General features: G+C 43.2%; 2 protein-coding genes, 2 long non-coding RNA genes and 1 other non-coding gene across 7 annotated transcripts; 3 read left to right on the top strand and 2 right to left on the bottom strand.

The window, feature by feature from the left end:
* Positions 1-16,480: 16,480 nt before the first annotated feature.
* Positions 16,481-143,193, bottom strand: Gtf2f2 (general transcription factor IIF subunit 2). Of its 3 annotated transcripts, none has more exons than XM_042285199.2 (8): positions 142,914-143,193; positions 139,181-139,254; positions 123,908-123,926; positions 122,584-122,728; positions 71,636-71,717; positions 35,187-35,286; positions 29,108-29,251; positions 16,481-17,189 (listed from the first exon to the last, which is right to left on the bottom strand). In XM_042285199.2, the coding sequence occupies exons 1-8, from the start codon at positions 142,977-142,979 to the stop codon at positions 17,070-17,072; spliced, it is 750 nt and encodes a 249-aa protein (XP_042141133.1). In that variant the 5' UTR covers positions 142,980-143,193; the 3' UTR covers positions 16,481-17,069. The 3 variants fall into 3 exon arrangements, 2 of the variants coding, with proteins under 2 accessions (XP_042141133.1, XP_076401514.1); XM_076545399.1 differs by lacking the exon at positions 142,914-143,193 and adding an exon at positions 128,021-128,087 and having other exon boundaries at positions 139,181-139,251; XR_013042533.1 differs by lacking the exon at positions 16,481-17,189 and adding an exon at positions 25,376-28,370 and having other exon boundaries at positions 28,499-29,251; positions 142,914-143,152.
* Kctd4 (potassium channel tetramerization domain containing 4) lies at positions 77,327-89,773 on the top strand. The gene is made up of 2 exons (XM_076545398.1): positions 77,327-77,585; positions 84,852-89,773. Exon 2 carries the CDS (start codon positions 85,052-85,054, stop codon positions 85,829-85,831), a length of 780 nt encoding a protein of 259 aa, XP_076401513.1. The 5' UTR covers positions 77,327-77,585; positions 84,852-85,051; the 3' UTR covers positions 85,832-89,773.
* LOC121832466 (small nucleolar RNA SNORA5) lies at positions 95,715-95,850 on the bottom strand. Its single transcript, XR_006076121.2, has one exon. It is a non-coding gene; the product is annotated as a small nucleolar RNA SNORA5 (small nucleolar RNA).
* A 16,002-nt stretch (positions 143,194-159,195) lies between the features above and the next one.
* Positions 159,196-166,712, top strand: LOC121832368 (uncharacterized). Its single transcript, XR_006076012.2, has 3 exons — positions 159,196-159,313; positions 164,115-164,654; positions 166,110-166,712. It is a non-coding gene; the product is annotated as an uncharacterized LOC121832368 (long non-coding RNA).
* Positions 166,713-168,994: 2,282 nt separating this feature from the next.
* Positions 168,995-174,426, top strand: LOC143267432 (uncharacterized). The gene is made up of 3 exons (XR_013042534.1): positions 168,995-169,469; positions 170,488-170,762; positions 173,855-174,426. It is a non-coding gene; the product is annotated as an uncharacterized LOC143267432 (long non-coding RNA).
* Positions 174,427-210,093: the final 35,667 nt, after the last annotated feature.

A 210,093-nucleotide genomic window follows, 5' to 3' on the forward strand; every position in this document is an offset into this window, starting at 1 on the left:
CGGTGCCCTGCCTGGCCCTGGAGACAGAGCTGCATGTGGCTTTTAAAAACAACCAAGGCAAACGCCGCCCTGGAGCCCCCCTCCATTCTTTTAGCTTCCTTTCCCTAAGGAGGTGCTCACATGAGCCCCGGGTGGGCGGGGAAGCAACTCATCCCTGTGACATTATCCATCTCCTCCTCCTCCTCCTCCTCCTCCTCCTCCTCTTCCTCCTCCTCCTCCTCCAGCGGTACTATCTGATGACAGAGTGTGGGCCACTGCGTTAGCAGCTGTTTCATAAACAAGCTGCCTTTGGCCTGGTGGAGAGAAATGGACCCTAAAAGACGATTTGTGGTTCGCAGCACTCAAGGGCTTTAATACCCTTTTTCTGTCCTCTCCTGGTGTTTAGTGATGGGGAGTCGCCTGCAGGGGGCGCCTGTTGCGCCGAGTGGCCCTGAGACGGATGAAGGTGTCAGCGGGTCCACATTGGGAGCGGCTCAGGGAAAGAAGAGCCAAGGGAAGGCGAAGGAGCTTTTTCTTGGTTCAGTGACGTTTCCTTGTGAGGCAGGAGCCCGACCCACTGGAGGAGCCCAGGCCTGGCTCGTTGCTTAGCAATGTAACTCGATGTTGCTAAAATCCATCCAGGTGAAAATTTGCAATCAAAGGCAGGTGGTACAAAGAAAAGGGATTCTGCTGAGTATCGTTGTTGAAATGGTTCGTGGCTAAGTGGAGGGGAACGCAGTCTCGCTCCCAAAACGCAGAAGGGTACCAAACATTCCCCCGGGAAAAGACTCTGTTGGGACGTTTACGTTTGGTCCAAGTCTGTTCCTAATTTATTGTGTAGGTATTCGAGATAGTCAAGGTGGTTAGGATGGGTTTCCCATGAGTGTATTCTCTGTAGAGACTTAAGAACTCACGCTGTGAATCACATAGGCGCCACCCCAGAATTCCCTTCGTCTGGAACTCCTTGCACGCACATCTGCAGTGTGTCGAAAGTGTCTCCCTTGGCTGTTTCACCATTTCAATCGTTGCTGCTCTCCCCTACCCCAAAGGAAGGGGGGAAGGCAGTCGTGATGAAATGTTGGGGGTTCTAGATGAGAGAGAGGGTGAACAAGTAGAGACTTACTACCTGAAATCACATCCCAGGGGGTCTCACAAGAGCAAACCTAAGAAATGAATAAGTTCTGGCATCCTAGCTCTCAAAAAAGAATTAAAAAACCAAACAAACTTTGCAATCTATTTTCTGAGCCTTCCCAGGGGAATTAAACTGGGCAATGAGACTGAAATCTTATTAAAATTAGAACAGTCAATAATAACCTATTTGCACTCTATCGACAGCTAGATAAATGTGGCAAGGAGTGAGAAATCTGTAACTGAGTAAAATAGCTCATAGGTGGCTGGGTTTTTTGCCCCCTTTTTGGATACCATACTTCCAGCTTCTGCACGTACCGCGTGTGTCAGGAACCGGTTCATCACATTAACTCTGTACGTGCCTCGCCTGTTTCAAAGGGCGGGGCCCCGTCAGTTTGGGTGATGCGCTTCATTAGAAGGCCAGCAGAGGGAGCTCAAGTTTGCTGCCTGAAGAAGCCAAGGTACATTGAAGTACACAAGGTGGACTGCAGGGTTTCTTGGGGGTCTGGTGGCTGGAAAGGACCTTGAGACGGGAGTGGGGGCGGGGGTAAGGGAGTGGGGGATGGGGGTGGACACGGGGACGGGACACGGGACTGGGAACCGGAGGTTCGCTGGTAGGAACTGGAGAATGGCAGGCCCAGCGCTCACTACTGGATTCCAAATTCTTGATTTTGTTTTTAGGTGTAGTTTGCTATTGCCTAGTAAATAACTAAGTGCTCAGCCCACCCTCTCAATTTGTCCTACTCCCTCGGGGTTCTTAAGCAATGGCCAGTTACAACCCACGGAATCATGAATGAACAGAGGAATATGGGTGTGGGCGTGTACATCCATAGAGGAGGGTAGTGAGTGAATTAAGCCCCTATTAATCACGTGTTATAAGGTAAAAAAAATTCTGAATAGAGGCAGAGAGAGGGTCAGTGATATAGGCTAGCATACAGGCCTGCCTACCTGAGATCCATACATTGGATCCATGAAATGACAGGAGAGAATGCAGAGAGTTGGCCTCTGACCTCCACACCTGTGCCCTGACATATGTCCATACACACACACACACACACACACACACACACACACACACACACACTATATATATATATATATATATATATATATATATATATATATATATATATATGGATTCTGGGGCTGGTGAGGTCACTCTTCAGGCAAAGGTATTGCCACCAAGTCTGACAACTTTAGTTTGGCATTCTGAACCCACAGGGAGAGAACTGATTCTGAAAATTGAAAGTTGTCTCTGACCTACACACACACACCATGGCAACTGAACCCCCAATAAACACACACACACACACACACACACACACACATCTATATGAGTAATAAAGTAAAAAGAATTCAAAGTAGGTAGCTTTTATTTTGAAATATATGCTAATTGCTTGCATCTTGTTTACCATGAGTCACTGTATTAATTATATACTACCGTTACAAAATAACCCTTGTTTTAAGACAACAGGCATCATCTCGAAGTTTTGTAGGTCACGATCCAGGGTGGTGTCAGCTCGGGTTTCCCTTTCAGGAGGGTCCAGGGAAGCTCAGTGGCTTCTGCAATCATCGACTGTCTGGGCTGGAGCAGCCGCTTCCAGGAAAATCTCAGCTCTTGGGAAGCTGAAGTAGGATTGTGGAGTTTGAGGTCAGCCTGGGCTACAGGGTGAATTCTAAAGAATGCAGAACAAAATAGAAAGAGAAAAGAGAAAAGAACCATCCCAGAGACGTAGTTCCTAGGAGTGCCATTACTCATAGGGTTAGCAAGCAATCTCTTGAGATGGGGGGGGGGCATGGCCTATCTTTTTTAAAATTATTTTATGTGTGTTTTGCCTGCATATATGTTGTATACCACGCGCATGCCTGGTGGTCTTGGAGGTCAGAAGGAGGCATCAGATACCCTAGAACTGGAGTTACAGATGGTTGTGAGTCACCATGTGGGTGCTGGGAATTAAACCTGGGTCCTCTGCAAGAATAGCAAGTGATCTTTACAGTCCTGTGATGTCCTGTCTTTAGCAGAACACACATCATCATCATCATCATCATCATCATCATCATCATCATCATCATCATCTATCCTTCACAATCATGACAGCAATGTGTTAAGGAGAACAAGTCACCTACATCTGCATGGGAACATTTCTCTATTTCCGCCTGCTGATTCTTCTAGCACACAGTGAGTTATATTGCGCAATAAAAATCAATAGAGGTCAGCTGTCGAGTCACTTCTCTGTGTAATGAAGAACCCAGGCCTTTCCTTGCATGACCTGACACTGGCCACTCTGAAGGGTAGCTGGGGTAATTCTTATATATATATTTTTTTTCTCGGGGAACCAAGGCAAAGGGTTTAAGCCATCCTAGAACTGGAGACCGGCTATGAACTCGGAGTCCTAACCTGAGTGAATCTCGATGATATTAAAAAGCAAAGAGGCCAGGGCGGTGGTGGCGCACGCCTTTAATCCCAGCACTCGGGAGGCAGAGCCAGGCGGATCTCTGTGAGTTCGAGGCCAGCCTGGGCTACCAAGTGAGCTCCAGGAAAGGTGCAAAGCTACGCAGAGAAACCCTGTCTCGAAAAACCAAAAAAAATAAAAAATAAAAATAAAAAGCAAAGAGAAGGGCTCTGACGGTCACTCAGCTAAGAGCCTTAACTTTGCTCCACAGCTGAGGCATTGCTTACGCGTTAAAGAGCCATTGATCCCAGCACAATAAAAACTCTGCGGCCATTCCAAGAGAGAGAGGAGGTGGCTTCAGGGAATGACCTTCAGTGGAAAGTGCCCACAAGCCCAATGCTCTGTGTCAAGAAAGTCAAGCTCCGGCAGCATATACTAAAAGAGGAACCTCACAGAGATTAGCAGGGGCCCTGCCCAAACATGATGTACAAATTCATAACTACTTATACAAAAAGAGTCTGTCAAACTTAACATCATGGAGGGATCTGGTTGTTTTTGAGGATGAAGAATAAGAATAGCTCAATATGCCGGGTAGTGGTGGCGCACACCTTTAATCCTAGCACTCGGGAGGCAGAGGCAGGCGGATCTTTGTGAGTTCGAGGCCAGCCTGGTCTACAGAGCAAGTTCCATGACAGGCACCAAAGCTACACAGAGAAACCCTGTCTCAAAAAAACAAAACAAAAAACAAAACAAACAAACAAACAAACAAACAAACAAAAAGGACTAAAATAGATACACACCATCTCCCTCTTCCTTTGAGACAGAGTCCCACGTAACCTGGCCTGACCTTGAACCCTCTAATACTGAGGATGCCTGGGCTGATCCTCCACCCACCACATCCCAAGTGCTAGGATTACAGGCATGGACCGCCATGTTTTATGTAGTCCTTGAGATCAAATGCAGGACTTCTTTCATGTTAGGCAAGCACTCTGCCGAATGAGCCACATCCTAGACTTGCTATTTAGCCCAGGCTGCACTTTATTCCTTCTGACTCAGCTTTCTGAGATGCTGAGATTACAGACTTATTTTTTCAAACCATTTTCTATGGCATTTTAATGTATGCACATCATTGTACATTGCTTATATTTGCCCACTGCTACCTTCCCCACCACTAATTCTCTCCTCTCCGTGGTCTCTTCACCCGAAACTACCCCTTCTACTTTCAAGATATACACCCCCCCCCCACTTTTAAACATGGTCTCGCTACGTAGTCCTGGCTACCCTGGAACTCACAATGTTGACCAGACTGACCACGAACTCACAGAGGTCCACCTGCCTCTGCCTGCTTCCCTAAATTCTGGGATTTAGAGGTTCGAGCCACCACACCCCCAAAGATACACATGCTTTTTTGTTTGTTTGTTTGTTTTGTTTTGTTTTGTTTTGTTTGAAACAGGGTTTCTCTGTGTAGCTTTGGAGCTTGTCCTGGAACTCGCTTTGTAGACCAGGCTGGTCTCGAACTCACAGAGATCCACCTGCCTCTGTCTCCCAAGTGGATACACATGCTTTAAAAAATATCTTTAATATTTATTTTTGTTATGAGTGTCTTGCCTGTATGTGCACCACATGCATGCCTGGTGCCCTGGAACGTTAGATTTCCTGCAACTCCAGTTACAGGTGGTGAGATGCCTTGTGTTGGGAACTGAACCCAGGTCCTCTGCAAGAACAGCCAGTGCTCTTAACCACTGAGCCATCTCTCCAGCCCCAATGCATTCTATTTTTAAAAAAGAATTGTAAGTGATGATATTGTGTTCCCCAAAATATTGTGCACCCTAATAAACTTATCTGGGGTCAGAGATACTAGATACAGAGGCCAGAAAATGGTGGCACACACACCTTTAATCCTATCACTTGGGAGGCAGAGATCCATTCGGATCTGAGTTCAAAGCCACACGGAAACAGCCAGCCATGGTGACTCACGCCTTTAATCCCAGGAAGTGATGGCAGAAAGCAGAAAGGTATATAAGGCGTGAAAACCAGGAACTAGGCTGGTTAAGCTTTTAGGCTTTTAGCAGCAGTTCATCTGAGATTCATTCTGGATGAGGACTCAGAGGCTTCCAGTCAGAGGAAACAGGATCAGCTGAGGAACTGGTGAGGTGAGGTTAGCTGTGGCTTGTTCTGCTTCTCTGATCTTCCAGCATTCACCCCAATACCTGGCTCCAGGTTTGTTTTTATTAATAAGACCTTTTAAGATTCATGCTACATCTGGCATCCAATGTTCTTGGTACGAATTTGAGAAAAAGCTACTTGCCTGTGGCCTTGTGGGCCCCAGCTCAGGCCCAAGCTACACTCAGCTGGTTGTGGTGGTTTAAGCCTGTAGGATTTGCTGAAGGAGGCAGAGGCAGGAGACCCAGATGAAGCTGCCATGGGTTAGGCAGACACAACTTCAGGATGTTCTTAGAAAGGTAGCCCCCAGCCTACCCTACAACTTGCTCAACTGCATCATGCTATTATTTTACCACCCAAGCTCAAGGTCAGTATGCATGTTTTAGCTCTCATGCTAGGCTTGCTATTCAACCCAATTTAAATTAAACTGGCAAGTTAGTCTTCATGAGCTATGGCATTAACCACCCTCTTCCAAGCCCAAAAGTAGATCCTGTGTAGGTGTAGCCTTTACTTTAAAAAAAAAAATTAACAGAGCTGTGCAGTCATTTCAGCTAAGGATTGAAGGCAGCAAACAGTTGTTTTCAAAATAAGGTTTATTCATCTTTAAAAAGAACACGTTATGGAATCACATGTGAAACTCCTTCCTGGTGTATGACTAACTGACTGACGGAGCGATGTCTAGGAAGCCCTGGAACTCATGTTGCAGTTCTCTCCTGAAAGGTGAGGATGTTAGGAGGGGCTTTGGAAGATGACGTCATGGGGCTGCAGCCCTCAGAGTCAGGATTAGTGCCCTTCATGAACTGGACTCCAGCCAACTTTCTTGCCTTCTTTCCACTAAGTGATGACAAGGGTTCAGGCTGCACACCAGAAGACCCTCGCCAGAACCCACGACAGGGGAGCCCTGGTCACGGACTTCAGGCCTCCGTGTTAAATTACATCCATTTACTTATGCATTTATTTGTGTGTGTGTGTGGGTGGCTGCAGGTCACGGCACATGCGGGCAGGTTGGACCACAAACTTTCGGGAGTTGGTCCTCTCCTTCTACTTTGGGGGCCCTGAGAGAGAACTAAAGTTCTCAGGCTTGGTGGTAAATGCCTTTACCTGACAAGCCATGCTACAAGCCCAGATTTCTGTTGCTTACTGGCCACTCATTTTATGGTGGTTTGTCATAAAGGCTGAGTGGACCAGAATATCAATTGTTGCAGGAAAAAAAGTCTCGAGTTCCTTATAGGTCTCACCGGGTCAGGGGCCTCTCGTTGTTTGCTATAGACACCAAGGTGCACATTTGGTAAGGACTCGGCATCAAACACACGCTTCTGTTTTTGAAAACAATTACATTTTATGTGTGTGTATGCTCATACCTGAGCCATGGCACCTGATGGAGGTCACAGAGCCACCTGTGGGAGTTGGTACTTTCCCTCCACCATGTGGGTCCTGAGGTTCAAACTCAGGTCATCAGGCTCCCAGCTTTACTAACCACTGAGCCATCTCACGGGCCCCACCCTTCTACCTTTTGACCGGATGTATCCCAGTGTGCTTCGGGCCTGGCAGGGACTGAAGTGCTTTCTCAGGAGTGAGAAGAGACCTTCTGTCATCTCCCAGTGCTCTTGTCTGGGAAACATCAGACCTTGGAGGTTGAACAGACTGGAGGAGATGCAGTTGGAGAAGGAACCATGAGATCTGTAACCCGACCAACCTGGGGAAACACTCCATTTTTTTCCTCCATGGGAAATCACCTCCAGGACCACTACAATCCGGGAATGTGACAGGCAAGAGGTGGGAACTCCAGGGCTGCCTAGTAGAGGCTGACAGGATGTGTTTGGTGGCATTGGGTGTGGAGCAGGGAGGACCCAATCACAGAGGCACCTAACTCACAGGGCTCTAGACGAGTCACCTGGGGCTTCAAGCCTTTTCAGTATTTGTTTCATCCCAAATTAGGTCTGTTTGATAATCACTACACACACACACACACACACACACACACACACACACACACACACACACACACACACATCTGTTAATGGGTTTTCAACCATTTCCCGTGAAGTGGCTAAAAGTGAACTGTGAACTGCAGGCTACCCAGCTCAGAAAGCAGATTCCACACTGAACATTGACTGGCCGTTCGTCCACTCTGTGGCAGGCACTGAGCCAAGCTGCTCTCATATCCCTCTCTCCCCTTCTGGTACTGTTGGGAAGAGGCCCAACTCAATGGTTTGATGTTAGCAGATGTGAAAGCGCTTCACACTCTGCAGAAACTGTACTCTGAGTTTTGAATTTGGATCTGTTCCCTGGGCAGTGACATGCGATTTGATATGGTATGGCAGCATTCAGGCAGCTACCCCAGCACAAGGTAAACACCACATTCCATAGTGAACAGTGTTGCTAGGCTGGGCTGAACTAAAGCAATTTGCAAATTGTGACAGCCTCATCAGGATGCAACTTTATGGTGTAGCCCAAGAACACTTGTCTCCTTTCTTTTTTGGCCTGTTTTGGTTTTTCAACACAGGGTTTCTCTGTGTAGCCCTGGCTGTCCTGGAACTTGCTCTGTAGACGAGGCTGGCCTTGACCGCAGAGATCCACCTGCCTCTGCCTCTCTAGTGCTAGACCAAGGGTGTGTCCTTTTATCTGTGGTTCCAGGAGAGAATAGAGAGGCTTATGTCAAGGTTCGCACTGTCAGTGTGGGTTCCCTTTTGAGTTTCCCAGGGTAGGGGTTGCGGGGATATGTAGTAGTTGGGGTCACTGAGTTTCTTCAGGAAAGCCTTGAAGTTTCCTATGAGCTGTCCATGACCAGGAAAACCTCCACTAAATGACACTTAGTTGTCTAGTTGACAGTGGATGACAAACTCGGTTGTTTTGAGTCTTGGCTGGTCATTAGCAGTGATGTGGAACCTTGTGAGAATAAGGAGGTAAGGGCTCCTCCTGAGGTGGTGGGGGCTCCCCCTGAGGAGGTGGGGGCTCCTCCAGAGGGATGTGTCTCAGTAGGGGCTAGTAGCCTGTATTTGCCCTGATCTCCCACCAGGATTCTGGTGAGCAGGTGTATCAGAGAATCCAGGGACTGAAGGGGGCCATGGTTCCAGGTGTATGAGGCCTGTGCTCCACTAAAAAGACACGTGTGAATGCTTTTCCTGCTCCCATGTCTGCAGAAAGGCTGTCACATTTCTGACCTGCTGACAACATTTTATTAGTGCACACTAGCAATATGTGAGTTCAAGGGCCACCTGCCAGAAATGGGGTGAGGAACTTCTAAATTGTAGCTAACAACTGTGTCACTGGTGGATAATTGCTGTCCCAACTGCAATTTAAGGCCCTTTGGAGACAAGGTTTCTCTGTGTAGCTCTGGCTGTCCTGGAACTTGCTCTGTAGACCAGGCTGGCCTCGAACTCACAGATTTGCTAGGATTAAAGGTGTGCAAATCCTGGTGCAATTTAGGTTTTTTTCTGGTTGTGTTTAGAGGCAATCTATGTAGCTCAGGCTAGCCCCAGTCATGCAATTCTCTTGTCCTCGCCCTCCTGATTGCTGGGACTACAGGCCTACACCACCATGCTCGGCTTCTTTCCTCATTACGCACGCAAAGCAGTTAAGTCCTTCATACAGCTTACCACGTAAGCTACTATTGTAGACTGCGTATTCTGTTCTCTGCACAAAGGAGTCACAGGGATTCTAGAACTGGAATGGTCATTTTCTTCAAAAGTCCACCATTATTGGCTAGTCATCCCTCACTCTTCTCTTTAGTTGTGCAGCTTAGACCTCAGAACCACTGACCTAGGAACAAGGGGCAACTGGTAGGGCTGAAAGCCATGTAAAGCTGGAGTGTGTGATTAGAATATGTAAAGGTTTGATTTAAGCATTAAGGAAAAAAAAAAAAAAGGAAAGTTGGAGCTGGAGAGATGGCCCAGTGGTTAGGAACACTTGGTGCTCTTCTAGAGGACCCGAGTTCAATTCCCATTGCTCACAACCATCTGTTGACTCCAGGTGCTGACACCATGTTCTGGCCCGTATGGGTACTGACTGTACACAAGTGGTACATATACATACACGCTGGCAAAATCCCCATATACAAAATAAAATATTACCAAAACAAATTGGAACCCTGAGCATTCATCTCTGCCAGAACACAAGTCGTGCGTTGTCAAGGAGGCCAATCTGCAGAAAGCAGGATGGAGCAGAGTATCAACAGAAGCAGAAACAGCAAAGACCATGTGGCCTGAGAGGGTGGCCGGTCCCCAGGACTGTAAACTTTTTTTTTTTAAAGTGAGACAGGGTCTCACTATGTAGCTCTGGCTGTCCTGTAACTCAAAGAGATCCACACTTCTCTGCTTACTGAGCACTGGGATTCAAGGCACAGACCACCACACCCAGCTTCTGTGATGACTATTTTTTAAGAGGGGACAAGTGATGCTACAAAGCCACGTGGGAGACGGTCATTCCCTAGAACTCACGTGCCTGTCCAGTGCCAGCCTTCTGATCTCAGTGAGATGCAGATACGGGGACTCCCCCCAGGTGTTGGAGCAGGCCTCTGCCGTGTCTTTGGCTGAGAGCATACAGCAAAGCCTTCTCTAGACCAGGTTCGAGGCAGTCGTAAGCGTAGGCCATCAGAAGTTAACTTCATTAACTCCCCCCGTGGTGGTGTGAGTAGGAATGCACCCACAGGCTCACAGATTTGAATTCTTGGTCCCCTGGGAGTGGAACTGGGAGAAGGATTTGGAGATGTGGCCTTGTTGGAGGAAGTTTGTCACTGGGAGGAGCTTTGAGATTTCCAAAGCCCCTGCCAGGCCCAGTTCCCTCTCGCTCGGCAGACAGATCAGGACGTAGCTCTCAGCACGAGTGCTGCCATGCTTCGGCCATGATAATCAACCAAACCTCTCAAACCGTAAGCCAGACCCCAACTCAAAGCTCTCTTGATAAGAGTTGCCTTGGTCATGGTGTCTCTTCCCAGCGATACAACAGTGACTGAGACACTGTCATAGCACAAAGGTAACCCTTTAGCAGCCTCCACCCAACCACTCCCTCAAACCAGAGCCTCTCTATCTTCTGTGACCGGCAACAGTGACACGGGAAACATCTGGTACAGATGGATGTGTGTGAACTCGTGAAACATTCGCTGTAATGTCCTGGCTTCTTTTCTCCTGTACATGATACCCTAACCTGGATCAACACACGCACTTTCCCTCAGGAGGAGTCAACCAAAAGCAACTGAAAAGAGCCGTTTATTATTTATTATTAAACTATTATTTAATGTGGTCCTGCGGGCAGGAAATGTAGACCAGTGGTAGAATGCACATTTAGCATGTGTGAACCCTAGGTTCAATTCCAAATACTCCCAACTGTAGCCCTGGAGGCTGAGGCAGGAGCTGGACATGAGCCCGGGAATTTAGGGCTACCTAGGCAGTACAGCCATACTTTGTCTCAAAGAGCAAACAAAACTCGAGTGGTCTTCTTGGCTGTCCCTGCCCAGTCGACTCCCTGGCAGCCATTTGCAACACAAGCATGTGCAACTTGAACTCACACGTGGGAGTGTTTCATTTCAACTTATTAAGCTTGCAAGCCAAGGCTTGCTCGGCTTTCCGACGGATCTGCGTAGGTGGTTAACAGAATGTGATCTCAGAGCTGGCTGTTTGACGCTGTTAAGGTCCCACCTGCCAACGCTGTCTGAGAGTACTGAAGCTTTCCTTCTGAACAGGATAGAAAGCCTGGTGAGTAATGCCTCCCTCTCTCCCTCCACAGCTACACTGTAACAGGCAAGACCTCTGGTAGCCACTCTGGGGCCTTTCTGCACAAGAACAGCCACCTGTCTCTCCTTCAATGGAGACAACTTGGCTCGCAAAACCAACTTCGTGCAGCATGGATGAATTGGTCCCACCCTCCTAGGTTCCACAGGCCAGAAACATGAGTGGGGACGGTGTGGGCTGGCAAAAAGCTTTGACAAGTTCAAGCCTTAGCCTTTCAGCTCCGTGACTAAGACATTGCTGCCCATGCCAGCCCTACCCCCATCCTTTTTGAGATTGGATCTTATTATGCAGATCTGGCTAGCCTGAAACTTGCTATATAGACCAGGCTGGCCTCCAAATCAGAGATCCACTGCTTCTGCATCCTGAGTGCTGTGATTAAAGGCATACATCACCATGCCTGGCAAGACATTGTTTTACTGTGCATTGCTTAGAAACAGCCCTTTTTCATCAACCCACACTCCAGTGTCTCAGTGTTCATCTCTTCCTTCAGGCGTGGTTTTCCCTTTGGAAAGGGTGGAATTTATCAATACTAACCCTAGGAAAACATACCAAGGCAACAGGCAAACCAGTTCAGAGTGGTAACACCGTAGAGACTCCATTTGTAGGGACCTGGCTGGTGTGAGCTCAGGACACGTGTGTGAAACCTACTAAATGTCTGGTGAGAACCATGTCTATTCTCGTCACCTCCACTTAGTCCTCTGGAGGGTGTTCTTGTTCCATGGCAGGATTTGAGATATCTTCTAACTGTAAAGCCCAGGCTGGGGGAGATGGAACCCCATGTATTTCTTGGAATACTCTTTAGCTAATTAACTCTGTTAGAGGCAGACTTTCCCTTTGAAAACCAACATGCACATACCACATAATGAATACAGTTTCAACATACAGACTCAGAGAGAGAAACATCTTGTTTTGCCCTGTGTTCCTACCCCCCACAGGTGGTACTAAGGTAGGTATGCTCCCCTGGCATTTTCTTATGTGTTTACAAACATGTATGCTTTCAAAAAGTAGCTAGTTTTATTTTTATTACTGTAACCAGCATCTTACAAAAAGTGTTTTTAAAAGTTGATCCTGCTCACATTATGCAGAATTTCAATCACCCACAATTAACATTTGCTAACTTTTCCGATTTACTTATTTCATGTGTATGACTGCTTTGCCTTTTTGCCACACAGGCATGTGTACCGTGTGTCTGGTGGTCAGAGCCTCTAGAATTGGGGTTGTAGTTAGTTAGCTGTGAGTCACTGTAGGAGCTGGGATCTAGAACTCGGTCCTCTGCAAGAGCAACATGTGCTCTGAACGACCGAGCCATCTCTCCAGCCCTTAACACTGCTCTGAAACACGTTTCTACCGAAGCACAGGAAACTGTCAGTTCACAACAGCATACCACATTCTTTTAAACTGTTGTAGACATTCCATTACATAGACCAGTTACTTAACCTTCCCTGTTGGTGGACATTTGTTCTAGTTTTCACTCTATTTAATTTTGAAAAAGTCAGTTTGACCAGGGCCTTGTGGTACAGGCCTACAACCCCGGCTACTCAGGAGGCTAAGGTAAGAGGATCCAAAGCTCCAGGCCTGTCTGGGATACTAAGTGCTTTGTGGAGCACACAACTAGTATGCACAGGCCCAAGGCTAACTTCCTAGTCTCCCACCCCCTACCCCCCACCACACACATTAAAGTAGTCTAAGAACATGTCCCTCTCTCCCTTTAAAACTATCTGTTGGCAGGGTCCTGCTATGTGGCCTGGGCTGGAAGTGCAGTCCTCTTGCCTCAGTTTACCCTCTGCTGGGATTACAGACATATGCCACCACACCTGACAAGACTATCTACAGTAAGGCACCTTTTAAACATGCACATCAAAATTTCATTCATATCATATAATCACAGAAGCAACCAACTTTTTCATTGTCCAAAGTTCCCTCGTCTTTGTAGCATCTCCCAAGTATACCCCATACAAATACTGGCCTCCTCTTTTCCTCCTGTTCTGCTCTTGCAGATGCTAGATGGAAGCACACAGTAGGTGGCCACATCAAATGTACCAGAGATCTATCCAACTGCGTGTATCAGGAGTCCCTCATCTTCAGTATGGGAAGAGACCCAATACAAGACTATACCAAAGTCTGATCTACTATCTGGTGCACATCTGAGTGCTTTCCAGGATTTGGTGATTGAAACTGAAGCTACAAGTTTCTTTGTTTTTTTGGTTTTTCCAGACAGGGCTTCTCTGTGTAGCTTTGGTGTCTGTCCTAGAGCTTGCTCTGTAGACCAGGCTGGCCTCGAACTCACAGAGATCCTCCTGGCTCTGCCTCCTGAGTGCTAGGATTAAAGGTGTGCGCCACCACCGCACAGCTGAAGCTACAGGTTCCTAAACACGTGCAGCTTCATCTCCTGGTAGCAGGACTGCGGAGTTGCATGCTTAACTCTAAGAAGCTTCTAATTTTTTTTTCAAGAGCTGCATCATTCTGCAGGACCATGGACAGTGTCTGTGAGTTCTGGCTGCTCTCCTTGGGCACTAGCACCTGATACTGCCAAGTTTTTATCAACAGGTTTTACCTACCCAGCAGGCAAGTGGCATATTTTTATGGTCTTAATTTTGTTTCTCTAGTTACCACTGATTGTTGGGCAGCTTTTCATGTGCTACTGATCCAACCCTATAAGAAATGCTATGTTTACATTTATTGCCCATTTAAAACTATGTATGTAGTTTGTTTTGTTACTGGTTCTGAGAGGTCTTTTTTTTTTTTTTTTTGGTTTTTTGAGACAGGGTTTCTCTGTGTAGCTTTGCGCCTTTCCTGGAGCTCACTTGGTAGCCCAGGCTGGCCTCGAACTCACAGAGATCCACCTGGCTCTGCCTCCCGAGTGCTGGGATTAAAGGCGTGCGCCACCAACGCCCGGCCCTGAGAGGTCTTTTTATAGTTGTGATGCCAACTTTTTTGTATGCTGAACATATTGGTGACACATGACTGAAGTCTCCCCTTTAGCGTCACTGTGGAAAGAGCAGTATTCACTTTTGAAGTTCAAGGCACAGCACTGTCTCTTTGGAGGTCCACATCTGACAGACGCCTTTGAACATCCAGCTGAGTGAGTGCTTACTAATGTCACAGTTGAGTCCTGGGAGTGGCTGGTGGTCTAGATCACTGGTGATCTAGAAGATGTCGAGGTGGGCAGCAGACTGTCTTTTTTTTTTTTTTTTTTTTTTTTTTTTTTTTTTGGTTTTTTTTCGAGACAGGGTTTCTCTGTGTAGCTTTGCGCCTTTCCTGGAACTCACTTGGTAGCCCAGGCTGGCCTCGAACTCACAGAGATCCTCCTGGCTCTGCCTCCCGAGTGCTGGGATTAAAGGCGTGCGCCACCACCGCCCGGCGGCAGCAGACTGTCTTAAAGGACCTGTATGGTAGTCTGCTGCTGTTGCATCCTGTGTGTCCTACTGGAACTCACCTTTCTTCTTTCCATGGAGTTACCAAAGGCTCCTTAGGATCCTACTCAACAGCACTGCAGGAAAGGCTCTGCTCATCCGTTCCCTGTCTGCTGTGAGTCTGACTCTGTTCCCTCATCAGGGCTGTGCTGTCTCTGGCAAGTCCAGTCAGGCCTTTGCATATCTCACTGGATGAAAGGCAAAGCAGCTACAGAAAAACTGAAATGGTAACCAGAGGAAGACTTCAGAGACCCGTCCACTATTAATTTCCAACTTGGTGTTCTATTAAGGAGATGGTGGTATTACCGACATCTACAAAAACAAACTGAGCAGAGAAGGCATCCTTGTGTTGATGGCAAGTCCTGTGGGGTGGCACATACTATAAAGTTTACCCCCACACTAAGTTCTGCAGTGACCACGACACCAGCACAGGCTTCTGGACGTTAGGCTTCTAGCTATGCACAAGTGGAGGGAGTGGAAGGTGGAGTGGATGTGATCAATGGATACGTGCATGAAACTGTCAGAGAGTAAACACGAGGTTTGTAAAAAGTGGCGCCAAGGGGCAGGGCATACTTGGCATCAGGAGGGTGGGTGAGGACGAGACTTCCTTCCTTAGTAGGTTTGTGTCTTACAGAAGGACAAACAACACTGTTCTTACAACGGTGGCACTTACCCTCAGCCTTCTGGTGATATGCCACTAAAGCAAATCATGGTATAAGCTCCTTCTCCCTTTCCCCTTTCTTTTTTCTTTGAGACAGGGTTTCTCTGTGTAGCACTGGCTGTCCTGGAAGTCAGTCAGAGCTCCACCTGCCTCTGCCTCATGAACGCTGGGATTAAAGATGTGCACCTCCACCACTGGCTAAGGTCCTTCTCTTAATGAAAAATTATTTCCTTGATTTAATTATACAAAATTTTCTTACATTTCCGGCATTTGTACAGCTTGGCTGCAGGCATCCAGAGCAAAGAATAAAATGCAAACGAGCTCTAAGCAAATTTTCCATGTGATTCCTTTGTTGAAGGATCTTTTGCTTTGCAGGTATGATTTAGGACTGCTTTAACACGTGGCATTTTGTCTAGAAGAAACTCATGGTGTGCATGGACTGCTTCCATCCACAATCAATTACAGATGACAAGAAAAGGGTATTTGGAGGCTCTAGGCAACAGTGCCAGCCTTTTCTACCTCAGCTGCATCACCCCACAGCCCCGACTCAGTTGGCAATGGGATCTGATAGTCAAAGGTCAGCTCTTGCCTACAGAATGGGAAGTGAAATTCTCAGGCCAGAGCCAGGCTCCAAAGAGCTTATATCTGGTTAGAGGAGATTTACCTTGAAATGCAAAGGTTCTTAATTTTCAATTATTATTAAGAGATTAAAAAAAAAAAAAACATTCTCATGTATATGTCTGTGTGAATGTATGTGTGGCTGCCTGAGCAGACCTGAAGAGGGTATGGGTCCTTTGGAGATGGAGCTATAGGCAGCTGTGAGCCATTCTAAGTGAATGCTGGGAACTAACCTCATATCTTCTGCAAGAGCAATGTATGCTCATAACCTGCGCCCACTCTCTAGCCCCAATTTTCTTATTTTAAAAGTAAACAAAAGGAACACTAACACCCACAGTTTGGACTGTTTCTCTTATCATATCATAAGGGAAAATAGACCAGTGATGAAAGCTGCCATTTAGTACAAAGTGAACAGGTCCCTTTATTGATGTATGCTTGAAGGTGAACATGACCTCTGTGGAGACCAGTTCCCTCTTTAGTTTCAGAAAAAGGAACTTGGACTGTGTTGTCTTAACAGTTTCTGTAGTTGATGGCCCTTCCTCATTAGTTTCTCAGCAATACAGACAATTTTCATTTAGGAAATATCCTACTTATACTTGAAAAGTTAACCCTTAAAAACAAAAGCAGTTTTAATTCCCAACCCCCTATCCATACCAAGAAAACATTTTTTCTTTTGTGAGGGAGGGTCTTGCTGTGTGTTCAGCTGGCCTCAAACTGGCCTCTTCCTGCCTCAGCCTCCTGAGTGTTGGCCATGTGGCATGCGCTAGCATGCCCAGCTGAATGCTATGGTTTATTTAACACAAGTTTAGTCTATAAACAACCCCTTTCTCTTTAGAAAGCACTTGAGAAACATCATGGAAGGAATGGCAGCTTTAACAGTTTCCTGAGAGGAACTGCAGAACTGTAGCCGGTGCTGTCCCGCAGGCGGTCAGTGTGGTGTGAGCCGCTGGCTGCCGGCGGCCTCTCACTGTCCGGCACACACTTCTCAGTCACTCTTCTCTTCTGCTTGGTAATGCCTGTACTCTGGCTTCAGCTCCCAGGTATTTTTGTGAATCCCCTTTACATTCTGAATGCCAATTTCTTTCAAGATTTCTTTCAGGTATCCCTAAAAAACAAAACAAAACAAACAAATAAGCAAACAAAAACACCACAGAGGAGATTATTAAGGCAGACAATAACACTTGAAATACACTAACGATTCACAAATAACAAAGCCAATGCTTCTTAACCCCAAGTGGGGTTTTCAAGGAAGAGGTTGTCCGGCACACCCCACCAAACACTCCACTATGTGCACCAGGCGTAGGAAAACACGCTTCAGGGATGGCTGCTGAATGTTCACTGAACTACACGGAGGGCATCTGCTCTTGACTTCAGTGGCTTAATGGACTCGGTCCACAGGCTGCAGTCAGCAGGTTCCGAGCACACACACACACAAAGGACACACACCGCAGGGATGGGAAGTAAACGTCAAGAATCAAGCACAGGACAAGTATCTACAATTCCCACTTCTAAGATGAGGTTTCTTCTTTCCCAGACAGGATCTCATCATGCAGTCTCAGCTGGTCTAGACCTCGGATGTAAACCAGAGAGGCCTCAACTCCCAGCATTCCATGAGCCTCCACTTCCTGAGTGCTGGGATTAAAACTGAGAGCCACACCCCATCCGACTAACACGGCTCTTTGAACTCTGAGTTTCAGAAACCCCCCTTCCTGTAGAATAAGGAAAGGTATCATCTTTGTGTTGCCCGAGCCTGCCAAAGACGGGAGAGGACTAAGAACTAATAATGAGCACATCAGTTAATGTACTACAAAACCCTGCCTACTTGCCAAAGCCCACTGAAGCACCCAATATAAACTGACCAATACAAATTATAGTAGCTTCTAAGAGAAAGAAGTTAATTATTCACAAGTGATGTGTTCTGCCACAGAAAACCCAATCAACCTAAATTTGACTATGTGCTTCCAAGAATCAGTCCCAATATTAAGATGGTTGCTCTCATTGCAGGAGGAGAGCTAACTCACTCAGAGGAGAGGCACTAATGGTGGAGCAGCCACTGCCCAGATAATATCTGCACTGTGCGCATTACTACCCAAACCATACTGTGTGTGGATTTTTAGCAAGCTCCAGTGCATGCATATGGCCAGCTAGCTTCAAACTCACAGAAATCCACCCGATTCTGCTTTGAGAGTACTGGGATTAAAGGTGTATGCCACTATGCCCCCTTCCCATATAAACAGGGCCTGCAACTCTATGTAGACCAGGCTGGCCCTAAACTAGTAGAGATCTGCCTTTCTCAGCCTCTGGAGTGCCACCATATGCAGACTTGTCCTTGTTTTTTTGAGACAAGATCTCGTGAAGCTGTCTAGGCTGACCCTCAAGCCTGGATTCTTCCTTCTTCTGTTTCCCTGAGAGTACTGGTATTAGGGGCATGCTTCACCATGCCAGGCAAGAGGAAGTCTGCCTCTGGCCAAGTCCCTAGCTGATTTGTTCAACTACTCTGAAGTTCCACCGTATCTGCTTTAAGACTGTTGAAGCTCTGACACTCCAGGATCAGTGAGCCCTTGATATCCTTTGTTCTCTGAACCAGGGCAGGACACCGCAGGTTACCATATAGTCCAATTCCTACCCAGGCTGATTTGGAATAACACAGCACAATCCATTCAGCTAGGGTAGGCCGCCATTTGGGAATGTAACAGCTGGAAACTAGAGCTCATGAAGGGCCTGGTCTCCTGGCCAGCCTTCCCAGCCAGCAAACAGGCCCCAGCAGGTGGCAGCAATGAACAGCGAGTCCCGGGTTCCCAGGCAGCTTGCCTGCCCCCCACACCTCCTATAGTCAGCTTTGCTGAAGGAATGAATGTGAATGAATAAGCAGAGGCTTGGGCATGCAGGTAATGTGCACGTCTGCCATCTGCTATTTCAAATTACACTTGAAAAATGGGACACTGTTCACAAACTACTTTCTAATTAAACTGGATTCATAAATGGAAAACGATGGGTCAGGCACAAATGATCTCAGTTTAGGTGCCAAGAATGACATCTTTGTAGAATTCCAGAGAATGGTCTCTTGTGTGGCTGCTAAGATGCCGGTGCACGAACAATCACGTGGCTGGAGATGCACCACAGCGGGGCTACACACAAACAGCCACCGCCAGGAGCATTTCAGCAGCCCAGAGAAAAGAGCTCTCCTGACGTCCAGTTGTGGGCCTACCTATAATGCAGGCCAAGAAGATGGAAGGCCAGCAGTGTTCACCATGAAACCGTGAGAGTGTCTGCACAGGGCTGGAGAGCTGGCTCAGCCGGGAGGGGCTAGACTCACAAGCACAAAGACAAAGTCTTCACTCTACAAGCTGGCTGCTTCCCATGCAGTACACGAACTTATTGCAACAGTAAGAGGGGGATGAGATAATCACTGCCTACTGACCTGGTCAAGTAACAAAACAGCATCAGAAAAACACTTAACCAGGCTGTAACTCTGCGGGGTGGTGGTTTCAAGTTTCCTTTGCCTTTAGGAGGTTTCAAATCATAAGACATTAAACTCCAACCAAAATGAAAGGCCTTGGCAAGGGGGATAGGCATAGTGTTTGCGAGAAAGTAGCAGTAGCTACAGGGTAGAACATGTTCAGAAAAATCCCTAAGGGGAGGAAGATGTCTTCCTTTTAGAACCCAGAACTACCAGCCCAGGGATGGCACCACCCACAATGATCTGGGCCCTCCCATAACTGCTGTGGAACAACCTTTGTACAATGTAAATATGTATTGCTCTCATTATTAATACAAAGCTGACTGGCTGATGGCTAGGCAGGATTTTCGGGGCAGAGAAAATGCTGGGATGAAGAAGGGCGGAGTCAGAGTTGTGAGGCCAACAGAGGAAGCAGGATAGAAATGAGGTAACAAGTCAAGAACCATGTGGTAGAACTTAGATAAGAAATATGGGTTAATTTAAGTTCTAAGAGCTGGCCGAGCATTATAATTTATTAAGTCTCTGTGTGTTTATTGGGGAGCTGGCAGTCCTGACAAATAACTCTGCCTATACACATCAATCACTAATTAAGAAAATGCCACAGATCTTACCGAAACTTTCTCAATTGAGATTCCCTCCTTCTCAGATTACTCTAGCTTGTGTCAGGTTGATTTAAAACTAGTCAGCATAATAGACAACGGTGAGGTGTTTCAAAGATGTCTCCTGGCTTGCAAGTCTCATCTCAGGTTCCTTCAGGGGCATCTACTCTGGCTGGCTTGTCTTCTGTCCCCCCTCCATCCCCTGTGCTTCTGAGTTCTCCATGCTAGGTGCCCCCCCCTCCCTGCAATGCTTCTCCTGCCCTCATAGCTCACCCTTTACCCTTTACTTGTCTGGCGTATGTCACTTGTGCAGAGCAGTTTTCTTCAGCAGTCATCTCAGCCACACAACTGCATTCCACACTGCCCACCTTCCACGACAGCCCCTCCCTCCTCCCTCCAAGTTTCTCTAATAACCCAGTTCGGCTCTCTGTGCTTAGACTGTCTTCAGGACCGCCTTTCTTTACATGTCTTTCTCCTCTTGAGTCCTGCGTTCCTGCCAGGCCTCCCTCCCTGGACATCACTGATGCCGGCCGGGCACTGAGTGAGTAGGGTGCTTGAGTACTGACTAGGTAGCAGCAGTGACTGGGGAGCGGCTAAGAAGGGCTGTAGAAATGAGCCCCATGAACTCCAATGCTTGTTACTTCTACACTCTTTGGAGTCTCACTTCTGGAACAGGCAGTGACAGTCTGAGGAGCAAAACTGAGTGAACTGCACTACCTGAATCTGAATGTTCCTTTTGAAAAGCTGTGCTGTAGCTGTATGCGGGAAAGCAGACCAGACCACACAATAATGCTGGAGAGAGAGATGAAATGTTAACAATTGTACGTGGACCGACCATTGTTAATCTCACTCCCTTAGTTAGCCACACCAGTAGTTACTCCGGCACTGACTACATGCCACTCAAGTGGGACAGAACCTTGGGCTTCCTTGCAGATCGGATCAGGTGGAGACATGGCATACCTAGGCAAGCACAGGAGAGTCACATACACAGCGTGCTGTGGGAGCACTAGGAAGGGAGGGCCGGGCCGCTGCCCCTGCCTGTGAAGCTCTTAAGTTCTCTGAGGATGGGTACTGCTCATTTCAACTGTAATTCTGTGCAGAGAGAAGCACATACTTAAAAACTTCCTTTCCCACCTCAATGCCTGCCTTTCAGAAAGGACGCCAGCAACCGGCAGAGCTTGGAGTCACGTGGGACTAGGATGTTTCTCATTAGTGTGGGCCACAATGCAGCACGTCATTCAGACACTGGCTCATCCTCGGTGCTCATCAAAGGGATGTGTGGGAGGGAAGCAACAGCCAGTGGAGCAGAGCAAAGGGGGACAGAGTGCCACAGGTTCCGGGAAGGAAGCAGCGAAGCATACCTGAGCACAGGGCCAGAGGATCAGGATGGGCTTCGTGTTTGTGCTCAGGATAAAACCGGTGAGTGACAAGTCAGAATCGGCCAATGGACTTCCATACCCTCCTTCCTCCAGCCTAGGAGGAGGTGCAAGCAACCCATGGTTTCCTCTCTGCTTCCTGCCATGTCACCCACCCAGTTCTTTCCTTCTCCAGCTCTGCAACCTCAGAGGACTGATCTGCATTTCATTTTGTTAAGCATTTCAGTGATAAGCATTATTTACATAATAATAAATCAACTGAACTTGATTATGAACAGCTTTGTCATGGAGCAGATTACAGCTACTAATGTTTTCAGTAAGTTAATCACAGACCCTGTTTGGCTTCTAGTCACAAAACTGGCCCCACAAGTGTAGATCAAGTGCCCAATATGCAGATCTGTGTGGCCCAGGTGGCACATGGGGATTGTGTGTCTTGTTAACAGGGTACCACAGGAGGAAGGGTGTCAGAAACAGAATTTTCCGAGTGAGTAAGTGACTCCTGTCAGAGATGTCAACAGAACAAAGGACTGTTGATGAGGCTGTTAGTGACTTCAAGGCACAGGACGGCTCATTCAGAAACGAACTACACATTAGGAGGAGAGTGAAGAAAGGCACCAGATGCTCCCACTACCTCAGACAGACTAAACTGTGAGCAGGAGAGGGAGGGCGGTGCGGGTCTGTGGTTTTCTCCTTTTCCCCTCACTGGCCACCCCACCCCCATCCTGTGCCGTCTCTGGGTTTCCACTGGTTGTATTTCTCCCTTTGAAAACTCTAAGCAGCCTACAGATTGGTAATAAAATGGTCAAAGGATAAAACCCTGCTTGATTCAACTTTACATTTTATTCAAACCTTGAAAAACTAGCTAATTAATGCCTTATAGGTCTGAAGGGTTCTTTTTAATTTTCAAAACAATCTCTCAGTGTGTAGTTCTGCTGGTCCAGGCTGGCCTCAAACTCACTGCCTGCCTCTGCCTCCTGAATGCTGGCATTAGAAGTGTGCACTACCACACCTGGCTCTTTTAACTCTGGTAAAGACAGGCTTCAGTGCTGGAATAGTTTACTTGTATATGGAAGAGCTGAACTTGGGTTATTAAAGGCTGGGCTATAATGGTTTAAAACTGGGAATAAAACAACATTATTATAGATACTTGAAATCACGAATTACTAGAAAACAGATATCCAAGTCTTAATAAAAGAGAAAGCACCACTTCCCCCCCTCCTGAGACAGGGCTTCTCTTATAGCATTGGCTGTCCTAGAACTTGCTCTTTAGAACAGGCTGTCCTAGAACTCACAGTGATCCACCTGCCTCTGCTTCTTGAGTGCCACCACCATCCGGCTACACCACTTATTTTGAAAAAAATAACTGAGTTTGACATCTTACCCAGAATAATGTGTCAAGACAGAAAGCAGAGCTGTAGATGTCTAGAATTGAGGGTGGGTGACTGCTAATGCAGATGCCTTTCTTTGGGGTGCATGTTCTAAAGCTGACTGTGGGGATCACCTTGTGACTGTCAGTATACTAGCTGCTCTGATCTATACAGTTCAATACAGTTCACTCTGCAAACAGAGGCTTTAAGTGGGAAGAATGATGAAAAGGAACCGTATGCTGACAGGTACCTGTCAACTCAGCACTTAGGAGGCTTGAGGCAGGAGGAAGCCCTACATGACACCAGCTACACTACTCTCTGAGTTCAAGGCTGGCCTGGACTACATACTGAAAAAAATTTTTTCCAGCCACATACACACGACATATACCCGTCCAACTCATGGCATTTTAAAAAAAATATTAAAGACCAATTTTCTGGGTTACCACCTACAGGAATGTTCCATTTACGTTTTGTACATAAATAACACACAATTTTGTTTCTTGGACACCTGTCCCCAAAACTATTACCTGTGCAGCACCTTCTATATAAGCTTGAGATATTCGAACATGTTACCAGAGGACAGACAAAAGGGCAGCAAGGTCAAGGGGGGCAGAGCTCCAGCTCCAGCTCCAGGTCAAAGCCAGTCTGGGCTACCGAGTGTGACCCCACCTCCAAACAAACAACCAAAACAGGGCCGGGACAGGGCTGGGGGGCCCAGTCCCCAGAACCAGGAGTTTGGGATCAGTCCCGTCTCAGCCAGTTCTTGACCAGCCTGGGCTATGGGATCTTGTCTCTACACAGCAGTATTTAGATGCTGGCTTTCTAAGTCTCCGGCCTGCCCTGGCACTCTAGCTGCTTCCATTTTTAACTGTGTGTTTCTCTTCTTAATAAATTGTCTATATTTCTACCACTACCACCAATAATAATGATGATGATAAAATAAAAAAATAAATAAATACAACTCAAACCTTTATTCAATAGAAATATTAAAATTTTGTAAATGTATTTAAATTTTACCTACTTTTATTTAGGTTATTTATCTTAGTGTAACATTTCCTATTTTAAAACTTTTAATTAATGACAGTCCTTTATTGAGAATTACTTTTAATGTATGAATTAATTATTCTCCAAAAAGGACTGTCATTAATTAATATATACTCTTTTAGAAAATTTAGCATCATCGATACCAAATTCAAGAACTGAAGGCATATGAACGGAAGACTGTTAAAACCAGAGACAGAGGAATCAAATAGAAAAAGGGAAGCTCCAGAATACAGCACTGTAACAAACAGCAATGATCTGAGACTATAAATTGGGATAGGAGCTGATAAGCAAATAGCAAGCTTGTGTCCTATCTCCCGCACTCCTGACCATGATCAATGATACTACATGAAAAGCAGAAAGGAACCATATTGTGAGGAAAACACATTTCCCTCCTCATTAAAAAGGCTGTCAGGAAAATTTTCCTTGCTTGTCCACAGATCTATATATGTGCTGGAATAAATCTCAGAGGACACAATAATGACATTCCTCAGCTGAAGTCAGGACAACTGTGTCCAAGCCCCAGCCCTGCCCTGAACCTGTTAGGTAGAAAAATCAGTCTTGGGGCTGGAGAGATGACTGAGCTGTTAAGATTTAGGTTCAATAACACCTATGCACATTAACTAAAAATAAATCTTAAGAAAAGAAAATCAGTCTCTATGCTACCTTTTACTTTAAGGACCCAAGTAGGCAGCCCACAGGCCAGGATTTGTAGCCCACAGCATGAAGAATAGGACTTTCTGTCTGGCTTGAGCAACCTGGGTGTCAGCATTACTTACTAAATGCTTGGTAAGGTATGGCAATCAAGTTTTGTTCTGGAACCGCAGAGGTGGCGTGGTCAGTAAAGTTCCTGCCAAGCAAGCATGTCCTAAGTGTGAGCCCTAGAACCCTTGTGAAAAAGCTGGGCATGGAAGGTGTGCCTGTAATCCCAGCACTAAGGAGGTGGAGACAGGCAGATCCCTGGGCTCGCTGGCCCACCACCCAAGGCTAATGAGAAGGCTTAGGCCAGTGAGACAAAGGACAACAACAGGAGGCACCTGAGGACTGACATCCAATGGCGACCCCATGTCCACATGCATGTGTATAAACTGCATGTGCAGCTCCCCCTCCTAAGCTGTGCGTGTGTGACTACATTGTATCTGGAATTAATATGTTAGAGCATTTCCTGACCTGAAACAGAAACAGTCCAGAAACAGACACTCAGCCGGGCAGTGGTGGCGCACGCCTTTAATCCCAGCACTCGGGAGGCAGAGCCAGGTGGATCTTTGTGAGTTCGAGGCCAGCCTGGTCTACAGAACAAGCTCCAGGACAGGCACCAAAACTATACAGAGAAACCCTGTCTTGAAAAACAAAACAAAAAAAACAAAAACAGAAAGAGACACTCAACTCCTATGAACTCATCGGAACCCACCCTGGGTCTTTTACAGGAATAACCAGGATAAGTCTTCTGAGCGGCTGCTAGCTGGGAGGAGCTATTTTGGCTACCTTAATGGGCAAGCATCTTCTTACAAATAAAGACAACAAACAAGGAAGATGGAAAGAGGGAAAGGAACAGTCTAAGTAGATAACACGAGAAGCAAGTTCGAGCTACCTCTAAAGCCACGGCCTGGAACTTTACAGCCACACGAGGCGATACATCCTAGTTTTGTTGACACTAGTCTTAGTTGCTTTCTTCCCTTGTAACTGGAAATCATCACCAGTCACAGACCCCAATAGGACAGGCTTGAAAGTCTCTAGGTTTGGTGGGAAAGATGCACTCTATTTCAAATTCTCTAGCTACTTTATCCTTGGGGAAATACCACACAATCTTTGACTCCAAATTTTGCTTAAACTCCTTTTATTCTAATCCCTTTTAAAAGATTATTTTATTTTATGTGTGTGGGTATTTGGCATGTTATATGCCTGTCGGATTCCCTAGAACTGGAGTTACAGACACTATGAGCCACCACATGGGTCCTGGGAATCAAACCTAGGAGGGTCTCCTGCTGTTTCTCATGGGGCCATCTCTCCAGCCCCAAGTTTATTTGTTTTTATTTTATGTGTGTATTTGCCTGCATGTACGTATGTACATCACATGCATGCCTGGTGCTCTTGGAAGCTAGATGAGGGCACTGGATCCCCAGGGCCTGAAGTTACAGATGGCTGTGTCCTCTGGAAGAACAATCAGTGCTCTTAACTGCTGAGTCATTTCTCCAGATCTTTACTATTTATTTAGATCTTTACTTAGGCCTATCTGAAATAGCTTGTGAGTCCCAGGCTAATCCCACCTGACTGCTGATACAGCACCATAACTGCTTTGCTTATGGAATACCTACCATGTAGAGAAGCAACTGTCGGGCAGGACTGTGTGAGGATGGGCACCAAGTTGCACTTGTCTTGTGACTCAAACCTATTCTATTATTCAACTATCCATTTTGAATTAAAAGGTGGTGCACTCGGGGGCTGGTGAGATGGTTCAGGTAGCCAAGCCTGATGACCTGAGTTTCATCTGTGGAACCTACGTGGTAGACAGAACTAACTCTCAAGCTATCTTCTGACTTTTACATGTACGCCCACACCTACAAAATAATAAACACACCTGGGAGGACCGAGTGCAAGGAAATGACAGGGCTCAGTTATAATCAGAGCGGCCTCGACGGCATTACTACAGATATACACGGGTGAAGAGGAGGTGCTGGAAGCAGGGGTCAGGTCTCAGAGTGCCATCGGCAGCTTCATGTTTCACAGGGCACAACTAAAGTTTTCAATGGCTTGTGTTTTTAAAGGAAATGTCATGTGTGCTTCTAGTTTATAGATAAAACATGGAGGAAGACCAGACAAAACAGAGCAAATGTTAAAGATCACCAAGAGCTGGGGAGAAATAACGGGTTTCCTCTATTTCATATTTTATTTTTATTATTAAATATGTTTAGTTATTTTTATTTTATTTCATGTGTGAGTGTTTTGCCTGTCTGTGCACTGCATGTATACCGGTTCCCACAGCATCCAGATGAGGACACTGGACCCCTATATTCTGGACAGTTATGCATTGTCACATGGCGCTGGGAATCAAACCTTGGTCCTCTGGAAGAGCAGCCAATGCTCTGTTCAATACCACTGAACATCTCTCAATGTTTCATATTTTAGAGAGAGAAGAAAAAGCTAAAAGCTGAATCACATACAAACATTCCCTTAAATAGGTACCATATGCTGACTTTGTATCAGGTACCAAAGCTTGGTCTTTTCAAACTGGCTGTCTTTGAGAAGGTTCTACTGTCCTGGTAGCCTATATAAGCTATATACTAGTGAATGACATAAAGACTACCTTACCCTAGGGTAGTTTCTGTGATGAGTAAGTCTGCTTGTAGAAATGAAGGGTTTTAGGAAGAAAAAATAAGAGAAAAGAAAAAACTAGAGGTAAATATGGGGGCATGTGCTTTTAATTCCAGAACTATAGTAGCTGAGGCAGGAGAATTTAGAGTCTGAAGTCAGTCTAGGCTATGTAAGTGAGGTAGCCAGGCAGCAAGTAAAAGTGGGGTGGAGGTGGGGGATGGGACATGAGAGATGGAGAGGAGAGGGGGGAAGGCAGGAGGTGTGTGTGTGGGGGGGGACGAGGGAGAGAGAAAGAGAGAGAGGGGAGGGGAGGGAGGGACAAGCAAGCATGTGAGAGAGAGAACAACTATCTGACCAGGGCAGAAGAGCTGGCTCAGGGTTAAGAGCACTGGCTGCTCTTTCAGAGGCCCTGGGTTCAATCCCCAGCATCCAATGTTCTTTTCTGGTCTCCCCAGGCAGACATACATGGAGGCAAAACACTCATACACAAAGAATAAAATGAAAACAAAACAAAAAACCCACAAAAACAAACACCCCCCCCCAAACTGAACTGATGAAAGAGTTTGTGGAAAGAGGGTACACATGTATTATGTATTATCCTTGAGTTTGGGATCTTCCAGGCTCTGAGTACTAAGATTACAAAGATGCATCACTACATCTACCCTAGACAGAAATTCTAATAGTTCCCTTCCTTACAGGCAAAATGAATAAACCTACCCCCCCACGGTAAGGACAGGAACTTCCTTTCCCTAGCATCACTAGAATGTCCCCGCACTTGGCTCATTTCCTCATGTCTAACTGTGCACATGTTTTATTCTTCAAGAATAGCTTATCTGCTGTCAGTGTCTGGAACAGCCTTTTCATGTAGACATATTTACATATAAAAGTAAAAAGATAAACGTCATTAAAACCAGAAGAAACACAGCTTGCTAATAAATTATTCCTTTAAAAATATTTTAATCTAGTTTGGGTGCTGTTTCCCAGGCTGTGAAGCCGAAGGGAAAGAAAGCATTAGCTGAGCTGCTAACAGTGTAGCAGGAACACTTTCACAGAAATTAAAAAGAATGTGAAACATTTGGCAGATCTCAGATTAATATTAAAAACACAGATTCCTTTTCTCATACAAAATTACTTCCCGCTGTGAGTTCGAGGCCAGCCTGGGCTACCAAGTGAGCTCCAGGAAAGGCGCAAAACTACGCAGAGAAACCCTGTCTCGAAAAACCAAAAAAAAAAAAAAAAAAAAAAAAAAAAAAAATTACTTCCATTAAATGTGTCTATGACCTTATTACTACTATTAATTGTATGTGCAGGGTGTTGTGCCTGCATGGATGTCTGTGCACCACATGCATGCTTGGTTGCCTGCAGAGGCTGGAGAGGTGTCAGATCTCCTGACCTGGAGTTACAGATAGTTACAAGCCACCATGTGGGTGCAATGAGTCAAACCCGAGTCTTTAGAAGAGCAGCCAATCTCTTTACCACCGAGCCGTATCTCTGGCCCTAACATTTTATTATTGTGTATGCACACATGCTTGCACACAAGAGGGCCTTGGTGTGTGTGTGTGTAACAGTCAGAAGACAACTTTTAGGAGGGGGGTTCTCTCCTTCTGAAGTGGGTTCAGGGATCATCAGGCATGTGCATGAATGCCTTTATAGAGTGAGCCATTTCAGTGGCTCTTAAATGTATCTTAAATCTCAAGTAATGAGGTGGATGTTGGGAAGACATAGCTGCATTAATGAAGACTTGTTTTCTGAGTGTCAACATGAACTGTCATTACAAGAGTGGATGTGAACGTACTCATGCTTCTCCTCATTAATACTATGTTAATGAAGTAGGGTATACTTAAGGATCAGTAGAAACACATACATACCACAGGCTGCTTTGTGATGTCCACTAAGTCCTTAAGATTATAGTACTGATGTTTCTCAAAGGCTGAAAACAGCATGTCTAGGACGTGTTGTTTGTCTGCCCGAGCTCGCTTTCCATCTTCCTTCTTCTTCCTTTCATATTCAATCTATAGGCAAACACAGAAGAAAGGTATCAATGTAACAGAACCATTTGGAAACAGGCATTTCTGTCCTAGTCATCTGAGAACTACATTGAAAGTTACAAGGTATCAGGCCTCCGGCAGGGACTCAAAGTCAAGGTCTTGTTGCCCCAGGACTCTCAGTACCTTTCAGGCTCTAGGACAGCTACAACAATGCTCTAAACCATTTTCAGTCTCCCTTGACGCTTTATGTAATGCATTCATTTCCCCCAAGGAGGTTTTCTTCCTGGTTAGCCTGGACTAGCCAGAAACTAACTTGCAGTTCCTTTGTTTTTGATTAATCAAAATACAGTAAGATGATTTCATGACTCTCGGAGTCCGCGGGCGGGCACAGGCTCATTACAGGGCAGGTACTCTAGCCCCGGAGAAGGGAGGGAAGCACTAGGAAGAAAGGATTCTCCCCTCTGACTCCAGCTGTGCTTTACTTCTACACAGTGAGGTGCGACAACGAGAAAGGTAAATACCCTCAGCACTGACACCAGCAGACTATTTTTCTGAATCGTCCTTTATCTTCTATCAGCTGTCCTCTAAATGTACCTGAATATAACATACCTCTTATTCAAATAAAGCCAAGACACTAGGACCATGTTTATGTACCCCACAGTGTTGTACATCTTCACACACACCAGCACTGGACGCAACTCTCACCCCTCACCAAACAAGCGTCTCGGCGGCAGATGGAGACCATTACAACAAACTACAACTGGTCAAAAGCAGAGAACAACTGACCCTGGGGTGTCCACTGCCAACAGATATATCTACAACATAACTCAGGGAACATGCTGGAAGAGGGAGTAGGAAGAGTATTAAAAGCCAGAGGACCAGACTATCTGTTGTGAGACAGTATTTTCTGTACCAGACAGAGAAGCTGCACCCATGGAATCGCAATACTATGGTCACCTAAATAGGACCTGAATAATGACACCAGTTGACATGCAACTTGAATGGGGAAATCTCAGAAAGCCCCACCCCTAAATGAAGAGCCACAAGTAATTGATGACTGCTGAGAGGAGAATCAAGTCTTCTCCAGGGATGAGCCCCCCTAATTGGTTACCCAGCACCAAGTGGTCATTGTACACATATGAAAAAAAAAGTATATATGAGCAATGCTAAATGAACCAGCAGATTATTTGTAAGTATGTATGAATATGTATGTATGTATAATATGCATGTGCGTGCACACACACACACACACACACACACACACACACACACACACACACTGGTAGTTTTATGTCACCTTGACATAAGAGTTATCTGAAAGGGAACTTTAATTGAGAAAATGTATCCGTAAGATCTGGCTATAAGGCAATTAGTTATTGATGGGAGAGGTCCTACCCATTGTCGTGTTCCTGTGTTCTACAAGGAAGCAGACTGAACAAATAATGAGGAGAGGAGCAAGCCAGTAAGCAGCACCCCTCCATGGCTTCTGCATCAGCTCCTGCCTCCAGGTTCCTGCCCTGCTTGAGTTCCCATCCTGACTTCCTTCAGTGATGAGCAGTGATGTGGAAGTGTAAGTCAAACAAACCCTTTCTTCCACAACTACTTTGGTCATGGTGTTTCATAGCGGCAACAGTGACCCTGACAACATGTACTACTAATGATGACGATGATGAAAACTACAGAGATAATACATGAAAGCAGGAGAGCTTGAAGGTAGAGAAAGGGGAGCAGTGAGAGAGGGAGCAGGATATGATAGCAGGGGCTTGGAAATGATCAAAATGTATTATAGACAAATATGAAATATAATGAAATCCAGTATTTTGTACAATTGTTTGAATGTTAATAAAGTTAAAAAGTAGTTCTCTCCCATTGTTATCATCCTGGTACTAATCATTTGCAGAAAATGATCTTTGCATTAAAAATAATTTGTTGGGAAGATAATTCAGTTAGTAAATGCACAGCTGAGTTCCATCCTAAGAATCCAGGTAAAGAGCAAGGCATACTGGTAAGTACTTGTAACCCCAGTGCTGGGGAGGCAAGGACAGACATCTTCCAGATACCTGAGGTTCTGGGAGAGTTCTGAGCCACTGAGAAACCTCGGCTCAAAAAAAAGGCAGAGTAATGTGCTGCAGAAAGGCCAGTCTGGAAGCTCCCTGGGTAACTAAAGCTCTGGTGGGCTGGAAGAGGCCAGCAGAGAGGAAACCCTGCATACTGAGATTACCGTAGTGTGGGGACCAGCTTCAGAACAGCCCAAGCACTCAGAGATAACAACTCTGAGTCACTTAAGCTTATGCTCTCTATTTTAAATGCAGTGGTAGGACATCACTGAACTTCCTAGACAAGATCATAACAGAGGAAAAATCTCCAATGCATGCTACAGAATAAAGCCCAAGTCAGTTTCAAGATTCTCTCAGTGAGGCAGGCCTATTAGTGCAGGCCTGTGATTCCAGCTACTTTGGAGGCTGAGACAAGACCAAAAGTTCAAGGCTGCATGGGCTACAGAGGGAATTCAAGGCCACCCCAGGCAACTTGGCAAGACTATCTCAAATTAGAAAACAAAACAAAAAGCCAGGGATAGAGATCAGTGGTAGAATGCTTGCCTAAGTAACAAAAGGAAAAAAAAAAAAAGCATCCAAAAATGCAGGAGAGGTATCTTGAAAATAACATAATAGCATACCTATGTGCAGCTATAAAAGATTTAGAAGGTTTCCCTGGGTTCCAAAGATGGAATTAAGAGAATGATCGTACTGGGGATCAAGAAAGCATGAGTGACCAGAACCAAACCCACAAAACCAAGTATCACAACACGCTACCCTCCCAGTTTTAATTTATGCTGGAAGAATATAGGAGGGCTTGAGCTCAGGAATGGGAGGAGTGATGGATGGCATATTAGCAAGGTCTTCTTTGTTTGAAATGACTGGAGAAGCTGGATGGTCAGTAGGAAAATGATGTCATAATCTTTCCAGTAAAGCAGGATGGCTCACTTAGAGAAGGTGCACATTCTATTCTGCAATGGTGAGACATTTATGTGGTTTGTTTTTTTTCCAACCCCCAAATCTAGAGCCAGTAAGGCTTGACTCAAAGGTAAAATTTTCAGAATAAATTACAAACAAGCTCAAATTATAATTACTAAATGTTAATTAGTAAGAAAACAACCAAATATTGCCTAGATTAACAAAATTCCTGGTTGGTATGTTCTCACCCCAAATACACTGACTGCTGCACAGGTTCTGGTGTTTTCCTTCTTTAACTAAAGAGAAAACGCATACAGGGCAGGGTAGTACACTCAACCCCAGCAGGAGATCAAGGTCATCCTCAGCGACAGAGGATTAAGGCTAGCCATGGACTACATGCCTAAAGCAAAATAAAAAACCTCAACCACCAACCAAGTGTAACCTGAAAACCCAGGTGTCTAAAACAGCAACGATGAAAATGGAGCTATCAGTTCTCATTAGAGAGCTTTTAGGTACTGGAACATGTACTTAGTGTTCTTAGAGTCCAGACTATAGATAACTTATAGAAAAAAACTTGCTTTAAAATAAATTGGTTAGCCGGGCGGTGGTGGCACACGCCTTTAATCCCAGCACTCGGGAGGCAGAGCCAGGCGGATCGCTGTGAGTTCGAGGCCAGCCTGGGCTACCAAGTGAGCTCCAGGACAGGCGCAAAACTACGCAGAGAAACCCTGTCTCAAAAAACCAAAAAAAATAAAAAAACAAATTGGTTAAATTTGCCTTGGCAAGGTCTGAGACAGGTTCATAATCTAAATTCTCATCTGTGGTATTATCTGCCAAATCGGTCCAGTGTTCACATTCTATTAAAAGAGACTTAGATGCACCAAGCTAAGAGTACCTAAAGGTGTTGTTTTTCCCTTTATGTACACAGGTGTTCTCTATGCATGTATGTCTGTGCATCAAGTGTGTGCCTGGCACCCATAAAGGCCAGAAGAGGGCAATGGATGTCCTGGGACTGGAGTTCCAGGGGCTTATGAGCCCACCACAGGGGTGCTGGGAATCAAATCCAGTCCTCTGGAAGAGCAGCCAGTGCTCAGAAGTGCTAAGCCATCTAAAACGTAATGTTGTACTTAGGACAAAGCGAAGGCCTTGAAGTAACTGTTGTTGTTGTTTTACGCTACACAGTGAAAAACCGTGCCCCCGTATTGTACTCAATGGAACACTACAAACGAGGCCACACAAACAAACTCTGAACACGATGAACCACTGTACCCAGAAGATGACTTTGAGCCAGTGTTGTCTTTCCCCGTTGGGTATTTCGCCTCTCACTGATGCCCACTGGAACTGCAAGGGAACAATATGTAGAGCAAGCAGCCAGCCAGCTCCTCAGCAGCCAGGGCAATGTACAAATGACTAAGATGTCACTGGCACAGAAGTAATTGTTATGTCGTGTGAGTTCTACTTACTGACCACATCACTGTGGAACCAACTGCTAGAGAGAAATGTTAACTCAGAACGCACTTTAAGCCTAGTCTCCAGTTATGTTTTATATTCCCCAAACTTATCAGATGAAATTAATTTTATTTTCTCAAGAGAACAAATTATTCAAGATTAAAACATAACTGCATGTTGAAAATTGACTGTGGATGTGGTATAGACATGCTCAATCGTTATTACTGAAACCTTAATCACTGACTAAAATTATAAATGCCGCCCACTACCAATTAAAATATTATAATTCAGATGTCTGTAAATTCCAGACTGTTGTTTGCAGAAATACTCTGATTGCTTTGTCAAGGCAGTCTTTGTAAAGCTTTTATTCCAACTTCTGAAGTGACTGTGACAGCCTTGACTATCATGGCTTTGTATTTTAAATCTTTGTGAAAGATTACTTCCCTCTCCCTCAGTCAATGCTTCCATTTCTGATTAGTGTGTCATCATCTCTAAGGAGGTAGTAATTCTTCAGAGCAGGTCAATCCTTGGTACGCAAATTCAAAAGGACAAGGCATGTAGTATTCTTAGGCACCTAACTTTGAAAAACTCAAAGCTCAACAGCCTTAGTTCTTGAGACCAGCAGCTGGCTGTCTCACGGAAGGGAAAGTACCATGCATAAACATAAAACGCCTTCCTAGTTCCTGGGAGGAGGCTGTCACCTGAAGGTTTTATATAACAACTATTATTTCACTGAGTGCTTTCCAGTGAGCTTATCCTAGCTCCTCTAGCACCAAAAGCCAGACACAGAGTCCTTTATTAAACTTAGAACAAGAGGGCAAGGATGGTAACAAAGGTGAGAAGACACATCTTAAGTTAGAAGACCGTCTCCTGGTGCCTTTAGAACCCCATTCCCTTCTCAACAGATGGCAGACAACTATAAAAAGTTCCTGTCTTTGGATTGGTGGCTGAAAACCAAAATAACCCAGGAGCTTAAAACACAATCCACATTCGATGAACTGAGTTAAATTTCTGGAGGCATTTCCCCTCTTCAGGAAAGATCCTTCTGGGTGATTCTAGCATATGAGTCACACTAAGAACCACCACACAGACAGCAGAGGACAGGTCTTTACAAGACCAGAGAGTACCTGTGAGAGTCATGGGGCGGATGACGACAAGTCCACCAGACAGTGGCATCGTTACTTTGACTCCGAGATCGAGAGTTGGCAGGAATCTTACATATTAGCTAATTTTGCTCAAGTGTATTTTTCAACAGGGTTTCATGTAGCCTAGGCTGGCTTCAAACTTGCTCCAGCTGAGGCTAACCTTTGAACTTCAGATCCTTTTGCTTTTGCTTTCACCAATCATGCTGGGATTACAAGCATATACAACCATGATCAATTTTATGCATTGCTGGGGCTCAAATTCAGGGCTTCCTGTTTGCCAGGCAAATACCTACCAAAAGATGGTGATATATATATCCAGATATAAGGCAAGCACCTTTCTGTGCTTAGCACAGGTCACAGGAAGCTGCATTAAGGATCTGTGACACTGATGAAGCCACACAGAAGACTTACATTGTACTGATGGTTAGCGACAGGCTTGTAATTGGTCGTGACAACTTTGTCCAGCTGCTGTGACAGCCTTACAGGTTTGGAAGACTCTTCTATTTGCAATCTGAAAAACAGAAGGCATTGTTAATACACTGCTTAGTAGAGTGGATCCTGTAGAGTTATGAAATTACTAATAATATGTAAGCAAGTAAGCTCAGAATATCACAGTAGCTTTACCATAATACTTAGAAACACAGAAAAATGACGACGCCAATGTAAAAACTAGCCCCGTAAGCTAAACATACAAGTTATGTTACTACAGTCCTGAAAGTAGTTCTGAAACTATGTTGCATGAGTAAACCAAACTCTTCAAGCAAAACAAATTGTCTTTATTGTCTAAAATTCATCATGATTAATCCAAAGCTTCCACTATCCTGACAAGAAATAAAGGTGTGTTTAAAAAAAAAAAAAAAACCTGCCTTCAGAAAAACAACCATAAATACACAATTCCATGTATGCCATGAGGACACTACCCTATAAATGCCTGTATCGTTTAAAGCAGTGACTTTGGGATTTTTATTGAGTCCTCATTTATACATGAAATTTGCTTCTTAATCCATTTGGTTTAGAAGCACAGTAAATCCAAAAATCTGTTTTAAGAGGGGAAAAGTACAGCTCACGAAAGTGACTATTTTTAAAGACACAAAGGTATCATTGTACCTTTCGACTTTTCATCAGCAGGGTATCAGAATACAAAATGTAACATACTTTAGAAAATTGCCTACCATATCTGGCTAATTTATAATTGAAGAATAAGCATGAAATAAAAGTATTTTTGGAAAAATACCTGGGTTTAACCCTTCTGAATCTCACTGAGATCCACTCAAGAACAGAATGCAGTGAAGCCTTTAAGGAATTAATGGATGCAATGGAGAACTGAGAACCAGGCTAGAAAGCAGCTTGGCTACTGTTGTAGGTTGTTTATTTTTACTTTTTATTTTTCATTTTTATTTATTTATTTTTTATTTTTTTTCTGGAGCTGAGGACCGAACCCAGGGCCTTGCACTTGCTAGGCAAGCGCTCTACCACTGAGCTAAATCCCTAACCCCTATTTATTTTTTTTTATTTTTATGTATGCCTGTTCTCTCTCTCTCTCTCCCTCTCTCCCTCTCCCTCCCTCCCTCCCTCCCTCCCTCCCTCCCTCCCTCCCTCCCTCCCTCCCTCCCTCCGTGTGTCACATGTATGTGGGGGCTCAAGGAGACCAAATGACGGTGTTGGACTGCATGGGACTGGGATTTTAGGTGGTTGTGAGCAGCACAATATACGTGTTGGGAGCTGAACTCAGATGCTCTGGAAGAGCAGCATGTACTTGTGACTGCTGCACCTTTTGTCCAGCCTCAGTTATTATTTTTTTTTAAATGTAGAAGTACATGAAAGATGGGAAGAGATCAAAATTAGTGTGTTAAGATTTTTTTTTGGTTTTCTCAAATCTCTACAACAAACACCTATGACTTGTATAATCAGAAGATAAATTAAAAGAAAATACCCCCATTTGGTTAGAGGTTAGGGATATAACGAAAAGGCTGAACCTAGACACTAACCAAATGTTGTAGTCGGTTAACAGCAGTCCTGGGGACAGGGTAGGTGGCGTTCAGTCAGCTAACCGTGATATGGAGGAAAGGTGACTACAAAATGTACGAGGGTTAGCTGGTACAGAGCTAGCTGCTCAGGGTCCTAGGGAAGGCAAAAAGGATACAGCGACACTTCTAAGTGAAGCAGTCTTGAAGGGATTTGGGGAGACCCTCAGGAGGGGAGGGGAGGGCAGGGGAGTGATTGTAGGAATTAGGCTTTGGTAGCTCCTTGGCAAAATAAAGCAGGCACAATGAAGTGGCAGTCGGTGGTGTTCTGACTGGCCCTCCCTGCCCTCAGGCACTCAGCTCACAGGGACTGACCTCTCCATGTGGAAATCCCCATGCTGCCAATCAGATGACCTCCCTTGCTTCAAGCACCTCCCTCTATGATTCTTCTGGAGACATCAAGGAGGAGGCAGCACCAGCCCCTTTCCAAATCAATCACTTCCATTACCCCACATCTGAAGTCCTTAGTTCCAGTGTGTTTAGGCAAGCACTCTTTATAAATGGCAGCTTAGTCTTGCCATACCTGCACCCTGGATTTATCTGTAGCCTCTGCACTCTGATTCATGTTCATGAGGCACACTTTCCTTTCAATTCTAAAAGTCAATTTCATCATCAGAGTTGTGTCACATTTATTATCAAGGCATCAAATATTTTAAATAAAGGAACATACTGCTGTTTTCTTTTAAATAAAGAGCTCATACAAAAATTTAACCTTTCTATTATACATTAAAAAAAGTCAATTCTCACAGTTTGTTTTAATTAAGAGGACATCCTATGACTCAAAATTCAAAAGGTTAATCTATGGACTGAAAACACAACACATATCAGAAGAACTTAATCTTAAAATATTTCATTAACCATGAATAGTTTAAAATAGCTTAACAGGCTTTTTTATTTAACACTAAATAATTCATTTAACATTATCTCATGATGTGCCAGGACAGTTTGCAACTCTATTTTATTACTAACAATGCTCTAAATTAAACACTGCTGGCTTCACCACACTTTCAACATCAAAACAAGGATTATCTAGGTTTTTCAATATAATGTAATTTGAAAATATTCAGTTCATAAAGCAGAGTAGCCAACTACAGACAGAGGTGTTAGGCTGAATGAGGAGAAAGCTAAATGCTTCTGTGTCCTGACTGTATCTAAGACTAAGTCTTATCTTTTTCAGAACACTAAAAAGTACAGTGTTATTTCCAAGAAACTGTAATAAGGAATATAATATTCTTCATTTTGTTTGTTTTCTCACCAGGCAAACCTGCCTGGCCTCAAACTCACATAGATCCATTTGATTTTGCCTCTCAAGAGCAGGGACTCAAGGAGTGTCCCATCATGCTTGGCATAAGAAATATGGTATTATTGATCACCTTTGTTTTATAAACCACTTAACAGATACTTGGCATAAATTCCTAATACCACTATAGGACAATTGATTCAGAAAAATCTACACATTAAAAGGTTAGGAGAAACTGTAGGTTTTTAATATTCTCTACTCACAAAGAAAAGTGTTTGAAAACATGTCACCATGCTTCCCGCCATGATGAAAAGGGACTGAACCTCTCAACTGTAAGCCAGTCCCCAGTTTTCCTTTACAAGTACTGCATGGTCATAGTGTCTCTTCTCAGCAATAGAACACTGACTAAGACATCCACCAAGGCCTAGCTCCCTGGGTTCAACAACTCACTTACATGTATGCTGAAATGGAAAAATCAATTTAGTTACAATTTTGGCCAAAGCCAGAAGAGAGAAATCTGTCTGTTTTGCCTGGCATCTGAGTCTTAAGAAAGTAGGCAGTCCTTTGTAAAGCTTGTCATTTGAAGAATAACATGAATTGGAATCAAATACAGCTGTAGCACAAAAGATAAATGAATGGTGTTTACATTATGAACTGCAGGGCCCTCTGAGGTAAATGGTGAACCAAAGAGAATGTTCCCCCCCACCCCCCAGTCCTCCACTCCAGCTGATTCTAAGGAATGTAGTGATGGTGTTTTCAGGTCTAATTGTCCAAAAAACAAAACAAAACACCAAAAAACAAAACCCTTAAGATATCACTTAGCAAATGTTGCCAAACTAGTTCAGTTGAAAACCAGCCAACCAACCAACCAACCAAACAAACAAAAAACCCCACCCATCTTACCCAAAACCAACAAAACAAAACAAAAAAACCTTGAAAATAACAACCCCAAACAGAAATAACCTCACATATACTATCTATACCAAGCTATTAATTAGCAGCCCTCTGATCTATCATATCATATTTGTATTCCAAGGTGTTTTTGATGTTGGTTTCTCCTGCAAAGCAGCAGCAAACATTACTAGAGCAGCAGTCATGGTGCCAGTGGGGATCACCAGCCAGCTGAAAAGACTGGCTTCTCCAAAGAACAGTAAGTAATTCCTTCCACATAATCCTGCCATGGAGAATCCAGGAACTGGCTGAAGGATTCATCTAGATTGCTCTTAGGGGAGTACATTACAGCTATCGTCAGGCTAGGGAAAACAAACAAAACAAAAATCAAACTTCACTCTATAGAACACAGAAATGTGATCATTTTTGGATTCTAAAACCAGCAACTTATCATATGATTCAATCATTAGCTCCTGCTTGATGCAAAAACAAGACCAAAGTGAGTTCTGTATAAAAATAAAGTAACTCAAGCCTCTGGATCCAGGGCATCCTAGACTGTCCATGACCACAGGGCTTGTCAGAGAGAGACTGCAGGATGGGGAATTGGTGGTGCTGTCTGTCACAGTTCTGTGCAGAGCACAGAGGCACACATTGCAGTTGTAGATACAAGACAGGGGGGTAAGGTAGGGATGTTTGAGTCCAGGGGTTTGAGGAGAGTCTATGTAACAAAATAAGACTCATCTCAAAATACAATCAATCAGGATTCCTTGTGCAGAACTAATCATCCACATCACAATCAATTATAAATAAACTGAGATGGTTCTCAAGTTTGATAAGCATACTATCTCCATTTTAAATATTCACAGCTTTTAAAGAAAATATCATATCCCAAATGAATCTATTATATCAGCTAGCCAGGTGTTGAGGAGGGGCCCATAATCAGTTGGAAATGATGAATCACATTGGACTTTGTTTTCTCTAGATTTCTGTTCGAAACAACAACCACCCACAGTTTTCAGTACGGGCAGAGTAAGGTGAAATAAATGACATTTAGTGTAATAAAGACTTTCTAAGTGTCTTTAAAAGAACCACTGCCTAGCTTCTGTTTTTACCTGAAACAGTATAACATAGTCAATCACTTAACTAATTCTCACTTCTCCAGGGAGAATATACAAGAGTAGGCAATAGTCTCTATTTACCTATTAGTTAAACAGTAGAAATCTCCACTAAACACTCCAAAATACAAATATCTTACCTCACTGTCTCAACATTTTACCATCTTCCATGATCAACAGCCCCCCCCCCCACCTTAAATTTCTTTGTTTTTCAAGGCAGGGCTTCTCTCTGTAGCCCTGGCTGTCCTGGAACTCATTCTTTAGACCAGGCTGGCCTCCAACTCACAGAGATCCACCTGCCTCTGCCTCCCGAGTCCTGGGATCCAAGGCATGTAACACCATGCCTGGCTATGATTTCCTTTTCTTCTCTAACTGAATCTTTTTTGGCATCAAGGTATGTTCAGTGGACAGGATTCCTCTAAGCAGGGCACCCAGCACCGTGGCTGCAGCAAGCAGTAAGAACATCTGCTCAGCTGGGGAGGGGTCAAGGAGAAGGCGGCACACTTTGGGAGCAACCGGGTATCTCACCTTCACACTGACTCAAGATTTTGTCCAAGTAATTAGAAATTTTGGTAACTTTCAACTTATCCATTGCAGTACTTATTTCCTTAGTTCAAGCCAGGCATAATTTCTCATACACTTAAAGACGAGTACACCTGCACACATCACATGCCACACACACACACACACACACACACACACACACACACACACACACACACACACACACACACTGAGTAAATCCCTGGCACAAACGATCTTAAAAACACTGTACACTAGAGTACACAAGTGAGCCACACCATCAAGGCAGGGCTAGCATGTACACCCTGGGCTTCAGGCTTCAGTTCAGCATGGATGTAATGGTGGTTAAATCAGTCACTTTTCCTAAGATCTCGGTACCAAAGAAAAATGCTATCAAGGAAAATGAAATAGAGGCTTGAAGAGATGGCTCAGTGGTTAAGATGGACTATGGCTCTCGCAAAGGATCCATCTTTAGTTCCCAGCAACCACAATAGGTGGCTCACAACCACTGGGAACTCTAGTTCCAGGGATTCAAAGCTCTCTGACCTTTGAGGGCACCTGTGGGCACACAAGCACACATAAATAATGAAATAATAATTGTAAAGCCCTTAACGAGGTCTGAGGACACACAGTTCAGTAGTGCTTGAGAACCTAGGCTCAACCTCAAGAATGAGGGTGGGGGAAAAAGAAAGAGGAGGAGGAGGGGGAGGGGAGGAGAATGTTGGCATACTATTAGTATGCTTTAGTTGTTATTGTACCTGTTGTTGCTACTGTAGGACCCATATTACACCAATATGTATAGGAATTACCTCAAGAAGCACTTTTTTTTTTTTTTTGTTTTTTGAGACAGGGTTTCTCTGTGTAGTTTTGTGCCTTTCCTGGAACTCACTTTGTAGACCAGGCTGGCCTCTGCCTCCCGAGTGCTGGGATTAAAGGTGTGCGCCACCACTGCCAGCCAGAAGCACATATCTTTTAATTATTACTTGGTTTATATACTAGATTTTAGAAATACGACTTAGGAAACCTGTGTTCATTTATTATTATTTTAATGGTGGTGTTTTGTTACATTAGATTAAAAATGTCCTTCATCAGGGGCTAGAGAGAAGGCTCAGAGGTTAAAAGCATTGGCTACTCTTCCAAAGGTCCTGAGTTCAATTCCCAGTAATCGCATGGTGGCTCACAACCATCTATAATGAGATGATGCCGTCTTCTGGCATGCAGACATATATGTAGATATACTACTGTATACATAATAAATCTTTAATAAATCATTACAATTCACCTTTGCACCAAAAGACATAAAATTTGATAGCTGACCGTATAAAGTAACCATACATAATTTTTTTTTAAATACCACTTTTTAAAAATGTTATTTCACCTTTTTTATTTTTAAGCTTTTTTAGACACTTAGTTTCACTTGAGTCCAGGCTGGTAATCCTATCAATGTTGGGATTACAGGCATGTACAACCATGACTGGCTCACTGGAGTCTGGATATATTTGATATACTTTAAACATTCAATCCTTTGGGACACTCAAGTCAAGTCTCAAATGGTTTTCAACCAGTAGTGACTAGAATGTGCCTGAATTTAATGAAAGTAAACACATATATTTGAGTGGAAGATCCTGAAACATACAGATTACTTTGACCAACAATTAGTCTAAAACATTTCCCCCATATTAAAACATTATCCATGAAGACTACATAATTTTCTTCATTGAGCTAGAAACTGCATGGGTCCAACTAAATATTATTTTTCATGCTAATAGTAGAAGCAGGAAAGCACTGTAAAAATGGTTCATCCTGTTTGTCCTAAATGCAAAGTTTTCTGCAGCAACAAGATACAGACAGTAAAAATTACAATATAGCTACATGGAGCCATGAGGCAAGCCACGAAGTGACGAGCAATAGCCTACTTTTCTGAGCTGCTGGTATAGTGAGCTGGGTCACTAATACAGAATTTTGCAAATGCTGCTTTGGTATACAACAGTGTATGTGACCAACGCGAGTGTTCAGTTGGAACCTCTAGCTCGCCCCTACATAATCCAGAAAGCCCACCCCCATCTTTCCAAACCCATACCACTCTGAGATCTCCCAACAAAGGGAAGACATCAAAAAGCTCAGTTCTGCATTCTTGGCAGCCACTGCAGCTTCCTCCCCTCAAGTTGCTAGCTACTTACCCAAGTCCCCCACCTCCCCACCCCCCCAGAGCGCTCAGCTTCTGACCAGCTTGTGGTAGACACATCATCATCCCTTGCCTATAACCATATAATCTTCCTGCTTCAGTCTGGGCGTGTGGCTTCTCTAGCCTCGGTCTCTAGGACTGGAGAACCAGTTCCGGAGTTGCTTTGCTCAAATAACCTGTTGTTGTAAGTTTTCAATTTAGCTTGATCTGGCTTACCGCGTCAGTGGAGAAACCTATTATGGGGTGGGGGGCAGAAAACTGATTAATGAGGTTGGTTGACTCAGGAAAATCAACTCAGGTTGATTTCCAGGAGGAAAGTAGGAAGGTAAAAGTTCTTGCAACTTTTGCCAAATTAGTCAACTTGCAACATTTTTATACCAAGTTCCTTTCTCTAGATCCCTCTACAACTGACTCAAGGCTTTCATGCTGTCTGAAGGCAAGGGCAAAGTCCGTGTCCATAGAACAGGATAAAGTTCTAGTAACAACCACAGCTAAAGCCCTGGTCTCCTGGTACAATCTACCCAATAACCAAGTTAGGCAGGAACAAATGAAAAGATACAAAGTACAAGAACACACATGTGACTGAACAGTCTAAAACATGCCTATTTTTTCTCTTTTTATTTAAAGCCATGAAGGAAATCAGTAAGGATCAAAATGACAATATTAAAGGAATGTGGACTTTTATGGAAATAATTCATATAAACTGTGTGGCTTAAAAGTATAAGAGAATGTTTAAAAGAGCAATTTATATATGAAAGGAGCACGAAGGTTTAAATAAAATTAGCCTTTGGAGATTTCATAGCAGATGGCACACTGATGTTCTTTATGTCATTTAAGATAGACTAGATTCTTCAAATTATAAATGCTACCATGAATAACTTACTATCTCCTCCCAAAAATGTCTATTAGAGAACGTGTGTTTTCTGAAGGACATATTTGCACTACATGTAATCTGAAGGAATCTCATTTACATAGTGGAAACAGACTCAGGAGAAGTGTGCACTTAATTAAGCAGGCTACCAGGTATGATGGCACAAAGCCTGTAATCCCAGCACTTCAGAGACAGAGGCAGTTGGACCTCTTTGGGTTCTTGGCCAACTAGGGCCATATAGCGAGACTGAGAAGTGTAAGAAAGGATGTAAAATGAGATTGAAAGAGGCTGATCTAACACAAATGTGACAGCAGGAAGATGGAAAACATTACTGTAGCTAGAGTTTTTCTGGTCCTGTTTCGCCCACAGTCAGGACAAATCTCTCTCACCTGCCAGTCCCGCAGCCGCTCAAACCCAACCAAGTAAACACGCAGAGACTTATAATATTTACAAATTGTATGGGTGTGGCAGGCTCCTTGCTAATTGTTCTTATATCTTAAATTAACCTATTTCTATATTAACCTATAAGTTGCCACGAAGCTCGTGGCTTACTGTTATCTTAACATCTGTTTCTCATCATGGTGGCTGGCAGCGTCACTCTGACTCAGCCTTCTTGTTCCCAGAATTCTTCTCTCTGCTAGTCCTGCCTATACTTCCTGCCTGGCTACTGGACAAACAGTGTTTTATCAATCAATCAATCATAGCAATACATTCACAGCATAGAGAACATCCCACAACACATTACTGTGATGAGAAGTATCTTCATTTTTCATCTTTTATTACATTAAAAACTAAAGGCTTGGGGGCTGAAGAGATGGCTCAGTGGTTAAGAGCACTTGATGCTCTTGCATAGGACCAAGATTCAATTCTGAGCACCCACATGGTGGCTCAGAAACATCTATTGACTCCATTTCCAGGGGGTCTGATGCCTTCTTCTGGTCTACATGGGCATACACATACATACATGCAGGCAAAATACTCATACACATAAAATAAAAAAAAAAAAAACCTGAAGGCTTTTTGTGTGTGGTGGTATACACCTCAGGCAAAGAACTGAGAATTCCAGGCTAACTTGGATCATATAGTGAGTGTGAAGATTGTCTGGGCTATAGAATGAGACTTTGTCTCAAAAAACAAAACAAAGACACCAAAGGCTTATAACCAGAATTATTTGAAGTTAAATACCTAGGCTATTAAGCAGCCTCAATTTGTAACCCCCAATTTCTCTGACTCTTAAAAATGTTAAGGCTAGAGATCAAATAAGGTGTTTACAATGAGAGAAGTACTATTTCTCTAGCTAGCTACAAAAGTCTGAATCATTTTTCTAAATTAAAATTTCTATACTCTATGACTATGTGATGCGTATCAACACAATATAGCAGTAGAATCAAACAACTTCTCTTCAGTAAATTAAAAAGCACCATCTACAAAATTCCAGTTGCCTATAAGTGGAAATCAGAATTGTTGGCTGTGCATCATGTCAAACTGCAGGAAGTTACCCAGGTGTATACTAACCAAGGGCTGTTGCTATGGTGACTAAGCAAATATAGCAAGAGGCTAATTCATTAGTGACTCAGTGAAAATATAAATGCTGGAATAGATGGGAAATATCTGGCAGTGTATAGCCACTAATGTGGGCTGAGATTCATAAAGAGTTTCTTAAAAGAAAATGCAAATTTTAGCATGCTGTTTAAAAAATTAAAAGAGATTTTCGTGCTAACTAAAGCCTAATCAAGTCAGGAAGAAAAAAATTAGAGAAGGAGGTAGCTTTCAAGGGAGAGAGCTCTATTTAGGACCAGCTGCTGAGGCAATGATATTGATATTACATGGGGAAAACCTCCAAGATTGCCAAACAGGACTGCGAATAGGCAAAGGGCCCCCACAGCCTTCAGCCATATGGTCTCTGGCTCTCTCTTCATTGAGGGGATACATAGGAGACTAAAAGGAGGCTTTGTGCACATGTTTTTCTTATTAGAAGAAAGTAAACTTTAAACAGTAAAAATAAAAGCTGGAGATAAACACCTGAGAAACAATTTCAAAAGACAAATGCTGGATTTGGATTTGACCTGAAGCAGTTAAATTTCCATGCCAAATAATTCATCCCATACAAAAGTTGCAAACTAAGAAAATCTAAGGATTTTTGCCATTTCTTATGATTTTATAGTCATTCTTCACGGACTCCTAAGTAACAAAAGCTGCTATTTCATTCAATGTTATATTGTGATCTTTTGATGCTATAACACTACAAAAATCTAGTTCTAAGTGAAGCACTGTCTTAATTACATGGAATGTATCGCTAAGAACTACAGCACCTCATACTAGACAGACACATTACTAGGACTTGCTTTAGTTAGATTTCCTCCAAAACCACCGGGACTATGGAGACTGGCAATAAACAAAATTTACTGACTTCCACAAATATAAGGCAATGGTATTCTTGGTTTTGTTTGTTTCTCTGTTTTTCAAGACAGGGTTTCTCTGTAGTTTTGGTGCCTGTCCTGGATCTTGCTCTGTAGACCAGGCTGGCCTCGAACTCATAGAGATCCACCTGGCTCTGCCTCCTGAGTGCTGGGATTAAAGGTGTGCGCCGCCACTGCCACTGCCACTGCCACTGCCACCGCCACCGCCACCGCCACCGCCACCGCCACCGCCACCACCCGGCATTTTTGTCTCATCTTTGGTTAAGTGTGTCAGCTTATAAGTTCTTTAGCTTATTTAGTTCTTTAATTTATCCTTCTAAATTTCTTTGTTAGGTCTTGTAAACCCTATTCTACTTATCCCAGACTGGTGCACACTGCCCCGTTAGAAATTCTCCTCTCAACCTCCCACCTCTCACTCATTCATCCACGTTTCCCAATACATACACTGGAGCTGCCTCTCTCCCACACCACAATGCATTCTATCAACACTCCGCAATTCCTCTGAAATATGCATTCGTGCTTCCGTCTTACCAGTCACGCTCTTCTAATTAAAAAAAAAAAAAAAAAAAAAAAAGCCCCTTTTCAGACAAACTCCACACATCTCCCATCTCCCAACAGACTGTCACAGGCCAGTCTGTCCAGAGAGCCAAGCAAGACCATGGAGGAGAGCTGCAATAGGAAGGGAACACACCCACAGAGAAGGCGGAGTGATTGTCTGGAGGACTAAGGCGAGGCTTGCTTTAGCAGGAGGATGTCCTCAGTAGGCATTTACTGTGCAAAAGGAAGGAGAATTGGGACACAGGAGAAGGTGACCAATTCCATGAAAGCTGAGGAAACCTCAGAAGTCCTAAGAGAACAAGAGAGTGTGAGAAAGGAAGAAAGCAGGAGAGGAACAGACAGAAGGACAGAAGTGAGACTGAAGAAGGCCCGAATGCCCAGCTAAGTATCGGGAGCCGACTATTAGACTGGAGGGCTGTAGCAAAGGACTGGTTTTAAACTGCACATCACGTCCAGCAGGAAGAGTAAGGAGAATGAGCTAGGACAAGTGAGCAAGAAAGCAACGTCCCAGAGCTGACTGACGGAAGAATGGGCTGTGAGTGTAGGGAGCAGACACGCGACACGAACTTCCAAAGGGCTGGGCCAGCACTACCTGGGCAGTGTACTGCAGGAGCCTACAGCAAAAGCCTTGACATGATACAGAGGGGAGGGCAAGGCAGAACGGACGGCTCCCAAAGAAACCTTCTGGAGCCTCTAAGGATGTTCACTCAGGAAGCCTTTTGTTAGTGCTGGTCCTCATCTCCCATGGCAATGCCTTCTTGGGCTGCATGTCCCCAGGGAAGCTGTCCCTTGATCCACAACGTCCTATTTCTCCAAGTACTTTATTCATCTCTCTACTGCAGCAGTGGTCCCCAGCTACTTACAAAGTGAGCATAAACGTCAACGATCCACCATGTTATTCAATTACACTCTACTTAATATATTCAGAGCCCAGAAGCCATCAGGTAACAGACATTAACTACTGCTCTACAAACTGTTTAAAGTGCATTATAAAACTTCCAGAGAACTCTTCAGTGAAAGCAGACAAGGCAGGGGCACTGGAGAAGAAGCCCACTGCATGCTCTCTGCACACCAAGGTTTTGCCACATGTTTGTAGTGAAGCATCACGGTCATGTGCTGAAAGTTCGTTGCCGGGTAAATGTCCACACACGTGTGCACCTGTGGGACCACTGGTCTGTTTTAGAAAACCGGTCTGTACACTTGCAGTTCTGTAGTGCTCAATCTTGTTTTTCTTAGGGTAAAGAAATCAATAAACTGAAACTCAAAATCAAGTTTTTGTCTATATCTGATCAATAGTCCGCTTTATTTTACATTTTTATTTAAATAACTATGAGAACATATTTTATGTCAAATGATTATATACTCTTCTCGGTTTCATATGCTAGTGAGATTTTTAAAAAAATGTCAATACACATTTATAGGTTAATAGTGATATACCTTAAGGAAAGAGAGAGACAACTGGAAAAAGCATTACATGCCAACAGTGTAAGTATCCCAAGTAGTTTTTCTACATTCCAGCTGTGCCATATTTATTAAAAGGAAAGCAATTACAATAAGGCCAATTCTCAGCAAAAACGCTCAACTTTCTACCAAGGGTTTGCACTACAGGAAGACTCAGAAGAAAGCTTGGATCAGGCAGCTGTATTTCTACATGGTTAAGATGAAATAGTCAAACAGCACATTCCTCTCAATATCCTGGCTTGAAAACAAAAGTTTTTACTGGAGCTTTACTAATTTGGTAAAAATTGTCTTTAAATCGACATGGAAGACCAAACAAGTAATAAAACTTGAGAAAAGAAAATGAGTAATACTGGGAACTGTAACATCCTAAACATTAGCATATACTAGATAATATTGACATGTATTAAGCTGCAAGAAGCAAAATGCTCCTCTTTCTGATAGGAAACCAGAGTGACGGAGAAGCAAAGGTGACTAGGAAACAGGCCCCACTATGTATAGGAATGGCATCAGCTTCTGAAGGGAGGGTAGCTCAAACCAAGCACCTACAAGGAGGAAAGCTCCACCCCTGTGACATGCTCTAGGGTCCCACAGATAGTTTTGGATGGGTAACCCCACCACTTGGAATAGAATTTGTACAGCACAAAAAGATCCATAATACAACTAAGTCTCCGCTAGCTACCTAGAATCCTCTCTGTGGAAGAAAATAGTAATACAATTTCTGGCAGTGTACCTTTCAATACACATTCTGACACTGCACTTCAAAAGTCCCTGAATGTTCCTGTCTTTGCTGTAACCTTCTACTCACTACTGTCTTTGGGAGGAAGCATGTTAAGAGACCAATGCTGTTCTTTAGGGCAAAGATTAACTGTGGTGAGGCAGTTAAAAAAAATAAACTTCTGGACCGGGTGGTGGTGGCACAGCCTTTAATCCCAGCACTCAGGAGGCAGAGCCAGGCGGATCTCTGTGAGTTTGAGGCCAGCCTCGTCTACAGAGCGAGATCCAGGATAGGTTCCAAAACCACACAGAGAAACCAACCAACCAACCAACCAACAAATAAATAAACAAACCTCTGGGCGGGCACCTACACTCCAAACATTTTGAAGCCTTAGGCAGGCTTGATGACTTCTTGATGACTTGTTCTTGATGACTTCAAGAACAGCCTGGACACTTCTGAGAAATGTATTATCAGCTCACTTTGTCAATGTGTGAACATCAGTGTACTTCACCAACTAAGAGAGCTACAATTTGAAGAAGTGATAATTTTAAGGGATGATGATAATTTTATGGTCTCTTGTAAAAAAAATTCTGTAGCATATGACTACAGTTTAGCTTGCAGAGGAAATAGAATTTGGGTTAAATAGAACATTGTTTTATTCTTGTCTGCTTATTATTTGAAAGCATACCACCTGTTAAGAAGTCTTTACATTTTAGACTTTATGTCAGTAGCTCTTACACACTCTAAGGGCCACCTATATCACACTCTTCAGATTGTCTGTGAACTACTGTGTCTACTTCCAGCTCAGACTTCTGCTGCTGGTTCTGGAACCTACATTCCAGGTACAGACCTGAGCTGATCTGCATCCTCACACAAAAGCTTGAAAAAGCCTGTACTTGGCAAGCCCTTCAAAGAGAGATCTTATCTTTCTTGTGTTTTGTAGATCCAGTCACGGACAGTGCCTACAAAAGAAGGTGGCTCACAATGCAGCTGGAGAGTTAAGGAATGTTCACCGGACCAACTATAAAATACCCCGATATGGGGAGAGCAGTGCAGAACAACAGTCGAGCATCGCCTGGCTCACACAGGAGGCACAGGGTTTGGCCACCAGTCAAAACAAAACTCGACTTTGAAGCTGCCTGCTTTGGCCATGATAGAAATTTTAATGATCAGCAGAGAAATCGACTCTGGAAATCAGCAGCTTAATAGTAAGAGCTTGTTTGCTTACACGGTTCAGTTTCCTAGCCAAGCACTGGGAAAGACGTCAGGATATTTACTTAGCAATACTTGATTATATAGCCAAGTTACAGAAAGATGGCACAAATGTATCATTATCACAAAGACCAAGTTACCCTAATGAAGGGTCTTAAGCTGAGACAACCTTCTTTCATTTTGTGATTTATTAGATACTATGAATGACATGTGCCTTCACCAGAACCAAAAAGAATTTCAGAAACCATCTCAGCAACCAAAACAGATGTCACAAGGCTTAGTATGGCATCTCCGAGCACTCAACTCAGAACTTATGCAGTCCTCTTTAACACACACTGGATTCCTAGCTCCCAGGAATTAAAAACAGTAAATCAGAAAAGAAAAGCCAGCATTGGTGGCGCACGCCTTTAATCCCAGCACTTGGGAGGCAGAGGTAGGCTGGTCTCTGAGTTCGAGGCCAGCCTGATCTACAGAGTAAGTTCCAGGACAGCCAGGACTACACAGAGAAACCCTGTCTCCACCCATACCTCCCAAAAAGGAGAGGGCTGCAAGAGACTGCTAACATGATAAAATGGCAGCTCTGAGAGAAAAGCGGACGACCTGCAGAAGAGAAGGAAAAGAACACGTGAACTGTAATACCCAGGACTCACTTGGAAAGAACAAATGCTATTCTTGACAGTACTCGGAAGCACCCAGAGCGCAGTTCAAACACAGGTGCTCATTCATATGAAAATGTGAGCTAAAGAGAAGGAAGGCGAGGCTTGGTTCTCAATGAAGTCTGTATATAAGGTGTGCACACTGTTTACAAAGACCCATTACAGTTATTTTCATTAGATCATTTAAGAAGTATACAGGAAACCTTTGCTGGAGACAGCAACAGCTAGTAAGTGAAGAGAGAACTGCCATGAACTTGAGGCCAGCGTGGGCTACACAGTAGTTTTCAGGCCAATTGGGTCTATAATATGAGACCCTTTCTCAAATATCCACAAAGGAATGGTAATTATACTTATTTGTGTTTTTCTTGCCAGCTCTTTGAGCTTATTAGTTGTATATCTTACTGGACAAATACCTTCAATCTTCCAAAGTTAAAAAAATATAAATTAATATAAACAACTTATTCCTATAAAATTCAAGAAAGAAAACATAGTAACAGAAAAACCAAGAGATAATTTTTAGAACTATTCATGAAAAAGTAAATTATTTCTTTAACATGATTACCAGTAGTTATTTTATATATATCTGAATAAGTACATTGTACCACCATTTATTCACCATTTAGAGCCTACATAGGTTGGGATTCCATGAATTTCACCCCAAAGGATAACATTTTATGATGAAAAAACAAACACTTAAAGATTGTACTTAAAAAGCAGCTAAGCCAAAGTGCACTAATAACAGAAACAGAAGAACCATGAGTAATTAACGTGCTACAGGAAAAAGCCAGATGGCACCCAATGTAATTATATAATAAGAACCAAAGAAAATTCTGTGAACAATAGCATTTGTCTGTCCATCACCACACCCACCCCCTCCCAAACTGATGAGTGTAGCAGACAATTGTGGTAAACAACAGACTCACAAAGTATTTCTTGTTTACGTTAAGCTTCTGAGGGTGTGTGTGTGCAAATGTATGCAGTAAGTTTTCTCTATACACCTGCGTCATTCTGGACTACGAAATGAAGTTTTAAAGGCTAATGGTGTAACTAGTCCATGAAGTAGATGGACTATACAAATATATTTAATTATGTGGAACACTGAATATCAGATACAATTATCTAGAGTGAGCAACTCTAAGATTAGTGTCTTCCTCATCTGTTCATCCCTGACTGCTGATACATAATAAATGCACAAAACTTACTTTGAGGGTTATTGCATGAACTTGTGAAGCTTGGCTATGGACACCATTCATTTTATGGTATAGAATACTGACAACTAATGGGGGAAAACTGTGCTCCATATTATTAACAATATAAAATACTGATTCAGGGGTGGGGTGGGATTCTGCTGTGTAGTATTAACTTTGGTTTCAACAGGTATGGACATCTTTAATTTCCTGTCAAACTGTGCTAGTTTTCCATTATTATAAGACATACATGGCACATTCAACTTACAAAGAGAAAAGTTCTGCATCATAATTCTAGAGGTTTTGGTCCAAGATTAGCTTGGACATCATCATAAAGAGTGAGTGAAGGGCAGAACCACTCACTTTATGGCCGCAATGCAAAAGGGGGGAGGAAGACAGCTGGTACCCTAGTACCTTTTTTGAGGCCACATGTTCTTGGCAAAAGCCCTACCTCTCACGAGGCTGCACTTAGGTTTCCATACCTCACAACACACCTCTGGGCAATCAAACCTCAGACACAGATCTTTGGGGGACACTTCAGATTACAACTACAGCACGACAGCACATGTATATATCACATAATATGCCACACCAAATATATATATTTGTTTTTTGTTTTTTTGAGACAGGGTTTCTCTGTGTAGCTTTGTGCCTTTCCTGGAACTCACTTGGTAGCCCAGGCTGGCCTCGAACTCACAGAGATCTACCTGCCTCTGCCTCCCGAGTGCTGGGGTTAAAGGCGTGTGCCACCACCGCCTGGTCAAATGTTATTATGAAAATACATTCTTATTAAGATTGAAGAATTAACTTTGGAGGAGGGGTAGAGAGATAGCTCAGCAGGGTAAAACCATTAGGATTTGATAAAAGAAGAAAAGCCTATAACTTGATTATCAAATCAGACTAAGTTGGACATGGTGGTACATCTGTAATAATCCCAACACTGAAGTGACTAAGGCAGGAGAATCTCAAGTGAAAGCTAGGCTGGGACATACAGAAACCTAAAAAGCAAACCGAAGACTACAAACTTTAAATTATCAAGAGGCTGGAGAGAATGCTCAGTAGTTCACAGCTTGCTGCACTTTTAGAGGATCCCAGTGCTACAACGGGCAGCTCACAATCACCGGTCACTCCAGCTCTGAGGGGGTCTGACGCTCCACAAGCGCCGTATACATGGAGCACACCCCCATACATGCCTAAAAGAAAAGTCTTATGAAAGTTAAGGGGATGAAGATGGCTCAGTAGGTAAGGGCATGCACCACTCTTCCAGGGAACCAGAGTTCAATTCCTGGCACCCACCTCAAGTGGCAAACACATCTCAAGTGCCTCAATTCCAGCTCCAGGGGATAGAACTCTGGCCTCTGCACACATCTTCACATAATCACAAAACAGACAAGACAAACACACACACACCATTTAAAAACAAGATCATAAGCAACATGTATTCGTGTAACAAGTATTTTTCATGCACTCCACACGTTACACTTTATACTAGTTGATGAGCACACAATGCATTAGTCATAACTAACAAAGGTAGTTATGTTAATTTTATTATTAAAGTGTTAATAATAACACTGAGAAGTAGCATGGCAGGTGTGGTGCTCTGAATGAGAATGGCCCCCACAGGCTCATGTATTTGAATGCTTAGCCATCAGGGAGTAGCATTACTTGACAAGGATTAGATGTGGCCTTGCTGGAGGAAGTATGTCGTGTGTGTGTGTGTGTGTGTGTGTGTGTGTGTGTGTACACTTTGAGGTTTCAAAGGCCACACCAGACCCAGCAATATCTCCCCCGCCCTCTCCACTGGTTTAACACCACACTCTCTGCCATGATGATAATGAACAGAAGAGTTGCCTTGGTCATGGTGTCTCTTCACAGCAACAGAACAGTGACTGTTAAAACAGCAAGGAACTAGGAAGTTGCACTGAGAGGAAGGCTACATTACTTCAGCCTGGAGGGCCAGGGAGGGACTGCACGACAGGAAGGAGGCTGCCACTTGAAGATCTGGCAAAAGGCTTTTTCCCATGCAGAAGAAACTGGAGATGAGACTGTGCTGTTTGGCAGACAGAAGTGGTCTCCTGGCTGCTGCCAATGAATGAGAGGAGGCTGAAGAAGTCTCAAGGTCCAACCACAAAGTCCTGAGGGTCGGAACATGTATGACCTTGCAAATTCTTTTAAATTAAAAACAAATCAATTTACTTAATGCAAGAATCTTGCTATGTAGCCCAGGTTGGCCTCAAATCCACCATGCAGCACAGGATGAGCGTTGACTCATGGCATTCCTCCTGTGCATCACACTGGCTTCTACCTGCAAGAGCCCAGTGCTTGATCTGATGTACTGCTGTCACAGTTAATCTACTGAGAAACAAAACCTACAGCTTACTTAGTGTTACCATAGGATTCTAGGGTGGGTTTAGGTATGCTAAAATGACAGCCATCCAAGTATGACAGTCAAGGGCAGTGGTTCTCAACCTTCCTAAGGCTGAGACCCTTGAATGCAGTTCCTCATGTTGTGGTGACCCCCTAATAATAAAATTATTTCATTGATACTTCATAACTGTAATTTTGTTACTGTTATGAATTGTAATAATATGAATATCTGATATGCAACCCCTTCAACTCACAAGTTGAGAACCTCTGGTCAAGGGGAATGCAAACCACACGAATATGAAACTCAGGAGACTGGTCTCAGGAGGACACACACATGTTGGAGTTTCCACACATGCACACACTACACACATGTATACATACATATATAGACATGTATCTATACTGATGTATTTTAAATGGATAAAATGTAGGGTGCAAAGAGTTACAGAGATAAGTGTACCTAAAGGAAGACTAAAGAAATAGCTCCATGGTTAAGAACACTGGCTTCCCTTCCAGAACACTGGGGTCCTATTCCTAGCACCCATATGGTAAGTCACAACTGTCTGTAACTACAGTTCCAGAGGACCTGATGTCCTCTTCTGGCCTCCAAGGGCACTGCATGCAAGCACATTAAATAAAAATAAGTCTTTTTTTAAAATAAGCAGTTTTTAAAATATATATATATATATATTTATTTATTTGTTATGTATACAGTGTTATGCCTGTAATATCCCTGCAAGCCAGAAGAGGGCACCAGATCTCATTACAGATGGTTTTGAGCCACCATGTGGTTGCTGGGAACTGAACTCAGGACCTCTGGAAGACCAGCCAGTGCTCTCAACCTCTGAGCCATCTCTCCAGCCCAAAAATAAATCTTAAAAAAGAAAATATTTTGATTAAGAGTACTGGTTGCTCTTACAGAGCACCTGCATTCAACTTCCAGCACTCATGGTAATTCACAACCACCCCCAGTTCCACGAGATCCAATGTTCTCTTCTGGTCTCCACAGGCACCAGGCACACATGGTGCACATACATACATAATACACATATACACGCAGGCAAAACACATAAAAATGTATATTTAAAAAGATTTAAGTTAGTTACTGAATGAGGAGGGTGTGTCAAGGATAAAGCCCTAGAGGAGACCTATGAAATTCCTATATAGTAAAGGACACTCACCAGGGACCACCAGTAGATGGAGGCTAGCCTTCAGCCAGCAATGACATACTCTACAGCCAGCTTTACTCACAGGCTGCTGCCTTAACGTGTTCTTTCATCTATTTACTCATGATGGTTACAAAGTACCATTCCTACCGCTTTGCCTGTGTATGGTTAATATTTTATTTGTACTGAAATGTGATTTTATTTGTATGTTAATAAATAAAGTTACCTGGGGGTCAGAGCTAATAGCAAGCCATAGCAGAAGTCTGGCAGTGGTAGCACACGCCCTTAATCCCAATCACATGACAGGCTGCCAGAGGCAGAGATGGTTGTCCTGGTGTCTGTGTTCAAGGATACAGCCAGCATGAAGACACATGCCTTTAATCTCAATACCAACCATAGAGACCTAGAGGTCTGCATAGACAGGCAGTGACGAGGAGGTCATGTGGTTGGGTTTACAACCAATAAGAAGGCAGAACAGAAAGTCAATTAAAAAGACAGACACACAGGAAGTAGCTCTCTTTCAGAGGGGAAGGACGGCAGTGAAGGGTTAAGAAAGGGTTTTAGTATCAGCTCTTAGCTACTGCTCTGACCTCTTGGGCTTTTAACTCTGCATTTGGCTCTGTGTTTCTTACTTAATAAGACTGTTACATCTACACTTGTGCTCTGCTGTTCCCACCTGGACCCCCCCCCCACATGTCTAGACCCTCCACCTGACTTTACTGTATCAGTGGACTTATGAACTCTACTATTTACTGCCTATGCCAATCTCTTACACCGCATAAAACAGGACACTACACCAGCTTAATCTATTTTCCAAAAGCAGTATCTTTGGTTGGTTTTTTAATGTTCCATGGCTTAATATGCTTAGATACTTAGCAAAATATCTGTTGACCAATGAGTAATAAGTAATGCTCAGGAGCTATGACACATGGGGAAGGAATGGAAGTATGTTAGTCAATGTGACATGCCATAACTTAAAAAGAAAGACTAATAATGACCAAAGTCCTGGGAAGCCCAGGAAACTCTAACTGGTTAAGCCCCAGACTTACAACTTTTATTCCTTCTTTTATTCAGAAAATACTTTAGACCTATTAGCCTTCAGACACATTTCTAATGACTATCTTTACTAGAAATGGATCAATGAGTAACTTCAAAATGACACAACTATTTCATCAAAATTACTAAAGCATTCCAGATTTGACATAGACAAAAATAAATAAATAAATAAATCACATAGACAAAGCCATTTGCTGTTCTATTCTACTACTCTCCCATCAATATATGTAGCTCTAACTTCAGTTATGATATCAAACTTCATTTAAATTTGCAAGATCAGAAACTGGGTAAAAATTCCAAATGGAAATAATTATATATCTTATATTACTGTTTTTACTATATTTACTCGGTAATCCAACAGTCATGGCACTAATAATACTGGTTTAAGTTCTGAGGACTTTAGAGCAAGAGCCATCTAAGAGAGGAAGGAGTGTGCAAGCTTCCTTCTTTTTTCCTAGCACACTAGACAGTATTTTGAAACCACTAGACCTGGAAGAGGTAACCTGTCAGTCAATAGTGTCTTGGATTCCATTCAATATTGGTTCAAATTCCAGCTTTGCCATTTACAAAATGTGAGCCTAAGAGAATCATTTAATTTTTCCACAACTCAATTTTCTCACTAGAGAAAGTGGAAATAAGTTTTTCTAAGAGGACAGTAAATGAAAAGAATGGATTCAGGCGACATGAAGTCATTTAAGAGAGATCAGCCACTCAGGTTGACCTGCTCAAAAGTCATTTCCACTAATCAGTCATTTTTTTTTTTTTTTTTAAAAATCAATCTTTTTCTCTACTTACAAACTGAGTAACTGCTTTAAAAGTTCTCTTTACAACACCTCATGACAACTACATTGGAGTCTCACGCAGACAATGATGTTTAAGAGTCACAGCTTGCACTTTGGGGATAACAAAATGCAAAGACTGAGTTTTTCTGACCATCTCAAAGTATAAATTAAGTTCATCCCACTGGTAAGTTAAAGACATGACTGACAACATTTGGTGGTCCCAGGCACTGAGTAGCTTACTGACTAAATGTACTGAACAGGATCCACACTAATTAACAAGGGAGCCTATGACATCTGTTCCTAGTCTGAAAAGCTTCAGGGAATCATAGTCTAAAGGATGAAAACCTTAGTGCCTACAAGGACCAGGGAGAAGCACACCATACTTTATGTATTCCACAAAGAGAGCACAGGTCTGCAACACTGGGGAGTGCAGTTCCCTCCCAAGTCTGCCCATTTTGTAGTGGTGGTGCCACATGGAAGCCATATTCACATCTAAGACAGCAATGATTCACACTAATTGTTGTGACCATCTCCTGGCATATGGTAGTAATGTCTTCCTTAACTACACTTGTAAATTACCACAATTTTCTAACATAAAAATAAAAACACCTGAGGGATAAACCCCTTATTCTGATCTGTAATGACACCAGATGGACTAGCCAGAAATGGTCTTGGTTCCACCTAAGGAAACGTGGTCACCTATAGAGACCACCTTCAATAGACAGTTGTAAGTCTTTAGAACAGATTTAATAAACACATCAGGGCCAGCACTGCTCACCCGCCAGAGGCAGAGATGGTTGTCCTGGTGACAAACCTTCCAGTAAACCAAACCGATTAGGTTTTGTCTGGGGCCAATCTATAAATGGTCAAAATCCAGCGACTTCTCTTCCTCCCATGGAAAACTGCCCACTCAAATACCTTGAGCAGGGATTTCAACACTGAGTAATAGGAGGTTTAAAATCAAGTGCTCAGTTTGACTGGATGCATTCAGAATTGACAGAATAAAAAGATCAGAATGAGATAAAAAGTCAATGTCTAAATATAGACATTGCTAAGAAGGAAGGTGAAAAAGGAGATGGCCAGATAATAAAGACAATCATTCTATCGAGTTTTGCCTCAGGTTAGTCCTGTTGACTTTCAGCTGTGAGTGAACAAAGACAGACTTATACTGAGGTATTTTCATTCTGCAAAGCTGTGAGGCTCTGGGAAACTGCCACATGGCAATAATGCTGCCCTGAACTTAACACTTTCACTTGTAAATGCAGACAAATGCCTTTAAACATACCATTCTGTATATTCATCAGTCAATGTAGAACTATAAACCTTAAATTTGTTCAAATATTAACCTTTGCTAGTTTTCACTGGACGAATGAGAACCAGTTCTTAAACTCAAAGAACTCGCAATCAAGAGAGACGACAGTAACAGAAGTAAAATGCAAAGCAAATGTGGCTAGTGTTAATTAGGGGACATGCACCAAGAACTGGGGAGGTGGTGTCTGCCTTGTGTGGGGCAGCTATCAAGGAGCTTCTGACACCTGGGCTGCAGGGGAAGGAATGGAGCCTGGCAAGTAGAAACCAGATGAAGACCCTGGAGAGCAGGTCAGAAGAGCACACGATACATGTGGGGGCAGAAAGTGACTGGTCTTGGTCCAGGGCACACTTGGCAGCAATATGGGGCCAGAACACAGAGGCTCTTTCTGTTCTCTGGCCTTTAAAAAAACATTTGATTTTAAAGGACTTATACTCCCACATTAAACAACAACAACAACAAAACCCCAAACCAAAAACCACACATCTGGGTTCTACAAGAGAGGAATCACATTTGGTACCAGCAGAGGAACAAAAAGAACAAGCTGAGCGTGGGAGTTTTAAAGACCAGAGATGCTCAGGGTGAAACAGCGCTTACATGCTGAAAGACACTGGATGACCTGAAAGAAGATAATCACTTACATAAATCCTCAGGTTGTTGTTTAGGCCATGAGCTCGTGTTTGAATCTATTTTCCTAAAAGTGTCTGCACTCACTTGGAAACCGTCATCTCCTAACAGAAGCAAACCTCCTGGAGCAGTCTGCAGCAGTGAACTTGTGGACACTGCCATGGTCTGTTCCCTGAGAGCTGAAAAAGGGGCGAGTGTTGCCCTCAAGATCTCCTAGGTATCTTTCTTGCCCTAAACAGCATAATTTAGTCCTTCTTTGGGGGAAGGGGGGTGGGTGAGACAGACTCTCTCTCTTTAGCTCTGGCTGTCCAGGAACTCACCATGTAGACAGGCTGGACTTGAACTCACAGAGATTCACCTGCCTTTGCCACCCATGCTTGGATTAAAGACGTGTACCACATACCTGGCTGTTCTAGTGTTTTAAGGGGGTAAATGATGTAATTATGTTATAATCTCAAACCAGCTTCTTCACACTGTTCTTCATTTGCAAATAGACAATTAAAAAGCAGCAGTTTAGGAGAAGGGGATGCAGGAACAGAAAGAAGCACCCTGATGGCAGAAAAGACTTAGCTGCCTTTATTTTCCATTAGTGCTTCAGAAGGACAGAGTTCCCAGCCTTAAAAAAAATCTTTAACCATAGAGATTTATAGCTACATATTTAAAAAATTACACACTTGGGCACTTTATCACTGTCTGGAGAATGACAAGACCATTTCTAAACATGACTCAGGAAACCATCAAGACTTCTTTAGACTTCTGAGAGATGTTCTAAGCATCTATCAGCAAGACTGTATGTTCAAACCCCCCTAGTTGTCTGGTATCTACCCATATGCAGTAACAGTAACAGCAACAAGAAATCCTTGGATAGAGAGAGCAGGGTGATGAGATGATAGAGTTAATCCAGCTCCAGAATCAACTGGAGACTATCCAGGCAGTTCTGTCGTTTGAATTTCTCTTTTGAAGAGAGGACTACTACCTTAGAACTCCACTGCAAAAATCTTCAGATTTCCTCTCTGTGCTGGATTGAATAGGAATGGCCCCACAGACTCATGTGTCTGAATGCTTGGCCCATAGGGAGTGGCACTATTGGGAGGTGTGGCCTTGTTGGAGGAAGTGTGCCATTGTAGGGGTAGGCTTTGAGGTCTCATATGCTCAAGCTATGCCCAGTGTGGCACACAGTCTCCTTCTGCTGATCTAAATGTAGAACTCTCAGCTGCCCCTGAAGCATCATGTCTCCTGGCATGCTCCCTGTCATGATAATGGACTAAACCTCTGAAACTGTAAGCAAGCCCCTATTAAATGTTTTCCTTTTATAAAAGTTGCTGAGGTCATGCATGGTGTCTTTTCACAGCAATAAAAACCCTAAGACACTCACTCTCTTAGCACTTATTCTCTATGTACTAAGGTCAACTTGATTGCATTAGCATACTTAGTTGTTAGAAAGTTGGGCTGAGAGACAGCTCAGTGGTAAGAGCATGGGCTACTTTTCCAGAAGACCTGGGTTCAGTTCCTAGCAGCCAGATGGTGGCTCACAACCATCTGTAACTCCAGTTGCAGGGAATTTGATGTTCTCTTCTGGTCTCTATGGGCACCAGGCACACATGTGGCGAATAGACGTTCATGCATGAAAAACACCCATGCATACAAAACAATTTAAAAAGCACCCCTCTGCATCCTCTATCATGAGACAAACTGGATGGGTTTTGGGGAATATTTTAAGGTGTGTTACTTTTGTTTATATTGCATTTGTTTAACTCTGTGAAGCTTTGCTACTGTGCCTGTCTAAAACACCTGATGGTCTAATAAAGAGCTGAATGGCCAATGGAGAGGCAGGAGAGAGAAATAGGTGGGGCTGGCAGTCAGAGAAAATATATAGGAGAAAGCTGGGAGGAGAGAATGAGAAGGAAGTAGCCAAAGAAGGAGGACACCAGGGGCCAGCTATACAGCTACATAGCAAGACACAGAATAAGAAATAATGAAAAGTATACAGAAATAGAAACAGAGAAAGGTAAAAGCCAAAAGGCAAAAGTTAGACTGAATAACTAGTTAAGTAAAGTGGGCTAGCAACAAGCCAAGCTAAGGCCAGACATTTATAATTAAGTATAAGCTTCTGTGTGTGATTTATTTGGGAGCTGGGTAGTGGGCCCCCAAAAGAGTAAAAACCCACAACAACAGATGGGGTCAGGGCAACTTTCAGAGCTAGGGTAGCCATTCTTGCATGGTTAAAGGCCATAACGTTAACAGTGAACATTTGCAATTGTAAAGTATTCACACTGAGAAAAATGTCACTGTCCTTTTTACAGATTAAAACAAAACAAAACAAAAAACAACAAGGAAACAGGCAGTAGGCAGGGAGCTGGTCTCAGAGTATGCAGTCTGACCCCAGAGCTCAAACTCTAACTATCTGTCCAATTATCAAGACACCAAAAAGTCCAAAGTTCTTTTCTATCTATTCATGTGTTATGGGTATTTTGCCTACATATATGTATGTGTTTCATGCGCACACATGGTGCTTGCAGAGACCAGAAGAGAGTGTTGGATCCCATGGGACTGAAGTCAGAAATGGTTGTGAGCCACCAAATGGGTGCTGGGAATCAAACCTAGCACCTCTGGAAGAGGAGCCAGTGCTCTTACTCTGAACCATCTCTCTAGTCCCAGAATGATTTTCTAATGGAAGTCTTGATCATACTTAAAATAAAATGGTCCTTTCCCCAAGAGAAGTAATCAAAAGTATGACTATCTCAGTGGAATGAATGTTCCCTATTACTGACAAGCTTTCTGGTAGAACATTCATTCCACTCAGCCATACTCCACCCCACCCCCCCCCATGATTTTTTTCCAGACAGGATTTCTCTGTATAACAGCCCTGGCCATCCTGGAACTCACTCTGTAGACTCAAGAGATCCACCTGCCTCTGCCTCATTTGTGTTGGGATTAAAGGCGTGCACCACCACCTAGCTGACAGTCCATATTCTTGGTTACTTCTCTTAAGGAATGACTATTTTCCTAGAGCAAGCTGTCTGACTAGCTAGACAAGTGAACTGATGAGCTGTGGGTTCACTGAGAGATCCTATCTCAATAAATAGAGGAGTGATTGTGGAATGCACTGGATGTCAACTTCAGGCCTCCACAGTCACACACATGGAAACACATATACACATTATATAATATTGTAATATATATATATATATATATATATATATATAGTGTCATTTCAACTTCAGGTTCCCCATATGAACAAAAAGGCAGGAACCAAATGGCAGCTATCTGACTACTATAAGAAAAGAGAGCCTAAGAACAGACCCAAGAAAGCTCTCAATCTGGAGAAAGACTCTCAAAATTAGAATTGGAGCTGGCATGCTGATCATACTCTGAACCTCCAAATGAAGGCAATGCAGAAGTCCACCCACCACACATTGTACTGTTATGCCAGTCAATGTAATTTATTTTTTAAAACTAGTTTGTACTGGGTTTCCCAACACGCAAATGAAAGCATTCATAGCTCACCTGGACTGGTTTAGCTCTCATCTAGTATTTTAGTATAAATTTCAATATTTGACTCCCATCTTTTGGCTTCTGTCCTCAAGACTGGCTTTTCAGTTTGCCTAGGCTACTTAGAAGTGAGAGACTACAGGTCCCATTTTTCTTGGAACAGTTACAGTTCACATGCCTTTAAATCATTCTCTCTGATCAGTACCTATTTTCATTTTCGAAAGTATACTGTGATAGGAAGATTGCCACGATTTGAGGCTATCCTGGGCTACAGAGCAAGACTGCCTCAAAAACAAAGGGGACTGTTGGAGCCCATTCAGGTTCCTTGTGGCTTTACCCAGCAGGTTTGCATAAAGAGGATGATTGGACCACGGGCCTGAGTACCAGGTATCTGGTACTCAGATGGTCTGCAACTGGCTGTGCTGGGGAGGTCTTTTGCCCCACCCCTTGGCGTTCCTTTAAAAGCCCTTTGGCATAGACAGTCGGGGCCCGATGGACTAGGATCTAGGCCCTCTCGAAGCTATCCCATATTTTCTATCTGTTTCTCTCTCTTCTATACTTCTAACTAGTATTTCCTGCTGCTCCTGCTCAAGAGTACCCTGAGGAAAAGCGGGGGTGGGATGGCTCCCCACAGGGGACCTGGGAAGTAGCTCAGGTGATAAAGTTCTTGTCTAGCATTATAAAGACTTAGGTTCAATCTCTAGTGCCACATCAATCTAGATACATGGCACACACTTCTACTGTCAGTAGTATTCAGGAAACAGGGACAGGAGGGACAGGAGTTCAAGGCAAGCCTGGGTTACATGAGACCCATCTTCAAGAAATCCAAGCAAACACAAGCAATCACACATCACATCAAAAGTATATAAATATTTTGTTTGTGTTTATGTGTGTGCTTCAGTATATATACATGCAGACAACCATATAGGTCAAAAGAGAGCATCAGATTCTCTGAAACTGAAGTTACATGTAGTTTTCAGCCACCTGATGTGGGTGCTGGGAACCAAACCTGGGTCCTCTGCACACAGCAAGTTCTCTTAACCACTGAGCCAACTCTCTAGTCAAGGTATCCTTTTTCTGGGGATGGGGGGCATTCCAAACAAGTTTCTTTGTGTAGCCTTGGCTGTCTTAGAACTAGTTTTGTAGATCAGGCTGGCCTTGAACTCAGAGATCCCCATGTGCCTCTGCCTCCCGAAGATTTTTTTCTTTTTTCTTTTTCTTAAATTTTTTTTTTTTTTTTAGTTTTTGTTTTTTGGTTTTGGTTTTTGAGACAGGGTTTCTCTGTGTATAACCCTGGTTGTCTTAGAACTCACAGAGATCCATCTGTCTCCTTAGTGCTGGGATTAAAGGCTTGCACCACCACGCCCCAGCTAAGGTATCTTGCTTTGAGAAACAGGGATATGACTCAGTAGGTAAAGTGCCTACTACAAAGCCCGACGACCTGAATTCAATTCCTGGGACCACAGTGTAAGGAAACAACGGACTCCTGCACATTGTTCTCTGACCTCCACATGATGGCTGTGCACTCAAGTGCACATGTGCATACACACCCCTCACACATGATAAAATACAAGTTAAAAAATTTTAATGATTTATTTATTTTTATGTTCATTGGTATTTTGCCTGTATGTATGTATGTATGTATGTATGTATGTATGTATGTATGTATGTGTAAAATGTCAAATACCCTGAATCTGGAGTTATAGACAATTGTGAGCTGCCCCATGGGTGCTGGGAATTGAACCTGGGTCTTCTGGAGGAGCAGACAGTGCTGTTAACCACTGAGCCACATCTCCAGCCCACAAGTTAAAAATTTAAAAATATACTGTTTTGAATAATAAATGATATGGCAAACTTATTTTAAATTCACCTTGCATGTATGTGTGTACATATGCATGATTATCATTCTAATAAAATCATAAACCAAAAGTGTATAAATATCTTAAGATTTATTTTATTTATGTGTATGCCTGAGTGTAGGCACCTATGTAGGCCAAAAGAAGGCATCAGATCCTCTGGAACTGTAGTTACTTGCAGCAAGATGGTCAAAGATATCTTTAATTTTTTAATTATATATTTTATTTAGAATGTGTTGTGTCTCTGGAGGTTTTTTTTTTTAATAATTTATTTTATTATTTTATTTTATGAGCATTGGTGTGAGGGTGTAAGATCCCCTGGAACTTGGGTTACAGATAGTTATGAGCTGCCATGTGGGTGCTGGGAATTGAACTTAGGTCCTCTAGAAGAGCAGTCAGTGCTCTGATCCACTGAGCCATCTCTCCAGCATGGTCAAAGATATCTATAATCACACAGGCAATAACAGGAATCCGGGCAGGTACAGCATAGGAACCTCTATCAGGAAGGACTGTAAAATGCAGCCTCCTTTCCTATCTAGGATCTTTTTTTTTGTTTTTCGAGACAGGGTTCCTCTGTGTGTAGCCCTGGCTGTTATGGAACTCTGTAGACCAGGCTGGCCTGGAACTCACAGAGATCCACCTCCCTCTGTCTCCCAAGTGCTGGGAATTAAGGTGTGCACCACCGCTGCGTGGCCCCCACGTAGGTTCTTAACACAAAAGGAGGCTCAAATTTTTTTCTTTTCCATTCTTTACAGGTTCCCAGAGAAAAAGGGTTTTCTTAGGTTTTTCTGAAGAAAACCCACAAATGTTGACAGAATTAAAAATAAATCTTAAAAAAATTTGTTCTCTCCTTCAACCACGCTGTTCTTGGGAACCAAACTCAGGCTCTCTGGCAAGCACCTTACCCATTGAGACATCTTTTCAACCCCTGAAAGCAAGTGCTCTTAAATGAGGTGGTTACATAAGCATGTAAAAGGTCCCAATGCCATATCTCCTCCGACTGGAATGTCCCTCTGTAGCTGACAAAGTGAAACATAAACTACTGTTATGAAATACTGATTACACTGTGTAAAGACATGTCATTGTGATTGTTTTAATAAAAAGCTAAATGGCCGATAGCTAGGCAGGAGACTTGTGGACAGAGAGCTCTGGGACAAAGAAAGGTGGAGTTGCTAGCATGACATAGAAGGAGCAAGCCATGCAGGACAGGTAAAAGCCATGAGCCACATGGCAGCATGCAGATGAATAGAAATGGGTTAATTTAAGTTATATGAGCTAGTTAGAAATAAGCCTAAGCTACAAGCCAAGCTTTTCATAATTATTAATAAGTCTCCATGTCATTGTTTTGTGAACTGGCGGCCCAAAGAAAAATCTGGCTACAAACTATAAATATGCTGATCATATACTTTAACTATATTAAAGATGAATTCAACAGATAAAAATAAAAGTTAAACTCAATAAAGCAAAATTAGATCAACTTTAACTAACATCACTATGAACTGATGTAAAATATATTCACCAACTCAACATAAGTCTCTTGATACTGAAACACTGAGATCAACTCAAATTAACATCAAACACAGAGAAGCACCGAAGCGTGGAAGGTCTTTCCTGGCCACGTGCAAAGCTGAGTCTAAGGCTTTAAGGCCAGCAAACAGAACTAGGAACAGGCAGTGGTGTTGACTTTCTCCATGGTCTAGTGGCCATCGGGATTCACGCACAAGTCCACTGTGTGCTGGATCAACAGAAGGAAACCACAGCAGCGTCGTTTCTCTCTTGGCCCGAATTCCGTTTGTTAAGGGTTTCACTATTCCTGAGGTATACTATAATACTAGTACCATTTCAACGTCTATCTTTATATAAATGACAGGATCTTGCTAACTTATATTTAATGTATATATAATTTTCATAACTGAACAATTTATCAGCCAAAATTCAATAACAGAGCTATATAATAAGAATTGATTACTAAAATCAAATTTTTCTAAAATACAGCTGATTATTCTTAAAGAACACTGTTTATAAATACATTATTTATAACATTATACTTTGTAATATAGCCACTTATGTTACTAAAAGCATTTAGCTCAACTGCTATTCACTAAAATATAATACAGTAAAAATTCACTAATTAAATTTTAAAATTACTGACTTACATCAAGGAAGGAAAGGTCTTTGATATTAAGGCTTACTCAGCTAGTCATGGTAGTGGCACAAGCCTGTAATCCCAGCACTGGTTGAGGCAGGAGAACCGAGATGCCTGAGATATGGATCAAGATCCTGCCTCAAAAAACCATGAGTGTGTGAGGGGTTTATTTTCTACAAATGGAAAACTAGTCTTTTTTTTTTTTTTAAACTACATATGCACACAGTAGTGCTAGGGAGTGAACGCAAGGTCTCCACATGTGAAGTACATACTCTAACGCTGTCTATTTATAAACGCTGACTTTATTTTATTTATTTAAAAATATGGGCACATGGGTGTGTGTGCATATGAGCGCAGGTGTTCACAGAGGCAAGAGGCTTCAGATCCACCAGAGGTGCAGTTATACCCAGTTGTGAGCCCCTCACTTGTGGGTGCTGGAGCCAAGCTCAGTCCTGGGGGGGGGGGGGGGAGTATGCACTCTGAACCACTGAGGCATCTCTTCTGCCCATCTTTATTTTCAAGCATTACGTATTGAACCTCACCTTTATCTAAAGAAAAAACAGAATCTTATTAACTTACATTTTATGGATATGTAATCTTCATAACTGGAAAATTTACCAACCAAAATTTAAGAGTTATAAGAAGTTATTACTAAAATAAAATTGTCAAAGTGTTTATCTAATTTTTGCAATCACATTCTCCTGGCCAAAGGTGTATGTGTGTGCATGCACACAGTTATACACACACATATATATACATATGTACAAAACTGAAAAAGTCCAGGCTTTGAGAATGGTGCTGAGTAAAAGAAATACAGAAGCTGGGTGTCTATGATTCCCATGTTCCTGTATGTCATTTTGACATTTCTTTTCCACTTTAATCCACTTCACTCTTACATATATTTTTGGCTATTTGTTATTCAGAATGCACTATTCAACAAACCACAAATACAATAACCAAAAAGAACAGGAGAGAGGAAAGAAAGGAAAGATAATGCAGTCCTTGCTATCATGATGATCAGAATGTGACAGACGATGAATCCTCCAAGCACAACAGAAAACAAGGCATGGACACTTACTTACACACCCATTAAAAATAAGGACATGGCAATGTTCAAAAGAAGAATGGCAGATCCCAAGTTGGGTGGGGATGGGAACTGTGAAGAGATTTTGCTGAGGGATGCAACACATGGGTTGCATACGAAGGTGCAGAGGCATAGACACTGCAGGTAGAGAATGCAGCATACATGTAATAGAGGCATGTGATGGGAAAACCCCAGGCACATCTGGACTATCACCTTGAAGTGTGATCTAAGCATGTCTATAGAGGAGCAGTTGAAAATGAAGCCAGATTCTCAGAACACGTGAATGGCACTAAGGGGAGAGTACTCCTAAGGGTGTCTGAGGAACCCGATCATATGTGTGGTGCTGAGCTGTGGGATATTCCACTTGCCAAGTCACTTCTGTTTAATGTCACCTACATCTACCTTTCCATTTCTCCTTCAACAGCACCAGCATACTTCTCTTCTCCCTGCTACAATGGCAATAACCATGTTCTTACAGAAGCAGGTGCATGTGTGTTTTTTCAGGTTCAAAGACTGTAAACTCTCTGGAGCAACAACAGCATCTTCTGATTTAAGAACACTGAGCTTCACCTCAGGGATTGAAGCATACACTCAACACTAAATAACTGCAAGTGAAATATAAGAGACACATCTTACGACTTACACTCTTTCACTATTTTGCTAGTTTAATCCCTGGTACTGCCCTTGTAATGGTAAGTAGTTTCTGCTTTAAGTCTTCTTGGTAAGCTGTCAGCCAGGATTTACATTAAGATGGGTATGGAAATTACAAAAACCCTCCGGTCCCTCCTCTTTCATGGGTATACTCCTTCCTGTGTGATACACAGGATGGAATGGAGCCAATCTGACTTAGTCATGGTAGAACATACATCCAGGCCAGCTAGAGAAATCAGTCATCTCATAAGCACCCAAGTTTCAGTTCTCTTAGTCCCGGACTCTGCCTCAGAGTAATACCCCAAACACAGCGTCTCACTTCCCTTCTGAAGCAGATGCTCTATGTCTGGGTATCTAGTCGCTGAGCAAGGCAAGTTCTCACAGACTGTTAGGGATTGGGGCAGGTGATGCAAAATGGGTGGAGAGAGGGAGAAGAGCCAAGGATGGAGAGGAAGCACACAGAGTACAGAGTTGACTGTGGAGGCCTCCACTGACCATTGCAAAGACTTGAATTTTATTCTGAGCAAGACAGGAAACACTTGAGACACCAGGAGCAAAGGAATGGCATGACTCAAGAGTTTAAAAGACCTGCTACAGAGCTGGCTACTGTGCTAAGAGACTAGGGTGGGAAGCAGGACTCTAGCGGACAGCAACTGCAATAGTCGATTTGAGAAAGCAAGGCCACTTCTGTGGCTTGTTTAAGGCAAGTTTGGAATACAGAAACAAGGATTTTGAAGGTACAATCTGCAAGGTTTTCTGAGACATTGGCTGTGGGGTAGAAGGTTTTTGGACCAAGGAAAGACAGTGAGGTGGATGTGGCATTACCTGAGCTAAAAGAATGCTGGTGATGAGTTCTGAGGCGGAGATCTGGAGTTGTTTCTGACACACTGGACAAACAGTATATAATGTCTTAGTGTGTGCCGGGCGTGGTGGCGCACGCCTTTAATCCCAGCACTCGGGAGGCAGAGCCAGGCGGATCTCTGTGAGTTCGAGGCCAGCCTGGGCTACCAAGTGAGCTCCAGGAAAGGCGCAAAGCTACACAGAGAAACCCTGTCTCGAAAAACCAAAAAAAAAAAAATAATAATGTCTTAGTGTGTACAGAGTTCATGACAGAAAGACCTGTCATCTTACACAATTCCCACATCTAGGCTTACAGACCATACAATCCTGTGTCTTTATGACTTCTATTCTGAAGGTTCTTCCCACCTTCATCTTTTCCTACTTAGTTAAAATACTACCAGCCTTTTTCAAAAGGGACACCAGCTACTCTGTGATACACATGATCAGCACTTCCTGAATCACTGTGCTCTTTGCCTTCAGTCACTTAAGGCTAAAATAGGAATACTTGGACGCATGGCTTATTTTTAAAGCTATATAATTTTCATTTTGGCAAAAATAAGGCAGATATTTTACAAACACAGCAGGTGGCCCACCTGCTCTCATCCTCAGATAAGTCCTGTAGGGAAAATCAAGACCACAAAAAGAGATCTCAACAAGTGGTCCAACACCTAATTTTGTACTTTTCAACATTTGTAGTTATCTGAAGATCATTTTTCAAAAAGGCTTGTATTATAGCATAAACTTTATAGGCTGCAAACAAAGAGTGAGCTATCTTTTGACAGTTTTACAAAGCTAATTTTCATTTTGACTGTCATTCTTTTACTTGCCCCGGGGAGGCATTTAAATCAGGGGAATGCTTAGACAAAAGAACAAAAGAGCATCTAGCATGTTTGTGCCACTCCTAGGAAACAGCATCTAATGCAATCAAGAAAAGGGAGGAAATATGACCTTAGAGATGCTAACTAAGTTCAACTACAGCCTCCAAGGTAAGAATGCTGGACACTAGGAGGCCACTTCTTGAACACAGCACTTTCTCAAGGAGCAGCACTGTGTGGTTACAACCAGCCCTGGGGAAGTTGCTTAGCAACAGTGTCTATCCCATGCACGACTGTTTCTCTGGTACCTAAAAAACGCACCTGGCAGACAGTGCAGAATGAATGAATGGGTAGATGGATGGGTGGATGAGCAATTCTAATCTCATGGTGCTGAAATCTATTAAATACTAATCATGAAACTGGTATAAAAAGCATTTCTTCAAAGTTTGGGGAAAAATGCTCACTCAAAGTCATTGTCTTTAAACAGTAATTACAAAATGTTAATGGCAAATTAAAGTTGGGGGCTGAAGTAACAATCTCATTAACAATACATAACTTTATAAAATTCTGAATAGATCAAAAGCAAGATGCTACTCTGACAACCATACTTGCTTCTTCAGACAGTAGTCTGATACATATTCATTGTAGGAAAATTGAAGACCTCTGAAACATGCCATTAGAGAATCAAGATTCATGGGTGGGGAGGATGGCTTCCTTAGAAAAGCATCTGTGAAGTATGAGGATTTGAGTTTGCTCTTCAGAACCCAAACATGGTTTCAATACTCTCCCAGTGCTGAGAGGTGGAGACAAATCCCCAACTGCAGGCCAGCAAGCTCATTTAAGGCAGCAAGCTCTATGGCAAGAGAGCCCTGTCTCAAAAGACAAGGTCTCTAAAACCAAACCAAATCAAGCCACCACCACAAAACAAACAAGACAAGGTAAAAGTACCTGAGGACACCATTCATGGATGACCTTTGACCCACACACCACACTCATATAACCAAATGTGCACACACATGCATGAGTGCATGGACCCCAGCTTACATAAGTACAACTAGGAAAAACTATTAACTTTGATTTCAGAATGCATCAATACAGTAGGTTAAGGTAACTCCAATAGCCGGGTTCTGACAGTTCTCTGAAGACACTCAGTTATTGCTTGCTTCTGTTTTGTTTTTGAGACAGGGTATCACTCTGTAGCCCTGGAACTCACTATGTAAACCAGCTAGCCTCACTCACAGAGATCCGTTGGGATTAAAAGTGCGTGTCATTATGCCGCATTTACTACTTGGTTTTTTTGTTTGTTTGTTTTTGTTTTGTTTTTTCAAGACAGGGTTTCTCTGTGTAGCTTTGCGCCTTTCCTGGAACTCACTTGGTAGCCCAGGCTGGCCTCGAACTCACAGAGATCCGCCTGGCTCTGCCTCCCGAGTGCTGGGATTAAAGGCGTGCGCCACCACCGCCCGGCTTACTACTTGGTTTTGAAACCAAAGTGCAGAAAGCAAACATTACAAACAAAACTATGGTTTGCATGCAGCCAATAAGCAATCTAATGTAAGTATCCTAAGCCCCAAGAAAAATATCAAGTATTACTTTAAAGTTACAAAACACCAACCTCTTTAATCTCATGTAGTTTTCACTGGCAGCAGGTCGGCATTCGGCTCTCTGTACCACTATTCCTTCCAATGACAGTTTATCTTGAATGAGAAGAGAAAAACTGTATTCAGAGATAGCATTCATCATTTCCAAGATGGCATTTTGACACGTAACTAAAACATAATTCACAGAATACCAGGAAACAAAAGGATAGTATTAAGTTGATAGCAAAATCATTTATCAGAATAGAGAAACCTCATTCTTAACAAGCTGCAAACTGGAGACTTTCTGGCTTGTTCCTCGAGCTGCACTGTCCCTTGTCAACAACAGCTTTCAAACACACTCAGAGTAAAAGGGCATATAACCAAATAAAAAGGTGGAGGATTCCATCTGTAACACAAGTAACTTCTAGAAATACAGTAAATCTAAAGCACTAAATCAAAGATCCGTACATACACATGAATGATATCCTAGAACACCTTGTGGGGAGAACAGCCAGCTAAGAAAATACTGTGAACTGGGCAACTCATTACCTAGGTTATACTGTGTACTCTGGATCCTAAATGATAAAGAGTGTGTCAACATGAATCTATAAGCTGAGGAATGAGCATGTTTGTAGTCATAGCACTGGGGAGGAAGATAAAGAGGATATACATTTTGGGCCAGCCTGGGCTACACAGTAAGACTATTATAAGCAAACAGTGAATCTACTATGAATTATCTGCCTAAACCGAAATGCAATTTTCTTTCTTATAGTGACCCTGACTTAAAACCAGGAGAAATAGAAAAGGAAATAAAAGCCTGGACCTTGCAAGCCCACTGGCATCAGGCACCGTGGCAGAGTGAAGGTGATGGGCATGGCCTACTATGTAAGAGGCATATGACTGCCTCTCACAGACAGCAGCTTTAGGACAACCTGAAAATCTAAAACTGTGGTTAGAAACAGCTCCTGGTCAGTCATTTCCATGAGAATTGCCCTGAGCTCTGAGAAGGGACTAAGAAAATCCTCTGACTAACCAGGGATGCACTGATTCATCTCTTCAAGGTGACTTACTTCATTCATTCCATTGATGTAAATGACTACCACACAAAGGCACCATGTGGGCATTGGAGAATCAAAGATGATTAAGATACAGCACTGTCTTTCAAGCAGCACCCGTTTGCTATACGAACAGTGACACACCAAATAAAATGCAGACTCACACGGAACCACATTACACAGATCATACTGGAAAATCTTCCCGTGACTTTCCTAGATTTTTGTCTCCAAAATTCAAGGAGTTATATCCTGTGCTCTTAAATACTAATTATGAAACATACCATCTGAATTAAATATTCCCAGAGTACCTCAAAACAAACAACATCTTTAGTGGAGGCTAAGAAGTGCTGCTGGAAAGCACAATGACACGACCCACACATATTTCACACTACAGTGTGCCAGGAAGAAATACTATACAAGTCACAATCCTTTACATTTTAAACCTGAAAAGAAGTCACTGTCACGAGTGGAGTTAGTAGGAGTAAACTTTGAATTTTCTCAAAGCAAACACAAATCTTATATCCAAGCTGATCTCCCGGATAAAACTGAGAGTCCAAAACAAGAACCCGATCTAGTCTCACAATAATAAAATCTGGAAAATCCTGATGTATTCTGTATCCTGAGTGTATGAGGAAAAGTCCAACAATACACAGTAAAAGATGCTTTTCTTTTCTTTTCTTTTTTCTCCGAGACAGGGTTTCTCTATAGCTTTGTGCCTTTCCTGGAACTCACTTGGTAGCCCAGGCTGGCCTCGAACTCACAGAGATCTGCCTGGCTCTGGCTACCAAGTGCTGGGATTAAAGGTGTGCGACACCACCACCCGGCCAAAAGATGCTTTTCTAAAACAAAGTAAGTCTAGGATAGAATCTTGATAATACATCAACCACAAATCCAAGTATTTACTAATGTTGAATGCTAAAATGGCTACCTTTAATACCATGTGTTAATGCTCCCCACCTATTTAGCAGTACTTACTCCAAGAGGATACACGGAATTTAATTCTTAAAGAGTGGGAAGAAGTTGAAGGCCCCTGCTCACTTCAACTTGACCGATACTTTCTATTCTTCAGTCAAGGTTACTCACACAGGGCAGTAACATTCCCTTCCCTAGACCATCCTTTTCTGTTTACCATACCATCCTTTCAAACTTAAAACTGCTTTCAAATGCTTCTCAAGCTAGCGAAAGTCTTAATCATTAGCAAGGAATTTTCCCATCAACTGGCTGGTGTTAGTGAATGCTCTGCTTCCCTTATTCCCTCTCTTAAATTTAAGAGGCCAACTTATTTTGGGCATGGCGCCCCAAACATGACTTGCCTGCTCGTTGTTTAATGTTAACATGTACTTCTCAAACTCTCATGGGAACATGCTCTTGTATTTTCCCCACTGAACCATGCATCTTTTCTTTACAGTTCAAGGGGAAGGTATTAAACATGAAATCCTAGCTTATAACACTCACTTGTACATCATGGCTGGTAATTACAAACTGTATACATCAACACAGGAATCTTTACTTAAAACTAACTTTTGGACCAATCTGAAAGAAGGTGAATATTTGAAAAATATCCTTTTTACTCTTATACACTTAATACATATTTATCAAGTGCCTATTGCCCAAGATGTCATGCAAAGCACATCAGATATAGATGTGGTCAGGGAATGCAGAGACAAGTGCACTCATTCTCAAATGTCTGCTCTGTGCCGTACATTCTTTTTTTTTCTTTCTTTCTTTTTTTTTTTTTTGGTTTTTCGAGACAGGGTTTCTCTGTGTAGCTTTACGCCTTTCCTGGAACTCACTTTAAAGACCAGGTTGGCCTCGAACTCACAAAGATCCGCCTGTCTCTGCCTCCCGAGTGCTGGGATTAAAGGCGTGCGCCACCACCGCCTGGCTGTACATTCTTAAAAGTATAGAAGCAGCATGATTTTGACATTTCATGATACATATATACATACATATACATACACACACACACACATATATATACATACACACACACACATATATAAAAAACAACACACAACATACCCAAAACAAATTAGTTTGTGAATTTACAAAAAAATAACTCAATACATTTACATTGCCTTTTGTTTTGTTTTTGAGACAAGGTCATCTATGTCGCCATGACTGACCTAGAACTTACAGAAAGCCACCTGTTTCTGTCTCCCAAGTATTGGGATTAAAAAACGCTGCTTTGCTTTAAATGAAAAAGAAATATAGAAATCCCCAAATAATTTCTTTGATTTAACTTAAATTGAATTCCTATTTATATATCTGCATATGCCTATGTGACTACGTGAGTACGTGACTGTGTGTGCAGGTGCTCACAGAGGTCAGAGGCCTCAGCTCCTCTGGGGCAGGAGCCACAGGTGGTTGTGAGCCTCCTGACACTGATGCTGGGAACAGAACACTGGACTTCTGGGATAGTAACTTGAAAACTGTGTATGTGTATGTACATGACACGTGTGCAAGTGCCCAGAGAGGCCAGGAGAGGGAGTCTGATGCCTTGGAGCTAAGTTCTAGGTGGTCATGGGTACCAGATGTGGTGCTGAGATATGAACTCTGGTCCTCTGGAAGAGCATCAGTGTTCTTTCTTGCCAGGCCAGCACTCTAGGCCCTGATGTGACTTATTTATGGATATGTAAAACACTGGAAACAAGAAATTTTTGGAGAATGTGAGGAAAAGAGCTGAGCTCACACAACTCTCCCCATATTCAGGTTCAGTAGGATGGGGAAAAAAGGGTATACAAGCAAATTCAATATAATGGAAGCATTGAACATACCTCTTTATTTCCAGATTAATACAGGCACTCATTTACCCATTATTAAATACAGTGACAGATGCCCACAGCTCGCCATACACTAGTGGGTAGTAGGTTAATCTCAAGTACTCCCACATACTTCTGCTCAAACTTGTTGATGTTAGTTTAAGTAATTATATAATTTGATTACGGATCAGATCAACTTATTAAATTAAGAGAAGGGGTGTGGCACCTGGGGCTGTTTCTATGTAAGTCTTCTGTTAAAGACTTGTAAAGGTGAATTGCTTTTAAAAAATACTTGCAAAATCTGCTATGAACCTGGAGACAGATGATAAGCATCTATTTATACAAATTGATTAGTGTTACTGCAGTATCTAAGTTCTTACTTTGTGACTGAAGAAACCAAAACTGATCGTTTAAATTATAGGTTTAATTTCCACAAGAAAGAGAAAGCAGATGGTCAACTGGCATCCACCCTACAATCAAAGCAAAGTTTTATCTTACATTCCTAAACAAGCAGTTAAACACTTTAAAGTCCTAAGATACAACACAGGAATACATATTAATCATGGTGTGTTTGTTTTGAGTCAGGACTCTCTGTGTAGCCCTGAAACTTGCTAATGAAATAATTTCCTACCATCTAATTTAACTGACCATGGTCCTCCCATATCACCTATGGGATTCTATTGTACAAAGTGACTACACTAAGTAAGACCACAAGTGCTACACTGTAGCTTGAGTTTTCCTGCCTTGCCCACAGTCAGGACAAATCTCTGTCACCCGCCAGTAGCACAGCCGCTCAGACCCAACCAAGTAAACACAGAGACTTATATTGGTTACAAGCTGTATGGCCGTGGCAGGCTTCTTGCTAACTGTTCTTATAGCTTAAATTAATCCATTTCTATAAATCTATACCTTGCTACATGGCTCGTGGCTTACCGTCTTCACATGCTGCTTGTCATGGTGGTGGCTGGCAGTGTCTCCTTCTGTCTTCCTGTTCTTTCTTTTCTCCTCTCTGTTAGTCCCGCCTATACTTCCTGCCTAGCCACTGGCCAATCAGCGTTTTATTTATTGACCAATCAGAACAATTTAACATACAGACCATCCCACAGCACTACACAGCTGACACACAGTACTGAGTTCAATACAGAGAGAAATCATGTCCAACTGGAGAATCACAAAGAGCTTTGCTGGAAACCCTAACAACTGGAAAGAGTTAGAGATGGTAGGGATGATAAGGGAATTGGAGGTGGCTGGAACAGCAGTGGCACTAGTTTTTGATAAGCCTAGACACTCTTTTGTACTTGGAATTTTCAGCTCAGAAACTCAAACCACCAATGCCTAAGACTACAGGGTCATGTCTGCAGTCTGCAAAGAGGACACACAAACAAGCTCATTCTACTGAGAGCCTGAATCACTCAGTCCTTTTCTTCCCTTCCCTAGGTCTGGGCATTTGTTCAACTTTTCTGTGGATGATAAAAGTAAAGTACCACTCAGCTGGCGTGATGGCACATACCTTAATCCTAGCACTCAGGAAAGCAGAGGCAGGCGGAGTTCTGTGAGTCAAGGCCAGCCTGGTCTACAAAATGAGTTCGAGGACAGCCAAGGTGGTTACATGGAGAAACCTTGTCTCAAAAGACAAACACCTAGATTTTTTTCTAACCTGTCCAACTCTTTGGTCAGATTGGTTTATCCATTTCTGTTCTTGTTTTATAGCCAAAAGACTCTAATAAGTATAATGGGAGCAGAAAGAAAATTAAGAGTAAATAAACAAAACATACCCCAAACACAGATTTGTAGGCTCCCAGTACCATTTTGAAGACTGGAGGGGAAGTGAATAGTTAAAGCTACTCTAGCTTGAGCAAGCTGGATTACTAAGTAAGCAGGAAGGGTACGTGTTAGCACTGGCACGTGAACAATGAGATCAGCGAGGTTAGGAAGTCCTCAGGCATCCAGAAGTTGGCTATTCATTTCCACAAGACTACGTGGGACCCATCTGCATGTGGACATCTTTGAAGACACTTCCAACTCCAGCTACAACACAGTTCAGTAATCTAGTTACTAGACTTGGAGCTGATCTTCAAGACTTCTGAAGTGACTCTCACAAATCACTCCTGAGCCTACCATCTTTGAAGAGAACAAAAGAACTTCTACCAATCACAAGCACCTAAAAGGTAAACGTTTTCTAATATTTCCAGTAGTCTCCTCTCTCCTCATTTAGTACATTTTCCTAGCAGTTGTTCCCCCTGGGGATATATCTGGGTGGGGCCACTTGGCACCTTAACAAACTATTTAAGTGAATTCAGTATTCCCTCTTTTTATTAAAAGGTGAAAGGTATTATTCATCATTAATTTGTGAGTTGATATTTTGATCTTACCTGACCTTCAGAATTTGAGATAATACATGCTTTCTTATAATACCATTCAAATCAATGTGTTGAGAATTCCCAATTTAAAATAAAAACCTAAAACTACAATTGAGAACTAGGCTCAGGATCTAAATAAGAACCCAACTCCCTCATTCACACATACTGCTCTTTTTCTTCATGGACGGGGAGAAAGAGGGATGGGAGGAACAGGCATGCACACAGATGCTGGTACCCTGCCTGCCCAAGAGTACCTGCCGGTGACAGGCTGGTGTCTAGGAGCAGAAAGGAAAGTGGTCGGTTAAGGATATGAAAAATGGTATCAAATATGTGAAGAAGTTTGGACAGTCCTGGCATCCTAGAGAACATAAACAGATTTTTTTTTTTTTGTCAAAGAATAACATAGTGAACCAATGTTGTAAAACTCCCACATTTGCATTATTTTAATTTCTTCTATAAAACTAAGTTAGCAAGTAATCGTCCCACTAGACTTGAGACAATAAATGATTAAGTCAACACAAAAATCTCCTAAACAAAGATGTGGACATAATGAGACAATTTCCACTCCCAAAATTGTTTTCAAGAATGTAAGAGGCTGGGGAGATGGCTCAGTGGGAAAGTACTTGCGCCATGTGAGCACGAAGAGCCAAATTTCAACAGGCCTATGTAAACTAGATGAGGTAGTCCATGTATATAATCCCAAAGATCCTAGGCAAGATGGGAGGCAGTGACAGGAGAATCCCATCACTAGCTTGTTGTACACAGTGGTGAATAACAAAAGAAACTATTTAAAACAAGGTAAAAAGCAAGGACCAACATCTGAGGTGGTCCTCTGTGCTCCACATATGATCCATGGTATGTGAGCCCCCACACATACAGGCACTAGTACACATACACACACACATACACAAGCACACACATCCAAGGGTAAGAATACAAGCCAGATAGGCAGAGCAGCCTGCCTGTAGTCTCAGCACTCAAGAGGCACAGACAGGAGAAATCAGCAGCTAGCTAGCCTAGCCCAACTGGTAAGCTCAGGTTCAGTGCCTTAGTAAACAAAGTAGAGTGAGAGGCAGAAAGACCCAACACCAATCTTAGGTATTCATATGCATGTACACACACATGTACCCATACATGTAAATACACATTCCTGTGCACACACACCACACACATACAAAATAAAGCAAATAAAATCTAGGAACAAAACAGACTTAGAAAAATAAATGCTGTTTTTATATGCAGGAATACTTTGTTGTAGTAACACAGGGGCAGGAAAGTCACTGTAACGCAGGACAGGCTGAATATCTATACTCAAAATACATGGGGACAGAAGTTTGGACTTCTATGGATTTGAAATATGCATAAGTTTTACCAGTTGAGCACTCCTAATTCAGAAAACCACAATGCAAAACTTCAAAACCCACTTTGGATTTCAGATCTTAAGTTTCACGAACACTCAACCTATGGTTTGTATTAGGCCCCGATATCTAGCTACAGCAGCTATATTTGAAATTAGAGGGCACTGAATTCCCTGGGACTGGAGTTATAGTCGTTACCCATCATGTGGGCACTGGGAATCGAACTTGGCTCCTCTGGAAGTACAGCCAGCACCTGAAACTGCTGAGCCATCTCACTAGCCCAAAATAACTCTTGTTCTCTTTACCATGTGTAATTAGCGACAGTAGGTGAGCTCTCTATGATTTTCAAGATAGTATTAAGAGTTAGTTCTTCCAACTACTGGGGTTAGACCGCCTTTGAGAGCCCTGATTCTTGTCTACCACGAGGTAAGTACTATGCTTTCCACCTTATCTTGGCCCAAAGCAGCAGAGCTAGCCAAGCACAGACTGAAATCCCTGCAACTGTGAGCAAAAAGAATTCTCTCCTTTCTTAAAAAATCAAGCAAATAAAACCCAAAACAAATAACAAAAACCCAACCTACTTTAAGTTATAACCCCTTCTTAGGCAGGGAGTGGTGGCATATGCCTTTAATCCCAGCAGATCCCTCTGTTCAAGACCAGCCTGGTTCCAGGACAGCTGGGACTGACTACACAGAGAAACCCTACCTGGAAACAAAACACTAGATAAGACCCTCCTCCTCAGAGCACCACTTCCTTAACTGCTGGTTCTTCTGGTTGATATCAGCTTGCCCCTGGGGAGTTTTTTGGGTGTCCTGGTCTCCCTCCCAAGCCCTGCTTCAGCTGTGCTGTCTGGAAGGAAGGGAGGGAGGGTGTGCTCTCAGGGCACTTGCTAGTTTATAGTTGGTTACAGCAGTCAGCTTTCCTTCTTTCAGTGTCTCTCTGCTTGTTGTCTTTCATTTCACCCCCTAAACAGTCTCCTGTCTTGATTTTCCTGAGATATGAAAGGAGTGTCTCAGAGTTGCTTAAAAATGACATCAATTTCAGTAGTCATCATTATGTAATGTGCCACTAAGGAAACAAAATGCTGGCATTAATTTTTGGCAAGCCAATGACTTTAAGACAATTTTAGAAATGTTAAATGTGAGAAAAAAAAATGTTAGTGAGACTTCTCCATCCCTAATCCACTACACACAAACTTTATGAAAGTGTTCAAAATCACAGTTCATTTAGAGATAGTAGATGTGGCTATTAACACAATAACTACTTCTCAAAGAAATAGTGAAACTTGACTTTGCCACAGAGAACCACAAAGATGAGGTCTGTACAACGTTCTAACTTTAGAGCCAAGCTGATGACTGACAGAGATGTTTTGCCAGTCGGGGTAAAATAAAAACTTCAAGTGGCCACACTTAGAAACAAGGAGCTGGTGAGCTGGCTCATCATGTTTGCTAGTGTTTGCTACAAAGCTTGGTGAGCTGAGTTCAAGTCCCAGGAGCCATAGGATCCTGAGGAAGGAGACAGCCAACTCTCATAATTGTCCTCTGATCTCCATATGAGTGCTGTGGCCTGTATGCCCACACACATCACATACCAAATAAATATTAAAACAAAACCCACTCTTCATTAAAAATAATTTTAAAGTTTAAATTCTACTTATAAAACCTAAGTTTTATTGAACAATTCACCTACAAAGTATACACAGTAGGAATATATAAGATTTAAAAGCTGTCAAGACTGTTTCTGTAAGCAAAAAGCAAAAATGTGGAATGGAATTTTACCCGATCTTCTCAGCTAGTCTGTCATTTTTATTTGTTCTTTTGATAAAACACTCCTGTTTTCTGTACTCTTAAAAGAAGGCTAAAAAATTTGCCCAAGCAGCCACACCCCCCTTTGGCTTCCACGGAGAAGAGTACTGCAAAAGTCATGTGTGAGAGTTCATGAGGCATGCACGACACATCCACATGCTCTTCTGGCCAGAGATTATGCCCAGTGAGTCCTAGAAGGTTCTGGTCTTCAGCATAGCTTGTGTGATGCTATGGCCAGTTAGCTGATACTGTCCTTGTGTCAGTAAGACGAGTTCCAGATACACACAATGCAGATGAATTTTATATTTCAAAATGCAACTAAACTTTGACATGCAAACAGAACTAGACTCACATGGAAAAAAACCTTGATTCAGTGGTGCTTTATTTTTTAATACACGAAAGGGCTAACATAAAATATTCATAGGGAATAGCAGTATGAATGCCTCTCACAGCCAATGCTTTAACAGGAGGCTATGCAGAAACAAGCCACATGTCAAAACAAGAAACTCGGCTTGTGAGGGCACAGTGAAGCCAAAGCACATATCAACAGACTGGAAACAGAGTGGAGTCACAGTCAGCGAGGTACCAAGGAGATCAAGTACAAACTGACAGCCACAGTTATTTTCCCTTCTCATTCTAAGCTCACGGGAACTCACCATCTCAAAGAACAAGGAATACAAGCAAATGTGCAAAAATAACCAAAAGATCTGGCAGGGGTACAGAATGTGGGGGCGGGGTGTCTTTCTATTAATGGAAGCGCCTAAGACCACTGCTACTTCCTGAAATGCAGTGTCTGGATCTCATGGAAGAGGGAATTGCTGAGTCTGGGGGCACTGGCCTCTCCTTGTATCTGTCAATCAACATACAAATAGAGCATGCAAGTATTATAACCATGTCCAGTGTTAATCATTCCCATTAAAAGTTGGTAGAAAAGATGAGAATTCTCCATTAGCCTAAAATAAATTCTGTCTTCTATAGACAGTAGATGAGTATTAGCTCAAATGGGAAGTCTTGCTAGAATTTGGTTAGGCATTGGGCCTATTTCACTATAGGAAATGCTTAAACCAACAATCAATCCATTTAAATTCTTGAAGTTGCTCAACCATTCTTTTTGTAAGATTCATGATTACAGTGTTGAAGAGGTTATCTCTCTATATTATTATTTTTCTTTCTTTCCTTTTTTAAATTTTGAGATAGGACCTTACTATGTAGCCCAGGCTGGCCTTGAACTCAGGATCTTCTGGCCTCAGCTTCTGAGTGCTAGGGATAAATAAGGGCATGTACTACCATGTGTGATCCAATCCAACTCTTATAAAGAACTCATGTTGTAACAAAAGGGGGGGGGGGGCTCTACTCTTCACAATGATGCTTCCCGCCTATGGAGTTAGCTGGTGGTCAGAGGCACCTAGGAGCCAATCTTCATGTATGGTTTAGTCTCTCATAACAGAATCACTAGACTAATTCCACTTTGTAGCTATAGTGAGGCAGAGAAATAAGTCACATAAATAGGGACTATCTCTGGTATTGTTACACAAGCACTATTTTATAGTTTTAGAGTGGACTGACTACCTACAACAGGTATCTATCGCAGATAATACAATTATAAGAGTCCAAGCTGGCAAGTGTACCACAGGCAGCAAGGATCAAAGGAAGCCTGTAATTCCATGACTGGAATCATCTGGCTGAAATGGCAGTCAGATGGATAAGGTGGCATCTACTGGATACCAGTTTCTTTTTTAAAGATGCAAGATGGCAGACAAGACACAAAAGGAAAGTTCTGTGGATTCATATCCCATCAGAGGGTTTCAGTCACAATACTAGTGGCAGGCCCGCTGGCAAACACACCACGCCACCACAGTGAAGTGAGGAAGTATTCTGGGTAAGAGGCACATGGTAGACGAGTCCTCGGACTGTATCCCAGCAAACCTGAAAGCCAGGTATCATAGCTGCAATCCCAGCACTGAAGAGGCAGAAAGAAGAAGGGGGACTACCAGACTCTGAGGACTGGGTAGGTTAGAGTGAGACTGTCTCAAAAACAAAAAATAAAATAACACAACACAGAAGGCAAGATGGAAGAAACAGTGCTCATGAGTGGCGGTGAAATTCTCGCAGCAGAAACCACACGTGAACTTCAGGTAGAAGACAGCAGACCTGCCTGGGCTCCTACCTGCTCACCACCCCATGGAAGCCCGTTTTCTAGCAGAAACAGTAGCAAGGCTGTCCAATAAAGGCATCTACAGACAGGCTAAGGAAGCACAGCCACACCAGGAAACCTATCCCTAAAGTATGACCATACTGTATTGATTCTGGTGTCCTGTTAGTTCACAAAAAAGGATTGCACGTCTCTTGTTGATGTTATTCACTTGTAATAACAAAAACTCCATGATTTCCAAATTTGTACCCTACACCCAACTATTCAGTTGTTAAAATAAGTCAAACCATAGAAAAGATTTGATTCTAAAAGACACTCTCTCTCCTTCCCCTCTACACACGCACACGCACACATCATGCATGCACCCGCTGTCAGATTGTAAGAGCACACTCTTCTTAAACGCTGCAGGGCTGAGAAGGACACGTTAGTTTATGGCTTTCATCAAAGCAAGGTGCAAAATCCCAGGAAAAAACTAAAAGCTCTCTGGAATGCAATTTTATCTTTGGTAGAACAGAAGTTGAATGTCATCATCAGTTAAAAAAAAAAGAAAAAGATTATGCCTTGAATTTCTAGCCCAATTTCAATTAGCTTTTGATAACCTCGGTATTAAATGTTAAATTCATTATCTGCTAGGAGATACAATTTTTAAAAATATCTAATAAAAAATTAACCCTGATTACAGAAAGTAAAAGTTGGACATTTTTAAAGGAGAACCTATTCTAATACCTTTAACAAGACACACATAACTTAAAATAACCATTAATGTATGGAAATATAAGTGACTTTCATATTAAAGCCAAAGTCTTACTCTAAGAACAACAGCGTTCCTCGGGGTAATTTAGTAGACAGGCTGCTCAACTAATAAACGCTGGGAAACACCCAGACTTCCTATCACCGGGCCCTTGATTTTAGGAGTATAAACTCAGATTTGTGAAATGCTCTGGAAGGCAATTTTAGGGATAGAGGGACAGGGAGGCATTCCACTCACTATTCTATCATTCTGTGAAAGAACAAACAAAACCTAAATGCCCCATGGCACTCCCACCGAGGAGGTATTTAGAATCTCCATGTCTCCGTTTTCCCACCACAAGCGCGTGCTATGGCTAAGGTACCCTCTGTAGTACCCAGACTGCTGAGCACTGACGGGGGCGTGGGGGAAACAAGCTCATGGATTTCCCATAGGAGATCTTAACCAACAAAATGTGAATGAATACTAGAGACAGCCTACATGATTTTTTTTTAATTTTGAAGTAAAAAATAATAAAAAATAACCTTCTGTGAAAAGAAGTTATGCTAATTAAAAAAACAACCTTTTGTGAAAAGAAGTTATGCTAATTTTTTTCTCATTTAACAAAGAGACCCAAATCCAAAACACACAAATTCAACTAAATTCAAATGCAGTGTCACAACAGTGAGCCTAAATATTTTTGTCTAGGTCTCCATCACTGAAAACAGTGGACTTTCACAGGAGAAAATTCTATATGGGCAGTTTCTTTCACCTCGGGTTCCAACACATGGCACTTTCCAAAAGGTGGCAATATAACTCAGTATTAGCCTTGCCTGACTAAGCTATGACTTAGACCTCTAGAAACGGAGAGCAATTACCATTTACTTGGAAACAAAAGCAGAACGGTGATGTACCTGGCAGAGGAAAGAGAATTTACCCTGAGTATCAAGGCTTCCTCCCTCGGAGGGAGAACAGACACAGAAATCCCTCCCCGACACAGTTAAATGCAAATCTCTCCCCCTCTTACTCCAGAAGCCCCTGCACGCAGAGCTGACACGGCGGGCGCCACCTACTGCAAACCCAGCTGCCAGCACAGCGCCACTGCTGCCAGCATTTCATCGCATCGCCAGCCTGGGACGGAGAAAGGCGTGCTTCTGTGCTAGTGTTTCCTTTTTAAAAGCAAAGACAAAATCTCCAAGCCAAGAAGAACAGGCTGAAATAGTATCTTGAAAATGGAGCGTAAACTCATCAGAAGAGAAAAAGAAAGGGAGTATGAAGGCAGGCACAACAGCCTGGAAGATGCTGAGCAAGGCAAGAACTGCAAATCCACACTGATGACCCTCAACGTTGGTGGATATTTATACATTACTCAAAAGCAAACCCTGACCAAGTACCCAGACACTTTCCTTGAAGGTATCGTAAATGGGAAAATTCTCTGTCCTTTTGATGCTGATGGCCATTACTTCATAGACAGGGACGGTCTCCTCTTCAGGCATGTCCTAAACTTCCTACGAAATGGAGAACTTCTATTGCCCGAAGGGTTTCGAGAAAATCAACTTCTTGCTCAGGAAGCAGAATTCTTCCAGCTCAAGGGGCTGGCAGAGGAAGTGAAATCCAGGTGGGAAAAAGAACAGCTGACACCTCGAGAGACTACTTTCTTGGAAATAACAGATAACCACGATCGTTCACAAGGATTGAGAATCTTCTGTAATGCTCCTGATTTCATATCAAAAATAAAATCTCGCATTGTCCTGGTGTCCAAAAGCAGGCTGGATGGGTTTCCAGAAGAGTTTTCTGTGTCGTCAAATATCATCCAATTTAAATACTTCATCAAGTCTGAGAACGGCACCCGACTTGTACTAAAGGAAGACAACACCTTTGTCTGCACCTTGGAAACTCTTAAGTTTGAAGCCATAATGATGGCTTTAAAGTGTGGTTTTAGACTGCTGACCAGCCTGGACTGCTCCAAAGGGTCAATTGTTCACAGTGATGCACTTCATTTTATCAAGTAATTACCTGTCTCACGAACAAAGGCAACAAGCATGCAGCCAGCAAGCTTCAGAAGCCACAGAATCAAACAATGTGCCCAGCTAGCTTGTCCCAGAGCCCGGCTGCTAATCAAGTACTGTGAGCTAACGGTATGTAAATCTATCACTAAAGATGTCCTTCTCTGGGGTGTTCTGCCATCACACTTCCACCTACGGTGAAGCTGTGGTCTTCTACACTGTAAATAAAGACAATGCTTTTGCTATTTATTTATTTTCCTTAAGCTGTCTGTCTTTCAATGAGAATGCCTTGGGTACTTGCATCTATCATTCACTATAGCAAATGTTAACAACATACAATTCAAAAATCCTTTCTACTTATAGCAAAAATCTACAAAGAAGCTGAACTGGTAAAATAAACATGGAGAGCAAAATAAATGTACAGAGCTACTTAAAGCAGAGTGACAGTGAACCAAAATGGGACTGTAAAATATATTCGAGCTGCTGATTTGACTTTTTAAATAGCAGGCACCAAAAGCTTTATTACAGCTCCTGTATTTCATACTAGAATTACGGCTAAATTGATATTTTGCTGAAAATTCCTAGGAAACAGCTTGATAACAATAAAAAATAATAAAAATCACTGCTAGCTTCTTTGCTTGTATTAATGATTGTAATAAAAGTTACATGTGTCACTTTAAAAACAAATAGTGCCACTTGACGATTGTGCATGATACTCTGCACTGATGCAATCAACTGTCTAGAGCACTTTACTGGTCCGGCAAGGGACAGAAATTAACGACTGTATTTCCCAGCACACTGCGCTCCAGCATGGCCTGGGTAGCATGGTCCCAGCTGAGTACATGGTGTCAGAATGAAGAATCCATTTTCACAATCACTCTATCTGCTCAGTTTTCAAGCTCAAAATATTAAATGACCATTAAATCAACAAAACTCTTACAAAACAGCTGTACTGGTCCTTTAAAAATCTATTATGTAAAAACAACTTCAGAATCTCAAAACCCAACAAAGTCAACACCAACTACTACTCAATTTCTGTTGTGTCATACTAAAAAATACCTGTTCTGATGCTAAAATCAAAGTCACAGAGTTGTGCTGTTTTGTTTTGTTTTTTTTCTATATTTCGGGCTAATATTTAAAGAAAATTTAAACCTTACTTTATGAATGACTATTTGAGGACTAATCTTCCAGCTCTCCTCTAAATGTGAGTGCACACCTTGCCTACTTACTCTGCAAAAGGCACCTTCACCACTCCTGTGGTTTCAGCTACATCACTCCTATGGTTTCTAAGAACAAACTGTCTTACATTTAAAATAAACAAGCTGGGAGTGGTGACTCATCCTTGAATCCCAGCAGTTGGGACGGCTGAGGCAGGAGGATTACCACAAGTTTGAGGCCAGCCAGGGATACTAGGTGAGACTCTCTCAAAAAAGACAAAGGAAAAGAAAAGAAAAGAAAAGAAAAAGGGGCAGGGAAGCAACCTTTAAAATAACTATAATTCAACCTTAATTATAATAAACCAACAAAAACTGCTGGTTATCTTGGCTGAGCTTACATAGTTTAGCATATATTCCAACATCTTGATTACACGTAAATTTAGAATAAAGTTCAATATTAATTAATGATTATTAATTGACTCTGACTTACATGATCTAAGGTAATATAAAAGTTGCCCGTACAGACTATAAAAGAACCCGTTAAAGGCTACTGTGCAAAGTCCTTCAAAAACTCACACTAAAACACTCGATGTAAACTACATCATTTTCTCTGATGTTACACTAAGAAAAAAATGCTTTTCCTAAAGTATCCAATTTTCACAATAAACTATAAGTGGCTTAATTAGGACTTAAAGGGATTATTAAAACAGGAAAAAACAAACAAACTACGATTTGCCAGTGGCTGTTACTTAGCTGTTTACATACCTCCTCAGACTCTGGGCTGACTTTTCCTTGCCATTTGGATTGGTAATGAAAAAAACCGGTAGTTAGTGATTTCATGTCTGAGTCAGGTTTTCTCTATCAAGATCTCACTCCAGATAATAAAGACACATTGACAATCTGTTAGAGGAGATGCAGCTGAACAGGTCTCAGAACTGCAAAGGCTTCTTCCCATGACTTCATGAGAGAATTTACCTTTCATAACGAAGTTACTGCTGCTGTTATGAACCACCAAAGGAATCAGGCACATGTTTATGTAGCTCTTTAGATGAATATTCATATCTGGATTTAAGTCCTCAAACTTTAAGGCATAACAGTAATTACATCAATCAACAGTGCACAAGAAAACAAGACTACATCGGTTACCCTTACCCTTCTTTAGAAGTGTACCTTTGCAAATTCAAAATGAACTGTATATTGATGCAAGTACTTAAATGTTGTGCTGTGGGTAAAAGTATCTAGTTTTAGATTTTAGTTTTCTAGCAACATTTACAAGGATCTTCACTCAAGGTATCTTCCTGAGAGCAAAGCTTCCCCGACAGTTTTGTTTCAACAAGTGTGGAAATTCTCTCTTAAAAGCAAACCTTAAAAAGAACTGACAAGCACCTTTGTCTTTGTAAAGGAAGGTGGTAAAGGGCAGCATTTACTGCAGTTACCAGGACCCACGCATACGTTCTCCTGTTATTTGGAATGAGCCCACACAGTGATTCTAGCACCCAACTTTAAATTATGACAAACAAAAAATGTACTCATGGCTTTCTGCTGTATTTTAAAGTATCTGCGCAGCATGAAGAATAAATGAAACACAAGACTTCAAATGACACAAAGTCGATGACTTACTGGCCCAGCCTAATGACGAAAATACTGAATAAAACAGTTCTCGGTGTTTCTGGTATAGTTTTAAGTGCTACTTTTGAGACATTACTAACAAAAAGGTAACATTCAATTAAGTTCTTGTTGTCTGGTTTTTGTTTTGAGACAGGGACTTACTCTGTAGCCTAGGCTGGCTTCAGACTCCTGATGACCCTCCTGCCTCGAGCTTCCTAGAGCTGGGTTCCAGGTATGAGTGACCAGGACTGCCTTGATGTGTTTTACTATATGCAAATATTACACTATGTATCTCAATTAATCCTCAAACAAATGGACAGTCACTCTTCTCACAGATGACAGAGCAAGAAGGGTTAAGAATCCCATCCTACTTCAAACACAGTTATCAAGAGCTGAAGTGCACAGCCCAAATCTAGTGGCTCCAGATGTAGCAAGGAATGCACATGTGAACAAGGTCACTCAGGTCCCCAGTACCTAACCAAGAACCTAGCACAAAACAGACATTTACAAACTCCATGTGAATATAGGATATCAGATACAGTCTGTCTTACTTGTACACGTTCACAATACAAGTATTCTTATAAAATGTTAAGTGAAAAATTGAATTTTGGAACAGCAAATAACATTTTTAATGTCATGTCATGTCATTTAAAGAACATGAGGTGAATCATTCATCTCATAAGACTAAAGAATACCCAAAATTTGTCTATTTATGAATCTAAATTTTTTACATATCAGGTTTGCTAAAAGGTTAGTCTTTTAGAACCTACATTAACTGTATTATGAAAAATCTTTTTCTTATGTTGCGAGCAAAATATGCTCAAATGAAATTCTCCAGAGTTCTGGAATCATATTCTATTAACTTCTACAAACTATCTTAGAGGATAGTAAGTCCATCCCTACTCCTTTCAAACTTTTACTGTCCTCACGGTAAAGTTTCAATGGTAAGCTGTGTAAATGCCTCTACTTCACGGACTTCCAGGCAAAGCATTTATAATTTTAGCCAGTGCAAAGGCAACTTCCTAATCACAAATATCAGCCATGGAGAAGGCAGGGTTGCTAAGTTAGGCTTTCTATTCAGACATAAATGGAAAACAGAACTTTCAATAAACATATGTTTGCTTATGCAAAGAAGTGAAATATTTTAAGACAAAAATAAAGGAAAAAGAGACTTCATTTTATTATTAAAAACACACATGATTCCTGGATGAAGACGGAAGAGGAGGAGGATTGGGGGTGGGGGAGATGGGGGAAGAGGAACTGGGAGAAGAGGATGAGAGAGAGGCTGTGGCTGGAATGTAAAATAAACAGAAGAATTAAAAAAATTTTTTTTCTTCAGACTGACTTTCTAGCCCTATATAAAAATTTACAACAAAAGAAGTTAGCATTATCTTATTATCATTTTTAAATTCAGTGGGAACAATGCAGATGATAAAGCAATCTAAAAGCTATGCCTATTTAATGAGTTATGAGCAAATACCTCACAATGCAAAGGTATTGGCTGAGGTTAAAATTAGTGTCTGAGTCATAACAATCATGCTCGTAAGCAGAGATGTAACTCGGACCATCCAACACAGCTTGTAACTCAGAGAATATATGTGCACAGCTCCAAAACACACGACTTCTTCTGTAGCTGGCTTCCTAATCATATTTTGTTTAAGCTATTTATTAAAATCCATTTGCTCTGTCAACAAACACAAGGGGGAAGTAATAAATAAGCACTTGCTGGGCACAGATACATCTAAGATAAAAATCTAAATTTACCTGAAATAATCTGTGAGAGGTAACAATATTCATCTTTTCTTGACAAAAACACATAATTGGTTAAAATGTTTCTATCAAACAAGTCACTTAAATGTATCTTGCATACTATTACGTTATCTATATTTAACTAAACTCCTCTACCACGTTAAATGTGTTATCTGGGGCTGAGGATGACTCTGGCAGAGGGCTTGTCTAGCACAAGCAAGGCCCTGGGTTTGATCTCCAGCACTGACTGCAGGGTGTGTGTGTGTGTGTGTGTGTGTGTGTGTGTGTGTGTGTGTGTGTGTGTGTGTGTGTGTGTATAACTGAGGCATTATGTATGTGAAGTACTGAGTTAGACATTAAAGAATGGCAAAAAGAAAAAGGGAAATTTATTAGATATCAAAGAATGAGGCAACTCTACTGTATTCTTTTACAACATCATGACAGATTTTTCCAAGTGCAGGACCCTAGTACATCTGGTCACATATCAAAACAATTTTAATAGTTATCTACAAAGATCTACTTAATTTCTTTTTGATGGTAGGTTCAACTTTATACAAGTAATTTTGATTAATATCCTCTAGGATACTAGGCACAAATTCTTCTACATTAAAATATGAAATTGAGCTAGCCTACTAATTTAATCTTAATTACACTCCATTGATTTTGCTTCCTTATAACAAATGTTCATTAACTCTTTTTTTAGAATTCTTAAGAAATGCTGAATAACTAATTTTAATTTCAATACTTTCTTGAATTTGAATCTTTCATCATTTAATTTAGTTTTACAAATAACTAAATGATTTTGCATTCACTTTAGGTATGTCATTTAATGAATCTTTTAAAAATTAAGTTATGACTGAAGATACTGTGATCTTACATTTTGATAAACCCATTTTGATTTTTCTCTGTATTTTTCCATATATATGTGAATATTTTGAAATGAATTCTTATATTTTTAGTGGACAAAAAAATATATATGGTATATAACACGGTGTTTTGAAGTATGTGAGCACTGTGGAATGGCTAATAGAACTGATATATATATATATATATATACACACACACACACACACACACACACATATACTGCCTCACATATCTTTCTGTTGTGAAAACACTTTAAAGTGTACATTATTAATTATAGTTAACATGCTGTAAAATAGTTTAAAAAGTTAGTAGGGATAGTTTACAAAACAGAAAACACAACCACAGGAATTTATGAAATGTGTGTCTGTTACAATACAACCTAAAAATACCACACTGAGAGCAGTATATAAAATTCAGTGACCTTGAAAACCAGAAGGACACATTAAAACATCATTTTGGTCTCCGGTTGTATTTCCTTCCCCCTTTGAGTCTCAGTAAAAACTCTGGAATCTGAGTAGATGACCTGAGTGTTGGCAGAATGTACTTTATGAATAAGAAAAGGGAGATTCTACTATACCGCTTGCAGAACAAAAGCATTAGTGTGTATAAAAGAAATAAAAGTCACTAACAGTTGATGTTGAAACAGCAAACTGCTCTGTACAGCTTTGGCAGTAGACAATGGCTACTATGTATTGTCAAACTCAAAGGCTATCTACGTGTGAAATAAAGTCATTCCTTATGTTCATTCTGGAAGAAATGTACACTCATCCCTATGCCACCAACACCAACTAACTGTTTGGTACCACACTGTCTCTTTAACTGCAGGACAGAATTTTAAAAACTCAAGCACAATTACTTTTAATTCATTTTATTTTTAAAAGTTGTATTATAGATTTACTTATATGTATGTGTGTCAGTGAGAGTGAATGCTGAGTGTGTGTGTGTGCGCGTGTGTGTGCGCGCGCGCGCACGCAGCGACAGAAGCCAAACAGGCGTGTCAAATCCTCTGGAGCTACACTCACAGGTGGTTGTGGGCTCCTTGACTTGGATTCCTCTGGAAGGAAGTGTTTGTTGTATAATTTTAAGATGTGTTACATTTGTTTATGCTATGGAACATTTGTTTTAATGATGCAAAGACGTGTTGCATTCTTTTATATTGCATTTGTTTAACTCTGTGAAGCTGTGATACTTTGCCTGTCTAAAACACCTGATGGTCTAATAAAGAGCTGAATGGCTCCTGCCTAGGAGAAAGGATAGGTGGGGCTGGCAGGCAGACAGAATAAGTAGGAGGAAGATCAGGAAGCAAGAAAAGATCAAGGAGCGAGAAAAGAAGGGGACAGCCACCCAGCCACAGCCAGACACCTGATAAGAAGGATATACAGAAATCGAGAAAGGTAAAAGCCCAGAGGCAAAAGGTAGATGGGATAATTTAAGTTAGGAAAAGTTGGCTAGAAGTAAGCCAAGCCTGTGTGATTTATCTGGGAGTTGGGTGGCAGGCCCTCCAAAAGAACAAAGGGTAAAAGAATAAAAAACAACCAACAAGTGTTCTTAACTCCTGCATCACCTCTCTAGACTCTTACTTTGTTAAACTAAGTATATTAAACAGCAGCTTTTTCATGACAAGTTCAAGGTAGAAAAGGGAGTTGAGGATTTTAAAACCCAAGTAGGAATTACCAATCCTGCAAAAAGCTAAAACCCCTCAGAAGCTAATGGTTTTCCAACAAGAGAACCATGACCACCTCACTCTCTCCTGCAGAGGTCATGTCTGGTTGTTTCAAGTATCATGGCAGAATGGGGTACAGAGCACAGTACATTATAAAAGATCTCTCTTCTGGGGAAAGCATGTGAATTAATCCAAACGAGTCAGGAAAAGTAGGAGGTGCTGGGAATGTGACTCCCTAAGAGAGGGGACATTAAAATGCATGACACTGCTGAGGTGCAGTATTAGGCACAGCAGTAAATATTTATAAGCATTGTCTTTTTTGCTCCCAAGGCAAGCATCTTTTCTTTATCAAGTGGGTAACATATTAAACTATACTTTTCCAGCACTTAGTAGCTTTTTAGCAAAAAACAAAAACAAAAACAAAAAAAAAACCAAAAAAACCAAAAAAAAAAAAAACAAAAAAAAAGCAAAGAGGTTAAAGAGCTGTTTTGCAGACAAAACAACTTCAGAAAAATATTTAGCTTATTAATGTCACAAAATTGTTAATATTGATGTTCATGTTTTTTATTTTAAAAATATAATAAAAGTAATTTTAATTCAAAAGTGATGCAACCTTGCAATTCCACTGGAATTGAATAATTTTTCACATACCCCTTTTGCAATATATGTCATTATAATTTGATTCTTTATAAAAGATAGTAAATACCAACTTTTCCTTAAAAGACAAATATGTATAATCACTTAATAGCACAAGTTTTTATTCCTTAAAACTGACAAATATGGGGCTGGAGAGGGGTTAAGAACATTGGCTGTTCTCCCAGAGGGACTGAGTTCAATTCCCAGCACCCACATGGGGCTCACAACAACCTATTATGGGATCTGATGCCTTATTCTGTATTGCAAATAAAGTACTCATCTACATAAACAAATAAATAATAAGCCTTACAAAAACTGACAAGTATGTGTTAATAGTCTTCCTAAAATGTGCATACTAATGTCAAAAATTAAAACAACTCCCATAAGAATCACCATGTACAAAGGGTTTTAAAGTGTATTAAACATGCTGCAACTTTCTGTCCTAAACAACCAAACTTCCTTTTCCATTTTTTTCACATAAGCATGAGTGGGGAAATGTATCTAAGTCACTGATGCCTTGAGATGATGGCCAGTCCATTCAATCTGAAGTAGCCGAAGGCTTCAGCACTCTTATATTACAGAAGAAACAGAGACCCACAGACGAGGACAACTTGTCCAGTCCTACAGCTGGCGAGCAACCTTTACGCACCAAGTTCTTAGTCACTCCACAATACTGCCTTCGGACTAGACACGAAGAACTGAGTTAGAAACCTGACCAAGAACACGAGGCTTGCAAATGTCAAGACAACACTGGAGGAAGGTCAGGACCTCTGTTCATTAGATCAGGTCAGGCCTTAGCTTTTATAATAGGAATTCAGTTTGCCGTGATAAGTATGCTGAAAGACAAACGAGGGCAAAGAATCCACTTCCGACTGGGGCCACGACTGCAGAAGGAAAAGAGACTAGGCAGGATGAGAAGTCTAGCCAGGGGTTGGAGAGATGGCTCAGCAGTCACAGTGCTTTGCTACTTGTGCACAGGACCAGAGTTCAACTCCCAGTACTCACAGCAGGTATCTTCCAACCACCTATAACTCCAGCTCCAGGGAATTTAGCCTTCTCTTCTCTTCTGACCTCCACGGGCGCTTGCACACATGCACGCACAACAACAAAAAGCCTTAAGAGGCTAGAGAGATGGCTAAGTGGTTAAGAGTACATGGTGCTCTTGCAGAAGATTATGGGTTCAATCCCCACCACCCACATGGCGGCTCACAACCATCTATAACTCTAGTTCCAAGGGATCTAATGCCCTCTTCTGACCTTGGCAGGCACCAAGCGTGCATGTGGCACACAGACATATATGCAGGCAAGAAATTCATAAATAAATCTTTAAAAAAAAACCTACAACAACAACAACAAAAAACCCTCTAAAATAGTAAGTCTAGCCACAAAAGGAAAGAAACCATTGCAAGGCAGGCAAATTTTTCCATTTATACACAGAATCATCCCTGGATTAAGTTGAGAAGAAACAACTACAACTGGGAATAACTATGAAACTGATTTCTAAAACTCAATTAAAAATTCCTTCAGGGAATTTGAGTAGAATACCCTTAATCAAAGGAAGGGAGGAAAAGGTATGTGCAAAGTAAACCCAAGAACAATGCTACATATCTGAGATACAGTAAATCTCATGTAATGCCTCCATTTTTGTGGTAGAGGAGAATTACTGAGGGGAAAAAGGGGATACAATTCTGTATCCTTACAGTATCAAAAATTTTTAAAAAAAAAAACACTTCATAAAGCACTTTGAATGCAGTTTCACACCACTCAGTAAAGAATAAAGAATAATGAATGCAAACCTGAACTAGTAAGGGCTAGAAACAGCACAGAAGGCACAGAGGAAGCTGCATTGAGGGCTGCCTCTACAGACAAGGTGCCAAGAGGCAGCTCAGTGGGGCATCCATGCGTTCCCTAGTGGCCTGCACGGTTAGCGCCAGTTTTCCAAATCAATCAATTGCAGTAAGTGATTCAAACAATTAGGCATCTAATAACGTGTCAACAGAAATATCAAGAACAGAGACATCTAGATTTTGCACATATAAAATACAAGGGCACTGATGCTAAAATCTACATAGGCTTTTTAATTAATTCATTTTTATTTGCATATGAGCTCATGTGTATGTGAGTCAGTCCTTCTATCATGTAGGTCCTGGGGATTGAACTCAGATCTTCAGGCTTGGCAGCCATCTTGCTGGCTCCAGGTAGTGCTTTGTTTTGTCTACAGCCAACCTTATCCCTAGGTCCCAGTGCAGAAGACACAGGGCCCATGAGCAGCAGAACTTGTTGTGACAGCCATCTGGGTCAGCTCCCACCATAAAAGGATGGAAGCTGAATTTGACTCGACTGCAACCAGGCAGTGTTTTTCAAAATGCAGGCAAAGGAGAGAGAGGGAGTAGGGGAGGGAGGGGAAAAAAGTGAGGGGAAGGGGGCAGAGGGTGGGGGAAAGGGGATGTCTAAAAAACAATGGTTGGAATGTGTTTAAGACTTAATGCATTAAAGGAATCACCCCACTCATCTACAGGTTAGTGGATTCTCTTTTAAGTTACTTCTAAACATACAGTCATTATTTATAAATAAAACTATTGTTATTTTAAAAACCTTATTTTAAAACCACCCAAAAGACAAATATCTTTAAATCATTTGAAGGCCCAAATAGAAAACTGCATGTAAAGAGATCACTAAAAACAGAAAGCATCTTAAAATTAGGAAAACTAAGAAATGGAAGGCAGGAACAAAGACCAATAAAAGCTGGGGTATGGCCTCGACGTGGGCACCTTTAGTTTCTAGTCACCTTGAGTTTATTAAATAACCAAGGCACAATAAAGACTGAACAATGCTGTCATTCTGAAGGGCTCAAGGGGGGAGGCTTAGTAGCCTCGTTCTGATCAATCTCAGGACAATGACAGTGGCAACTGATCACACACCCTTCCCTTACAAATAACAGTAGATCACTATTACATTTTGTTGTAATTTAAAATGTTCCAAAGAAATTCTTTTTTTTCGCCCCCCTAAAGGGTTTCTCTGTGTAGTTTTGGTACCTGTCTTGGATCTGGCTCTGTAGACCAGGCTGGCCTTGAACTCACAGAGATCTGCCTGCTTCTGCCTCCTGAGTGCTGGGATTAAAGGTGTGCCACCACCGTCCAGCAGAAATTCATTTTTTAGACCCACGTTTTAAAAACAGCTACAATAGACACTTATTTAAAATTGTCTTCACAGTCCAAGGCTCTTGCCTGTCAAAAATTCCAGCCTATATCACCATGGGCTACTATTACATATGTAGAAGAATAACGTATGGTGATAAATATAAAAACAAAAGAATTCTGAAACGTAGGAGAAAATGCCACTTACATCTACTCTTCATGAACTCCTACCATGCCCTTTGGTTAATACTTGCTAATTCTACCTTCAGTTTACAGACGGTGAAACTGCAGTCTAGCAAAGAGCAAGCCAGTGCATATCCCAGTGAGTAACGAAGTTCTGACTCAGCAGTCAGCTTCAAAGCCCACTCTCTACAATACACACTCTCCCTACCTACAGTCTCTCCCTCCCCTTTAAAAAGTAGAATGCTGTTTCTTACCTCTACCCAACTCCACTTCTCAAACAGTATTTATCAGCAATATAATTAACTCAGAAGTAAAGTAGTCCACCTAATAATTGTTTTTAAGAGCATTAGGGGAAAAATGGCCATATATAAGTAACAGACACATTTGAAACATTATTATTCATTCAGAGAATCCCCAAGTCAAAAACTCTTGACTAAGTTTTTTTACTCTGATTTATTGTCTGATGGTTAGTGCTTATTGTCCACTTGACAGAATCTAAAATCATCTGAGAGATGGGTCCCTGGCTGTACCTGCAGAGCATTATTTTCATTGTATTGAGGTGGGAAGAACTGGCCACCGTGGGTGGCATCATTTCCCGGCTGGGGTCCTGGACTGTGTAAATGGAGAAAGGTAACAGAGCAGCAGCATGCATTTATCACTCTCTGGTTCCTGATTGTGGATTTGATGTAACCAGCTGTTCAGGCTTTTGCCATCTTGACTTCCTCACTAAGATGGAGTATCCACAGTGAACTATCAACTAAAATAAATCCTTTCTTCTTTAAATTGATTTTGTTATGAGTATTTTGTCACACCTATAAGAATAGAAACTAAGAAAGCTACTGTGAATAGGCCAATAAATTTCAAGCTGCCACTAGCTGAAATAAGTAACTCTCCCTTCATTAGGGCAGCCAGTGAGGAGAGAAGGAGATGTGTGAAGACAACAGATGCCATGGTTTCTGACTTTGGGGTTTGATGGCTATGTGTGATAAGGACAAGAAGTCTGACAATTCATTCACTCATTCATCCATATTCTCTCTCTCTATGTAGTATGCAGCAAAAAAAAAAAAAAAATCAAGACTTCTTCAAATCAACTCCTAAAGAAAGCACTAAGAGATAAAAATTAATTAAAGCAACAGAATAACTTATGAGAGATGCCAAGTATAAGAAACCTGTAGAAATAATTAACAGTACAATCCATTTGAAACAAAACTTGAGAAAATAAAAACATTCATTTTATATGTTCTAAATAATACAGACCAAATTAGATCAGAGCTCATAACTAAGAAAAAATATACATATTTAAAACTGGATTTTAACAGCAATAAATAAATAAATAGATAAATAAATTAAATAAATAAATAAATAACAGTAAGTATGAGAAAAGAAAAAAATCAGTATGGTTCAGTAAGCCAGGCAATTCTTCAACAAACAGACAGCTTGGGAAAAAACATTTATGACCAGCTGTAATTCTGCTTGCACAGCAAAAGGTGTGTGTGTGTGTGTGCATTCAACTATTTATCTAACACAGACACAAAGTAGAAACAGGTCTAAAGTATAGACCAAAATGCTTTAGACTGGATGTCAAGTCTCACAGTAATATGAATGCTTACCTAGCTTCAATTTTATGGCTCTTATCAAAGAATGGTTAAGCTTCTTTGTGTGGCTGCAGGTGCCTGTGGTAGGCTGTCTCTGAAGATTATGGTCAAAAATAATAATTCCTTCCAGGGCTGAAGAGACAGCTCAGTGGTCATAGCAAGCATTAGAACCTAAGTTCAAGTATGCAGGATACATGTACAAAGCCATAACCAGCAGCATGCCTGTGTAAGGCCAGGGATGGCAAGGCAGAGAAATCCCTGTGGAACTGGCCAGCTCTCAGCTCAGTGAGAGACCTTGTCTTCAAAAACTGAGGACAGGTATAAGGAAGACACCCAGTATTGACCTCTGGTCTCCACATGCACACATACACAGCTCCACCCCCACATGCACACACATGAATTCACACACACACACACACACACACACACACACACACACACACACCCCAAATAAACAAACAAACGGGGGTCAATCCACTTTCCTAAGAAATTCCTGCACAATGAATCTCATCTTGCTTAATGCCTGCTTCTTGAAGGGCCTGGATTAAAAAAATCAACTTGGTATGAATTTAGAAAATAATTATTTGCTAAACAAAATAATTTAATGAAATCCCTTAGAGCATTTTCCTCTGTTTTAGTTTTAAAATTTCAAACTTCAGAAAAACACTGAGAATAATAAACACTTACGTGCACCAAACCTATACTGGACTAAATTCAACACATTCTACACATGATACAACTTAGATATAATTTCCCAGGAAAATGCCTATGAATTCAAAGTACAACTGCTCTGCTCCACTCCCCAAATTCACAGGCACTAAGACAACAGGACAATTAGATGTTGAATTTCCTAGGGTTTTGAATAATAAAAAACGAGAGGGGATTACAATAAATAATCTGCAGCCACACACAAAAGGGGGAAACCCAGAAAGGAAGAAAGTGAGAGAAAGAAGTGGGGGATTTGCCAGGCGGTGGTGGCGCACGCCTTTAATCCCAGCACTCGGGAGGCAGAGCCAGGCGGATCTCTGCGATCTCTGAGTTCAAGGCCAGTCTGGGCTACCAAGTAAGCTCCAGGAAAGGCGCAAAGCTACACAGAGAAACCCTGTCTCGAAAAACCAAAAAAAAAAAAAAAAAAAAAAAAAAAAAGTGGGGGATTATTTCCTTCTGGAATTGGGCTGGCCCTGTGACTAGATGAAACTAATCAACTGCAGCCGAAAAACCCTACCCACACTATGATGCCAGATAGAGATGTTGGGTCAGACACTCAACACTCAGAAAGTACTGCAGAGCACGAAGGAGGACCAAGGTACCCCTGCAACACTGAACCTGACTGTGAGTGAGGAAGCCAAAAGCAGCACCGCAGCCAACTCACAGCTGGGCACAGATGCGTGACCAACTCACACATCTCCCAGCCTAATCAGATACCCACACATCCATGGGAATGTTGCATCATTTATTTTAAGCTCCATTTTGGTGTGTTTTCTTACCCAACAATAAACTGTTGAAACGGTGATAAGAACTGGTAATGATCTCAAGTGGCTGGTGGAGGAAGTAAGGCAAGTCCTATCTGGAGGAAAGAACTTTGATGTCAGAGATTAGAATTCTCAAATACAGACTATGAAATAACTATGTTGTGAGGAACACAGTAGTAATCAGCTAAGACACCTTGAAACTCTAAAAACACAATAGACAGAATTTAAACATCATCGGATATGTTTAATACCTGACTAGACGTAAGTTAAAAAAATCATTCAGTAAAGCTAGAATATGAAACAATAAATTTTGCTGAGTATATAACATGGGGGAAAAGCAAAAAAAAAAAAAAAAATAGGATATGCAGAAGACATAATGAAACAACTGAGCATATGTTTAAGACATTTGTTCAGTCAGGATTTCAGAGGGAGGATGAAAAGTAGAGAGCAGAGACAACACTTAAAGCGATGTCTGAAAGTGTCTTGTGATTGAAGAAAAACAGCAATCAACAGGCACGAAGCTCAATGAATCCTACAGGGCAGCTTAGAGGAGCAACCTACTCACACACAAAAACCACCCTACTGAAACTGTAAAGTATCAAAGATAAACCCCAAAAGCTTTCCATGTCCAGGAGCCGGTGAAGGATTCTTTTCCTCTGGGACCATAAGCCAAAACGAACTTTTCCTTAAGTTGCGTTTGGTCATGCATTCTATCACAGCAATAGAAGAGTAATTAACACAGTGCCAATCACAAAAGACCAAATACTGTGATTCTACCTGTATGAAGTTTCCAGAATGGATAACTACAGTACAGACAGCAGCAGGAGAGTTGGAGTGGGATTAAGGGGTGACTGCTAATAATATTATTTTTAATAAGATAAAAATGGTCCAAAATGGGATGCTGTGACAGGTGTACCACTGTAAATACATGAAAACTAGCAAACTGTACCCTGTAAGAGTGAAATGTGAATTACTATTTGCTGTGGGATGTCCTGCATGCTATAAATATATGTTGCTATAATTGATTAATAAATAAAACGCTGACTGGCCAGTAGTCAGGCAGGAAGGATAGTGTAGGTGGGACAAAGAAGAGGAGAATGCTGGGAAGTGGAAGGCTGAGTCAAGGAGACACTGCCAGCCACCACGATGAGAAGATGTTAAGATACCAGTAAGCCACCAGCCACATGGCAACTTATAGAAATGGGTTAACTTAAGATGTAAGATCTAGATAGCGAGAAGCCTGAGCCATTAGGCCAAACAGTTTAAATATACACAAACAGTTTAAATATAAACATCTGTGTGTTTATTTGAATCTGAGTGACTGCCAGTCAGGGCGGGACTGGAGATAACTCCAGCTACAACTGTTCAATAAAATTACACTAGAAAAAGTAACATAATGCAAATATACCTTTTCTTTATAACTACTAAATAATGTCAAACTGACCTATAGGTAAGATTGGAATTATGAAAAACTGAGAAATTCAAAGTCAGGAAGCTTCCACTCAGAGCTAATTATCCCTAAATATCATTCTTTGGAATGGGTTGGTGAGGAGAATCCCTGAGAACCCGAAACTAAAGTGATTACTACAAGGTGAGAGACAGAACCCAGATTTGCTCTCACAAAATCCAAATAAGGCAGCTATGAAAGAGGTAAACCACTAACAATGAATGAGCCATTTATCATTAGTGTGTAAAGGTAATGGCAGAATATGGAGAGTTTATAAATATCCTCTATTCTATATTTAAATTTTCTATGTAAAAAATATAACCATACGTAGCAAGCTTACAAAATATTAATAGTACTATGAAATTAGTTTTACAAGAAAGATACCTATGTTTCTACAGAAATGATATAGACAATGATTTTCACATAAATCTGACTGCTGAAAAGCTTACATAGCACTTCAGTAGCCACCACAATAAAGTAGTTCTTTAGAATGAAAGTCTTACCATTATATATGATCTGGTTCGACATGAAGCTCATCAAACATGATTCTTACTACTTATTTTTTTATCTTTTCTTTTTATTAAGAGATTTTCTATTTGTTTTATATCAGTCATGGATTCCCCTGTCCTCCCTCCTCCCAGCCTTCCCCTCCCCCCTCCCAATCTACCCCCTATTCCCACCACCTCCAAGGCAAGGTCTCCCCTGAGGAGTCAGCACAGCCTGGTACATTCAGTTGAAGCAGGTCCAGGCCCCTACTCTCTTCACCTACGCTGAGCAAAGTGTTTCAGCATAGGCCCTAGGTTCCAAAAAGCCGGCTCATGCACTAAGGACAGGCCCCGGTCTCACTGCCTAGGGGCCCCCTAAACAGTTCAAGCTAAACAACTGTCACACTTATCCAGAGGGCCTAGTCCAGTTCTATGGGGCTCCTCAGCTGTTGGTTCACAGTTTATGTGTTTCCACTAGTTTGGCTAGTTGTCTCTGTACTTTTCCCAATCATGGTCTCGATATCTCTTGCTCATATGATCCCTGCTCTCTCTCTTGTGGATTGGACTCCTGGAGCTCTGCCTGGGGCCTGGCCATGGATCTCTGCATCTACTGGATGAGGGTTCAATCATGACAGTTAGGGTGTTTGGCCATCCGATCACCAGAGTAGGTCAGCTCAGGCACCCTCTCTTATAAACTACTTGTAAACTATCCCTAGAGCCAAGTAAGCCTAATCAGTGGTCAGTCAGACAAAATCTCAATATGCCAACTAAAATTAGCTCTAATGAAGACTAGTAATTACAACTGGAAGGACCTAAACTGAGTTATAAATAAAGCTATTGTTTCCACTGAAGAGTAACTAGACACAATCATCATAAATGTAGACATTTTTAGAAAAGCATTTAAAACAATTTTAGAATCACAAATATCCAGACATAAGGTAACTGAGGTACCGTGCACTGCCTGATAGAAGCCAAGACAGAATCCTGTAAAACAGACTATCCATTAGAATGAACAAAGACAATGGGTGCCTTTGGACACTTTGCCCACAAATGTGAGAAACATTCCTCAATCTTCAGGAGAAACGAGATGAACTATATTATATCTGTAGCTGTGTAACAATTAACTTCAAAACGACACTGGGTTGGTCTTTTATGAGAAACTGGTAACCCCAACCATGGAGGAATCAAGTGCTGAATGTTGTCTCTCTCTTCTCCCTAAGCCTTTACTCCAGTGGCACTTTTCAGTATTTGGAGATGGTGAGACCACAGCACCAACCTCCTAATCTGTGAAGCACCAATCTTCCGCACTCCCCACGCCTTTTCAGAGACTTCACAGTCTTCAGAAGCACCCTTTTCCTTAGAGGGGAGAGCAGGAGGCAGGGCAGCTGGACTAACTCCTGGATGTGACCTCTAGCCCTCCATCTCATCCTTACACATCCTTCACTCTGGCATGGTCAAGTTCCTCACTCCCTCACCCGTTGGAAAGGCCACTTCAGTATGCAAGAGGCTTTACTTGCTGGTGTGAAGCGCTGAGGTGCTGGACGCTCACGGACACTTCTCTCCTTCACCCAATACAATTCTGCTGGGCTGGTTGGTTGGTTTGTTCCCTTCTCTTTTGCTTCCACTAAACTTCCTTTCTCATCATGTTCTATAGTCAAACCCCTGGACAACAGGATCCAGGGCTCTTCAAAATACTTAGTTTCCAGCCTAGCCAATCCCTTTATTCTCACCTTTTCATTTTTCTCCCATAAGCTGTCATTCTAGTCTCAAAACAAGTCTCTCAGATGCCATCTCAGATGGGTTTGGGAATACCAACCCCAGGCTGTCATGTATTTAGTCTCTATATCCCCAGCTTTCTGAAATAACAACTTCAAAGCTACAGAATCTATTAGAATATAATTCACTCAAAAAGGCAGTTGCAAGGGGGAAATATTCCATGTACAAAGCACCTCATTAGCGTAGAAAAATGTCATTTGGTGGAAATGATTTCATTTCAAGAAGAAAAAACTCCTCAAAAGTAATTCAAATAAATTACCTGCATCACTGATTCAACTGACATTCACTTTCACAAGTGCTTTCACTTGCTAAGTCATGTCAGAAGAAAAATATTAAAAGTTTTAAGTTAGAGAAAGAAAAATTAATTGGATCCCCAAATTAAATGATAAATTTACCAGCCTATGTGTCTCAAAGAACTAACTCATTTCTTATTTACTTAAAGGGAAAAGGAAAATATATGTTGCTAGCACTCTCTGGTCTGTCTTAGCACACAGTGCTTCTGAAGCTGAAATATTATATTTCTAGACAATACCTGTATCTATGTGAAACCCGTGATTAAAAATGTGAAAAGTAGTGTACATTAGAGGGAGACAATGTAAAGTATTAGTCTAGAAAATGCAATGGTGGATCTATGAATTAAAACTCAAAGTAGAAGTTGGGTGAGGTGGTGTCCGCCTTTAATCCCAGCACTTGGGAGGCAGAGGCAAGTGATCCCTGTGGACTTGAGGCCAGCTCATCAAAGTAGTGCTGGAGATGGCTTAGCCAGGAAGGCACTCATCCCCGGTGACCCAGCTCCATCCCAAGAACCCACATGGAGAAGCGGAGAAGTGGCTCTCTGACAAGTTGTCTTCTGACTCCCCCCAACAAACACACACACACACACACACACACACACACACACACACACACACACACGAAGAAGGGGGAAGTGAGGAGAGGAAAGAAGGGAGAGAGGGGAGAGAAAGAACCAGCCAACGCATACACACATGCTCCAAGACCTGTCTTGACCCCTCCAGAAGCCAACTGTAAGACAGTCTGAAATGATGGGCAGTGCACTTGTGAGGGAGGTGGAGGTGACTGTCCCGAAACACTGGAGAGACTGGGGAAAAGGAACAAAAGAAGTCAATGGAGAGACTAGTCTAGAAAACCAGTGCTAGCCGAACCCACTGTAGAAACTGTTGCTTAATCCAGCGGCAGAACTCTGGAAGGCAGCACAGGACACACTCTCAGAGTATCCCAACTTGGGGTTAATGGAAGAGCATTTCCTCCCACTAATTCTTTGCAGGTCAGACTGAAAGGCTGTCCATAGGGTTAAGAGTTAGTAGTCTTGCACTCTGTCCATCCCTCCCTGTGGGCAGGCTGGCTGGCAGAAGAAACAGCTCTCTCAGAGACAGAGATGCCACAATGTAGAAACTGGCCCAGGTACACAGAAATACTAGAACCAAGGGACATGCATGGGTGGGCACAGACATCACTTATGCCAGTTCCAAACCACAGGAGCCTGTCCTTCACTTGTGCATACAAGAAACATCAGTGTTCACCAAGACACCGCAGGAAAGCAGTGAAAACCGCTCCAAACCACGTTTTCCCTTTGTTCAACAGTATAGGTATTCATCTGAATAAATGGCCAAATTACAGTATGGAACAAGTTACACAGTAAGGAAAAATCTATTACATCACCACAGCCATGGTGATGTTAAATCCATGGTTAAATCCTAGGGTCATATGTAAGATACCGAAGCTGTAAACAACCCTGGGTGGGAAAGGTTTTCTTCTATCAAGAGAGATGACTATACTTCCTTCCATTCCTAAAACATTCTCAAGAAAGGCTTCAGAAGGAAGGGTTGAGGAAGATACCAGCATGCATCTGTTGGAACAGCCAGTGAGTATATCTGTAGGAAAGGATGCAGGCAAGCACTGATCCACATGTGCTTTAAAACGCCAACCAGAACAGACCTCAGCTGCAGCTCTCTACAAACACAGCAGGCTTTCAGTACCCACTGGCTCACCACTAACGTTTCTCCCTGGCCAGACCACACACAGCTCTCCACTCCTACTAGATGGTAGGGAAAGACAAGACTGTGGTTACATTTCAGAACCTTAAGCTGCTTACTGAGTGTTTTTGTATAATGGAATATAAAATGACCAAAGAAATTTATTTTAAATTTAAACTTAGAGAAATTGGTTTCTCTCTTCTTTTGATCAATTATCTTTCATATTCTAAGTAATAAACTGATATTGTAAACTGGAGTTTGCTAAAGTTATAAACACTGCCCCTCCTTGAGATACACACTCATTATACAAAGTCTCATAGAATCCTTTATTTGGTTGTTAACCTCTACTTGGAAAGCCTTCTGCTTCTTAGATTTTGGTCATATTAGATTAGCAATACTTTGCATTTCCAAACATATCTGTTAGTAACTTTTTGTTTGTTTGTTTGTTTTTGTTTTTTCGAGACAAGGTTTCTCGGTGTACTTTTGGAGCCTGTCCTGGAACTCACTCTGTAGATCAGGCTCATTTCGAACTCAGAGATCCACCTGCCTCTGCCTCCCAAGTGCTGGGCTCAAAGGCATGCACCTCCGCTCTCTGTTGTTAACTTTACTCTGACAAAGGAAAAACAATCCAACATTCAGTGAACAGCAGCCCCCTCAGCATGATCTCAAACGTGACACCAGTGCCTTGGTTGCCCTAGAAACCATTTTCTACTCTTAAGCATTTTCATCATACAAATTTTTTCAGTCTGTAGAATGATCATGCCACCAAAGCAGTAAGAAAGACTTGATGAACTGCATCTTCTCAAAGTGATGCCATGCAATATGAACATGGTTATTTCAGATAAAGTTGTAAGAAAAAGTGTATTTTAAAAGAGAAAATTAAAAACTAAGATAAGAAGCCACTGGAATTTGAACATTAACAGCTCCCACTAACTAAACCGATGAAGACATTTTGGGACTTAGGTTTTGTCTGCACCTATCCCAGTGGTTTGCAGTTGTGCATTTTTAAACAAGGAATCCATATAGAGACGCGCACTGAGAAAGTTAAGGGTGAAATGAAGTCATTACCATAACTCTGCTAGGGGAAAGGGTAGTGGCCTTGCTATACCATTATAACACTAGCCATACCTGATCTTGACTGAAAATGAGAACATGACTGCTCCTAGGTATGGCTGAGGTTTCTACTGTGGCTATGAGGGAGAGAACAGCAGAGGCATCTAAAAGATCCAGACTGAACCAGGCCATGAGAGGAGAGTGGGAAGGGGACAGTGATAGAGGGAACCAAGAGAGAGCTGAGAATCAAGAGAGCACATGGCTGAAGTGGCTGGATTATATAGAAACCAGAAGCTGGGGGAAGGGAAGCCCCTGGACTGGAGGGGTTTAGGGTAGGGGGTGGGATGAGAAATGCTGAGAGGAACCACAGGTAGTGAGTGAGTCTGAGGCCAAGAAGACACTTTGGTATACTAAATAGGCACCACAGCCATTTGGGACCTGACACCCTTGAAGTTCCAGGACAAAGGAGGCAGCCATTCTCCATACACTTTCTCTGCTTTTTATGTCTTCAAAAAATTCACCATAATAAAAACTCAAAAAGTGGGGTTAGAGGGTGGAAAATCCAATCTTATTTTTTTTCCCTTGAAAAATCCTATAAAATAATCCTCTGAAAAATACAAGTGAGAAGCTAGCCACACTTCAATTGATTGCATGTTTCCCTTTGCTATACCTGAGTCTCTGAGCCTGAGTGAACATGGACCAGAGCACAAAAGACATCTTTCCAGCTGGAAGAACTTTCTCTAAAAGCAGTAAAAAGCCACATTTAAAACACTCTGTGTATTGTTTTCTTTAGTGAAGGCTGCTATGAATTAACAAAAGTATGCTTTATGTCATGGTAAATACCCCCATGTCGTTTTAAAAGAATAAGCTCAGAAAAATAGCTATGAAAAAGAGGGTACTTAGTAGATGCTTTAAAATATCAATATAAGGATAAAACCTCAAGAGTAGCCTCCTAAAAGCATAAAAACTTCTACTATAACAAGAGACAAGGCAAAGACTGCAGAGAGTTGGGATAGAGGAACAAGAGCATTCACAATGGCTGTGGTAATATGAAAGAAAATGGTCCCCCAATAGGCCCACAGAGAGCAGCACTATTAAGAGGTGTGGCCTTGCTGGAGTAGGTGTGGCGTTGTTGTTGGAAGTGTGTCACTGGGGGGCAGGCTTTGAGGTCTCAAATGCTCAAGCCAGGTACAGTGTGACATTCACTTCCAGCTGCCTGCTGATCCAGATGTAGGACTCTCAGCTCCTTCTCCAGCACCATGTCTGCCTGCACACCACCATGCTTCCCACCATGATGATAATGGACTAAACTTCTGAAACTGTAAGTGAGCCACCACAATTAAATCTTTTCCTTTTAAGAGTTGCCCTAGTCATGGTGTCTCTTCACAGCATTAGAAACCCTACAAGAATTAATTGAATGGGTTCAATCACTTCTCTTGGCTCCTTTAACACATTACCCACTATATAACCTTTGTGCCCTCAAGGAGTTACAGCCAATAGCTTGTCCAACAAAAAGCATAGCATTGAAGTGATACATACAGCCACACACAGTCTTAGGCAGTACAATTTACCAGAGCAATGATGAAGAAATGGCACAAATATAAAAGGTGTAATTAGACATCTTTCCAAAATTGATTTACTCAACTGGACATGGTGGCACATGTCTATAAAGCCAAGGCAGAATACCAAGTTTGAGGCTGGCTTGGGCTATAGAATAAGAATCTATTAAAAATTTTAAAAAAAAAATTTAAAAAACAGAAAGAAAGAAGGAAATCAAGCCAAATTAATTTGTTTATCATTACCTAAGCCACGTTAAATCTACCATAAATTCCTGGAGCTGGGCAGGGATACCAGGGTTGGACTGTTTGTTTTAGAATATATGTAAAATGGTCTAAAACAAAAGTTAAACTTCCCATGTATTTCTCTTTTTTAAAATGTTATCCTTTTCCCATAAAACTGACTTTACATCCACCCTAAAATCTACTTACATCATTATTAAATGTTCAGGCCTACAGGCTGCATGATCTGGATCAACTGTGTAAAATCATCTCTCTCATCAATAAATTAACATACTACCATGGTGGTAGGTTTACTGAACCGAGTAAATGTAAGTTTGTGTACATCCACTATTGTAAACAAAATAAGACCATAACAGGTTATCTATTTTTTCTATTCATAGGCTACTGTTTAATAATAAATTAAGTACTTAATCATATGCCTCAATAAAAACCCCTTCGATTTTTTTCAAGCCAAGAAGCTAAGAGGAGATGAAATGCACAGCCACTGCAGTAAAGAGCAGGCAAGAGCCTCCCTTCCAACCCTGCTGGGCTGTGACTGTCTTACACACCGCCTCTGACCAGCACTGGCCACTCAAAGTGGGACCAGTGTGGCTGGGGGACAGGGGCTACAACTTTTTTTATTTTTATTTATTTACTTGAAAGCTCTCAACATTCTATGTAGGCTCTTAAATTAAATAAACAGTATGTGTCATTTTTAAAAATAATAAGCCAATAGTAGAGTCTTTCTTTTCTTTCAAGGGAATTACTATACCAACAGTGTCAGAAGACAGCTCTAAATGAAAACAGTACGAAGGAAACCAAACAAACCATCTTTTCTTTCTGTAATACAAATAGAGAACAAGGAAAGCTCGCCACGAGGTATTTTCTAAGAATGCAGGGGGAAAGTAGGGGCAATAGCACAGACCTGTCATCCAGCCCTTGGAAGGTGAGGAGAGGACATCAGAAGATCACTCTCCACTACACAACTGGAGGACAGCCTGGACTACATGCGGCTCTTTCTCCAAAAGAACGATAAAGATGATGAGGCACAGAAAGTACGGCACGTTGGCTCACGTCTGTAAGGTGAGTAGACTCAAGCACGAAGACTGCCATAAGTTTGAGGCCAGCCTGAACTACAGAGAGAGTTCCAGGACAGCCTGGGATACAGAGTGAGACTCTACCTCAAAAGGCAGAAAAGCAATAAAAGAAACCACAGCTATTCAAAGAACTGGGAAAGAATCCTGCCTGTAACGTAAATCTTGATGTTTGAAAAATACCAACAACACAATTTGAATACCACTCCCAAGGGAGGCTTTAAAAATAAGTAACTAGGGCTGGAGAGATGGCTCAACAGTTAAGAGCACTGGCTGCTCTTTGCAGAGGACCTGGGTTTAATCCCCAGCACTCACTTGGCAGTTCACAACCATCTGTAACTCCAGTCCCAGGGGATCTGAAGCCCTCTTCTGGCCTGCTCCAACACTGCACACACATTGCACATGCAGGCAAAAAACCCATACAGAGAAAGTAAAATTAAAACTAAAAGGCAAAAAGACAACTGTAAAAGCAGAAAAATTAAAATGAAATGTTTAAACACCGCAGCTCCTGATGTGACTAGAATGAATGAATGGTGTTGGAAAGATGGAGGGGAGAGGTGGGCTTTTTTGTTGTTTTTGGTTTTTTTTCCAATTAATTTGGGGAGGTTCTTTTGGGGAGGCATGCTGCAGGGGTGAGTGGTAGATATGGAGGGACTGGGAGGTGAGCAGGATTAGTGTGCATGATATGAAATTCCCAAAGAATCAATAGAGAACTATGTTTTTTAAAAAATGAAAATGTTTTAAAATTAAATAGTCAATGACTTAGTTTCAAAACCTCCAGGAAATAACTTCTCTTTTGAAACCAGTTTGTCCATGCTGACTTGGTCTGTAAAGATGCTAACTTATCCCTAAGAACTTGGGTGTACAGGAGCCTAAACAAAGAAGCAACTTCATGAACTGGAAGTTATAGAAAACCAACAGGAGAGAAGACAAGCATCTTTGTATCCCCCGCCATTCTCCCTGGGTGACAGTTTTCTAAATTCTTCAGGTTTGTTTTACCAAACTGGAAATGGCCAGGTTTGGTCAAAGGTAGGTATCAAAGTATTTCAAGAAAAGGTAAATATGAGGCTAGAGAGAAGACTCAGCATGTAAGAGTACTTGCTGCTCTTCCAGAAGACCTAAGTTCAGTTCTTAGCACCCCTGATGGATGGCTCACAACTGTGTAACTCCAGCTCTGGGGAATCCAATGCCTCTGGCCCCCATGGCACCGACATTCATATGTACATACCCACCTATACATAATATAATAAAAAATAAATCTTTTTTAAAAAGAGTAGGTAAGTATGACATACAATAAAAGTGTTAATGCTTTTTGACTTAAGTTCCAAGTTAACTCCAGTTCCAGAGGATCCAATGCCCTCTTTGGCTTCCTTCAGCACCAGGCACACACATAGTGCAAAAACATACATGAAGGCAAAACATTCACACACATAAAAACAAAATAAAGCAATCTTTTTATTTAACTAGGAAAATACAATGGGCCAGAAATGATAGATGGAGCCTTCTGAGGAACAGTATTCTAAATGTTAACTGATGCACAATGAAAACATTGTCAGTAGGATCATGACAATACAGATGATGAAGAGGAGGCGGCACTACCAAATTACAAAAATGCACGGCTGTCATGGCTAAACAGAATGTAAGCATCTTCTCTCCTATTCTGCCGAGTAGTCACAGTTTCACTGGGAATACTGGACTGTTAAGTTTCTCATTGGTGTAACTTACATTGCTGTGGAATGGTCTGTATGTCAAATTGCTCTGATTGGTCAATAAATAAAACAGTGATTGGCCAGTGGCCAGGTAGGAAGTAGATGGGACAAGGAGAGAGGAGAGTTCTGGGAAGCAGAAGGCTGAGACAGAGAGACACTGCCAGCCAGGCCGCCATGACCAGCAGCATGTGAAGACACTGGTAAGCCACCAGCCACGTGGCAAGGTATAGATTTATGGGAATGGATTAATTTAAGCTATAAGAACAGTTAGCAAGAAGCCTGCCTCGGCCATACAGTTTGTATGCAATATAAGTCTCTGTGTTTATTTGGTTGGGTCTGAGCGGCTATGGGACTGGCGGGTGACAAAGATTTGTCCTGACTGTGGGCAAGGCAGGAAAACTCTAGCTACATTACATCACAAATGTCTACCAAATTACAGTTTTAAATTCTAAAAAAGAAAAAAGAAAAAAAAAACAGAAGAAAAACTAATCTTGTGAGTACATACTCTATACTTCCAAAATAGCTCTCATATCTAAGCACTGAACTTCCATCATTGCTAGATATATAAAAGACACTACTTAATTCAGCTCCAAAAACCATACTGGTTTTCTCTGGTTACACTGTAAAGACATATAGAGAAGCACACTGAGTCATGCTCATACAGCAACTCCAGAGCAAGAGTCCTCTAGAGAAGCAGCTGTGGGGCTGGGACCAGGAAGACAAAGATGGGAATCAGTGTATCTAAAATCCTCTAGAGTCTTGAGAACAGACTATATCATAGTACTTACAAAATTGTAGTACACAACAATCGGAAGACGTTAAAAACTGGTCTCTAAACTTTCCTAAAGGTTTAAACTACTACACCATAAAAATTGAGGGCTGGCTCTGCTAGCCCCGGGAAGCAGATCAGTGTCCTGCTCAGCCTTCATCAGAGAAGCTTCCTCCTGCAGTAGAAGGGAAGAAACACCCACAAGTGGACAAGGTGCAGAAAGAAAGCAATTTTCGATAAATAAAATACATAAAAACAAGAGTAAGTCATTAAATTTTAATGAATTTGTCATTCCCAATATTATTTAACACTATTCTAGTTTCCAGGTTCTTTCTTTTAGTCTGTCCTTGGTTTATAGCTACCACATAAGCCAGCTCTAATTTCTACACACATACTTGAGTATGGACGCACAGACATCCCTTTTACTCTCTTTCAAGCACTGAGTAAAGGAACAGCTCTACTATTGGGCTCAGTGTTCCACAGTAGACAGTTCAGGCAGCTGGCAATAAATCTACAAAAAACCACCACAAACCTCGGTGGCAGCTCAGGAAATATAATCCCCTCACTTTGTTCCCCTCCCAAGTGCTGAGATTGCTCTGACAGGGAGACGGCTCAGGAAGAAGTAGTAGCCGGTCTTCCCTCCTCCTGTGGGGGCCTTGTCACTTAGTCACCTGGGAAACAAGAAAGCCCAGCACAGTTGCTAAGGCAGACAGGGCTTGGAGCTGACTGAGAAGTGACATACAGGAAGAAGGGATGTGGAGAGTGGAGGAAGGCCTGAGTGGTGTGTGTTGTTGACATGGCCACGGCCATGCTAAGGACCACAGCCTTAGATCCAGACTTTCACCAGAATGAGGCTTGGAGAGATGTCAAAGCCTCCCTCTAGTCCACTACAGATGATAATCCTGTGTGCAGGAAATGTCCAGCCCAGAAGGCTGCTTCTCTATGAAGACTGCTTGATCCCAAGATTAGCTAAACTTGCCTCCTGATTCAGCTGTATACCATAAACCCCGCCTCCTTGCTTCTCCTGTATGCAATAACTCTGCCTCTCCGTTCAACTGTGTAGATTAAACATGCTGAGCTTCCTAGGTGCTGAGGCTTCTCCACTGGAGTCCAGGCTACCCAATTCCAGCTTTTCTGTGTGACCTTATGCTGTCTTTTCTTCATTCCTTTACTGCCCCAGGCGGGTCAGTCTCTGGGCTGTGCAAGGACACAGCAGAGAGACAAAAGACAATGGCCACGGGGCTCAGAAGCAAGGATGCAGCAGAAGTTCTGCTGCCTTACTTTTTGTTAGGATCTTCCATCAAACCAGGAGCTCACCTAACGACGTTGATTAGCCATTTTTCATTGTGATAATGTGAGCAGGAATGACACCTATAGACTCATGTTTGAAGACTTGGTCCATAAGGAGTGGCAATATTAGGAGGTGTGGGCTTGTTGGAGGAAGTGTGTCACTAGGGGGGTGAGCTGTGAGGTCTCAGAAGCTCAAGCCAGTCTTTTCCTGCTGCCTGCCAATCAGGATGTAGAATTCTCAGCTCCTTCTCCAGCACCATTTCAGCCAGCACACTGCCACGCTTCCCTCCATGATAATAATGGACTAAACCTCTGAATTGTAAGTCAGTTAAATGTGTTCCTTTATAAGAGTTGCCATGGTCATGTTGTCTTTCCACATCAAGGGAAACATTAACTAAGCCTGTCGGTGGTAGTGTACACCTTTAATCCCAGCACTTGTCAGGTAAAGGCAGGCAGATCTCTTTGAGTTCAAGGCCAGCCTGATCTACAGAGCTAGTTCCAGGACAGCCAGAGATACACAGAGAAACCCTGTCTCAATAAACAAAAGGAACCCTGTCTTGATAAACAAGAGAGAGGGGGGGGGAGGGAGGGGAGGGGAGGGGAGGGGAGGGAAGGAAGGAAGGAAGGAAGGAAGGAAGGAAGGAAGGAAGGAAGGAAGGAAGGAAGGAAGGAAGGAAGGAAGGAAGGAGCGAGCCCTAACTAAGACAGCCATCAAGCTTCAGGAATCCATTTGGCTCAGCTAACCCAGTGCTGGGATTACAGACCTGCCGCCATGCCTGACTTTTTACAGGGGCACTGGGAATGTGAACTCAGGTCCTCACAGTTGGAAAGCAATTTACCAAAAGAGCCATCTCTTAATCACGGGGAGATGCTTTAAACAAATATTTCAGCAGAAGCAACTAAGAAGGCTAATCAGAGAATACCTAAGAACTTTAGTTCTCATCTGCATGGTGGAGTCCCTGAGGTCCCTCCCCAAGGGACCCAGGTTTTGTTTTTTTAAATATTTATTTATTTATTGTGTATGCAGTGTTCTGCCTGCATGTATGCCTGCATGCCAGAAGAGGGCACCAGATCTCATTACAGATGGTTGTGAGCCACCGTGTGGTTGCTGGGAACTGAACTCAGGACCTCTGGGCCATCTCTCCAGCCCCCTCCCCACAGAGTTTTAGGGAGAATTAAACTGACAGTACATGGCTAGGCAAGTAAAATGTCAGGAGAAATATTACACTTGAAGGAAACTGACTATGAATCAGGGCCAGTGTAAAAATATGCACTATACTCCTTATTTTCAGTCTTGGGGTTTTTTGTTTGTTTGTTGTTTTTTTGACAGGGTTTCTTTGTGCAGCACTGGTTGTAGACCAGACTGGTCTCGAACTCACAGAGATCCACCTGCCCTGCCTCCCAAGAGCTAGAATTAAAGGCGTGCGCCACCACCATCCACAGCAACCTCTCCCCCACACAGACACAGGCATGTTATTGCTCTAAGATTGCTACCGAGCAGTGCAGGAGGAGCAGTACCTCTATAATGTAGCACATAAGGAAGGGCTGCTTATGTAAAGCACACTAAGCTAGCATTCCTCAGAACTGGGGCCAACGACCCCTAGGGGATCCTCCAGATCTTCTGGGTACCCACCAGGTCCGAACTACTTTATTAAAATATGGAATTGCCTTTTCACTGCTCTTAGCAACAGTGGGTAAAAGCGGTGGTGCCACCACAAATCAAGGCAGTGACAACAATCTGCATGTCGGTTTGCTTCACTACCGTATACTCCAGGCTCTGGGGGGGGGAGGGTTGTTTGTTTGTTTGTTTTAAAGTTGGTTTTCCGTCAGATGTCTCCCTCAAGTATACAGACTTTAACATTCTGTAAAGGCAAATGCAAGCAAGGCACACACAAAGCACTTCTGCTGCTCCTGGGTAACATGACTGCCTTAGCGGATGGACACATGGGTGTGAGTAAGTCTGCCTATTTGTTTTCAGTTGGTTTGAAAAAGCAAATCAACTGACTGATAAACCAGTCACTCGCACTCTAGTATCTGGGCAGTATTTTTTTCAAAATTGAATGAGAAACACTCGTCCCTTCAAAGACAACACCTCAACTGTACTTAACAAACACAGCTTCTCGAGAATATTACGTCTGAAGAGCTTGTGCCCAGTGTCTTAAGCTCAGCAGCTTTCTAATACTAAAATTCTCATCTGAGAAACTCACCAATGCTGCTAATGAACACAAGCACTCTCAGAAACCTAACCACACAGGTGGCACTGCCAACACCAGTTCAAGTCTGGGAAGGCAGGGTCCTGCTAAGGGACATACGCTGTGCCAACCCCAGTTCAAGTCTGGGAAGGCAGGGTCCTGCTAAGGGACATCCGCTGTGCCAACCCCAGTTCAAGTCTGGGAAGGCAGGGTCCTGCTAAGGGACATACACTGTGCAAACACCAGTTCAAGTCCGGGAAGGCAGGGTCCTGCTAAGGGACATACACTGTGCAAACACCAGTTCAAGTCCGGGAAGGCAGGGTCCTGCTAAGGGACATACACTGTGCAAACACCAGTTCAAGTCCGGGAAGGCAGGGTCCTGCTAAGGGACATCCGCTGTGCCAAGAACAGTTCAAGTCCGGGAAGGCAGGGTCCTGCTAAGGGACATCCGCTGTGCCAACACCAGTTCAAGTCCGGGAAGGCAGGGTCCTGCTAAGGGACATACACTGTGCCAACACCAGTTCAAGACCAGAACCCAGCCTCCAGTGAAAGATTAGCCCGAGAGGAACACAGACTCTGAATTTGTTTGTCTGGATTTGTGGCTGTTGTTTTTGGGAGGAGAGGGGGTTGAGACAGGGCCTCTCTATGCAGCCCTAGCTATCCTGGAACTCCCTATGAAGACCAGGCTGGCCTTGAACTCTCCTTCTCCTGGAATTACAGACACGGACTACCATACTTGGCCTTTGATAAGTATTCTAATCTGTCAAAAATTCAAAAATTTGAGCCATAGCTGGGCAGTAGTGGCACACACTTTTAATCCTAGCACTTGTGAGGCAGAGGCAGGTAGATCTCTATGAATTCAAGGCCAGCCTGATGTAGAGAGCAAGTTCCTGAACAGCCAGGGCTGTTACAAAGAAATCCTGTCTCAAGAAAAGAGAGAGAGAGAGAGAGAGAGAGAGAGAGAGAGAGAGAGAGAGAGAGAGAGAGAGAGAGAGAGAAAGAAAAGAGAGAGGGAAAGAAAAGAGAGAAAGAGAAAGAGAAAAAGAAAGAAAGAGAGAGAGAAAGAGAGAGAAAGAAAGAAAGGAAGAAGGAAGGAAGGAAGGAGAGAAAGAGAGAGAGAGAGAGAGAGAGAGAGAGAGAGAAAGAAAGAAAGAAAGAAAGAAAGAAAGAAAGAAAGAAAGAAAGAAAGAAAGAAAGAAAGAAAGAGAGAGAAGGAAGTCCAGCAGTATGTCTGTTTCCCAGCTTCTGCTAACTTTTTAGAACAAAGCTAAGTAAAAGTCTCTGGGGCAATTAGTAATATACATCTATAGCTTTAGTAAACAGCAGAGATCATGTTTCAAACCAGTGGAAAAACAATCTAATGAGATTTTGAGTGTTAACAGGCTCACATGCATATACAAACAGCTGGAATTCAAATCTCTCAAAATCAAGTATCAGATACCCCATTCTTCACAATGGGGTAAAATGCAGCAGTAATGTTCTCCATAAGCACTCAAAACTTTAATTTAAAACAAAGGCACACCATACTTCAAGCTTTGCTCACTACCTTGCAAGGCAGAACCATCCACAGCAGATTCCAAATTCCTCAGTGACAGTTTAAATTTCAAGCGAACAGTAATTCAGCATCTCAAGGAGATTTTTCATCCTAAATATTTTCTTCAAACTTGTAGTCTAAGCCATACTGGGCAAAGTAAATGTTTCCGGGCCAATTATCTTGGCTGCTACTTTATCTGGGGAATAGGTTTTTGAAAATATGTAGAAGAGCTAACCAAGCCTCAGTGCGCACAATGCTGAACTAGGTTGATTAGCAAAGAGAAAGTGGGGGGAGGGGGAGTCTATCCAAAACTACAATAAACAAATGCAAAGTGTAATAAGATTACTTTATATTCAGTCCTGAACCTCAAGTATCTTCAGCCAAGCTGTTAACTTCCAAAGGAGAAAGGCAGGCTATGCAAGTGGCTAATAAGCTGTCTCGTTCTAAAGCACTGAAAAGTATCTCTGGAGCATGCGTGATTCTTAGCAGGCACCAAATATTTCACTGCATTCACTCCGTTCAATTCTATTCTACTGGGTACTGTGGGTATAACCTAAGACCTAGCCTCAGTCTAAAAAGTTTAAATATGGGACAAAATAAGTTATGGAAATCTACTGCCAAGTGAATCTAAGTGAGGTAATTACTTTTCTATTGCTTTGACAAAACACCCTGATCAAAACAACTTATAAAAGAAAGCATTTAATTTGGCTTACAATCTGAGGGTTAGAGTTCATGGTAGTGAAGCAAAGTCCTAAGAGCTGAAGCTCACATCTTGATCCACAAGTAGGAGGCAGAGACACACTAGGGATGTTGAAATCTTTTGAAACCTCAAAGCCCACCCCCAGTGACACACCTCCTCCCACAAGGCCACACCTAATCCTTCCCAAGCAGTTCCTCAACTGGAGACCAAATATTCAAATGTAAGAGCCTCTGGGAGCCATTCTCCTCCACATCATTGACAGTAGGGTTACAAATAAAAGCTAGCTCCATAAAGGCCATGTCTACAAAAGGCACCACACACACCTGGCAGGACAAACAAGAGGAAAAGCGGAGGCTGCTCTGCAAATAGCTGTTAGAAAGAAAAGGGACTTAGCAGCTGGGAGCAGCTGAGAGTGGAGACCCAGCAATCTGAAGAGGTTGTCAACATGTTCATGTGTTATTTCTACAAAAAATGACCAGGTGAGGATTGTGGCTAAGCACAAGAGGAAGCAATCGAATAACTAATGTGGCCAAGAGAATAAAGAGCTTGAGTTTAGCCGGGCGTTGGTGGCGCACGCCTTTAATCCCAGCACTCGGGAGGCAGAGGCAGGCGGATCTCTGTGAGTTCGAGGCCAGCCTGGGTTACCAAGTGAGCTCCAGGAAAGGCGCAAAGCTACACAGAGAAACCCTGTCTTGAAAAAAAAAAAAAAAAAAAAAAAAAAAAAGAGCTTGAGTTTATAGAGAATATGGAATAAAAAGGTGAATTTGTTCTCTGTCTTCTGGACTTAGGTGATTTACATGATTGTGAGATTTACTGATACAGGGCTGGACATGAGGTATGAGACTAGACGTCTGTCACTGCTACCACACTGGACCACGCCTGTCATGGCCTCCTGCTTCTAGCCTTGCTTGCATGGGGCTCTTCTCAAGCCAGTCAGAATGAGCCTTTACAAAGTAAACTGACTCACCTGGTGCATCCCACAGCTTCTCATTCCATTAAATACACCCCAAAATCTTCACAGGGGCTTCTGAACCTGAAAACCCACTTAGACTCTTCCCTTAGACTCATCTACTCCTGACCTTCCTGCTACTGCCTGGACATAGCAGGCTGGCTATGGACTGCTCACTTAAATTCCCTAAGCCTAGAAGAGGACACACACAAAGTAGGCAGCAACATCAACCTGCTGAAGTAATGAACTGCTACCAAGAGATGAAGGAAGGGAGGGAGGGAGGGAGGAAGGAAGGAAGGAAGGAAGGAAGGAAGGAAGGAAGGAAGGAGGAAGTCCTGCCTGCCACTTTAGTATCTTCTAACTCAGTGTTACCACGCATCCGGATGCTCATGCCCAGACCCTGGAAAGCACTCCTGTTAGCCTCCCCTCCCCTCCCATCCCCAGAGACTGTCAGCACAATCTCTGCTCTCTTCTTGCCTAATCTATCCAGAAGAGTCCCAGTTCAAGAAGAGCAGAGAAGCTCAGTTGTGAAAAGTGTGAGCTGATACAGTGGGAGGAGAAATGCAGATGCAGAGGTAGAGGAGCTAACCCATAAGAAGCCGAGCTTCCAACCAGGAACAAATTAATTTGGTTGATAAAATGTTAATGATATGAAGATAGTTTTGATTAAAGGACAGCATTATAAAGTACACTATTAGTCCCCTCTAATTCCATCTCCCACAGACATTCAAATATATAAAACTCAAGGATGGCTCAAAGAAAGTCTCTCAAAACCAACAAAATTACATTAACAAAAGGCCTAGTTATTAAAACTAAAACTCTATACATACTGAACTTAACACTAATTTTCTTATAAAAGTCTACATTTTATAGACTGGTATATTACCTAAAATGAGCTTAAAAATATTTATTTTTCAGCTCGGGATACCCGGGCTGTGTCTGGAAGAGAGAGAGTACCTCGAGTTGCCACACTGAGTCAGAGGGAGAACAGAAAGAGAGAAGAGAAGGACAGAGCCTGGGAGCGAAATCTGAGGCTGTATATGAACCTTGAATTCTGACTGACGCCGGCTGGCCTGTTGGCTGGCCTGTTACTCGCTGGACTTGGAACCCTGACGTGGGCTCTTGGACTTCTACTTCCTGGGTTCCGCCCAGATGCCAGACCCTCAGGTTTTGGCTCTTGGACTCTGCTTTTAGAGAAGGGCTAAGAGTTGAGAGATAAACAAACTCCCTACATAAAAAAAAAAAAAAAAAAAAATATTTATTTTTAAACATTTATTTGTGCATGTGTTTGCATACATGTATGTGGATATGTGTTTGGAAGGCAGAGGTCAACATGGGCTATCGTCCTCAATTACTTTTCCACCTTATTTGTACGTATGGTGTATACGTATGTGGTTCCATGTGCATAGGCACATGTATGTGCTGTGGATATCACTCTATATAAATAAAACACTGATGGCCAGTGACCAGGCAGGAAGTATAGGCGGGACAAAGAGAGAAGAGAATTGGAGAAACAGGAAGAAGGAGGGAGAGACACTGCAGCCACCGCCAGGACAAACAGCATGTAAAGACGCCGGTAAAGACGTGGCAAGGTATAGATTTATAGAAATGGGTTAATTTAAGATGTAAGAACAGTTAGCAAGAAGCCTGCCATGGCCATACAGTTTGTAAGTAATATAAGTGTCTGAGTGATTATTTTATACTTGGATTGTGGGACTGCAGGGCTTGGTGGAACCTGGAGAGAAGCCCTCCAGCAACATGTATGCATATGTGTGGAGACCAGAGGTCGATTGAGGCATCTTTCTTAATCACCTTACAGCTTATTTTTTGAGACAGGTCTCTCACCCGACCTGGAGCTCACAGATTCAGCTGAACTGGTTTGCCAGCAAGCTCCAAGGATCTATCCACTTGTCTCTCCTTTTCAGTGGTGCTAAGCACTGGTCTAAGCATTTGAGTACACTATAATGTAAGTGTAAATAATTACCCAGATTTCACAAAGGAAGAACTTAAAGAACAGAAAGGTCCAAAGAAAGTCAAGGGCAATGACTTACAAAAAAAAATTCCCACCTACAAAGTAAGTTTCTGTGCTACAAAAAGTTCCTTCCGTTCTATAATGCAAACACACTGTCCACACATTCTCCCATCTGTTTTGTTCTGTAAGTTCATACCCAAATGGGAATTATGTTCTTCTCAGGTAATGGTCAAATTTTCATTCACCACAAGAAAAACACAAGAGCAGAAAGACTGCATGGTATGAGACAGACAGGCAGACAAAACGGGACAGACAGGCAGATGAAACGGGACGAGGACAATCTGCATCCTTTTCCATACCCTGTGCCAAGATAAGCCTGAAACCATATCACTGGGAGCACACTTGCTACCAAAATGGGAACACAAAATGTTCAGGAAGAATTTAAAAGATGAAAACTAAAGAACAATTTTGAGGACAACACATGTTAGTTTTCTGAATCACAACCAGAGCCAAAGCATTCTTTGGAAACACTAGTCACATAGTTACAAAAAAATAGAAACAAGGTACTTTTTCTGCTAGGCAAGTTAGAGCCTCCCCGAGCCTCTGCCTCTGATGGCTCATCACAGAAGGCAAGAAGCCTCACAGGTTCAACATCTTCATTCCAAAGACTAAGCACAGCCTGCCTGTTTGTACATGCACTGTGCCCTGAACAATAGAACATATTATAAATGGCTATTGATTGGCTGAATTTTCCCCAACATAAAAGTGTATTTTCTACTTCCCTGAACACGATACAACAAATTAATATAGCATCAAAAGAATAAAAGTAAAAAAGCTGGGCAGTGATGGCACACGCCTTTAGTCCCAGCACTCGGGAGGCAGAGGCAAGCGGATCTCTGTGAGTTCAAGGCCAGCCTGGTCTACAGAGTGAGATCCAGGACAGGCACAAAGCTACACGAGAAACCCTGTCTTGAAAAACTAATAATAATAATAATAATAATAATAATAATAATAATAATAATAAAAGTAAAAATCAATCCTTTAGCTCTGGCTTCATGTCCCTAAAGTTATGTCATCACTATTTTAGATTCTCCATCAAAGGGAAAAAACAAAGACTAGATCAGTTTATACAGCTACTGGAAATCTAATAGATCAGTTCACACAGTTACTAAAATCCCAACATGACAAAAATGCTTTTTTAAAGCAACGGCATTCTTGGCATACATAATATCTTACAGTTTGCTTTAAAATGCTTGAAATACAACAAAATTAATTTTTTCTTTTCATAACCAATAACTTTGAATTAGGAGAAAATTAATTCTACTGAATGGAGAGGGAGTGCCGCTTGAACAGCAATGTTCTGAATTCGGTGAAAGACAACAGTAAAAGACTAATGAAAACAGGCCAGCAAGCTTTCCTCCACATTTAATTCACAAACTGAACCAATGTCACATTGCTGTCACACACAATTTAAAAACCATACTTCATTCATTCTGGAAGCTAATGACAATACAAGTTAATCTTCATAAACAACTATAAAGACTTTTCAAAACACAAAGCACACAGGCACAGAAATGCAAGCTAAAACATTTCCTAATAGCAAGCACTGTAGAGAGCATAACTTGGCTCTGCATCAACTTAGCCAAGCAAGCAAGGGCTGCCTTAGCTCGGCAAGCCCAGAATCTGAGGAGAGCCGCTCACCACCACAGTCTCCCATCCGTTTTGTTCTGTAAGTTCATACCCACATGCGTATTAATCCCTTCTCAGGTAATGGCCAAAATTTCATTCATCACAAGAAAAATACAAGGGCAGAAAGACTGCATGATATGACACAAACAGACAAAACAATAGGTGGTAATGACCTTAAACAAAGCAAACAGGTGTGCAGGATGAGACAGAAAATCTCCACATGGACTGAAATCGTACAACATAATTCCATTCCCCCTTACCTGAGGAGCTCTCAGTAAACACTGTTAATGTCTGTCCTCCAACACTTTGCAAGACAAATGGATGTTCTCTAGGAGCACTGACTGAAGCTGGTTTCCCACCGATATCATGAATATTTGCAAGATCCTCATTCAAAGTAAAAGATACCTAGTGGACAAAAAAAAAGCTTACTAAAACAGACATTTATATTTAAAGTACCTATACAGACATTTTGATTATAAATTATTTTTTTTAAACTTTTTAAAGATGTGAGCCTCTTAAACATTTATTTCTTAAATGTCACCATGAAATCCTTTATTTTTATTTTTATTTTTTTTACTTTTTTACTTTTTTTTTCCGAGACAGGGTTTCTCTTTGTAGCTTTGCGCCTTTCCTGGAACTCACTCTGTAGCCCAGGCTGGTCTCGAACTCAGAGATCCGCCTGGCTCTGCCTCCTGAGTGCTGGGATTACAGGCGTGCGCCACCACCGCCCGGCAAAATCCTTTATTCTTAAGCCATAAATAGAATATTTATCCCCATGTGTCAGATGATGGAGCTTGTCTACCAATGTTTTCTCTGGTCTGTGACTGAAGCAGTCTTTCCAGAAAAAAACTGAAGTTACTTTTTTTTACTGACACATTCCCTAAGACCTAGCACATACTTGGCACATAGAAGGAAAACATTTGTTGAATGAGTATTTTAATACTGAGAAATCAACTGTATCTGAAAAGAGTAAGGAGCAAGCTATCTACTCTAAAGAGCTTAAAAACTCTTGCATGAATATATGGTATATTTTATGTTTAAATAATTTATAAAAATCACTGGTTTTCCAACTAGACAGGAAGATCATGAATTATTAACTATACAGTTACTATTATGATAGGTACCATATACACAATATGAATTAAGACTTGATAGTTTCAAATCTAACATCCTCAAAATTCACATCAAATGTCTTTGTCCCACAGAAGTAATGCTAAAGTATTACTAAAGCCATACTGTTTCCCAATGCTAAGAGGAATAGTTAGGGCAAAGAAAAATGCTCAGACTGAACTAGAAGAGTCCATTCATTCATCCAAGTAACATTTATACCTTTATATATTCCCGACCATCAGACATTCATTTCAATTAGAGTTTTCCAGAATGTAACAACTATTACTAACGATTAAATATTCTCACTGTGGTTTGCCATTGTTGCTGATCTTTGTGAAACAGGATCTGAGGTAGCCCAGGCTGGCCTGGAACTACTCCTGATCCACCCACCCCTTCCTCACAAGTGCTGGAATTACAGGAATGCACCACCATGCCCAGCTGATAATTTCAATAAAATTTTCATATAAATCTCACCTCAGTCCTTCCTTGATTCCTAAAAAGAGAAACAAAAAAATTACAATTACTTAGATTGCATATTACTTTCAAATATAAGTAAAACTCTAAAGACATGCCCATTCTTGTTGCATAAAACATTCAATTTATTTCAACTAATGTTTATCTTTTGCTCCTATTTGTAATCCTGTAAGAAAAGATAGTCTGAGGAACCACACATTTAGTTATGAACTTGTATCATATAATACTACTATAACCTCTCCTAATTATATTAACTAAATAATGATCTTCTAGTTTTTATTATTTCTAAGAATTTTTAGCCTTTAGCAGCTTACTACTTCCTTTTGTCTGTCTGGAAAAAGATATATTTATCTAACCAAATCTTGTTTTTTAAAGATTGAATTTAGGTAGATGAGTGTCTTGCTTACATGTTAAGTATGTGCATACAGGCCTAGTGCCCGACAAGACCAGAAAAAGGTGTCAAATCTCTTGGAAATGGAGTTAAAGACAATTGTGAATCACCATATGGGGGCTGGGAACCAAACCTGGGTCAAACCCTCTGAACTGCTCCTACCTAAGCAAATCTTAAAATCCGCACAACTGAACGATCAGATCTGGGGGCAAGAAGAAAGCAAAGCAAGGGAAGAGTCGGCGGGGTCAGGGTAAGAGCACTGGGTCCAATCCTAGGAGCTCCCCTCCAAAACAAAAAGGGGAGGAATGAAAAGATGGAGGGAGGGAGGAGGGGAGGAAGAAAGGAGCAAATTACTAATAAGGAGAGTTAAGGCTCAACTGTAGAAGACCTTAAATATCCCAGCCCAAAGCACAGACTTTATTCTTTAGGCAATGAAGATCTGCAGACACTATCTGAACAAAGAGAAAGAACAAAAACAAGTTCAAAGACAATCCAGCACACTTGACTTGCAGCATGAAATATATAAATGGACTAAAGAAGACTGAGGTGCAAAGACCACACAGAAACTTCTGTTTCTCCTCAACACTCAGCTTTGTCTAACCTGCCTTCATTAAGTCCCTCATTCACGCTGTCATTACAAGTCTTCTATAGCCAACAGGCACTGAGAAGAAAGAAGCACAAGTCCTTGTCCTAAAAAGTCCCAGAGCAGCCTGCAACATCCACCCACCAGATAAGATGTGCCCACTGGTGTAACGGTGGCTTGTCTGCTATGGGGACAGCAACTGCTCTTTGGCTGGATTTGAGGCCTGCTCCCCAAGAGGAGAATTCATACCTGATACTGTAAACCTGGTCAAAAACCCATGGCTGATGGAGCTAGAGAGAAGGCTCAGGGGTTAAGAGCACTTGTTGCTCTTGCAGAGGACCCACGTCTATATTCTAGCACCCACATAGTGGCTCACAAACATCCTATCTCTAGTTCCAGGTGATCCAAAACCCTCTTCTGTGTTGTAATATACATGTAGGCAAAATAATCATACACATAAAATAAAAAATAAACTATAGCAGAGCAGTGAACTTAATACTGTTATTTAGTTAAAAAGTCATGGTGCCAAGCTGCCTTCTAAATATATGTTTATACTCATAAAGAGATACTACTCCCAGCCTTAATCATAGAAGCCTCCTTTTGCAGTGTCAGTGGTGAGGGCAGAGGCCTATGGCTGCTCAGGGGGCTGAGAAAAGGGATGGCTGAGTGCTCATCCCTAAACAGGACATTTATACCACTGCCTCTGAGACTCAGGAAACAGAGGAAGAGGAGGCAGAAAGAATTTAAGAGCCAGAAGACAGAGAAGGTCTGTGAAATACTATTTTCTGGTTATGATTCCCAGGTTTGTGAGAGTGACTTCATTTCATACACCAAGACCAAAGGCTATTATTGTGCTTCTTGGCCAGTCTCTTCAGTGCCTTCTGATGATGTGGGATATCCACAGCCTTGACCTTGGCACTTGCTGGTCCCTAGGACATACTGGAGAACATGTAGTTGGCTGTTCTTAAGGCTTCTAGTACCCCAGGAGCCCTTATCTTTTTCAAAGTCATAGGTTCAAGTGGATCTGCAGCTAGGTCTCCAAAGGCCCTGGCTTCTGCTCTGGTTCCTGCAACCGTTTCCTGTCAGCCTGTGCAAGGCTGAGAGGCTCTGATTCACACCACAGTAGCTGGAAAGATCATGATTTGATTCCAGCATTTTCATAGATTGGTCTGGGTACTGCTTTTTCTTATTTTATTGGTGATTTGGCTGGGTTTTATTGTTACTTTTTTTTCTTTTGTCTTTTATATGTTTCGTTTTGTTTTTTTTTTTTTTGTTTTTTGACAAGGGTCTTTTGCAGTCCTGGCTTGCCTCAAACCCACTATGTGGCTGAGGCTGGTCCTCCTGCTTCCATCTCTGGCATGCTGGGATTACAGCCTGCACTTACTCTACCCATTGCCTTGCTGGTTATCTTTCCTTAGTTTACTCAGTTGCCACATCCATCCATCCCCTTCAGCTTTTCATCTTGACCTCTTCTGGTATACTCCTGAGATTTTAGTTTAAGGCTAATCTGTTATTTTGTTGGTTGGTTGGTTTGATTTTGAGACAGGGCTTCTCTGTGTAGTCCTAGCTGTCCTGGAACTCGACATATAGACCAGGCTGGCCTTGAACTCAGAAATCTGCCTGCCTCTGCCTCCCTATGGGAGTGAAATCATACACCAGCAGTCCCTGCAATCTCTTATCTTTTGTGTGTTACAATTTGCATAAACATTTACTAGCTGAGTCTTAATGTTTCCTTCTTAATGACCCTTTCCTTTTGTTCTCTTCTTCTTCTTCCCCCTCCTCTTCCCCTCATCTGGTCCCCTGCTCCTCCTTTTCTTCCTCCTGCCCCTTCTCCTCCTGCCCCTCCTCCTCCTCTTTGCCCTTGTTGCTTTATCTTTCAACTAGTCAGCACGAGTTTTCTAGTTTACTGCAGCTTACTTCAAGTAATTAAGTTTGAGTTCCAAGTTTTGGTTTCCGGTTAAAAATCATTTTCCTTCAGATTTTTGATGGCAGTTTTCTAACTTCTAGTTACTTACTATATCCAATATTGTTTGTCAGACACCAATCTGATTAGTTATTTATTGATTGATAAATAACCTGTTTTTCTGTCGTGAAAACCTTTAGGTTTGGTGTGTGTGTGTGTGTGTGTGTGTGTGTGTGTGTGTGCGCGCGTGCTTGTGTGTGCTTGTGTGTTTGTGTGTACACATGCACATTTGGAGTCCTAACATTTCACCAATATGTGTGCATCTACATGAGGGCATTTGTGGTTTATTCTACTACCTCAACCCTTTCTACTGGAGAATTATACCTTTCATGAAACAAGAGTCTTTTCATCCTGAGGACCAGGCTCGCACACACTGCTCAGCTTTGAGGAGGGACATTTAGGGCTTTCTCTGCTTTCCATCATCTGGCTTACTGATCCTAAGTTGGCCCTGTGGCAGTATGAATAGCTATGGCCCCCATAGACTCATGCATTTAAATGCTTGGCATGTAGGGAATGGCTCTATTAGGAGGTGTGGAGTAGGTGTGGCCTTGGAGGAAATGTGTCACTGTGGGGGCGGGCTCTGAGGTCTCATATGCTCAAGCTACTTCCAGTGTGGGATACAGTTCACTTCCTGGTGCCTGAGGATCAAGATGTAGAACTCTCAACTACCTCTCCAGCACCATGTCTGCCTGCATGCTGCCTTGCTTCCCACCATGACAATGGACTAAACCTCTGAAACTGTAAGCCAGTCCCAATTAAATGTTTTCCTTTGTAAGAGTTGCTGCGGTCATGGTGTCTCTTCACAGCAATAGAAACCCTAACTAAAACAACATCTTTATATGTCACATGTGCTTTACAGCTTGGTGCCCTCATACTTTATAACTTGGTGCCCTCTGTGCTATCTGTATAACCTAAACCACACCAGATCCTTCCCTAGGTTCTAAGTTTATAGAATCCATGTTTACGGAAGAGGTCACATGTACTCTGCAAAAGAGTTTCAATGTAGTCACACCTTAAGTGCCATTATGCACACAGGATTGAGTTGTTATCAGGAAACTTTTTTCCAAAATTGTACTGTACTTAAAAGATGCCTAAAATAAACTGTCCAGTGTCAGATTCTAGAAGTTTGAACCAACACTGGCTACTGTGTCATGCTGAACCAGATTTTCTTCTTACCTCATGCAGATCATTACTCTGCTGGCCCTGGAGTTTACAGAGATCTCCACACACAATACAGTGCAGACTAGAAAGCCAGGAAAGAGGAAATGAGTAAAAGATGGGGATCGATAAAATGGAAGAATTTCAGGCTATAGATTAATACACATCAAAATGAGACAGTATCTAGTATATCCTCTAACCCTGGAAGAACAGCCTAGAACTAAGTAGTAAAGGGGCTTTTAATCAAAGCAAGGAGTCTAAATTATTTATTTTATGTGTATGGGTATTTTGCCATGTGCATGTAAGTATGTCACATGTGTGCAGGGCCCTTAGAGGCCAGAGAAGGTGTTGGATCACTGGGAACAGGAGTTACGGACAGTTGTGAATTGCCATGTAGGTGCTGGGAATTGAACCTAGGTTCTATGGAGGAGCAGCCAGTGCTCTTAACTGCTAGTCATCTCTCCAGTCCCTAATAGTCTAAATTCTTAAAATAGATTACTGATTTCTCAGCTTTTCTTTACGTATTGGGAAAATACATGAAAAAGGGAGAAAACCTTAAGATTTCCCACAAAAGAAATGAATTTCCATCTTCTTTTACAGCACTTGAAGATTTGGCAACAATGGCCTCAAACTGTACTTGACAACAACCCCACACCAGTTTGGGTGGGGCACTGAACTGCTGGCCACAGTCCCTCCCTTTCCATCACTTCTGAACTCCTTTCTTGGGGTGTGTGGTTCAGCTACCTTTGGGACAGACACAGAGATGCAGACAGAAGGGCAGAGCTGCAGAAGTCCACGCTACAATGTTACTGGACTAAATGGAGGTGAGCACGAAAGTCACAGAAAGGGATGAAGGTTTGAACCAGGCGGTGGTGGAAGGCAGGAGAAGTTCACAGTGGGCTGCTGAGCTGTCAGAAATGGCTGCAAGTGGGCAGCAAATGAAAAAGGATGAATTAAAGATCACATTGACATTTCCAGTCTGGATAACTAGAAAATCATCCAGAAGCAATTAGGGAACACAGGAGGGGAGGGTAACTTCCTTTTTACATAATCACAGCAGCAACTTAGCTGGAATGAGGACAGATTAATGAGCTCTGACAGGTTAACTTCAGAGGAAACAAAGATTGTCTTTGAAAAACTGTAACCTTTTTAAAAAGGTGGATGCATATACTTTTGCCTTGGTGTGTGTCAGTGTATGAAGTACACAAGACTTTATTGTTCCACATTAAAACTATCACATTTCTTCTGTCTAATGATCTGTGGCCAAAATGGCCAACACCAACTAGTTTTCTAAACAGTATTTCCAGAAAGCAATGAGGTAAACATCCGGCCCATCCATCAGAGTCTATCAAAATGCTCTGTATTTCCTCATTCACTACTCTGAGCCACTTCTCAATACCCACAGCACTTCTTCACAATCCACTCACTCCTCTTGCTTTAACAAACAAACAAAGACAAAAAGACAAAAAGCATGTCTTTGTCCTTCACTTTTTAAGTATTTCTTGGATCTGACACCAAAAAGCCACAGATCTTATTATCACTGGTAGATGATAAACTTCTCTTCTTAGTTAAGAAAACCAACCAAATAATATGAAATCATCAACTACACTGAAGGGTTTCTGCTGCCTGAACAATTAAGCTCAAACGCCATTAGGTAATACCAATGAGATCTCTATCTGAGGTAGGCAGGCTAGTAAGGCCACAGTCCAAACGGAGCGAAGATGGCGCACAGGCTGTCAAAGCAGAGGCAGGTAAAGAAGGGCTTCTCCATAAAGGAACGGCTTGGCTGCACTTGGGTGCACAAGTACAGACATCTAGACAGGAAGGCACCTGAAAGACACTGCTACACTCCTAGCAGTGCAGGGAGGCATCTCCCTGGAGGAAACCTAATAGAGTGAGGACGGATCCCTGTGAGCAGAGCAAATGGAGCCCACTGAGGGAAACACGCCAACACAGGGTGAGAAGGCACATCAGAACAAAGGATACGAGCAGCAAACTGGGATTCAGTGAAGAAACCAGAATCTGAAGTTCATACTGAAATAAATGAATCAACTAAAAATTTGATCAAGTACAGATAATTTAGACAGTACTACCATACAGGATATGTTACTACAAAAAAGTAAAAGGTAACTTTAGAATCAAGAAAGTAGAAAGACAATCTGTGATCAAGTGATCGAGTTATTACCACAAGAAAAAGGACAAAATGCAAGCATGCAAATCCTTCTAGAATGTCAGAAAATGCTCGGCTGTATTTTGTTATATACTCTTGCCAAAGATACATGGTTCAAATCTAATCACCATGAAGAACCATCAGACAGATGCACATCCAGTAAAATAACTGCAATATCAAAGCTTACACTTAGAAAGACCCAGGAAAGAGTTCAGGGTGCTCTAGATTGAGTGAAGGACAAAGCAATCTAAGATTCTAAACTGGATGGATCATTGTGTTATAAAATAATACTGAGATGACTGGAAAACCTGAATGAAGTCTAAGCATGAAGGTAGTACTACTGGACGTTAACCGGCTGGTGTGGGGTTCTATGTGACTACACAGAGGACATCTTTGTAGGAAACGTACATTAAGAGTAGCTCAGAGTGACCAGGGATATTTCAGCACTGTGGTCTTAAATGGTTCAAGGGAAAAGTACTTTTCAGAATTCTTCTAACTGTCCTGTAGCTTAAGAAAAACTTGAGACAGTCCTATGTAGCCCAGGCTGGCCATGAATTCACTACATAGCTGAGAATAAGCCTGAACTTCTGATCTGGCCTCTCCCTCATGAGTGCTAGAATTACAGGCATGCACCACCACATCCAGTGCTGGTGACTGAATCAGGGATGTGTACATGCTAGGCAAACATTCTACCAACTGAGCTACAGCCCCAACCTTAAGACTGTTTTAAAAGAAAAGCATCCAATAATTAAAAACTGCCCAGCATATTTCAGTAATCCCTGCTAAGAAATGAAACTTATTCTTGCTTATCAACCTTTATATCACTAACTTGGTCCATGGGGTAAATTCCTAGAAGTGGATGAGACTGCTGGGATCAAGGAAAGAGTTTTTTATTATCCATCTTTCACTCTCATCATTGCAATGCTTGGCTGAGTCAGGGTCTGTCTGTCTTTCTGTGTGTGCCTATGCCACCTTTGTCTGTGTCTGCGACAGGAACCAGAACTAATAACAATGCCCAAGCTGTAAAGTACCTACCAGGGAATAGTGGTTTCCAACTCCATTTTGTTGTGAGCAGCAATACTGTATAATGTGTGTACTGTATAAATTGCTAGATGTATAGATACACATATAGATTGTCTTTCAAACAGTTTGTACTAATATAAATGCTTGTCAGCAGTGTAAACTTGTTATGGATTCATTCAGTTTTATTTCATTGATTTCTTTTATCTTTTTCTTTTTTTTTTTTTTTTTTTTTGGTTTTTCGAGACAGGGTTTCTCTGTGTAGTTTTGGTGCCTGTCCTGGATCTTACCTGTAGCCCAGGCTGGCCTCAAACTCACAAAGACCCACCTGCCTCTGCCTCCCCGAGTGCTGGGATTAAAGGCGTGTGCTACTACCGCCCGGTCTCATTGATTTCTTATTTGCAGACTTTTATTATTGATGGGCCCCAAATGACATAGGATGTTAAATCAATTAAGCAATAAAACTAGAAATCTAGTGCCTCTGAAAAAGACTCACTCACTCAATCAATCAATCAATCAATCAATCAATCAATCAATCAATCAAATGAAATGGTACTCAAGATTGAAAGTAAAATGCAGCACAAACCAAATACAGAAAACTAAAGTGCTCTAAGGCAGGATGGTAATGTGAATTGAAGAAGCTAAAGCAGTAGAAATTCAGGTGTGATACCATGTTGGATGCCCAAAGCCACAAAATAATCAAGTACAGAGGCTGAGGACATCTCATAAACTGATTTACATAAATGGCCAAATTTCCAAATGTCTAAATAGGGTATTACTCTCAGGGGTCACACTCACAGCCAGGCTCTCAGTTTCGCAGGCATTAAATGGGAACCAAGTGTGAGGAGAGCTGCCTCCCCAGCTGCATATTTCTTTCCTCCCCTCTGCCTCTCTGCCTCTCCACCCCACAGCCCTGTGCAGGGATGAACCAGCACACTGTGCAGATCTTCCTAGCTTCTGGCCTATGCTGTGCAGTGTACTCTCCTTGACCTTGGGAGATAAGGTATAGGGAGGGAAGTCCACCTACACCTCATGGTGCCTACTGTATGTGATGTGTGCTATGACTTACCAACTAAGTACTTTATACACATACAGTCAACGTGAGGTATTAATACATGCCCTTTTAACAGATGAGAAAACAGAGGGTAAATAATTTATCTCAAAATACACAGCTAGTTGGGCGGCCAGGATTGAACCTCTAACCTGACTTCTGAGTCCATACACCTAATTAGTGTACCACACTGACTTTCTAAACCCTTCAATTCTTTTTTAAACTCAATACAACACCCCCTTCACAACACATACACATAGACAACTATAAACTGGCTACTTTTCCTCTTAAAAATCAATAACTGATCATGTATCCTTTAGTCACAAAAATATTTGAAAAGCAGTTTACCTGTGGTGTACCTTAATTCTCTCTACAGTCCTAAATCCTTCAAATGTCCCATGCTCTTCATAAGGCATTGACTGAAAAACTCTCATCATTCCTTGATCCCATCCACGTCTCTCTGAGCTCACTTCTAAGAGCAACATTAAGAATAGAACATATGCCTGCACTGTGAGCTAACTGGCAAAAAGAAGAGTGAGGAGGCCATTACTGCACTTCATTCTAAACAAACATCTATTAATAGATACTTCAGTTTACAGCCGTAAATTCTGGCAATTCTGTCACAGGTACTGTACTGCTAAGCCATTCCTCACCCGGTCTACATTTACCAATAGTGACTTAGTACTTCAGCAAAAGCAGTGAAAACTCAAGTCAATTAGGAGTGTGGACAAGACACACAGGAGATGCAGCCAAAGACCTAACAGGGACAAGCTGTTTTCAAGCATCTCTCCACAATCTCAGGGAAATATTTATTATGGACATGCTATTATTAGAGAGGTTGGATTTTCTGGAAGGCAAGACTGTGTCATTTTGGATAGACAGATCACACACACACACACACATTATCTGCTCTTTATCTTGTACAATATCATAGAAACTACTCCTCACAACCACAAGATCACATGTTTTCTAAGGAAATTCTGGCATGTTTACTTTTTCTTCACTGTAATTGATTAATTTCAAGTCTCTTCTACTAAGGATTTTCCTTCTAAAAAGACCCAAGGGACAGGGGTTAGCCATGCACCCTAGGAAGAGATAAAGGAAAACAAAGCAATCTATAAACTAAAGCCTAAGCCCCCATACAACAGTGAATGACAGCGAGAACACAACCAGAATTCTGTGCTATGTTCTGAAATTAGCAACACTGAGCCTAAAGGAGTCTGAGAATTCAGTGGAATAAACAAAGATGCTTTAAAACTACATCCATATGTTACACATCCAAAATAATCAGGATGCAATTTAGAGGCTTACACACCAAACTGTCACCACCTCCAAGGAGTGAATAGGAAATACAGATGACTTTTTAGTTTGTATAAAGGTGATTAAAAAAAAAATTTAAAAAGGAATGTATTCCTTATATAAGAAAACACATATACACAGTATTTCTATGGGGTTTTGGGTGGTCAAGGGTCAACAATACCATTTTATAAATAAAAAAACTAGGTCTGGTAATGCACAACACATATACAATAACATTTAGGTAACTATTGTTTATTGTCAAAACTGGGATACTCAGGGGAATGAAACTGGACACTTCAACCTATCAAATGGGACTGAGCCAAGCAAGCCTGTAAGTATGGCCACCTATGTAAGTATGGTCACCTATGAATACTAGATGCAACTATGTAAGCCATTTGATTTAAAATAAAGGGAAAGGGAGCTTGAAATTTCCTACCAATGTGCAGGCAATCATAGAGTTGGCCTGATCTAGCTACCTTGAGAGGCACACGTCAACAGGTTTTTTGTTGTTGTTGTTTTTTGGGTTTTTTGTTTTGTTTTTTTGTTTTTTGTTTTTTGTTTTTTGTTTTTTCGAGACAGGGTTTCTCTATGTAGCTTTGCGCCTTTCCTGGAACTCACTTGGTAGCCCAGGCTGGCCTCAAACTCACAGAGATCCGCCTGGCTCTGCCTCCCGAGTGCTGGGATTAAAGGCATGCCCCACCACTGCCTAGCCAAGTGTCACAGGTTTTTTAAGTAAGAGCCCCTGGCTCCTGGAACACTGTGTGCCTTTCAGTTCCTAAGAAACTGAGGCACTCCCTCAGGCATTGAAGGATTCAAGCCACCTGTGTATCCTTGCATTCCCTAGAAGTAGAGCATATAGAACGGGGGTTCTCAACGTTCCTAATGCTGCAACCCTTTAATACAATACCTTATGTTGTGATGACCCCAACCATAAAATTATTTTCATTGTTCCTTCCTAACTGTAATTTTGCTCCTGTTATGAACTGTAATATGAATGTGTTTTCTGATAGTCTTAAGGGACCCTGTGAAGGGGTTGTTCGACCCTCAAGAGTGGAAGCTTGGCTGAACAATTAGTCTTAGACATTAATCTTGTGTACCACATCTAGCTTGCAGCCATCACTGTATTCTGGCAACCACCATTATATTTTGTCTTGATACGTGTATACAAAGTCTGACCGCTTGACATAAACTTGTCTCAGCCTCAGTCTTGCTGAGAACCCTGACTCCGCCTGAATGACATCCCCTTCACCCTAATTGGGTAACCCTGGCTCGGTAAGCAAGCCCTGGCGCTTACATCAATGAAGACGGAAGCACACCATCACTGCTCCTCTGAACAACCTCTTTAACTTCTCACTTCAGTACTTGGGGTCTGCATGACTTCCCTCAAGCTCATTCAGTCTCAGTCTCTCACACCAAGAGAGATCTGACATTCCTCTAATAGGCATGATCTTTGTGCAGGTTTACAGGAATGTAATGTTCACAGTAAGGTCACATCTGAGTTTACAAAGCCATTTAACAAACGCTAAGCTTCTGCTGTCTTATAAACACTGTCCTGTAGGTTGGAGGCATTAATATTAATATCCACACTTCACAAACAAGGACACTAATGCTTAGAAGAGTAATTCCCAAGCCAACAACTATGTACAACTACTCAGGAGGAGAAGCCAGGCCCTGAGTCTAGTGAAGTCACACAGCACATGACAAGGGGTTCAGTGTATAAATGAAGCCTTTTGCCTTTGCCTTGACTTTCTTCAATGACACACACGTCTCAGCTTTCATCTTGGTATGGGCTCCCATTTCAGTAAAACCTAACATAAAAAATTATTAAGTCCTTCTGGCATTTCTAGAAGACACAATTTCAGAGCAAACTCTCTGTTCCTCTGGCTCTTATACTCCTTCCACAACGAAGGACAGCACCAAGAGACATGCTATCATAGACAAGAGAACTCTCATAAAGTCGCTACCCTAAAAAAGAACTAACGGCAATGAAGGAATGCTGAGATGAGGGAAATAGTTGGCCCAGGGAACAGCACACCAACTGGTTATCTAAAACCAAAAGGCCAGCCCTGAAAACATACAAACAAGTATGGACTAAGTAAGTTGTATGTGCATATTTAGGAATTTTACACACACACACACACACACACACACACACACACACACACACACACATACTCTCTCTCTCTCTCTCTCTTTCTCTCTCTCTCTCTCTCTGTGTGTGTGTGTGCAACAATTAAAGAAAAAGAGGTAATGAATCAGAAAGGGTGGGGTACATGGGAGGGCTTGGGTAATGGAAGGGGCGTAATGATATAATTTAATCTCAAAAAATTTTTTAGCCAGATGGTGGTGGTGCATGCTTTTTAATCCCAGCACTTGAGAGGCAGAGACAGGCAGATCTCTGTGAGTTCGAGGCCAGCCTGGAAGGGGGGTAATGACATAATTTAAAAATTATCAGACATGATCACTGCCCGAGAAAAAGAGATGATGTTGCCTGTTTCTACCTAGCTTTACAACTCTGACCTGCTTTCAATCAATATATTTTTTTATAATAGGAGGAACTTGGGACTGGGTGATAGCCCAGTCAGTAAAGTGCCTGTCACCAAAGCATGAGTACCTGACCCCAGCAACTAGATAAAAAGCCTGGCGTGGTGGCTTGCTGTGGAGTCATGGGTGGATGGGTACCTGGGGCTCTCTGGTCAGCCAGCCTAGCATAACTGGTGAGACCTAAGCCTAGGTAACAACCCTGCCTCAATACAAAACCAAAACCAAGGTAGACAGCTCCTGGGGAACACCTGAGCTTGACCTCTGGCCTCTACACACACACACACACACACACACACACACACACAGTCATCTGAACACACAAACATGCATATACACATGTGTACAGGCACACACAAGGAACTAAGAGACAAAATGAGAAAGACAAAGAAGTATTAAGTTTCTTCAAGACAAGTCATAACAAAGAGCAAACCCAGAAGAAAGCTAACAAATCTAACCCCAGACGGATGTGTCTTTCTGAGGAAGCTTTAAAATGGCCCATGAAAAGTTGAATTCTCACAGATACTGGGTTATTTAGGGAGTAGGGGACATAAACTTCATACTTCAGTAGAGCAAGCAGAAAAATTTCAGCTCTAAAATGTTCACTCTTGTTGTTTACTAGCTGTCAGTTTTGGAACTACTGTATAAAGAAATACAGAATAAAACAGCTATTTTTACTAAACTTGTTTTAGAAGTTTTCACTGACTGATTCAACAAAACTCAGTTCAGTGTGTCCCATGCCAAGCACTGTTCTAAACACCAGAAATACGGTAATTACCAAGAAAAAAAAAGAAGTCCTGACCTTGTAGCACGTACAGTACAACAGAGAAGATACCACACAATACACAGCAGGTAAATGAGAAGAGCAGTAAGTGAAAAAATCAACTACAAGAAAGAACAGACACAAGAAAAAAGGAGGGAGGAGGTGGAAGGAACAGTGTGCTGTTTCATGTGTGTGGTCAATGGGGACCTAAAAGGGTGTGGGAACAAGTCGTGGGGCCACTAGAGGAAGCAGGCAGCAATTACTAAACCTGAGATGCACTTGAGACACCCACGTGGGAATACTGAAGAAATGGCCAGTCACCAGCCTAGAGTTTGGGGGAGGGCTAGACTTGAGCTATACATTTAAAAAAAAAAAAAAAACATTTGCATCTAAAGCTAGGAGAAGAGACGAGACCACTTTAAAGAAAAGAGAACTGATGACTAAGAAGAGGGGTCATGGAAACTAAGGAATGAGATGGGGGTGGGAGAACCTAGCAAAGATCCGAAGAAGAAGATAATGAAGGAAGGGGCTGCAGAGTGCTGTCCTGCTGTGATGGGTAACAGCTTTTTTTGGAGGGAGGGGGTTCGAGACAGGGTTTCTCTGTATAGTTTTGGTCCCTGTCCTGGATCTTGCTCTGTAGACCAGGCTGGCCTCGAACTCAGAGATCTGCCTGGCTCTGCCTCCAAGTGCTGGGATTAAAGGCGTGTGTGATCAACCATGTCAAATTCTGATGAGGGGCAATCAAGATATCTGCCACTTGAGTCAGAAGAGTTGGGAATGTTGATGTGGAATAAAAGTTTTCACAGCAATAAACTCTTTGGTGTCAGACTCTGCTGCAGACCCTTGAGTTTGGTTTTGGCCAACGGGGCTTTAGCAAACAGACACAAGCTCAGGCTTGCAAACTGCTTGTACTGTAGACCCTCTTTCCTTTTGCTACTGGGAACTCTCACCACCGCATGAAAGAACAAGCTGGAGGTGAAACAGATGGCCACTGCTCAGCTGATACCAAGCCACCTGATATTAACATGGCCAGTCCAATCAGAGAAGACTGGCGGGTTAGACCCAGCCAGAACAAATCCAGAGAATTGTGAACAAATAAAATTTGTAAAAGTTCTGCTATGAAACAAAAGCCAACCGACAAAGACTGGGACATTAGTAACAGATGAGAGCTGTTTCAGTGAGGTAGGCATGGGACTCTCACTGGAGTTGGATTAAAAGTGAATGGATGAGTGGCTGGAGATGGTTTAGCAGTCAAGAGCACTGGCTACTCTTCCAGAGGAACAGGATTCAATTTCCAGCATCCTCATGTAGTTTACAACTAACTGACTGTAACTCCGGTTCTAAGGGATCAGACGCCCTCTTCTGGCCTCTTCAAGCTCCAGGCAAGAATACAGTGCACAGACATACATACAGGCAAAAGGCACATGTTTATAAAATAATATTTATTTAATGAATGGATGAGGTCAGGCACAGTGGTGCATGCCTTTTATCCCAGCACTCAGGAGGCAAAGGCAGGTGGATTTCTGAGTTCAGGGCCAGCCCGGTCTACAGAGCAAGCTGTAGGACATCCAGGGCTACACAGAGAAACCCTGTCTTAAAAAAAAAAAACAAGCTGGATGGATGGATGGAAGGAAGGAAGGAAAGGGAGGGAGGGAGAGAGGGAGGGAGGGAGGATGAATAGGGCTGGGGGTGATAAAATGTTTTCTAACATGGAGGACCTGGATTCAACTACCTTATAGAAGAGGGGTGACAAATATGAATGAATGGAAAAAATGAACACAAAGCCTCAGGTGACACCAACTCAGCTTTGGAGGCTTCTCTGTGACAGTGCTTACTAGATGCTCTCTATCTCCTTCTAGAGCCCTACAGCCAGGCACGATGTCAGTAGCAAGGTCCTCCCATCAAAAGTTCTTTCTAGGTATGGCTAACTCGAGCACACCTCTGCACACTATGAACAGAAGGAGAGCTGGGGAGATGGCGTCATCTGCTCCTTCACTGCAAGTTTCACCAATAAATTTAACTTTATATTCACACTATCACACACATACAAGCTCACCTCCTCACAGAATATATAACTATCTCACGTCCCACTTTAATATGCCCAGTAACTCTCACCCTCTAAATAGTCTCTAAGAATATACTCACATTCAAAAGCAATTATAAACATTTTCAAAAACAAAAGCTTTTAAACTGTTATAGTATATTCACTATGTACATATATAAATAACAAAAGCTTTTAAACTGTTATAGTATATTCACTACGTACATATATAAATAACAAAAGCTTTTAAACTGTTATAGTATATTCACTATGTACATATATAAATAACTTACTTCGCAATCCTCAGCTTCCCAACTTCACCTCTTCCAGGAGCTTTAGCCCATTGCTGGGACAAGTATTTAGGGACCTAAAATGAAGCAAAACATTTCACAGATGATGAGTACCCAGGGCTCATATACTCCCCCGAGGTTATACAATTAGTAAATGATAAAGCTAGGATTCAAGGCCAAACCATCTCCAGAGTCTATGTGCCAGGGACTAGGCTCTCAACCATACAGATACTGTGTCTAAAACCAGACACAAAAGTCACCAACAGTTAGATTCTAAGAAAAAATGGAATAACACATTAATTCTCTAATATATAACTTGTCTCTTTTCTCCATGAAATCAGCACATATCTTTAAGGTTATCTTGTATAAGAAGCAACAGGAAGACAACAAATATAGTATGAAGCATCATATGCTGTGTGGAGTAAAATACTCAATGATTATCAGTTGTCATCATTATTTCTCATAGTAATCTTGGAATACTATCATGAACACAAAGGAATGCACAATTAAGATATAGGCGTCAGGGCTGGATGGGGGAAAAGTCTAGCAAGATTTTCTTATAGGGGACAGTACAATGACTACAGTTAAAGTTAAAAAACAAAGACTGATTGTGTTTATTCAATTCTGTGTAAGTTCATCACATTAACTTACTGAACTACAAATATGTGCCAGATAATATGCCTAAGGCTGGAAACGATGAAGGCGAGAAGACAACTCTGTCAGCCACCACACTAGAAATTCTACATCCATCACTCTCTCAGTCACTCTCCAAACGCACATGCACTCTCCCTAGTCTACAGATGTGAAAACTGACTAGTGATTCACTAGGGCTAGTGGTACAATTCAGCAACAAAGCCAGGTCAGACAGGTCAGACTGTGTACAGTGTATCTCAAAAACTGTATGGATTCTTAATGTTTCTGCTACTGAAGTTTGATAGGGACTGGAGAGAAGACTCAGTGTTAAAAGCACTGGTTCCCCTTCAAAGGTCCTGGGTTCAATTCCCAGCACCTACATGGCAATCTACAACGGTAGTACCAGGGGATCTAATGCCCTCTTCTGGCCTCTGGGTCTTACTATGTTCCTGACTAGCCTGGAACTCACTATGTAAACAAGTTTGGCCTCGCAAGGTCTTGGATTAAAGGTGTGCACCACCACAGTAGCATCTTTGCTTTATAACAAATACACAAGAAGGACCGGTGTTCTAGCTCACACTGAGGCAAGAGGATTACCATGGGTTTAAGGCCACCATGCGCTACACAGTGAGTTCCAGGTAGAAAGGGAAGAGAGAGAGGGAGAGGTGAAGGGAGGAAAGGATAAAAGGAGGAAAGGAAGGAAGAAGAAATAGGTTCTCTTTTCTCCTGTTCCTTACAAGCCTTTGCTGTGTTATCTGTATTAATCAGATTTTTGGTTACTGTGACCAAATACATGAGAGAAACAATTTAAGAGTTATTCTTGCTCGGGGCAGTGGTGGCACACGCCTTTAATCCCAGCACTCAGGAGGCAGAGCCAGGAGGATCTCTGTGAGTTCAAGGCGAGCCTGGGCTACAGGTAAGATCCAGGACAGGCACCAAAACTACACAGAGAAACCGTCTTGAGAGAGAGAGAAAAAAAAAAAAAAAAGCTATTTTTGCACTGTCTATCTTGGTGGGAAAAGCAAGGGAGAGCACTGCAGCTCACACCATGATGACCAAGATACAGAAAGGGCCAGGACAAGACCCAGCCTCTAAGAACATACTGCCAGCATCTACTTCTTCCAACAAGGCCCTCACTTCACCACATTCCACCAGTTCCCAGGGAAGCTATATGATGAATCCACCAAAGGAGTAATTAATCCATTAATTAGATCACAGCCCTCATGACCTACTTGTCTCCAGAAACAGCACCACAAACACACCCGGAGGTATGTTTCAATAATTTCTCAGGCTCTTAATCCAACGAAACCACTAATCTCTCAGGCTCTTAATCCAATGAAACCGACAAGACTAACTCCCACCCATTAGAGTTTGTGTTTCTCTGACATACAGCCTTTGTGATTTTTTATGTTTTAGATATCGCTGCCCAAGTCCTTGCTTGTCTGTGAAAAAGTAAAGGCTGAGCTTGGTGGCAGCTGAATGAAGGACATCCAATGCCCAAAGGATGATTCCCACCTTGTCTAACAAACAGCAGGCACCATTTACAGAGGAAGGTGACAGGAAGAGAGAGGTGTCTGCCACCAAAATTCTTGTAACTTTTACAGAACAAATTTCCCTAATTCTTCAGGCTTCATCAGCACATACTTATGACCCTGCAAGAACATCTTGTTTCTGACTCCAGATACCATTTCCTCTAAGTCATTCTGCAGACCAAACTTTACTATTTTTCTGATAGTTCTGCAACCCTACCTTAAACTAAAACAGCAGGACCCGTTTTCATTTCATGAAATGACAATCTCAAATACTGACCTTAACCTTTACTTATTCTACCCTTTGCTCGAGGGTCTCCTGTTCACTTTCCAGGACTCACAATGTTGCATGCATTTTCAAACTGACATTTCTGTTCCCACTGTCACACTACTGTACACCCGCCCAAACCCTGCAAGGCAAACATTTAATGAGTATTTGCCATACTCCAAATACAAAGGCATATCTCAAGTCCCAACACTGCTTCGATCACTTCCCTTCTGTGTGCCAGGGAGATCTCCCTTTTAACCAACAGTTGAAGACAGAAAAGCCCATTTGCTCCAAGTTTCCAAGTCATGTCTACACAGCTGTGACATAAAACAGAAGAGGGAGAAAGTGCAGGCTGGAGAGTGAGAGCTCTTCCATTCATTGTGACATTCCGGACTGTGGGGGTGCCGATCAACAGTGGATACAGGTACAGCGATCACCACAAACTGTGTTAGGTGCTGTGAAGAATTTAGCACAGTCTGAGGTGCTGGCAAATGATGAGTGGTTTCAGAGAAGTGGACAGAAAGGAACACTCTGACTTAGTGAGAACTCAGCCATGTAACTGAAACACTGACATTCATTATAAAGATAAAGCATTCATAAACCAAAAGTTCCTGTGACTTTGGGGAACTTTCAGGACTCCATTTAAAAATGGCTTTTTAAAATGCAATTCCCCTCACCGTGTGCAAAGGTAACCCAAATAAATGATGCCCACTACGGCGAACAAAGCCTGCCATGACCATAAAAAAAATTTTTTTACTGATGTTTAGTTTCATAAGACCTAAACTCGCTCTTTTAAAAACACTAAGTCCGCCGGGCGGCGGTGGCACACGCCTTTAATCCCAGCACTCGGGAGCAAGAAGCAGGCAGATCTGTGAGTTCCAGGCCGGCCTGGCTACATCGCGAGTGAGATCCAGTTTCCAGTTCAAAAAAAGAAAAAAAGTACACTGTTGTCAATTCCACTCTGTGGTCCCGAAAACTGTTCGGCACATCTACTCCACTAATTTATGCAGACCCGTGACTAAAGTCAACTTCACCGAAAGTCCGGCCTGGGGTAAAATGCACCGCTCCCTCTGCGGACATCCAGGCAGGAGCCCCGGGAAGGCCGGGTCTAGGGGGTAAGGGGAGCTCCGTGCCGGGCGGATGGAATCCAAAGACGCCCCGCGTCCCTAAGTAACTTCTCTAACCTGCACACGGACGCGACAGCCACCGGCTCCTCAGAACAGGGCTGGCCCGGGGCGGGTGGACGCAGAACTTTGGGGGGCCGGGCCGGGGCGGGCGGAAGCGCCCCGCGGGGCTGGCGTCTCACCTTGACCAGCCACACGCCGGTGTTCTGTTTGGCGCCCGTCAGATCGAGTTCCCCGCGCTCCGCCATGAGTCTGTCGCGTGCGGCGGCGTGCGCGCACGAGCAGCGGCTCCGAGCTGAAGGACGGAGAGCCACAGACCGGAGGCAGCCGCTGGAGCAGGGGGAACCGCGAAAAAGCCGGCGTCGCTCGCTCGCCCTCACCGGCCGGGATACCAGGAACTTGGGGAGAAGAGCACGCCGCCGGGCCAGGAGCTGCGCCTGCGCACGGCAACGTCCGGACGGCGCGCCGCGAGGGACAAATCTGCAACTTCTCAGGTGGGCGTGACTTCTGGGACAAATCTCCAGCTTCAGCAACTTCTCAGGTGGGCGTGACTTCTGGCTGTGGGGTTCCCAGTGATGAAAGTGCTGGGGAAACAAAGAGCCAAACCCCGAGCAGTGCCTTGAAAGACGAGCCCTGAATAACTGAAGAAAAAGCACAGAGAAGCTACGGTTTAGATAGACAAAAGCTGTGTGTGTTTACTGTTACAGGAGTCTTAACAGTTCCTATTAATAAAATCAAACCTGGAGCCAGGTATTGGGGTGAACACTGGATGATCAGAGAGACAGAACAAGCCACAGCTACCCTCACCTGGCCAACTTCTCAGCTGGTCCTGTTTCCTCTGCCAGGAAGCTTCTGTGTCCTCATATCCGAATGGCTCTCAGCTGAACTGTGCTGCTCAAAACCTAAAAGCTTAACCAGCCAAATGCTTCTAGTTTCTGGTCCTCACGCCTTATATACCTTTCTGCTTTCTACCACCACTCCCTGGGATTAAAGGCTCGCTTTCTGAGATTAAAGGCCAGAAGTCACCATGCTTGGCTGTATCCTTGAACACATGGATTTCTGCCTCTGGAATGCTAGGATTAAAGGCATGTGCTACTACTGCCTATCCTAAGTATCTAGTGGCTTTTCTGTTCTCTGACCCCAGGTAAGTTTATTAGGGTACACAATATTTTGGGGAACACAATACCACCACATTTCCTTTCTTTTTGTCTAAAATTAAAAAAAGTTTATAACTAATACAAGAAAAACTATCCAATAAATATATGCAATATATACAGTCAAGAATTACATTAACAATGTCGAGTCCATTAACATTTGACAGAGTTAGATTAAAAAACTCCATTAATATATATTAACAATGTCCAGTCCAGTAACATTTGATAAACTCAGACAAAAGTTTTTTCATTACTTATCCTATTTAAAACAAGTAGTTCCTTTTTAAAGGTAGATTCAAAAATTGATCTTTTTTATCTTATCAATTTACCCATTCCTAGCTGAAGAGGTGAGGCATTTTGTTTTTTTTTTTTTGGGTTTTTTTTTTTTTTCGAGACAGGGTTTCTCTGCGTAGCTTTGTGCCTTTCCTGGAGCTCACTTTGTAGCCCAGGCTGGCCTCGAACTCACAGAGATCCGCCTGGCTCTGCCTCCCGAGTGCTGGGATTAAAGGCGTGCGCCACCACTGCCCGGCGAGGTGAGGCATTTTAAGGACAGGCTCAGGGGTATAAATTCATATCCTTGGCCCAACATCATTGGCACAAGTGGGAACTAAAGTAGAAATAAGTATACTGGACACATGTCGTGTCGAGATCTGAAAATCAAAATCTTCTAATTGCGCATACAGAATACACTCTTTCAGACACCAAAACCAAAATGCCATCTAATTGGATCAGTAAAGCCCAACATGTAAGAAACAAATATGATTTTTCCCCCTCTGTTTTCTTTTTTGGTTTTTCCACACAAGGTTTCTCTGCGTAGTTTTGGTGCCTGCTTTGGATCTCCATCGAACTCACAGAGATCCGCCTGTCTCTGCCTCCTGAGTGCTGGGATTAAAGGCGTGCGTCACAGCCGCCCGGCCCAAATCTGGTTATTTAACTGCCCTGCTTAAACAGTGTCCTCTCCCCGCTTGCCTTTGGAATAAATTCCACCCTCTGCTTCAACTGAGTCCTCTCAGTTTGACCTTCTGTATCCAGTATTCCATACACCCACCACACCAATCTGGTCTACATGCTTGAAGACCCCAGCACCTTCTTCATGCCATTTCAGAGCCTCTTTGAAACCAATTCCTGTGCCTTAGATACCCTATTTTCCCTTTACTCTGGCCCTGTCCTTTGGTTGGCAAACTTCTACTTAGGAACAAAGACTAATGGCAATGTTACTTCCTGAGAAACTCCCCCAGAGGAAGTTCTATTTTCTCAATTTCACAGCGTGTGATACTTAACACTGTACCATGAGATGCCTACCTTTGTTTTCTAGACTACTAACTGAACTGCTCCTAGACAAAAAATATTGCTTTCCCCCCAGATTTACTGAAGCACAATGGAAGAATACGAAATAGTGTTTTATTCATTTTATGTGCACAACATCCAGCAGAGTGTTTGACATACTGTGGGATGTCAGTAGGCTTTGGTTGAATGAACATTTGCTGGAGAGAAACAAACAGTAAGGTATGGGAAGAATGGCAAGTAATTTATTGAATCACACACCAGAGCTATGCACAAAATTGCAGAAAGTCTATCTGTGCAGCATAAGGTCTGGGAAAACTGTCAGGTCTCTGAGATCTGCTGGCAAAACTAACGTGATGGGAAAGACCAGGCACGCGCTGGAAAGGAAGGTTGCATTCTCTTATAACAGCTTGGAAACAGGCCTAAAGTGCATATGAGGCAAGCATATGAGAAGTGCTTTAGGCTTAGTTCAAGTAGAAGGAATAAATTAGACTGTGAGAGAAGGAGAGCAAAGGAGTCTGGCATGCCCCGGGGATGGGCTTTAAAGATTAGGTACTTACATTGATCATATGCTGTGGTATTGTATTCCCCCAAATATTGTGCATGCTAATAAGCTTATCTGGGGTCAGAGACAGAGCAGCCACAATATTAAACATACAGGATAGGCAGTGGTAGCACACGCCTTTAATCCTAGCATTCCAGAGGCAGAAATCCATGTGTTCAAGGATACAGCCAAGCATGGTGACTCAGGCCTTTAATTCCAGAAAGCGAGCCTTTAATCCCAGGGATTGATGGTAGAAAGCAGAAAGGTATATAAGGTGTGAGGACCAGGAACTAGAAGCATTTGGCTGGTTAAGCATTTGGTCTGGTTAAGCATTCAGGCTTTTGAGCAGCAATTCAGCTGAGACCCATTCTGGAAGAGGTCTCAGAGGCTTCCAGTCTGAGGAAACAAGACCAGCTGAGGAACTGGTGAGGTGAGATAGCTGTGGTTTGTTCTGTCTCTCTGACCATCCAGTATTTCACCCCAATAACTGGCCCTGGGTTTGATTTTATTAATAAGAACTTTTAAGATTCCATCTACAATATGCAGGTTAAATGAAGCATCACAGTGAGCTCACAGTGCATCACAGAGCTCACAGTGAGATATGGTGGTTTGAATGAGATGCCCCCTCATAGACCAGGCATTTGAATACTTGGTTCCCAGTGGTGGCAGTTTGGAGAGGTCTAGAAAGTGTGGCTTAGTAAGTATGTCACTTGGGCAGATTTGGAGGTTTCAAAAGCCTCACCGCATTTTGAGTGCACTCTTTTAACACGCTGCTTGCAGCCTGAGATGTGAGCCCTCAGTTCTCAACTGCCAGCTCCGGTCAGCATGCCTACCACCTGCCGTCTCCACCATTATGGACTCTAACCTTCTGGAACTGTAAGCCCAAAATTAATTCCTTCTTCAGTAAGTTTCTTTGATGATTGTGTTTTATCAAAGCACCGGGCAAGTAACTAACACACAGTTGGTACCAGGGAATGAGTTAATTACCGTGAAAAACCTGACCACGTTGGTTTTTGGAGGACTGTGGGAGACTTGGGGACTGTGGACTAGAAAAGCAGTTGAGTGCTGTAAGCAGTATTTAATGGTCCATCCTAATGGGCGCTTGAACGACAGAGTTTAAAGGCAACAGCCATTTCTAGTTCCCTCCCTCTGTTTCCTGCTTGTGGATGTGAGCTCTCCGTTATGCCTGACTACTGCCGCCCCGTCTCCATTGTGCTGATGATGGACTTATCCCCTGGAACCATGAACCCCAAATAAACTCCTGTTGTAGATGTAGCAGGAATCTTAAAAAGTTCTTATTAATAAGACCAAACCTGAGCCAGGTATTGAGGTGAATGCTGGAAGATCAGAGAAGCAGAACAAGCCACAGCCACCTCACCTTGCCAATTCCTCAGCTGATTCTTTTTCCTCAGACTGGATGCCTCTCAGCTAAAAACCTAAAAGCTTAACCAGCCAAAATGCTTCTAGTTTCTGGTCTTCACACCTTATATATCTTTCTGCTTTCTGCCATCACTTCTTGGGATTAAAGGCGTGTGTCACCATGCCTGGCTGTTTCCAATGTGGCCTTGAAATCACAGAGATCCAGAGGGATTTCTACCTCTGGAATGCTAGGATCAAAGACTTGTGCTACCACTGCCTATCCTCAATATTTAATATTGTGGCTGTCCTGTTTGTTTAATGATGCAAAGATGTGTTTTATTAAATAAAATTCACCTGCAGTCAGGAGGCTGAGTCAGCAAGTAGCTGACAGGAAGTGGTAGGGAGGAGCCAGATGAAAAAGAGGATTGAAAAGGAGGAGCCAGGCTGGGCAGTGGTGGCGCACGCCTTTAGTCCCAGCACTCAGGAGGCAGAGGCAGGCGGATCTCTGTGAGTTCGAGGCCAGCCTGGTCTCCAAAGGGAATTCCAGGAAAGGTGCAAAGCTACACAGAGAAACACTGTCTCGAAAAATGAAAAAAAAAAAAAAAGAAAGAAAGAAAGAAAAGAAAAGGAGGAGCCAGAGAAGGAAGAGAACATCAGGAGCCCACTACCCAGCTACACAACCAGCAACAGAGTAAGAAGGAAAGGCATACAGGACTAGAAAAGGAAAAGCCCAGAGGCAAAAAGTAGACCAGACAGTTCAGGAAAGCTGGTAAGAAACAAGCAAAGCGCCGGGCGTTGGTGGCGCACGCCTTTAATCCCAGCACTCGGGAGGCAGAGCCAGGCGGATCTCTGTGAGTACGAGGCCAGCCTGGGCTACCAAGTGAGCTCCAGGAAAGGCGCAAAGCTACACAGAGAAACCCTGTCTCGAAAAACCAAAAAAGAAAAAAGAAACAAGCAAAGCTAAGGCTGGTTATTCATAATTAAGAATAAGCCTCCATGTATGATTTATTTGGGTGGTGGGTGGTAGGCCCCCCAAAAAACAAAAGCAAACCAAAATTCCTCCTTCTATAAATTGCCTTGGCCATGGTGTTCTATCACAGCAACAGAAAAGTAACTGATGCGCCAGGCGGCGGCGTTGGTGGCGCACGCCTTTAATCTCAGCACTCGGGAGGCAGAGGCAGGTGGATCTCTGTGAGTTCAGGCCAGCCTGGGCTACAGAGTTAGTCCAGGACAGGCCCAAAGCCACACAGAGAAACCCTGTCTTGAAAAACCAAAAGAAAAAAAGAAAAGAAAAGTAACTGATGCTTTGGATTTTAATCTATACATGGACTCCCCCTGCCACACTGAGATGAGCCTTGCTGAGAAGGAACAAATTGTTCCTAAGCCAGAAGAGGATGTTGCACAGAAGAAAAAGACATCCTAGAAGAAACTGAAAAAACAAAAACAAAACAAAAAAACACTTATGGCATGGAAATAAATTCAGCATACAATAAATTCAATTAAAAGTTGAAAATAGGGCTGGGCGGTGGTGGTGCACACCTTCAATCCCAGCACTCGGGAGGCAGAGCCAGGTGGAGCTCTGTGAGTTCGAGGCCATCCTGGGCTACAAAGTGAGTTCCAGGAAAGGCACAAAGCTACACAGAGAAACCCTGTCTCGAAAAAAGCAAAAAAAAAAAAAAAAAAGTTGAAAATAAAAAGATTAGGAACTTAGCTTTGATTTGTGGGTCACTGGAGTAAAATGTGTGTGTGTGTGTGTGTGTTTAAAGATATTAGGAGATGATAAATGGCTAAAGAAAATGGGGCAGAAGAAGAAAATAGAGATTTGAAAATGATTATATGGGGAAAATGGAATAATTATTCAGCACCTCTTTCTTACTGTTTTTCCCTGGAGATCTCAAAGTGAGAGTCATGGCAGCCAGAGCCTTCCCTGAGCTAACACGCCAGCCGCTTGGCTGGGTACTTGTGTAGATAGTCCTACTGAATCCTCACGAGAATTTACTGCAGTGGTGCTGTGATTCTTTGCTCACTCCACAATCATTAGTCTAAACTTCTAAGAGCTGACACCCCACCCCGGAAAAAAAAGCGTTCAAATACAAAGGTCAGTAACAAAAATAGGTAACTCCAAAATTCTTTATTTCCCCCAGGTTATTGACAGTGAAATTCTTATCAAATCTTTTCAGATGAAAATGTGATCACAGGAAGGAAGACCCAAGACTCACTCTGGCTACAATCCTTCCAAGAACTCTAAGAGTACTCACACTAAGCTGTGACCCCAGTCAAGCATGTCCAGTCTTTGACATTGCAACATGACATTGTCATCTACAAAGTTCACACTTCAGGACCTCACAGCCAATTTACAGAAGAAAAAAAATCCTCATGAGATCTACTTAAATGTACGATTTTGTATTGGCGCAAATTCATAGCGTCTAAGTGAATAAGGCCTGAGTGTTGGACATCCTGAAAGGCTTAGATTCTGGTTCAGCCCTCAGGCAATCCTACCTGCTTAACAGGGAGAATTACAACCTTCCCTGATTCTTCCAGATGGGATGGAGCAGGGAGAAAAAAAAAATCCCAACCTCCACATCCACTACCAAGCATGCTTCATTCTAGATGAGGGCTCTCAATGGCCAGTGCTTGGACACACTGCAGCAGGATTCCCTGAGGAACATCCTGAAAATCCCAACATCTGGGATGAGCAAATCCAGAATTTCCAGGGACGAGACTGGAAACTTGGACCTTTTAGCCAGCTTGCATTACCAAGAATAATTCTTCTAATCCCTCACTGTGAGAATTCATTAGAGCTGGGGCAGCGTGCAAGGTCTGAGGCATGAGAGAAAGCACCAGGACTTTTCCTCTCTGTTGTTTGGCATATAGCTGGATTTCCCCCTGGGCCTTGTAAATTCAGACCAGTACAGTTCTGTCAGGTAGCCATAACAGCCCAAGCAGCAAAGCCTTTAATAAAGATGTAACAAGTGAGTTGAGGGAACCAGAATGCCATTAACAGGTGGCTGAGCCCACTCTCAAATTATGTCCTTGACTGTCACCCACAGTCCTGATGCCTCTCCAGGCGGGAAGTGCTCTTTGTTCACACTCACTCAAGCACATTCTAGCTCAAGGACTGTCACTTAGAGGAAAATTTCCATCTCTGCCTCCCCCCCCCCCCCCAACAGAAGTCCACTGTAAAGTATTTTTTTTTAATTAGACTTTTATGAGACAGGGTCTATGTAACCTTGGCTGGCCTGAAACTAATTTTATATATACCAGGCTTGCCTGGAACTCACCGAGATCTGCTTGCCTCCTGGTCCTGAACACTGTGATTAAAGACTAGCCCTGCTAAACCCTTCTTTTTTTAAAAAAAAAAAATTTTAACATAATTCTTTATTGATTCTTTGGAAATTTCACGTCATGCACCCCAATCCTGCTCACCTCCCAGTGCCCCCATATCCACCCCTCACCCCTGCAATATACCCCCTCAAATTAATTAAAAAACAAAACAAACAACCAAAAAAAATGCATCTCACTCCTCTATCTTTCCATCACCTTTTCATTCATCCGAGTGGCATTGGGAGTGGCGGTGTGTCATGCAGTACATCCCTTTTGTCCAATCAGCCCCCAACTGCAAAAATGTTGATTGCCATGAGTCGTTGGTCTGGTTCAAGGCTTCTGGTTTCTGGTACACTATCACCACTGGGCTAGGCCTTCATCAAAACTCCTCTCGGATATCCTGTTGTTGCCCCATTGATGGAGAGTCTGCGGTTATCATTCTGCAGGACGATTTGCGCAGTCTAGCAGGTCAAAGATGGGGCAGTTGTTAGAGTGGGCCAACCCAAGGCCCAGGATGTGGGTCTGGGTGGTAGTCGAGCTGATCAGTCTGGATCATTGAGACCACCCCCTCAGGTGAGGGGCAGAGCCAACTCTCCAAAGCCTGTGGGGTGGGGTAGGGCTATCTCTCCTGAGTGCTGGGGTCAGCTCTCCTATGGGGGCGGGGAGATGGCACCAGCTCTCTTGCTATAGTGTCCAGTGAGGGGCAGGGCCAGCCATCCTGGGCCAATGAGGGACAGGGCTGGCTCAGCATGGCTCTTGGATTTCAACAAGCTTGGTTCCTATGACCCCCTGTGGCAACAAGAGACATGGACGTCAGCCCAGCCCCTGGCTGCTGTTGGACCACAGACCCACACATGGCTGGTATGCCCAAGTCGAAGAGTCCCCCAGAGACCACCAAGGAGTCTGATTCCCCATGCAAAGGCCAAGAGTCTTTATTCAAGCTCGAGCTTGGACCCTCCACCTAGCCGATGCAGCAGGAGGATCAGAAGAGACCCAAACCTGGTCAGGGTAGGGTTTTTATCATAGCAGAAGTTGGGGTGAGGAGATTTCCAAGTTTCAGGGCCCCTGATTGGCTGATGTTTGTCTAGAGGTATCTTGGCGAAAGGGGATATGTGCATCGGGTGATCTTATCTATAATGGTTAGAATGTTAGGTATTTTTTCCCCTGAATACTGATTGGTCCACTCCACTCCTGGGTGGTGTCAGTTTGTGGTTTTTCCTGGAAGTGGGTGTTTGTCTTAGAGTAAACTAGAACTTGGGCCTAATCTCTGACTGGTCTCCATTGAGCCTGTCATGGCAACAATGTAGCCAAACTACGCTGGGCCCTACAAAGGCCTACAGCAGCAGCCTGGGCCCGGCCCCATGTGGCTTCACAGGGCACTCAGATTGGCCTGACCACTGTGGTAGCGGAGCCCTTGGACACCAACGTGGTCACAGGTGGCAGCCCAGACCCCTGGCCCGGGCATTGCCTTCCATGTTATCAGAAGCCACGGACATCAACACAGACCCTGGCTGTGGTAGTGCCATGGACCCAGACATGGTCCTTGACAGCAGCCCTGGCCCAGACTACACCATGGCCCCAGTGGCATCACAGCCTTCGGACACCAACATTAGGACACAGCCTAAACAATAGGCATCTGTGTGGCCTTTGGTGGCAACACGGACCATGGACATCACAGACCCTGACTGTGATAGGACCACAGACCCAGACATGGTCCCAGGCAGGCAGCCCAAGCTCGGATGCCACCATGGCCCCGGGTAAGAGCACAACCCACACAGATCAGCATGGCCCCCACAACAGAATAGCCGTTGGACACCAACATGGCCCCAGGTGGCAGCCCAGACCCCTGGCTTCCCCATGGCCTTCGATGGTATCAGGAGCCATGGACATTGACTCAGACCCACCCTGGCTGTGGTAGGTGGGGCCGCGGACCCAGACATGGCCCCTAGCCTCAGCCCAGGCTTAGATATCACTGAGGCTCCAGGTGGCAGCACAGGCCCTCCAGATTCCCAGGGCTCCAGCAGAAGCATGGCCCTCGGAGACCAACATGGACTCAGGTGTTTAACCCAAACCCAGCCATCTGCAAGACTTTGAGTGGTTAATGAAGTCTTGGGCTTCAACCCTGGCTGCTGTAGGGGCGTGGCCCTAAACAAGGCCCCGGCAGCAACCCAGACCTGATGTCATCATGTTCTCCGGATGGCAGCATGGCCCCAGTGGCAGCACCGTCCATGGCAGGAGAGAATGTGGGGGGAAAGGGGCCAGCCAACCCCCTCCCCGCCCCTGGCACTGAAACAGAGCCAGTGAAAGAAACCCACCCTAGCCCTGAAACCAGAGCCAGTGAAAGAAACAATCTGACCCTGAAACCAGAGGCAAAGAAACACACTTTGGCTTTAGAACCAGAGTTAGTGAAAAAAAAAAAAAAAAAATACGCCCTGGCCCTAAAACTAGAGCCAAAAGGCTAAAAGGGGCCAGTGAAAGAAACACAGCTTGGCCCAGAAACCACAGCCATCTCTGCCCGTGATCAACTGATCAACAAAACCAACTAATCCCTGAGCAGGAAATCTAGCACCCTGACCCTGAACCGAGAGCCAGTGAAAGAAGCACTTTAGCCCTGAATTCAGAACCCAAGAAACACACCCTGACCCTGAAACCAGTGACAAAGAAACATACTTTGTCCCTGGAACCAAAACCAGTGGAAGAAATACGCCCTGGCCCTGAAACTAAAGCCAAAAGGCTAAAAAGGGCCAGTGAAAGAAACTCGGTTGGGCCCTGAAACCAGAGCCAACTCTGCCCCTGACCAACGAAACAAACCAATCCCTGAGCAGGAAAACTAACCAATCCCTGAGCAGGAAAACTAACCAATCCCTGAGCAGAAAATCTTTTCCCTGGAGAAACTCCACCCCTGAGAAGCCCTATATAAGCCGGGTGGCGGTGGTGGCCCACGCCTTTAATCCCAGCACTCAGTAGGCAGAGACAGGTGGATCTTTGTGAGTTCGAGGCCAGCCTGGGCTACAGAGTGAGTTCCAGGAAAGGCTCAAAGCTATGCAGAGAAACTCTGTCTCGAAAAACCAAAATATAAAAAATAAATAAATAAATAAATAAAATAAAATAAGAAACCCTACATAAGCCGTTCTGCCTGTTGCGCTGTGGGCTGTCCTTTCCCACCCTGGCAGATGCAGCCAGTCTCCTAGATCTTTCCTTCCCAAATCAGTCTCTTTCTTAAAAGTTTTGGATGAAGATCTTCCTTCACCTGTGTGGAACAGAAGAACCTTTGCTGAGATGTTCCCTTAGGAGACTGAGCAGAAAAAGTAACAATTTGCCGCTGCAGCTGGAGGAGATTGCGACATTTCTTCAGGGGGTTCCCCTTTAGCAGAGTGAAGCAGAAAAAGTAACATCGTGGGTCGGAGCAGAAGAACCAGATACCTCTGCTCCGACAGTCCTTTAGGGGAACAAAGCAGAGCTCAGCTGGAATGGCTCTGTCTGAGGAGCAAGATTGCTATATCCTGCAGGGGGAAAAAATCCCCCACCACACCCCAGCTTCAGGTATAGCCTGACTTCCCGACAAGTCAGGATACCTTTCTCCTCACTACTGTAGGTATCCTGCATACCTCCCTTCACAGCTGTAGGTATAGCCTGACTTCACGACATATCAGGATACCTTTCCCTCCGGAGCTGTAACACTCGCAGAGGAAGGGGGAGCCAAAAGAGGCAAGCACTGGGAAGCCTTGTTCAAAGAACAGGTAAATTGGAAGGAGAATTTAAAGCTTGAGTGTAAAATAATTATATATATATATATATATAGTTTTGGTTTTTGAAACGGGGTCATCCTGTATAGCCTAAGCTGGCCTCAAACTCATGGTTTCCTGCCTCAGCCTCCCTAGTGTTGTTGGCATTACAGGAATGTGCCACCATACCTAGTTCCAGGTTTATGTTTGTGGGTGTGTTCATGGTGTGTGTGTGTGTGTGTGTGTGTGTGTGTGTGTGTGTGTGTGTGTGTATTACTCGTGCCATGGAACATGGGTGGAAGTCAGAAGACAACCAGCAGGTAGGTTCTGTCCTTCCACCATGTAGATTCTGGGGATCGAACTTGGGTCTTCAGAGTTGTCAACAAATGCCTTTACCCACTAAGCTATCAGAGCAGCCCGGGGGACACCATTGTACCGATATAAGTGGGAAAGGGTAATAGAGGGGACTAAGAAAATAATAGTGGCGAATAAGATAAATAGATGAGTCCAAAACAAAGCAGAGAGAGACTCCGGGGTAAAATGGATTATGTCTTTGTGATTCTTAGCTGTGTAGCAAAATAAGATCATCTACCAAGTGACGACAACTCAGTACACAAAAGCCAAATTGAAACGCACTCCTTCTGGAAGATCAAACGGGGCTCTGCATGTATTTTGCCTGATGAATGACAGGAGTCCATTGAATCACTCCTGGTGAATGCCTTGTGTCTGATGTAACATATGGCCACTGTGGCCTGCAAGAAGCCGTCCTTCTCAGCAAGTCAATTTAATTGCCCGTTAGGGATTACTGTGGGAATACAGTGTTAAATAAAGCATGAGAAAATTGAATTTGTCACTGCTGTAATAAAATACGATTTATTTCTTTATATAATTTATCAAAACATTTAAATCATACTTTCTATATAAAATGAAATTAGAGCAAGGAAACAGTACTGAAACACTTGATCAAAGTGTCCAGATAAAAATTACAAATAAGAGTAACTCCTAAAATACCAATATTAAACAGATGGAGCCTCGCTGACGTTCAGTTTTCCAAGCCCAGGGAAGCCATGCATGCTGAATATCAATGAGGAATCCTGTCCACATTTCCCTAAGAGCAAAAAACGAAGGCTTCCCATTTTCAAAGCCCAGACTTCCCACCGAATGCACAAACAGGGGCAGGAGAGGCTTGCATCCAGGTGAAGGTGTTGGACAGAGATGAATGAATGATGCCCAGTCTGCCCCTGGCCCTTATGAGAAGAGCCCCTGCCATTACACTACATTCATAGCATTCACACCTCTCTGCTGTAAACAACTGAACTGCCATGGTGAGTCTGCCACAGAGGCTGTGGAAGGCCTGGGGAACTTCCAACTTCCTCTTATACCAGCCCCAGGGTGCTGTCCTGGCTGCATGGTAGATCACCAATGTCTGCGTTTTCCAGCCAGCAGGAAAACGTAAAGGAGAAAAAGATCACTCATCACCTTGGTCAAAGCTCTAAAACAGTTTTTTAGAGATGTAGTTACGTGTGTATTGGTGTATGTGTGCCTGCTGACCTCACACGTGTGCAGACATGCATACCACATGCATAGGGAAGCCAGGAGAGGGCACCCAGTGTCCTCTCCCACACTCTGTTATCTCTTTGAGGCAGTATCTCTCCCTAAACTTGGACTTCATATTTCCCGAGCTAGGCTGAAGGCCAACAAGCTCCCGCAATCCTCCTTTCTCCTCCTGCCACTGGTGCCTAGGACCGTAGGTGTGAATGGGACACCTGAGTGCGTTCTGGGATCTGAGCTCCAGTCTTGATGATTGGGCAGCAAATGCTCTGAACCACTGAGCAATCTCTCCATCCCTAAAAACAATTATTTTCATGGTCTGTTTGTGTTCTAAACAAATTCCAGGGTAGGATCTCTTCTTCTCCCGTCTTCCTTACCTCCATTCCTCTTCCCTTTCTTCCCTTCCCCTCTCTACCCCATTCCCCTCTTCTTCATGGTCATTGCTCTTGTCTGGTTACTTGTTTCATGTAATTTTCTATATTCTGGATTTTCCCAATTGTATCTCTAGGGTATCCCGGTTTTTGTATTTTTGAAAAAATGAAACCTCTGAAACCAGGAACCAAAATAAATCTTTCCTCGAGTGTTTCTGTCAGGTGTATGGATCACAGCAACACAAAAGTAACCATTAATAATATCGCAGCCATTGATGAGTGTTGAGTAGACTCAGTAATTAATCAAGAATTGCCAAGTTGTCATATTCTAATTTTGTTATTATTTCTAAAGAGAAACCTTCCTTCTCATTCTTGTGAGATGTAGAATGAGAATCTAAGAAGAGGCAATGAGAAATTTTTGATCATCAAGTGGGTGGTTGGCCAATAGGCACTCGGATTTCAAAGTTGTATCCTTGTATCCTCATGTACACACACACACACGTAAAACACCTATACACATTTAAAAAATTAAAATAAATATTTAAAAATTTTTATTTTACGTGCATTGGTGTTTTGCCTACATGTATGTCTGTGTGAGGGTTTCAGGTCCCCTAGAACTGAAGTTACAGTTGTGAGCCACCATATGGGTGCTGGGAATTGAACCTGGATCCTCTGGAAGAGCAGTCAGTGCTCTTAATCACTGAACAATCTCTGCAGCCCAAAATAAATATTTTTTTAATGCATCTTGATCAATGGGAATAGGAAGGGACAGGAGAGGGTAATGGGGGTGGGGACACCTGATTGAAATACCTTTGAACATGGCATAATGGAAACCATTAATCTCAGTGATTAATATATGCTAAAACACTTTTAAAACATACCACACCACATCCACACCACACACACATCACACACACATATACACACACATCACCCCCCCACACACCACATAATACACACATACACACACATCACACACATATGCACCACACACATATACACACACATCACACCCACACGCACCACATAACACACACATACACACATCACCACCCCCACCCCCCACACACATGGCATGCTGAGTCCTAGAGAGAGCCACAGGAGGTCCAATCTGACTGAATCTCTGACTCCTGAAACCTTTTTCTCTCCATCACAAGACTAGTCTTTTTGGTTAATTTTATATTTTTTTAAATCTATTTTTCCCCACAACATCTCTTGATCATCCACCAGGAAAAGCCTCCCAAACCCAATGAAATTTGTGGGGCGTTTACCCACCAACCCCACAGCTTCCCAGAGTTTTCTTGAGTGTGAGCAGCAGGAAATATTAGATAGAAGGATTTATATGGTGGAGATAAACAGATAGAAAATAAAGGATAGCCTCGAGAGGGCCTGGAACCGATTCCAACGAGCCCTGACTGTCTCTGCCTCAGGGTATTTATATAGACACCAAGGGGTGGAGCAAAAGCCCTCCCCCCAGCACAGCCAAGTGCAGACCATCTCAGACACCTGCACTCAAGCCCATGGTCCTAATCATCCTCTATGTGGACCTGCTGGGTAAAGCCACGAGGAACCCAAAAACAGGCTCCCACAGAAATTGAGTCCCCAGAAACCTCATTTGGTTGATTGCCAAATTGTCTTTATGCCTAGAGACAATGGATTTCTATGGCGTTTGCCTGGCAAGCCTCTGGATGGGACAGGATCATCTTCCTTCTGGGACTGCTAAACAGAGACAATAGAATGCCAGATACAGGCATTATATTATGAATATACCATTAATCCCGTGGACACAGACAGCTCACTGGTGGCCAGTAACTAACTGGGCTGGGCTTAAGGTCTCTGTTCTGAAATTCATTGCCCATCTGGACACCTCCCTGTAGTCTCTCGGAACCAGGACATTCACTTTACTCTTGGGGGGACTGAAATCATCACGATGGAGGGACTCCTGAGAAGAAAAGCAATTAGTAATATTTCTGCTCCCCTGCAATTTATTATTTCTGGTGTTGAGGCTTAGATTCAACTACGGCAGGAGCAAAAGCCCTTAGCAGTTAGCACTTTATATTCTTTTGTTCTTCTGCTCTGCTAATAAGATGCTCCCAAGTTGCCTAAGCCCAGAGAGCGTACATACATCACATTTGGAGATCGATTTTGTCTCAGTAAGTCTTTTACAATTCTCCCCAGCCTTCCCAGACCTTGAGCGACCAACACTGAGCTGTGAGAGCGATGCTAATTGCTTTCCCCCGGGGTCAAGCATCTTCCTCGCAAACCATGAATCCAGTAGCCACTGAAAACCCAGAGGAAGAATTGACAGCCAGGCTTACAAGAGGTCTAATTGAGCTTTTTAAACATTTAGCTCTAATGCAAATTTGTTTGCGATCGATTTTTTTCTCTCATCTCTTAACATGTCCTGAAGGAAATAATTGCTGTGACTATGTAGACTCAGCTTATTCATTATCACTGTGGACGTGAAGCTTCCTTCCCAGAATCTCTGAGACGTTAAAACACATCTCCCTCCCTCCCGCCCTCCTTTTAACATAAGGGGTAAGTCACTGAGGCTTTTTCAAAGAAGCCTGATGGCTCTGTGCAGAGGTTGGCATGTGCTGGAGAGAATACCGTGAAGATCAAAATTCCCGTCTCTATCCGGATGGATTTGCGTAGGTCCCTCTCAGGGGAGGAGGCAGACAGAGCAAATAGGTTGAACCTGCTATAGCACTGAGAGGAACCTCTCTAGATGTTAGGTTTAATTCCACCAAGCAAGAAAAACTGAAGACTGGGAGAACGATGGGACATGCATAGACCCTCCAGTTATCATGTCTTTTCCAGGCGACTCCAGATGTTCTGGGTGGCTCGATGATCATGAAATTTTTATTTTTTGAGAGTAGACCAGGCTGGCCTCCAACTCAATACGCAGCTGAGGGTGACCTTGAACTCCCCTGATTCCCCTGCCTCCGCTTCGTGAGTCGGCTTCATGTGGAGGGCTAAGTCAGGGCTTGCTGCATGCTAGGTAAGCCCTCTGCCGACTGAGTTCCATCTGCAGGCCCTCAGGTAGTTTTAAAAGATGTCTCAAGCCCTTTCTTCAAAATATGAAGCCAGGTGCCCTCTGCCTGGATGGGAAGCAGGCCTAGCGATTCACTTCCAACAGAATGTAGTGAAAGTGATGTCATGTGACTTCCATGCATTGGTCACAGAAGGGTGGCTTTCTACCAGATTTCTCTCTCAGGTCATTTTCTTCTGGCTGTTACAGTGGGAAGAAGAAGCCAGCTCGGAAGACAGGTGTGTCTTGGTAAAGTGGTTTAATCTTGGACTTTTTCTTGGTGGATAAACAGACTACCGATAGAAAGATTGAGAGTTTGAGGTTATGTGTCTGCCAGCTCTGAGGAGGAAAGGTTTGTCTCTGTGATTGGCTTATTCCAAGAGGACAGACAGTACTAACTTGTAACTCATCCATCACCAGATGAAAATCAAGGAGTTGGAGGACTCTCTTGGTGGGGTCTGCCTTGTTAGCAGCTTTAGCTGCAGGAGGAAGGTCTGTTTCTCCTCAAGGCACACCCCAGGAGAAGCCGACCACCATGCTGCCCCCCCCTCCACTGCCTGACACATCCTTACTAGGAGTGCACTTGTTTAAGAAACCCAGTGGAAAGCTGGGCGTGGTGGGGCACACCTTTGATCCCAGCGCTCAGGAGGCAGAGGCAGGCAGATCTGAGTTCGAGGCCAGCCTGGTTTACAGACTGAGTTCGAGAATGGCCAGGGCTACACAGAGAAACCCTGTCTGGAAAAACCAAAAACCAGGAAAAGAAAGAAAGAAAGAAAGAAAGAAAGAAAGAAAGAAAGAAAGAAAGAAAGAAAGAAAGAAAGAAAGAAAGAGAGAGAGGGAGGGAGGGAGGGAGGGAGGGAGGGAGGGAGGGAGGGAGGGAGGGAGGGAGGGAGGAAGGAAGGAAGGAAGGAAGAAAAAAGAAAATAAAAAAGAAGAGAAAAGAAAAGAGATCCAGTGGAAAGGAGCTCACTCTTTTTACCTCTCAGGAGTCAGCTATGTGAGTAAACAACTTTGGAAGTGGCTTCTTGTATCTCAAGTCAAGCCCTCAGAAGATTTCATCCATCAGGCTTAGAATCCTCCCACTGAGGCCCAGAGCAGAGACTGGCAGCAATCAGCAACTGTAAACAAGTTCACTAGGAAAAATGTATGACATAGGGAGCCTTTATTTAAAAACAACTATAAAACATACATCGTGGCAGCCAGAGAGACACAAACACAGCCTTCAGTACTAAATGAAAATGTACCATCTGCAGGAGCAAAGAGAAGTGCCAGCTCAGATAAGGCAAGGCTTTGTGAGATTTGGTTTGGTTTCATGAGACAGGGTTTCACTCTGTACCCCAGACTGACCTGGAACTGACCAGGTATCCCAGGTTGACCTGGAACTGAACAGGTAGCCCCAGGCTGACCTGGAACTGAACAGGGAGCCCAGGTTGACCTGGAACTGACCAGGCAGCCCAGGCTGACCTGGAACTGAACAGGTATCCCAGGCTGACCTGGAACTGAACAGGTAGCCCCAGGCTGACCTGGAACTGAACAGGTAGCCCAGGCTGACCTGGAACCGACCATGTGGCCCAGGCTGACCTTGAATTCATGGCAATCCTCCCACCTCAGCCCTCGCCCACAAATGCTGGGATTATATGTGTGAGCTATCCAGCCTTTAAGACATGGCTTCTTAAACTTTTCTCACTCAATATTTTTGTTCTAAGGTATTTCTATTTTCACTAAGTATAGTGTGTTGGGTGTTGTGTGTGTGTGTATTCGGGGATCTGTGGAGGCCAGAAGAATCTCAGATCCTCTGGACCTGGGGTTAAAGGCCATTAAGAACACCTCACAAGGGTAATGGGGTGTAGGGTAAAAGGGCCAGAGAATAAAACAAGCACACCCTGAAACCAGAGCCAAAGAAACACATTCTGTCCCTGACCAACTCAGCATGAAAACCACCCAATCCCTGAGCACAAAATCCAGCCAATCTCTGAGTTTGTCCAAGCTCAGGGGTTGAAATCTGAGCAGTTCCCACCCCGAAAATCTTCATCTGGAAAAACCCCACTCCTATATGAGCCTGGTACCAGTTGGGCGCTGCCTTTTTCCACCCTGGCAGAGGCAGCCATCCTCCTCCTGGATTCCTCCCTCCGAACAAGTCTCTTGAATGAGGTTTAGGTGGGACTTTCTTTCTCTGGAGTGGTGCCGAGAAGTAACAACTTTGGCACAGGAGCAAGCGGAACTGTAACACTTTCCCTGGGGAAATCTTCCCCTAGTCGAGCAGAGTTGTTACACTCTGGGGGACCTGAGAAGAACTGTATTGGCTTGATGGGGAGAACAACTGTAATCACTTCCATGGGGAAATCCTCCTCCGGCCAAAGCAGAGTTGTTATATTGGGGAAACCGTTCCCTAGGGCGGGACTGTAAGGGGCTATGCTTATAGTGACTTTATGGTATTCCTTGGCTCCAAACTGCCAGGATCCCTTTCTGGCAGAGCTGCCTAGAAACCTGGAATGGGAATGATTGTTGCCTGGAAACCTGGGACTGGAACAATTGTTGCCTGGAAACAGCTGCATCTAAGAAAATAAATGTTCTCACTCCAGGACTGTCTGGCCAGAGGGACCTGAATCAGCCAAAGTTTGGCTGAGCATGAAAAAAATGACATATTGATAAATGGAAACAGATTAAGACTCCTTTTTTTAACAAAGCCTTTTAATAGCTAAATAAGTCAGATCATTTAGTATAAAGTCCTCAAATCATTGTAATGCAATAATCCCTGCTATAATAAAACAAAATAGCTACTACCATAGGAACATTCAGTATGTATGATACTAAAGAATGTGTGTCTCTGTGTGGTGATGTGCACATGTGTGTAGGTGCATACACCCATGTGGAGGTCATAAAAGGGTATCAGGTGTCCTCTACCACACTCCACTTATTCCTTTATGTCAGGGTCTCTCCCTGAACCTGGATCTTTTTTTTTTTTTTTCAGCTAAGATAGAAGCCAATAATCCCCCATGTTCCCCCTGTCTCCATCTGCCTCAGTGCTGGGGTTACAAGGTTGTTTGTGCAAAACACCCAGCTTGTTATGTGGCACTTGCATCTGAACCTGGGTTCTCTGCAAGAGCAGTACATGCTCTCAACCACTTAGCCACCCCTCTGGCCCTCTTCATTTTACATCAAGACTCCACACATATTTGAGGGAAAATATAAAATGTTTATCTGATGACCTCCACTTTTATCTATTTTCCTGACAAAGATGTAATTTTTGTTCATCTTTATGGCTGAATAAAACTCCATAGTCTATACAAGCCACATTTTCTATTCCTATACATATTGTCAGGCACATAGGCTGTATTAGAAATTGGCTGTTGTGAAAAGTGCCATGATAAACACAATTAGCAGGTGTCTCCACTTAGATTCTCCCAGGTGTATACATGAGTGATAAACCTGGTAGTTTTAGTGGGGTTTTTTTGTTTGTTTGATTTTATTTTATTTATTTTTTGAGGAGACTCCACGCTGGTTTTCATTCCCTCTAACTGTGTTGATGGGCTCCTTTTTTCAGGGACCACACCTTTAATTCCAAGATTCTAACCCTGACATTTCAAACTCTTCATAGATTTTCATATTAAAGACACATAACTCAGCTGGAGAGCTGACTCAGTGGTAAACAGTGCTTGTTATGTTCTAAGAAGACCGGAATTCAGATCCTCACAACCATCTGACACCCCCTAGTGACCACTGTGTGCACTGTACTCACATGCACTTACCCACACGAAGACACACACATAGACACACAGACACACAGACACACAGACACACAGACACAGACACAGACACACACACACACACACACACACACACACATCTATGGGTGGTGGTGGTGGTGGTACCTTTAATCCCAGCACTTAGGAGGAAGACGTAGGCAGATCTTTGTGAGTTTGAGGCCAGCCTGGTCTACAGAGAGAGTTTCAGGACAGTCAGGGCTACACAGGGAAATCTTGTTTCAAGAAAACAAAACAAGATCTTTTAAGAAGAATAAGAGGAGGGGGGGGAGGAGGAGAAAGTGAACATACGAGGAAGACTATTTGGGAAGAAGAGAACCAGCTGAGGTGAAAGGAAGATCAGAGAAGGAAATGGCAGAGAGGGCAAATATGATCAAAGAATGTTATATACATGCATGCAAATGTCATAATGAAACCCATTCTTTTGTATAATGAATCAATACTGATTACAATTGCTTAATTTGGTTGTCAACTTGACATACCTGGGAAGAGAGAACCTTGACTGAAGAATTGCCTCCCTTAGATTGGCCATTGGATGTTTCTTAATTGATGATTGATGTGGGAGGACACTGCCCACTGTAGGCAGTGCCAACCCTGGACAGTTGGTCTTGAGGTGTATTTAAAAAGTCAACAGGAGCAAGACACTAAGCAGTGTTCTCCTTGGGTCCTGCCGCTGTTCCTGCTTGAGTTCCTGCTGTGACTTCTCTCAATGATTGACTGTCCTTGGAACATATAAGCCAAAGAAACCCTTTGCTCCCCAAATTGCATTTGATCATGGTAATAGTATCAAAGTATGACAATATTACATACATATTGCAACAATAATAGCTATCAAAGTATGACAATATTAATAATAATGCACAAACCAAACCAAAGCATAATTCTTGGACTAACAATACCATGTTACCTCAAGGATTTGCCTCAAATGTACAATTTAGAGCCTAGCCTTGCTTTGGAATCAGAATCTGCAGCTAAGCGACACCCCCAGGTGAATCCTCTGCCCGTGGTCTCTTTCCTAACTCCACTTCTGTGAAGCTTCAGGCTGGCATTCATCCTTCAGGTTCATTTTTCCCTGGGAGAGAGTGGACAGTTCATTCATACATCCATTTGCCCGATTCATTTTGGTGAAACATCCATTTGTTTGTAGGGCAGGGAAGCAAACAAACCAAGTTTTTAATTCTCCACTACTCATAACAGTTTACGCTTTTTTAATCCGATTTTTCAACTGGTAGAACTGCTTTCCACTGACGTTATCTCCACTTTCCCACGATCACAGCTATGGCATCCTGCAACTTTGCACAGAAAGAGAGATGCCAGAGAGAGTGGGGGAAACATTATCTCACAAGCAGGAGCCTAGTTACTTAAAACTGGAGTAGAAGAACATCCACATGATCACACACCCACTGCTGGCGGCACTGACAGCCTGCTGCACATCTGCTCCATGACGATCCTGCGGCTCTCCGACTCGACTCTCAAAACCGCGCCGCAAATCCCTGGGAAATTTCACACCGTTTTAGAAACAGTGAGCCCTGATGGCAGCTTGTCAAGCATTGACTGTGCGTCTTCCCAGTTATGCCTCTGACAGGAACCCTTGAGGCATGCGGGGGAAAATGGCAGAGGTCCAGTTATGATGATTAAGTCAAAACTCACTGCCATTCGCCAGCAGCCATGGAGCCAGAGTCTTTTCATCTTTTAAGTTCCACTAATAGGCCCTTGGGCAGGAAGAGAGAAAGCGGGAAGAAGAAAAGGGCAGAAGGGGACTGAGGCATGAAGGCAGAAAGAGCATTACCATCACCACCAACCCCATTCTTTGTCGGTGAAGCTAGTTATTTCTGGATGCCTGTCTCTACTGAGAGGTTCATTTAGCAACCAGTAAAAGGAAAGCTAAAGCTCTCATTGTGTGTGTGTGTGTGTGTGTGTGTGTGTGTGTGTGTGTGTGTGTGTGTGTATGTGTGAGTGTGCGCGCGCGTTTGTAATACATGTGGGATATATGCCTATGAGTGTTCAGGTGTACATGCCAATAAGTGTGTATGTGAATGTGGAGACCACAGCAAAGGATATCAAGAGTATTCCTCTATTGCCCTCCACCTTATTCCCTTGAGACAGGGTCTCTCACTGAACCAGAAGCTTGCCATTTTGGCTAGGCTGGCCAGCTGGCTAGGGAGCTCTGGAGATTTCTCTGTCTCCTAGCCCCTAATGCTGGGGTTACAGGCGCAAGTGGACATGCTCTAATTTTACATGGGTGCTGAGGATTCAAACTCAGGTCTTCATGCTCACAGAGCAAGCACCTTTACCCACTGAGCCATTGCCCCAGCCCAAGCTATTACTTAAAAATGTCAAAATGTCTCTTCTCTCAGAGGGCAGATTTTCAAAACAACTCTTTTCAGAGGCTGGAGGAAAGATTGATTTGTAAGACAAGATACTTTGTCGATTTTATAAAATCGTTCCTTTATTGACCATTGAGAATAGTGTTGCTCTTCATGCATATGAGAAGGAGTGGGTGCTAGCCTACAGTATTCTCTGTAATCTTATAAATGCACACAGATGTGGTTCAACAATATAGTCAGACTATTTATTGGTAGAGAAATTTTATTAATGAATTATACACCACTGTGTATCAGTGCTTCTAAGTCTTAATGAGTGCCTGCCACGAATAAATATCACAAACAGATCAATAAATATTTGTCAAATTAATAAACGAAATAATGTTCAGAAAATATCATCTAGGACCCCCCCCCCCCCATCTGTCGAGGACTCAGCAGTTGGTTACATGACCAGGCACCACCTGCTCTCCCAGCACGGATGTTCTAGCGAAAAGGGCGAGCGTTGATGTACGGCCTCGGTTTCGTTGGCTTCCAGGATTGCTCAGTATTACAGTCTTTCTGAGTCAAGACTGTTCAAAAGCAGTGCTGAGGGCAGCAAACCTGTAATTGTCAAATGACTGTGCGGCTTAAAAGTCCTCCTGAACCCAACCAACGTTCACATAATGAGCTTGGTTAGTGAGTTTCGAATTCTAATGAAGAGCAGCCGGCGTCTGAAGCCCTAAAGGGTGTGTGTGTGTGTGTGTGTGTGTGTGTGTGTGTGTGTGTGTGTGTGTGTGTGTGTGTGATGACTTCTGAAGCACACAATACAGAAGTACATGCTTCAAAGAAGCTAGCTAAATGTTTTATGTTCCCTTCGTGCTCATTAGTAATTGCTCTCATTTCTCCTGTTTGTCTCCTTTTTTTCTTTTTCTTCTTTCTTTTTTTTTTTTTTTCCTTCTGATCATAAGGATGCAATTAAAATCCCAGTGCCTGGTGCTTTCTGCCAGAGAGATAAACAGTACCTGACCCCATGTGATCTGCTGCATGAATAGAGATCAGGATTTCATCTTAGAAGCAACTCGATTTTGGACGGTTGCTAAGGAGACTATTGGCATCTCAGTGTCCTGTGTGCCCTATTGCTTGGAAAGAATTACAGCAGCATCACCGGTTACTCTCCCACAGAGAAAAACCTAAAAACTCATTCGGGAAGCCAACAGTTTGAGATTCCACTGTTCTCTTTTATTGTTTCGAGTGCTGCCGGCCTTGGAGTGTAACTCGTGAGCATATTGACATCTAAATGGGTGTGCTTTTGGAACTGACAGCGTAGCTTCGTTAGAGAATACATAGCGGACCAAACTCCGGGGACCAGAGTCCCTGACCTGGAGTTTTTGTCACAAGCCTACTGTGTTATTTGCGCCTCTGTTTTGTTTTGTTCAGAGAATCCCACCTCCTAACACTCAGAATCCAGACCAAGATCCCACCTCAGCCTTCTTTCTAGCAGAGCCATCAACAATGTTCTGGTGTCACATTAAGAAAATAAATGAAAAAGCCCTTTCCCTTGGTGTCATTAAGCAAGAGTGAGCCCAGATGTGAATTCTCTGCTTCTGCCTCTGTCTTCTGTTGTATGAGTCTAAACCTGTGACTGCCTGAAATCTGTCTTGTGAATCTGTCCCTAGGTCTGTGTCTCTCTGTGTCCATGTGTGTCTCTGACAAAGAGCCTTGCCCTCTCTTTTATTGAACAACACAAACACATCACCTGGGGGAAGGAATAAGAAATACTTACAGGAATCTTAAGCAGAGTTTTACAAAGGATGAAGTCATTGACTCCAGCTGACACAGATAACACACCATATAATGCTATCAGGCATCAAACAGTATCCATATGTTACATCCAACATTGTTTTTGTTGTTGTTGTTTTTGTTATTTTTCAAGGCAGAATTTCTCTGCCCTGGCTGTCCTGGAACTTGCTCTGTGGACCAGGGTGGCCTCAAACTCAGAGATCTGCCTGTCTCAGCCTCTTAAGTGCTCAGATTAAAGGGATGTGCTACCACACAGCTAGAGGACATTAATTTTATAAGGTTGCTTTTGTTTAATTTTCTGTTTTCAGCAAATGATAACCACAACATACAAACACATGTGTTACTCATAGGTAAGTACTCGGGCACGGAAAGTCTGTAACTTCAGAGTACTGCTGTGGATTCTAACTAGGAGGTCCCAGACCTTAGCATAACTGAGGCCATGATGGAAGTACCATTCAGGCCGTAAAACTCAGCATGGAGACAGCACCACCTGGCCAAACAGGGACAGAAACCTAATTCATCCAAGTCTGGAGTTCTAGGAAAGTCTCTAAACGTACTTTCTTTGAGGCTTCTGTAGTTCATTTCTGGCTAACTGTTCTTGCTAATTGAAGTATGTCACTGCAGGATGTGGTCTTTATGCTTAAAAGCTCACCCTGAGAAAGGCTCAAAGTTACATTGGGATTCTGAACATCCAGAGTAGTCAGCAGCCAGCTAATAAAGACTTTCTATTGGTTTAAACCTGAGTCGGAGTAGTCTTCTCTAGTGGATACCCCACAAAAAGCATTAGCTTAGGTTCTAAATGTTGATTACCTGGGAAAACCTGGGTAAGTAACATGGTTGCATCGTTCTCTCTCTCTCTCTCTCTCTCTCTCTCTCTCTCTCTCTCTCTCTCTCTCTCTCTCTCTCTCTCTCTCTCCCTCCCTCCCTCCCTCCCTCCCTCCCTCCCTCTCTCTCTGTTAGGCATTGTTCTCTTAAAGGCAGATTAAATGAACAGGCAGAGAGTGGGCTAGCGGTCTTAAGTCTAGAGTGACCTGTGACCTCAAGGTGTTACTAACTCTGACTGTGAGGTTCAGCAAAAGTTCCAGTCTCTTTGAATGCAAGAGATGCTTTCATAATATGGCGTCACTACATCTAACAAGCTGAACGGCTCTGAGCAAACATCCTCTCAAATCCTGTTTTCTTATCCTAAAAGCAAAAAATAGCAGTGCCTTCCCGTGTTGTTCACAGGATTAAATAAGATAATGAAGGCAGCTGTCAAAAGCGACTTCTAATAAGCTGCAAGGAGGTGGCTGGCATCGTTTCTGATCTGACTCCTCCAGGGGACAGACTATGAGGAATCTAGCAACTGGTACACTTGTTAAAGGGTCCCCGAGGATCAGCCCTCCTGGAAGGACTGAGAAGGAAGGTGGATGAGTAGGGAGAGAAATGGATCTGTGAATGAATACAAGAGCCTCAGCCAACCTCCCCGTGAACTCTGAAGTTAGAAGGGCAGACCTTCTATTGTCTATTGTCTATAGACCCTTCTAGCTGTTACCACTGAATGCTGGTGTCCAACCAACCCCATAATTCGTATGATGAGGTTCCATATACTCCAGTAGAACGTGTTTGGAAGTGAGACTGCGGGAAGTAGATTTATATGATGAGGTCATGAGGGTGAGACCATGACAAGAGATGAGACTAGTGTTTCTTTTTCTTTCTTTCTTTCTTTCTTTCTTTCTTTCTTTCTTTCTTTCTTTCTTTCTTTCTTTCTTTCTTTCTTTCTTTCTTTCTTTCTCTCTCTCTCTTTCTTTCTTCTTTCTTCTTTCTTTCTTTTCTTTCTTTTCTTTCTCTTTCTTTCTTTCTTTCTTTCTTTCTTTCTTTCTTTCTTTCTTTCTTTCTTTCTCCTCCTCCTCCTCCTCCTCCTCCTCCTCCTCCTCCTCCTCCTCCTTCTTTGGTTTTTCAAGACACACTGATACCCATTGCCCCTGGTGTGTGTGTGTGTGTGTGTGTGTGTGTGTGTGTCTGTGTGTGTGTGTGTGTGTGTGTGTGTCTGTGTCTCTCTATGTGTGTACCTATATAGAAGCACGGGAGACCAGAGGTTGGCATCTGGATGTCTTCCTCAATAACTTCATTTCATTTTTTGAGACAGAGTCTTTCAGTGAACCCTTTTTGGTTTAAACTGCCTGGCCAGCAAGTTCCTGGGATCCGTCTCTGTCCTGGTCTCTGCTCTCTACCTAGTTCTGGGGTCGTAGATCCATGCCTCCAAGGCTGGCTTTTACATGGGTGCTGGGGTCCTGAACTCGGGTCCTATTGAGCCATCTCTCCAGCCTCAAACAACACTTGTTAATTCTCCTTTCACAGGCAGGATACACAGAGCCACACTGTTGTGGGGTATCTGTACACTGTGAAGACGTGTTGCTGTGATGGTGTAATAAAAAGCTGAATGGCCAATAGCTAGGCAGGACTTCTGGGAAGAGAGAGGATGCAGGGAAGAAGAAAGGGGGAGTCGCCAGCCAGATGCAGAGGAAGCAGGGCATGCCGGAGAAGAGGTAAAAGCCAGGAGCCTTGTGGCAGCACATAGATGAATAGAAATGGGTTAATTTAAGTTATAGGAGCTAGTTAGAAACAAGCCTAAGCTAAGACCAAGCTTTCATTTAATTCAATTAATAAAGTTGCTGTGTCGTCGTTTGGGAGCTGGCTGGTGGGACAGAGCAAGACTCATTACACTACTGTACACACACGTTAGCCTTGATGACCTCTGCACCACTGAATCCTCGGGGACATGGTGAGTGGTGAGGTAACGAGCTCTTCCTTCCTTGATCACATCCATCCCACGGAAAGATGATCTCTTTCAAGTCCTGGGGAGTCCGCGCTGTTCCCCTTTTGCAACAAAATCACATTTAAGGCTAAGAGCACCATGGTAATGGGCACTTCACAAACGTTCTGTACACTTAAAAGGGGACTAGGTAGCCCAGACTAGCAACAGGGAGGCAATTGAAGGATAATTGCCAGTTAAAGGTGCATATTTGTTTCCTCTTCTTCCAAATCCCCACTGGAAGGGTTCCACATGTATAGAGAGACACAAAGAAGACAGCAGAGGAAACGGCATGTGAAGAAAGAGACCAGTGTCATTTTAGAAGCTGGTGATGGGAGAGGATAAGCCTGGTTGGGTGTGGGGACACTTGTCCAGAGTTCTCCGAATTTGGGTGTCGAGCTGGAGCCTTGCCCATGAGTCTGAGACCATCTTAGGTGTTATGGATTGAACACAAAATGCCCTCCATGGGCACCTATGTTGAACCTTTGTTCCCTGCCTATTGATGCTACTTTGGGAGTTGGTAGCAACATCAAAGGCTTAGCTGGAAGAAGTAGGTCATAGGGGTCATGCCTTTGAAACTGCACCCAAAACTGCAGAGTCCACGTCCATTTCCTTGCCTTTCTGTCAGTGGTTATCTTTCGTTTGAAGCCCAGTCTCACTTTATAGCCTGGGATATTGTCTGACTTTTCTCATCACCGTAGTGGGATACCTGACATAACCAACTGAGAGGGATTGTTTATCTTGGTTCACAGTTTCAGAGCTCTCAGTCCAGAGACCCGGGCTTCACACACCCTGGGCCTGTGATGGAGCCATACTGCCCTGTCAGCAAAAGCCTGTGGCAGAGGCTGCCATGGTGGCTGGGAAGCAGAGAGCAGAGAAAGGATTGGGGACAGTTTTCAGCACATGCAGAAGGAGGCATGCATCGATTAGAGATGTCGTCAACTACAAATAATGCAACGGAGCAAGCAGAGGCTTCAGTATGCACTGCTTGGGCTGCAGTAGAACATGATTTACGACATTAGTTCAGGTATGCACAAGATTGTCTTTCTACTCAGAAGTTCTTACCTTACATGTGGGTCTTGACCTCTTTAGGTTTTCATATCAGATCTCCTGTATATCAGATATTTACATTATGATTCATAACAGTAGAAAAATTACAGTTATGAAGTAGCAATGGAATAATTTTGTGGTTGGGGGTCTCCACAACATGAGGAACTGTATTAAAAGGACACAGCATCAGGAAGGTTGATTTACCGACTTTTGTTTTTCTTATGGTCACAAGTGGATCTCTGTACCATAAATTGCATCTGCATTGAAGAAGCAATAAGTGAAAGGGAAGCCTGTGGAGTCTCTCTCTCTCTCTCTCTCTCTCTCTCTCTCTCTCTCTCTCTCTCTCTCTCTCTCTTTTGAGGCAGGCTCTCATGTACTCTAAGCCAGCTACAAACTCGCTATTTAGTCAAACATGTTCTTGACCTTCCAATCCTTCTGTCTCCCCCTCTTAAGAATTGGAATTTCACCGGGGGGTGGTGGCACACACCTTTAATCCCAGCACTCGGGAGGCAGAGGCAGGCAGATCTTTGTGAGTTCGAGGCCAGCCTGGTCTACAGAGCAAGATCCAGGAATGGTGCAAAGCTACACAGAGAAACCCTGTCTCGGAAAAAAACCAAAAAAAAAAAAAAATGGAATTTCAAGCATGCACTACTGTGTCCAATGTATGCTGTGATAGAGATCAAACCCACTCCCAAGCATGCTAGGCAAGAGCTCTTCTGAGTTCTGCCCCCAGCTCACTCATTGTATCCTTACTGGGAAAATAAGCATGTATCTAGGTGTCTCCAGCAGACTTTGCTTACACCTCAGGGAACAGAAGTAGTCATGCGATCTCTTGTGACTGCAACAGTTGGTACCATACTTAAGACTGAGCACCCAACTCTCTTGAAGATAACCAATGTTCAGTTAACATGAAATAAGGCAGCAGTTTATGGGTAGGTAATGACAGTTGTGGCCACAGAGACCCACAGAAGGTAAGAAAGGCATAAGTTACGGAGGAAGGTAGGGTGCAGAGGTGAGCAGGCTGAAATCTCTTGCAATTGTGAGTGTGTGTGTGTGTGTGTGTGTGTGTTTGCATGTTTGTGGCGTATGTGGGCATTGTTAACATGTATGTGCAGGCCAGAGGACAACCTTGTGTGTCTTCCTTATGTGCTGTCTATTCTCTCTCTCTCTCTCTCTCTCTCTCTCTCTCTCTCTCTCTCTCTCTCTCTCTCTCACACACACACACACACACACACACACACACACACACACACACCTTTTTTTGAAACATGGTCACTCATTGAACCTGGAGCTTTCCAGGTAGGAGATGCTGGTTGGTGAGTCCCAGGATCCACCTGTGTCTGCCTCCCCAGTGCTAGGATGACAAGCACACAAGCCCATGGTTTTTAACATGGATTCTGGAGACTGAGTTCTAGTTCCTTATGCTTTGAAGGTAAAGAGTTTACCAACAGAGCCATCCCCACAGGCCTGCAATTTAAAAAACAAAACAAGAATACAAACAAATCTGTCACCAAACCACCTAGCTCAGCCTTGTTTCCCTCCCTCCCTATTTGGAGGAGAAGCTCTTCATTTGGGACACTGGATTCTACAAAGGGCAGGAGTGAGTGGTGTTGGTTGTTTTTGCTCTTACTCTTTTTTGGGGGTTGCCACCCAGCTCCTAAATAAATCACACATGGAGGCCTATTCTTTTTTTTTTTTTTTTTTTTAGGTTTTCGAGACAGGGTTTCTCTGTGTAGCTTTGCGCCTCTCCTGGAACTCACTTTGGAGACCAGGCTGGCCTCGAACTCACGGAGATCCGCCTGCCTCTGCCTCCCGAGTGCTGGGATTAAAGGCGTGCGCCACCACCGCCCGGCTGAGGCCTATTCTTAATTATATGCCTGGCTTTAGCTTGGCTTGTTTCTTGCCAGCTTTTCTTAAATTTTTATTCCATCTGCCTTTTGCCTCTGGGTTTTTTCCTTTTATTACATCTGTATATCTTTCTTTCCCACTTACTCCATGGCTGGCAATGTGGCTGTGTGGCTGGGTAGTTGGCCCCTAGCATCCTCCTCTCCTTGTTCTCTTGCTCCTTCTTATCCTCCCAGATTTTTCCTATTTATCCTCTCTGCCTGCCAGCCCTGACTGTCCTTTCTCCTGCCTCACTATTGGCCATTCAGTTCTTTATTAGACCATTAGGTTTTTTAGACAGGCACAGTCACACAGCTTCACAGAGTTAAACAAATGCAACGTAAAAGAATGCAACACATCTTTGCATCATTAAAGCAAATGTTCCAGAGCATAAACAAATATAACATATCTTAAAATAATATTCTACAACAAGTGAGTATCCAAAACTCACATATGACATATATAGCCAATACATTACCTGTCTGTCCCATTGACAAACATGTTTACTTTTTCCTCACTATAAGATAACTACTATAAGGTTTAAGATCAAAGAATGTCTCCCAACCTTGTTCTTTTGTAAAATTATTTTGAACAATTTAGAGTCTTCATAGTTCATATGAATCTTAGAAATAGCTTGTTAATTTCTGCAAAAACACAAACAAAAATACAAAAAAACCCACCCTGCTTAGATTTTAGATTAGAGTTACATCAACTTCATGCATTCATTTTTTTTGATTTTTCAAGACAGGGTTTCTCCGTTTAGTTTTGGTGCCTGTTATGCATTAATTTTTAAGGAATTGCTTTCCTGATAATACTGAGCCTTCCAATCAATGAACAGAATATCTTTTCACTTATTTATGCCTTTCTTTTTTTCATTTTTTGATATAAAGGTCTTGCTTATGTTTTGACACTTATTTCTTATGCTGATTGCAGCTGGTATGAATAAAATTTTTTTTTTTTTTTAGTATTGAGTGTGTGCCCTGCAAACAGTGCCAACCCCAGCCAGCTGGACCATTGGTAGGGCATCTCTCATTTGTCCGTGTGCTCAGGGATTGTCTAGTGCTCCCCTCGCTGAAGGTTTAAACACCATCCTTTCACAGCTGTCTCTGGTTTGTTGTTCCTCTGGGTTGTGTTTGTTTTGGTAGAGGGGAAAATCTGATCACTGTTACATCTTTTTATTGCCAGTGGAAGAAGCCACCGAGGCTTCTATTGACGCTCTCCGTGGTGTGGCTGGACAACAGGATCGCTGTGCAGTTGACTTGGGCTTCCCGAGTGAAGATAGAGACCTAAACAAACAGAACAGAGGGGATTCAAGAGACAGCTCTGGGCAGCTTTATTACTCGTCAGTTTACATAGCCCGATAAATACAGAAAGAAATCTACTGTGCGTAAATGCTGAGATTCTGGGGAAGGGCAAGGGCCGAGGAACAGGCCACAAATAAAGGATGAGTTAAAAAAAAATGTTATTTTAGTTTGTAACAACTGTGTTGGAGGCAGGAGATAACAGACCATTGCTTTCAACATTCTGTAGACACAGCTTCCCACCTGGAAATCTAGCTCCACCCTAATTATCAATGATGATTTAGTGAAGAAATTATGTTTCAACCACATAAGATCTTCAAAATCCACCTCATATGCACACTTTCCCAGGAAGGTTCTGGAGAATTTGCTCCAAAATTGTCTAGTAACAAACAAATAAGGGGAAAACAGGGGCTCAGAAAACAAGGACACCCCCACACCACTCCCACTCCCAACACACGCACATAGACACACACACATAGACACACACACACATAGGCACACACATAGACACACACACACATAGACACACACATAGAAACACACATATAGACACACACACACACATAGACACACACACATAGACACACACACATAGACACACACACATAGACACACACAGGCACACACATACATATACACACATAGATACACACACACACACACACACACACACACACACACACACACACACACACACAAGAAAGAACACCAGAAAATGATGACAGCATTGGCAGCTGTAGAGAACGATTTATTTGGGGCAGGATGAAAGGCAACTAGGGGGAAGAATCCAAGAATAAACGTGTTTAGGGGGAGCTTGGGCCTGACTTCTGCTCCTGTTCACTCTGTGCAGACTCCCCACCTCTCAAAGTGCTCTCTCTCCAGTCTTTGCTGCAAGGTCACACTGTCCTGCCACAGCAGGCCCCATAGAAGACTGTGTGTTTGCCTGCCACGTGGTTATTCAAACCTTTCTGAGCCCTCGAGAGAAAAGACAACCCTCCCAAGTCACATGGAGTACAGGCATCATTTATGACTCGTATGCTATAGAGGACAGGAAATATATGAAGAACGGAACATGGTAGAGAAAACAAAATATCCAAAACATTTTCCCTCTTACTAATCAAATGGGTTGATTGTACTACCCCAAGATTTATACTTCTAAGACTAAAGACAAAATTTTGTCAACTGAGTATGGGAAGCTGCAAGTGCGTAGTAAGACGTTAGGAATGGAGGAGCACAAATCAATGTAAGAGCCTCGAGTCAGCTTCTGGAACTATGTAGAACGCACTTACAGGCAGTTCACAGCACTTCCATTTGTGAGACGGCTTTGGTGAAACTGCATTATCATGATCTACTGGCTTTCAAGACTGGGAGCTGGAAACAAGCCTTTTCTTGAGTCTGCTACAGCTGGAAAAGGAAAGCCCAATGCTTCGGCGGTGACAGCCTCGCCACTGGCTCTTGCTGCTCCTTTGCATTGAACAGTGACAACTGAGCAGTTTAGTAACATTAACTTGCAGTGAGAATGACCACAGGGGCCACTCGGGAGCCAAGGCTGTTCAGAACTGTAACTGTTAAATACACAGCCAAAGGTGATGATAACAGAAGCATTTTGTAACACTTCTGATTCATTGTTATATTCTAGAAAATCTATGCTGTTAATGTGTAGCTTTGACCTTGCCTCTGTCAAAGCATTGCTCTGACTCTTGGCTGACAAACATTCCACCAATATCTTCATCTGTCGCTTCCATCTGTTGGGTATATATTTCTCTCCTCTCTCTCCTCTCCCTTCCTCCCACTCCCACCCCCACATGTTTTATGTGGTAGCTTTTGGTTAGATTTTAATTTAGGCCACAGGTTGCAAGATGTCAGGATAAGACATGACTAATCTAGAAGAGGAATAAACAGCCACCAGACACAGGCACGGACACAGGGACTCCTGTGACTTTGGGCTTTCCATTTTAGGGAGGTGGGGACAGTTGTTGTTTCTACAGAAGACATTTGTTTTATATCAAGTAGAGATTTTTTTTTCTGTTTGGAACTTAAGTCTGAGAAGCAGCTTAGAAACTGGGCTGTGACTTAGAAACTGTGGGCTATGACTCCACCACCATCCAACCACTTCCCCTTGCCAAAGCCTACTCACTGCTTGTGGGGAGAGGCACATTAAGCTTCCCTTCTTAGATGAACTCATGCGGAACTTTGATTTGACATGAGGACTGTGGAAAGAGGCTGCTGAGGAAGGGAAGAAGCAGGCTGGCCACAGCAGCCCAGGTACGGAGAGCTGCTATTTTGTACGTCCCTTCTTTAGTTGGCACAGTTTGGTTTTGTTTGTGAGTGCAGATTTTGGGGCATGTCTTTGCCATGCACATCTGTGAATTCCTTATGGTCTCTAATAGATGACCTCCTACTTAAACCAGCGACTTTCAATAATTTACAACCTGGCCAATATAGTTTTTATCTTGTAACATGGTGAGCCCTTTCCCTATGTGATCTTGTTTGATCACTGCAGGGTCTACAGACAGGCGTTTTATTTATTTCCATTTTGCAAACTGAGGAAGCCACTTTCATAATCTCTTCAGGGGATGGGGAAGGGCTTTGGGGTCAGAGGAAACTGCTTTTTGAATGGGAAGTAACAGTACAAGGAACTATTATGTGCTATTTGCCCATAGTTTCTGAATGCTAACATCTTACCACACTTGCTTTATCCTCTATCTACCATTTATCTATTTCTCTATCTCTCTCTCTATCTCTCTCTCTCTCTCTCTCTCTCTCTCTCTCTTTCTATCTATCATCTATCTATCTATCTATCATCTATCTATCTACCTACCTACCTACCTATACTACTCTAACAGTAAACTGTCCAAACACTTACATAAATACATATATACATACATAGTTTAAACATATATGTAGTATGTCTATATGTAGATACATAATCAAATCAAGTAATGCAGAGGTGTGTTTCAGGCTGGAGAGGTGACATGGGGTTTAAGAGCACTCCCCCTCTTGTACAGGACCCAGGTTTAGTTCCCATTGCCCATGTCATGTGGCTATAACTCCAGCTCCCAGGGATCTGACTCTCTTCTGGCCTCTAGTGGCACCTGTGTGCACATTACACACACACACACTTACACATAAATAAAAACAAGATAAATTAAAAACAGAACTATGTGTATTTCACTTCTTTTGTGAAGAATCCCAACAATAGAGAAGCAGGCATACTTATAGGTAAATATTATGTCTTCCAACCCCTTCATCATAAAAAATTATTAACAATTTGAATCTTCAGAACTAGAAAACACTGTTCAGAAATATTGTTTTTATTTTAGTTTGCCCTGCTAGATTTTTAAACCTTTTTCTGCATGGCTAAAATAATCACCTTAAAAGGTGACATAATTGTAGCTGAAATTTTCCTGTGTTCCACCCGGTCTGCAGCCACTCAGACCCAAGTAATCACACAGAGGTTCACATTAATTAAAACTGCTTGGCCATTAGCTCAGGCCTACCACTGACTAGCTCTTACATTTAAACTCAGCCCATTTCTGCTAATCTATATGTCGCCACGTGTTCTGTGGCTTTATCTGTGTGCCATTACATGCTGCTCCCTAGACGGCGAGCTGGCATCTCCTGACTCAGCCTTCCTCTTCCCAGAATTCTCCTTATCTGCTTATCCCACCTATACCTCCTGCCTGGCTACTGGCCAGTCAGCGTTTTATTAAACCAGTGTACAAAATCATTATTCCACAGCACGTAATCACCTTAAAGTTAATAATTCTCTAATGCTGTATTCATTAGTTTCTGTCACTATAACAAATAACCACAGTCAATTTATACCGAGAAAATGTTTATTTGGGTATATTGTTTTAGAGGTTCCAGCCTGTGGTTGGTGATGTATTGCTTTGAGCCTGTGGTGGGGGTGCATGGTGGAGCTAAATCACTCTCTGCAAGGCCAGGAAACAAAAGAGGAGGAGTGGACCAGGGCTTCACAATCCTGTCAAGGGCACATCCCCAATGACGGGAACACTACCCACAAGCACCATTCCTAAAGGTTTTACCACCTCACAGTAGCGCCAACCCTCAGGGACTGTGTTAGGGTCTCTAGTGTAATAGAACTGATAGGATGAATCTATGTATAGATACAGAAAGGAGATTTATTCTATTGGATTACAGGCTGTGGTCCAACTAGTCCAACAATGGCTGTCTACCAACGGGAAGTCCAAGAATCCAGTAGTGGTGTAGTCCATGAGGCTGGATGTCTCAGTTGGTCTTCAGTGTATGCCAGAATCCCCCAAGAAGTGGGTTCTAAAGCCAATGAAGCAGTGGACTTGCGAGCAAGAGTGAGAGCAAGGAGAGAGAGAGAGAGAGAGAGAGAGAGAGAGAGAGAGAGAGAGAGAGAGATGCTTTCTTCTTCCATGTCCTGTGTATACTCTGTCACCAAAAGGTGTGGCAGAGATTAAAGGTGGATCTTCCTATCCCAAAAGATCCAGATTAAAACCGGGTCTTCCCACTTCAAATGGTTCTAGTTAATTCCAGGTACAGTCAAGTTGACAACCTAGAATAGCCACACCACAGGGACCAAGCTTTTAACACATGGGCCTCTGGGGGCATTCTTTTCCAATTAAATTTTCCAAACCAGGGTTTAACATAGAATCTGAAATTTGCAACTGGCTGTCGTGTGCAGTAAACCTTGTTTATCCCAAAGAGTCACTTGTGATGCAGGGAAAGAAACAGTACATTAGGCGCCTGGTATCACCAGTCCAACACTGACATTGAAATTCTGTCAAGAAGAAACATCTGATGGAGGTCCCAGTGGGTCGGAGGTCATTCCCATGGCAGGAGCCAGAGCCCTTAGCAGGTGGGACTAGGACAGGCTATTACCTTAGTTTGGAAATAAGAACTTTACATAATTAGTTAGGCTAAAATAATGTCAGGCTGGTGGGATGAAACCTCAGCCAAAGACTGGTGTCTTTTATTTATTCCTTTTTTTATTTTATGTGTAGGAGTGTTTTGCCTGCATGCATGTCTGTGTATCACATGTACGTGCCTGGTGCCTGAAGAGGCCAGAAGGAGGCACTGGATCCCCTGGAACTGGAGTTACAGATAGTGATGAGTTGCCATGTGGGTGCTGGGAATTGAACCTGGGTCCTCTGGAAGAGAGTCAGGGCTTTTAACTGCTGAGTCTTCTCTCCAGCCCCAAGACTGGTGTTTTTAGAAGCGGGAACCTTAGACACGATACTGAAGTAGATTGTAGTGCTGTGTCTTCGAGCAGAGAAACACACAACACTGTCAGCCGCCCCCCCCCCCCCCCCCCCGCCATGTTAGGAGGAGGCAAGAAAGGACCCGCTCTTAAAGACTTCAGAGACTTAGGATTTACGGCCTCTGGAACTGTAAGAGAATAATTTATTTTGGCCACCTAAGTTTAGGGCAGTTTGTCCTGGTAGCCCCCCAGAAAGCAATAACAACATTGCAATCTTATGTGACTAGGCTTTGGGTGCACTGACTCATTTTAGCCAAGATTTTCTAACTGCTTTATCAACTTGAATTTTAAATTATCGTTCTTATTGCGTTGTGGAAAATTGCTGGCAAGATAACAAACATTCCCTCAGGGAGCACTAGCCTGGTATCTAAACCTAAGTGATTAGCTGAAAAGGAGAAAGAAACTAGTATTTGCCCAGCGTCTATTTTCCTATTATATGTGTCACAAAGACACTTAAACCTAAAACTGGGTAAGGGCTTTATTCATAAATTATTATATTTATATTTAAATCATTTTTATATTTATTTATAATGTAATTTAAATTATAATTAAGTCATTTAAAGAATTAAAATAATTACACAATTTAAATTATTATATTATATTTATTTTACATATGTGTGTATGTGTGTGCCTGCATGTATGAATGTGCATTACATGCATGTAGGAGCCCACAGAGGTTAGAAGAGGGCAGCGGATCTCCTGGAATGGAGTTATAGGTGAGTATGAGCTGTCTTGTAGGTGCTGGGGTTGGAACCTAGGTTCTCTGCAATAGCGGTCCATACTGCTAATGACTGGGCCATCTTTCCAGCTCCAAAAGCTTTGTTTTTTACACACATTTATTTACTTTAGAGTGTATTGTGAGCCACCATGTATGTGCCCCGAATCAGGTATGACGGCTGAGGATAACACAAGGGAATGGGTTCTCTCCTTCTACCGTGAGGGTCCTGAGGATCACACTGAGGTGGTAAGACTTTGTGTCAAAAGTCTTTACCTATTGAGCCATCCTGCCAACTCTGAATAGGGGCTTCGCAGAGAGTGTTGTGGTGCACGCTTGGAAGAATGGGAACACCGAGGAGATAACACAAGAAGACCCTGGGGGCTGGATCTGAAGAAATAATAGAAATTAATACAGGGAGGAGCACACAGATGTTTGTCGCGTCTAAAAGCCTTACCCACTCAAGGAACCCAGGGAAGGACCGTGCCCTGATGGCGGTGCAGTTGAACAGGATGTGATGGGGAGGCACACGCAAAGCATTCTGGATGTTTGCTAGACGAACGGAAAAATGTGATTAGATTTGCAATTTTGGAAAGATCGCTCGGGCTCCATTCAGAGTGCAGCGTGTATGAGGTGGGTTAGGGCTTGATAACAAGAGATTAGGACGGCACACCCCCACACTCCACAATCAACCTGCACACAAGGTCCAGTCGGGAGGCCAAACTCCACTTCCTCAGGACCAAGCTGTCTCTGAAGCCACACCCCTTTTTATATATATAGCATGCTCTCTGGAGAGGAATTAGAACGTTTGCCCAGTTACCAAGCAGAGAGTGTTGTGGGAATCTCTCTGGAAACAGCGCTCTGACACCAGCGAGCACGGAAGAGGAAAGGTGGACGGAAGCCAGGATAACTAACTCCTGTCCGCTTCACACTCTCATTTCATACTCTAAAACCGTACGGTGCATGAACAACAAGGCAGCAGGGCTTTTTCCAGAAGCATACCTGGCAGTTAGCTTGGGGGCTTTTGTTTTTCAAAGGTATGTGTTACAGTTGGTAGGTGTGAGCTTTTGCGATCAGGTTGCCATGGGCAACGACTTACCGCTTCAGCTATTTCTCCTGGTCGTTCTGATCCAGGTAGTGAGGTGCAGCCATGCTTGGCAACAAGTGGTACAACCAGTGCTTTAAGGAAATCAATAAATCAGTATCTAATAATCGGTCTTTTCTACCTTATTCTACTTCAGTAAATAAAATGTTTTTTGAGATCAGTGGATTCTGTCAAGACTGCGGTCTGGGGGTAACATTCTGTCCTTACCATCTCAAGTGATGGGAGTTCATCGGGTCAGGTCTACACTGGCTTCCGGTAGAATATCATGCTATTTATATGTTTGACTGTGGGGTGATAGAACTTAGAACTCAGATACAGGTGACTCTCAAGAGTCTGTCCGGCCAGGCAGTGTATTTTCTGAGCATGCCTTGCAAGGCCTGCGCTGTTTCTTGTGTGTTATGATCTAACCACGTGCTGATTTATTGCCGGTTACCTCTCGGTATTTTGCTAGCACTCCAGCATTTTGTATGCATATCTGTGAGCACTTTGGGAAGATCTTTCCAGGAACTGTCTCCCTAGACTGATTTCCAGGTCTAAGAGGAAACACATTTAAATGCTAACAGGAACTCATAAACCCCCTTCCTAACAGATTGTTCTGATACATATGCCTATCAGCAGTTAGGCAGCATCTCGGTCTTGTGATTTTAAAAATGTTTATATCAGGGCAGGGTGGCACACACCTTTAGTCCCAGCACTTGGGGGGCATAGGCAGGCAGATCTCTGTGAGTTCCAAGACAGCCTGGTCTATATAGTGAATTCCAGGCCAGCCAGAGCTACGTAAGAAAGGCCCTATCTCAAAAAACAAAAACCAATTTTTTTAAATAAAAATTTTTATTTATTTCAGGTGATGGACAAAAGTGTTTTCCCTTGACTTATCAATTCAAGAACCATTTTTCAGTGAAATCCATGGGTGAGCAGCTTGGGCTAGGGGTAATTACCACCTGGAAAGGGTTAGACATGCTAGCCTTTCATTGCTGGAACAAAATACTTGAGTCAACCAACTTAAATAGAGGAAAGGTTTCTTTTGTACAGTTTTGTTGTGGGGCATCAATGAGAGAAGATTACTCAGACATGGGTTTAAACCAACAAAAAGTCCCTATTAGCTGGCCAAGGATTACACTGGGTGTCCTGGATCCCAATGTAGCCCCACACCTTTCTCAGGATAAGCTTTTAAGCACAAAGTCTATATTATGGATTGACATACTTTAATTAACAAAAACAGTTAGCCAGAAAAGGAACTGTAGAAGCCAAAAAGCAAGGTTGGTACATTTAGAGACTTTCCCAGAATCATGAACTTTGCTGGATTAGGTCTTTGTTTTGTTTTGGCAGGTGGTGCTGTCTGTGTTGTGTTTTATGGCCTGCCTGATACTATCGTGACATTGGTTGTGCTAAGGTCTGGGGGGCTATTACAGTTTGGGAAGTTTCAATCTTTGGTCAGTTTGGTCTGTTGCTTTGGGGCCTTTATTGAAGATACATTGTTCTGGTCTTGGTGGAAGTGAGTGACATGTGGTGGAGGAAGTTGCTGACTTCCCATTAGCTGGGAAGCAAAGAGAAGAGGACTTGGCCAGGGTCTTACTCTTCCCTTCAAAGACATGACGTTCAACGATCTAACAACTTCCCACAAAGTAGTTTTCACTTCCTAAAGGTTCCTGCACCCACCATCAGTGCCAACTTTGTTGGGATAAGCCCTCCACACACAGGTCTTTGGGAGATCACTGGTCATCCAAACCAGAAGAGCCCAGGAAGGCCAGGATTGTTATTTCCCTGGGTCAGTCCTGGGACAGAAGGGAGAAGTAGGACTTGGAAGGTGGACTGGGGACTCTGGTAGGAAAGCTCTAGTTGCTGAGGCCACTGAGCCCAGAGGGACCCCAGTCACAGCAGAAGGAAAAGGATCCAGAAGGAACACACTGTTTTCTACAGTTTGTGGAATTCCACTCTGTGTGTCAGCCATGCCTCCCGTGTGTATTTCACTTAACCTCTTATTAGAGGCTCCGTGAGATGATGAATCCTGGCCTTCCTCCCAGGAAGGCAGCTGTACAGCCTTCCTGAGCTGTTCCAACAGGGTGAAGATGAGTCGGGAGAGCCGGGAAGGGGGAGGAGCTGCCACTGATGGGTAAAGAGTCTCGTAGGAAGTCCCGCTCTGGGTCCTGTATAGGGAGCAAACCTGAATCTTTTTTTAGCCTCACATCATCGTGTAAGCAAGGATCAGGGGGTGGAAGGAGATTTGAAGGTGAGGGCCGGTGCTATGATTTTAGTCGTACTTTTTGATTTACTGTTTTTTAAAAATATTATCTTATTTATTCATGTGGGGAGCGAACATGTGCATAAATGGGCACAAGTGTGGAGGTCAGAGGACAACTCGCAAGAGTTGGGTCCCAGGAATTGAACTCAGATTTTTGGCTTGGCAGCAAGCATCTTTAACCACTGAGCCATTTCACTGGCTCCTCCCTGATTCAGTATTAATCATTAAGTCCTGGAAGGGAGGTTCATGGGATGCAGTGATTGCTGAGGGTGGAGTGTGTGTGTGTGGGGGGGGGGGTATAAGACACAATTCTAATTAGTCTAACAATAAAAACCCAGAGTCAGATATTATGGTGAAAGCTGAAGGATCAGAGAAGCAGAACAGCCAGCCATCAGAGACTTCTCACCTCTATGAAATCTCAGCCTGAATGGGCAATCCTGTCTCTATGAATCCTCAAACTGAATGGGCCTGAGAGCCTGTCTCCACCCACTTTATATTCCTGGCTCCACCTCCCGACTGTGCTGGGATTCAAGGCTTGAGCCTCCCATGTGTTGGGATCAACGGTGCGTGCCACCACCGCCTGACCTCTATGGTTAACTAGTGGCCAGCTCTGCTCGCTGATCTGCTGGCAAGCTTTATTCGTTAGAACACAAACAAAATATCATACAACGGGGTGGTGGTGGTGGTGGTGGTGGTGGTGGAGGAGGGGTGAGGGTGGGGGGGGTGGATAGTAACCGAAAGCACATGCTCTTTTGCCAAATGTTGTTAGTTGAGTACAAGCTTCTTTGGGGGCAATTTAGATAAACGCTGGAGAACTCTGCCATTCGACCCAATCTTATGCTAAAAGCAGTTAGGTTTCTTTGTAGGACGTATCAAAAGTTCCTCTGAAATTTTTATGTCTCATGGTGCAAAAATAGCTCAATGATTCTGTTGTCCCACGGCTCAAGAGACGGATGGAACTGGGACAGAATGAGCTGTATATTCATAAGGTTCCAGATAACTTGTTTTGGATTCTCTCAGAAGACAGAGGAACAGCAGGGGATGAGAGAAATGACTTCATTTCAATGGGGAAAGTCGACATGGAGCAGATGACGAACACGCCAGCCACAAGATGAATGGGTTCATCTTTTTCTCTTATTGCTTCACTGCAGTTAAGGCCTAAAGTGGGTTATGAACATAGACAAACAAATATCTCCCACCTTGGATTTATGCCTAGCACGCTGTGAAGTTGTGGAGGAGATGACTGACATTATCCATATTATGCTACAATGGAGGGGACTTTAATAGATAATTTGGAGTGATAAAAATCGAAGTGTTGGGGCTGGAGAGATGGCTCAGTGGTTAAGAGCACTGACTGCTCTTCCAGAGGAACCAGGTTCAATTCACCTGTACCCACATGGCAGTTCACAACTGTCTGTAACTCCAGGATCCAACACCCTCACACAGACATACATACAGGCAAAACACCAATAAAATAGTAGAAAGAAATAAAAATCTAAATGTCAACACAAAGGCAGATGAGAAGAGTATTGCCTTTTAAAGATTAGGAGTAACTAGGAGAGGTCAGGAGACAGAGAGGCCAAGGCAGCCATTGTGTGCCAGACACATTGAAGATGGAGAATAACTTCCGGGGCATGGGGAAAAGTAGGCGGAAAACAGACGGAAGCAGCCCAGTTGAGAGGGCCCGGGAGCCAGACCAGGGCCATGACAGGCTCCTAACAGCCCTGCCAGGGACCAGGCCTTAGTTTTGGTTTACTGGAGCTGTGTGGAGCTGAGCAAGCAGTTCTGGGGGTGGAGAGCTGGGGTGGGGGGAGGGAGCGGGATCCACAATCAGGGGCAACCAATGAGCAGGTGCTTTACAGCCTTCTTCAAGCTAAAGATAACTTTACCTACCCTGCCTCCCTAACCACCACTAGAGCCACAGACAAATCCTATGGACTTTTTGTTTAAACCCACCAATCAGCCCCCAGAGTAATCTCTCCTCCCCGGAATTACCCTAACCCTGCTTAAAAGGTGCCTGTGAGTTTCTCTCAGGGTCACCATTTGCCACTTTATCAGATGGTTAGACCCCAACATGTTGGATATTTTAAATAAACACTCTTGTTGATAGCATACGTGACAGGTTGTCTTTCATGGGACTTCACGAGGACCCCAACATCAGTCTGTTGCTTTTTCTCCCACACGTTCTTTTTTTTCACACGTGTAAAACTACTGTCTAAACGGGCCCTGAGACCTCACATAAGGATTTCTGAGATTTTTTTTTTTACTTTTTAATACTTGTGAATTATTATCACTGCCTCCCACACAGTCCAACCACAGCAGAACTGCTCTAGGGGTGGGCTGTAAGGCAAAAGTCCTGGCCAGGGGCACCCCAATCCTTGCACTCCCTCAGTACTCAGGCCACAGAAGCCTGAGGTACATAACCAGGACTGGTCCCAGAGTTCCATGGGACAGCCCAGCACCCAGGAGTCCCACCAAGGAAGGACAGAAAGGACAGGCTGTGGGCTCCTCCATCTCACAGCTGCCTGTAGCTTGGCTGGGAAGCCGAGTGGCTAAAGCTATTATGGCACTTACAGGCTGCCTTGGCAGACTGAGTTTTTTTTGTTTTGTTTTGTTTTTTTGTTTTTTGTTTTTTGGTTTTTTGAGACAGGGTTTCTCTGTGTAGCTTTGCGCCTTTCCTGGAACTCACTTGGTAGCCCAGGCTGGCCTCAAACTCACAGAGATCCGCCTGGCTCTGCCTCCCGAGTGCTGGGATTAAAGGCGTGCGCCACCACCGCCCGGCTCAGACTGAGTTTTAAGAAGGAGCATCTTCTTGGATAAAGGGCTGAGGACTGCACGTGGAGCATCATCCTACAGTCTCTATCCCTATGAACAAAGGAGAATTAATTTCTGTGCTGAGGTTGAATGTCTCTCTCTCTGTTAATTAAAATGATACCACCTATGCCACAGAGGCCCTGTAGGGACAGATGAGATGCATAACTTTCATCCTGGTTCTCATTTAATCATTGAACAAACATGATTGAATATTTTAATTTATTCTTTGACTATTTTATACATGCGTACAAAAGTTTTATTTTGATCATATTCACTCTCTGCTTCTCTCCTCCAAGTTCTCCTGGATTCTATCCAACCCCTTCCCAACTTCATGTCTTTTTTTTTTCATAACCCACTGAGTCCAGTCAATGCTACCCATATACTTATGGTGTGGGGCATAGCCAACCTGCCAGAAAACATCCCTAAAGAAAATCTATGCCCTTTCCTCTAGCAGCCATCAACTGTTAATAGCCCCTTAGCTACGAGTGAGGGCTTATGTGCTATGTGCTCCTTCCAAACCCATGCTGGAATGTTGGCTGACTTAGTCTTGTGCAGGACTGTGCAGGCACCTGCAGCTCCTGTGAGCTCAGGAGTGCAATGTCCTGTCCTGTCCAGGAGACACTGTTTCACTCCAAACCTCCCTGATCTCAGGCTCTTACAGTTCTGTGATGTTCCCTGAGCCTGGTGGGAGAGAGTATAATACAAATGTCCCAGTTCACAGACACATTGAACAAAGGTGTGTGTGTGTGTGTGTGTGTGTGTGTGTGTGTGTGTATTGAGTGAGTGCACCATACTAGCAGTAGGCAGAACTCTAAGATGACCCCCAGTGATTCGGATCTTTGTAAGTTCACCTATGGCCCTTCAGATGTGGGCAGGAAGTATAAAATGGTGGGTGCCACTTCTGTGATGAGGTTGGATGTCACAGGAAAGGCTCAGTAGCTTCAATCAGTTGAGCTTTTGAGTTAATCAAAGGGAAATGATACTCGGTAGAAATTCATTCAAAGGTGACATGTTGTTGACATTGTGATATGCTGTGATCTACACATGTGTTATCACGGCTATCCTGGAATGCAGATTGAATATGCCAACCAATGAGAGTTTTGGAAACATCAATTCTCCTGCTGGCCTTGTAGCAAGCTCTTTTATCTGGAGAAGAAAAAAAAAAAAAAAGAATTCTGCCAACAGCCTTGTAAGTAACTTGGGCCTCGAATGAGACCCCGTTCTTCTTTGGCTTGTCACCTTACAGATTACAGATCTGTGAGGTCTGAGCAGAGGACCCTGTACTGCCACGCCTGGGCTCCATGGAAACGGTGACAGTGTAGGTGTCTGTTAATCCAAACTGCCGCACTCCTGGTAATTTGGGATGCCTCAACTTGCCAAATGCTGTGGGTGTGGGATCCAAAAGGCAAGCACAGTCCTGTCCTAGGGACTCAAACAAAGAAAAAGATGACTAAATGTTAGCTGATAAAAATGACATCTCGGGACTGGAGAGATGGCTCAGAGGTTAAGAGTGCTGGCTGCTTTTCCAGAGGACCTGGGTTCAATTCCCGGCAACCACATGGTGGCTCACAACCATCCGTAATGAGATCTGGTGCTCTCTTCTAGCCTGCAGGCATCCAGATAGGCAGAACACTGTAAATAAACCTTAAAACAAATGGCATCGCATCAGTAAGCCTGAACCATTCCCTGAAGCCTCCTTTCTCAGTGGCTTTGGGAAGGGTAACAGAGACTGCGTTCTGGAGGGTTCAGAGGTCATATACAGAGGAGTCCCTTCCAGGAAAGCAAGCAAAGGGAAGCCAAGCCCATGAGGGTCTAACAAGAGGCAGAGAAGGAAGTGGAGGGAAACCCATTTAGGCTCGTCTTCCCAGCTCTTTTCAGCTGCAAATCTGGGCAAAGAGGAGAGATTTGAAAAGCCAGAAAAGAGCTGGGTGATGGTGGTGGTGCATACCTTTAATCCCAGCACTTGGGAGGCAGAGGCAGGTGGATCTCTGTGAACTCGAAGCCAACCTGGTCTATAGACATGCTAATTCTAGGACAGCCAAGGCTACACAGTGAAACCCTGTCTTGAACCCCACCCGCAAAGAAAAGCCCAAAAAAAGTTTTGGGAAGCTCTTATCCAGGTGTTATTGTTGCTGGGTTCTTTGGATAAATATCGGGGAAATCTTCAAATGCCCTTTGAAAGGTATGGAATCAAAAACAGTACACAGACAATACCCACTGCTTTGACAGTAAGCTACAAAAGAATCGAGATGGTCAGAAATACGCCCTCCTCCTGGCCCACTGCCCAGGATTTGAATCTGTAACTTTATAAATATACAGCTTCGTTAAGTCCTCACTTCCCTGAGATGCCAACCAAAATAGCCCCTGCAGATACGTTTGTGCTCAGAAACCAACCCGTATTTACTCAAAAGGGAACAGCTTTCAAGAGCAGGTGCGAGTCAGGAACGAACATGAGGAAACGAAATTTTAGAGGACATTCTTCAGATTTCATGCAATGAGCGATTTGAAAGCAGAGAGAATGAGACACTTCTAAGGGGCCAGATGCGGCATTTCCTCACGCGATGTGATTGGTAGATTGAAAGCAAGATCAGCCCCAATATTAGCAAATAAAACTGCTTTGCCTTCCTGTCTGGTCTGTGAGCACCTGACCGCAGATGGAACGCAACCGGCCCCACTGTGAGTGGTACCATAGAGTAGCACTTCTCAGGTGGTAGAGTTCTGCTTCCAGGGGAACAGAGGGCAGTGACTGGAGACATTTATCTAGCGTCGGTGGCCACTAATGCCAGTAGACTCTATACAATGTACAGGGCAACTGTCAATGGTTCTATTTAGAAATGTCCCACGGGCATGTTTTAAGTTGAGTCCCCGGCTTGTGGTACTATTTGGAAGGCTGAGAAGCCCTTCCAGCAGGTGGCGTCTGGCTAGAGGAACTGGGTCACTGGGAGCAAGCTTTGAGGGTTACTCATGCCCTGGTCCTGGTCCTCAGCCTGCCTTTTCTGACAAGAGTCCCTCTGAGACTCTCAGCTGAAGTCAGCTTTCCCAAAGTTATTTTGGCCAGTGATGCAAATGTAACTAATACAACAACTGGTCACAATAGGACTATCCTTTCCAGAATATCCATGACGTGGCTGCTGCTTCAACGTCCTAGGTGAAGCATGAGTTGCCCAGGAGGCTTTGAGGGTGAGGTGTTAGATGAGCGTGACAGGAAGTAGGGGAAATCAGGGGCAAGTAGAGAGACATGCGTGAGCGAAAGCTGGTGGCTGTGGGTAAGCAGAACCGCGGAGGCTGGAGCCGAAGGAGAAGAGGCTGAGAGACAGATACACCTCAGCGTGCGATACATCTGGGCTTCCCCCTAAAACCTAGGGCGAGCAGTGGGTTTTAGGTAAGGCTGTGGTAGAAGCGGCCTTCTCTCTACAGTTTAGACATGGATTCCAAATGCATCTCATTGGGTCTTTAAACAGCAAGGAAAGCAGAGAACCCACAACTTATTACATTGTTCATATAGTCTCCTCCCCCCCTCCTATGACGGGAGCACACAGCAGAGGATAGGGAGCAGAAGAGGTGTGCTCTGGTCTTCCCCGTGCAGGAAGGACAAAGCTGGACACAAAGGATCGCAACTTCCCCATTATCATTTAGGGAGGGTGATGCTGGGGGCTGAAGCCTTGCACACTGGGAAACTCTGTGCCACTGAGCTACAACCTCCAGCCAGATAACTGCCCAATATTTTTTTTTAAAAATAATGTTTTTAGTTTTTGAGATTATAATGAAATTACATTATTTTCCCTCCTCCTCCTTCCTCCCTCCAAACCTTCCCATGAACCTCCCTTTAAATTCTTGGCTTCTTTTTTCATTAATTGTTTTTACATGTGCGTATGTGTTTGTGTGTGTGTGTGTGTGTGTGTGTGTGTGTGTGTGTGTGTGTGTGTGTATTCCTAAATACAACCTGCTCGGTCTTTGTAATGTTACATATATATGTGTATATATATATATATATATGTTGTGAGGTGTTGGATAACCAAATCTGTGTGCTCTTCCCTTGAGAAGACTCTTTCTCTTGCTCTCGACATTCCTTAGCTGCCTGTGGTTCTTTGTCTAGGTTGAGGCCTTGTGTACCTGCCCCCGAATTACTTAATTCTTAATATCTACTGTGAATGTGCTGTTCTTGCTCTGGCTATTTTTTTCTTTCACAAGCTTCATTTACTTAAATGAAATCCTGCTCCAACAATGGTCTGCAGTGAATGGTTGCCTTAGCTAAAGTTGAATTGGGCCTAAGAGGAGTTCTCATGAACATGATAGTAAGTACTATCATCCTGAGTGTGTGTTATTGGCTCGGCAAAAGTCAATTCCTGAAAGCAGGTGTTGGCAGATTATGTAAGTGCACAGAGATGAGCAAGGGAGAGACTCTGGTAAACTGATCAGCCTGAATTCCTGGCATTTACAGGTGAGTACAGCTTCCTTAGACCTTCTTGCTTGGAGCGTGCCTTGTTCGTAACTGTTCACAATGGGTGACAGATGGCATTGGACTGGCAATGAGCTGACTCCCCAGGAGGTGCAATGAGCCCTCTCTGTGGACTCTATTTATCATGCCTTTGGTATGCTGAGGGTACAAGGAGCATTGTTTGCCTTCTGCGCTGTAGGTGGTGAAGGGGATTCTGGGACTCAGCTGCACATTTACTAGTCAAGGGCAATGATGGCTCAACAACGTCTCTCATTTCTCCAAGAAACATTTGTCAATAAAATCCAGATGAAATTGGAGAGTACAATAAATTCAAAAACAATTTCCACCATCAAGTGCTACTGGTTCCGGAGTTTGACATGATTGACAGCCCCGGAGTTTTCTCCACATTGCTGAAGGGTTGAGTTTTCTAAACCATGCGTGGTTTTGTGACATCTCCTGGGTCCAGAATGCTCCGTTTTCAAACCTTATTTTCAAAATGAAGGTCAGAGGTCTGGCATAGAAATCCTTTTCCCCTCAGACCCTGTCAACCCCTCCGTTTGGGATCTCAGTCCGCACAGCACGGTGGCTCACCAAGGCTGCAGCCTTCGCATTTATGATGTTCATTGGTATCCTTTTTTCTAGCCCTGTCGCTTTTCCTGTGTAGACTTCCCAGTCAAGGCACCTGGATAACCCGAGAGTCTTTGTGTGTGAACATGTGTGCATGTTCCTGTGTATGTGTGCAGGCACAATATTTGTGTGGCTGTGCGTGTAAATGTGTGTGGAAGCTGTGCAACCTCAGATCTCATTGCTTAGGAGTCTTAACTCAAGAGTGTGTGTGAGTGTGCATGTGCGTGTGCGTGTGCATGTGCGTGTGCGTGTGTGTGTGTGTGTGTGCATGTGCATGTGTGTGTGCGTGTGCATGTGTGTGGAGGCTGTGCAACCCCAGCTCTCATTGCTTAGAAGTCTTAACTCAAGAGTGTGTGTGAGTGTGCATGTGCGTGTGCACGTGCATGTGCGTGTGCATGTGCGTGTGTGTGTGTGCATGTGCATGTGTGTGTGCATGTGTGTGTGTGTGCACACACGTGCGTGCATGAGTGTGTGTGTGTGTGTGAGTGTGTATGTAGCTTGTCACACTGTTGCTTAGTCCCTCCCCTGAAGCCCCGCTGTGGCTGCCCCTTTTCTTTCCTGCTCTGCTGTTCCTTTGCTTCTTGCCCTTGTCCCTTTCGGTCTATTGTATCCTTGATTTGTTTTGCCAGATCTCTAAAATGAAAAGATTTTTTTCTTTTAAGCTGTGGTTTCATTGTTAGTCCCTAATGTGTAATTATTGTCAGTGTTCTGTTTAATTTCTGACTTTATTTTTTATTGGTTTCTTTCTTCTCGGTCCTCCGAGTGTGGCCTGTTTGTTTTGTGATTTCCTAAGCTCATTTGTTCCCAGTGCTAGGTTTTAGCCTGTTTGTTTGTTTTCTGATTTTTCTGCTCAGAACACTCTCCCCCAGACAGCGCATGAAGCTCACTCTGTTGCTTCCAAATGTCCTTTAAATGGCTCCTCCTCAGCCCGGCTTTCCTGCCTGGTCCACCCTGACGGGTCTCCTCTGGAGCATTGTTTACTGTCATTAAGCATGGCATGCATTGGACTTAATGTTTATTGCTTATTTCCCCCATTAAAATGTGAGCCCTTTTAATTTTGGTAAAGGAGAAGAACTGCTCGATTTTGATCATATTTAGAACATTTTTTTTCATCCCCCAAAACAACCCCTGTGCTTCTGTACCATTAATTTCTGTTAGACTCCAATCCAATGAAACCTCAAACCTGCTTCTGTCTCCACATGTTTGGAAAATAAGCTGTCTTTCTCCAGGGCTAGGGGGCAAACCCAAGACTTCACAGATGAGAGTGAACATTTTCCCACTGAGCTACAACCTTAGTTCCCAATACAGATCCCAACTGTTCCATTCACTGTTAGGTGCTGAATGTCTAGAAAGCATCTACATACAACATGAGTTCAATACATTTTTAAATGATCTTACTTTGTTTTTTTTTTTTGCTTATATGTTGTATCAGTTTCTAGAGATGTCTTTAAAATACCCAAAAATAGATCTGGGAGTGTCGTTCAGTGGTAGTGTGCTTATTTGGTATACTTGAAGCCTTGGGTTGAGTTACTGCACACACTACACACACAACACCCCCCCACACACACAACATGCACACACACAACATACACTGTATACAACACACACACACACACACACACACACACACACACACACACACACACTCCAGAAATGTTTGTTGACTCATCTGTTTCTCTCTATGTCTCTGTCCTATGATACTTCCTATCTGGTCATGTGCCACACAAGGACTGCCTATATCAAAGCTCCATAAAATTATAATAAAATTGAAACTGGATGTCATAGTATGTTCCTGTAATCCTAGCAGTTAAAAGATAGAGGCAGGACAGGACTCAAAGTCATCCTTGGCTACATGGTGAGTTCAAAGCCAGCCTGAGCTACATAGGACTCTGTCTCAGAAAATAAAGAATAAAAACTGTAACGGACCTGACAAACCTAGTGACATTTTAACTGTCATAATGGAATTAAAGACCAAGTTACAGCCGGCGGTGGTGGCGCATGCCTTTAATCCCAGCACTCGGGAGGCAGAGGCAGGAGGATCTCTGTGAGGTCGAGGCCAGCCTGGGCTACAGAGTGAGTTCCAGGAAAGCATCCAAAGCTACACAGAGAAACCCTGTCTTGAAAAACAAAACAAAACAAACAAACAAAAATATCCCCCAAACAAACAAACAAACAAAAAACAAAATGAAAAACAAAAAGAAAAGAAAAGAAAAGAAAAGAAAAACCGAAGTACACCTTAACTTTCATTGTGCGGCAAAGCATATTATGAATGCGTCTGTGGGAATGCTGGTAAAGCAGTCCATCATGGTGTAGAAAGGGAGGCAGATGCAGGTGCTCACTGTCTATAATCAGAAAGCAGAGAAGGATGGAGACCGGTGCTCAGCTTGCCTCCTCCTTTTCATTCAGGATAGATCCCCCTGGGTGTTGCTGGTCACATTCAAGGTATGTCTTCACTCTTAGCTTCAACATTTTTGGAAATTCTTTCACACAGAGAGATGTATTCCCATGGTGCTTCTAAATCCAGTTAAGATGTCAATGAAGACTAAGCATCCCACCATGACACTTCTTATCATTGTTTCAGAGTTCACAATTTTACTTACATATTAAAATGTTTACTGCAAAATAATCCAGCCAGTTACATTCTTACACACCTCAATTTTATGCAGTCTTAGCACGGAGAGACCACACCGAGTGTCTGAACTCTGCCACGTAGGTTAAGGTGAGTCCACTTCATGAGGCCGCCTTCAAAAGGACCATCTTCCTGTGGAGGCTGGTGCTGTGCATGGAACACTTCTGTCCCTAGATTCATGTGGTGAAGGCACTTGTAGACGTGGTGGTATTAGTAGGATCCTTTGGAGGGCTCATGGAGGATTAGTCCCCTCATGAAAGAGGCAGGGCAAGGCTTGCTTTCTCTTCTCTATAAACCAGGAAGTGTCCTCACTAGGTAGTAATCTGTCAGATCCTTGGTTATGGACTTCCAAGACTCCCAAACGGTGAGAATAGATATGTCTTATTTAAACCACCCAAACTATAGTAATTTGTTTTTATAGAAACTCAAACTAAGACAGCTGGTTTCAGTTTGCTCTTGTTATTTGCAGACATGAGGTCCTGAAATAATGTGTAAATAACCAGAATCTGAGGGCCACGCTGTGTATTTCAACAGGGTAAGCCATGTTTTTAAGAAAGGAATACAATTATCCAAAGGCATAATATATGGGAAATGTTAAAGGATAAATAATTCAGTTTTCTAATAAATAAATAGTATTGAGTCATAAAGAGAGTGTTATTTGAGAATCTATCTTTTAAAATACCTTAAAATCTAGACTTTTATGATTCAGATTCTGTTGATAAAATCTGAAGATTGAGTATTTGACAATGTTAAATAATTGTTCATTTTCTGTCCATGATGATGAGAGAGAGGATGAGAGCCGACTATCTACAAATGGTAACACAACAAGTGTTAGTTTGTGTGTGTATGTATTTGTGTGTATATGTGTGTATGAGTATGTATGTGTGTGTATTTGTGTGTATGTGTATTTGTGTGTATGTGTGTGTGTGTGTGTGCGTGTGTGTGGTGTGTGTGTTTGGGTGGGTATTTATGTATATGGGAGATGGTAAAGCAGATTTACAGAAAAAGATCATGAATTCCATTTTGGAGCCAGATAAGTTGCCTCCCACCTACAATCCTAGCACTTAGGAGGCTGAGCCAGGAGGATTGCCGTGAGTTTGAGGCTACCGTGGGACACAGAGTAAAACCATGTTTCATTAAACAGCAACAGAATTCAGTTTGGGTCTAGAATTTCCAAGTCTGGGAGATTCAGTTCCTAGAAATATATGCACCAAGAATTCAGTTTTGGGCAACTTTAAGACACTCGTAACAAGCTATGTTTTCAGGCAATATCAGCAGGTAATCAAACACATGAGTCTGAGGCTCAGAAACTAGATGTCAAATAGTTAAATTAGAATTTACTCGTACTTCAATAAAAATTTACTATAATTACAACAACTGAAAAAAATCATTAGTAGGAACTGAAAAGCTAATCACTAAATTTCTTGCCTGTTGTAACTGGGGGAAATTTGTGCCTTTAATTGAGACTTATTTTTCTTGTAAAGGCACAAAGCCCGTTCTAATGACAGACGCTCTTAGAACCCCCAGGAGTCCCATCTGGAAGCCAGAGTTGCTGGTCCAAATGGAAAAAAATAGAGAAACTGCTTGTCCTGTGGGAAAACATTTTCCTTTTTTTTTTTTTTTGAAACACAATAGATTTTTATGGAGAAAGATGGAGTGTTAGGACTGATTATGGTCATTATGAAAGATAAAGATTTGTAAGTTGACATGTCTGTGGATAATGTTCAGAGGGTTAGCAGATACGCTGCAGACATCAAGATGATGTCTTACAGCTGAGGAGGGGGTGGGAGGTGAGCTGGGGGGAAGTCTTGGGGGGAATGGGAGGAGGGATGGGGGCATCTGTGGTTGGTATGTGGAATGAATAAAAAATTTCTTAAAGAATAAAAGATGATGTCTTAAAGTATTCCAGTGGTTCTTTTTTTTAAGCATAAATATTTATTTGTAACAAAGGAGTTTGTGTACAGTGTTGAAAATCTACAACTTCTTGTTAAATTCACATTTTGCACTTCACCTTTTTAAACAAACATTTATAATCATTATTTCATACAGATATAGATATGTAAATACAACATCAAGTTCTGTGATCCAGTGGTTCTTAATATGAAGTGCCAAGAAAAAAACAATGTCCACAAGGATCTTGGAACATCGCAACAATGTTAATGATTGGGAACCTAGGGTTCCTGCAGGATTGGATGGGCAAGTTTTTCAAGTGGTGAAACAATGGTGAGAAAAATTTTGGGAGAAGACGTAGAATTATCAGGGGCTAGAAATATTAGAGATGAGACATGGCTGTTGTTCCTTTTTTTTTTATAAGATTAAAAAGAGATTTTTTAAATTTTATGCGTATGGGTGTTTTGCATGCATGTGTAACTGTGCAGCCCCCATGGAGGCCAGAAGAGTGTATCAGATATCCTGGAACTGGAGTTACAGATGGTTATGAGGTGCCATTTGGGTGCTGAGAATTGAACCCAGGTCCTCTGAAAGAGCAACAAACACTCCTAACCACTGAACCATCTCCCCAGCCTCTTCTTCAACATTTTTATGTGAATAGTTCAGTGGCATCCAGTACATTCATATTATTAGTGTGTCTTAGTTAGGGTTACTATTTCAGTGATGAGACACCATGGACAAAAGGCAAGTTGGGGAGGAGAGGGTTTGTTTGGCTTACACTTCCACAGCACTGTTCATCGTTGAAGGAAGTCAGGACAGGAACTCAAACAGGGCAGGAACCTGGAGGCAGGAGCTGATGCAGAGGCCATGGAGGAGTGCTGCTTACTGGCTTGTTCCTCATGGCTTGCTCAGCCTGCTTTCTTATTGAGTGTGGCTTGCTCAGCCTGGTTGCACCCAGTACTACCACCCTAGAGGTGCCCTGTTGCATAATGTTTAGTCCCTCCCCCATCAATCACTAATTAAGAAAATGCCCTACAGGCTTGCCTACAGTCCAGTCTGAGGGAGGCATTTTCTCAATTGAGGTTCCCTCCTCTTTGATGACTTTAGCTCACGTCAAGCTGACATAAAACTAGTCAGCACATTTTGAAACCACCACCACGGTCTATTTCTCCATCTCCAGACTTTTCTGGTCTACAAAACTGAACATCCATACCCATAATAAAACTCTCCAGTCCTCCCTCCCTACTTACCTCTTGGCAAGTACCATTTTGTTTCCTGTCTCTGAATTCAAGCCCTCTGGGTAACCTATAAATGGAATCTTACAACATTTGCTATTGTAACCAGCTTATTTCACTTAGCACAGTGTCCTCGGGTTTATCAGCATTTTGTACATAAAATGGCAAAGAAAGCAGCTGTTATGTTATGAATAGTTTACCACAACAAAAATATGTGATTATGGGATGGAGGTATACCTTAATAGAAGAGCATGTGTCCAAGGCCCTGAGTTAGATTTCCAGTGCAATAAACAAGTGTCATGCAAACACATGTGTAATTAGCTGTTTAATATTTTCCCCTTCATCCAGAAGGCCAGTTCTGTAAGAGGGACCTTGTAGATCTTATTCACTGCCCTTCTGCTCACCATCCAGTGCAGTACCTACCAATGGCAGTGGCTTTAGAGACATTGTAAAATGAGTGAAGGGTCCTCAGCATGGGATTTTGGGACAGACTATGCCCAAGGAATGCAGGATCTCATGTAATGACTTGCCTGGAAAACATTGGCAGAGGGTTATGTAACTTGCTGCTGCTGATATTCAGTTGCTATAGTTCTGGGTTGTTTTTAAACACACATCTTGATTAAAGTCAGAAGCTGGAAAAGTCTGTGTCGTCTTTTACACCTGCAGGCACAGTCTTTATTTGGTCACTTGCAGAAGGGGCTTCTTCCAGCTGAGCCTTTGAAAACAACGTCGACTTCTTACAATGTTATAATTTATCATGTTTTTACAGATCAACAAAAGCTCATGAAATTTGACTTAAAACATTTTAGCCTTTTAATTACAGGAACTGGAATAGGGAAAAGATGTAGAGGAAAAGAGAGAAAAATGGATGGCTTCAGGGATAATATTTATTAAAATTAAAAATTCATGTGACTTTCGTCCCAGCAAACTCACTCCTGGGAATCTGTCCCTAGGAAATAAAGTCATTAATTCACATAGACACATGTACATAGATACTTTTAAGGCAGTGTTCACTGTGAAACAAAGCCCCTGGCTGAATACTTCGTGATACATCAACACCACGAATTATTACCCACCCATTAAAAAGAACAGATTAAATGGAAACCAATTGACTTGGAGAGCATTCCATGAAGCATTGTTAAGTGAGGAAGGCAAGGCATGAGAGCATGTATTTAGATGTGTACGATGTTTCACTTTTGTAAAGGCCAAGAAACCACCAAAGCCAAAACCGCTAAATGACCTTTCAAACCCATAGAAATAGTTTTGTGAGTATGGAGGAAAACTTGAAAGAACCCTTGGCTGGTGCCACTCATTGGGTGTTAGTGGGGAGATGGCTGCTACTGGCAGGAGGAAGATGAAGGAAAAGGGGGAGGAGGAAGTGTTGCACCCCAACAGCAAGTGCAGACGGCATGCATCCATGTAAAATAACACAATCTCAGCTAACAGAGCGCTTGCCTCACACGCCTGAAGTCCTGAGTTCCATCCGCGCCATTGCATAAAGACGCGAGTCTGCTACTGGATTATAACACAGCCACCAAAACCATGTTAAAACATTACGTTAGAAACAAAAACAAGGCCTGGAGAGATGGCTCCACGGTTAAGAGTGCATATCGCACTCGCAGAGGACTGGAATTTGGTTCTTTATACCCACATCAGGTAGCATTAGCTCCAGAGCATCCAATGCCCTCTTCTGACCTCCACTGGCACAGACATTCCACATGTGCCCACGCACGTGTGCACACCCCCCCCACACACACACTATTTTAAATAAAAATAATCAATTTTACAATGAAAAAAAAAAGGATCCCCCAAAACAAAAACAAAACCCAGCTCGCTTCTTCAGATCAAGGCTCTGTTGTTTGCTCTGTCTTGGATACATATTCCTGGCAGTATTGATCTCCAGGAAGGATGGAGCCTCTTGGTTATGGTCTATCAACGTCTACCTGTCTTTCTTTTCTAACAGCACAACTTCAAGCAGGGTGCAGAACAATCAGAGACCATATTTCCCAGCCTCCCTTGCAGCTAAATGGTGTCGTATGAGTGGAATCTGGACAATGGAATACGCTTAACCCCTGAGAGTAGTCCTTAGACCAAAAGGAACCTGGCGATGATAGCCCACGCCTTTAATTCTAGCACTCAGGAGGTAGAGGCAGGCAGATCTTTGCGAGTTGGAGGCCAGCCTGGTCTACCGAGTGATTTCTCGGATAGCCAGAACTATACAGAGAAACTCTGTCTCTCTGTCTCTCTGTCTCTGTCTCTCTGTCTCTGTCTCTCTGTCTCTCTGTCTCTCTGTCTCTCTCTCTCTCTCTCTCTCTCTCACACACACACACACACACACACACACAAGAAAATATCTTCTCATTTTTCTATTCCCCCCACCCCCAGTATCCTGGAAAGTAAATGGAGAAACTCCTGAAGGGATGGCAGTGCAGAGGGGAAAAAGGGAGCTTGGGTGTCCAACAGCATCCCGCCACCAAACTGTCCCTTATTCATTATCCAGACTGTGAATTTCAAAAGGAATTATACTACTTTTGTTTAAGTCATTGTACTGAGTTTGTGCTGAGCAAAGAAGTCAGTATTAAAGGAATGCAGATTGGAACCCAGGCTCTCCTCATCACCCAGCTCTGAACCAACCATAACCATGGCTTCTCAACACCGTGAGCCTCTTGTCTATTATCTCAGGTTCAGGCAAATGTCATAGAACATAAGAGATCTCTCCTGGCTAGGGATGGGGCCTCATCTGGATCGTTTAGCTGCAAGGAAAGCTGGGAAATGTGATCTCTGATTCGTCATGTACCCAGATCAAACTTCCATTGTTAGGGAAGAGGAAAGATAGATGGCATCAGTCACCCAACCCCACAATCACTTCCCCACAAATCTAAGAATGATGGAATGCACCCTCAGAGCAGGAAGGAAGGACCTGTAATCTGGTTATGGAGGGTGGGTAGTCAAGGTTCACCGAATTAACGTTTTCTTGAGGGCACAGTTTTGAGCCGAGGGAACTGACAAGATGAAGTCAAGGCAAGGGTTCTGGAAGGAAGAAAAACCCAAGAGGGGAGAGGGACAGGGGCGTGCCTGAGGAATCTCCTCAGAAGTTAGAAACGTAAATCAATAATCCTTCCAAAGACTTGGGGCTAACTAATGAAATCCATTCCACCGTGTGCACCAACTCTGAAAGACACCAATTATTTTTTTATGGCTTGGAAATATCCTACTGCGGTTTCTCTGGCAGCCCAGAGAAAGCCGAAGCTGGTTTGGGAAGGCCTAATTATTCCCCACGTAAGGCTTGGGTGAATAAGTCTTTGTGTGTGTCACGTAATGAGGACTTGGCATAACTGTGTGTCTCCTTTGTGTCGTTTACGATCGTAAGAAAACCCGAGGAAACAGCCCTGTCGCTTTTTGCCTGTAAAATATCGAGATGGGCGCTTTGTAAATTGTTTGCTGTTTTGCACTCAAAGGAAAGACCAGCAATCAATCAGGTAACGGAGCTGACCTGGGACGTGGGAGCTGAGAGCAGCTGAAACTGTTGAGTCATGGAGCCTCGTTTCCATATAACACACATGAAAATCAGCCTCATTACTTTGTCGTTTCATCTCCTGTGCGAGCCCTGGGAAGTGTGAGTCATAGCAAACTGGAGAATTTGGAGAGCCCTGTATTAAAAAAAAAAATTCATCAAATCTTTTTGCACTGCTTACTCTCCCTTTTCCTATCACATCTGGATAATCGGTTTTTAAATTTTAATGTGCTGCTCTCCTTGGCTTTTTCAAGGACACTGCCTTTACCTTGGATGGCTTTAGGCATGCTCCTGACTAGTGGAGAGGGAAATGTGGTGTGGGAGAAAACAGAATGGCTGGATTAGCTTGAGGTCAGGGCATCAAACCCAGGACCAGGGAGCCTGGCTGCTAGCAGGAATCCAGATCTTGCATGTAAACATCTCTAACACGCGCAGGAAACAGGACCCTGGACAATATATACTAGGGAAGCACAGAATAGAGAAATGTGCTAACGGGCCTGGGAAGTAGCTTAGTTGGTAGAGTGCTTGCTTAACGTGTGTCAAGCTCTAGGTTTGATCTCCGGCAACATGGAAGCTGGGTATGGTTCTGCTACCCTGTAGCTCCAGAACTCCTGTTACCGAGTGGAGGCAGAAAGATGAGTTCAAGGTCATCCTCTGCTACATAGTGAGTTCCAGGCCAGCCTGAGCTACATGAGACAAAACAAATAAAAATAATAAACACACATACATACACACACACACACACAAAGAAACCTTAGAAAAATACCCTTATGGAGGATTTTTCAGACAAGATACAGGGTAATGAATCACATTTGAATTTTAGATAATAAACAATACATAGCTTTTTGTGTATGCTACAATAGTACATTGATATATTTATATTTTGAAAAAATCATTGTTTATCTTAAATTCAAGTGTAACTTAGTGTTTTGCACTTTTATTATTATTATTATTATTATTATTTTTTGGTAATCTAACCACTAAGCTAGGATGATGATGCAAATGTCACTATACACAGTTGGCCCTTTACACACAGTGGATGAAGATGAGGACATGACGGATCCTAGGTGTGGCTGAGGAGAAGGTTTATTGTGGATATGATGGAGAGAACAGCCAGAGGCGTCTAGAAGGGTCCAGACGGAACCCGGCCAGCAGAGGAGTTGGTGGGGGGGGGGGGGGAGCGAGAAAGAGAAGAGAGATTAGAAAAAGGACCAAGAGAAAGCCGAGAACCAAGAATCAAGAGAGGACCAAGAAAGCATGTTGCCAAAATGGCTGAGTTATACAGGGAAAAGAGAAGCTGAGGGCCTGGAGAGGGTTAGGGTAGGGGGTGGGGTGAGAAGTGCTGAGAGGAGCCAGGACTCTGTAACAGGCGCAGTGAGAAGTGGAGGCCTGCTTCCGCTTGATGTGTTAATAGGCACCTCAGCTGTTTGTCCTGGGTTTCTTTGAGACCTAACACAAGTAGGAGTTTCTCTCTCTCTCTCTCTCTCTCTCTCTCTCTCTCTCTCTCTCTCTCTCTCTCTGTCTTGCTTTTTTGAGACAGTGTTTCCCTGTGTAGCCCTGGCTGTCCTGGAACTCATTCTGTAGATCAGGTTGGCCCGGAACTCATGGATCCCACTAGCCTCTGCCTCCTGGGTGCCGGGATTAAAGGCGTGCACCACCCCTGCCTGACTATACACAGGAATTTCATACCCACAGATGCATTGTACCTCAGGCAGAAATAGCTCGGGAAAAAAAAAATCACATCTGTACCAAACACGTTAATTATGGTGTCAATAGTCTCTGAACAGTATAGTATGACATGTATTTACCTAGCATTCTTCTGGTACTAGGTGTTATAACTAAAACAGAGATGGTTTAAGGTATAAGGGAGGCTGTATGTAGATTATATGTAAATAACACGCCATTTTATATAAGTGACATGGACACTGGCTCTGGGAAACCCCAGGGGGATCCTGGAACCCACGTCTCATGACACAGAGGGACAACTTGGGTAAGACAACAATCTGGGCACTGGCAGAGGAGAGCATGCTCCTCGCCCTAACCATGTGACCTTGGAACCTTCTCTATCTGAACACTGTCTGCGGCCATCCTAGAGACAGAAAGTCCAAGATCCTTGCTGTCACGGCCACCTTTGAACAGAAGCAAGGGCATACAATACACACACACACACACACACACACACACACACAGAATCATGACTGTGAGCAGCAAGCAGGTGTTTGGAAGAATCAAGCGCTGTGCCGAGCCCGTGTGGGATGTTATTTGGGTGTTTGGGATGGCTTTGACTATGGCCACCTTCAGAGTCTAGTTGATAGAACCTGGGTCCGGTGCCCATGGCAACCGTAGAGCTCCTTCCTAAGAGCTTGTCATGGGCTACTCCCGGCTGTGGAGCTCAGGGCCTGGGGGTGTCCCTGACTCCACTCTGCCCCCCACCCTGTCATCACTTCTGATGATTTCCTTTATTCTTTAATTCCGACAGAGCTGCTTCTGTGTGTTTAGAACCCATGAGTGTGAAACGGAGATGCTCTCAAACGTGGAATTGTGGAGAGAAGAATGAAGCGGCTGCGAGCTGTGTCTGGCAGGCTATAAATATGTGAGGGAAACTGGATCAGGCTGCGCTCAGCGCCCCCCTGGGCCATCACAGTCACACTTGGCTGCCCGGCATGCTTCACAGGACCGGTTTCTCTCTGTGCTAATTGGTGGCCCGTGGCCTCCTAGCCTTTCAGTCGCTCCGATTTATATCACTTCATCTTGATTGGGCAGAGGGAGTCTCTGAGGTTTAGCGGTTCAAAGCCTTCCCAGGTACTAGTGAGGTACAATGAAAAACGAGCACTTAGATGAAGAGCTGGCCGTAGTGCTGGAGAATCTCCACTGGGAAGAGCCCTCAGGGCCGCTCATCCAGAGTCACAGACCTCCCAGAGAGTGACACTAGGTGGGGCCAGCTGGTTAAGCCTGATGTCAGGGAGCGAGTTGGGGGCGAGGGGAAGGGACTAACCAGGTTCACAAGGACCCCAATCCTTCATGGTCCCTGTGGAAGTTATAAAACGCACAATATTCACTTGGATGTGGTTCAGCAGTAGACCACTTCCTAACATGGGTGAGGCCTTGGATTCGAACTCCTGCACTGAAGGGGGAAAAAAGTGCTGAAAATTTTAATCCTCACTAGCCTAGGAAGAGAAGCCAAGCACAAGATGGGCTGCCTGAGCAAGGCGTGTGAGTGTCCATCACTTTCATGAACAGTGGTAAGTGACTGTAGCAGCTGGCAGCTACTTCTGCCGTTGTGTGGGCAGGGCAGAGAGGACCAGCTGTGACAGACTGAGTTAAATCTGCTTTCTCCTCCTCTCATTGAGTAGTGACATTAGTTGACGTTCCTCACCGGCCTCCTTTACTTCCCAAGCCTCCTCCCAGGCTCCAGCCATTCGGGGCCACTCATCACTAGCCAGAAGCAGGATTCCTTAGTCACAGGTGGAGGGCTGAGCTGTGGCTCAGCTGTTGATATCTGTGACCCGGGGGGAAAAATAAAAATCAATGGTTTCCTAGGTACCTCCGCTTCAGGCCCTGCGTACTTCTGTTTATACCGCTGCCTCGCTGTGGAACTCTCTTCTGCTCTTGAATAGACCATTAGTCCTCTCAAAAGCCAGGCCAAACATTGCCACTGGGAAATTGACTGAGGAACTCACTCCCTTCTGTTCGCCCTCTCTAAGAGACACCCACACTCTTCCCTTGGCCTTTTGAAATGTCCTTCTGTGCTAGGCGGTGTGCGCGTGTGCGTGGAGGCCAGAGCACAGGCCTGGGTGTTCTTCCTCAGGAATGCCATCCACTTAACTTTTCAGACAAGGTCTTTCATTGGCCTGGAATTTGCCAAGTAGGTTAGGCTGGCTGATTGGAGAGCCCTAGGGGTCTCCCTATCTCCACACTGGGACTACATGCCAGAGCCAGAGGCTCTAGGCTCGGCTTTTTACATGGGTTCTGAGGATTGAACTCAAGTCTTTGTGGTCCTTTCCCTCGCCCTTATGCATTGGTGTTGGACCTCTCTGCCTCTCTGTGCAGAGACTGCTCTAGTTTCATTTAGTAAAACACTCTCACCAAAGTCATCTTAGAATATGGAAGAGTTGATTGGCTTATACTTCCAGGTCATAGTACAACATTGAGGGAAGTTGGGGCAGGAACTCCAGCGGCAACTGGAAGCAGAAGTCATGGGGGGAATGCTGCTTCCTGGTTCACACACTCCAACTCATGCTTAGCTAATGCAGCTCAGGACCAACTGCCTAGGGAATGATGCTGCCCATAGTGGGCTGGTCCCTCCTGCATCAATTAGCAATCAAGACTATCTTTCACAGTCGTTACACAAGCCAATCTCGTCTGTACAAGTGCTCGATTGAAACTCTCTTCTAAGGTGACTTCAGGCTGTGTTATGTGGATGTAGGAGTTGAGCAGGAGACACTGGAATAGTTCATGTCATTGGGTGATATTTGTTGTGAACTAAGAACGTTGTCGCTTGGAAGAAGGTGACGAGTGCACAGTGGTAGATAGTAGACTTGGAAGACAGGGCTGGGGCTCAATTTCTCTTTCTTCCAGTCTGTAGTTTATGGCCATGGTTTACCCGAAGGTGATGAACTTTCATTTCCTCATTGATACAGTGGAGATAATAAGGACCTTCACTGAGTTGTGAGAATCCTGTGAGATGGTTAGGGCACAGCCTGGTGTAGAACAAGCTCTACACAACAAGCATGGTTGGCCACCCTCCCCATCACCATCCAGTTCATTACTTCCCTCATTGCTGAGACAAATGCCTGATGAAAGTCCATGGCAGAAGGAGCACTAGGCAGCTGGTCACATTGCATCCAGTCAGGAAGCAGAGACACCCAGTCAGGTAGCAGAGATAGCCAGTCAGGTAGCAGAGACATCCAGTCAGGTAGCAGAGACACCCAGTCAGGAAGCAGAGATATCCAGTCAGGAAGCAGAGACATCCAGTCAGGAAGCAGAGACACCCAGTCAGGTAGCAGAGACACCCAGTCAGGAAGCAGAGACAGTCAGGAAGCAGAGACACCCAGTCAGGTAGCAGAGACAAACAATCAGGAAGCAGAGACACCCAGTCAGGAAGCAGAGACACCCAGTCAGGAAACAGAGACATCCGGTCAGGTAGCAGAGATGTCCGGTCAGGAAACAGAGACAGTCAGGAAGCAGAGACACCCAGTCAGGAAGCAGAGACATCCGGTCAGGAAACAGAGATATCTGGTCAAGGAGCAGAGACAGATGAATGCTGGTGCTTGGCTTGCTTTTTCCTCTCTGTTCAGTCTGGACTCCTTCCTGATAGGATGATAGCATCCATTGGGCGGGTCTTCTCACCTCAATTAACCTAATCTGGATACTCCCTCACAGATAACCGCCCCCCCCCAGGTTTGTTTCCATGGTGATTCCAATCCTATCAGTTTGGGCCAAGATTAACCATCTCAGTCATTGTCTGTGGGTCTACAGGGTTCTAGCAGCATGGCTGAAGCTTTGACTGGGGGTCAAATGAAAGAAGAGAGGGCTGAGGACATGGAAGGGGGTGGCTGAGGTACAGACAAGGGTGGAGATAAACTGTGGCAGTCTAAATCTTCACACTGTGTGGAGTTAGCACTGAATAATCCCAAGAGATGGGTTTTGTGTTCCCCTTGTGTGTGTGTGGGGGGGGGGGTGGTGGCGTGGGGAATGTGTAGTTTAGAGAGGGCCAGTAGCCTGCCTTCAGTGGCACACTGAGGAGCGGCAGTCAGGAGCGTTTTGACTCTGTACTCTGCCTTTTAACTCCACTGAGGCACAAACCTCATCCCACAGCAGCTCTCAAGCCAGCCCGTCCACCAGGCCTTTGAAGCTGCCGCAGGGATAAAGGTATTGAATGCACCAAGAAAAGGAAAGAGAGGGATGTACAGAAGGATCCAACTTTGCAAAATGTAGCTGTGACATGGGAAGAGGGAAGCTTCCTTCACAAAATGGGAGCCGGGGAAGCAGCTGAGGGTGTGGCTCCATGGTTAACGTGTGTCTACCATGCGCAGAGACCCGAGTTCGACATGTCCACACACACTGCCAAACATCATCAAAAATAGATCAACAAAACCCCTGGAAAGCCTTGCTCAAAGCGTATGTCAGTTACTGGAAGAACAAAGCCAAATTCGGTCATTCTGGTGACAAACCCTTTTGCTAAATGAATCCTTTCTTGAAAGACCTCCCTCCTCGGCAAATGAACCTGGTGAGACAGAATCTTTATTACCTGTGACCCGAATATGGAGTGATTGGCATGTGTCCGCTGAATGAATGAAGGATGACAAAGTGATGGCCAGAAGGCAGGGGAGGAGGACTGAAGAATCTTAGAGAACTTGGTGCACAGGGCTCAAGATGGTGCTCAGCTGGAAAAGTGCTTGCCTAGCATGTACAAAGCCCTGAGTTCGATCCCTACCACTATATAAACTGGTGTGGTTGCCCATGACCGTAATCCCAGCATTTGGGAGCTAAAAGCAGAAGAACCAGAAATTAAATGTCTTCCTGGGCTACATAGTGAGACAGTGAGTTGAAGATCAGTCTGGGATACAGGAGACCCTGTCTAAAACAAAACAAAAAAAACCAGCCAGGTGTGATGGTGCACACATATAATCCTAGTATTTGGTAGGCAAAGGCAGGAAGATCTCTGTGAGTTCCAGGCCAGCCTGGTCTATACAGTGACTGGAGGCCAGGCAGAGATACGTAGTGAGACTCTTGTCTCAATAAAATAAAATAAGCAAACTGGGTGTGGTGTGGTGGCACACATCTGCAGTTTCAGCCTCAGGAGGCATTGGCAATAGGATTGGGAGCTCAAGGAGATCCTTGGCTACACAGCAAGTTCAAAGCCAGGCTGGGCTATGTGGGACCCTCAACACACACACACACACACACACACACACACACACACACACACACACACACACGTGCGGGCACGAGAGAGAGAGAGAGAGAGAGAGAGAGAGAGAGAGAGAGAGAGAGAGAGAGAGAGGAGGGAAGGAGGGAGGGAGGGATGGAGATGGAGAGAGGAGAGAGGAAGGAAGAAAGAAAGGAAGGAAGAAATTGAAACAGCAGAGGAAGTTCTATGAAGGTTTTCTTCCTAACATTTAAAAATACTGGCAGCATCCAGACAGTACTTATAATATGTGCCTACAAAGCACTGACATGAACAATTGATATCACTTGACCATCTTAACCACGGCTAGTTGTCCTTAGAGCATCCAGAGCCCACCAGATTCCAGACGGCAATGGCCCAGCTGGTTTAAATGGGTTTCCATGGTTACCCTCATGCTCCTGTTTCCATGGTTACGTTTCCTGGTCCCTCACAGGAGTTAGACACGTATTTGAAATTTAAAAGGATTTTTTTTTTCTTCTTTGCCTGCCTACACAGATATCTAGGGTCCAAAGGTCTGGGATGAAAGTTCTAGCGACCTCTTGGCGGGAGCGGGGGAGATGGTAATAATATTTATGACAGCTGAGTCTACCTAGAAAGAGCAGCAGACTCAGAGAGGAGCAATACTGCAGGTGGACTGATAACCCGGTGTTATGAGCCTGGGTATTTTGCTGAACTAGAGGAGAAGGCTGTCTGCAGTGAGGGACCGTTGCATCGTTGTTTGGATGTGTGGCTCTGGGGCAGGGCTGGGAGGCTGCTGTCCGGAGCTGGACTCTGATCAGATTTCCTTCAAAGTCACCATCCATCTGTGTGTCACACCATCCAGTGTGGCTGCCTGCTTGCACTCATCTCTCCCACCATCTCCATTTCAAATCAGCTCCCTTGGCTCACTCAAGCAAGCATCTGTTTGAAGGTAGCAGCCCAGGTAAAGATTCAGAGTTGGAGTTGGCTCCTCTTGGTACAGATCGCCTACGTGGAATCCAAGAGCCCCCTTGTGGTAACTCGAACACTTCCAGCTTTTCCCTCATCTAGAAAAGGACTCCTGAAAACGGACAGGACTCAGCAGGGAAAATGGTCTTCCTCCATCATCCATCCCTGCCTTCTTCCTTACTATAACTTTACTGAGCATCTGGCATCCATCACCCAGTCCCTGGTAAGAGTGGCAGTCTCCATCAGACCAGCCTGCTGGGACCCAGACACCAACAAGAACTAAAATGCCTCCTCTACTCCCTCCGTTGGATTGTCTAGGGATGTGTGGGCGGCTGACCCCAGCAGAGCCCGAGTCTTCCTGGGGAGTTAGTATTAACATTATGAGACGATTAGACTTCTTCATTGTAGTACATAGCTACCACATTCATTCTGGCCTGGGGTTGGGGAGGGGAATGTTTTGTTTGCTCTGTCTTCAGGAAAGGAGTATCCCATAGACCCTCTGAAGGGGTACAGCTAGTGCCCAACATCTCAGGATCCAGTCACCTGTGGAGTCCTGCCTCTAGAATCTCACGCCACTTGCTCCCAGAAAGGCACACCTTTGTTCTTGCTGTCTGTTCACCCACAAAACAGGCAGTCCTTCTTGGCCTGTCAGGTGGCTGTGTAGGTGAGCCCAGGGAGATCTATTTTGTGTCTCCTACAGCAGCCATCTAGCCCTCTTACACCAGTTTTGACGTGCCCCTGGGGTCTGTTTTTATAGCTATTGTTGCCAAGCAGGTTCAGTTCAAAGACCCTGGGAGGCTAGAACGGGAGGTGTGTGGAGGTAACCTCAGGACACACTTATCTGCCATGCTTTCCAAGGACTCCCCCGAGCACCCACACTTCATCAAGCAGAGGGGTGCCATGAACCAGAGCTGCAGGGCGGGTTATGAGGTTCCGACACGGCCTGCTAACAGAAAGAGAACTGAGGCCCCGCTGTAGCCTTAAGAGTTTCCAGAGTGAAAGAGCAAGAATGGCCAGTCTTCTCAGGGTGGCTGACAAAAAGGACGCAAAGCTCAGAGTTAACGGCCCAGTTTCCTACCAAGTAGAGGAGGTCAGCCTGCAGGGAGTGAGACCAGTGGCCACTCAGAGGGATTCAGAGGTAGGATAAAGGGGTCTCCAGACTGCTCCAGTGACTCCAGACACCCAGATAAACCCTTGCCTTCCTCAGCTCTGTGCCAAGCACACTGTAGTGAGTTGTGCAGTGCTTATTTAGCCTCCCAAAGCTCACTGAAATCCTTAATGGCAGCTATTTTAGTAGACCCATCGGGGTGCACATGGAAGCAGGTCTGGCTTTACTTGAACATTATTGAAGTCTTATGAAACTACAGTCTTCATCAGCTAACAGTTTAGGGATTTCTTTTGTGCGTGCATCTTTTGTAGGTGTGTGTGGTGTGTGCATGTTATGCATGCTCACATGTATGTGGATACACGTGTGTGTGGGTGCTTTCCTTAGTCACTCTCTACCTTATATATTTAGGCAAGATCTTTAACTTGAGCTGAGGGTTCATCAATTTGGCTAGTCTAGGTAGCTGGCTTGCTTCAGAGATCCCACCTCTGCCTCTAGAGTGCTTGGGTTGCAGCTGGGTCACCATGTCCATCCAGGGTTTATGTAGGTGCTAGGACCTGAACCGGGTGTACATGGTGGCCCACCTGTCACCCCAGCCCCGCACGCTAGAGGCAGAGATGGGATCCCTGAAGCAAGCTGGTGTGTCTTGGAATGCACTCCAACTGCTTGTGTAAAGAGGACAGCGCTGTGCTAATGTAAAGGCTGGTTGCATCTGTCTATC

The sequence above is a fragment of the Peromyscus maniculatus genome, chromosome 9 (assembly GCF_049852395.1).
Source record: "Peromyscus maniculatus bairdii isolate BWxNUB_F1_BW_parent chromosome 9, HU_Pman_BW_mat_3.1, whole genome shotgun sequence".
Lineage (NCBI taxonomy): Eukaryota > Metazoa > Chordata > Mammalia > Rodentia > Cricetidae > Peromyscus > Peromyscus maniculatus.

What these genes read in the sequence shown, in the direction of transcription:
- Kctd4 (XM_076545398.1), top strand. Translation starts at nt 85,052, where the DNA reads ATGGAGCGTAAACTCATCAGAAGAGAAAAAGAAAGGGAGTATGAAGGC.
- Gtf2f2 (XM_042285199.2), bottom strand. Translation starts at nt 142,979, where the DNA reads ATGGCGGAGCGCGGGGAACTCGATCTGACGGGCGCCAAACAGAACACC. An exon ending in TCGCTAACCATCAGTACAAT is followed by an intron (nt 29,252 to 35,186) that starts GTAAGTCTTCTG and finishes GTTTGCCTATAG; the next exon opens with ATTGAATATGAAAGGAAGAA. An exon ending in ACATCACAAAGCAGCCTGTG is followed by an intron (nt 17,190 to 29,107) that starts GTATGTATGTGT and finishes TTTGTTTTTTAG; the next exon opens with GGATACCTGAAAGAAATCTT.